Source organism: Mobula birostris, chromosome 12 (genome assembly GCF_030028105.1).
Source record: "Mobula birostris isolate sMobBir1 chromosome 12, sMobBir1.hap1, whole genome shotgun sequence".
In the NCBI taxonomy this organism is placed as follows: Eukaryota; Metazoa; Chordata; class Chondrichthyes; order Myliobatiformes; family Myliobatidae; genus Mobula; species Mobula birostris.
The window spans coordinates 16,041,087-16,329,444 of NC_092381.1; the positions used below are offsets into that span (position 1 = coordinate 16,041,087).

A 288,358-nucleotide genomic window follows, 5' to 3' on the forward strand; every position below is an offset into this window, starting at 1 on the left:
TGTTATCTTTTCTATTCTTTGTCCGTTCAGGAAGTGTCAGGGAAACCAGAGGGCGTGCACACAGGCACTTATTTTACAAATTCATGTGTTTGTTGTGAACTGAAACAATAAAGGTATTTGTCAGTCAACAAAGATTATCTCTGTGTCCAACTGATCTTTATTGTTGAGGGTTAATACCTGTAACATTTTGTAAGAAATACTATGCATAAGTACATGATTCTCCACCTCCTTTCAAGCAGACAGTCGAGTGAGGGTAATCAAGGGGGTTGATCATTTTACTGAAAGGGGCAAAAAAGCATTTAAGATGGACAAAGTGCTAACACCTGGAAGATTTAAAAAGTGCTGGAAGTTTATCTGAAGATACGTGAACTTTATATAATATATCACTGTTGGTCGGGGGTGGGAGGGGAATGACCCATCAGATCATGGAAACAGCAATCAGGCTGATAGCACTGTGGCTGGCTCCGAGCCTTGACAGGGAAGTTCAGGCAGTGTGATAGTTATCAGGGACTCGACAGTAGATGGGACAGAAAGGAGATTCTACCCCCTCAAAAGAAACACCAGGATGGTGCTTTGCCTCCTGGGTGCTCGGGTCCATGATGCATTGAAGAGGCACTGGCAGTGTGCCAAAGGTCATGGAGTGTCAGGGAGCAGGAGAGAGTGCCATTGTTATTACAAAGGGAAAAAGTTCTAGGCAAATTAAAGGGTCTTAAGGTAAGAATGTCTGCCTGACCAGATGGACTACATCCCAAAGTTCTGAGAGAGGTTGCTGAAGAGATAATGAATGAATTGGTAATGATCTTGCAAGAATCATTTTCCTGAAGGACTGGATGATTGCCAATGTTAATCCACTCTTTAAGAAGGGAGGAAGGCAAAAGAAGGGAAATTATAGGCCAGTTAGCCTAAGTTCAGTGGTTGGGAACATGCTGGAGTATATTATTAAGGATGAGGTTTTGAGATACTTGGAAACTAATGATAACGTAAGTCAAAGTCAGCATGGTTTCTGTGAAGGGAAATCTTCCCTGACAGATCTGTTAGAGTTCTTTGAGGAAATAACAAGCAGGGTGGACAAAAGAGAGGCAGTGGATGTCATTTACTTGGATTTTCAGAAGGTGTTAGATAAGGTGCCAAATGTGAGGTTGCTTAACATGGTAAAATCCTATGGCATTATTGAAAAGATACTGACATAGATAGAGGAATGGCTGACTGGCAGAAGGCAGTGAGTGGGAATAAAAGGGGCCTTTTCTGGTTTACTGTCAATGACTAGTGATATTCATCAGTCATCAGTATTGGGACACTACTTTTCACATTGTTTGATAATGATTTGGATAATAGAAACATACAAAATAGGTGCAGGAGTAGGCCATCTGGCCCTTCGAGCCTGCACCGCCATTCAATACGAGCATGGCTGATCATCCAACTCAGCACCCTGTACCTGCCTTCTCTCCATACCCCCTGATCCCTTTAGCCACAAGGGCCATATCTAACTCCCTCTTAAATATAGCCAATGAACTGGCCTCAACTGTTTCCTGTGGCAGAGAATTCCACAGATTCACCACTCTCTGTGTGAAGAAGTTTTTCCTCATCTCTGTCCTAAAAGACTTCCCCTTTATCCTCAAACTGTGACCCCTTGTTCTGGACTTCCCCAACATTGGGAAATATCTTCCTGCATCTAGCCTGTCCAATCCCTTTAGAAATTTATATGTTTCAATCAGATCACCCCTCAATCCTCTAAATTCCAGAGAGTATAATGGAATTGGTGGCTTTGTGGCAAAGTTTGCAGATGATATGTAGGTAAGTGGAGGGGTAGGTCATTCTGAGGAGGCAATGCAATTGTAGCTGGACTTTGACACATTGGAAGAATGGGCAAAAAGGGGCAGATGGAACACAGTGTTAGGAAATGTATGATAATGCATTTTGGTAAAAGGAACAATAGTGTGGACTAATATCTAAATGGTGAGAAGCTTCAATCGTTAGAGATGCAGAGGGACTTAGGAGTTCTCATGCAAGACTCCCAGAAGGTTAATTTACAGGTTAAGTCTATGGTAAAGAAGGCAATTGCAATGTTAGCATTTATCTCAAGGGGAACCAAGTATAAAAACAAAGAGATAATGCTAAGCATTTATAAAACACTTGTCAGGCAGCACTCGGAGTATTGTCAACTGTTTTGAGACCAATATCTCAGAAAGGATGTATTGTCATTGGTGAGAGTCCAGAGGAGATTCACAAGGATGATTCTGGGAAAGAATGGGTTAACGTACGAGGAGTGTTTGTCAGTTTTGGGCCTGTACTCACTGGAATGACACAGGTGCAGAACTAACTTGATGGGTCAAATGGCATAATTCCTCACCTATGTCTAATGTGCTATGGACATAACGCATCATGTTATTACACATTGGGGTTAACATATGTGGAGCATTTGGGAGCTTCGGGCTTGTACTCACTGGAATTTAAAAGAATGCAGGGGGCTATCTCATTGAAACCTACCGAATGTTGAATGGATCAGGTAGGTGGATGTGGGGAGGATGTTCCCGATGGTAGGGGTATCCAGAACTAGAGGGCACAGCATCAAAATTAAGGAGCGACCTTTTAGAACAGAGGTAAGGAGAAATGTCTTTAGCCAGAGAGTGATGAGTGTGTAGAAAGCTCAGCCTCAGACTGCAGTGCAGCCAGGTCTCGGGTATATTTAAGGTGGAAGTTGATCATTTCCTGATTGGTCAAGGCATCATGGGATATGGTGAGAAAGCAGGTGTATGTGGATGAGTGGGAATTGGGAACAGCCATGATGGAATGGCAGAGAAGACTCGATGGGCTGAATGGCCTAATTCTGCTCCTATGTCTTATGATCTGGGATGCTATGCAAATGTACACATCTTAAGTATTTCTTATGGTGAGACATTAGCTAATGGACAACCTCTCTTTTTATTCAAGAAAACATATCTGTAAAAATGTTATTTTAAATTAGACAGAACTCTTGTTATGGGGATAAGGCAGGAACTGGATACTGATAGTGGATGATCAGCCATGATCACAGTGAATGGCGGTTCTGGCTCGAAGGGCCGAATGGCCTACTCCTGCACCTATTGTCTATTGTCTTGGAGTCATGGATTTCACTAAGCATGTATAATCACAATGAATCACATATTACTGAATTTCCTATCTCCGGATGCTGGGGAAACAAATTGTCAGTATTGAACTTCTCTGATAGCTGCAGACCAAGTGGAGGCCAAGTCATTTGGTATAGTTATAGATGCAAACACGAGGAAATCTGCAGATGCTGGAATTTCAAGCAACACACATAAAAGTTGCTGGTGAACGCAGCAGGCCAGGCAGCATATATGGGAAGAGGGACAGTCGACGCTTCGGGCCGAGACCCTTTGACGGGACTAACTGAAAGAGGAGCTAGTAAGAGATTTGAAAGTGGGAGGGGGAGGGAGAGGTCGGAAATGATAGGAGAAGACAGGAGGGGGAGGGATGGAGCCAAGAGCTGGACAGTTGATTGGCAAAAGGGATATGAGAGGATCATGGGACAGGAGGCCTAGCGAGAAAGAAAGGGGGAGGGGGAAGCCCAGAGGATGGGCAAGGAGTATAGTGAGAGGGACAGAGGGAGAAAAAGAATATATATATATATATACAAATAAATAACAGATGGGGTACGAAAGGGAGGTGGGGCATTAACAGAAGTTAGAGAAGTCAATGTTCATGCCATCTGGTTGGAGGCTACCCAGATGGAATATAAGGTGTTGTTCCTCCAATCTGAGTGTGGTTTCATCTTTACAGTAGAGGAGGCCGTGGATAGACATATCAGAATGGGAATGGGACGTGGAATTAAAATGTGTGGCCACTGCGAGATCTTGCTTTCTCTGGCGGACAGAGCGTAGGTGTTCATTGAAAAGGTCTCCCAGTCTGCGTCGGGTCTCGTCAATATATTGAAGGCCACATTGGGAGCACCGGACACAGTATATCACCTCAGCTGACTCACAGGTGAAGTTTTGCCTCACCTGGAAGGACTGTTTGGGGCCCTGAATGGTAGTGAGGGAAGAAGTGTAAGGGCATGTGTAGCACTTATCCTGCTTACAAGGATAAGTGCCGGGAGGGAGATAGGTGGGTAGGGATGGGGGGGACGAATGAACAAGGGAGTCGCATAGGGTGTGATCCCTGTGGAAAGCGAAGAGAGGGGGAGTGGGAAAGATGTGTTTAGTGGTGGGATCCCGTTGGAAGTGGTGGAAGTTAAGGAGAATTATATGTTGGACCTGGAGGCTGGTGGTGTGATAGGTGAGGACAAGGGTGGGGTCCCTAGTGGGGTGGCGGGAGGATGGAGTGAGAGTAGATGTGCTTGAAATGAGAGAGATGCATTTGAAAGCAGAATTAATGGTGGAGGAAGGGAAGCCACTTTCTTTAAAAAAGGACATCTCCTTTGTTCTGGAATGAAAAGCTTCATCCTGAGAGCAGATGCGGCGGAGACGGAGGAATTGCAAGAAGGTGATGGCTTTTTTGCAAGAGACAGGGTGGGAAGAGGAATATTCCAGATAGTTGTGAGAGTCTGTAGGCTTATAGTAGACATAAGTAGATAAGCTGTCTCCAGAGATAGAGACAGAGAGATCTAGAAAGGGGAGGGAGGTGTCAGAAATGGACCAGGTAAACTTGAGGGCAGGGTGAAAGTTGGAGGCAAAGTTAAAGAAGTCAATGAGCTCAGCATGCGTGCAGGAACCAGTGCCAATGCAATCATGATATGCTATATATTTATAGAATAGGTTGATTGGTTCTTGATTAGTAATTGTGTCAAAGCTATAGGGGAAAACAGGAGTATAGGGTTGAAAGGAGTAATCAACCAGCCATTATGGAATGGTGGAGCAGGCTCAGTGGGCTGAAGAGCCTAATTCTGCTCCTGTGCCTTATGGCCTTAAATCATGATTTTGCACCATGCTGATGGCATGCAGATGGAGCAATCAAGAGGTAAGGTTGCTGGAATCAACTTGCCGCTTGCGTCATCTTTGGATTGTAAGGTGAGCAAGGCTGAAGAAACAGTAACAATTCATAGGAAATGTTGACAGCATCATCACACAATCTGTGTTATTTTCAAGGTAAAGAGTAAGTAATAATAAATGTTATGTATTACCTTGCCAGGGGCACACAAGCATTTCCGGAGAGAGTGAGAGGGGGTTTGTATGCATTGTTAATTAACTGTTTGAATCAGATTCATTACCATTGACATAAGTTGTGTCATTTGTTATTTTGTGGCAGTAGTACAGTGTAAGATATAAAATATTAAAACATAGAAAACCTACAGCACAATATAGGCCCTTCAACCCACAAAGTTGTGCCAAACATGCCCTTACCTTAGAAATTATTAGGGTTACCCATAGCCCTCTATTTTTCTAAGCTCCATGTACCTATCCAAAAGTATCTTAGAAGACCCTATCGTATCCGCCTCCACCACCTTTGCTGGCAGCCTATTCCACGCACTCACTTTTCTCTGCGTAAAAAACTTACCCCTGATATCATCTTTGTACCTACTCCCAAGCGCCTTAGACCTGTGCCCTCTTGTGGCAGCCATTTCAGCCCTAGGAAAAAGCCTCTGACTATCCGCACGATCAATGCCTCTCATCATCTTATACACCTCTATCAGGTCACCTCTCATCCTCCGTCGCTCCAAGGAGAAAAGTCCGAGTTCACTCAACCTGTTTTCATAAGGCATGCTCCCCAATCCAGGAAACATCCTTGTAAATCTCCTCTGCACCATTTCTATGTTTTCAACATCCTTCCTGTAGTGAGGCAGCCAGAACTGAGCACAGTACTCTAAGTGGGGTCTGACCAGGGTCCTATATAGCTGCAACATTACCTCTCGGCTCCTAAATTCAATTCCACGATTGATGAAGGCCAATACACCGTATGTCTTCTTAACCACAGAGTCAACCTGCACAGCTGCTTTGAGCATCCTATGGACATGGACCCCAATATCCCTCTGATCCTCCACATTGCCAAGATTCTTATCATTAATACTATATTCTGCCATCATATTTGACCTACCAAAATGAACTACTTCACACTTACCTGGGTTGAGCTCCACCTCCCACTTCTCAGCCCAGTTTTGCATCCTATCAATGTCCCGCTGTAACCTCTGACAGTCTTCCACACTATCCACAACACCCCCAACCTTTGTGTCATCAGCAAACTTACTAACCCATCCCTCCACTTCCTCATCCGGGTCATTTATTTCATTTCATTTTTAAAATGTTTTTATTGATATATAATCTTTTACAGCTTTAAAATGGTACAAGATTTCAGTAAATTGATATATATACATACAGTGAATAACGCTGAAGAAAAATAAACTTATCAAAAAAGAATAAAATATGATATTGTAAAAATATTTTTTATAAAGAAAAGGAAAAAGAGAACTCCAACTACTAAAAGAAAAAGAAACAGTAACTACAAGAGAAAGAAAAAGAAAAAAGAAGAAGAAAAGAGAAAAAAAATCATTAGGAACCAACTCCCAGAGCAATACGTCTTACAATCATCTATATATATATATATAAAGAAGAAAAATCATCAACTGCCAATTCACATTTAAATAAAATAAGATTGGAAGGAAACCATATCAATTAATTCAAATTAAATGATAATATTTGGCAAAAGAGCCCCATCTTCTCTCAAAATCGAATCGAGGATCGAAAGTTCTACTTCTAATTTTTTCCAAGCTAAGACATACCATTACTTGAGAAAACCATTGAATCAATGTAGAGACAGAGCTATCTTTCCATTTCAATAAATTAGCTCTTTTTGCCAACAATGTGACAAATGCAATTACATGTTGGTCTGAAGATGAAATACCCTGAATATGATGCGGAACTATTCCAAATAAAGACAATCAATGCATTAGGTTGTAAATTAATTTTCAGAGCTTTAGAAATTGTAGAAAATAAAGATTTCCAGAAGGATTTTAATGAAGAACATGACCAGAACATATGTGACGAAGTGGCTACTTCAGGTTTACACCTATCACAATAGTTGTCTATGTTAGGAAGTATTTTGTATAGTCTCTCCTTTGTTAAATAATAACAGTGAACAATTTTAAATTGAACTAAACACTGATTGGCACATATCGAAGAAGAATTGATCATTTTCAAAACTCGCAACCAATCTTCATTAACAAAGGTCATATTAAGTTCTCTCTCCCAATCTTGTTTAAATTTTAGTGAGAGATTATCTTTTTGTAGTAAAAATAAATGATAAATTCTACCAATGGAACCTCTCACTAAAGGATTCATATTTAAAATAGTATCCAACAAATCAGATTCTTGCATATACGGAAACTTAGGTAAGTATTTTTGTAAAAAATGTCTAACCTGAAAATATTGTAGGAAATGTGTCTGGGAGAGAATATTTACTAATCAACTCTTCAAAAGTCATCAATCGACCACCACAAAATAAATCTGCAAAAGAACAGATCCTGTTATTTCTCCATTAGAGAAAAATTGGATCGGTTAATGATGGTTTAAATAGAAAATTTCGATATAAAGAGCGAGACAATTTAAATTGTTTAAAATTAAAAGAGTTGCGAAAGTGAAACCAAATCCGTAAGGACTGTTTAATAATAGGGCAGAGATTTAAATCTGGAATTTTAGCAAGTTGTAAAGGTAACGGAGCTCCTAATAATGTTAAATGAAATTGTTTGATAGCTTTTAATTTGAAATCAATCCAAGCTGGTTTTTGGCTCTTATCGAGCCAATATAGCCAAAATGATTATTGTCAAATGTTAACAGCCCAATAATACAATCTTAAATTAGGTAGTGAAAGTCCACCATCTTTTTAAGATTTTTGTAAATGATATTTATTAATTCTTGTGTTTTTATTATTCCAAATAAAGGATGAAATAATAGAATCAATTTGATCAAAAATTTTTAGTTAAAAAGATAGGTATATTTTGAAAAATATATAAAAATCTAGGTAAAATCATCATTTTCACGGCATGAATATGACCTATTAAAGAAAGTGTAAGTGGGTTCCATCTAGAAAATAATTGTTTCATAGAGTCCATTAAAGGAACTACATTAGCTTTATAAAGATCTTTATATTTTTTAATAATGATAATGCCTAAAATTTAAAAGAATTCACAATTCTAAATGGAATATTGTTATATTTAAAAACAGGAGCATTTAATGGAAACAATTCACTTTTATTTAAGTTAAGTTTATATCCTGAAAATTTTCCAAAATCATTTAATATTTCCAAAAGATTAGGAATAGATTCTCCAGGGTTCAAAATATAAACCAAAAGATCATCTGCGTAAAGAAAAATCTTATGTGTGGTCCCATTTATAGAGATACCATGAATATTTTTAGCTTCATGGAGTATTATAGCCAAAGGCTCCAGTACAAGAATTAAATAATAAAGGACTTAATGGACATCCCTGTCTAGTACCTCATGAGAGTGAAAAAAACGAGACCTGAAATTATTAGTAATAACAGTAGCAATAGGATTCTTATAGATCATTTGACTCCACATTAAAATTATTACCAAAGCCAAATTTTTCTAATACATTAAACAGATATGTCCATCCAACTCTATCAAATGCCTTTTCTGCATCAAGAGAAATAACACACTGGGGTATCTTGGATAGTGATGAGTATTTAACGTTCATCAATCTCCGAACATTGGAGAAAGAGTAACGGCCTTTAATAAAGCCTGTTTGATCCGTAGGGATGATTTTAATTAAAATATTTTCCAAACAGTTAGCCATTATCTTAGAAAGAATTTTTGCTTCCACATTTAATAGCGAAATAGGTCTATATGATGAACATTCAGTAGGATCTTTATCTTTCTTAAGGATTAAGGAAACAGAAGCTTCATAAAAAGAAGAGGGTAAGTTACCCTTCTCAAAAGATTCATGAAATATTTCCAAAAGGTATGGAGAAAGTAACTTTTCAATTTTTTTGTAAAATCCTACCGAATAATCTTCGTCCAGGAGCTTTACTTGATTGCATTGACAACACAGTTTTCTGAATTTCATGCTCAGTAATTGGAGCATCAAGGATCTGTTGATCTTCAAAAGTAATTTGAGGAAATTTAATCTTATATAAAAAAAGCCTTCATTTTAGAGGAGTCTGCAGGAAATTTATATTAATAAAGATCAGAATAAAAATCCTGAAAAATATTATTAATGTGTTCATGATTACTTACTATATCTCCATTATCCTTATGAATCTTTAAAATTTGTCTTTTCGCTCTAGCTGCCCTTAATTGGGAAGCTAAGAGCCTGTTATTTTTATCCCCAAAAATATAAAACTGATTTTTCAATTTAAGCAAATATCCTTCAATAGGGTAAGTTAATAATAAATTATATTGTGATTGTAATTCCACTCCTTTTTTAAACAAATCAACATTTGGAGAGATTGCATTGATGTTATCTAAATCTTTAATTTGTTTAGAAATTTTACCTAATTCCATTCTTGTCTGTTTCTTCACCTTAGCTAAATACGAAATAATCTGACCACGTAGATAAGCTTTTAATGTATCCCAAATTGCTATCTTTGAGACATTTCCTGTATTATTAAAGAGAAAAAACTCTTTTATAGGAGTTTCAATAAACTCAACAAATTCTGAGCTTTGTAGCAAATGTTCTGAAAAACGCCAAGATCGTCTTGTAGAAGCAACATCTTTTAAATCAAATATTAAGTTTAAGGGAGCGTGTTCAGAAATAACAATTGCATCATATTCACAGTTCTGAAAATTAGATAGAAGTTGAGGGGCGACTATAAAATAGTCAATTCTTGAATATTTATTATGAACATGTGAGAAAAAGGAATATTTTCTGTCACTCAGATACATATGTCTCCAAATTTCAATTAAATGAAAGTCAATTAAAAAGGAATTAATAAGTGAAACAGAGCAATTGGGAAGTTGATGTTTGGATGATGACTTATCTATTAAAGGATTTAAACAAGTATTAAAATCACTACCCATTAATAACATATATTCATTTAGATCAGGTAATAGAGCAAAAACATTTTTAAAGAATGAGGGACCATCAGCATTTCGTCCATATATATTAACCAAAACCATTTTCCTGTTGTAAATTGTTCCTTTAACAATCAAAAATCTACCATTTATATCAGATATAATATCCTCCTGATTGAAAGGAATATTGGAATCAATAAAAATGGAAACACATCTAATTTTACTTTGAGAATTTGCATGAAACTGAGGATCCTTCCAAAATTAAAAAAAATAAATTTTTATCATATAACCTGATATGCGTCTCTTGTGCAAAAATTATACCAGGTTGGAATTGGTTAATAGTTTTAAATGTTTTCTTACACTTAATAGGATGATTCCAACCACAGACATTCCAAATTAAAACATTTAACTGTTTAAATATCATCATGAGACTTTATATCTAAAGAAAGTAGTTAGACGTATGTCAGGATAAGGTAATCGAGCATGGTGGAGATAAACAACAATAATAATAATTTGCACACGCTCTGGAATTCCATAATGGGGATAGAAAATAAGAAGTGAAAAAAGGAGAAAACCCACCCAACCTACAAAGCTCGGAAATAAGTCAATATCAATTGACACAAGCCCCAAAGAATGCATAAGAAGCAGTTATAAACTCCACCTGCCTGAATAAAAGGTTAAAATTGAAAGAGTAATCTCTGTCTTCCTCTTGCAGATATACAACTCATTACAGTCGATATACAGCTCATTACAATTGCGTTGAAAAGAACAATTATTAGAAACGACCTGCAGTTTTGAAAGTAACCTTCATAATATTAGATAAGGAAAAACAAAATTCAAAAAAAATTCTTGAAATATTTGCTCAGGAGAAAAACAATCACCATCTTTAAATTATTAAATCTATCTTTAAAACATAAAGAAACCCAAATAATTACTTAAAAGTTCTTAGCAAAAGCATACAAAGCGAAAAAGCAATTCGTTCATTTAAATGCTGCAAAAAGAAAAAAATTCTAGATGGCTCAAAGTTACCTGCAGTCTTTCGACAGTTCCCCCGTTATGTCTTCTGAAGTTAAAACCATCTAAACCAGTCTATTTCAGAGATAAAAGTATATTTTAAGGCAAAGACTTTCTATACCCATCAAATCTTCTGATCTCATCACTCCTTACGTCAGGAGAAAATCAAGCAATTGTAAATCATTTAAACTTCAGGCTTCAGACTCTTCAGGGAGAGAATTAGTAAAACGCAATGCATCAGCTGGGTCCTCAAAAATACGAACCCCAGAATTTTTGACGAAAAGCCTTAATTTAGCTGGGTATTGAAGAGACAGATGCAACTGTCTTTGATAAGTCCTACGCATTACGGCAGCGAATCCAAAACATTTCTGAACAATTTCACGTGGAAAATCTTCGAAGAAACGAATCTCAGAGCTTGGAAATTTGAACAACCTTTGTTTTCTTGCAAGCTTAATAATAAGGTCTTTGCCTCTAAAACGAAGAAAACGCACTACGACATGCCTGTTTTTAGTTTGATCCAAGGATTTTAAAGCGCCAACCCCATGAGCCATTTCAATCTCTGGTGGTTGCAGGCAAGCCTTCGGAAATAAAGATTGAAACATCTTAGCAAAATAGTCCAGTGTGTCGCCGGATTCTGATTTCTCTTTTAATCCAACAATTCAAATGTTGTTCCGACGAGGCGAGCCTCCAAATCCATGATCCATTGTTGAACCTTTTCCAGACAAGAAGAAGTATTAGCCACATTTGACTCACCTCTTTAAGGTCAAGGCTCAAAGAGTCAAGTTTTTCCTCCAAAGGGAGAAATCTTTCTTTTAGTTGAGTTAATTCAGCAATGATACAGCTGATTTGAGACTCTAATCTACTTACCCAGGGTGGCTTCTCTGAAGTCTCGACAGCTTTTTTAGGCTTACTGTTGCCTGCTTCAGGATTTCTTTTGGTGCTTCTTGTGTTAGACATAATTATGACTGACGCTCCACAAAATCCAACTGGATGAAGTTAAAATTTCAAAATTTAAGTTGGAAAAGGGAGAGATTAAAGGCGGACAGAAAGAAACTGTGTCTTACATGTCCACAGGCGGAAGGCAGAGTCGTCATGTATAAAAATCACGAAGAGTAAGGGTCCCAGAACAGATCCTTGAGGCACACCACTGGTCACTGACCTCCATGCAGAATATGACCTGTCTACAACGACTCTTTGCCTTCTGTGGGCAACCCGGTTCTGGATCCACAAAGCAATGTCCCCTTGGATCCCATGCCTCCTTACTTTCTCAATAATATACCCAATGATTTCGTCTCCACAGCTGCCTGTGGCAAAAAATTCCACAGATTCACCAGTCTCTGTGCAAAGAAGTTCTTCCTCATCTCTGTTCTAAAAGGATGCCCCTCTACTCTGAGGCTGTGTCCTCTGGTCTTAGAATCTCCTACATTGGTAAATGTCCTCTCCACATCCACTATATCATGGCTTTCCAACATTTGATAGGTTTCAATGAGGTCACCCCTCATTCTGCTGAATTCCAGTGAATATAGGCCCAGAGCCATCAATACTTTCTTAAATAAAGTGCCCCAAACTGTTTACAACACTCCAAGTGAGGCCTCACCAGTGCCTTATACAGCCTCAGCATTATATCCTTGCCTTAATTTTCTTGTCTTCTTGAAACGAATGTTAACTGTGCATTCGTCTTCCTCAATACTGACTCAACCTGCAAATTATTCTTTAGGGAATCCTGCACAAGGACTCCCAAATCCCTTTGCACCTCAAGTGTTTAGAAACGTAAAAACATAGAAAAACTACAGCACAATACAGGCACTTCGGCGCACAATGCTGTGCCGAACATGTACATACTTTAGAAATTACGTAGGATTACCCATAGCCCTCTATTCTTCTAAGGTCCATGTACCTATCCAAGAGGCTCTTAAAAGACCCTATCGTATCCGCCTCCACCACTGTCACTCGCAGCCCATTCCATGCGCTCACCACTCTGTGTAAACAATTTACCCCGACATCTCCTCTGTACCTACTTCCAAGCACGTTACATCTGTGCCCTCTCATGATAGCCATTTCAATCCTGGGAAAAAGCCTCTGAATGTCCACACGATCAATACCTCTCATCATCTTATACACCTTTATCAGGTCACCTCTCAACCCCTGTTGTTCCAAGGAGAAAAAGCCAAGTTCACTCAACCTATCCTCGTAAAGCATGCTCCCCAATCTTTGTAAATTTCCTCTGCACCCTTTCTATAGTTTCTACATCCTTTCTGTCGTGTGGTGACCAGAACTGAGCACAGTACTCCAAGTGGGGTCTGACCAGGGTCCTATACAGCTGTAAGATTGAAACTGATTGAAAATGAAAAAGAACATTTTATGCCCTTGGCAGAATTCCAGATTCTTAGTGTAATTAGGTTAGACAAACTAATCCTTTATTTCTTTAAGGACCCCTGTCAAGGGAAAATCTTGTCTGATAAATCTGTTGAAATATTATCTGGCTGAATTCTCTCCCTGTTTAGAAAATAGTCTGTGCATTTAATCCTTCTACCAACGTAGATGACCATACACTTGCTGACACTGTTTTCCAACTATCACTTCTTTGCCAGTTCTCCTAATCTATCTAAATTGTTCTGCAGCCTCTCTGCTGCCTCAACACTACCTACCCTATACCTATCTTCATATTGTTCACCAAATTGGCCACAAAGCCATCAGCTTCATCATCCGAATTGTTGGCATACAAAATAAAAAGAAACGGCCGGAATGCTGACTCCTGTGGAACACCACATGTCACCAGCGGACAGTTTGAAAAGGATCCCTTACTATTCCCACTCTTTGCCTCCTGCCAATCAGCAAATGCTAGTATGTTTCCCGAAATATCTTCGGCTTATCTTGCTTTAAGCCTTATGTGTGACAACTTGTCAGAGGCCTTCCGATTCTCCTTTACCTATCCTGTTTGTTATTTCTGGAAAGTATTTCAACAGATTTATCAGACAAGATTTTCCCTTGATGAGAGTCCTTAAAGAAATAAAGGATTAGTTTGAGTAACCTAATTACAGTAAGATTCTGGAATTCTCCCAAGGGCATATGATGTTCTTTTCATTTTCAATCAGCTTCAATCTAATTTGAAATGATTCACTTCACCAGATTTTCAAAAGATCAAAGGAATTTTATTATCAAAGTACATATATGTCACCATATACAACCCTGAGATTCATATTCTTGTGGGCATACTCAATAAATCAATAGAATAGTGATGATGTACAAACTAGTGCTTTCAAGCAGAGTGCAGAAGACAACCAACTGTACAAATGCATAAGGAAACAACAATAATTTAAATAAACAAATCTTTGTCACCTCCTCAAAAAACTCAGTCAAATTTATAAGACATATTCTGCTCTGCCCAAAGCCATACTCACTGACCAAATAAATCCACATTTTTCCAAGTAGGAATAAATCCTAAACCTAAGAATCCTCTTCACTAGTTTCTTCAACATCACTATGAGACTCACCTGCCTATAATTTGCCAGATTACCAATTGCTATTCTTAAGCAAAAGAACAATAATGACTACCCTCCAGTTTTCCTGAATGCAAAGATCTCCATCAAGGCCCCAGAAAACTCTGTTCCTGCCTCTGTCAATGATTTGGGATAGATCCTATTCTTGGGGATTTATCCACCTTAATGCTCTTCAAGTGATGTGACACCTCATGCTTCTTGTTATCAACATGCTCTGTAATGTTCTGACAATCTTCCATATCCTCCTCCTAGCAACACACATAAAAATTGCTGGTGAGTGCAGCAGGCCAGGAAGCATCTCTAGGAAGAGGTACAGTTGGCGTTTCAGACCGAGACCCTTCGTCAGGACTAACTGAAGGAAGAGCTAGTAAGAGATTTGAAAGTGGGAGTGGAAGGGGGAGATCCGAAATGATAGAAGAAGACAGGAGGGGGAGGGATGGAGCTAAGAGCTGGAAAGTTGATTGGCAAAGGGGATATGAGAGGATTATGGGATGGGAGGCCTAGAGAGAAAGAAAGGGGGGGGGGAGGGGGGGAAGGAAATAAATAATTTAATTAATTAATAGATAATGGATGTGGTATGATGAGGAGGTGGGGTATTAAAGGAAGTTAGAGAAATCAAAGTTCATGCCATCAGGTTGGAGGCTACCCAGACAGAATATAAGGTGTTGTTCCTCCAACCTGAGGGTGGCTTCATCTTTACAGTAGAGGAGGCCATGGATAGACATGTCAGAATGGGAATGGGATGTGGAATTAAAATGTGTGGCTACTGGGAGATCCTGCTTTCTCTGGTGGACAGAGCGTAGGTGATCAGCGAAATGGTCTCCCAGTCTGCGTCGGATCTCGCCAATATATAGAAGGCCACAACGGGAGCACCGGACGCAGCATCTCACCCCAGCCGACTCACAGGTGAAGTGTCACCTCACCTGGAAGGACTGTCTGGGGCCCTGAATGGTGGTGAGGGAGGAAATGTAAGGGCATGTGTACCACTTGTTCCACTTACAAAGATAAATACCGGGAGGGAGATCGGTGGGAAGGGATGGGGGGGACAAATGGACAAGGGAGTCGCATAGGGAGCGATCCCTGCGGAAAGCGGGGGGGGGGGGGGGAGGGAAAGATGTGCTTAGTGGTGGGATCCCGTTGGAGGTGGCAGAAGTTACAGAGAAAAATATGTAGGACCCGGAGGCTGGTGGGATGGTAGGTGAGGACAAGTGAAACCCTATTCCTAGTGGGGTGCAGGAGGATGGGGTGAGGGCAGATGTGTGTGAAATGGGAGAGATGCGTTTGAGAGCAGAGTTGATGATGGAGGAAGGGAAGCCCCTTTCTTTAAAAAAAAAGAGGACAACTCCTTCGTCCTGGAATGAAAAGCCTCATCCTGAGAGCAGATGTGGTGAAGATGGAGGAATTGCAAGAAGGGGATGGCATTTTTGCAAGAGACAGGGTTAGAAGAGGAATAGTCCAGGTAGCTGTGAGAGTCCATAGGCTTATAGTAGACATCAGTGGATAAGCTTTCTCCAGAGATAGAGACAGAAAGATCAAGAAAGGGGAGGGAGGTGTCGGAAATAGACCAGGTAAATGTGAGGGCAGGGTGAAAGTTGGAGGCACAGTTAATGAAGTCAACGAGCTCAGCATGCGTGCAGGAAGCAGCGCCAATGCAGTCATTGATGAAGCAAAGGAAAAGTGGGGACAGACACCAGTATATGCTTTGAACATGGATTGTTCTACAAAGCCAACAAAAAGGCAGGCATAGCTGGTACCCATCCGGGTGCCCATGGCTACACCTTTCGTTTGGAGGAAGTGGAAGGAGCCAAAGGAGAAATTATTAAGAGTAAGGACTAATTCCGCTAGACGGAGCAGAGTGGTGGTAGAGGGGAACTGGTTATGTCGAAACAGGTGAATTGATCATGGGGAACAAGGACTTAGCAGACCAATTGAATAACTACTTTGGTTCTGTCTTCACTAAGGAGGACATAAATAATCATTTGGAAATAGTAGGGGACCGAGGGTCTAGTGAGATGGAGGAACTGAGGGAAATACATGTTAGTAGGGATGTGGTGTTAGGTAAATTGAAGGGATTAAAGGCAGATAAATCCCCAGGGCCAGGTGGTCTGCATCCCAGAGTGCTTAAGGAAGTAGCCCAAGAAATAGTGGATGCATTAGTGATAATTTTTCAAAACTCTTTAGATTCTGGACTAGTTCCTAAGGATTGGAGGGTGGCTAATGTAACCCCGCTTTTTAAAAAGGAGGGAGAGAGAAACCGGGCAATTATAGACCGGTTAACCTGACATCGGCGGTGGGGAAAATGCTAGAGTCAGTTATCAAAGATGTGATAACAGCATATTTGGAAAGCGGTGAAATCATCAGACAAAGTCAACATGGATTTGTGAAAGGAAGATCATGTCTGACGAATCTCATAGAATTTTTTGAAGATGTAACTAGTAGAGTGGATAGGGGAGAACCAGTGGGTGTTGTATATTTGGATTTTCAAAAGGCTTTTGACAAGGTACCACACAGGAGATTAGTGTGCAAACTTAAAGCACATGGTATTGATGTGGATAGAGAATTGGCTGGCAGACAGGAAGCAAAGAATGGGAATAAACGGGACTTTTTCAGAATGGCAGGCAGTGACTAGTGCGGTACCGCAAGGCTCAGTGCTGGGACCCCAGTTGTTTACAATATATATTAATGACTTAGACGAGGGAATTAAATGCAGCATCTCCAAGTTTGCGGATGACACAAAGCTGGGTGGCAGTGTTAGCTGTGAGGAGGATGCTAAGAGGATGCAGGGTGACTTGGATAGGTTGGGAGAGTGGGCAAATTCATGGCAGATGCAATTTAATGTGGATAAATGTGAAGTTATTCACTCTGGTGACAAGAACAAGAAAACAGATTATTATCTGAATGGTGGCCAATTAGGAAAAGGTGGGGTGCAACGAGACCTGAGTGTCATCATACACCAGTCATTGAAAGTGGGCATGCAGGTACAGCAGGCGGTGAAAAAGGCGAATGGTATGCTGGCATTCATAGCAAGAGGATTCAAGTACAGGAGCAGGGAGGTACTACTGCAGTTGTACAAGGCCTTGGTGAGACCACACCTGGAGTATTGTGTGCAGTTTTGGTCCCCTAATCTGAGGAAAGACATTCTTGCCCTAGAGGTAGTACAAAGAAGGTTCACCAGATTGATTCTATAGGGATTGCACAGGCTAGATGCAGGAAGATTGTTCCTGATGTTGGGGAAGTCCAGAACGAGGGGTCACAGTTTGAGGATAAAGGGGAAGCCTTTTAGGACCGAGATGAGGAAAAACTTCTTCACGCAGAGAGTGGTGAATCTGTGGAATTCTCTGCCACAGGAAACAGTTGAGGCTAGTTCATTGGGTATATTTAAGAGGGAGTTAGATATGGCCCTTGTGGCTAAAGGGATCGGGGGTATGGAGAGAAGGCAGGTACAGGGTTCTGAGTTGGATGATCAGTCATGATCATACTGAATGGCGGTGCAGGCTCGAAGGGCTGAATGGCCTACTCCTGCACCTATTTTCTACGTTTGGAATCCAAAAAGAAGCGGAGAGCTTTGAGACCTTCCTGGTGGGGGATGGAAGTATATAGGGGCTGGACATCCATGGTGAAAATGAAGCGGTGGGGGCCAGGGAACTTAAAATGATCGAAAAAATTCAGAGCGTGAGAAATGTCACGAACATAGGTAGTAAGGGATTGAACAAGGGGGGAATAAAGTAGTGTCGAGGTTTGCAGAAATGAGTTGGGTGGGGCAGGAGCAAGCTGAGACAATGGATCTACCTGAACAGGCAGGTTTGTGGATCTTGGGTAGGAGGTAGAAACGGGAATTGCAGGGTGTGGTTGGTAGCAGTGGATGGAAGATCCCCTGAGCGGATAAAGTTGGTAATGGTGTGGGAAACAATGGCCTTAGAAAGGACTGAGGTTGGAATGGGAACAAAGTGTGGTGAAGTTGAGACCGTTGATGTCCTGTCGGTAGTTAGCAATAAAGAGATCCAGGTCAGACAGAAGACCAGAGCGGGGTGTCCAAGAAGAGGAAGAGGATTGAAAACAGGGCAAGGGGTCATCGGTGGGGGTGAGAGAGTCCTTGCCGAAGAAGTAGGCTCGAAGACGGAGCCGGCGGAAGAGTTCAGAGTCATGGTGAACGCGGAACTCACTGAGGTGTGGGCGAGGGGGTCAATGGTTAGGCCCTTACTGAGGACAGAGTGCTCTGCCTCAGACAGTTGAAGGTCGGAGGGGATGGTAAAGACCCGGCACGGATGAGAAGTGGGATCAGAGGTGGGACGAGGAGGGAAGCTTGTGGTGTCAGTGGAGAGGGGAGGGTTGAGGTGAGAGGAAGAAGCCGCCGCCGAGGGCCCAAGAGTAGGAGTCCTTTTCCTTATTGGATGCCAACACAAAGTACTTATTTACCCCTGCATTTCCTTAGCTCTAGACACAACAATTCTGATCCTATGTCACCTGTTTCTAAGGATTTGATTTCATTGTTTACCAACACAGCCACTCCACCGCCTCTGACTACCTGTCTTTCCTTTTAATACGATGAATATTCTTGAATATTATGTTCTCAAATATGATCTTAATTCAGCCACAGCTCAGTAATACTCACAATGTCATACCTGGTAACCTCTGGCTGTGCTTTAAGTTCATCTGCCTTATTGCAAATAGTGTGTGCATTCAAATAAAACACCTTCAGTCCTGTATTCATCACCCTTTTTGATTTTGTCCGTCAGTTATAGTACAATTCATCACACCGACTGCAATTTTTCCTGAACATCAGCCTTGTAGTTGCTATAAAATACTGCACAAAATTGGACTGTTCAGAAATTGTCGTCAACACTCGTGTTGGTATGAATACAATACTATTGCATAATGAGGCCCTTGAGATTGGGTTACATTCTGGCTACTGGCAGACTCATACATTACAAGGCTTTACATGATCCCAATGGAAATGCATTGATCAACTTTAAAACGCATAGTACCTTGCACATATTTTATTTAAAATGGTAAAGACCATTTTGTTACAGTGAAGGAAAGCCACAACCGAGTTTAAGTCGATGCATTGTCAGAAAAGCCAATCATTTAACTTACAGGAAATCAGCTGAACTATAAAAAGTTTGTCATATTTCACTATTTAACCTTTGAAGGGTAAATGTTAATCCGCTTTGTGTTCCAAATTCTGATCATTACAACTGAATAAAACACTCTTATTGAGACTGATATCTTCAGCACTGAAGTCCATACATCAGGATAAAAAAGTCATTCATCTGAATTCTCCTCCTCTTTCTCCCTCCACTGATGCTGCATGACCTGTTGAGCATTTCCAGTATCTTCTACCACAAAACATCAAATTTCAGGTCAATGATGATAAAACAGACTCAGATTCTGATACCACTAATGCAGGCATTTTAGTGAATTTCACAGACTTTTGATGTTTGGGTAATAAACACTCATTCATTATGGAACAGATTGTTCTATTTTTGTTCTAACTCTGTTTTCTTGTAAAAATGTCTACCATTTTTGTCTAGCTTATGCTAGTCTTGGGAAGTCTGCACATATGACACTCTGTGGCTGTGATGTTGCAACAAGTACATTTTCAAATACATGTACAGAGTACAGAGTTTATATGTTCCTGTCAGAATAAAAGGCAAGGCTAACTGGTATATGAAGAGCAAAGGGCAAAATTATTCCTCTTGAAATTCAGCATAGCCATCTATGTATGGAGCCAAAAGAGATAGGGAACATCTTAAAAGGATTTTTTTTTGCAACAGGTGTTCACTCAGGAGCCAGACACAGGGTCTATAGAACTAAGGCAAAACAGTAATGAGGTCATGGACTGCATATCAATTTCAGAGGAGGAGGTATTTACTGTCTTGAGGTAAGTTAAGGTGAATAACTCCCCAGGGCCTAACAAGATGTTTCCTTGGACCTTGTAGGAGCCAAATGCAGGATTTGCAGGGGTCTTAGCAAAGATATTTATCACATCCCTAGCCACTAGTGTATTGCCAGAGAATTCCTAATGTTATTCAGTTATTTAAGAAAGGCTTTAAGAATAAACTGGGAAATTATAGGGCATTGAACCTGATGTCAGTAGCAGGTATGTTATTGGAAGATATTCCAAAGGACTGGATTATAAGTATTTGGATAGACATGAACTGATTAGGGATAGTCAACATGGCTTTGTGTGTGGTGTTGTTGCATGAATGAAATCACCAGAGAAAGTTACTGGTAGATACAAAGCAGCTTCTTTATTCGACAAAACACGGTACAGCAGGCATCATACAGAGACACTTTTGGTGGAAAGGTCTGCGGGCCCAACGTGGGGCTTGATATTTATTTGCTAAACACAAAGGACAATTCCATATTTACAAAGTATAGACAATGCTTTCTTTTGAAAGAACATACAAACTTCACACGTTCTGATTTGTGTCCATCCCACAGTTGTCAGTAGCGTCTGTGTCATAACAAGGGTGTGGCTGGGAATAGACCCAAGTGCAAGACACAGACACTGAAGTACAGGGGACAGGACTAGGATACAGTGTGAGGGCTAGGACACGGACACAGAAACCGGGAACCTGGAACAAGACAGGACAAGAGCTAGGAGTCAGGGCTTGGACTCCGAGCCAGAGACTGGACAAAGGCCCAGGACCTGGGTCTTGCCTCTGGATCAGACCGCAGAACTAGGCAAGGACGTGAATTGGATGGCAGGCAGGACGAGGCTGGAGTCTTCAGGCTTGGGGTCTTGAGGCAAGGCTCAGCTTGGCTAGAGACTTGAGGTGAGGTGAGGCTAGAGACTTCGGGTCTTAAAGCTCCTCCTGGGCAGGACGCGGGTCACCTGGGCAGGGCGAGAGTCTCCAGCCAATGGAGGCAAGGGACAGGAAGGGACAGAACCTACTGCAGGGTAACGGCAATCTGGCCTGGCTTACCCGACAGAGGCAAGGGACAGGCAGGGAGCTAGGTACAGGGTGGCTCCAAGATAGACTTCAGGTGAGACAAGGCGAGAGTTACTGGAAAGACGAGGCAAGGCTTCAGGTAATGCAAGGCGAGGCAAGAACTTCAAGGTGAGGCGAGAGTTACCAGCAAGACAAGGCAAATGCCACAATGACGGTGCTGGGAACGGATCCAAATGCAAGACACAGACACTGAAGTACAAGGAACAGGACTTGACTAGAGTAGGGACGTGACAGGATTCAGACTAAGAGCAGGGACAAGAATGCAGACTTGGGCTAGGAAAAGTGGGACCAAGACTAGGAACCATGGACAAGGAGACAAGGCTTGGACTCTGAGCCCAAGACTGGACAAGGACCCAGAACCTGGATCTTGCCTTAGGCTCAGACCCCAGAACCAGGCAAGGACATGACATGGCTTCAGGACAGGACATGGCTGGGGTCTTAGGTCTTGAGGCTTGGGCTGCGGGATCCTCGAGGCTTGGGCTGCGGGATCCTCGAGGCTTGGGCTGCGGGATCCTCGAGGCTTGGGCTGCGGGATCCTCGAGGCTTGGGCTGCGGGATCCTCGAGGCTTGGAGCTTGGCTGCGGGATCCTCGAGGCTTGGAGCTTGGCTGCGGGATCCTCGAGGCTTGGAGCTTGGCTGCGGGATCCTCGAGGCTTGGAGCTTGGCTGCGGGATCCTCGAGGCTTGGAGCTTGGCTGCGGGATCCTCGAGGCTTGGAGCTTGGCTGCGGGATCCTCGAGGCTTGGAGCTTGGCTGCGGGATCCTCGAGGCTTGGAGCTTGGCTGCGGGATCCTCGAGGCTTGGAGCTTGGCTGCGGGATCCTCGAGGCTTGGAGCTTGGCTGCGGGATCCTCGAGGCTTGGAGCTTGGCTGCGGGATCCTCGAGGCTTGGAGCTTGGCTGCGGGATCCTCGAGGCTTGGAGCTTGGCTGCGGGATCCTCGAGGCTTGGAGCTTGGCTGCGGGATCCTCGAGGCTTGGAGCTTGGCTGCGGGATCCTCGAGGCTTGGAGCTTGGCTGCGGGATCCTCGAGGCTTGGAGCTTGGCTGCGGGATCCTCGAGGCTTGGAGCTTGGCTGCGGGATCCTCGAGGCTTGGAGCTTGGCTGCGGGATCCTCGAGGCTTGGAGCTTGGCTGCGGGATCCTCGAGGCTTGGAGCTTGGCTGCGGGATCCTCGAGGCTTGGAGCTTGGCTGCGGGATCCTCGAGGCTTGGAGCTTGGCTGCGGGATCTTTGACTTGAAATGCAGAGGCTGATAACTCGGAGGCTGGAGCTGAGAGACCAACTGGGAACTGAACATTAACATAGAGCTGGGACTTGTCCTTCGAAAAGTTGGACTCATCATTAACATGACACCAACATGAGACAGGTCAGTACATTGACATAGAGCCAGGACTTATACTTAGACAAGCCAGGTCTCAACTTCATCTCTACACCAAGGTGGGGCAGGTCACTCCATGAGGTAACAGCAGAACAGCCAGACTTACCCAAAAGAGGCAAGGACAAGACAAGACAGGTTCCCCACAGGGCAACAGCAAAACAGCCTGGCTTACCCCACAGAGGCAAGGAGAAGAAGAGACAAACACCAAAGAACAACAGACAGTTCCATCTCTGCTCTGGGGTAGCTCCAAGTCTCAGTTCAGCCAGCAACCTCCACTGGCTACAGAAACAGCCGGATCCCTACCTAGCTCAGAGTGGCTGGCAGCCACTCAGCTGACCCAGGAAACAGCCAAATCCATACCGAAAAGACTACTCCAACAAATGGCAACAAGGCTTCATGAAGCAGTAGTCCTCCAACCAGGCCTAGAGATCACAAATGGTTTCACTAGCCTTCCATCAGCAGGTTGCTCCAAGGGGGACTGACAAGACAAACCAGCAGCCCACACTGTCTGTCTGTATCTTGTTTTACGGCGGTTGGCATCCAGCTTACTGGTGCATTACCGCCACCCTCTGCTCCAGACTGTGCACTATACATACATTCTAAATCCTTTCACCCAATCTCTCTCTCTCTCACACACACACACACACACACACACACACACACAAACCTACACTTCACCCTCCCATCTTTGACTATCCTAGTATCCTATTCCTGTTTATTCGTCATATTCTATAAAAAAAAACCCCTGTACCCCTTAAAAACACTAAAAATACCCGGACTTATGCTCTCTCACCCATGCCCAGCAACCCTTTTAATGTGAATTCCTGCATCCCCAACTCCCTTAATTTATTTCTCATCATCTCTCTCTGTATCCCATACTTCCTGCAACACAAAACTACATGTTCTACTGACTCCTCTTCCTGACATTCCTCACACAATCTTGTCTGGTGTTTCCCTATCATTTTCAATATTTTGTTTAATGCACAATGCCCCAGCCTTAACCTAGTCCACACAATTTCCTCTCTTCTGTTTCCATTACCTACTCTAGTAACTGCAACACTCTTTTGTATTTGATATAAATGCCTCCCTTTCCCCTCCCTATCCCATCATTCTTGCCACATTCGGTTGACTTTTTCCCAGATTACACACTTAACCTCTGCTTTACTGATACTAACGTGCATTTCCACATTTTCTTTCTTTAACACCCTCTTTGCCAACTCATCCACCCTCTCATTCCCCTTCACCCCTACATGTGCTGGAACCCATAGAAATTTTACCTGACCTCCCTGATTTGCAATTCTTGTAACTAACTGAAGGACTTCATAAAGTACATCTTGCCGACTGTGTGAAAAGACCTTAAACTTGCTAGAACTGAGGATGAATCTGAACATATCAATGCTTTGGTTTGTCTGGCTTTCTGCACCCATTGCAACACAACCAACACTGCCAGCATCTCCACTGTAAACACCCCTAACTTATTAGATGTTCTTCTGCTGATTCCAATTTCTTTTGCTGGTATTACCACCCCAAACCCTGTCACTCCTGTTTCAGGTTCCTTCGCACCATCCCTATAAATGTGAGTATAATCACTATACTTTTCCATCACATGACAGTTAAATGCATTTACCAAATCTGTTTTATATCTTTCTTTCCTTTTTACCTCTAACAAATGCCAGTCTACGTCAGGCCATACAAGCTTCCATGGAGCTACAACCGGATAAACTACTGAAGGACTTATCCTCAGATCAAATACTCCACATTCTTTCACGTTATCATTCCCTACCCGACTAAAGGTATCCCTCTGAAACCTCCCATTTTCCCAGCACTCCTGCAACACTCCTTTAGTAGGGTGAGAATCATTGTGCCCCTGCAAGTTAGCCCAGTAGTTTGCCATCAGTTGCATCCTTCTTAGTTCCAAAGGCATTATTCCCATTTCTACCTGTAGGGCTGACACTGGTGATGTTTTAAAAGCCCCACTGCACACTCTCAAGGCCTGAGCCTGAAACACATCCAGTTTCTTTATAAGAGACCTAGCTGCTGATCCATATACTATATTTCCATAATCCAGTACAGATCTTACTAAAGCCACATACATTCTCTTCAAAGCTGAACAACTTGCTCCCCATTCCCTACCAGTCAAACATCTCATCACATTTATTACTGTTTTACATTTCTCCTCAACTTTCCTGATATGGTCTGCCCATGTTAATCGTGAATCAAATATAACTCCCAGAAATTTAAATGATGCAACCCTTTCTAATTCAACCCCATACATCCTTAACTTCTTCCCTACCTCAACCCTTTTCCTGGTAAAAAAAAAAAATACAGTTTGAGTTTTGTCTACTGAAAATCTACATCCCCAATCATAACCCCACTCCACCACTTCATCAATTGCTTCTTGTAGTTTCCTGATTATATAGTCCATGTTCCTGCCTCTTTTCCACAAGGTCCCATCATCCGCAAACATTGACCTACCTATATCCACTGGTACCTTTGTGAAGACATTATTGATCATAATCATGAAAAGTAATGGGCTAATCACACTACCTTGAGGTGTGCCATTTTCCACTATGTATTGTTCTGATAATTCTGATCCAATTCAAACTTGAATTTTTCTACTAAACAAAAAAATCTTTAATCCAATTAAAAACTCTCCCACCAACCCCCATCTTGTGCAATTTAATTAATAATCCTTCCTTCCACATCATATCATAGGCTTTTTCAATGTCAAAGAACACTGCCACTACTGACTCTCTATTTGCCTGGGCCTTCCTTATTTCAGTCTCTAACATAATCACTGAGTCCATGGAATTCCTTCCCTTTCTAAAACCACTCTGATAACTTGCCAGCATTCCGCTTTTCTCAAGCTCATATGATAACCTTTCTGTTATCATCCTTTCCATTATCTTACATATACTTGATGTTAATGCAATTGGTCTGTAGCTAGTGGGTTTTGACAGATCCTTGCCAGGCTTCCTTATTGGAATTACTACTGCTTCTTTCCATGCACTTGGTAATCTTCCCTCCTCCCACACTCTGTTATAAAAATGCAGCAACTTCAAGAGCGCTCTTTCTCCTAGATTTTTTAGCATCACAGAGCATATCAGATCTTTCCCTGGGGTGGTTGGTCTCGATCTCTTTATTGCTCTCACCATTTCTGCTAATGTAAATGGATCATCAATTATATCATCTGTTCCTTCCCTCCTGCTTAACACACCTGGGTGTTGGCTCATTATTCTTTCCCTTCTTCTTCTCCCTTCTTCAGACAAATTTTCTGAACTGTGTATCAGTACAAATGACTTGGCCATGACCTCAGCCTTATCCCTACTGGAGACTGCAGTTTCCTCCTCAGATATCATTACTGGATATTCCCATTCCCTTCTATCTCCTCCCATCCTCTTAATCATTCCCCATATCTCTCCCACAGGTGTTGTTCTTCCTACCTTGTCGCAAAAACTCCTCCAACTTGCCCTTTTAGCTTGACGTATAGTTCTTCTCACCACTGCCTGCGCTTTCTTATATTGAACCAAATGCTGCATATTATGGGTTCTTTTAACTAGCCTGAATGCTCTATTTCTGTTTTTACAGCCTGACAACATTCCTCTGTCCACCATGGTACCAGTTTTCTATTCATCCTATTTTTACTCCTAGGTATAGATCCTCCTGCTGCCATGATAATTGCTGAAGTCACCTGACTGTTTAATTCATCTACATTTCCAGAAATATCAATCTTTGTCAACCCTTCCTCACTCAACTTCTGGAACTTACCCCAATCAGCTTTTTCAAACACCCACTTTGGGGTTCCGCCACCTGGTCTTACTTCAACTCTTTCACCCACTGGACACAAAACTGGGTAGTGATCACTGCCTACTGTTGAAGCAGTCCAAACTCCCCAGTTACTAATGCCAGCCAAGGTATTAGACACTAACGTAATATCTAACACTGACTCAGTTCCTGTTGTTATATCTATCCTTGTGCCGCTACCATCATTCATACACACCAAATCCCTTTCTTCCATCAAATCTTCAATTACCTTTCCATTTGGATCTGTAATCTGATCCCCCCATATTGTGCTATGAGCATTGAAATCTGCACACCACACTACTTTATGTCTGTTTTGTCCTTGTATCTTTAATAGGCTGTCCAAATCCAACCTTTTACATGGATTGTAGTAGTTAATTATAACCACTCCCTCCCCTCTCTCCCACACTTCCACCACTATGTATTCCTGATCATCTCCTTTTTCCAGTACCCTATATGGTATACCTTGCTTGATTAACATAGCACAACCCCCTCCTCCCCCTAGATTTCTATCTTTCCTTATCATTGTATACCCATATACCACAAAGTCTGAAGTTGGTTTCAACCAAGTTTCCTGAATACACACTACATCCAGTTTTACAACCATTTCTTTAATAAAGTGCTTGAATTCCTGGCTATTGGCCAGTAAGCTCCTTGCATTCCATTGTAAAAGAATCACCATAATTAGTATTAACCAACACATGACACTTCCTGGCTTGACTGATTACTGAGGTTCTCCCTCACTTCCTCCCATGTCAGTCCTACCAACCCTAAATGGTTTACTGTTGCTTTTACCACCAGCTGAATTTTGTCACTTTTTGACTTTACCTCAGCCGTACTATTAATCACTCCTGCAATGAATGTTACTAGAGCCTTTTTGTCTACATAAATCCTGTCATTTGTTCTTTGTTGCATCTCTCGTATCCCTATTGCTCCCTGTTCATTAGGAGCATTATTCTGTTCTCTTGACATTCTTACAGCTTCTGCATAAGTGATCTTTCTTTTCACTCTTATTTCTTGAATTTTATTCTCCCGTCTGACAACCTCACACCCACTATATGCAACATTATGAGCTCCTCCACAATTGCAGCATTTTGGTTGAACTCCCGTTCCACACTTTCCATATTCATGATCACCCCCACATCTACCACATCTCCTCTGCCTTTTACAGTTTTTAGCCACGTATCCAAACCTTTGACAATTATAGCACCTCTATAGCTTTGGCACAATTACCTTACTGGGTAACTCATGAAACCCAGGAACACCTTCCTTGGCACTCTTTCTTCTTCAAATTCAATCAATACTGATTCACTTTCCTTTTCCACTCCCTCCTTTGTTGTTTTCAGTCTTTGAACATTCATTACTTTCCCTCCTTTGATATTCCTCTTTATCTCCTCCATATTTATACTCATTGGTATCCCCGTGATCACTCCTTTACAACCACTGTTTTGTGCTCCCACCCTCCCAGTGTATTCCACCTTGCATTTTCCTATCTCTTTTAGCTTGAGTGCTTTCTCAAGTTGTTCCTCATTCGCACATCTTACCAATAAGTTGCCATCAAGGACTTTTGCAAATACTATTTCCCCTACCTTATTTGTCAGAGTTGTTGTTAGCACAAACGGGTTAATTTTCTTCATATATCCCTGAGCCTTCTCATTAAGCCTAATTATGACAACACCTCCTCTCTGAGCTTGTTCATCTTCCTCACTTTCAGAGCTTTCTCCGCTATCATTTCTCATTCTTTTATTCCCTTTGTCTTGGTTTTTATTCATCCGACCCCTCTACCTCCTCATTCCCTTTATTTCTCCCTTCACAATAATCCACCTCTCCCCAGCTGCCTACCTCTGGTCCCAAGTCCCTATCCCTCTCCTTCCCCACTTTCTTTCCCTCAACCCCACCTCTTATCTTGTCCACCATTACCAGACCCACACAATCCCCTACCAGCAATTTCCATTCCTTCCCCACTCTCTTTCCCTCAATAGGTTCCAAACCACATTCACACATCAAGCAAAACACAGCCAGCTTCCAGTCGAGCCAACTCACTACTCCCCATTCTCCTAATCTGTCTAAATGCTTCTGTAGCCTCACTACTTCCATAAAACTATCATTTCCTCCTCCTATAGCCTGAAAACTTGGCAACAAAGCCATCAATTCTATCATCCAATCATTGACATTGTCAAGACACTGGAGCAGGGATCCAATCACAGAGCCAGTACTGTGCACACAGTGATATTAATTGAGTAACAAATCCTAAGGTGCAAATAGAGTCAACATCAAAGTTCAGGCAGAGATCAAAACATCCAGAGAAATCCAAAAACCAGAATCAGGAAACAGGCAGAATCAATATTCAGATGGACAGAGTATAGATACAAATGCTGGAAAGGCTCAGGAAAATTCACTAACACATGTGAAAACACAGGACTAAAATACACTGAGCAATAAACAGAGGCAGATAATAGGTGAAGCACAATGAGGCACAGGTGGTAGCAATACAGGTAATAATGAGAAACAGATGAGAGACGGAGAACTCAGTAATATAGGGGCCGGAGAACAGCAGAAGCACATGGCAATGCAAAACCACAGACTGACAGCTAGGGGGAAACACACAAAAAGACAGAGTCCAACTGGAGGTACTGACAGACATATTATGTAAAAAGAATCGGTCTCAACACAGACACCTGTAGAACACCACTAGTCACTGACAGCTAGTCAGAAAAGGCTCCCCTTATTCCCACTCCTTGTCTCCTGCCAATCAGCCACTGCTTTATACATTCTAGATTCCTTTCTGTAATACCATGGGCTCATAGATTGTTAAGCAGCCTCATATGTGGCACCTTGTCAAAGGCATTCTGAAAATCCAAGTACACAACATCAACTGATTCTCCTTTGTCTATCCTGCTTGTTACGTCTTCAAAGAATTCCAATGGATTTTCAGGCAATATTTCTTCTTGAGGAAACCATGTTGACGATGGCCTAGATTATCATATGCCTCCAAATACCCTAAGACTTCATCCATTATAATCGACTCCAATATCTTCCCAATCACTGAGGTCTAACTAACTGGCCCATTGGTTCCTTTCTTCTGCCTCTCTCCCTTCTTGAAGAGTGGAATGACATATACTATTTTCCAGTCTTCCAGAACCATTCCAGAATCTAGTGATTCTTGTAAGATTATTACTAATGACTCTATGATCTCTTCAGCCACCTCTTTCAGAACTTGGGGTGTATACCATCTGGTCCAGATGATTTATCTACCTTCAGAATTTTCTGTTTCCCAAGAACCTTCTCTCTAGTTATGGTAACTTCACACTCTTCATGCCCCCCTGACACCTAGAACTTTGACCATATTGCTAGTGTCTTCCTCAATGAAGACTGATGCAAAATACTTACTCAATTCATCTGTTATTTTGTTGTCCCCCATTACTACCTTCCCAGCACTGTTTACTTGCAGTCCAATATCCACTCTCGCCTCTCATTAACACTTCATATATCTGAAGAAACTTTTAGTATTCTCTTTAATATTACTGGCTAGCTTACTTTCATATTCCATCTTTAACTTCTGAATGACTTTTTAGTTGTCTTCTGTTGGTTTTTAAAAGCTTCCCAATCCTCTGACTTCCCAATATCTTTTTTTTCTATTATAATGCCCTCTCTTTGGCTATTGTGTTGGTTTTGACTTCCCTTGTTAGCCATGGTTTAGTCATCTTTCCTTTGGAATAATTCTTTCTCCTTGGAATGTATATATCCAGTGCCTTCTGAAAGGTTTCCAGAAATTCCAGCCATTGCTGCTCTGCCATCATCCCTGCCAGTGTTCTTTGCCAATCAATTCTGGACATCTCCTCTCTGAAACCTCTTTAATTCCATTTACTGCACTGTAATACTGATATATCTGACTTTAGCTTCTTCTCAAATTTCAGGATGAATTCAATCATATTATGATCACTTGCCCCTAATGGTTCTTTTAATTTACGCTCTCTAATCAAATCTGGTCCATTGCACCCAATCCAGAATATCTGATCCTCTAGTGGGCTCAACCAAAAGCTGCTCTAAAAAGCTTTCTCATAGGCACTCTAGATACTTCCCTCATGTAATCCAGCAACAACCTGATTTTCCCAATCTAACTGCATGTTGAATCCCCCCTTGACTATTGTAACTTTGCCCGTTTTGGCATGTATTTTCTCCTGCTGTAATTTTTAGGCCATATACATAGTGCTGTTTTGGAGTCTGTATATACAACTCCCATCATGGTCCTTAAACCCTTGCAGTTCCTTAGCTCTGTCACAAAGGAGGATTTTAAGTATCTCTGCTCAGACTCTAGCAATTTCTGTACTTGTCTCCTGAGGGCTCACCTTGAGTATTGTGAACAGTTTTGGACCCCTCATGTTAGAAAAGATGTGCTGGCATTGGAGAGGGTCCAAAGGAGTTTCACAAGGATGATTCGAGGAATTAAAGGGTTATCATATGAGGAACGTTTGATGGCTTTGGGTCTGTACTCACTGAAATTCAGAAGGATGAGGGGGGATCTCATTGAAACCTTTCGAATGTTGAAAGGCCTAGACAGAGTAGATGTGGAAAGGATATTTCCCATGGTGGGAAAGTCTAGGACAAGAGGGCACAGCCTCAGGATAGAGGGGCACCCTTTCAAAACAGAGATGCAGAGAAATTTCTTTAGCCCAAGGATGGTGAATTTGTGTAATTTGTTGCCAAGTGCAGCTGTGGAGGCCAGGTCGTTGGGTGTATTTAAGACAAAAATTGATAGGTTCTTGATTGGACATGGCATCAAAGGTTACAGGGAGAAGCCTGGGAGCTGGGGTTGGAGAGGAGATAGAAAAAAAGAATCAGCCATGATTGAATGGTGGAGCAGGCTCGATAGGCCAGATTGCCTAATTCTGCTCCTATGTCTTATGGGTTTTATGGTCTTATGGGTCAGAGAGAACAACTTCTCAGGCTCTAGTGACTTATCCACCTCAATTTAACTCAGGGTAACAAACACCTCTGTTTCTGTCATCTGTGCAAGATTCATGAAGTTGATGCCATTTTGTCTCACTTCTACAGACTCTGTTGATTTCCAGAATAAATGTAGATGCAAAGTATTCATTTAAGATCAACACCATCTGTTTTAGCTCTAAACATGCATTACCATTCTGGTCTTCCAAAGGACCAATTTTGTCCATTGTAATCATTCTGCTCTTAGCATGTCTATAGAATTCCTAAGGATTCTCCTCCACCTTGTCTGCTAGAACAACTTCATGCCTTCTTTTAGCCCTCCTGATTTCATTCTTAAGTGTTCCCTTGCATTTCTTCACTTCCATAAGCACATCGTTTGATACTGCTTGCCCATACCTGCTATGCACCTCCTTTTTTTCCCTTAACCAAGTCCTCGATACCTCTTGAAAACAAGGGTTCCCTACAATAACTGTAGGGAACCTTTGTTTTCAAGAGGTATCTTTACCTTTTATTCCGATGGGCACATTGTGCACAGTGTAACTATTACAGGGATTTTCACATTGAAATGTGGAATTGTCTTTCACAGGCAAACATAATTATTGCTGAACCCAATCCTCTGCATGGAGACACCCCATACACCCTGCAGTATGGAGGATGTGGGGAGAAGGGCCATTACATTCACCTTACACCAAACTTCCTACTAAATGACAGTCTGGTTCAAGTTTATGGCAAAAAAGGTAAGTTAACCTCTTTAGAGCATCTATTTTGAAGCTGATGGAATTGTGTCTTGGGTTTCCAGTGACAACCTGGAGAAACAAAGAAGAAATTAGCGGTTTTGTGAAAAATTTATGCCTGTTGGTACGTGAAATGAGCACTTATAAACCACACTTTGTTCGGGTGAGTGACAGGAGAGTAAGGGTGGAGTTGGGGGAGGCTTGACTAGGACATAGAAAAGTGGATCAGGGATGTGGAAATACTAATGGTGGTAATCTGAGAGCCAGCACGTCTCACTGGGCCAAATCTCCTCTTAAGAGAAATGAGACATATCACTGCGGTATTTAAACATTCAGAAATGTGATTTTTTATAGCAGTGAATTAAAGTATTACACTGGAAAAATGCACTTTTTTGGTGGATGTCAGGAGGATTATGCTGGAATTGCTGGGTGTGAATAAAGTACAAGATAGATGAATTGGGAATACGATAAATGTTAGTAATCTAGGTAGGTGATGGGACTTAGATTTAGATTTCTTTATTATTACCCACATGTACATCGAAACATAGAGTGAAATGTGTCATTTGCATTAACAGCCAACACAATCTGAGGATGTGCTGGAATCTGCCCTTAATTTACACATTCCAAGACCAACTTGGCATGACTCCCCACTATGTTCAGCAGTGCAACAGTACAACATGAAGTCAATACTTAACAAGCAATAAAAATGAAACAAACACCTTTGCCAACACCTCTCCCTACTATGTGCATGTGAGTGTGCGCGCGCACACACACACACACACCCCTTCAACCCCAGACAATAAGGTTGGAGTTGATCAGTATGACTGGGGCATGTGAGAAGTGGATTGGGAATGGGGAAATACTGATGGTATTCATCTGAGACCTGGCATAGACACAACGGATAAAATGCCCTTTTCCTATGTTATAGAAATAAGAGATAGGAGAAATATCGTACCAATAGCTAAATGTTCTGAAAAGTGATTGTTAACAACTGCAAGGAGTTAGTACACTCTCCCTGTGACTGTATAGGTTTCCTCCTGCTGCTGTGGCTTCCTCCCACATTCCAAGGGTGTGTGGGTTAGTAGGTTAATTAGTTGCATGGGTTAATTGGACAGTGCAGGCCTAATGGGACAGAAGATTACGCTACTGTGCTGTATCTCAATTTTTTTTTTAATTAATGCATTGTATTGAACAAATACACTTCTTTTCCTATAGAACGAACATTTGTTCATGAATGGGCCCACCAACAGTGGGGCGTATTTAATGAATACGATGATCAGGTGCCCTTTTACAGATCTAGTGATGGAATCGTTGAGGCAACAAGGCGAGGCACTTCAAATTAAGTTTTTGGTGGCCTTGATGAAGATCTTTATATTCCTACTAGCTGTATATGAAGTTCCAGAAAACTGGAGAATAGTCATTATTGTTTCTTTGCTTAAGAATAGCATTTGCTAATCTAGCAAATTATAGGCAGGTGAGCTGCACATCAACCTTGGGGAAGCTATTGGAGAGGAATCTTAGGTATAGGATCTACTCATTTTTGGAAAAGCGTGGATTTATTAAGGTAGTCAGCATGACTTTGGGTAGAGCAGACCAGGTCTTATGAACCTGAATCAGTCTTTAGAGGAGGTGACCAAGGTGACTGATGAAGGTAGGGCAGTGAATGTTGGCCATGTGGATTTTAGTTAATCAGCAACACACTGACAAAGTGCTGATGGTGGTAGAGCAAGTTCCCAGGAAAGAGCAGCATTTTGTGTGTGTTGTTCTGGAGTTTAGCAAATCTTTTGACAAAAGCCCTTCATGGTAGTCTGATCCAGAAGATTAAAACACAATGGGATTCATGGAGATTTATAGTTTGGATTCAGAATTGGCTTGGCAAAATGGTGGCGATGGAGGTTTTTGAGGAGCAGAGAAAGATGATTGATCATGGTAGGGCAATAAATCCTGTCTAAATGGACTAGAAATTTCCCTGTTTAGAAGTCTGTGAGTAGTGCTGTTCTGCAGGGATCAGTGCTGGGACCTCTGTCATTTAAAATCTATATAAATGACTTGGACTGGATCCCTGTTAAGACCTCAGCAATCTCCTTTCTTTCCTCTGTCAATAATCTAGAATAAATACCATCCATGGGGATTTATCCACCTTGATGTTCTTAAAGAGACCTAACACCTCATGCTTCTTGATATCAAAATGCTCTAGAATATTAACATACCCCAGGCTGATCTCACAGTCTTCCATGTCCTTCTTCTTGCTGGATACTGTCCCAAAGAATTCACTTAGTATCTCCCCCACTTCTTTTGGCTCCTGTATGTTTCTACCTTCTACATCTTGGGAAGTCATGTTACAGCTGAATAAAGGCTTGGTTGGGTCAATTTGGGAATATTGTGTGCAGCTCTGGTCACCACACAAAGGAAGGCTTTGGAGAGGGTGTGGAAGACATTAGCCAGGATGTTCCCTGAATCATCTATAAATGTAGATTGGAAAATTCAGATTATTTTATGTGAAGTTGACCAGATAGAAGTATATAAAACTATGAGATTGTCATGGTCCGGTCCGTGAAGTCCGCATTCTGGTACACGGTCCGGTCCGTGGACTCAGGACTCCGAGTCTTCCAGCTGTCCCTTGTTTGAGTTAATCATAGGCACCTGATTCCCATCTTTGGGCTTGCAATATAAGTAGCCTTGGAATTGATTGGGGGGTGCTGGTTTGTCCTCTTTAGAGCAACCTGCTGATGGAAGGCTAGTAGCACAATTTATGATCTCTTGGCTTGGTTGGAGGACCACTGCTTCATGGAGCCTTGTTGCCACTTGCTGGATTCATCTTTGTGGTATGGATTTGGCTGTTTCCTGGGCCAGCTGAGTGGCTGTCAGCCACTCTAAGCTAGGTAGGGATCTGGCTGTTTCTGTAGCCAGCTGAGGTTGCTGGCTGAACTAAGACTTGGAGCTTCCCTGAAGCAGAGATGGAACTGTCTGTTGTTCTTTGGTGTTTGTCCCTTCTTGTCCTTGTCTCTGTGGGGTGAGCTAGACTATTTTGTGATTGCTCTGTGGGGGGATCTATCTTGTCTTGTCCTTGCCTCTGTTGGGTAAGTCTGACTGCTCTGCTGTTACCTGATGGAGGGACCTGTCCCACCTTGGTGTAGAGATGAAGTTGAGTCCTGGCTTATTGAAGGATAAGTCCCAGCTCTATGTTGATGTTTGGTTCCCAGTCTGTGTCTGAGCTCCAAGAACCCGAGCCTCGACGATCCCGCAGCCGAGCTCAAGACCCGAGACCCTGAGCCTCGACGATCCCGCAGCCGAGCTCAAGACCCGAGACCCTGAGCCTCGACGATCCCGCAGCTGAGCTCAAGACCCGAGACCCTGAGCCTCGACGATCCCGCAGCCGAGCTCAAGACCCGAGACCCCGAGCCTCAAGAGCTAAGACCCCAGCCTGTCTCCAAGCTTAGGCCTCGGGACCCCAGCCATGTCCTGTCCTGAAGCCATGTTATGACCTTCCCTGGTTCTGGGGTCTGAGCCCAAGGCAAGACCCAGGTTCTGGGTCCTTGTCCAGTCTTGGGCCTGGAGTCCAACCCTTGTCTCCTAGTCCTGGTCCTGCTTTCCCTAGCCCAAGTCTGTGTTCTTGTCCCTGCTCCTTGCCTGAATTCTGTCATGTCCCTACTCTAGTCAAGTCCTGTTCTTTGTACTTCAGTGTCTGTGTCTTGCATTTGGGTCTGTTCCCAGCACCCCCTGTGACAGATGAACAGACAGGTTACCCAAGAGACCCTGTGGATGGTGAAACCTAGACACACAAAATGCTGGAGGAACTCAGCAGGTCAGGCAGCATCTGTGGTGAAAATGAAACAGTTTATATTTCAGGCCGATGTTGCCACAGATAGCTGTGGAGACCATGTCATTGGATATACTTAAAGTGGATGTTGATAGGTTCTTGATGCAAAACTATGAAATTAGAATTACAAACACAAAAATCTGAAGATGCTGGAGTCCAAAGCTACACAGCAAGCCAGGTAGCATCTATGGAAAAGAGTAAGCAGTTGAAGTTTTGAGACCAAAATTGACAAGTTCCTCCAGCATCTTGTGTATGTTGCCATGAAATTAGAATAGAGATAAATAGGAATCTCTTTAGCCAGAGGGAGGTGTATCTGTTGAATCATTGCCACATGCAGATTCATTAGGTAAAATTAAAGTGGAGATTCATAGGTTCTTGATGAGTAAGAACACCAAAAACTATGAGAAAATGGGGTTGAGAGGGATATTAAAAGAGCCAGGATAGAATACTGGAGCAGACTTAATGGGTCATATAGCTAATTCTGCTTCAGTGTCTTGTGGGACACCTTTATTGGACATGATAGTGTCTTGGCCAAAACCATCCTATGTTTACATCCCTGCATAGATACTGGCTGACCCGTGAGTTCCTGAAGTATTTTGTGTCTGTTGCATAGATAAGGTAGATTGTCAGTCTTTTCCAAGGGTGAACATTTCAATTAATAGAGCACAGATTTGTTTGAGGGAGAATGTTTAAAGGGGATGTGTGAATTAAGATTTTTTTTACACAGAATGGTAGGTGCCTGGAATACTTTGCAGGGAAACTGGTAGAAGCAGATACAATAGTGACCTTGGAGACAGGAGGGCATTGGAGGGGATAGAGATCATGTGCAGACAGATGGGATTTGTTCCTGTGCTGAGCTCTTCTGTGTTCTATGTGTACCTCCCACCTGAGGGAAATTCCAATTTTTGGCCTTTTCTAATAAAGCTGGCACACAATTACTCAATGGTTAATTATAAAACTGTCACTCAGAAACAAATCTGATTTATTTTTTTTGTTAGTCTTTCAGGTGTTCAAAGGAGGTAGAAGGACTGGTTAAAGATTGTAGTGAAGGTGACTGTTTAGACTGTACCATTAATAAAAAAACAGGATTGCCAGATGGATATTGTACATTTTATCCAGAGAAGAACCAGAGTACATCTTCAGTAATGTATAATCAAGGACTGAAAAATATAAGTGGAGTTACCAGACTGCATTCTGAATGTTGATGAATTTCTGTACCAGTGATTGCTCCTCAGCCACAGTTGATCATGGTAGAGCATCGTCAAAGTAATATCCCAGGTCAACTTAACTTCAGCTGCTTCAAAATCAGGTTTATTACTTGAATTTCAAATTTATTGTCATTGAACTGTATACATGTGTACCCTGCCAAGCAAAACCATGTTGCTCCAGACTAAGGTGTACAACACAGTACATGTAACTTACACAGAACACAGTAGTACTACCACAAATAAATTAACAAATAATAAAATGTATTCCAGAAGATTGACACTTAGCATAAGGTGCATTTACAACACACGTCAAAAAGAAAGTTTAACGATACTGATGTTTCATAAGTGATGAGAACATGTTGGTAGTAGTGAGTTCAACCATCTCACAGGGAAAGACTGTTTCCCATCCTAACAGTCCTTGTCTTAATTCTGTAGTGCCTCCTGCCTGATGGTAGGAATCAGAGTTTATGGGACAGGTGGGAGGTACCCTTGACAATGCCAAGCACCTTGTATACTCCTAATAAGTATTCCAGATGACTGGAAGAGACCCTGACCATCATCTTAGCAGTCCTCGTGATCCTTTGTAGGGTCTTGCGGTCAGGTGGCTTGTAATTCTGGTAACAGATAGTGATGCATTTTGTCAGGGCACGCTAATGGTGCTCCAGTAAAAGTTGATTAGCAGTCTGAACAGCAACAGACCAAGCATGCAGCCATAGGGTTTGGGGGGGTGAGGGGTGGTTGGTAGTGCTGGAGCTAGAAGTGTTGCTGCCAACACAGACTATCTGGGGTCTTTGTGTCAAAAAGTCTAAGATCCAGTTACAGAGGTGCTGAAACCCAACAAGGCCAGATTACCCATCAGCTTCCAAGGGATGATCGTATTAAACACCAAGCTGAAGTCAATAACCAGCACCCTGGTGTATGAGGCACCATTTTTCAGGTGGGATAAGGACAGAGGCTATTAGCATTGACATAGGTGGCGAAATTTGTCATTTTGCAGCAGCAGTGCACTTCAATACCTAAAAATTACTATAAAAATAAATCAATATTGAAAGAGGTAAATAGTGAAGTAGTGTTCGTATGTTCATTTCAAAACATGAAGATAGGGTGGAAGAAGCTTGCCCTAAAGTATGGAGTGTGGGTCTTCACACTCCTGAACTTCTACCTGGAGGGTATAATGAGAAGTGGGGCATGTCTTACACAGTGAAAGTTCTTAATGATGAATGCACCTTCTTTAGGCAGCACTTTTTGAAGATATCCTCTATTTGAAGTTCAAAGTAAATTTATTCACCAAATACATACATTCCACCAGATACTACCCTGAGATTCATTTTCTTGTGGGCATTCACAGAAGAATAGTGGTTAGCACAGTGATTTACAGTACAGGTGACCCAGGATCAATTCCCTTAGTTTGTACATTCTCCCCATGAACATGAAGGTTTCCTCCCACAGTTGAAAGATGTATCAGTTGATAGGTTAATTGGCCATTGTAAATTGTCCTTTGATTAGGCTAGGATTAAGTCAGGGATTTGCTGGGCGATGTGACTCAAAGGGTGAGAGGGCCTATTCTGTGCTGTGTCTCAATAAATGAATAAAGAAACACAGTCAATGAAAGACTGTAAATAAAGACAAACAACAAATTATGCAAAATCAAATCAAAGTAATTAATTAATATCAAGAACATGAGCTGCAGAGTTCTTGAAAGTAACTCTGTATTTTGTGGAATCAGTTCAGTGTTGTGAGTGAAGTTATTCACTCTGGTTCAGGAGTCTGATGAGTGATGGGTTATAACTGTTCCTGAACCTGGGGGTGTGGGACCTAAGGCTTCTGTATCTTCTTCCTGATGTCAGCAGTGAGAGGAGAGTATAGCCTGAATGGTGGGGTCCTCGATTATGGATGCTGCTTTCCTGCAACAGTGCTCCTTGTAGATGTGCTCAATGGTGGGGAGGGCTTTACCTCTAATGGATAGGGCTACAAACATAGAAAACCTACAGCACAATACAGGCCCTTTGGCCCACAAAGCTGTGCTGATCATATCCTTGCCTTAGAACTACCTAGACTTAGCCAAAGCTCTCTATTTTTCTAAGCTCCATGTACCTATCCAGGAATCTCTTGAAAGACCTTATCATTTCTGCCTCTACCACTGCCGCCGGGAGCCCGTTCCACGCACTCATCTCTCTCTGCGTTTTATAAGAAAAAAAAAAATTACCCTGACGTCTCCTCTGTACCTGCTTCCAAGCACCTTAAAACTATACCCTCTCATGCTAGCCATTTTAGCCCTGGGAAAAAGCCTCTGACTATCTACATGATCAATGCCTCTCATTATCTCTATTGGGTCACCTTTCATCTTCTGTCACTCCAAGGAGAAAAGGCCAACTTCACTCAACCTATGGCATGCTCCCCAATCCAGGCAACGTCCTTGTAAATCTCCTCTGCATCCTTTCTATGGTTTCCATGTCCTTTCTGTAGTGAACTGGCCAGAACTGAGCACAGTACTCCAAGTGGGGTCTGACCAGGTTCTTATATAGCTGCAACATTACCTCTCGGCTCTTAAACTCAATCCCACGGTTGATGAAGGCCAATGCACCGTATGCCTTCTTAACAACAGAGTCAAACTGCGTAGCAGCTTTAAGTGTCTTATGGACTCGGACCCCAAGATCCCTCTGATCCTCCACACTGCCAAGAGTCTTACCATTAATGCTATATTCTGCCATCATATTTGACCCACCAAAATGAACCACCTCACACTTATCTGGGTTGAACTCCATCTTCCACTTCTCAACCCAATTTTGCATCCTAACAATGTCCCGCTGTAACCTCTGAAAGCCCTCCACACTATCCACAAGACACCTTTGTATCATCAGCAAATTTACTAACCCATCCCTCCACTTCCTCATCCAGGTCATTTATAAAGATCACAAAGAATAGGGGTCCCAGAACATATTCCTGCTGCACACCACTGGTGACTGAGCTCCATGTAGCATATAACCCATCTACAACCACTCTTTGCCTTCTGTGGGCAAGTCAGTTCTGGATCCACAAAGCAATGTCCCCTTGGATCCCATGCCTCCTTACTTTCTCAATAAGCCTTGCATGGGGTACCTTACCAAATGCCTTGCTAAAATCCATATACTCTACATCTATGGCTCTACCTTCATCATTGTGTTCAGTCACATCTTCAAAAAATTCAATCAGGCTCGTAAGGCACGACCTACCTTTGACAAAGCCATGCTGACTATTCCTAATCATACTATGCCTCTTCAAATGTTCGTAAATTCTGCCTCCCAGGATCTTCTCCATCAACTGCAGTAAGACTCAGTGGCCTGTAATTTCCTGGGCTATTTCTACTCCCGTTCTTGAATGAGGGAACAACATCCACAACCTTCCAGTCCTCCGGAACCTCTCCTGTCCTTATTGATAATGTGAAGATCATCGCCAGGGGCTCAGCAATTTCCTCCCTTGCTTCCCACAGTAGTCTGGGGTACGTCCTGTCCTGTCCCGTTGACTTATCCAACTTGATACTTTCCAAAAGGTCCAGCACATCCTCTTCATTTATATCTATATGCTCAAGCTTTTCAGTCCGTTGTAAGTCATCCCTACAAACACCAAGAATCTTTTCCGTAGTGAATACTGAAGCGAAGTATTCATTCAATACCTCTGCTATCTCCTTTGTTTCCATACCCACTTTTTCACTATCACACTTGATTGGTCCTATTCTCTCATGTCTTATCCTCTTGCTCTTCACATACTTTTGTATCCACTACTTTTGTAGGCTTTTCTGTTCAAGGGTATTGGTGTTTCCATACTACACCATAATGCAACCAGTCAATTTGCTCTCAACTGTGCTGACTGTTCACAAACTTCTAAGAAATTAGAGGTGTTGCTGTGCCTTGTTTAAAATATAATGGACCCCGGACAGATCCTCTGAACTGATAGCACCGCGGAATTTAAAGTACTGACACCCTTCACCACTGGTTCCCTAATGATTAGCTTGTGGACCCCTGGATTTCTTCTCTGTAGTCAATAATCAGCTCTTTGGTTTTGCTGACATTGAGTGAGAGGTTGCTGTTGTGGCATCATTCATCCAAAATTTCAATTTCCCTCCTATATTTTGATTCATCACCACCTTTGATTCAGCCAACATCAGTGGAGTCACTATCATCATCATCAGGTGCCGTGCCTAGTTTGAGCTTTGACTGCCATGGCCCACACACTCCTGTTAAGGGGTTAAGTGGAACAATTCATTGGCATTCATTTCCAGTTCTCTGGCTGCTGTCTCCATCATCATTTGTCCTTGCCTTCCTCTAGCTTTCTTCCCTTCAATCTTTCACATAATTACTGTGCATTCTAACTCTTTCCTAATCAGATGTCCAATGAAGTTACGTTGAGTTTGCTCTGTTCATGACATCCTCGTTAGATATTTGTTTCATCCAAGATATTCTTTGCATCCTCCTCAAAAACCACATCTCTGCTGCTTCAATTCATTTCCTCATGTTGCTAGATATTGTCCAACATTCTGAGCCATATAACATAACTGGATAAACGTAACATTTCAGTACTCCGAGGTGGGTTGTCATGCCTAGTTTAGTATTGATCAGTATACTCTTCATTCTCGTGAAGGTGTCTTTCACCATCCCTATTCTTTTGATGTTCATATCACTCCTGCCATCTGATGTCACCCAGCTTCCTAAATAGCAAAAGTTCTGTAATTGTTTTATGTTTTCCCCATTTCATCTCAGCCTGCAGATAGGATTCTCCTTCTTTTTGGATAACACCATACATTCCGTCTTTTTATACTTGACAGATAGACCCATTTTTGCACTTTCTTCAGCAACTATACCAGTTAAGTTTTGTAGTTTTTCCTTCATACTTGCAATTAACACAGTGTCATCAGCATATCTGAAATTATTGATGTTTTCACTGTCAACTTTGGTTCCCAAGATGTCTCTTATTTTTTGTAATATTGTTTCACTGTACACATTAAATAAATCAGGGGAGAAAACACACCCTTGTCTAACGCCTCTCTTGATTTTCGTAAACTGACTCACTTCTCCATCTATTCTTATAGCAGCAGTTTTTTCCCAGTACAGATTTCTGATTAGGTGAAGGATCCAGAGTTTCCTGTAATATTTCAAATAACTTATTGTGCTTCATTTTATCAAATTCTTTTGTGTAGTAGATAAAACAAACAAACACATCTTTTTTCACTTGAATAGCTCATTCTGATAGTATCCTTAACATCAATATTGCATTTCTTGTACCTTTGTCTTTCACAAAACCACATTGTTCTTTACCTATTTCAGCTTGTATCTTACTTTTAGCTCTTGTCATCAAAATTCTTAGAAGTATCTTGATGATATGACTCATTAAACTTATGGTCTGATGTAATTCACATTCTATTGCTCCAGGTTTCTTAGGAAGAGTGATAAATACTGATTTTTTTTTCATCTCTTCTGTTATTATTCTAGTCTCATAAATGTTATTGATTAAGTTTTTCAATTCCATAATCTTCAAGGGCAATAATTTGTTCTATTACTAATTCATCAGGACCTGGACCTTCAATGTTTTCTTAATTTCTGTTTTTTTGCCTCGATTGTCTTCAAACAATTCCTGAATATACTCAGTCCATCTGTTCATAATCTCATCTTTTTCCATGATAATGGTACCATCCTTTGCTTTCAAACATCCACCTGAAGAACAGATGAGCTTTTTACCAGTGATATTCTTGATTTGTTGATGTAACCTTTTTAGATCAGTAATAGGGATTTTTTCTATTTGCTCACATTCCTGGTTTAACCATCTTCTTTGGCTTTTTGACATAAGCTTTTAACTTTCTTATCTAAGGACTTATATTCTATATGATTTGCTTTCTTCCGTCTCCCTTCTTCCATTAGATTTTTGTTTTCATCTGTTATCCATCTGTTATTCCTTGTGCTTTTTTCTTTTTTAGGAATCATTGACTTTGCTGATTCTACCAAGGCATCCTTGAGGGAGTTAAACTTCATTTCTACATGATTGCTATCATCTTCAACAGATTCTATTTCTAGACTTTAAAATCTATTTCTTACTTCAATAGTAAATTTTTGTCTCGGGTTTTCTTCTTTAATTAATTGTGAGTAGTCAAGGGATTGTTTAGGTTTTTGCTTTAGTTTTTTAAGTTTTGCTTTTACATGTCATACTACTGGGTTATGGTCACTATTACAGTCTGCACCTGGATATGTTTTGCATTGAGTCACTGAGTTTCTAAATCTTTGTTTTATAGTAATAAAGTCAATTTGATTTCTGGTGTTATTACCTGGACTCTTCCAGGTCTACAAGCGTCTTGGATGGTTTTTAAAGTAGGCATTCATAATGACCTGATTATTCATCTTGCACTATTCTACCCATTTCTCACCCCTTTCACTTCTTTCCCTTAATCCAAATTTTCCTATGGTATTTCCATCATCACCTTGTCCTACCTTAGCATTTAGACCTCCCAAACAATAACAATATTTTGAGATTTGCGTCCATTCTTTGTTTGTTCAAGCTCTTCATAGAATTTATCTATATCCTCATTTGTTCCACCTGTTGTTGGAGCATATAGCTGTATAATTGCTAAATCAAATGGTTGTCCTCTAAATCTAACAAGGAGCGCACTTTCTGATATTGCCCAATGTCCTAAAACACTTTTTGCCATGTTTTTATCCATAAGAATTCCTACTCCATTAGTATGGGATGTTCCACAAGAATAAATTAGTGTTCTATTTCTATTCTGACATGTTCCAGCAACTATCCAATGGACTTCGCTAATTCCCATGATGTTAATCTTTAGCCTTTCCATTTCATTTATCACATTGTTCAATCTTCCTGCTTGATATAGGGTTCTTACATTCTGAGTGGCAATAATTTTCTTTTGTGTTACTTGAATTTTGTGAGCAGTAGCTTGATGACGGTCGGGGATCCCCTGCTGGCCAGAATCAACCCTACTGAGCGGAACATCTTCAGAGTTATCTTGAAGATCCTCTTAACGCTGTTGTTGTGTGTTACATTTTGAGAGTTTGACCATGGTTTTCTTAGCAAATAGATCCTAGGAAACCTAGTATCTAGCAGCAGTGGTTTGCTATTGCCTTCCATTGGGCGAACTAAAGAAATAGCCATTTCTCTTCCCAAATGTTCATCCGCCTGTACTATAGCCATTGATATTTGAGGTTCTAGCTCATCCGCCTTCTCCATCATAACTTCAATTACTGAACCTGCCGGATCTGCCGTTGGCCTTTGCTCGTATCCTGAGCAGGAACCCTTGCAGGTGCTACTGTTCCGAGTCGGAACGGCCCTGGGAGCAATTAATGACTAAGGGGTAACTCTACATTCCCCAAAGCTCTGAAAGTCCCCAATCAGAGTCTCATCACCGGTTGCAGTTTAGAGTCATACCCAGGACTAGTGGTGTCATCAACAAACTTAATTATGGCATTGGTGCTGTACTTAGCCTCACAGTCATAAGTATAAAGTGAGTAGAGCTGTGGGTGAAGCACACAACCTTGTGGTACAGCTGTGCTGATGGTGATCCTAGAGGAGGTGTTGTTATTAATCTGAATGGACCAGGGACTGCAAATGAGGAAATCGAGGATCCGATTGCACAAGGACATACTGAGACCAAGGTCTCAGAGCTTATTGATTACTTTTGAAGGGAAAATAGTTTTAACTGTGGTCAGTGAAGATCATGCTTATGTATGCATCTTCATTGTCCAAATGTCCAAAGGTTAAGTGAAGAGTTGATGAAATGGCATCTGCTGTTGATCTGCTGAGACAGTAGGCAAATTGGATTGGATACAAGTCACTTCTCAGGCAGGAGCTGATAAGTTTCATCATCAACCTCTCACAGTAGATGTAAGTGCTATTGGACAATAGCATTTGAGGCAGGTTACCATGTTCTTCTTAGAAAGCAATATAACTGAACACTGCTTGAAACAGCTTGGTAGCACAGACTGCTGAATTTAGTGGTCAATGATATCAGTAAACACTCCAGCCAGTTGATTAACACAAGACTTCAAGTACACTGAATGGGCCAGATACTCTTTGTGGGTTCACTTTCCTTAAGGATGCTCCCATGTTGGCCTCAAAGACTCACAGGGTCAGTGGGGACTGTGGGAGTTTGTGAAGGTGCCTCCATGTTCTGTCGGTCATAGCAAACATAAAACATATTGAGCTCATTTCAGAGTGAAACCTTTTTGTCACATTTGTCAATTGTTTTACTTTGTAGAAGGTGATGGCATTCAGCCCTTTCTCATCTATTGAGTACCCTCTTGTGATTTACGTTTGCTCTGGAATTGCCACATCACATGTGAAATGGCTTTCTGGAGATCATACTTGGACTTCTCGTACTGGCGAGGAGGACGGTGCACATGAAGTTGGCTGAATGTACAATCCTCTGCAGCTTTCTCCATTCCTGTGGAATGGCACCTCCATACCAGACAATGATGCAATCAGTGATAAATTTGCCAGAGTCTTTGGTTGTGTACCAAATCTACTCAAACTTCATTAGTGACCCGAACCTCACTGTATTATAGCTGCTGCTTGTACATTTTCCAATGTGACTTCATCAGTGACCTTAACCTCACAGTATTACAGCTACTGCTTGTACATTCTCCAATGTGACTTTACTTCTCAGTCATTAAAGCACTCCTGAATGACACACAGATATTTACTGATGGTTGATACTTCAAACAGAACAGGGTATGTCAGGATCCCTAACAACTGTGTCCATCCCTTCTTGCCAAATGATGGTATTTATTCATGCATGGGATGTGATCATAGCTAGTAATACCTCTGATAAATGCCCCTGATATGGAGAACTGCAGCCTCATGACTCCAGTGATCTGAGTTCAGACCTGACCTCAGTCTCAGAATGTGTGGAGTTCACATGTTCTCCTCCAGTTTCCTCCCATGTCCTAATATAGTTGGTTGATTAAAGAGCGATTCTAAATTATTCCTGTTGTGTAAGTGAGCAGGTGAATCTGTTGATGGGAATGTTGGGGGAATAAAATGGGATTGGTGTTGGGTTAATTCTCTCCTAAGAGTCTTGGAATGAAGCCACATCTATCTCACACAATATTACGACACCAGACTTACTTCATTGAAGGATTTCAGTGAACGAGAGAAGTGATTTTAAAAAAATCAGGAACTTCATGGTTCTGGTATTGGAACCAGTTCTGATTTCACATTTTTATTTAATTTCTTAAACTTATATTTTCCATCTTCCATGGTGGGATCAGAACTCAATCTTCCTGATCAATTGTCCAGAGGTCATGCTGAATCATTATATCTTAGGACATCAAACTGACAGACAAAGTACTTCTAACACACACCTACAGCAGGTAGTCTTGCTGCATCTCAGCTCCATGGATCTGTATTTGATCCTGACCCTTGGGATGGAAAATAAGTAGGGGGATGGGATGTATGATATTGCTCTGGAAGCCAGCAGCAACTCATAGAAGATAGAACAACACAACACGGGAATAGACGCTTCAGTCCATGACGTCCACGCCAACCGTGATGCCAATCTAAACCAATCCCAGTTGCCTACACGTGGTCCATATCCTTCCATCTCCGGTCAGTTTACAAGCCTATATAAATACCTCTTAAACAATGCTATTGCATTTTCTTCTACTACTCCAAGTTTTTCTGTCCTATGTTTAAAAACTTATTTGTTTATATTTGGATATTTCAAGATACGGCACAGCAGCAGGCCCTTCTGGTCCAAAGAGCTTCGCCACATGACTAATTAACCTACTTATCCATGCATCTTCAGAAAGTGGGAAAAAACCCGAGCATGTGAATAAAACCCATGTGATCACAGGGAGAACATACAACTTCCTTAAAGAAAGCAGTGGCAATTGAACCTGGGTCAGTGGCACTGTAATGGTGTTACACTATCTTTCACATAACTGTGTCACCCTATTTTTTAGCAAGTATAGTGCAATCCAGGCACCATCTTTATTCACTACACAGTATCTCTTGTTTTGTTAAAGAGGATATTCCTTAACTCATAATCCTGAATATTTTTGGAAATCTGATTGCACCATAAGGCATTGGAGCAGAATTAGGTCATTTGACTTTGCTCTGCCATTTAATCATGGCTGATTGATTTTTTCAACCTGATTATCCTACCTTCTCCCTATAATTTTTAATGCCCTTACTAATTAAATACCGATCAATCACCACTTTAAATACACCTAATGTTAGACACATAAAAAAGATTTAAATAGAATAGAATAGATCATGTGGGTTTCTAGGACAAGAGGGCACAACTTCAAGATTGAAGGACGTCCATTTAGAACAGAGGTGCGGAGAAATTACTTTAGTCAGAGGGTGGTAAATCTGTGGAATTTGATGCCACAAGCGGCTGTAGAGGCCAAGTCATTGGGTGTATTTAAAGCAGAAATAGATAGCTTCTTGATTAGCCAAGGCATCGAAGGGTATGGGGAGAAGGCAGAGAAGTGGGGATGACTGGAAGAATTGGATCAGCTCATGATTGAATGGCAGAGTAGACTCGATGGGCTGAATAGCCTACTTCTGCTCCTATATCTTATGGTCTTATAGAATATGGTTCAGATGGGGGCAAATGGGATTAGTGTAAAAGGGGAAGAAACTACATGGATATGGTAGGTCAAAAGGCACATTTCTGTCTTTGATCAGGTAATCTGTTGTTTATGATGTTGATTGAAGTGTAACTATCAGGTATAAAATAGGATTAATCCCCATCCTATTTGAAATAGGTCTCAGTGATCAGTTGTAATCTTTAGGGAAGGACCTGCTTTTAGCTACTCATCTGTTTAACACATTATATATTTTCTAGGTGGTTGAATTCTGCGCTGACAAGACTCACAATACCGAAGCACCCAACATGCAGAACAGAATGTGTAATTACAGGAGCACTTGGGATGTGATCAGCCACCCAGAAGATTTCAGAGGCATTTCTTTACCCTACCCTGGCTCAACCATCCCAACATTCATACTTTTGCAGGCCAAGGATCGTGTACTTTGTTTAGTCCTTGACGTTTCAAGAAGCATGGATGGGGTAAGGTCTTTTATGATCAGGCTATTCAATGAATTGTGTAGATGAATTGTGATGAATTGTGAGTGACATTGCAAATGCATGCTGATATTTATTTTCGCAAACACAAGGAGTTCTGCAGATGCTGGAAATTCAAGCAACACACATCAAAGTTGCTGGTGAACGCAGCAGGCCAGGCAGCATCTCTAGGAAGAGGTACAGTTGACGTTTCAGGCTGAGACCCTTCGTCAGGACTAACTGAAGGAAGAGTGAGTAAGGGATTTGAAAGTGGGAGGGGGAGGGGGAGATCCAAAATGATAGGAGAAGACAGGAGGGGGAGGGATGGAGCCAAGAGCTGGACAGTTGATTGGTAAAAGGGGATATGAGAGGATCATAGGACAGGAGGCCCAGGGAGAAGGAAAAGGGGGGGGGGAAGCACAGAGGATGGGCAAGGGGTATAGTCAGAGGGACACAGGGAGAAGAAGGAGAGTGAGAAAGAATGTGTGTATATAAATAATGGATGGGGTATGAGGGGGAGTTGGGGCATAAGCAGAAGTTAGAGAAGTCAATGTTCATGCCATCAGGTTAGAGGCTACCCATGTGGAATATAAGGTGTTGTTCCTCCAACCTGAGTGTGGCTTCATCTTTACAGTAGAGGAGGCCGTGGATAGACATATCAGAATGGGAATGGGATGTGGAATTAAAATGTGTGGCCACTGGGAGATCCTGCTTTCTCTGGCGGACAGAGCGTATTTATTTACTTATTTATGGATATTTTATTCCATCTCATCCTTTAACCTCTAACTTCATCAGTTTTTAAAATTTATATACGGTATAATTCAATATTTTTATACAATTCTTTATTCTTTATAATTGTTGAATGTTATTTTTTGTTGCATTTTGTGCCCTGACCAACACACCAGAGCAAATTCTCAGATATGTAAATGAATATGGCAAATAAAGTGGAACCTTGATTCTTGATCCTTGATCCTTGATCCTTGAAAGAGGCTTCAGTGTGGAAGCTCTACAGCAGCAGTCCCCAGTCACCGGGCCGTAAAGCATGTGCTACCGGGCTGCGAAAAACAATATGATTTGGCGATATGAGTCAGCTACACCTTTCCTCATTCCCTGTCATGCACTGTTGAACTTGAGCACACGCGTCATCCGTGTCAGCGCGGGAAGAAGATCAAGTCCTCGAGTTTGCAAATGACGGTGGGCTGAAAAGTATGTTTGACATAACACCTCTGCCGGCATTCTGGATCAAAGTCAAGGCTAAATATCATGAGATAACCACGAAAGCACTGAAAACGTTGCTTCCATTTCCAACATATCTGCGAAGCAGGCTTTTCTGCAATGAATGCAACGAAAACTAAATTGCAGAATAGACTGGACATAAGGAACTCCCTTCCAGTATCGCTGTCTCCTATCACCCCTTGATAGGACCGTCTTGTTGCAAGAAAACAAGCCCAGGGCTCGCACTGATTCAGCGATATTGGTGTGTTGCAGTGATTGTATATGTTCATACGAGGAAAGTATGTGCTGTGTGTTTAATATCCAAACGTTACCTAAAATGTTATGATGCTATTGACTTATAAGTGACTTATAATTGACTTATCACTATATTCATGCGCTGTGTTACATAAAACCTAGCATAACACTAACATATAGTAAAAGCAGGAATGACATGATAAATACACAGCCAACATAAAGTAGAAATAATGTATGTACAGTGTAGGTTCACTGAACAGAATCGCCAAAAACGATTTGTAGAAAAAAATCGGCATGTACACGCATGCGCACAAAGGTGCCCGCGCAAGGCTTCATGGTGGTGGTAGTCTTTCTTGGGGTAAACACAATGTATTTGACTGCTACTCTTCTCCATTGGCAACCCTCCCCTCCCTCCCCTCTCTCTCCCCCGCCACCCCTCCCCCCGGGTCGGCCGGTTCGCAAGAATATTGTCAATATTAAACTGGTGCGCAGTGCAAAAAAGGTTGGGGACCCCTGCTCTACAGTTTCTTGTCTATAACATTTTACTTCCATTTGCTCTGTGTGTAGAAACAAACATAAGGTCACCATTCGGTTCAAATTTATGCAAAACTTTGAAGTGGGTTTACCATTCCTGTTGGATTAAGAGTCAACATTCACTTAGTGATGGGGTGGGTTTTTGGCTGATGTGTGTAAAGTGAACAGTTAGGCAGCTTTACCATCTTATTCTCAGACATAGCAAAGCATCAGAACCAATGGTGTGAACCCTAAGGTCCTCAAGGAGTGTGCTGAGCAGCTGTGTGGAATTCTCCAGTGTATTTTCAATCTTAGTCTCAGCCTGGAAAGGGTCCTGACAGATTGGAAAACAACATCTGTGATCCCAGAACCCAAGAAGGGCCAAATGAAAGTCTTAAATGACTACCATCCGGTGCCCCTAACCTCACATATCATGAAGACTCTAGAGAGGCTGGTCCTGGCTCATATCTGACACATGGTCAGACCAGCCCTTTATCCCCTGCATTCTGCAGTTTGCACACTGGAGTCATCGATGCTGTCATCTACCCACTGAATAGAGCCTACTCCCATTTAGATAAACAGGGCAGCACTGTCAGTATTGTGTTTTTTGATTTCTCAAGAGTCTTCAATACCATACAGCCCTCATTGCTGGCGGGAAAGCTCCATTCAATCCAAGTTGGCACTTCCATTGTATCCTGGATAATGGACTATCTGAACAGCAGAGTATTTGTGTAGCTTCTGAGCTCTGTGTCAAACATGGCTATAAGCAGCACTCGGGCCCCACAGGGCACTGTATTAGCTCCCTTCCTCTTTACCCTTATAGCTCAGACTGTAGATTCAACACTGAGTCATGTTATCTGCATAAACTCTCTGATGACTCAGCAATAGTTGGATTTATAAAGGGAGGTCAGGAGGATGAATTCAGGGCCCTGGTGTCAAACCTTGTCAAATGGTGCAAGCTAAATCATCTGTAGTTCTAACTCAGTAAGACAAAGGAGATGAAGGGCTTTAGGAAGACTAAGCCTGCACTGCTCCCTGTTACTATCGACGACGTGGATATTGTGAAGACCTATAAGTACCTGGGGGTGCACCTGGATGACAGATTTGAATGGAGCACCAACACAGAGGTTGTGTACAAGAGGGGCAAGAGTTGCCTCTGCTTCCTGAGGAGAGTGAGGTCCTTTGGAGTACGCAGGTCTCTCCTTCAAATGTTCTACCAATCTGCTTTGGTCTTTAAGCAAGACATATTTCACATTAAGCAGTGGTCTGGCTGATGTCTTGGTTCATTCTTGGCCAGTGCATCACCTCAAAAACTTGATGTTTACAGTTTTCCTCTCCAAGGTGCCCTTCATGTATCTTCTAGAGCATTTCCTTGTGCAGCATCAGTGGAATCACTTCGAAGACCATATCTCTCAACACTGACAGTTCAGCTCTGCATGTGCAATAACCCTGAATATTCATTGGACAGTCATTCTTAGCAGCTGGCCATCTTTTCGGTATTGTATCTTAGAGTTCTTTCATTGTTTCATCTGTCCCTGCTGCCTTCCTTATCTTCTTTGTTCTATCAGCTGACACTGGAATGGACATGACAATCATGTCAACATAGGCCTGTTTTTCTACATCAACCTTTTGGTCATTCTTTGGTTTCTTGTTAACTGCTCAAGACAGCGCATCATCAGCAAGTTTATATTTTCCCAGTGTGTAGACCATCTTCACATTATATTTCTGCAGTCTTATCAACATGCACTGTATCCTCATGGAACAGTCACTCAGTAGATCTTTGCACATAATTGAGAGCGGTGGTTTATGGTCTGTGCAATTCAAAAGCTTGTTCATAGATGTTAACGTTCTGCATGCATGTGTGCTGGTATGAAGCTTTTTCTCCATCTGTGCATAGTTGGCTTCCACGCTTTTGGCCAAGGCCACAGTTTGCCATGTTTTATCATGCTGCTGCAGCTGTACTGCTCCAAGGCCATGCCGGGATGAATCAGCTGAGATCCGAGTACACCTTTCCGGGTCATAAAACTTAAGCATTAGCTCTTCAGTTATAATTTTTTGCAGCATGTGGAAACACTTTTCTTACTCGTGAAACTAAATTCAATCATTTTGCTGCTCAAAGAGTGACCTAAGTGGTGCTGACACATTTGATATTCCAGAGGTGAATTTAACCAGGTAGGTCGCCAACCCCAAGGTACGTCTCACCCACTCTTTGTATTTGGGTCTCTCCATGTTTTCAATGGCTGATATCTTTTTTGGGTCAGGCTTCACTCCTTCAGATATGACATCTCTTATGAAGATCAGCATCTTAACACCAAACTTACATTTCACTTTATTTAATCTCAAATTGATATTTCGTGCCATGTCAAGCACTTGTCTCAGTCACATATTATGTTAATCCTTGCTGGACCCCAGACTATGATGTCATCCTTCACAGTCTCGACAGTAGGTATTGTGACAGAGTCCTGAATTACCCCTATAAACTGTGCTCAATTACCCCTATGAACTGTGCTTTTGAAAAGAGAGAGAGAGAGAGAGATATTTAACATCGACATCTTGTATTGAAAAGAGAGAGAGAGATGAAGACTAACTTTTGGACTGTCACTTTAAGGCACGAGGAACTTTTGGATTTCTGCTGAGTTGGGAGAGAGAGAGCACCGAGCAGCTCATAAGTCGCTATGGTGACTGAGGGCGGTGTTTTTTCATGGATAATCGAGGTTATGGTTTCTCTGGAGCTTGTTTATACTTTCTCCAAGGACATTTGCCTGCTAGTGCGTTCTTACGCAGACAAAGAAAGGAGGAGTTATTTGAGAGACAGTTGGTACTCAGTACGGTGAGATAAATAGGTCAGATGATAGACCTAAGGCAAATGTTTTTGGACACTGAATGAGCTTTGTTGTGCCCGCTGAAAAGTGGGTTTTTTGGAGGATCGATCTGGCGGATCGATCAGTGGCTCTTGCAGTGTGAAAAGGGAGTGACCGGTGGGGAGTTGTCCATGTGTCCAACCTTGCCTTGGTTGATGATTCCACCACAGAAAAATGTTCCCCTTTGTTGTGGTCACAGTCGGTGACTTCTAAAGGATTTCGGAGGACAACGGGAAGATCGATGGCATCAGCTCACCCGAAGACTCAAATCTCTCCCTCTCTCTCCCTCCATCACTACTCAACTCAAAACCAGTAACTGAACTGAACTTTACTTATCATCATAAGACTATCTATTTACCCAAGACTTGAAGCTTGGCTTTTCATATATATTTCCACACTTACTGATATACGTACTTATATATCATCACTGCTAACCTGTTTGATTTATCTGCATTTATATTACTGTATTGCATAGTTACTAATAAATAATAGTTAATAGCAATACTGGACTCCCAAGTGTTTTCCATCTCTGCTGGTTCTTTAACCCATCACAGGGTACGTGACAGTATGCCCTCAAAGATGATATGGATGGTTTTATGGTAGAGTCCTGGTGTGGATAAAAAAGTGATATCTTTCCTGTGGCCTGTTAAAAGTTCAGAGTCTCGGACTTGTTTCATCCAACTTCATCTGTCAAAACCTAGTTGATGCGTAAAATTTGCTAAACCACCTGGTACCTGCAAACCAGCACATGATCTCCTCCCGTACTGGCAATTTAAAATGCTCTTTTGCTTTGCTGTTTCTTTGGGAAATACCTTGTTCACTGCTCCTCTGTTTTCACAGCATGCTCTGTTGTGTTTGCCTTGTGCAGCTCCTTAGCTTGTGTTCGTGTGGTCTCTTCTGCCCTGCACATATTCACAGCCTTTTGCAGCATCAATTCTTTTTCACACAGCAGTCTTTCTTTGAGTCCATTATCTGGAATTTCGCGAACTATTCTGTCTCTAATTGGTGAGTTTCTCAAATCTCCAAATTCACAGGACTTACTCAATTTGTGAAGCTCAGCTAAGTATTAGAACATAGAATAGTACAGCACAGTACAGGTTCTTCGACCACATTGTTGTGCCGACCCTCAAACCCTGCCTCCCATATAACCCCCCCACCTTAAATTCCTCCATATACCTGTCTAGTAGTCTCTTAAACTTCACTAGTGACTCAGGCAGTGCATTCCACGCACCAACCACTCTCTGAGTAAAAAATCTTCCTCTAATATCCCCCTCGAACTTCCCACCCCTTACCTTAAAGACATGTCCCCTTGTGTTGAGCAGTGGTGCCCTGGGGAAGAGGTGCTGGCTATCCACATATCTATTCCTCTTAATATCATGTATACTTCTATCATGTCCCCTCTCATCCTCCTCCTCTCCAAAGAGTAAAGCCCTAGCTTCCTTAATCTCTGATCATAATGCATACTCTCTAAACCAGGCAGCATCCTGGTAAATCTCCTCCGTACCCTTTCCAATGCTTCCACATACTTCCTATAGTGAGGTGAACAGAACTGGACACAATACTCCAAGTGTGGCCTAACCAGAGTTTTATAGAGCTGCATCATTACCTCTGGACACTTAAACTCTATCCCTCAACTTATGAAAACTAACACCCCATAAGCTTTCTTAACTACCCTATCTACCTGTGAGGCAAATTTCAGGGATCTGTGGACATGTACCCCCAGATCCCTCTGCTCCTCCACACTGCCAAGTATCCTGCCATTTACTTTGTACTCTGCCTTGGAGTTTGTCCTTCCAAAGTGCACCACCTCACACTTCTCCGGGTTGAACTCCATCTGCCACTTCTCAGCCCACTTTTTCATCCTATTCATGTCTCTCTGCAACCCTCGACAATCCTCTACACTATCTACGATACCACCAACCTTTGTGTCGTCTACAAACTTGCCAGCCCACCCTTCTACCCCAACATCCAGGTCATTAATAAAAATCACGAGAAGTAGAGGTCCCAGAACAGATCCTTGTGGGAAACCACTAGTCACAATCCTCCAATCCGAATGTACTCCCTCCACCACGACCCACTGCCTTCTGCAGGCAAGCCAATTCTGAATCCACCTGGCCAAACTTCCCTGCATCCCATGCCTTCTGACTTTCTGAATAAGCCTACCATGTGGAACCTTGTCAAATGCCTTAATAAATCCATATAGATCACATCCACTGCACTATCCTCATCTATATGCCTGGTCACCTCCTCAAAGAACTCTATCAGGCTTGTCAGACACGATCTGTCCTTCACAAAACCATGCTGACTGTCCCTGATCAGACCATGATTTTCTGAATACCCATAGATCCTATCTCTAAGAATCTTTTCCAACAGCTTTCCCACCACAGACGTAAGGCTCACTGGTCTATAATTACCCGGACTATCCCTACTATCTTTTTTGAACAAGGGGACAATTTTTGGCTCCCTCCAATCCTCCGGTACCATTCCTGTAGACAATGAGGACATAAAGATCCCAGCCAGGGTCTCAGCAATCCCTTCCCTCGCCTCGTGGAGCAGCCCGGGGAATATTCCGTCAGGCCCTGGGGAATTATCCATTCCAATGTATTTTAATAACTCTAACACCTCCTCTGCCTTAATACCAACATGCTCCAGAACATCAACCTCACTCATATTGTCCTCACTGTCATCAAGTTCCCTCTCATTGGTGAATACCGAAGAGAAGTATTCATTGAGGACCTCACTCACTTCCACAGCCTCCAGGCACATCTTCCCACCTTTATATTTAATCGATCCTACCTTTACTCCTGTCATCCTTTTTTTCTTCACATAATTGAAGAATGCCTTGGGGTTTTCCTTTACCCTACTCTCCAAGGCCTTCTCATGCCCCCTTCTTGCTCTTCTCAGCCCCTTCTTAATCTCCTTTCTTGATATTGGTCGAGGCTAACACCTTGTTTTGGTTACGGGGGTGGGGGTGCTTATACCTCTCAAATGTGATGTCTGTATTGAGAAAAAAATACTCCTCAAATTTTGTCATCGGTGTGTCTAATATAAAAGCTGTCTCATGATTTTGAAAGCTGTTGTAGTTGTCCAAAACATCTTTACCAATTATATGCAAAACAAAAGAAATGTTTTCAAATTTTCATCAGTTCCTCACACTCTGCTAAGTTTTTGAAGTATTTCCAGTTATCAGTTAGATTGTCAGTAAACTGCATAGGTGCAGGAGGACCTAGCTTATCTGTGACAGGAAGTCTAGCCATCTTACCTAAATCTTTCTTGGTGAAGCCAGTGACTGCTCAACTTTGGGAATAACATGAGCTCTCACATCGCTGGCCAGCTTCTTGCCGTCACTTGCTGCTAGCACATTTTGTACTCACACAGTCTCTTTCTCAGTTGTGCATAGTATTCATTTACTCTCTGTGTTTAGAACTCACTCTGACTTCTGACGCTACTTCATATTTGTTTTAATAAAGACAAACTTGATGTGTCTTTATGTTAAAACATTTCATTATCGAACTGCTTAACGCTGTGCAAGCAATCCCCATCGTCTCCAGTTCCGGGCGAACCTCTGGGAACTGAAGTTCTTTATTATGCACACATAATATCTCTATATGTTCCTTCTCTGTGATGAGGGAGATCAGAGAACAGTCAGGTGACACTGAGGACAATTTCTGCAGCAAGTGTTGACCAGCTGTAGCTCCTCTCTGACTGTATGGATGGTTGAGCAGCAGTTGGATCAGTGAGCAGAGTACAAGAGGCAGAGACTGCTATAGTTAGCATTTCAGGGAGGTGCTCAGAGCAGAGGTTCTGCCAGGGTTTATGCTGGATATTCATTTGCAGGGACCAAGGGGCTTAATGCTAACATCAGCTTACCAGCACAGCAGCATAACCCTTCCAAGTGTTAGACTTGTTTTTGACAAAGTTAAAATTCTAATCAATATTCTTAGTTCACGCTCACATCATAAACAACAGAACAACAAGATTCTCATTGGACCATGGTTTAATTAAAAGAAACAATGTGATACACCAAGGTTCATTTAATGTACATACAGTCTATGTATATAGGCTAATCGTATGTATACGTATGTCCTGTTCAAATATGGCAGGTTGCACATAAACCCTAGAGGAACCAATATTCTCGCAGGCAGGTTTGTTAGAGTTGTGCTCAGGGTCGCTCGGCTCGCTGTTGTCTAGGGAAACAGCCTCTGCCCCGGCAAACTGGGTAATTCGTTTGTGTGGATGCTGTGTGAGGTACCCCACCCCGCCCAAATAACAGACAATACACCAGATGCAATTAAATGATATACAGTTTATAGATATTACTGGAACTATATAATTAAAAGAGAATAAAATATAAAAGGAAAATAAAAGGCGCCACACTTATCAAAGTTCAATCTCTTCGCGCACAAAACCGTTGGAGCTCAAGGACCTTCTTCTTCACCCTGCGACCCCCTTGGACCACCTCGACCGGCCACCTGGGACCAACAATGGTGGTCAACCAGACGCTCCACACGAGTCCGTCTCCGTCTCCTTGTTGAACGTCCCGCTCGGGGTCCGACCCCGTTAGCGGACTCACAGCACCTCGTCCGTCCTCTGTCTCACTCTCCCGCCTTCTGCCCCAAAACCCCGCGCATACAGTATCTTCAAATACACCAAAACCATAACAACTATCCCAATTGGTTAATAGCACTCTCTTATCACACTCTAAAGCAAAAATAAGCTGCTAGCGCAAACTTTCTCAGCGTTTAACACAACAAAGCCGCATTCCCCAGATTAACATAACAAAGACGCCATTTTAATTAGCCTCCGCAGTAACATAAAAGTCGAAACCCCCTTACAGTTGTTAGGGAGGTTTTAAACTAATTTGGCTGGGATGTGGGAACCGGAGTGAAGGGACTCAGGATAGTACAGATGGTACAAAAGCAAAAATGGTGTGCAGCCAGACTGTCAGGAACGGCAGACAGATAATAAGACATAATTGCAGCCAGCAGGGTGAGTATCATAGAAACATAGAAACACAGAAAACCTACAGCACAGTACAGGCCCTTCGGCCCAAAAAATTATGCCGAACATGTCCCTACCGTAGAAATTACTAAGGTTACCCGTAGCCCTCTACTTTTCTAACCTCCATGTATCTATCCAAAAGTCTCTTAAAAGACCCTATCGTATCCGCCTCCACCACCATTGCCGGCTGCCCATTCCACGCACTCACCACTCTCTGTGTGAAAAAACTTACCCCTGACATCTCCTCTGTACCTGCTCCCCAGCACCTTAAACCTGTGTCCTCGTGTGGCAACCATTTCAGCCCTGGGAAAAAACCTCTGACTATCCACACGATCAATGCCTCTCATCATCTTATACACCTCTATCAGGTCACCTCTCATCCTGTGTATCAGTGCATTAGGGATGCAGAATCAAAAAGGGTAGCAAATACAGTACTCATAGTGTTATATCTCAATGCATGGAGTATAAGAAATAAGGCAGATGATCCTGTTGCACTATTACATATTGTCAGGTATGATGTTGTGACCATCACTGAACCGTGGCTGAAGAATGGTTGTAGTTGGGAGCTGAATGTCCAAGGTTACACATTGTATCAGAAAGATAGGAAGGTAGGCAGAGGGGCTAGTATGGCTCTACTGTTAAAGAATGTCATCAAATCAGTAGAAAAATGTGACATAGGATTGGAAGATGTTGAATCCTTGTAGGTTGAGTTAAGAAACTGCAGGAGTAAAAGGTCGCTGATAGCCTCCAAACATTAAATGGGATGTGGACCACAGATTACAACAGGAAATGTCAAAAGGGCAATGTTATGTTAGTCATGGGAGAATTCAACATAGAGTTTGATCAGAAAATCAAATTGGATTTGGATCTCAAGAGAGTGAGTTTGTTGAATGCCAACGAGATGGGTTTTTAGAGCAGTTTGTCATTGAGCCTACTGGATCAGCTATACTGGATTGGGTGTTATGTAATGAACCGAAGGTGATTAGGGTGCTTAAGGTAAAAGAACCCTTCGTAGTGCTGACAATATATGATTGAATACAACTTGAAATTTGATAGGCAGAAAACAAAGTCTGACATGGCAATATTTCAGTGGAGTAAAGGAAATAACAGTGGTATGAGAAAGGAGTTGGCCAAAGTAAATTGGAAGAAGATCTGACAGGGATGACAGCAGAGCAACAATGGTGTGAGCTTCTGGGAAAAATGAGGAAGGTGCAGGATAGGTGTATTCAAAAGTGAAGAAATACTTAAATAGCAAAATCGTACAACCGTGACTGACAAAGGAAGCCAAAGCTAAATCTAAAGCAAAAGAGAGCGCATACAACAATGCAAAAATTATTGGGAAGACAGAGGTCTGGGAAGCTTTTAAAACCCTACTGAGAGCAACTAAAAGATTCATTAGGAGGGTGAAGATAAAATACAAAAGCAAGCTAGCAAACAATATCAAAGTAAAAGCTATAGGACCACAAGAAAATGAGGCTGGAGAAATAGTAACAGGGGCCAAACAGATGTCAGATGATCTAAAGGAGCATTTTTCTTCAGTCTTCACTGTGGAAGATATTAGCAGTGATCATATCTTGAAGGGTTTGAGGGAAGAGAAGTGAGTGTAGTTACTATTACAAGGGAAAAGGTGCTCAAAAAGCTGAATGAGCTATAGGATACATAAATCACCCAGACCAAATGAACTACACCCTAGGGTTCTGAAAGAGGTAGTAGTAGACATTGTGAAGGCATTAGTAATGATCTGTCAAAAATCATTGGACTCTGGCATGTTGCCAGAGGACTAGAACATTACTAATGTCACTCTACTCTATCAGAAAGGAAATTATAGGCCAGTTTGCTTGACATCAGTGTTTGGGAAGATGTAGGAGTCAAATGTTAAGGATGAGGTTATGGAGTACTTGGTAACATAGGACAAAGTCAGCATGGTTTCCTTAAGAGAAAATCTTGCCTGATGAACCTGTTGGAATCCTTTGAGGAAATTAAGGGGATGCAGTGGATGTTGTATATTTGGACTTTCAGAAGGCCTTTGACAAGGTGCCACACATGAGGCTGCTTAACACGGTAAGAGCCCATGGTATTACAGGAAAATTACAGGCATATTTAGAGCGTTGGCTGATTGGTGAAAGACAGTGAGTGGGAATAAAAGGATCCCTTTCCGGTCGGCTAATGACTAGTGATGTCCTGCAGGGGTCAGTATAGTGACCGCATCTTTTTATGTTGTATATCAATGACGTAAATGATGGAATAGATGGACTTGTTGCCAAGTCTGCAAATGGTATGAAGGTAGATGGAGGGGCAGCTGATGTTAAGGAATCAGGTAGGCTGCAGAAGGACTTAGACTGATTAAGAGAATGGCAAGAGAGCAGAAAATCAAATAAAATGTTGGGAAATGCATGGTCATACACTTTGGTAGTAGAAATAAATGTGCAGACTATATTCTCTTTTCAATATTTTTATTAATTTCTACATAGAAGAATACAGAGTACAAGAATGTACATATAAAAGATCCAAAACGATAAGAAAAAAACCCTACCAATTACATTGAATCTATTTATAATAACAATCTCATTACCTCGTATTCATGTAGGTTAGTCAATAGTTATATTGAAATACACTAATTTATTACAAAAAAAAAGAGTCTAATCCCTACCAAGACGGAAGCTGTTTATTAAGGAGAAAAAAAGGCAAAATACCTCCTTGTATAATAAAAATTAATAATAGCCAACATCTAAAATTAAACAACAAATTGAGGGTTTTGAAAGTTTTGAAAATAATTGAAAAAGGGTCCCCACAATGTTTGAAAGTCTTGACGAGATTCAGAAATTGAACAACAAATCTTCTCTAAATCTAAGCATGACATAATGTCACATAACTATTGAGCATGAGTAGGAAGAAAAACATCTTTCCAATTAAACAAAAGCGCCCTCCTAGCTATAAGAGAGCTAAAGGCCAAAATATGTAAATCGGATGTCTTCAGCTTGATATTTTGTCTTGCAACAATACCAAATAGGGCCATCAGAGGATTAGGCTTAAAATTGACTTTGAAAAGTAAAGAAGTAGTTTGAAAAACTTCTTTCCAATATTTTTCAAGACATGGACAAGTCCAAAACATATGAATTAATGAAGCTCCATTATTACATCTGTCACAGTAGGGAGATATAGTCGAATAAAAATGAGATAGCTTATCTTTAGTCATATAAGCTGTATGTACCACCTTAAATTGTATGAGGGAATAGCGAGCACATAACGATGACGTATTAACCAGTTTAAAAATTTCATTCCAAGTTTCTTGAGATATTGATGTCTGTAAATCTTGTTCCCAGAGATTCTTAATTTTGTCTAAAGGAGCATTCCTCGTCTCCAGTAACATACCATAAATATTAGGTATTGAACCTTTATGAAAAGGTGTCAAATTAAAATTTATGTCTAGGAAGTTCTTATCTGAGCTTATAGGAAATGTGCATAATTGAGATTTTAGAAAGTCTCTGATTTGTAGATATCTAAAAAAGTGAGTTTTGGGTATGCTATATTTAGCTGTTAATTGCTCAAATGAAAAAAGGTTCCTCCAACAAACAGATCCCAAAAACATTTAATGCCCAACCTGTCCCATTCTTTAAAAACTAAATCAGTCATAGAAGGTTTAAAAAATTAGAATAAATGGGGCTAGAAAGGGAAAATCTCAATAAACCAAAATGTTTTCTAAATTGTATCCAGATCCTCAAAGTATCAGTTAGTTTACTTACAAATTACAGAAGTGAGGATCCAAGAATAGAAATAATAGAAAATTTATTAACAGAATTAGCTTCTAAAGAAACCCATACCGGGCAGTCTACACGATTAATATAATAGAGCCAAAACGTAAGATATTGTGGCGACCCACTTTCTGGCACCCACGAACCGGCTCACAACAGCGCGCGCAGGCAGAGGGCCGGCCCCAAAAAGGGCGCCAGGCCATCTTCACCAGCAGGGGGAAAATCCCACACGCAGAAAGGGTCTGGGAATATGCATTCACTACAGCAGTCCCGCCCCAGGGAGGGCGGGAACGGGAAGGCTTTAAAGCAGGCCGCGAAGTTTGAATAAAGCTCTTTTCATCGCAACTCTAACTCACCGACTCCGTGTGGTTATTCTAGCGCTGTGTGTAGCACACCGCTACAATTGGTGACCCCGACGGCCCAAACGATATTTGGACCAGAGATGACCGACGCTGCATCTGTTCACGCAGTTTCGTTAAAACTGCCAAGCTTCTGGACGCTGTGACCCCAATTATGGTTCGAACAAGCAGAAGCACAATTCCACATTCGGCAGATAACCTCGGAGTCCACTCGCTACTACTACGTGCTGAGCTCACTCCACCAGGAGACAGCTGCATAAGTTGAGGAGTTTATACAGTCTCCCCCGGAGGATGGCAAATACACAGCATTCAAAGCCCTGCTCATAAGGACTTTCGGACTCTCACGGCGCGAACGAGCACGCCGCGTAATGCACCTGGATGGTTTGGGAGACAGGCTGCCGTCGGCATTAATGAACAAAATGCTGGCCCTGGCTGAAGGACACAAACACTGCCTCATGTTTGAGAAGGCGTTCCTAGAGCAACCGCCCGAGGACAAATGCCTGCTGCTGTCCGACGCAGATTTCAGCAACCCCCAGGAGGTGGCGGCCCTGGCAGATGTGCTGTGGAATGCCAAGAAAGAGAGGCATCTGTCGCACAGATCACCAAGCCACGTGCCCAGCGGCAGACCAGACCAGGCCCAGCAGCAGAGCCTACAAAACCCGGCGACGGGAGTGAGGAGCTAACGAACAATGGTGCTTCTACCACCAGCAGTGGGGCACAGAGGCCTGCCGCTGCAGACCACCCTGCAAATTCCCGGGAAACGCCAGGGCCAGCCACTGCTGATGGCTACGGCGGCTGGCCATCAGGACAGCCTCCTGTACATCTGGGACAAGCAGTCGGGATGCCGTTTTTTGGTCGACACCGGCGCGGAGATCAGCGTCTTACCTCTAACAAGTTACGACACCTGCAACAGAGAACCGGGACCCACCCTGAGGGCCGCAAATGGCAGCAGAATACGAACCTACGGCACCCGCACGGTACGGCTACAGTTCAGCTCCAGCCGGTTCACATGGGACTTCACACTGGCCGCCGTGGCCCAACCGCTCCTGGGGGCGGATTTTCTATGAGCCCACAGCCTGCTGGTCGACCTGCAAGGGAAGCGATTAGTCCACGCCAAGACTTTTCAAATGTTCTCCCTGGGTGAAGCACAGTTGCCAGCCCCACACCTGGACTCCATCACGCTGTCCGACGACGAATTCACCAGGGTCCTGGCGGATTTCCCATCAGTACTGACACCGCAGTTCACGGCAGCCATGCCCAGACACGGAGTACAGCACCACATCCCGACCCAGGGACCACCCCTCCACGCCCGTGCTCGAAGGCTTCCCCCGGACAAGCTCCGACTGGCGAAGGAGGAGTTCAAGAAGATGGAGGAATTGGGGATCATACGACAGTCCGACAGCCCATGGGCCTCCCCCCTTCACATGGTGCCCAAGGCAATGGGGGGCTGGAGACCATGCGGTGACTACTGCAGACTGAACGAGGCTACAACGCCAGACCGCTACCCTGTGCCGCACATTCAAGACTTCTCAGCAAACCTACACGGCGCAAGGATCTTTTCCAAGGTAGACCTCGTCCAGGGATACCATCAATCCCTGTACATCCAGACGACATCCCCAAAACATCACTTATCACCCTGTTCAGACTTTTCGAATTCCTCCGAATGCCGTTTGGTCTAAAGAATGCCGCACAGACTTTCCAGCGGCTAATGGACGCGGTGGGATGCGACCTGGACTTTGCATTCATCTATTTGGACGACATCCTCATAGCCAGCAGTAATAGTAGTCAGCAGGAGCATCTGTCCCACCTCCGCCAGCTCTACTCCCGCCTGAGCGAATTCAGCCTTACAATCAACCCAGCCAAATGCCAGTTCGGACTCGACACCATCGACTTCCTGGGCCACAGGATTACTAAAGACGGGGCAACCCCGCTGCCCTCCAAGGTAGACGTGGTCCGCAACTTCCCCCGACCCAACACAATCAAAGGCCTGCAGGAATTCGTGGGTATGGTGAATTTCTACCACCGTTTCCTCCCCTCAGCAGCCCGAACCATGCGCCCCCTGTTCACTCTAATGTCGGGTCAGGGCAAGGACATTACCTGGGACGAAGAGGCCGCTGCCGTTTTCGTTAAAACCAAAGAAGCCTTGGCAAACGCCGCGATGCTAGTGCACCCCAGAACGGACGTTCCTACTGCCCTCACGGCGGACGCATCCAACACAGCGGTCGGTGGAGTGCTGGAACAACTCATCGAGGGTCGCTGGCAACCCCTGGCGTTCTTCAGCAAACACCTACAACCACCTGAACTCAAATACAGTGCTTTCGACCGGGAGCTATTGGCACTATACATGGCAATCCGACATTTCAGATACTTCTTAGAAGGTAGGCCCTTCACCGCGTTCACAGACCACAAAGCGCTTACCTTTGCGTTCATGAAGGTGTCCGACCCCTGGTCGTCCCGCCAGCAGCGACATCTGTCCTACATCTCCGAATACACGACGGACATCCAGCATGTCTCTGGAAAGGACAAAGTTGTGGCAGACGCACTATCCAGACCTACCATACAGGCCCTGTCCCAGGGGGTGGACTATGCAGCGCTGGCAGAGACACAGCAGGCAGACACTGAGATCCCCAGTTACAGAACTGCAGTCTCCAGTTTGCAGCTCCAAGACTTCCCCGTAGGCCCAGGTGAGAGGACCCTACTATGTGGCATAGCTACCGGCCAACCCCGCCCCATCGTCCCAGCAGCCTGGCACCGACGAGTTTTCGAGTCCATTCACAACTTAGTGCACCCCTCCATCGGGACAACCTTCTGGCTGGTCGCCAACAGGTTCGTGTGGCATGGACTGCGTAAACAGGTCAGTGAATGGGCCAAAACGTGCATGCAGTGCCAAATGGCCAAGGTGCAGCGGCACACCAAGGCTCCGCCGCAGCGGTTCGAACCCACCCGCTGGTTCAACCACATCCATGTGGATATCGTGGGGCCCCTGCCAGTGTCACGAGGAGCGCGGTACCTCCTAACTAAGATAGACCGGTTCACCAGATGGCCAGAGGCAGTCCCGCTCACCGACACCACCTCCGAATCCTGTGCCCGAGCACTGATCGCAACCTGGGTAGCCCGCTTCGGGGTACTGGCCCACATTACCTCCGACAGGGGCGCCCAGTTCACCTCCAGCCTGTGGTCGGCTATGGCCAGTCTTTTAGGATCGCAGCTACACCACACAACTGCCTACCACCCACAGTCGAACGGACTAGTGGAGCGTTTCCACCGTCACCTGAAGTCGGCTCTCATGGCCCGCCTGGAGGGGCCTAACTGGGTGGACGAGCTTCCCTGGGTCCTGCTCGGAATCCGCACGGCGCCCAAGGAGGATCTGCACACCTTGTCGGCCGAGTTGGTGTACGGCGCACCCCTGGTAGTCCCAGGAGAGTTCATAGTGGCCCCAAGGGGGCAAGAGGAGGAACCCACAGCAGTCCTGGACAGACTACGGGAGAGGCTCGGTAACCTGGCCCCCATACCCACTTCACAGCACGGACAGAGCCCGACCTGCGTACCCAAAGACCTGCAGAACTGTAAGTTTCTTTTTGTACAACAGGGCGGACACCGGGCACCGCTACAGCGGCCCTATGAGGGGCCGTTTAAGGTGATCAGGAACAACGGGTCCACGTTCGTGCTGGACATTGGGGGGAGAGAGGAGGTTTTCACGGCGGACTGACTCAAACCGGCCCATGTGGACTTGGCGCAGCCGGTCCGGGCTCAGGCACCGTGGCGCAGGGGCAGACCTCCCAAACAGAGGCCGATCCAGACTGTGGACATTGGGGGAGGTATCGCCGGTTCTGGGGGGGGGGGGTTATGTTGCAACCCACTTTCTGGCACACACGAACCGGCTCACAACAGCGCGCGCAGGCAGAGGGCCGGCTCCAAAAAGGGGGCCAGGCCATCTTCACCAGCAGGGGGAAAATCCCGTGCGCAGAAAGGGTCTGGGAATATGCATTCCCCACAGCAATCCCACCCCAGGGAGGGCGGGAACGGGAAGGCTTTAAAGCAGGCTGCGAAGTTTGAATAAATCTCTTTCATCGCAACTCCAACTCACCGACTCCGTGTGGTTATTCTAGCGCTGTGTGTAGCACACCGCTACAATATTGTATATCAACTACCCAGAGCCTAAAATTAGGTAAGGCTAAACCTCCAGATTCTTTAGGTTTTTAAAGATGAACTTTATTTAAACAAGGATGTTTATTTTTCCATATATAGGAGGATAAAATAGATTCAAGAGAATCAAAAAAGGATTTAGGAATAAAAATGGGTAAGGCCTGAAAAAGATATATAAATTTAGGTAGAATATTTATTTTAATAGAATTAATTCGTCCAATCAACGATATTGAAAGAGGTGACCAATTTAATGATATCTTTTTTTACACAGTTCAATAAAGTAAGAAAGTTTTCTTTAAACAGGTATTCGTAATTCTTAGTGACTATTACACACAAATAAGTAAATTGATCCTTTACAATTTTAAAAGGGAGATTAGTATTAATTGATACCAAATAATTTAAAGGAAATAATTTACTCTTATTTAGGTTCAATTTATATCCTGAAAACTGGTTAAAATGGGAGAGTAAAGAAAGTACACAAGGTTACGAGGTCTCAACATTAAAGATAAAAAGCAAAATATCATCAACGTAAAGCGAGATTTTGTGGGTGATACCTCTCCATAAAATACCACAGATATCATTAGATTCTCGAAAAGCAATGGCAAGGGGTTCTAAAGCTAAATCAAAAAGCAAAGGACTCAACGGACAGCCTTGTCTAGTTCAGCGGTGAAGTTTAAATGGTTTGGAATTTTGAAAATTAGTAAGAACCCGAGCAGAAGGAGATAAATAAATAATTTAGTCCATTGAATAAAATCTGTTCCAAAATTAAACTTTTCTAAGGTTTTAAATAAATAATTCCATTCAACCCGATCGAAGGCCTTCTCAGCATCTAAGGATATCACACATTCCGCTGAGAAGGAGAGTAAATAACATTTTATACACGGTGTACATTAACATGTGAAAATCAGTTTTTAATAAATCCAGTCTGATCATCAGAAATAATGGAAGGTAAAATATTTTCAATCCTATGAGCCAGAACTTTAGAAAGAATTTTAGTATCAACACTGAGTAATGAAATTGGCCTATATAAAGAGCATTCAGTTGGTTTCTTGTTCTTTTTTAGGATAAGTGAAATAGAAGCTTCATAAAAAGATTAAGGCAAACTGCCCAATTTGAAAAAACCCAAAAAGACTAAGTGTAACCGTGGTATAATTAATGAAGAAAAAGCCTTATAAAATTCTCCAGAAAATTCATCTGGACCCGAAGTCTTCCCCGAGTGTAATGAACGTATAGCCTCGGTGATTTCCTCATAAGAAATGGGTTGATTCATCTGTTTGCAGTTATCTGCAGAAAGTTCAGGGATATTTAATTGATCTAAAATTATTCATTACAGTATTATCTTTAAGGGAATCAGAACCATAAAGTGTAAAATAGAATTCTCTAAAGGTATTTTTTATTTCAGAGTAACCAATTGTTCTATCACCATTAGTTTTGCAAATTTCTTTTATTTGTCATTTAACTACAGAAGTTTTTAATTGTTTGGCCAATACTTTGCCTGATTTATCTCCGTGAATGTAAAATTGAGTTTTATGTTTAAGAAGTTGAGTTTCAATTGGATATGTTAACAGAAGGTCATATTTAGATTTAACTTCAATATGTCTTTTATGTAAAACAGGATCTGGAGCTATAGCATATTTTTCATTTAATTGTTTCAATTGATTGCCTAATTCAATTCTTTCTTTATTAGCTTTACTCTTTACACTCACAGTATAAGAAATAATTTGTCTTCTAATATAGACCTCGAAAGTATCCCATACAATAAGATTAGAAGTCTCTTCCTTTTTATTTTCTTCAAAAAACAAAATGATATGCTTCTCTAGAAATTTTTAGAATTCCTTATCAGATAACAACGTTGTATTAAAACTTCAAAATCTGTTGGATTGAGGAAGACCAGGGAGTTTTAAAGATAGAAATGTAGGAGCATGATCTGAAACAGCAGGAACAAACTGATAAAATCATTTGACCATTGATAAATAAATAATCAATCCTGGAATATATATGATGAATATGAGAAAAAAATGAATATTCCCTATCTAAGGGATGTAAATAATGCCAAACATCAACTATAGCACACTTCATTAAAAAGGATTGAATAAACAAACTTATTTATTAGGAGATGCTGGTCTAGAAGATGATCAGTCTAAAATTGAGTCAAGCCAACAATTAAAATCTCCTCCCATCACCAAAGAGTAAAGATTCGGATCTGGTAAAAACAGAAAAAAAACACTCAAAGAATCCTGGATCATCTACATTTGGGGCATACACATTGGCAACTAGTAATTTATTATCTAGTTTTCCTGAAACTATAACAAAACATCCATTAGTGTCAGACGCTACTTTATGTTGGACAAAGGAAAGTGTCTTATCTTTTAGAATCGAAACTTCTCTAGATTTGGCCTGAAAAGAAGAGTGAGAACAAAGTTCATTCCAATGGCTAAAAAAATGTAGATTATCACATTTGTGTATGTGTGTTTCTTGTTTTTAAAAAAAAATAATAGAGACCTTAAATTTCTTAATATAAGCAAAAATCTTATTACGTTTAACAGGGTGATTTACTCTTTCACATTGAATCTAAGTAAATTAATTGTTTGGTCCATTTTTAATATTATTTAAAGGAGGGGTTAAAATGTAAGTTAAAAACCAAGCCATAAACCTTGAGAAATGGTAACCAAGCAACAAGTTGGCTAAAAATTTGAAAACAGCTTCTGGGAAAAAAACATACCCCCGCCCACCTCCCAAAGAAGGAAAACCGACCAATAGAAAGTCAGCATCTAAAAACTATGGACAACCCCCAAAAAAACTTGGTGATCGCTCCAATTAGTTTCAAGGTTGTTTATAATCCAACCTAGACTAAACAATATCCAAACAAGAAATTCAAATGTCGTATATCAAAAATACAGTATTAAAAATACGAAAGGAAATTAGTTACAAAGGTTTACCAAAAGTAAAAGACACAATTATTCATACAGAATACATTAAACATTAATATTATATCTTCATGGAAAACAGACTAAGCAGTTAGACTTCAAATTTAAAAAACATTCGTACTTCAATATTCAAGCAAAACCATTCGAAGGATCCATCCTAATGAGATTCTCATTCAAAATGGGTAGCCAAGGGACGGGTTAAAACTCTTATTAAAAAAAAATTCCAACAGAGCTTATTTAAACTTAGCACATTCCTGCATAACCTCAAGTGAATAATATTCAAGAATCTTAATATTCCACCCTATAAACAATCATGCCCCTTCGGTGGGATTTGCAAGTTAGAAGTTTAATCTTGTGTCTTCATGTAAGGAGAAACTAAACAGCTAGCCTTCAGATTTTAAAAACTTTTGAGCTTCAACAGACGAGTGAAACTATTCGAAAGAACCATTTTGAAGTGTGATTCTGAGTTGGGCTGGGTAGCGAAGGGAAGGCTTGAAACCCTTATTAAAAAGCTCAGACATAACTTCTTTGAACTTAACACGTTCCTGCATAACCTCAGGTGAATAATCTTCACCAATTCTAATTTTGCGACCATTATAGTCAATCATGCCTTTTCAACGAGATTTGGAAATTAAGAGTTCCTTTGTTTTAAATTCCTGAAAACAGATTATTACTGATCTTATAAAAGTTTCTGGTGAATGCAGCAGGCCAGGCAGCATCTCTAGGAAGAAGTACAGTCGATGTTTTGGGCCGAGACCCTTCGTCAGGATCTCATCTCCCTAGAGATGCTGCCTGGCCTGCTACGTTCACCAGCAAAGTTTATGTGTGTTACTTGAAATTCCAGCATCTGCAGACTTCGTCGTGTTTGTGTTTCCTCTTGGTCTCTGAATGTTAAGAGGTCTGAGCACAGGAGATCTGTGAACTCGATCAATTATAGGTACAGAGGTCAAAATCTCCAGAAATAATTCTCGTAAAAAGTTTGTAAAAAAACTCCATAGGATGATTACCTTCGATTAATTCTTCGAGACCCAAAACTCGTAGGTTGTTCCTTCTACTTCTATTTTCTAGGTGGATAATCTTCTGTCTTAACTTTTTGTTGAACTTCGATTGTTTTTCACAAAGCTTCTGCTATTCATCCACTTCCGTTTCCAAGACCAACAACATTTTCTAAATGGAGAGAAAATCCAAAAATCTGAGATGCAAAGGGTCTTGGGAGTCCTTATGCAGAACACTCTAAAGGTTCAATTTCAGGTAGAGTCAGTGGTGTAAGGCAAGGTGAGGAAGGCAAATGCACTTATCATTCAATTCAAGATGTCCAGAATACAAGAGCAGGCATGTGATGCTGATGCTTTATAAGGAACTGGCGAGACCTCACCTTGAGTATTGTGAACACTTTGGGCTCCTCATCTTAGAAAAGATATGCTGGCATCGGAGAGTGTCAGAGGAGGTTCTGGGAATGAAAGGGTTATCATACAAGGAATGTTGGATAGCTCTGGGTCTGTACTCGCTGGAACTTAGAATGATGAAGTGGGACCTCATTGAAAACTTTCAATTGTTGAAAGGCCTAGACAGAGAAGATGTGGAAAGGATGATTCACATGGTGGATAGTCTACTCTAGGACAAGAGGGCACAGGTTCGGTATTGAGGGGCATCCATTTAAATCAGGGATGCAGGGAAATTTCATTAGCCAGAGGCTGGTGAATTTGTGGAATGCTTTACCGCAGACAGCTGTGGAGGCCAGGTCACTGGGTGTATTTAAGGCAGAGCTTGATAGGTTGTTGATTGGAGACAGCATCAAAGATTACAGAGAAGGCCAGGGAGTGTGTCTGAGTGGAGGGAAAAGGGTCAACTAAGATTGAGTGGTGGAGCAGACTCTGGCCAAGTGGCCTAATTCAACTCCTTACTCTGGAATAAAGTTTTATGGTTTATATACAGATTTGGGGTGAATGGGGCATCAGGGAGGGGTAGCACCTCTGGTGGGGGAACACGTCGTATCCTTTTCAAGGCAGTTTGTCCACCTCTGGTCCCCACCTGGCACTCAGCTCTCACCTGTGGCTCCCCGTAGCTGTTTGCATGCGACAGTGGCCACACCTTGGGCAACGGCTTCGACAAGCCGGCTAAACCAGGTGAGGGTAGCCGACGGTGAGATAGGGAGTTGTCTATCCCAGCATGTGAAGACAGACTCCAGCTGATTGAGTGGATGAGACCAATGGTAGGTCCAACAGTCAAGAAGGCGGTGTCTGTAAGTGTCGTGGAATGCATAGAGCAGGACAAGACACGGAAGATGTCCTGGTTGTCAACTGCGCCTAGTCCCATCTCCAGCCATCTCAACTCTGCCTTGCCACTGGATCTAGATGGGAATTGGGAAGAGAGAGTGAGGGTGACGCTGTGCAACTCTCCCTCACTTAAATCCAAATCAAGCGCTAGTCTCGACACCATCATACACCGGCTGGTTGCGCAGTGACATCAGCGCCGAACTCCAGAAACGAAGGTTCCCGAGTTCGAAGCGAGTCGAGCCGCTCCCGAGCACGCTTTCCATCCATGCCAGGTTGAGTGTCAAGCTAGTAACTCGACTTTGTACAAAAAAAAGTACTAATTGTGTCGAGGTCTTCATCGATGATGATGGACGAACTTTTAATACAGACATTTTGAGCATTCTGTTTTATAGGATTGCTTTTACATTTATATTGATCATGCTTTTTTAATGCATCAGATCCAGAGAAACAATCACATTTTTATATGACAATCATATTTGTCATTCTTCATGTTTGCTGAAGAATGACAATAAACAACCTTAAATTGAATCGCATTGGACAATTTTTGAAAATTAGAAGAAGCTGTCCCAGTTTTAGTTGTAGACAGCAGTAGGAACATTGAAAACAGCACAAAATTAACATCCCACACTCTGGGGATGTTGAGCCCCACATTACCAAATAAGTAAATGTGCTGGTCACTTGCTCATCCAGTAATGTGGGGCTGAATTGCAACAACAGCCTGATTCCAGCAGAATGGTCACAGCTTCATGGTTTACATCTAAAGGCATTAAGATTCAGTTGTATCCAGCACTGTCTGGCCCATTAAACGGGGCTGAGGTTAATCTTACAGCATACTTTGTGCTTTATGTTGGTGAACAGGGGAATCGTATTGTCAGGCTTCGACAAGCTGTTGAGATATTCTTGCTGCAGGTCATTGAGAAAGGATCACAAGTTGGAATTGTCACTTTTAACTCTGATGCAAGCATTAAAGCACAGTTAAAAAAGATTGTTAATCCTGATGTGAGGAAGTATCTTGTACAGCTGCTACCAACATCAACTGGAGGGGGAACGAGTATCTGTGCAGGGGTTCGATCTGGCTTTCAGGTAGGTCTGGGAAACTTCATTAACACATTCCTTTCAGGGATTACGCTTTACCCAACTTGTTGACAACTCATTGTCTTTCAGGTACTTCGTAGTGATGATGGAGATACAAGTGGTGATGAAATTATTTTGCTTACAGACGGAGAGGACAACAGTATTAGCAGTTGTTTCACAGAGGTGAAACAGAGTAGAACCACGATCCACACAATTGCATTGGGGCCAAGTGCAGACAAGGATCTAGAGAAGCTCTCAGCAAAGACAGGTAACCAGCACCAAATAACTGGACTGTTAGCAACTGGACAACCAGTATGATAGCATACTTGGAGAGGATAAAGAGATTCACCAGGATGTTGCCTGAGCTGGAGATCATCACCTATGAGGAGAGATGACACAATTATTGTAATAAATCTTATTTCTAAACTCTGTCCCTTTTGTAATAAATCATTTTAAAGATCATCTTTATTTGTCACATTTACACCAAAATATCGAAACATGCAGGGAAATGCATTTTTTTTTCAGTCTGAGTGGTGAAAATGTCGGCACATCATTATAGGCCAAAGGGACTGTACTGAGTTGCACTGTTCTGTGTTCTATGTACTCAGGGCCGCTCACAAGAGTCGGCAACATAGCAAACCAACAACTTACTAACCCTAAGCCGTATATCTTTGCAAGATAGGAGGAAACTGGAACACCCGGAGGAAACCCACGTAGTCACGGGGTGAATGTACAAACCCCTTACAGACAGCAGTAGGAATTGAACTCTGATCTTACAGCTGGCACAGTGAAGGATTGCTTTTCTAACTATGTGCTGCACTTGCCTGCTAACTTTACATGATTCCTACAAAAGACCATGGAGATCTCACTGCCCCCTCCTTCAAGTAATGAACCTGGTCAAAATAATTGATGTCCACCAACTGATCCTTGGCACACCATCTAGTTATATCCCTGCAGCTGAAAAGACCGATATATTCTGATTCTTTGTCTTCTACACAATAACCAATCTTCATCCATGGTAACACACTCCCCTAAAAGTCTTGTTATATCCACAGAAGTGTATTGAAGAGTCGGATGGACATTGTCACCACCAGAGCTGAAATAAAACTTAGTAGTATATTACCAACTTTTTAGGCATGAAGATGACCAACATTCTTGTGGGTCGGTGTGCTAGAACTGTTGTGGAGGGTTTAAACTACTTTGACAATGAGATGGGAACCAGAGGGATAGGTCAGAGAGGGAGCAGTTGATGTAAATGTAAATGCAGTGTGAAGAAAAATTGTGAGAAAGGCTAGGCAGTGGATAAAGCACAATGGCTGGCAGTTGGGTGGGTCTATTTTAATGCAAGAAGTATGAGAACAAGGATGATGAATTTAGGGCACGGGTCAGTACATGGAACTATGACATTGTGGCCATTACACAAAACGTGACTATCATAAAGGCTGGAATAGCTAATGGATGTTCTGGAGTTTAAATCTTTCAGACAGGGAGGGAGGAAGGTAAAAGAGGTGGCATTGCTAATCAGTGTTAGTATCACAGTGGCAGAAAGCAATGTCTTGTGGCAGGATAGTCTACTGAGTCAGTGTGGGTGCAAGTGAAAAACAAGAATGGAGCAATCACTCTATTGGGAGTATTCTATAGACCCCCAATAGCAGTAAAAACTGATGAGAAGATTGGGAGGCAGAATTTGGAAAGGTGCAAAAGTAACAAGGTTGATTTCATAAGTGATTTCAATATCCCTAACATTGATTGGATCTCCTAAGCATAAAAAGTTTGGTGTGCAGAATTCGTTTGGTGCATTGAAGACAAATTGCTCACACAATATGTAGATAGGCTGTCTAAAGGAGAGGCAATACTAGATGTTGTACTTGGTCAGGTGACAGATCTCTTGGTGGATGAGTATTTTGGAGATAGTGACCACAACTCCCTGTCCTTACCATAACCTTGTACAGGACAGGATAACCTTGAACAGGATAGGAGCAAACAGAATAGGAATATACTGACTTGAGGTAGGAGAAATTTTGATTCTATTAGGCAGGAACTTGGGAGCATAAAATGGGAATTGATGTACTCAGGGAAATGCACAACAGAAATCTGGAGGCTGCTTATTTATTTATTGGGATACAGTGCAGAAATGTCCCTTTGAGCCATGCCACAAACCAATCCCCTGATTTAATCCTAGCCTAATCACAGGATAATTTACAGTGAATAATTTACTTACGAACTGCTGCATCTTTGGACTGTGGGAGGAAACCTGAGCACTTAGAGGAAACCCACGCTGACACATGGAGGAATGTACGCACTCATGACAGGTAGCAGCAAGAGCACTTGCATGGCGGCATGGATAAGTTTGACCCATTGAGGTAAGGAAAAGGTAGTAAATTGAAGAAACTATAGTTAACAAAAGATGTGGAATATCTAATCAAGAAAGAAGCTTACTTAAGGTTTAGGAGGCAAGGGTCAGGCAGAGTGCTACAGTTACGAGGTAGCTAGGAAAGAGCTTAAGAATGGACCAAGGGGACATGAGAAGGTCTTGCCAAGTAGAAGTAAGGAAAACTGAAAGTGTTCCATAAGTATGAGATGAACATGAGGACAAATAGAGTGAGGGCAAAACCATTTAGGGACAATATCTGAATTATTTATTTTTTTTCCTTTTCCATTAATTAGGAGGTCTACAGTTTGCAGCCACTGACAACGTGGACACAAATAGACTAATTGATGCATTCAGTGGATTAGTATCAGGAGATGGTGATATTAACCAACAGTCAATTGAGGTTCGATTACTTTAGAGAATTAATTTCCAATTATTCTTGTGTTACCAAGTGCTTTGTAATAATATATGTTTATTTCCTCATTTCTAGCTTGAAAGTACAGGAAAGAGTGTTGATGAAAACAGTTGGTTTAATGATTCAATTTTTGTCGATAAAACTGTTGGAAGTGACACACATTTTGTGTTCACTTGGGAAGAGTCCACACCACAATTATTTGTACGTGACCCCAATGGAAAGGTATACAGCAACAATGACTCTGTCATAGAAGAGAACATACACACTGCACGGCTCGAAATTGAAGGCACTGCACAGGTATTCTCCGATGTACTCTCCGCAGATGCTGACGGATCTGTCTGCTTTCCCCTGTGTTTTCTAGTTTTACATTCTGTTAACATTACAGTCAATGTCCATTATTTGAACTTGCTGATTTAGGTTTTATTGATTGAGTCTGTTTACTACCATCCAATTTTACAGATCAAATAGGAATATTGAGTACAGTTATTTTACTACATTACACTCACTTTACTCACTTTACACTTACGAGCTAAGGCTTATTCCAACTCCAATGCCACAATGAAGTTTGCTGATGACACCACTATTGTTCACCCAATCAAAGCATATAGGAAGGAAATTAAAATTTGGCTGAGTGATGTTACTACAACTTCTCACGCAATGTCAGGTAGCAAAGAGCTGATTATTGACTTAAGGAGGAGTAGGCTGGACATCCATGATCCGGTCCTCATCAGGAGATCATAGAGAAACAGCAAGGTTAAATTCCGATGTGTTATTGTTCGGGAAATTAATTTGCTTAGGAATTTCAGTTAAAGTTGGTCACTAATAAATTGGACGTGGACTTCAAAGTGACTAAAGAATATTCATGAATAAAGGAAGAATGACTCGCTAACGGTGTGATTGTCAAGTCTTCTGAAGAACAATAGTCACAGCCTTTTTTTATGCATGCACACAGAAAGTCAATTACATCAGTCAAAGTTAAAAACGTCAATTCTGTGCTTCTTATCAATTCCCACAAAAATGCCAGATCCAGGCTACGTCTACACTACGCCGGATAATTTTGAAAACGCCGGTTTCGAGTAAAAACGACAGTGGTCCACACTAAGCGTTTTTCAAAAGATCTCCGTCCACATTAGGCGGATATTTGGGCGAATCTCCTCCTACTGGGCATGCGCAGGACACACACAGAGACAACAAGCGAAGAGGAAACGATATACTTCGTGCGCGTTTGTCCAGTTACAGAGTAGAGGAACTTTAAAGGAATTGCTCTTGGCTCTCGCACAGGAGGACTTAAAACTTAAAAAAAATACAAATACTGGAGCGTATGGAGGCAACCGACAGGGAGTTCACGGACAGTATGACCCAGCTGACGACGAACATTGAAAAGCTAACTCTGTTACATTAACAAAGCACCTTGTTAAATGTATAAAACGTCTGCATCAGCGTTATCTTGTATTTCCATACAATGTTACATTCAGCTGTTACACATCTATTGTCAGAGAAGTACTTGTATAAATAGGTAAACCATCTTCATACAAGCAAGGACAGAAAACAGGGCGAAGTGAGTATACTTATTTATTCAGTAAGCTATGGGTCTACTGGCTTCAATCTCGTCCGTCTGTTCTGAAATTGTTAGGTGGTGGCGTTCAAGAAAACAACGAACATCTGTTCTGTAGACAAAGGAGATGTAATAGGTGTGGTGTTCTTGGATTTTCAGAAGGCCTTTGACAAGGAGTCGCACATGAGGCTGCTTAGCAAGATAAGAGCTAGGTAATGATGGAAAAGGTTGTTCATATGAGGGAAGCAGGTTCCTGGAATGGGACTGTGATAATTGTACTTGTTGCAACTGCTGGGCAAGTTGTGATGCGGTGGCTGAAGCAAACATTACATTATTATTTCCATATTAGGGTTTTCCAGCAGCCCATCATCTAGGACTTAGGATAGAATCCTGCAGATGGAGAAGGATGGGGGGCGGGGAGGTGGGTCTGCTTCCATTGTTTTTTGTATCTTTCCTCCTCCATCTTAGGTTGAGGTTTAGGTAGCTGGTGCCTTTTGGCCACATCTTCTCATGTATTAAAACATCACATCATGAATTCCAAATCCCAATTCGGGTCCCTGTCCCCTCCTTTGGTCTCGCCTTTCCAGTAACGAATTTTCTTTTAAAACAAAAGAGCCTTCAATGGCCAGTCTCCCTAGCTCCATCTGTGTAAAGCATTAGAAAAGCAACCACATACCAGCCACCTCCAATTTCCAGCCATACCTTGTCTGCTGGGGAGCCCGAAGGCTCTGGGGGTTCACCCAGAAGTTGCTTAGCCCTCTTATAATTTTTATCCTTTTCGCTGTATGTTTATTCATCATAGCCGTTGTCGGCGGATCAGCAGGCCCCGGGGTTGTGCTCCTTCTCTTCTGTACAGCGCAGTGGCTTTGACGCATTTGTTTTCATTCTTACCTGTTAGTTTTAGGTTAACCTGTAATCAAAGTTAGTTAATTTTCATTCACAATACAATTCCCTAAACCCCTTCTGGCCAGAATTCACCTGAGTCTTCGAAGTCCCTGTTTTCCTTTAATTTGCCCATTCAGTGGATTTCCTGTGGGTCTCAGACCCCATCTTCTATCTACCATCTAGCCCCTCTCTGGAGATCCTACTGGCTGTTGATGGAGTAGCAGTGCTTTTATAGGTGCTCCTACTCTTTTTAATTTACTGCTTCCAACTTGTTTTGAAAACTTACTTTTAAACGTAATACTGTTTTATAATGAGTCGTGCTAAAGCTACTGAAAAAGAAGAGGACTCTCCAGTAACTTTGGAATCTATTTTGATGACACTTCGGCAACATGAAAATGAACTTTCGGAGGATTAACAGCAACTCAGTGCTGAATTTAAATGGATGAATGGAAAATTGGATTCTATTCAAAAAACTTTAAGTGAACACAATAAACGGATAAAAGAGAACGAAGATATTTTGATGACGTTTGATGCGAAGATTGATGACCTGGAACAGATCTGTGATAAACAGTTAAAGGTTAATGAAATATTAAGACAGAACATTATTGACTTAGAAAATAAAAAACAAAAGAAATAATCTATGTATTCTGCGTTTTGAAGAGTCATTGGAAGGCAATCAGCCTTTGGAATATTTTGCAAACTTTTTGGCTAATTTATTTCTGAATATTTTAAAGCCTTCACCTGAAATAGACCGAGCTCACAGATCGCCTGTACCAAGACCTCCTCCGGGAGGACGACTCTGCTCAGTGATAACTTGTCTTCACGACTTTCAAACAAAGGAACTTTTAATTCGTGAATCTCGTCGGAAAGGTATGATTGATTATGAAGACCAGAAGTTCAGAATTGTGGAAGATTTTTCACCCAAAGTGTTGAATGAACGCTTGAAGTTTAAAAAAGTCACGTCTGAGCTGTATAACAAAGGTTTTAAACCCTCTGTAAGATACCCTGCTCATCTTAGAATCATTTTGAAAAATGGTTCTCAGAGATGGTTTTGCTCTACCGAAAAGGTGCAGGATTTCTTGAGTGCCAAATCAATCTCAAAAGTTTAACTGTTCAATAACTCTTTACACAAATTTATGTTGCGTCTGTTTGATGGATCCTTTTATAGAATTAGCAGTCTAACTGTTCATTACTTGCTTGTATGAACAATTGTTTTTTTTTACTTTTGGTATGCCTTCCTATCGAATTTTTTTTGTACTTTTATTTACTTCTTTAGAAAATTAAGGATTTAATATTAGTAAGTTTTCTTTGAGTTAATACTTTCTAAGTTAATATGTTTTGAATTTTCATATTTCTTTCTAATATTTTATACTATAATTTTTTAAGACTTTTTTAAATGTGTTTAAGTTTGCTCTGTTTTTTCTGTTGTGTCTTGTTGGAATGCAGTTTTACCTTGAAAAATTTTTTTTGAAGCTCAGCCAGTAGATTGTTTTGGGAGGGATAGTTGACTTAGCTGTTGACTACCCTTTGGTCAATTTTCTCTCTTTGGGCGGGGGATGAGGGGTGGTTTTCTTTTTTTCTGTCAGCTGTTTGGTTCTCTTAGCTTCATTTGTTGCTTGGTTACTTTTTCTTAAAGCTCATTGTTTGGATTTAATATATATTCCAGCAGTTTTTATTCAAACATCTCCTTTAAGCAATATTTAAAATGGACCATATTTTTAATTTACTTAGTCTTAATGTGAAAGGATTAAACCATCCTGTGAAACGTAATAAGATATTTAATTATATTAAGAAAATGAATGTCTCAATTATTTTTTTATGAGAAACACATGTTCATAAGTTTGATAATTTACGTCTTTTTGGCCGTTGGAAGGGTTTGTCTTTCCATTCCTCCTTTCAGGCTAAGGCTAGACGAGTTTCGATTCTTATGCACAATTCAGTTTCTTTTGTTCAACATAATGTGGTATCTGATACCAATGGGCATTTTGTTTTAGTCTCAGGGAAATTAGATAATAAATTAATGGTTTTTGCTAATTTCTATGCCCCAATTATAGATGATCCAGGCTTTTTTGAACTTTTTTTCGCTTTTACCAGATTTAAGTTTATATTCTTTGGTTTTATGAAGAGACTTCAACTGTTTTAGATCGTTCTTCTTCTAAATGATTGACACGTAGTAGATCTGCCTCCTTTATCCAATTTTTTCTAAGGAAATGTGATACTGTTGATGTTTGGCATTTTTTGCATCCAACAGATAGAGAGTACTCATTTTTTTTTCTCATGTTCATCATACGTATTCCAGGATTATTTATTTTTTGTTGAAAGCCAATTGATTCCATTAGTTCGATCCTGTGAATATAAAGAATTTGCTGTTTCAGATCATGCCCCTGGTGTCTGAATCCAACTCTGTTATCTGATAAAGATTTAAAAAAATTTTTTGAGAGACAAATTACTCTTTTTTTTAAATATAGGCTAGGAGAGACTTCTAGTCTTATTTTATGGGATGCTTCTAAGGCTTATATTAGAGGACAAATTATTTCTTTTACCGCAAGTGTTAAGAAAAAAAGCTAATAAGGAAAGGACTGAATTACCCAATCAGTTGAAACAATTAGACCAAATATATGCTTTGGCTCCAGATCCTGCTTTATATAAAAGATGCGTTGAAATTAAAACTAAATACGATCTGCTTTTAACATCCAATTGAAACTCAACTTTTAAAAGATAAAAGTCAGTTTTATGTTTATGGAGATAAAACGCTAAACTATTGGCTAACCAATTAAAGAACTTTATAGCTAAACGCCAAATTAAAGAAAATTGTAAAGCTAATGGTGATAAAACATCTGATCATTTAGAAATAAATGGTATTTTTAGAGCATTCTATTCTAAACTTTATAGTTCAGATCCTCCTAAAGATAATACTGCAATGAATAATTTCTTAGATCGACTAAACAATCCTACACTTTCTGATGATAATCAAAAATTGCTGCATTAACCCATTTCTTATGAGGAAATTGCCGAGGTGTTCACTCTTTGCACTCGGGGAAGACTCCGGGTCCTGATGGATTTCCTGGAGAGTTTTATAAGGCTTTCCCCTCTTTGCTTGTACCTCACTTATACTCAGGCCTGTCAGACTCTTTTACATTAGGTACATTGTCACAATCTTTTTATGAAGCCTCCATTTTGCTTATTCTTAAACAGAATAAGGATCCACCTGAATGTTCTTCTTATAGACCAGTTTCCTTACTTAATGTTGATACTAAAATTTTATCTAAACTTTTGGCTTGTAGGATTGGAAATATTTTGCCATCTTTAACTTCTGATGATCAGACTAGATTTATCAAAAGTCGATACTCCCACTTTAATGTTCATCATTTATTAAATGTTATTTATTCTCCTTCTAAAGAGATATCTGAATGTGTGATATCCTTAGATGCTGAGGAAGCCTTTGGTCAGGTTGAATGGAATTATTTATTTAAAGCTTCAGAAAAATTTAACTTTGGGCCCGATTTTATTCAATGGATTAAATTACTTTATCTGTCTCCCTCCGCGAAGGTTCTTGCAAACTCTCAGAATTCTAAACTATTTAAACTTCAACATGGAATCAGACAAAGTTGTTCTTTCAGTCCTTTGCCTTTTGATTTGGTCTTAGAACCTTTAGCTATTGCTTTCCGGGAATCTAATGATATTACTGGTATTTCAAGGAGGGGTATTACCCACAAAGTGTCGCTTTATGCTGATGACATTTTGCTCTACATTTCTAATGTGGAATTTTCTTTACCTACCGTACTTTCTTTACTTTCCCGCTTTAGCCAGTTTTCAGGATATAAACTTAACTTTCATAAGAGTGAACTTTTTCCTTTGAATAATTTGGTATTAGTTAACATTACCTTCCTTTTAAAATTGTAAGAAATCAATTTACTTATTTGGGCATAACAATTACTAGGAATTATAAATTCCTTTATTAAGAATTTTTTTTAACTCTTCTAAATTATGTTAAGAAGGCAATATCAAATTGGTCACCCCTCTCTTTATCGTTGATTGGCTGAATTATTTCTATAAAAATGAATATTTTGCCTACAGTTTTATATTTATTTCAGGCCGTATCTGTTTTTATTCCTAAATCCTTTTTTGATTCTCTGGATTCTATTATATCTTCATATACATGGAAAAATAAAATTTCTCTATTAACTAAAGTTCACCTTCAAAAAGCTAAAAAGAATGGAGGTTTAGCTTTACCAAATTTTAGGTTTTGTTACTGGGCAGTCAATATATGGAATCTTACGTTTTGGTTATATTATATTAATTGAGCAGACTGTCTGGGCTGGGTTTCTTTAGAAGCTAATTCTGTTAATAAATTTTCTATGATTTCTCTTCTTGGATCCTCAATTCCTTTATCTTTAAGTAATTTAACTGATAATTTTGTAGTTAAATACTCCTTGAGGATTTGGGTACAATTTAGAAAATATGTTGGTTGATTGAGTTTTTCACTTTCAAATCCCATTTTTTCCAACTATTTTTTAAAACATTCTATGACTGATGTAGTTTTTAAAGAGTGGAATAGATTGGGTATTAAATGTTTTCAGGATTTGTTTGTTGGCGAGAGTCTCTCTTCATCTGAACAATTGTCAGCTAAGTATAACCTACCCAAAACCCACTTCTTTCGTTATTTACAAATTAGAGACTTTTTGCATTCTCAAGTACATACATTTCCTAAAAGTCCAGATAAGAATTTATTTGATGCAATTTTTAATTTGAAACCATTCCATAATGGATTTATATCTAATATTTATGGTATGTTGTTGGGAATGAGAAATTTTCCTTTAGACAAAATTAAAAATCTCTGGAAACAAAATTTACAGATTCCATTTTCAGAAGATACTTGGAATAAAATTTTTAAATTGGTTAATACCTCATTGTTATGTGCTCATCATTCCCTTCTACAATTTAAAGTAGTACATGACTAAAGATAAGCTCTCTCGTTTGTATTCAGATATATCTCCCTATTGTGATAGATGTAACAATGGAGAAGTTTCACTAATTCATATGTTTTGGACTTGTCCCTGTCTTGAAAAATATTGGAAGGAAGTGTTCCAAACTTTTTTGGTGCTTTTTAAAGTAAATTTTAAATCTACTCCTTTGACTGCTTCATTTTGTATTGTTGGAGGAAATTATATTATTTTGGAGTCACATGATTTGCATATTTTGGCCTTTATGTCTCTTATAGCCAGGAAGGCATTGTTGCTTAAGTGGAAGGATGCCACTCTGCCTACTCATGCTCAATGGTTACGTGATGTTACGTCATGCTTAAATTCAGAGAAGATTCGTTGCTCAATTTCTGAACCTAGACAAGATTTTGTTTTGACATTCTGGGGACCTTTTTTGAATTATTTTCAAAATCTTTGATTTGCTATTAAGCAAAGATGTTGGCTAACAATGTGTTTTATTATATAATCAGGATTTTTTCTTTTTCTTTAACCAAACAGCTGGGGTTTTTTTGGTAGTGGATTTAGATTTTTTTTGTATAACAAAGTATATCTTTTCAATATTATGTTTAAATTTAATGTATACGGAAATGGGGTTGTGAAACTATACTTGTGATTCCAATATATGGTAATCGAGATATATATATATATATCTTACTGTACTCTGTATTCTTTTATGTAAGAAATCAATAAAAATATTTTAAAAGAAAGCCCCTCTCTGGGAGCTCAGGGTTGGTCACCGGGCGGGCGGGATCCTCGTCTGTACTGGTCTTGTCCTACTGGTCATGACTCCCTTGGAGACTTAGTAGTGGCTCCCGGGCAAATGTTCCTCATGAATGCTTCCCAAGCTTAACTCACATTGTCAGAAAATTTACTATCGCCTATTAGACTTAAACAAATTTTTCGGTTGTGGTGTGCTTGGATCCCGTATCTATAGGGATCTCACCCTCGTCGCCAAATTGTTAGGGAAATTAATTTACCAAGGAATGTCAATTAAAGTTTGTCACTAATGAATTGGACAGGTCTTCGAAATAACTAGAAAATACCTTTATTCATGAATAAGGGAAGGATGACTCACTAAAGGTGTAATCGTCAAGTCTTTCAAAGAACAATAGTCATGACATCCCTAACAATTCATTTCAACAACTTCCCAACCATTGATGTCAGGCTCACAGGTCTATAGTTTCCTTTCTGCTACCTCCCGCCCTTCTTAAATAGTGGTGTAACATTTGCAATTTTCTAATCATCCAATACAATGCCAGATTCTTGAAAGATCATTGTTAATACCTCTGCAATCTCTCCAGCTACTTCCTTTAGAACCCGAGGGTGCATTCCATCAGGTCCAGGAGATTTATCCACCCTCAGACCATTAAACATCCTGAGCACCTTCTCTGCACGTACTTCACTTCCCTGACACTCTTCAATGTCCGGTATACTGCAGATGTCTTCTGTGAAGACTGATGCAAAATCGGAATCAGAATCAGGTTTATTATCAGTGGGACGTGAAATTTGTTGACTTAGCAGCAGCAACAGTTCAATGCAATACATAATCTAGCAGAGAGAGAAAAAAATAAATAAAATAAAACATAATAAATAAACAGGTGAATCAATTACGTATATTGAATAGATTATTTAAAATGTGCAAAAACAGAAATACTATATATTAAAAAGTGAGGTAGTGTCCAAAGCTTCAAAGTCTATTTAGGAAGCGGATGGCAGAGGGGAGGAAGCTGTTCCTGAATTGCTGAGTGTGTGCCTTCAGGCTTCTGTATCTCCTACCTGATGCTAACAGTGAGAAAAGTGCATGCCCTGGGTGCTGGAGGTCCTTAATAATGGACACTATGAGACACCGCTTCCTAAAGATGTCCTGGGTACTTTGTAGGCTAGTGCCCAAGATGGAGCTGACTAGATTTACAACCTACGCATTCAGTTCCTCTGCCATCTCTACATTTCTCATTTCTATATCTCCAGCACCATTTTCTATTGGTCCTATATCTACCTTCAACTCTCTTTTACCCTTTATATACTTAAAAAAAGCTTTTTAGATAATAGTCACCAGCTTCCTTTCATAATTCATCTTTTCCTTCCTAATGACCTTCTTAGTTTCCTTCTGCAAGTTTTTAAAAGCTTCCCAAATCTTTATCTTCCCATGAGCTTTGGCTTCCTTGTATGCCCTCCCTTTTGCTTTCACCTCACGTGTCAGCCACTGTAGTGTCCTTCCTCCATTTGAAAATTTCTTCTTGTTTGTAATATCTGTCTTGCACTTCCTTCATTTTTCACAGAAACTCCAGATATTGCTTCCTGCTAGTGTCCCTTTCCAGTCAACTTTGGCCAGTTCCCCTATCATGCCATTGTAATTTCCTTTATTCCATTGAAATACCAACACATTGGAATTTAGCTCTTTCCCTCTCAAATTTCAATGTGAACTCGTTCATATTGTGATCACTGTTCCCTAGGTGTTCCTTAACTTTAAGCTCCTTTATCACCTCTGGATAATTGCACAACACCCAATCCAGCACAGCTGATCCCCCAGCGGGCTCAACAACAAGCTGTTCTAAAAAGCCATCCCTTAGACATTCGACAAATCCTCTCTCTTGAGGTCCAGTACTGACGTTGTTATCCCAATCCACTTTCATGTTAAAATCCCCAACAATTATCATGACATTGCCCATCTGACACGCCTTTTCTATGTCCTGTTGTAATTTGTAATCCACATCCCGGCTGCTGTTTGGAGGCCTGTATACAACTGCCATTAGGGTCCTTTTACCCTTACCATTTCTAAACTCAACCCCTAGAGACTCTACACCTTCCGATCCTATGTCATCCCTTTCTAATGAATTAATATTATTTCTTATACACAGGGCCACACCACCCCCTCTGCCTACTAACCTATCTTTCTGATGCACTGTATATCCTTGGATGTTCAGAACCCAATGGCAGCCATCCTTTAGCTAAGTTTCAGAGATGGCCACAGCATTATACTTGCCAATCTGTAGCTGAATGTCAAGATCATCCATTTTCTTTCTTATGCTGCATGCATTCAAGTATAACACTTTCAGTCCAGTATTTGTTGCTTTCTGCTTTAACTGCACCACGCCTCTATTGCCCTGTAGCTCATCTCACTGGCTGTGATTATGCCTCATTGGCTACCTGTCCTTTCTATCATCTCTATTGCATGCTATCTTTGATTTATTTTTGTTTCCCCTTCCTCTGCTCTATCACTCCGATTTCCCTGCCAAATTATTTTAAACCCTCCCTAACATCTCTATTAAACCTGCCTGTTAGGATATTGGACCCCTTTGGGTTCAGGTGTAACCCATCATTTTTGTACAGGTTGGCCCCAATGATCCAGCAACCTGAAGCTAACCTGAAGCAATCTCACAGCCACGCATTAATATGTCTGATCATGCTATTCTTGTGCTCGTTAGCACTTGGCATGGGCAGCAATCCCGAGATTACTACCCTGGAGGTCCTGCTTTTCTGCTTCCTACCCATCTCCCTGAATTCTGTCTTCAGAACCTCCTCCCTTTTTCTACCTATGTCATTGGTACCAACGTGTACCAAGACTTCTGCCTGTTCATCCTCTCCCTTCAGAATACTCTGTATCTGATTCGAGATGTCCCATACCCAGGCACCTGGGAGGCAACACACCATGTGGGTATCCCTATCAGGCTGAAAAAAACCTCCTGTTTGTTCCTCTCACTATGGAATCCCCTATGACTACTGCATTCCTCATCTTCTTCTCTCCCTTGTGCACCATGGAACCAGGCTCAGTGCCAGACACCCAATCGCCGTGATCAACCTCTGTCGAGACATACCCCCTCAACAGCATCCAAAGTGAGATAATGATTACTGAGAGGGATGGCCACAGGTGCGTTCTACTATCTGAGCTCGTCCCTTCACTTCCTGATCATCACCCACTTATAAAAACTTCTGTAGCCTTGGAGTGACTAACTCCCTGTTGCTCCTATCGACCTCCTGTTCACTTTCCCTAATAAGCTGTAGGTCAGCAAGCCGCAGCTCAAGATCCCTAACACGTGCTCTCAGGATCTGCATCTCAGTGCAGCTGGCATTGTTCTAGGAGTTCCTGATGACATTGATAAATTTTTGCAGTATTCCATATTTCGTAAGTTTCAACAGGGTGTTTCTGTCTAAGCTATCAAAGGCTTTCTTGTAGTTGATAAAGTTTACGTAGAGAGAAGTATTCCATTCAATAGACTGTACTATGATTATTCTTAAGGTAACTATCTGGTCTGTGCAGGAGTGATCTTTCCTAAAGCCTGCTTGCTGGTCCCTTAATGTTGTGTCAATGCTTGTTGAAGGCGTTAGAGAATACTTCTGTTTAGCTCCTTTCCAATCACAGAGATTAAGGATATACCTCTGTAGATTTACAGTCTCATTACTCACCTTTCTTTGGAAGCTTCATTATGTGACTTTCATTCCACTCTGAAAGCATCCCTTCTTTGTTCCAAATGTTCCAGAACGAAGTGTATAGGATATCTGCTGAAAAATAGGGTCTACCTTCAAAGTCTCGGGTGGTACGCTGCCTGGGCCAGCTGCTTTTCCTGAATTTAGCCTCTTGATTGCCTGTATGATTTCCTTCTCTGATGGCTTGGCACAGTTGACATCCAAGTCTGATGGTGCTTCTGGAACTAAAGAGGGTTCTGGAGGAGGTGGTCTGTTCAGAAGCTTATCGAAGTGCTGTGCCTTACATTGGAGCTGTTTGTCTTCTTTACTTAGGACATTTCCATCTTTATCCTTCACTTGGATGTTGATTTGGTTGAATTTGCCAGCTAGTTTCTCTGTAGTATGCATAGTTCTTCCATATTCCCATCTGCTGAGGGATTTTCTGCTTCGAATGCTAGGGTGTTGATGTACTCCCTCTTGTCTGTTTTGATGTTTCTACTTACTTCCCTGTGCTCTGTGTCATACTTCCTTTGTGTCCCTGCTCTCTCATTCCTACTTCTGCTTCCATTGCATTTTTCTTTTTATGTCCTCCTCTTGTTGATTGTTTCCATTGTTCCTGGTGTAATTGCTCCTTATGCTCAAATGTCCTTTTTCCCAGCACTTCCTTGCAAGTTTCATTTATTGCCTCTTCGACAGCTCTCCATTCATCTTTGATCTCAAGTTCTTTAAGTGCCTGGAACCTGTTGGAAAGTGTGAGGACAAATCTCTAAGCTGTTTCTTTGTCTTTCAAGTAGCTCAGATTGTACTTCAGTCACTGGTTGGGCAGTGCATAGCTTCTGTTTAGCTTCATCTGTACTTTGGTGACCAGAAGATGGTGGTCTGATCCTGCATCTGCACCACGTTTCACTCTTCAAAACTTCTTTGAGATGGTCGATTTGGTTCTCTGTTGCCTTGCGCATTTGTTTGTGTGGGAATAAGCTTCCTCCAGTACCTAGCTTGAAGTTAGCACAAGTTTCAGCAAATCGTTCCCTGGTTTCATTTATATCTCCAAGACTGTGTTTCCCCATCACTTATTTATATCCTGCATTATCCCTACTGATTTTAGCATTAAACTCTCCCATGACAATGGTCAGGTCTTTTTACTTCCCTTTGTTGATGACTCCATTGAGTGTGTTGTAGAACTCGTCTTTGTCTTCTTCATTAGTGTCGCTTGTTGGTGCATAACATTGGATAAATTGAGTTGTTATCCTCTTGTGCTTGATTGTAAAGATAGTAGTGATGATTCTGGAACTGATGGCTTCCCATGTGATCATGTGATCTGCATGCTTCTGGTGTCATCATGAAGGCTACATCCCCTGTATGTGGTGCGCCATTATTCTGATGGCCTGAGAAGAAGATACTTATCTCGTCTGTCAGTCGAGTCACTGCAGATGACATCCATCTTGTCTCACTCAGTCCAAGAATTGACAGTTTGTACCCTTTCATCCCATTTGCTGTGATGGTGGATTTTCCTGCCTAGTACATGGTTCTCACATTACAGGTACGTTGGTGACAGAAGGATTGTCGGCTATGCAGGATCTTGATGACTTTCCCTGCACTGCATCTTGTGCTCACTTGAAGATGAGCCCCTTCTCACTGCCGATGGTATGGCTGGAGTTCACCAATGTTTCTGTAATCCATTGTATCGACTGTACAGCCCTGTTGTACAGCTTTACCCATTTCCACCTCTCATGTTGGGGACGTAAGGTGGACTTTGAGAGGTTGATGGGAATGTAAGGAAGATAAAATAGTGTTTAGGATTCGTGAAAATAGTTAGTTGATGGTTGACATAGATTTAATGGGTCGAAGAGCCTGTTTCTGTACTGTACACATTGTGACCTTTTCATCCTTTTTTGCTCTTCTAGCATGATGTGTTATTTGGATCAATACCAGCCTTTGATTCCGTAGTGTTTAATATCCATGCTCAGACAATACCTAACTGATCCTCAGTCATACTATCCTTTATAGTGACATCCTTAAATCTCACCAACTCCTTGCTTCTTCATCTCAGACCTGAATACCTGTGGTTAATTTTATCTTTATTTACTTAATTTATTTAGAGATACATTGATGCTGCCTTATTTTTCTCAAAATCGAAAAATAAAGTTTAATTCCATGTACTCCATGAAATTATTTAAATGAATAGTTGTTGACTTGGAACATAACCTGTGTTTCTCCCCCCACAGATGCTGCCTGACTGGCTGAGATTTTCAGCATTTTCCCTTTTATACAATGAATTTCCCCCTCTCTCTGGCACCATTCTTCAATAGCAAACTGACGAGTAATTTTCCAGTGGTATGAAATGGGCCTGGATTCAACAGAATGTTGGTTAATATATTTAGGTTACCAAGCTACATTTATTTGCATCAAATTCCTTCAAAACTGTGAAATTAGAACGTCCCTTTAGTACAGAGATGTGTAGGAATTTCATTGCCACAGATGGATGTGAAGGTCCAGTTATTGCGTATATTTAAAACAGACGTTGATAGGTTCTTGATTACCAAAGGCATCAAAAGTTACAGGGAGAGGACAAGAAAAAAGGGTTGGGAGGGATAATAAACCAGTCATGATAGAATAGGGAAACAGACTTGATGGGCCAAATGGCCTAATTCTGCTCCTATGGCTTATGATCCTATAGTATCTTTACAGTGCTGAAGATAATGGCTCAACACAACCTTTTCAATGGTTCCCAACACAGAGATAATCATTATTCTATATGTACAGTATTAATGAATTTAAATATCACTGAGAAGTTATTCCTGCCTTTGATTATCATGGAACTAACCATAATCATCTTCCAGGAAGGAAAATGGACTTACAGTATCAGGAATCCTGGAAATAAGCAACAATTAACAGTTACAGTAACATCCCGAGCAGCGGATGAGAACGTTTCCTCTGTCATAGTCAGCACAAAAATCACCAGAAAGGATCCCTCTGCTCCAGTGGTTATTTATGTGAAAGTCTCCCAAGGACTTTTACCAGTTTTATCTGCGAGAGTGATTATCACTGTTGAAACACCCACGAGTCTTAAAGAAATGGAGCTTTTAGATAATGGTTTAGGTAAGTCATATAAAATTCTCTTTGAGAAATAGAATTGGAGCTTTTGTGAATTGAATAATGATGTAGTGAACATAAGTGAAAGTTTGAGGGAGACCTATTGACATAGACTAAATTGGGTCGGTAAAGGATATTAACCATTGGCTGCTACCAGGAGATCTATTTAACCTACAGGTGCCTTGATCAAATTGTAAACGAGACTTCAATGGGCTGTGTTGTACTGGCTGACTGTTTATTTGACCTCAAGATGTCCCTGTGATCAAATGAGAAGATCTCAGACAGCCTGAAGGTCAGATGGACAATCCATCTCATCGTTTCACATAGTAATGAGCCCTGAGCCAGGCTTTGTGCTGGGACCTCAATGAAGCAATGGCTTACTGCACCAAGCACTCAGTGTCAGCTTCAACAAACTTCCACAAAGGTTGCTGGCCTTTGACTCACAGAGCGCTCTGACCTGAACTCTGACCTGACCTCTACCTCCCCCACATCCCTGTCCCTAAATGTTAATCTGACTTCAAATCCCCAAAATCGTTCCCTCAGACCTCAAAAACAACTAAGTCTGAGACACAATCTCGATGAAGGCCGAAGCTTGGCACCATCTTGACTGGAACTCAACCCAATTCCAGGGAGGACCGGTGTGTGAATGAGAGATTCATCTGTCTGAATGGGGTCCCCAATTCTGTGGAAAAAATGTAAAAGCAGGTAAGGTCCAATCATTTTACTTTATCAGAATATTTTAGTTACATGCCAGTCAAAGGCTATCAGAACATTGTGAGGTAAGGACCTCAGGTACGATCCCTGAAGCCAACCTGTTATACAGAGCTTGCGCTATCTTGTGGGACAGCTAGCGGGGGCAAACAGTCATCGTGTTTGGTCTTCCAAGTACAGATGAAGGAAGTGTGGGAGGGCTGGAAGTCTGAGCAGGCAGCCAAGTCAAGACCAATTCTGCCCAGGTGTGACTTCCAAAAATGTGACAACTAAAACAGGAAAAATATTTAATCAGTTGCATAAGTCTTCAACTGGGCTGCTCATAGAGATTATGGAAGATAGATGTATTATATTTATTTAACACATAAAGTGACTTACCACCCTCAGGGGATTCTTGCTGCAAATTCCAGAAAGAAAAGGAACAGGAGAGAGTAATTCCCAACAGGAAGCAAAATATTGCTTCATATAACTTCAATAAAAAATCAACAAAGTAAATGGGGCTTTATCTGCATCCCCTAGATATGTGTGTGTGTGTGTGTGTGTGTGTGTGTGTGTTACATTACTGTTCAGAATGAACTGAGACAATGTTGAGAAGAATCAATATAGGCTTAACGACCAACTTTATTTGCCATGTACATTTACATGCATTAGGAATTTGCTGTAGTGTGTTGGTCAGGGTGTGATATGCAACAAAACACAACATTCAACAATTATGAAGAATAAAAAAAATAAAAATAAAGAATTATACAGAATATAAATAAAAAAGCAAATAAATTTGGATGTTAAAGGATGGATATATATGGGAAAAGCAGAATAAAGAAGTTACTTGCTGGTTTCAGACATCTATGGATTTGTGATTGACTGGATCAAACTTACCGGCCTACTGCTGTTTGGAAACTTTCTCATCTATCCAGCCAAAGAGATTAAGAAGTGATTCAGATTCAGATTCATTTATCACCTTGTATAATAAATCAGGTATTGAACTTGACCGATGATGAATATTCAGGATAGCCGGGTGTCTTTGTTCTGTATGCCCATAATGTCTGTCTGGGATCATTTTGCAACTCACTCAGATGTCACAGTTTCTGTAGATGTGATGGAACAGAGCAATTTAATGAAAAAGATTTCCATTTTTGTATGTTGCTATTAATCCTGCTCAGTATATCATACATTTGGAAGTCCACACAGCAATAAAAACATACAAAATTTGAACTTTGTTCTTGAGCTGAAGACATCATAATGGACTACCAATGAGATGAGATTAGGAAGCGTCTATAGGCAGTTTTTAACCAAATTGTATTATTAGTGTTGCAGTCTCTCCTGGGCTGAAAATCATTGACCTTTACTTACTTTTAGGTGCTGATGTTGTCAGCAATGATGGGGTTTACTCTAAGTATTTCCTGAACATTAATGAACATGGAAGATACAACGTCAAGGTGCGGGTAGAGGGAAAGGAAGGGTCTACCACGACGGCAAACAGAAGAGATGGGAGTGCCATGTACATACCAGGATACACAGAAAATGGTAATAAAGGACAAGAGGGCACAGCCTCATGATAGAGGGGTGCCCTTTCAAAACAGAGATGCGGAGAAATTTCTTTAGCCAAAGGTTGGCAAATTTGTGGAATTTGCTGCCACATGAAGCTCTGGAGGCCAGGATGTTGGGTGTGTGTAAGGTGGAGATTGATAGGTTCTTGATTGGACATGGCATCAAAGGTTACAGAGAGAAGGCCGGGAACTGGGGTTGAGGAGGAGATAAAAAAAAGGATCAGCCATGATTGAATGGTGGAACAGACTCGACAGGCTAGATCTCCTAAGTCTGCTCCTATGTCTTATGGTCTTATAGTCTTATGTTTACGAACTAGAAGTCCCACACCACTAGGTTCAGAACAGCAACTTTTCTGTAAACATCAGGCACTTGAACATAGTTCAATAACTCTAACCTTTTTTCAGAGTCTTGTATAATTTTTGTGTCCTGTGTCTATAAAAAATGTTCACCTCCCTTGGAAGTTTTCATGTTTCATTGTTTTACAACATTGAATCACAGTGGATTTATTTGGCTTTTTTGATACTGATCAACAGAAAACACTCTTTCATGTCAAAGTTAAAACAAATTTCTACAAATTGGATTGAATTTATTATAGTTATTAAAAACAAAGTAATTGATTGCATAATTACTCACCAACTTCAAGTCAGTATTTAGTAGATGCAACCTTAGCAGCAATTACAGTCTTGAGTCTGTGTGGATAGGTCTCTATCAGCTTTGCACATCTGGACAATGTAATTTTTCCCCATTCTTCATTATAAAACTGCTCAAGCTCTGTCAGATGGCATAGGGATTGTAAGCAAACAGCCCTTTTCAAGTCCAGCCACAATTCTCTATAGGATTGAGGTACAGACTCTGACTTGGCCACTCAGGGACATTGGCTTTGTTATTTTTAAGCCATTCCTGAGTAGCTTTGGCTTTATGCTGGGGTTATTGTCTTGCTGGAAAACAAATCTTAGCCCAAGTCACAGTTCTCTTGCAGACTACATCAGGTTTTCCTGCAGGATTTCCATGTATTTTCCTGCATTCATTTTACCCTCTACGTTCACAAGCAGCATAGCTAGGACTGTCATAAGGTGGTGGCTGGGAATGGACCCAAGTGCAAGACACAGACACTGAAGCACTAGGGACAGGACTAGGATACAGGGTGAGGGCTAGGACATGGACAAGAAAACCGGGAACCCAGAACAGGACTGGACAAGAGAGCTAGGAGCCAGGGCGTGGACTCCGAGCCAGAGACCGGACAAGGACCCAGAATCTGGGTCTTGAGTTTGGCTCGGACCCCAGAACTAGGCAAGGATGTGACTTGGCTGGCAGGCGGGACGAGGCTGAAGTCTTCAGGCTTGAGGCGAGGCTGGAGACCAGAGACTTGAGGCGAGGCTTGAGGCTTGGGGTGAGGCTCGGCTAGAGACTTGGGGCGAGGCTTGGCTAGAGACTTGGGGTCTTGAAGCTCCACCTGGGCAGGGCGCGGATCTCCACCCGACGGAGGCAAGGGATAGGAAGGGACATAACCAACCATAGGGTAACAGCAAGGAAGCCCGGCTTACCCGACGGAGGTAAGGGACAGGAAGGAACAGAACCAACCGCAGGGTAACGGCAAGACGGCCTGACTAATTTTCACTCACCTGAGCATTCAGATGAATGTCTAGCCCAGCTGGTTGTATGGACTGGGATCTTCCATGAGTCTGAAGTCAGCTTGGCCAGCCTTTCCATGACTTCAGTTCTCAGACTTATAACAGTAACAAGTAAGCAGAATACTTAAAATATTACAATAATATTCAACACACAATGAGCTTTTACTGTAATGCATAAGCTGTTTTTCATACCGGGACTCATCCTTGCGAACCTCTCCATTAGGCTCTCTCCAATGACAACACGTCCTTTCTGAGATATGGGTCCCAAAGCTGTTGACAATACTCCAAGTGCAGCCTGACTAGAGTCTTATAAAGCATTATCTCCTTGTTTATATATTCTATTCCCCTTGAAATAAATGCCAACATTCCATTCGCCTTCTTTACCACAGATTCAACCTGTAAATTAACCTTCTGGGAGTCTAGCAGGAGGACTCCTAAGTTCCTCTGCACCTCTGATGTTTTAAAGTTCTTCCCATTTAGATAATAGTCTGCACTACTGTTCCTTTCCTCGAAATGCATTATCGTATTGTCTGCAAGCTGCAATTGCATTGCTTCCTCAGCACTACCTGCCCCACCACCTATCTCCGTATCATCCACAAACTTTGCCACAAAGCCATCAATTCCATTATCCAAAATCACTGACAAACAATGTGAAAAGTAGCGGTCCCAATACTGACCCCTTAGGAACACCATGGGTCACTGGCAGCCAACCAGAAAAGGCCTGTGTTATTCCCACTCACTATCTCCTGGCTGTCAGCCATTCCTCTGTCTATGCCAGTATCTTTCCTGTAATGCTATAGGATTTTATCTTGTTAAGCAGCCTCATCTGTGGCACCTTATCAAAACATTGCATTTGTCTTCCTCACCACAGTCTTTACCTGCAAATTAACCTTTAGGGAATCTTGCACAAGGACTCTCAAGTCCCTTTGCAACTTAGATTTCTGAATTTGCTCTCATTTAGAAAATAGTCTATCTTTTCATTTCTTCTACCAAAGCGCAGGACTATACGCTCCCTGACACTGTATTTCATCTGCCACTTCATTGCCCATTCTCCTAATCTGTCTAAGTCCTTCTGTAGCCTCTCTTCTTCCTCAAAACTCTCTGCTTCTCCATCTTTCTTCATATCATCTGCAAACTTTGCAACAAATCCATCAATTCCATCACCCAAATCATTGACTTATTATGTAAAAAGAAGTGGTCCCAACACCGATCACTGTGGAACGGCACTAGTCATCGGCCACCAGCCAGAAAAGGCTCCTTTTATTCCCACTCCTGTCAATCAGCCACTGGTTATCAATGCTAGCATCTTTCCTGTAATATCATGGGCTTGTGACTTGTTAAGTAGTCTCAAGTGTGGCAGCTTGTTAAAGACCTATCAAAATCCAAGTACTCTACATCATCTGATTCTCCTTTGTCTATCTTGCTTGTTATTTCTTCACAGAATTCCAACAGATTTGTCAGGTATGATTTTCCCTTGTGAAAACCATGCTGACTACAACCTATTTTATTATGTGCTTCCAAGTATCCTGAAACCAAATGCTTAACAATCGAATCCAATATCTTCCCAACCACTAAGGTCAGACTAAGTGGCCTATAATTTCCTTTTTTCTATCTCTCTCCCTTTTTACAGAGTGGAGTGACATTTGAAATTTTCCAGTCTCCTGGAACCATTCCAGAACTCAGTGACTTTTGAAAGATCATTACTAATTCCTCTGCAATCTCTCCAGCCACCTGTTTCAGAACTATGGGGTGTACACCATCTAGTCCAGGTGGCTTATCTACCTTCAGACCTTTTTGTTTTCCAAGAACTTTCTCCTTAGTAATGGCAATTTCACACACTTCTGGCCCTGGACACTCCAGAATTTCCACCACACTGTAAGTGTCTTCCACAGTGAAGACTGATGCAAAAAAGTTCTTTGTCATTTCCTTGTCTCCCAGTACTACCCCTCCAGCAACATTTTCTAATTCTCAGATATCCACTCTCACTTCTCTTTTTACACGTTATGCATCTGAAGAAATTTTTTGTATCTTCTTTAATATTATTGGCTTACTTACTTTTGTATTCCATCTTTTTCTCCTTAGTGACTTTTTATTCAGTTACCTTCTTCTGGTGTTTAAATCTTCCCAATTCTCTAATTATTGCTTTGTGATATGCCTTCTCTTTGGCTTTTAGGTTGGCATTGACTTCTCTTGTTAGCCATGGTTGTATCATCTTGCCTTTAGAATACTTCTTCCTTTTTGGGATGTGTATATCCCATGCTTTCTGAATTGCTTCCAGAAATTTCAGCCATTGCTGATTTTTTGACATCCCTGCCAGTGTTATTTTCCAATATATTTTGGCCAACTCCTCTCTCATGCCCCTGTAATATGTTTTACTCCAATGTAATACTGATACATCTGACTTTAGCTTCTCCTCAGATTTGACAGTGAATTTGATCATATTCTGATCACTCGTCCCAAAGGGTTCTTTTACCTTAAAATCTTTAATCAATTTTGTTCATTGCACAATATCCAATCCAGAATAGCTGGTTCCCAATTGGGCTCAACTACAACCTGTTCTTAAAAGAATTCTCGTAGGGATTCTAGAAATTGCCCCTCTCAGGATTCAGCACCAACATAATTTTCCCAATCTATTATGCATACTGAAATTCCTCATGGCTCTTGTAACATTTCCGTTTTGCATTTTCATTCTCTCAATGTAATTTGTTGACAGCATTTCAACACTGTTCAACCCTACGTTACTTCTTTTTAATGGCGTAATTTCCTTTTTTACTAACGGAGCCATGCCATGTTCTCTGTGTACTTGCCTACCTGTCTGTTCTTTAGGTACAACATGTATCCTTGGACATTAAGATCCCAGCTATAATTTCCTTTCAGTCATGATTCAGTGATGCCTGCAACATCATGTTCCTTTACCTTATTGCTTCCACTATTAATACCTCCAATAATTTATCCATTACAGATATCATGCTCACCGGTCTATAATTTTCCAGATTATTCTTAGAGCCTTTCTTAAACAATGGAACAACATTCAATCCTCCAGCATCATCCCAGTGGCTAAGTATGGTTTAAATAACTCTGCCAGGGCCCCTGTAATTTCTGCACTAGCCTCATACCAGCTCCAATGGGCACTTTATCAGGCTCTGGAAATTTATCCATCCAAATTCACTTTAAGATTGCCAGCACCTCCTCCTCTGTAATGAGGCACAGTTCATGACCTCACTACTCTTTTGCCTCGGTTCTATACTCTGAGTATGTCTCTCAGGGATTGGCTAACAGACAGAAGTTAAACACTAGGAATAAATGGCTCATGCTGGCAGCTCACAAATTGGGCTGAGGACCAGGGGAACCCTATTCCCCTGTGACACTTCAGATGCACCACACAACTCTTGTATCCCCATTCAACTCTTGTAAAAATATGTTAATATAGAACTCGTGCATGAAAAAATCACATCTGAACTCGTGCGTGAAAAAATTGATGCATGGAATGTAAATGTTGGCCACTCCTGATTTAGGGAATCCTGCACAAGGACTCCCAAATCCCTTTGCACCTCAGGCTTTTGTATTTTCTCTGCATTCAGGAAATAGTTAGTCTTTTCATTTCTTCTACCAAAGTGCATGGCCATACATTTCCTGACACTGTATTTCAACTGCCATTCCTTTGCCCATTCTCCTAACCTGTCTAAGTTCTTTTATAGTCTCACTACTTCCTCAAAACTACCTGCCACTCCATCTATCTTCACATCATCAGCAAATTTTGCAACAAAGTCATCAAAGACAGAGGATTGGGAAGTTTTTAAAACCTTACAAAAGGAAACCAAGAAGGTCATTAAGAGGGAAAAGATTAACTATGAAAGGAAACTAGTAAATAATATCAAAGAGGATACTAAAAGCTTTTTCAAGTATATAAAAAGTAAAAGACAGGTGAGAGTAGATATAGGACCGATAGAATATGATGCTGGAGAAATTGTAATGGGAGATAAGGAGATGGCAGAGGAACTGAATGAGTATTTTGCATCAGTCTTCACTGAGGAAGACATCAGCAGTATACCAGACACTCAAGGGTGGCAGGGAAGAGAAGTGTGCGCAGTCACAATTATGACAGAGAAAGTACTCAGGAAGCTTAATAGTCTAAAGGTAGATAAATCTCACAGACCAGATGGAATGCACCCGCGTGTTCTGAAGGAAGTAGCTGTGGAGATTGCGGAGGCATTAACAATGATCTTTCAAAAGTCGATAGACTCTGGCATGGTTCCGGAGGACTGGAAGATTGCAAATGTCACTCCGTTATTTAAGAAAGGGGCAAGGAAGCAAAAAGGAAATTATAGACCTGTTAGCTTGACATCGGTGGTTGGGAAGTTGTTGGAGTCGATTGTCAAGGATGAGGTTATGGAGTACCTGGAGGCATATTACAAGATAGGCAGAACTCTGCATGGATTCCTTAAAGGAAAATCCTGCCTGACAAACCTATTACAATTTTTTGAGGAAATTACCAGTAGGCTAGACAAGGGAGATGCAGTGGATGTTGTATATTTGGATTCTCAGAAGGCCTTTGACAAGGTGCCACACATGAGGTTACTTAACAAGATAAGAGCCCATGGAATTACGGGAAAGTTACATACATGAATAGAGCATTGGTTGATTGGCAGGAAACAGAGAGCGGGAATAAAGGGATCCTATTCTGGTTGGCTGCCGGTTACCAGTGGTGTTCCACAGGGGTCCGTGTTGGGGCTGCTTCTTTTTACATTGTACATCAACGATTTGGATTATGGAATAAACGGCTTTGTGGCTAAATTTGCTGATGATACGAAGATAGGTGGAGGGGCCGGTAGTGCTGAGGAAACGGAGAGTCTGCAGGGAGACTTGGATAGATTGGAAGAATGGGCAGAGAAGTGGCAAATGAAGTACAATGTTGGAAAGTGTATGTTTATGCACTTTGACAGAAATAATAAATGGGCAGACTATTATTTAAATGGGGAAAGAATTCAAAGTTCTGAGATGCAACGGGACTTAGGAGTCCTCGTACAGGATACCCTTAAGGTTAACCTCCAGGTTGAGTCAGTAGTGAAGAAGGCGAATGCAATGTTGTCATTCATTTCTAGAGGAATACAGTATAGGAGCAGGGATGTGATGTTGAGGCTCTATAAGGCGCTGGTGAGACCTCACTTGGAGTACTGTGGGCAGTTTTGGTCTCCTTATTTAAGAAAGGATGTGCTGACGTTGGAGAGGGTACAGAGAAGATTCACTAGAATGATTCCGGGAATGAGAGGGTTAACATATGAGGAATGTTTGTCCGCTCTTGGACTGTATTCCTTGGAGTTTAGAAGAATGAGGGGAGACCTCATAGAAACATTTCGAATGTTGAAAGGCATGGACAGAGTGGATGTGGCAAAGTTGTTTCCCATGATGGGGGAGTCTAGTACGAGAGGGCATGACTTAAGGATTGAAGGGCGCCCACTCAGAACAGAAATGCGAAGAAATTTTTTTAATCAGAGTGTGATAAATCTATGGAATTCGTTGTCACGGGCAGCAGTGGAGGCCAAGTCATTGGGTGTACTTAAGGCAGAGATTGATAGGTATCCGAGTAGCCAGGGCATCAAAGGTTATGGTGAGAAGGCGGGGGAGTGGGACTAAATGGGAGAATGGATCAGCTCATGATAAAATGGTGGAGCAGACTCGATGGGCCGAATGGCCGACTTCTGCTCCTTTGACTTATGGTCTTATTCCATTATTGAAATCAGTGACATATGATGTAAAAAGAATTGATCTTTTTCTTTTTTCAATATTTTTATTAATTTCCTACATAGGAGGATACAGAGTTCAAGAAAAAAAGAAATATATCAGATACATTATACTGAATCGCACATACAAATGCCTTACTCTATATTCATACAAATTGATTAATTCATAATATTGAAATATAGTAAATTTATTATATGGGAAAAAAAATCTAACCCACTGCCAAGACCAAAGCTGATTAGAAAAGGAAGAAAAAAAGAAAAAAAGTTTATTATTAGCCATCATCTGTACTTTAACAGCAAATCAAAGGTTTTGAAAATAGTTCAGAAAAGGTCCCCACAATGTTTGAAAGTCTTGATTAGATTCTGAAATTGAACACAGAATCTTCTCGAAATTTGAACATGATATCATATCACACAGCCATTGAATGTGAGTGGACAGAACCGCATCTTTCCATTTAAGCAAGAGTGCCCTCCTAGCCATAAGAGAAATAAAAGCCAAACTGTGCAAATCAAATTTCTCCAAAATAATATCCTTTCCTCCAACAATACCAAATAGAGTGGTCAAAGCATTAGGCAGAAAATTTACTTTAAAAAGTACCGAGAGGGATTGAATACTTCTTTCCAATTTTTTCAAGACTCGGACATGCCCAAAACATACGAATGAGTGAAGCGTCTCCATAATTACATTTATCACAATAAGAAGAGGTATCCAAGTAAAAATGAGACAACTTATCCTTGGTCATGTGGGCCTATGGACCACTTTAATTTGTAGGAGAGACCAGTGAGCTCATAACAATGAAGTGTTAACTGGTGTCAAAGCAGGTTCAAGTACTTGATGCTTATGGAAAAGCAGCTGTTCTGAACCTAGTGGTGTGGGACTTCAAGTTCATAACATCATAAGTTAGGAAACATTTGAAAATCTTCTTGATGGATATCTGGTAAAAGTACAAAACTCTTGTGGTGTTGCTGAAGTTTCAAGTCAAACTAATTGTCATCAGTCAGAAGTAATATTCATTCCAGCAACCTAGGCTACATTTGAGTTCCTCAGTCAAGGATATTTATCAAACAATGCTGATGTTACAATGAGAACATAAAAGAGGAAAGGTAAAGTTGTAAAGCGCATTAACAACTATTTCTGGATCACTCACATTACTCAGAAAATACAACTCAGTACTCTGTGTTATTAGTCAACCTTACAACCCAACACAAGTTCCATGTCAGATTCTCACAGAATGGAACCTTTGCCCAGGCAATCCTACTTCTGGAGCTTTGTGGGGTAATATTGGCCACAACATCCTGAGGATTCATGTTGCTGAGACAATTTGACTTTAAAATGATAGTGTCAAACTGCGAGATGGGCAAGATAAAAATACAACTTCTTCCCTTTCTCCTCTGTCTCCTTCATCCTTTCTATCACCATTCCCTGTCCTGTGACCACACTCCTTGATACGCTGCTTGTCTATCTGCAATGCTCATCTCTCAAGTCCAAAAGTGCTGCTACTGATCTCCAGCCCTTGCCCAACCTATCCCCCCCACCTGATCTACCTCCTTCTGATATCCACATTCCTGTTTTAATATTCCTTGTTTAGTATCATCTAGTTCTCAATCCGTAGTCAAAGACCCAATTATCTCCAAAAACATGTAAAAACCTATGAAGATGCACTATGCTTCTCCAAGATTGAAATTTGGAAAGTTAAGTCAACAACAAAATAGATATATTAGAAACATAGAACATAGAAATCATATAGCACAATACATGCTCTTTGGCCTACAAAGCTGTGCCGAACATGTCCTATGCTTACCCATAGCCCTCTATTTTTCCAAGTTCCATGTAGCCATCCAGGAGTCACTTAAAAGACCCTATCATTTCCGCCTCCACCACCGCCGCCAGCAGCCCATTCCACACACTCACCACTCTCTGCGTAAAAGAATTACCCCTGATATCTCCTCTGTATTTACTTCCAAGCACCTTAAAACTATGCATTCTCATGCTAACCATTTCAGCCCTGGGTAAAAGCCTCTGACTATCCACAAGATCAGTGCCTCTCATTATCCTGTACACCTTTATCAGGTCACCTGTCATCCTTTGTCGCTCCAAGGGGAAAAAGCTGAGTTCACTCAATCTATTCTCATAAGGCATGCTTCCCAATCCAGGCAATACCCTTGTAAACCTCCTCTGCACCCTTTCTATGGTTTCCACGTCCTTCCTCTAGTGAGGTGACCAGAACTGAGCACAGTACTCCAAGTGGGGTCTGACCGATGTCTTATATAGCTGCAACATTACCTCTTGGCTCTTAAACTCAATCCCACAAATGATGAAGGCCAATGCACCGTATGCCTTCTTAACCACAGAGTCAACCTGTGTAGGAGCTTTGAGTGTCTTATGGACTCAGATCCCAAGATCCCTCTGATCCTTCACACTGCCAAGAGACTTGCCATTAATACTATATTCTGCCATCATATTTGACCTACCAAACTTATCTGGGTTGAACGCCATCTGCCACTTCTCAGCTCAGTTTTGCATCCTATCAATGTCCCACTGTAACCTCTGACAGCCCTCCACACTATCCACTACACCCTCAACCTTTGTGTCATCAGCAAATTTACTAACCCATCCCTCCACTTCCTCATCCAGGTCATTTAAAAATCACAAAGAGTAAAGGTCCCAGAACAGATCCCTGAGGCACACCACTGGTCACCAGTCACCATGCAGAATATGACCTATCTACAATCACTCTTTGCCTTCTGTGGGCAAGCCAGTTCTGGATCCACAAAGCAATGTCCCCTTGGATCCCATGCCTCCTTACTTTCTCAATATGCCTTGCATGGGGTACCTTATCAAATGACCTACTAAAATCCATGTACACTATAATTGCAATTTCTAGATATGTTATTCATTAATGGTTGAAATATTTCTTACAATGTTTTACAGCCTGCATTGCTATAGTGCTTTTAAAAGAAATGAATAACACCTGGACACATTTTGCAGAACTGTATGTCAGAAGAATCCGAGGTTAATCAAAGTGGTTGGATCCAAAATATTCTAACACATAGATAAACAGAAGTGTTTATGAACTATTGAGTTTAAACCTCCTCCATGTGACACCATAGGTTTAAAATGGCTTAAGATAGCAGGCAGAGTAGAATAGCTGAAGACATTTGAGAAAATTACCCCAAATGTATCACTTGACTTTCAATGATATATTGGACAGAATTAAACAGAATAGATTAAAATTTGCCAATTCCATTGAAAGGCAGTTTCTGGATTTCATATAAACGTGAAGAGAGGTAACTCGACTTTTGATGCTGAGGTACATCGTAGGATGCACTGGGACACATCATCAGTGATGTAACCTCTATGCATCTTCATCTTATGCATAAGACTTTCTATCTTATCTATCTTCTGACCCACAAGTTTGCTTAGCACTATGTCTTTAGTGATATCCATTGTATTGAGGTCCTCACCTCCCATTGCATCCATAATATCTCTCTTTGGCATGCTAGATGTGTCCTCCACTGTGAAGACTGGCACAAAATAGACATTAAAAGCCTTGGCTATTTCCTCATTATCCAATACCAATTCCCCTTTCTTGTCCTCCAAGGGACCAACATTCACTTTAGCCACCCTTTTCCACTTACAATTATAAAAAACTTTTACTATCAATTTTTATATTTTATGCTAGTTTATTTTCATATTCCAGCTTCCCTTTCTTTATTGCTCGCTCAGTGGTACATTGTTGCTTTTTAAAGTTTTCCAATCTTCCAGTTTCCCAGTACTCTTGGTGACTTTATATGCTCAAGTTTTTAGTTTGATGCCTTCTTTTATTTCCTTAGTTACCCAAGGATGGCTCTGCCCATTCTTACTGTCCTTGCTTTTAACTGGAATATGCTTTTGTTGAGCACTGTGAAAAATTTCTTTGAAAGTCTTCCACTGTTCCTCAACTGTCCCACCATATAGCCTGTGTTATATATATTAATGATTTAGATTTAGATGAGGGAGTTAAATGCAGCATCTCCAAGTTTGCGGATGACATGAAGCTGGGTGGCAGTGTAAGCTGTGAGGAGGATGCAGGGTGACTTGGATAGGTTAGGTGAGTGGGCAAATTCATGGCAGATGCAATTTAGTGTGGATAAATGTGAGGTTATCCACTTTGGTGGCAAAAACAGGAAAACAGATTATTATCTGAATCGTGGCTGATTAGTAAAAGGGGAGGTGCAACGAGACCTGGGTGTCATTATAGACCAGTCATTGAAAAAGGGCATGCAAGTACAGCAAGCGGTGAAAAAAGCGAATGGTATGTTGGCATTCATAGCAAGAGGATTTGAGTACAGGAGCAGGGAGGTACTACTGCAGTTGTACAAGGCCTTGGTGAGACCACACCTGTAGTATTGTGTGCCGTTTTGGTCCCCTAATCTGAGGAAAGACATTCTTACCATAGAGGGAGTACAAAGAAGGTTCACCAGATTGATTCCTGGGATGGCAGGACTTTCATATGAAGAAAGACTGGATCGACTAGGCTTATACTCGCTGGAATTTAGGTGATTGAGTGGGGATCTTATGGAAACATATAAAATTCTAAAGGGTTTGGACAGATGCAGGAAGGTTGTTCCCGATGTTGGGGAAGTCCAGAACGAGGGGTCACAGTTTAAGGATAAAGGGAAAGCCTTTTAGGACCCAGATGAGGAAAAACTTCTTCACACAGAGAGTGGTGAATCTATGGAATTCTCTGCCACAGGAAACAGTTGAGGCCAGTTCATTAAGAGGGAGTTAGATATGGCCCTTGTGGCTAAAGGGATCGGGGGGGTATGGAGAAAAAGCAGGTACAGAGTTCTGAGTTGGATGATCAGCCATGATCATACTGAATGGCAGTGCAGGCTCGAAGGGCCGAATGGCCTATCCTGCACCTATTTTCTATGTTTCTATGTGTTCCCAGTCCCTCATTCCATTATAGTTTCCGTTGTTTAGGCATAACACACTGGTTTTAGATCAAACTATTGCACCCTCCATTTGTACAAGAAACTCAGGAATACAGTGATCACTCATTCCAAGATGATCCCTAACTACAAGATCACTAATTTTACCTGTCTCATTGCACAGGACCAGGTCTAAGATAGCAGGTTCCCATGTAGGTTCAGTAACGTGCCGTTCACGAAAACCATCATGCACGCATTCTATGAAGTCCTCAAACTCCCTTGACCAACTTAATTCACCCAATCTATGTGCAAGTTAAAGCCTCCACGATAACTATTGTCCCATTCTTACATGCCTCAAGTATTTCTGTTTATTGCCTGTGCCACTGTAAATTTATTACTCAGTGGCCTATAGACAACTCCCACCAGTGATTTCTTTCCCTTTACTACTCACTGACGCTGCGAGAGATCGTTCGATGTGGAGAGCCGATTGCCCAAGCGTGTAACACACAAGGCACATGAAGAAGACTACTCCTAATCTCTAACCAGATGGATTTAACATTCTGCTCCTTAGATTTCATATCGCCTCTCACTAACACCCTGATCTCATCTCCAATTAAAAGCGCTATCCCACCTCCCTTTTAAATAAAGTAGCCTTGCACTCATTGTGCTTTTAATATCTTGTAACCATTTACTCTTTCACAGTTGACTTTTCTTCACTCCACTCTTACTTTACTTTTTTCTCTTTTGCTCTTTCTTTATCTTTATCTACACTTTTCTTTTTTACTTTATCTTTACTTCTCCAATCTGTTGAACCCACCCCCCGACTATTTAGCTTAAAGCCCTATCCACAGCCCTAGTTATGTGATTTGCTGGGTTCCAGGTCCCATCACGGTTCAGCTGGAGCCTGTCCCATTGATACAGCTCCTTCCTTCCCCAATACTGGTGCCAACTTCCCATGAATTCAAACCCACTTCTCCCACACTAATCCTTGAGCCATACATTTAACTCTCTAATCTTCTTGATCCTATTTCAATTTGCAAGTGGCTCAGGTAGTAATCCAGAGATCACTACCTTTATTGGTTCTGCTTTTAAATTTAGTCACGTGCTGCTCAAATTCCCTCAGCAGAACCTCTTTCCTCATTCTACCTATGTCATTGGTACCCATGTGGACTATGACAACTGGATCTTTCCCTCCCACTGCAAATTCCTCTGCAGGTGAGATAAGATGTCCCGAACCCAGGCACCAGGCAGGCAACACAGCCTTCTGGATGCTCTATCCTCGCGATGGAGAACTCTCTCTATTTCACTGGCTATACTATCCCCAACTGCTATTACATCTCTCAACCCTCTTGAAAGTTTCCGTGAACTACAGTGCCACAGTCAGTTTGCTCATCCTTCCTACAGACCCCACTTTCCTCCACACAGGGAGCAGGAATCTCAGACCTGTTGGACAAGCTCAAGGGCTGAGGCTCCTCTAGCACTGTTTCTTAGATCCCACTGCCCGACTCATTCGCGGTCACACCCTCTTGTACCTGACCACAGACCGAATTTGAGGCAGCTAATCTAACGGGTATGACCACCTCCTGAAACAGAGAATCCAGGTAACTTTCCCTCTCCCTGATGTGCTGCATCAGATTTGAAGCTCAGCTTCCAGGTCATCAACTTTGAGCCTGAGTTCCTTGAGCAACCAACACTTGCTGCAGATGTGGTCACCAGGAACCACAATGGGGTTCACCAGCTCCCACATCATGCAGCTACAGCACATCACCTGATCCTGCATCATTCCTACTTTATTTAATTAGCTGTAAATTAGTGACTTTTTATTCAGCTACTATAACACTCTTACCTGCTACCTACCTCTGCCTCCTCACTGAAATCTCTTGAGCCTTTTTTAAACTTCTCTGTCCGACCTGTGTGAAGCTCTTTCTCTCTGTGCAAATTGATTAGTCCGCTGCTAATTCAATCAGTTTCAATGAGATCCTCCCACGTTCTTGTGAAATGCAGTGAGTACAGACCTAAACCTGGCAAATACACCTCCATGATAACCCTTTCATTCCCATAATCATCCTCAAGAACCTCCTCTGGACACATCCTTTCTGAGATATGGGGCCCAAAACTGTTGCCAATACTCTATGGCCTGATTAGCGTCTTATAAAGCCTCTGCATTATCTCCTTGCTGTTATATTCTATTCCTCTTGAAATAAATGCCAGCATTTCATTTGCCTTCTTTACCACAGACTGAACTTGTAAATTAACCTTCTGGGTGCCTTGCACGGAGCCTTCTGAGAGACCCTTTGCATCTCTGATGTTTGAACCTTCTTCCTATTTAGGTAATAGTCTGCACTATTGTTCCTTTCACCAAAATGCTTTATCCTACATTTCCCAACATTGTATTCCATCTGCAGCTTTCTTGTCCATTCTTCCAATTCGTTTAAGCCCTGCTGCAATCGCATTGCTTCCCCAGACTACCTACCCTTCCGCCTATCTTCGCATCATCTGCAAAATTTGCCTCAAAGCCATCAATTCTATTATCTAAATCACTGACAAACAATGTGAAAAGCAGCAGTCCCAATACTGAACACTGAGGAACACCACCAGTCACCGGCAGCCAATTAGAAAGGGCCCCTTTTATTTCCACTCGCTGCCTCCTGACAGCTATGCTTTTCTCTATGCCAGTATCTTTCCTGTAACACCATAGGATTTTATCTTGTTAAACAGCCTCATGTGTGGCACCTTATCAAAAGTTTTCAAAAAAATCCAAGTAAATGACATCCACTGCCTCTCCTTTGTTCACCCTACTTGTTACTTCCTCAAAGAACTCTAACAGATTTGTCAGGCAAGATTTCCCTTTACAAAACCATGCTTACTTTGACTTAATCATTTGTCTCCAAGTACCCCAAAACCTCATCCTTAATAACAGACTCCAACACTATCCCAACCACCAAGGTTAGGCTAACTGACCTCTAATTTTCTTTTTTTGCCTTCGTCCCTTCTGAAAGAGTAGAGTGACATTTGCAATCTTCCAGTTCTCCGGGACCATGCCAAAATCAGGTGATTCTTGAAAGATCATGACCAATGCATCTGTTATCTCTTCAGCAACCTCTCTCAGGACTCAGGCTGTAGTCCATCTGGTCTTTGTCCTCCTTAAGGCCTTTAACTTTGTCTTGCACTTTTTCCTTTCCAATAGCGATGGCACTCACTCCTCCTGCCTGATGCTCACAGACCTCTGGCACACTGCCGGTGTCTTCCACAGTAAAGACAGATGCAAAGTACCCATTAAGTTCATCTACCATTTCTTTGTCCCCCATTACTACCTCACCAGCATCATTTTCCAGTGGTCCAATATCAACTTTAACCTCCCTTTTACTCTTGATATGACTGAAAAAAACTTGTGGCATCCTGCTTTATATTATTAGCTAGTTTGCCCTCAGATTGCATCTTCTCCCTTCTTACAGCTTTTTTAGTTGCATTTAGTTGTATTTTTAAAGCTTCACAATCATCCAATTTCCAACTCACTTTTGCTACCTTATATGCTCTTTCTTTGGCTTTTATACAGTCTTTGACTTCCTTTGTCAGCCACGGTTACCTACCCCTGTCATTTAAGAACTTTTCTTCTGTGGGATATATTTATCTTGCTCCTTGTGAACTATTCACAGAAACTTCAGCCATCTCTGTTCTGCTGTCATCCCCTCCAGTGTCCTCCTCCAATCCACCTGGGCAAGCTCCTCTCTCAAGCCTCTGTAATTCTTTTTTATTCCATTGTGATAATGATACATGTGGCCTATGTTTCTCCTTTTCAAATTAGAGTATGAATTCAATCATATTATGTTCACTGCTTCATTATTAACTGACAAATACTGTTATTGGTTCAGTTAACAACAAGCACATGAAGTTACAAAACTGAGTACCTGTGCACACACTACTGGATTTCCCTGACACTCCCTAAACAGTCAAAGTAGGAAAGATATTACCTGGGACAGGATTCTATGATGGCCAGGTATTCCTCGTGATCCCATTGTAATCTCCATGTTTCTGACATGGGGTTATCCACTTCTGCGATGGGTATTCTCCAGATTTGGCACTGCCTGTATCTCGGCATCCTCCATTCATATCCCTTTCCTTATCAGATCAATCTATAATCTTGCAATTTTGTTCACTGAGGCTCATTGACTTCGCTTTGGATCTGGCCCAAGGCCCCAAAGACAACTTCTTTTGTTCCTTCCCAAATCAGCCTAGTTCAAACCAGTTTAGCCAGGTCAGCCAAACATTGGCTCATGTTACATCAGATCACTGGTGGTTTTTTCTACAAGCCTGCCATTTTTTCATAACTGAACAAATAGCTTCTTGTTAGGAAATAGCCTCTCATTTAAATTATTGTCATTTCTGAAGATTAACCTAATTTTATTCAGTTACACAAACGTGTGGTAATCTCTCAATGAAACAGGATATTCTTACCATTTTAAATAAACAATATGCAAATATGTTCCTTTATTTTCTAATCTCCTCCCTATTTTACTTACTATCTTGTTTTTAGATTATAGTTTCTCTCATTCCCCTTTTATTTAGAAATTTATTGCTGGTTTAGTCTTTCTTTTGCATGTAAAGCTTCTCATTATAGGAAGGGTGTGGAGCTTTTGTGAGGATGCAGGGGAGATTTGCCTGGATGATGCTGGAATGGAGAGCGTGTCTTATGAGGAGAGTTTTAATGAACTAGGGCTTTTCTCTTTAGAGAGAAGGATGAAGAGAGGCGACTTGATAGAAATGCCCAAAATAAGAGGCATAGATCAATTGGACAGCCAGAAACTTTCTTTTCCAAGAATGCAAATGGTTAATACAAGGGGCATGCCTTTAGTGTTGGAAGGAAAACACAGGGGGATATCAGAGGCAGGTTTATTTTTACATTGAGTGGTGGGTGCATAAAACATGCTGCCAGGGATAGTGATAGAGTGATTAGTACCATTTAAGACACTCTTAAAGGGAACATGGATGAAAGTAAAATGAAGGATGAAGCAGGAGGAGAAAGTTAGATTGATGTTGGAGTAAATTAAAGGATCAATACACACCTTGGGCTGAAGGCCTGTATTTTGCAGTCTGTTCTCTGATCCATGCTCTCTGTTCCATGAATTTTTTTTCTGACCAGTCTTGTGGTCACCTGGGCTCGCCATCCTCTGCTAGGCCTCCCTTTCCAACGTTACTGTTCTTCTTCAATGTCATAGATGTATCTTTTTACATTAAATGGCTCCACTTAATTATACATTATTGCTGTTACTGGTGACAAAGATGGAATGTTCAATGTATAAGACAAGTATTTGAAGTTTCTATAGAGACTCAACAGACTCCAAAAAATAACCTTCATTATGAACTCCTAAAAGGTGGTATTAGAAAATGAATAAAGTAATACTACCATTTCAGAAAATATTGTTTTAATTGATACAGAACTACATCAAGATTATTCAATGATACAGATTCTACCCCAGAAGAAAACCACATCCTCCTCCAAAATCAATGTCACCAAACTAAAGCATCTGATTAACGCTGGAGGTTAGGCATATAATTTGGACTGAATATCCAAGGAAGGCCTTCCATTTGTCTGGGAATGATTATAGATATCTCAGAAAATCTTCAATCTAATCTGCAACAATAATACCTCAGGATAAAGTAAACATTCAGCAGCTGTATTGTCTGCATGCTCTACTGCTACTGGCAATCCCTTTTTGTATTTCTTCTGCGCAATATAATAAGTAATCCCAATAATCAAACATACAATTACTGCCACTACTACTGAAATCCACATACTGTGCAGAACCTGTACTTTATTGTCCCCCAGTTCATCAGGCAAAGGCACAAAGAAAGAAGCACTGGCAACATTGGACATCTCGGAAGGCTGATTGTTTTCATCATAAGCACATAGAGCAAAATAAAACGTGGTACTGTTTTTAAGTCCTGTACTTCCAACGGCAATTGTAAATGTTTCTTTGGAGCCAAATGGTTGCGGTTTCAAACTTGTCAAATTAACCTGTTCAGCTCCTGAGAAACTGTCTCGTAGCTGCAGTTTCTCACTCATTCTCACCTCATAGCAGGAGGCTGATAAAGAAAGGAAATACTGTGAGTGATTGCATTAACATATTGAACGGTATCGGATAGATGTGAGAATGTAATGAGTGCTTATGCAGCTGATCGATTGTGTGATAAATTAATTAGGCTTCCTGTGCGCAGAAAGCTCTCTCTTTTTGTGCGGGCTTTCAAGTGCATATGTTTCCATCTTGGCGGGCCAAGTTCTCTGCTCCCACACTGGAAATTGCCCAGTATGTGCAGTGGCTAACATGATTCAGTAAAAACATTTAATCAGTTGTCATTGTTTCTCTGTGCATACGTAAACACTCGTGACTGATTTGCCTACTTCGATATCATTCTGCAAATTTTTAAATTCTTGTTACATTGTCCTGGGAAGCAACTTAGGATATTTTGCATTGAAGTGAATTGTCATTACAAATCAGAACAATGTAATGCATTTTAATTTTGAAACCTTATCTGTTCAATTATTTCTATTCCAGTTCAGTAGATTCAGAGGAAGATGTGAGGGAGATTTGTTCACCAGAAGGAGAAATCGATATTCATGCCATCGGGTTGGAGATTTACCCAGACAGAATAAAAGGTGTTGCTCCTCCACCCTGTTGTGTGGTTTCATCTGGGTCAGGAGGAGGCCATTGATCACCACATCAGGACTTGAATGGGAGTGGGATTTAAAATGTTTGGTCACGGGGAAGTCCTGTTTGTGGTGGATGGTGTGGAGGTGCGCACCAAAGCAGACCCCAATTTACAACGGGTCTTACCAATGTAGAGGAGGCTGCATCGGGAGTATTGGACACAATAGCCGACCTCAGCAGATTCCCCGTTGAAGTGTTGCTTTACCTGGAAGGACTGTTTGGGGCCATGAATGGAGGTGAGGGAAGAGGTGAATAGGAGGTTCAGCACTTAGACTGCTTGCAAGAATAGTGCCTGGAGGGGGATTAGTGGGGAGGGACGAATTGACTAGGGAATTGCAGAGAGCGTGAACCCTGCGGAAGGTGTAGTGATGGGGGAGGGAGAGGGTTAGGGGTAAAGATATGTTTAGTGCTAGCATCCCTTTGGAGATGGCAGGAGTTTCGGAGGATAATATGTTGGATGTGGAGGCTGATGGGGTGGTAATTCAGGGCTATTGTGGCATTGGGAAGATGGGGTGAGTGTGGACGTACGGGAAATGGAGGAGAAGTGGGAGAGGGCAGTATTAATATTAGCAGGAGGGCTACCCCACTTTTTAAAGAAGGAGGACGTCTCTGATGTCCTGGAATAGAAAGTCACGTGCTGGGAAGAGACGTGGCAAAGGCAAAGAAACTGAGAAAAGTAAATAGCATTTTTACAGATGATAGGGTGGGAAGTGTTTCATCGAGATAACCTTGGGAATCAGTAGGTTTATAAAAGATGTCAGTGGACTATACAGCTCCAGAGATGGAAACATACAGATTGAGAAAGGAGAGGGAGGTATTAGAGATGGATTGTGTAAATTTAAGTGCACAGTTGAAGTTAGAGACAAAGTTGATAAAATTAACAAGCTCAGCATGAGTGCATACGCCAATGCAGTCGTCAATACAGCAGAGGAAGGGTGGGGAGTATAATAGGGAAAGGCTTTGGAGTTTGGAGAAAGTGGGAAGACCCACCTTCTGAGTCTTGAAGGGTCCTGGATGAAAAGTCGATTATTTACTCTTTTCCATAGATGCTGCCTAACATGCTAAGTTCCTCCAGCGTTTTGTGTGTGCTGCTTTGGATTTCTAGCACCTGCAGACTGTCTCGTGCTTGATACAGGAACTATTGGTAAAACCTGTCAGGAAGACCACTACAGATATGCAGCTAAAATTGCCACATTGAAGCTGTGTGTATGAACAGCAGGTGTTGGGAATCATTTAGAACCTGTATTTACCCATCTGGAATCTATCTCATTGTGAATATGTAAAATCCTTTAAACTAAAATGTGATCAATGTGTACTTAATTCTAACTACTGAAGTAATGTTTGACCAGAAGGAATATAATTCATATTCATAAGACCATAAGATGTTGGAGCAGAATAGGAGTCATTCAGCCCATTGGGTCTGCTCCACTATTCCATCATGGCTGATCCCGGATCCCACTGAACCCCATATACCCGCCTTCTCGCCATATCCTTTGATGCCCTGACTGATAGGAAACTATCACCTTCCGCCTTACATACATGGATGGACTTGGCCTCCAACGCAGTCTGTGGCAGAGCATTCCACAGATTTACTACTGTCTAGCTGAAAAAAATCCTGTTTACCTCTGTTCTAAAAGGTCATCCCTCAATTTTGAGGCTATGCTGTCTAGTTCTGATACCCCCACCATAGGATTACTGCTGCCATACTCCTCAGTTCCCTACCCTTGTGAGCTAGAGGGTCAAACTCAATGCCAGAGGCACAGCTGCTGTTGTTTCCCTCAGGTAGGCTGTTCCCCATCAACAGAACTCAAAATGGAGCACTTATTGTTGAGGGGGATGGCAAAGGGATGATCTCCGCTATCCGACATTCTACCTTTCCTCTCCTGACAGTCACCCATTTATCCTTCTCCTTTAGATTCGGGGTGACAGGTCCCTGTAGCTCATGTCCAACAGTGTTTCATTTTCCCGAACAAGCCAAAGGTCGTCGAGCTGCAGATCCCGTTCATGATTTGTAACATTAAACATTTTTCTTCAGTTTACACATATTTCATTGAAAGTGTGGAGAGAAAACATGGGGTACTGGATTTTATCTTGTTAAGCAGCCTCATGTGTGGCACCTTATCAATACCTGCTGAAACTCCACGTAAATGACTTTGACTTATGTTATCATCAGTCTCCAAGTACCTCAAAACCTCATCATCATAGACTCCAACACTTTACCAACCACTGATATTAGGCTATCTGGACCATAATTTCCTTTCTTTTGCCTTCTTCCCTTCTTAAAGATGGAGAGAGATTTGCAATTTTCCAGTCCTCTGGGACCATGCCAGAATCAAGTGATTCTTGAAAGATCATAACCAATGCATCCATTATTTCTTCTGCAACATCTCTGGACTCTAGGGTGTACAGTAGTCCATCTGGCCCAGGTGACTTATCCACCTTAAGACTTTTGAGATTGCCTCTCACTTTTTCCTTTGTAATGGCAATGGCACTCATTTCCCCTCCCTGACACTCACGGACCTCTGGCACACTGCTAGTGATTTCCATAGTGAAGACAGATACAAAGTACCCGTTAAGTTCATCTGCAATTTCTTTGTCCCCAATTACTACTTCTCCAGCCCAATTTTCTAGTGGTCCAATATCAACTGTCACTTCTCTTTTACTCTTTATATAACTGAAGACACTTTTGGGCATCTTGCTTTATAGTATTGTTTAGTTTGCCCTCCTATTTAATCTTATCCCTTCCTATTCTTTTTTTGTTGTCTTTTGTTGGAATTTAGAAGCTTCACAATCATCCAGCTTCCCACTCACTCACTCAAGTACAAACCATCCCTTTTGTACAGGGCCCCTCTGCCCCAGAAGAGGTCGAAATTATTCAGAAATCTGAAACCCTGCACCATGCTCCAATTTCTTCAGCCATGCTTTTATCTACCACCTCATTCTATTCCTATCCTCATTGTCATGTGACGCAGGCAGCAATCCTGATATTACTACCCTTGAGATCCTGCTTCTCAGATTCCATACTAATTCCTTGTATTGTTTTCAGGACCTCCTCCGTTTTTCTATTTATGTTTTTGGAACCAATATGCACCACATCCTCTGATTGCTCAGTCTTCCCTTTTTAGGATATTGTGGACACGTTCAGAAACATCGCAGACCCTGGCACCTGGAAGGCAAACTACCATCGAGTCCACAGAATCGCCTATCTGTCCCCCTGACTACAGTCCCCTATTACTGCTGCCATCCTCTTCAGTTCCCTACCCTTCTGAGCCACAGGGCTGGACTCAGTGGCAGAGACAGCTGCTGTTGCTTCCTGCAGGTAGGATCCACGCCACCCCCACAGTACTTACAATGGACTACTTATTGTTGAGAGAGCCCGCCACAGGGATGCTCCCCACGATCTCACATTCTCCCTTCCCTCTCCTGACAGTCACCCATTTATCTGTCTCCTGCAGCCTTGGGGTGACTACCTCCTTGTCGTCCTGGCTATCACTGCTTCACTTTCCCAAACAAGCCGAAGGTCATCAACCTGCAGATCCTGTTCATGATTTGGTAACATTTAAAAAAAAATTCAGTTTACATTTAAATCATTGAAAGTGTGGAGAGAAAATGAAGTGTATTATTATGTCAACTGTTATATGATGATTATTGCAAATCTTTCATTCTCAAATAAAGACATTTGATTGTAGAATAAGGAATTCTGCTACTTTTGGAGGTGGTATGGTAGTATAATGGACATTGTAAAGCTATTGCATCTCCAACGACTGGGTTCAATTCCACTGCTATTTGTGAGGAATTTGTAAGCTCTCCCTGTTTGCTCTGGGTGCTCTGATTTCCTCCCACACTCCAAAGACATATAATGAATTAGCCGCGTGAGTCATTGGGCAGTACGGGTTTGTTGGGACAGAAAGACCTGTGACTGTACTGTATCCTTGCCTGAATAATTTTTTAAAAACGTTACTCACTAAAGTTTCATCCTTTATTTGTTCTTGTTCTTTCATCCTGGGGAATGTGTTTTCATTGTGACAAGCCTCAGCTGGGTAGCAGATTTCTCAGCAATCTGATCACTTCTTTGCTGGGAAGAACAATTCCATGTAGGTTATTAAAATGCAGAAACATTTACCTGTTCCTTGATCCAGGTCTGCTCCTGGTGCTGTCCACTGCAGCTCAATTTTGACTTTATCTATGGTTGCATGAAGGTCTGTGACTTCACACGGTGGAAAGTTGATGGTAGGTGCACCTGGGGGAATTGAAAGAGCTCCTCCTGATTTCACCCTGCTGAAGATTCCTATTTGAGCTGCAGAATCTTCATTACTAACTGGAGGCTTTGAAGGATTTAAGTGAATAACACCTATGTAGAAGGAAAGAAACTGGAATGGAAATTGGTTTATTCTTGTAAACATGTGCCGAGGTACAATGAAAACCTTGTTCGTGCAGATCAATTCATTACCCCGTGTATTAAAATAATATCAATATAGAATAGATTATAACAGTGATAGAGAAAGTGCAGTGCAGGTGGACAATAAGGTGCAAGATGAAGGTAGACTTTGAGGCCAAGAGTCCATTTTATTGTATCAGGTAATCATTTAATATTATTATAACAGCAGGGTTGAAGCCGTCTTGAGCCTGCTGGCATGCGCTTTCAGGGTTTGCATCTTCTGCTCAATGGAAGGGTGGCAAAGAGAAGGGAAATGTGAAAGATATGAAAGGCGGAACTTTTGCTGATCGCTAATCGGATTAAAGAAATAGATAAACTCAATTCAGTAACGCCTAGTGAAGATCTCTTTAAGGAAAGAGTGGAACTCCAAGCACAACATGATTTGCTTTTGACCTTTCCCATTGAACAGCAACTTTTTAAATCCAAAAGCCAATTTTATATACATAGAGACAAATTAGGCAAATTATTAGCTGGTCAGTTAAAAGCAAATATGGCTAGAAGATAGATCCTGAAAATAGGAAGACCTCAGAGCTGCAACAGTAGATCCTTCTGAAATTAATAAGATATTTATGGATTTCTACTCTAATCTTTATGAGTCTGAATTTACAGATATTACCTTTATGAATAGTTTTTTCAAAAATTGATTATACCTAAAATCTCTATTCAAGATATGAATACATTAGATGCACCTATTAAACAAGAGGAAATAACAAGGGTTATATCCTCTCTACAATCAGCTAAGGCTCTGTGACGGGATGGATATACAGTGGAATTTTATAAGACTTTTACTGATATATACTGTGGCGACCCACTTTCTACACATGAACCGGCTCACAAAATAGCCCGCGTGCAGGGAGAGACTTTTGTAATGCACCTCTGACGTCATTTCCGCCTGGAGAGGGCTGGAAGGGAACTGCTTAAAAGCCAGTGCCGCGAAGTTTGAATAAACTTGTCTCGAGTGCGTCTTACAGACTGTGCGTCGTTATTTCTAGCTCTGTGTGTAGAACATAGCTACATCGGTGACCCCGACAGTCCAAATGGGATTTGGACCAAAGTTGATCGACTCTTCATCTGTTCACACAGTTTCGCTAAAACTGCCAACTTTCTGGACGCTGCGACCATGCGTGTGGTTTGACCAAGCAGAAGCCCAGTTCTGGATTCGGCAGATAACTTCGGATTCCACGCATTACTATTACGTGGTGAGCTCCCTTGACCAGGAGACATCCGCACGGGTTGGGGATTTCATACAGTCACCCCCCGAAGGCGGCAAATATGCAGCATTCAAAGCACTGCTCTTAGAGACCTTTGGCCTCTCACGGTGTGAGCGAGCTGCCCACGTTGCACCTGGACGGTTTGGGAGACAGGCTGCCGTCAGCATTAATGAACGAGATGCTGGCCCTGGCTGAAGGACACAAGCCCTGCTTCATGTTTGAGCAGGCGTTCCTAGAACAACTGCCCGAGGACATACATCTGCTGCTGGCCGACACAGATTTCAGTGACCCCCGGAAGGTGGCGGCCCGGTCAGACGTGCTGTGGAAAGCCAAGAGGGAGAGCGGAGCATCTGTCGGACAGATTACCAAGCCACGCGCCCAACAGCAGGCCAGACCAGGCCCGGCAATGGAGCACACACAACCCAGAGGCAGGAGTGAGGAGGCCAATGAACAGTGGTGTTTCTACCACCAGCGGTGGAGCACAGAAGCTCGCCATTGCCGCATGCCCTGCAAGTTCCCAGGAAACACAAGGGCCAGCCGCCGCTAATGGCTACGACGGCTGGCCACCAGGACAGCCTCCTGTACGTCTGGGACAAACAGTCGGGACGCCGCTTCTTGGTTGACACCGGAGCGGAGATCAGCGTTGTACCCCCGACTGGGTATGACACCCGCAACAGGGAGACGGGACCCACCCTGAGGGCCGCAAACGGCAGCATGATTCAGACCTACGGCACCCGCACAGTGCAGCCACAGCTCGGCGCCAGCCTGTTCACGTGGGACTTCACACTGGCTGCCGTGGCCAAATCACTCCTGGGGGTGGACTTCTTGCTAGCCCACAGCCTGCTGGTCGACTTGCAAGGGAAAAGACTGGTCCATGCCAAGTCTTTCCAGACGTTCTCCCTGGGTGAAGCCAAGTTGTTGGCTCCACACCTGGACACCATCATGCTGTCTGACAACAAATTCACCAGAATCCTGGCGGACTTTCCATCAGCTCTGGCACCGCAGTTCATAGCAGCTATGTCCAGACACGGAGTACAGCACCACATCCCGACCCAGGGATCACTCCTCCATGCCCACGCACGAAGGCTCCCCCCGGACAAGCTCCACCTGGTGAAGGAGGAATTCAAGAGGATGGAGTAATTGGGGATCGTACGGTGGTCTGACAGCCCATGGGCCTCCCCCTTGCACATGGTGCCCAAAACAGCCAGGGGCTGGAGACCATGCGGCGACTACCACAGACTGAACGAGGCTACAACTCCAGACCGCTACCCCGTGCCGCACGTACAGGACTTTGCAGCAAACCTGCATGGGGCAAGCATCTTTTCCAAATTAGACCTCGTCCGGGTGTACCATCAAATCCCAGTATACCCTGAAGACATCCCCAAAACAGCACTCATCACCCCGTTCGGCCTGTTGGAATTCCTCCGAATGCCGTTCGGCCTGAAGAATGCCACACAGACGTTCCAGCGACTAATGGATGCGGTGGGACGCGACCTGGACTTTGCGTTCATCTATTTGGACGACATCCTCATAGCCAGCTGTAATCGTCAGGAGCATCTGTCACACCTCCGCCAGCTCTACTCCCGCCTGAGTGATTTCAGCCTCACGATCAACCCGTCCAAATGTCAGTTCGGACTCGACACCATCGATTTCCTTGGCCACAGGATTACCAAAGATGGGGCAACACCTCTGCCCGCCAAGGTAGACACGATCCGCCACTTCGCCCGGCCCAACACAGTCAAAGGCCTGCAGGAGTTCGTTGGTATGGTGAACTTCTACCACCACTTCCTCCCCTCAGCAGACCATATCATGTGCCCTTTGTTCACCCTGATGTCGGGTAAAGGCAAGGACATTACTTGGGACAAAGAGGCCGTGGCCGCTTTCGTTAAAGCCAAGGAAGCCTTGGCAGACGCTGCGATGCTGCTGCACCTCAGAACGGACGTTCCAACCGCCCTCACAGTGGACGCATCCAACACAGCAGTCGGTGGGGTGCTGGAGCAACTCATCGAGGGGTGCTGGCGTTCTTCAGCAGGCACCTACGGCCACCCGAACTCAAGTACAGTGCCTTCGACCGGGAGCTGTTGGCACTATATCTGGCAATCCAGCATTTCAGGTACTTCGTAGAAGGCAGGCCGTTCACCGCATTCACAGACCACAAACCGTTGACCTTCGCATTCACAAAGGTGTCCAATCCCTGGTTGCCCCACCAGCAGCGACATTGGTCCTAAATCTCTGAGTACACGACGGACATCCAGCATGTCTCCGGCAAGGACAACGTCGTGGCGGACGCACTCTCCAGACCAGCTATCCAGGCCCCGTCCCAGGGGGTGGACTATGCAGCACTAGCGGAGGTGCAGCAGGCAGACGGCGAGATGCCCAGCTACAGGACTTCCTCGTAGGCCCAGGTGAAAGGACCCTCCTGTGTGACGTGGCTACCGGCCAACCTCGCCCGATCGTCCCAGCAGCCTGGTGGTGGCGAGTTTTCAACTCTATACACGGCTTGGCACACCCATCTATGAGGACAACCATCCGGATGGTCTCCAGCAAGTTCGTGCAGCACGGACTTCCAAACAGGTCAGTGAATGGGCCAAAACGTGCACGCAATGCCAAACAGCCAAGGTGCAGCGGCACACCAAGGCTCCGCCGCAGCAGTTCGAACCCACCTGCTGGAGGTTCGACCACATTCATGTGGATATCGTGGGGCCCCTGCCAGTGTCACGAGGAGCGCGGTACCTCCTAACTATGGTAGACCGGTTCACCAGATGGCCAGCAGCGGTTCCGCTCAACAACACCACCGCCAATTCCTGCGCCTGAACACTGATCGCAACCTGGGTAGCACACTTCGGGATACGGGCCCACATTACCTCCGACAGAGGCGCCCAGTTCACCTCCAGCCTGTGGTCGGCTGTGGTCAGCCTGTTGGGAACACAATTACACACAGCTACCTACCACCCACAGTCGAACGGACTAGTGGAGCGTTTCCACCGTCGCTTAAAGTCGGCTCTCATGGCCCACCTGAAAGGGCCTAACTGGGTGGACGAGCTTCCCTGGGTCCTGCTTGGATCCAAAGAGGATCTGCACACGTCGTCGGCCGAGCTGGTGTACAGCGCACCCCTGATCATCCCAGGAGAGTTCATACCAGCCTCAAGGGGGCAAGAGGAAGAACCCGCAGCAGTCCTGAACAGACTACGCGAAAGGCTCGGCAACCTGGCCCCCGTACCGACTTCATAGCATGGATAGATCCCGACCCAAAGACCTGCAGAACTGTAAGTTTGTATCCGTACGAAGGGGCGGACACCGGGCACCGCTACAGCGGCCGTACGAGGGGCCGTTCAAGGTGATCAGTAACAACGGGTCCACGTACATTCTGGACATTGGGGGGAAAGAGAAGGTTTTCACGGTGGACCGACTCAAACCGGCTCAGGTGGACTTAGTGCAGCCGGTCAACGTTCAGGCATCGCGGCACAGAGGCAGACCACCCAAACAGAGACTGATCCAGACTGTGGACATTGGGGGTGTATCGCCAGTTCTGGGGGGGTGGGGTTATGTGGCAACCCAGTTTCTACACAAGCGAACCGGCTCACAAAATAGCCCGCACGCGGAGAGAGACTTTTGTAATGCACCTCTGACGTCATTTCTGCCCGGAGAGGGCTGGAAGGGAACTGCTTAAAAGCCAGTGCCGCGAAGTTTGAATAAACGAGTCTCGAGTGCCACTTACAGACTGCGTATCATTATTTCTAGTCTGTGTGTAGCACATCGCTACAATACCTCATTTATGTCAAATTTTCACTGATTCTATGTCTGTCATGGTCTGGTCCGTGGACTCCGCACTCCAGGTCTTCCAGCTGTCCCTTGTTTTGGTTGAGTTAATCATAGGCACCTGATTCCCATCTTGGGGCTTGGAATATAAATGGCCTTGGGGTTGAGTGTGAGCTGCTGGTTTGCCTTGTCAAGATCCCCTGGGAGCAACTGCCAGTGGAAGGCTAGAGCAGCCACTTGCCATCTTTTGGCCGTGTTGGGGAACCATCCCCTCATTGAGCCTTGCTGTCAGTAGTCGGAGCTGTCTTTGCGGTATGGATTCAGCTGCTAGCCACTCCAAGCTAGGTAGGGATCTGACTGTTTCCATAACCAGACTAGGATACAGAGATGGAACTATCTGTCGTTCTTTGGTGTTTGTCTTGTCTTGTCCTTGCCTCTGTGGGGTAAGTCAGGCCATTCTACTGTTGCCCTGTGGAGGCTCCTGTCTTGTCTTTGCCTCTGTGGGGTAAGTCTGGCCGTTCTTCCATTACCCAATGGATGGACCTGTCCCACCCTGGTGTGGAGATAAAGTTGAGTCCCGGCTTGTCTAAGTATAAGTCCTGGCTCTTTGTCTATGTACTGCCCTGTCTCATGTTGATGTCGTGTTAAAGATGAGTCCCAGCTTTTCGAAGGATAAGTCCCGGCTCTATGTTGATATACAGTTCCCAGCCTCAAGCCTCAAGAGTCAAGACACCAGCCACGTCCTGTCCTGTAGCCATGTCATGTCTTTGCCTAGTTCTGGGGTCTGAGCCCAAGGCAAGACCCAGGTCCTGGGTCCTTGTCCAGTCTCTGGCTCGGAGTCCAAGCCCAGGCTCCTAGTTCATAGTTCCTTGTCTGGGTTCCCTGTGTCTAGAGCCTGTCCTAGCCCAAGTCTGCGTTCTTGTCCCTGCTCCTTGTCTGTATCCTGTCACGTCCCTACTCTAGTCAAGTCCTGTTCCTTGTACTTCAGTGTCTGTGTCTTGCATTTAGGTCTGTTCCCAACGCCCCCATTGTGACAATATCCTCTGGGACTCCCCCGAAAACTTTCTATGAAGCTTCAATCTCTTTCATTCCTAAAAAAGATAAAGATTTATCTGAATGCACGTCTTATAGACCAATTTCTCTATTGAATTTGGATCCTAAAATTCTCTCTATGATTTTGGCTAATAGACAAGAATACTTTACCTACTGTTATTTCCAATGACCAAACTGGATTTATTAAAAAGATATTCACATTTTAATATTTGAAGATTATTAAATATTATTCACTCTTCTCAATCTAAAGAATCTGAATGTGTTGTTTCTCTTGATGCAGAGAAAGCTTTTGATAGGGTGGAGTGGTCTTATTTATTTGAGGTTTTGGAAAGATTTAATCTTGGCCTGGGATTTATTTCTTGGATTAAATTGACCTATCAGGCTCCTATGGCTGCTGTTATAACTAATAATCAAAAATCTCCCTATTTTAGATTACATAGGGGTACTCAACAGGGATATCCTCTTAGCCCTTTATTATTTAACTTGGCCTTAGAACCCCTTGCTATTGCTCTTGGAGATTCTAACACTGTTCAGGGTATTAAGAGGGGAGAAAGTACACAAGGTTTCGTTATATGCAGATGACCTGTTAGTTTATATTTCAGATCCTAGGAAATCTATTCCTTCTATGTTATCTATATTTTCTGAATTCAGTAGTTTTTCTGGGTATAAATTAAATTTACATAAAAGTGAATTTTTCTGATTAATAATTACTCGGATCCAAATCATCAAGTAGCTTTTAGTATTGCTAAAAATTACTTTACCTATCTTGGTATTAAAATTACTAAAAATTTTTAAAGATGTATAATTTTAAGGATACATATACTTATTTTCCAGTAATTGCCTACACTAAACAAATACTTTCTAAATGGTCACCCATGACATTATCATTAATAGGTCGAATTAATGCTATTAAAATGATAGCTATACCGAAAGTTTTATAGAAATTCAGGCAGTTACTTCTTTTGTTCCTAAAAAGTTCTTTGACAGAATAGATTCTATAATTTTATTTTATATTTGGAACAATAAAAATCCTAGATTGAGTAAACCCTTATTGCAGAAATTAAAAAAGGATGGTGGTATGGCTTTGCCTAACTTTATAATGCACTATTGGGCAATTAATATTTGATATTACTTTTTGGATTCACTATTCAGATATACATGAATGTCCTTCATGGTTGGATTTGGAGGTAAACTCGTGAAAGGGTTCTCTTTGGCCTCTTTACTAGGAGCTCCTCTTCCCTTTTTGTTTTCTAAGATTAGCAGAGAAGAATTTAATCCCATTGTTAAACATACATTAAGAATTTGAATCCAGTTTTGTAGATTTTTTGAGTTAAATAATTTTATTCTTTCTAGTAATATCCATCTCCATTTTTATAATATTTTTAATATCCATTTTTAAACCATCAATTCTGGATAAGGCCTTTTTAATTTAGAAAACCAAGGGAATAATAACTTCAGATTTGTTTTTAGGGGACTGTTTAATGTCTTTTTCTCAGTTAGTGGATAAATATGATTTATCTTACGTACATTTTTTTTTAGGTATTTACAAAATAGGAATTTTTTATGTGGTTTGCTGCCAAATTACCCTTCTGCTTATCCACCTAATATGACAGACATTCTCTTTCAGTTTAAACCATTTCAAAAAAGGTTGATAGGTATAATTTATAAACGGTTATTGAGATTACGAATGATATCTAATGATAAGATTAAACACGCTTGGGAATCGAGAGTCATTTTCAGATAATCAATGGAGTAAGATTTTTCATTCGGTTAATAATTGTGCCCGTCATTCCTTGATACAGTTCAAGGTAGTGCATCGGTCCCATATGTCACAGGATAAACTAGCGCGTGCGTATCTTCCCCAATATCAATCCTATTTGTGACAGATGTAATGCTGAGCTGGCCACTTTCACTCTTATGTATTGGTCTTGTATGAAGCTAGATAACTTTTGGAGAGATGTTTTTAAAATACTATCAAAAGTTTTGGATCTGGATTTACTAACTAATTTGCTTACAGCAACTTTTGGGATTATCCCATCAGAAGCAGGAAATATTCCTGTTTCCACTCAATGTTTGATAGCTTTTTCGACCTTACTGGCTAGGAGAGCCATTTTATTGAAGTGGAAGGATTCCAATCCACCTACGGTCTTTTATTGGCTCTCCTTCGTCAGGACTAACTGAAGGAAGAGAAGGGTCTCGGCCTGAAACGTCGACTGTACCTCTTCCTAGAGATGCTGCCTGGCCTGCTGCGTTCACCAGCAACTTTGATGTGTGTTGCTTGAATTTCCAGCATCTGCAGAATTCCTGTTGTTTGATATTTAATCTGACATTTTCTCTCTGATATCCTTTGTCAAAAGCAAAGTATGATGGATGTTAGAAATCTGTGTTAGAAGCAGAAAACACAGGAAGCTTCTCAAAGGATCAAGCAATGTATTCTGTTCATCAGCCAGAGGTGTTAGCACTGTATTTCTCTCTACAGATGTTGCTTGAACTGATTAGAGCTTACATCATTCAGTTCTTTTCTCATTCTCTTGAGCTACCTTGCATTTCTTCTACTTTTTTCATTTTATCTCCCTGATTTTTATTTCTTCCCGTTGCTTCATAATTCCATTCTCCATCTCTGCCATCTTATCCTCACTCAACCCATGGCACATTCCTGCCCGAAGGCCATAAATTTCCTTCAGTGACTTGAGCACAAGGATCGAAGTTGACACAGACTGGGGGAACGCTGCTCTGTCAGAGTTACTGCATGCTTGGTGGGATTGTACCATATTATTGATCAGAAGGCATTTTAAAATCCCATTACATAAATTAATACATTTGGAACAAAAGGGGAGTCCCAGTAGTAGTAACAATGAAGTTGTGAGATCATCACAAATCATTTCTTCTTCAGTATTGTCCTTCAGGACAGGGATCCTGCCATCCTTCTGGAACTTCAGGTATTATTCTACAAAAACACCAATGTACTTTAAAATCACTTACAGTTTTACACAGTTCATAGACAGCATTGGAAACAAGGTTCCAGTAATTACTCAAATAAACTGGTTGCTAGATTTAAGGACTGGACAGCTAAAGGAATAACAGCTATTTGCAATATAATGAAAGAAGGAACACTGTTCAGTTTTGAAATGCTCAAAGAGAAACACTTATGAGAAAAACAAGACTTTACCGGTATTTACAGATGCAACAGTATGTTAATAGGACAGTTTAAAATGTAACCAAGGCAAGTACATGTCTGATAAAGCTATTTGGAAAAGTGTATAATTCAGACAATGGTAGTAGAATAATATCAAGCGTGTATAAGGGTTTGTCAAATCTTAAAACACATTCGACTTCATACATTAAAACAAAATGGGAGAAGGAAAGAGGGATAATAATATCTGAGAAAGACTGGACAATAATATGGAGGTATCAATGGAAGTGTACCAGTTCACAGAAATGGAGGGAATTTGGGTGGAAAAACTTGATAAGATATTTTATTACACACTCTCAAAAATCCTATTATGATGGTAACCCTCCCCCACCCCCACCCCCGTTTGCTGGAGAAATTGTGGAAATCAAAATGTAAACCATTATCATGTTTTCTGGGAGTGCCCCATTATCAAAGACTATTGGAGTGGGATGCATAATGCCCTACAAGACATCTTTAAGTGTGAAATACCCTTAGAGAGTAAGGCCATATAGTTTGGGTATATACCTCAAGAATGGTTGAAAAGAGATAAATATTTAATGAATGTACTGCTGGTGGCTGGTAAAAAGACCCTTACCAGGTAATGGTTATCACAGGAGAGCCCAACTTTAAATGTATGGATGGAAATGACAATGGACATTTACAAAATGGAGAAGATAACAGCATCTGTTAATCAGAAGTTGGAACAATTTTATTCACACTGGAAAAAATGGTTTATCTACATAACACCTCATAGGCCTGATTTTATTCTCACAAGTCAATGAATATGTTGTAAAAAAAAAAGATCACTCCCTACTTTGTACATAGTTTTCTTCTTTCAATTGTTCCTTTCTTTCAAATTGTTTCTTTTTTTCCTCTCCTTTCTATAAGTGTATACCTCAGATAAATATTATGTGGAGATGTGACAAATATGATTATATGACATATATGTACAGTATCTGAAATACATCTTATGGAAATGTATGTTTGATGATGAAATTCAATAAAAATAAATTACAAAAAAAAAAGAAATATATACACCACACTCCTTCCTGCTTACCTGTAAACTCCAATTCATTTCAATTAGAACAATAGCATATTTTCAGAGTTTTACTGTAGGAACCAATGTTTTGGAGTGAAGGAGGATGAGGGGGTGACTTGACAGAGGTTTACGTGATAAGAGGCATAGAATGAGTGGATAGCCAGAGACCTTTTCACAAGATGGAAACAGCTAATAGAAAGTGGCATAATTTTTAAGGTAATTGGGCTAAAGTATAGGGGGTTTATCAGAGTTAGGGTCTTTTCACAAAGATTGATGGATGCATGGAGTGCCTTATGGAATGCATGGTGCTGATAGAGGCAGATACATTAGGGACATTTTAAGAAGCTCTTAGAGAGGCACATGGATGACAGAAAAATGGAACAGTATATAGGAAGGAAGGGTTAGATTGACCTCAGAGTAGATTGAAAGGTCAGTACAGTATTGTAGCCCAATGGACCCTTACAATACTGTAGTGTTCTATGTTCGATGTTCTTTCTAAATCTGGATACACCAGACAGTAATCCACAGCAGCACACGCATTGTAGACTGACAGTGACTTACCTGAATACCGTCTCATTAAAGAGTGCAGGTGGAGTTGAGGGATTGCGTTCTTCCTGATGATAAGTGACTGAACAAGCATAGGCAAGATTGCTGGAGGAATGGGCACCAGTTCACAAAGCAAGCATACAATTCAATGGCTCACCCTGTCATTACATCACAAACCAGGAAAGGCTTAGATTGATGTAAACCAATGAAGACAAATGGCACTCGGATAGTCAGCATGGACAAGTTGGGCCAAAGGGCCTGTTTGCATGCTGTACAGCTCAATAATTCTCTGACATTATAATGATAAACAAACCTGTGTTGTCTTATTGTGAAATGCCAAATATTTATTACCATTTTCTGTGTATCCTGGTATGTACATGGCACTCCCATCTCTTCTGTTTGCCGTCGTGGTAGACCCTTCCTTTCCCTCTACCCGCACCTTGAAGTTGTATCTTCCATGTTCATTAATGTTCTGGAAATTCTTAGAGTAAACCCCATCATTGCTGACAATATCAGCACCTAAAAGTAAGTAAAGGTCAATGATTTTCAGCCGAGGGGAGAATGCAACACTAATAATACAATTTGGTTAACAGCTGCCTATAGACGCTTCCTAATCTCATCTCATTGGTAGTCCATTATGATATCCTCAGTGAATGATCAGGTCAAGAACAAACTTCAAATTTTAAATGTTTTCATTGCTGTGTACGCTGACAAATGTGAGATATGTTGAGCAGGAACACTTCTAAGGCAACATTCAAGAATGGCAATTTTTTCCATTAATTGGTCTGTTCCGTCACATCCACTGAAGGTGTGACCTCTGAATGGGTCACAAAAAAATCCCAGACAGACACTGAATGCATACAGCACAAAGCCCTATGGCTCCCTTGAATATTCATCATCGGTCAAGTTCAATGCCAAACTTATTTTACATGGTTATGATGTACATGTGAGAAATTCTATTTCTCAAAGAGAATTTTATATGACTTACCTGATCCATTATCTAAAAGCACTTCTTCTGTATGACCCGTGGCTGCTTCAACAATGATCATCACTCTCGCAGATAAGACTGGTAAAAATCCTTGGGAGACTTTCACACAAATGACCACTGGACTAGTGAGATCCTTTCTGGTGATTTTTGTGTTGACTGTGACAGAGGGAACATTCTCATCCGCTGCTCGGGATGTTACTGTAACTGTTATTTTCTGCTTATTTCCAGTATTCATGATATTGTAAGTCCAAGTTCCATCCTGGAAAATGATTATGGTTAGTTCTATGATAACCAAAGGCAGAAATAACTTCTTAGTGATATTTAAAATCATTAATACTGGACACATGGTATGACTGATTATCTCTGTGATGGGGACCATTGAGAAAGTTGTGCTGAGTCATTATCTTCAGTGCTGTAAAGATACTATAAGATCATAAGACATAGGAGAAGAGTTAGTCCATTTGGCCCATCAAGTCTGTTTCCCTATTCCATTATGGCTGATTTATTATCCCTCTCAACCCTATTTTCTTGCCCTCCCCCACCATAGCTTTTGATGCCTTTGGTAAGCAAGAACCTATCAACCTCTGTTTTAAATATACCCAATAACTTGGCCTTCACATCCATCTGTGATAACAAATTCCACAGATTCACCCCACTCTGACTAAAGAAATTCCTACTCATCGCTGTACCAACGGGACGTTCTAATGTCATGGTTTTGAAGGGAATTAATGCAAATAAATGTAGTTCTGTAACCTAACCTAAATATATTAAGCAGCATTCTGGATTCTGCTGAATCCAGGCCCATTTCCTACCACTGGAAGATTACTCTAGTCAGTTTGCAATTTAAGAGTGGTAATGGCTGGTAATGATGCCAAGAATAACAAGTTGTTTGTGCTGTACAACACTCTCCCTCTCTCTTTTTAAGAGCACAGTTCATAAAGGATAATTCAGGATCCCGTCACACCTCCCTCCTTTTGGGAAAAATTTTGATGAAGCAGCAAAATTTTTAGTTTAACTGCAGATTACAAAATTTGAAACAATACATGTATAATCATCAGATAACAGAGCAAAATATGTACAACTTTTAACTTAACATCTGGATAAACAATCAGTTATAATGTTGCCAGTACCTTTCACAAGTTTTATTTTCAGGTCATATTCTTGCCATATCAGACTCAAGTTTATAACCTTCTAATTCTTATCCTTCATCTCAGTTAGAAACACTAATGGATTATGGTCCGTGTAAACCACAAGTAGTTTCTGGGCAGGACAAACATAGACCTCAAAATGTTGTAAAGCCAGAATAAGTGATAGCAACTCCTTTTCAACAGTAGTGTAATTTTTCTGATGAATATTAAATTTCTTTGAGAAATAAGCTACTGGATGTTCAATTTCATCATCATCCTTTTGTAGCAGTACTGCCCCAGCAGTGTCATCACTAGCGCCTACCGCAATCGAAAATGGTTTATTAAAATCAGGTGCTTTGAGCACAGGATGATAACACAGAATAGTTTTCAGGTGTTTAAATGCCTCCTGGCAAAGGTCACTCCATACAAATCTTTCACTCTTCCTGAGGAGTTTCGTTAGGGAGAGAGCGATATTTGTGAAGTTGTTACAAAACTTATGATAATACTCAACCATTCCTAAAAAACTTCTTAAAGCTTTCTTGCCCATTGGAACAGGAACTTCAGCAATATCTTGTACTTTGGCTTGTACAGGAGTCAGTTGGCCTTGGCCTGCTACGTAGCCAAGATAAGTAACAGTAGCATGCCCAAAATCACTTTGAGCAAGGTTGGCCATGAGATTTGCCTTGGACAGCCTTTCAAATAGCTTTTCTACAGCCGCAGTATGTTCTTCCCACATGTCATTCCATACAACCAGATCATCAATATCAGCCCCTGTATTTTCTAAACCCTGAATTACTGAATTCATCATCCTTTATTATGTCCCTGGAGCATTTTTCACCCCAAAGGGTAAAACATTGTACTCACACAGCCCAGTTGGTGTCACAAATGTTGATATTTCTTTAGCTCTTTCTGTCAAAGGTATCCTTTTAATAAGTCAATCTTTGTGAGGTATTTAGCCTTTCCTACTTTATCAGTACAGTCATCCCTTTCCTTGTTCTCCCTTTCCTTGTCCCCAATTTCTTGTTCAACCATTTTACTTTCCTCTAAATTCATTCTGGAGGGATGCTGTTTGATCAGCTTGGCAGAGCCTACAATGACATCATGCACTGCAGCTGTGCACCATCTTGGAATGTCAGGGAATAAATCTTTATACTTACTAATGAAGCCTTTCAATTGTTTTTGCTGTACAGGCTCCAAATGATGGACCTTGTTATTGATATTTTTCAAAACAATAGAGTTTTCGAACTTTGTGGAGACTACACTGAGTACATTAAAATTATCTGGTTTCTCGGTACCAGGCCCTACAGCTTCATTTGTTTTCACAACAGTACTCACAGGTGATGTCTCCGTGTCATGATAAGGCTTGAGCATGTTTACGCCAATGACTTGAGTAGCCTTCCTATCAAATCAGTGTTCCATTTTAATTTGGGAGTTTTGCAAATTCTGCTTTGCAAGGTCACAAGCCCTGTTAAACCTTTCTCAAAATTTCAAGACATAATCCAGCACACTGACACATACTTCCGGACCAGACCACTGTTCTCTGAGTAGGGTTAAAGGTCCTCTGGGCCTGTGACTGAAAAAAGATAATGGGAATGGAGCGAAGCCAAAAATGACCTCACTCCATGAGCGCTCCCTGCAGAATCTCCGAGTGGAACCGTTCTAAGGCTCCCTCAGTCTCTGGGTGATATGCAGATAACACAATGTGCTTAGCTCCCAGTTCTCCAACTATCCCCTGGAATGTTCTTGAAGTAATCTTGACGTAAAGTTACTACCCTGGTCAGGTTGAATTTCTTTGGGCAGACCTACCAGTGAGAGAAACTTGATGAGTGCTTTTACCACAGTCTTGGCCTGGATGTCTGGGTGGCACTGCTTCAGGGAAACTAGATGCAGCACACATAATTGTTAACAAGTATTGATGACCAGCTGCAGCCTTTGGCAATGGGCCAACACAATCCACTATGACCCTAGAGAAAGGTTCTCCAAAAGCAGGTATTGGTTTAAATGGTGCTGCTTGAATAACCTGATTAGGTTTCCCCACAACCTGGCAGGTATGGCAGGTCCTGCAAAAATTCACAACATCCTTTCTTAAATTAGGCCAGTAGAATTTCTTCATAATCCTGTTCACTGTCTTTCTCACTCCAAAACGTCCACCTAAAGGCATACTATGAGCCATGTTTAAAATCTCAGCCCTGTAAACTTTCGGAACCACTGCCTGGGGCACAATAGCCCAACCCCCACTGGCAGGCACCGTAGTGGGTCTCCACTTCCTCATTAACACCCCATCCTTAAGATAATATCCTACTGACTCTTTCTGAATCTCATCCTCGGAGAGAGCTGTTTCCTTTAAAGCCACAATTTCTGAATCTCAATTCAGTTCCTCTATAAATTTATCCCTGGACAAGGACAAACCTTTCTCATCCTCCTTACTCTGTTGTAGTCCGCTCCGTGAAGTCCATGTTCCAGTTCACGGTCCAGTCCATGGTTCCTTGTCCCGGGGTATCTGGTTTTCCCCAGTTTCTGTTGTGGGCACATGTTTCTCGTTATGGGGCTGAGACATAAATACCTCTGCAAACCAGGGATTCCCTGCTGGACTGTTCTATTCCCCTCGCCTGAGTCCCTGCCTGGATACCTCGCCTGACTCTCTGCCTGAATACCTCACCTGGATACCCCACTTGTACCACTGAAGTGTTACCGCCAGAGCAAGACCGGAGCCTTGTTAGATCAAGATAAGGAACTGTCTTTTGTTGTGTGGAATTGTCTCTCTGTTGTCCACGCCTTCGCTAGGTGGGTCCAGTCATTTGCCGCCACCTAGTGTTGAGATCTGTCTCTGTGTCCACACCTTCGCTAGGTGGTCCAGCCGTTTGCTGCCACCTAGTGTTGGGATCTGTCTGTGTCCACGCATTCACTAGGTGGGTCTGGCCATTTGCCGTCACCTTGTGTTGGGATCTGTCTCTTCACGTTCAGTGTTCAGTGTATGAGTCCCGGCTCTATGTCCTGTTCCCAAGGAGGGGTCCCAGCTCTGTGTTATGTGTGTGAGTCCCGGCCTTACATCCTGTTCCCAAGGAGGGGTTGCAGCTCTATGTTCCGTGCTCCTGTCTCTTCTAGTCCAAGGCTCCGTGCTTCTGAAGGCCCTCGTCCAGCCCATGCCTAGTCCAGTCCTATCCGAGTCCTGTCCATGTGCCTTTACCTGTCCTTGTGTCTCGCCCCACCCAGGAGTTCCTCACCCAAGCCATATCCAGTCCTGTAGCCTCAGCTTGTCCTTGCCTAGTTCTGGAGTCTGAGCCTGAGACTAGTCCCAGGTTCTGGGTCCTTGCCCAGTCTCTGGCTCGGAGTCCATACCCAAGCCTCGAAGATCCCGCAGCCAAGCTCCAAGAACCCAAGCCTCGAGGATCCCAAGCCAAGCTCCAAGAACCCAAGCCTCGAGGATCCCAAGCCAAGCTCCAAGAACCCTAGCCTCGAGGACCCCAGCCTGTCTCCAAGCTCAAGCCTTGAGACCCCAGCCTCTAGTCCTGCAGTCATGTCATGTCCATGGCTGGTTCTGGCGCCCGAGCCGGAGGCAAGACCCAGTTTCTGGGTCCTTGTCCAGTCTCTGGCTCGGGTTCCAAGCCCTAGTCTGCGTTCTTGTCCCTGCTCCTTGTCTGTATCCTCTTATGTCCCTACTCTAGTCAAGTCCTGTTCCTTGTACTTCAGTGTCTGTGTCTTGCATTTGGGTCAGTTCCCAATGCCCCTATTGTGACATACTCTCATCAGCTTTACTACCCTCTAAATCCCGCTGGAATAGGGATGGTAAGAAAGTCTTTGGTAAATCATCATGAGCATCAGCAGACTTTTTAGATATGCTTCTGGTTACTGCGCATGTGGGGTACACATCAGTATCTATGGGCGGGTCTTCAGCAGCAGCAGCAGGCTTACTCGTTAGCTGAACTGCTGAATAAAGATTACCTTGGATAGGTGTCAACCTCTCCCCAATGTTTACTAAACTCAGTACTATCACCAGACTTATGAAAGCCATGTGTATATTGTGAAAAATGCCAAACAATCCATTTATTCCATTCCTACAACCTTTATCTCTATCCGTCTCCATAGTAACCTCTTCAAATGGCTTCTCAAAACCAAGCCAATCCTTCTTCTCCATATCACAATCGTGAAAAGCAACTCCATAACCTTGAAGGCGTTTACATCCAAATGTTAAAACAAAATTCAACAGAGTGGCACATACTTCTTTAACAGGCCCTTATCCTGAAAGCAGGGTCAAAGGTCGCAAAACCAATCCAACCTTCACAAGTACTTTATTCAAAAGTCCAAAAACAACATTTTTCTCAATATCTTCTGTAACACTTACTTCAGCAATTTTCATCTCATCACTAACTTTTAGAACACTGTCTAATACAAGTGACAGAGAATCCTCAATTTCCACTGGTACCAAGGTTAACCCCTTATTCACTGAACCAAAACCATCTGACACAAAAGGACTGCATTCCTTGTCAACCGAGTCAGGCACCTCAGACCTTAACTGAGCTTCAACACAAGGTTCAGTACCCTGTGAATCCACAGGTACTTCAACAACCTGAACACAGGCAATCGGGACAGCTGCCTCTTCTGGGCTTTCATAACTTGTCCCAATTTCAAATTCAAGGTCACCCTGAACCTCCCAGCTGCTCTCTGGGAAACTCTCATCCGGAGTAAACTCAACATCGTAGATTAAAACAACCTCATCTGTTGCATTGTTCCTTTAGATACATAATGCTGTGCTATTAACGACTGCATCTGAGCCCTCTTCATTTTAGTGGTCACCTTAACTTTTAACTTTTGTGTGATTGCAACAGCACATTCCTCGTAGCATCCTCCAACGCTTCAGGGGTTGGTTCCAACAGCAATCTCTCAACACTAACCTTCAATTCTGCTGTTTTTCCACACAAACAAATCAGAAAGGATTTTCCCCAATCAATTCAAACAAGCCCCCCACACAATGTGTTCAAATCCTGGACACAGGCCCCAATTCTGTCACATACCCTGTGACGGGTTAAAGATCCAGCAGAAATGGAAAACACCTTGGAGTATGCTATTGCTGTTAACTAACACTATTTATTAGTAACTACACAATATAGTAATATAAAATCAGATATATCAAACAGGTTAGCACAGATTATACATATATAAGTGTGGAAATATAAAAACCAAGCTTCTTCAAGCCTAGTGGTAAATGGATACAGTCTTATGGTGATGGGTAAAGTTCAGGTCAGTTTGTGGTATTGAGTTGAGTAGTGATGGAGAGAGAGAGGTGTTGTGGTTGTTCAAGTAAGCCGATGCCGTCGATTCTTCCCGTTGTCCTGCAAAATCCTTTAGAAGTCACCGAATGTGACCACAACAAGGGGACCGTTTTCTGTAGTGGAGTTATCAATCCAGGCGAGGGTTGAACACACACTAATAACTTCCCACTGGTCACACCTTTTCCACACTGCGAGAGCCATTGATCAATTCTCCTGATCAAACCTCTAAAAACCCACCTTTCTGTGGGCACAACAAAGCTCATCCAGTGTCCAAAATCATGCATGTCCAACAACCAGCCGACCTTGTATTTATCTCAGCATACTGGACACCAGCTGTCCATCAAGTAGCTCCTCCATTCTCTTTCTGTAGGAACTCAGAAGCTGGCAGTGTCCTTGCAGAAATTCCAAACAAACTGTGAGCAGTCTTCGTGCCTGCCTGTCTCTGTCTCTTGCTCTGTCTCTCTCTCTCTCTCTCTCTCTCTAACAAGTTGTTTGTGCTTTGCAGCTCTCTCTCTCTTTTTAAAAGCATAGTTCATAAGGGATAATTCAGGATCCCGTCACAATGACAAAGCCAGGATCAAAAAGGCCAGAGCAGATTTCAGTATCTTGAAGTGTGGACATCCAGAAAAATATCAAGGAAAATCAAAATCAGAATCTTCAAAACTCAAATGTTAAAACAGTGCATCTATATGGGTCTGAAATCTGCAAAACAACAACGAAGGCACTACAAAAGCTGCAGGCTTCATCAACCAGTGGCTGAGAAGTATCCTAAACATCACATGGACTGACAAAGTAACCAACCAGACACCATGGGAAAACATCAACCAGGAATCCACAGAGGTACAAAAATGCAAACAGAAATGGAGGTGGATTATTCACTGTTTGAGGAAGCCAACAACATCATCATGAGGCAGGCATTAAAATGGAATCCATGAAGGAGAGACACAAAGACCAAAATTCAGCAATGGGGACATTCTTGGTCCACCCACAAAGAACGGAGAACAATGGAGACAGAAGGTCATCAATGGTCTATGCTCCACTGGGAGATAATGACCCAAGAAGTAGAATAAGACATTCCCATTATCTTTGTCCTGATACTCATATTCACCTACATACAGGGGCGATTTACACTGGCCAAATCACTACCATTCTGAGTGTGGGATGTGGGAGAAAAGTGGAGCATCCAGAGGAAACCTACACAGTCACAGGGAATGTTATTGAGCCATAGAGAAGAGGAACACAGGACTGGGTCCTTCGGCACAACTCGTACTGTTTGCCAGCATTAAGACCATATTCCTCTATGTCTTTTCTATCCAGGTACCTGTCCAAATGCCTCTTAAATGCTGTAACTGTATCAGTTTCTTACCATCTCTTCTGACAGATTGTTCCAGACATTTACCACCCCTTGTGTGAAAGCATGCTCCTCAGATCTCCATGAGACTATAAAATGGGCAGAATTAGGCCATTTGGGCCATCGAGTCTGCTCAGTTAATTAATCATGGTTGATTGAATTTTCTGTAAACCTGTCTTCTTCCTATAACCTTTGACACATTTAGTGATGAAAAAATATCAACTTTCACTTTAGGCAAGCGCAATAATTTAGAATCTACAGCTGTCTGTGACAATGTGTTCCACAGATCCACCATCCTCTGTCTAAAGAAGTCCTCCTCATCTCCATTCTAAATGGACAACCTTGTATTTTGAGTGTGCCCTCTGGTCCTCATCTCCCCCACTATTGAAAACATTCTCTCCAAGTCCACTCTAAATAGGCCTTTCAATATTCAGTATGTTTTAGAGAGATCCCTCCTCATTCTTCTGAACTCCAGTGAGTACAGACCCAGAGCCATCAAATGTTCCTCATATAGCCTCAGACTCTCCCACCATTGGAAACATCCTCTCCACATCTATTTGCAAAGCATCAAGTTAGATAAGTCACCAGGACCGGATGAGATGTACCCCAGGTTACTGTGAGAGGTGAGGCTGGAGATTGTTGATCCTCTGGCAATGATCTTTGCATCATCAATGGGGATGGGAGAGGTTCCAGAGGATTGGAGGGTTGCGGATGTTGTTTCGTTATTCAAGAAAGGGAGCAGAGGTAGCCCAGGAAATTATAGACCAGTGGCTGGTAAGTTAATGGAGAAGATCCTGAGAGGTGGAATTTATGAAGATTTGGAGAGGTATAATATGATTAGGAATAGTCAGTATGGGTTTGTGAAAGGCAGGCCATGCCTTATGAGCCTGATCAAATTTTTTGAGGATGTGGCTAAACACATTGATGTAGGTAGAGCAGTAGATATAGTGTATATGGATTTTAGCAAGGCATTTGACAAGGTACCCCATGCAAGGCATATTGAGAAAGTAAGAAGGCATGGGATCGAAAGGGACATTGCTTTGTGGATCCGGAACTGGCTTGCCCACAGAAGGCAAAGAGTGGTTGTAGATAGGTCATATTTTGCATGGAGGTCACCAGTGGTGTGGCTCAGGGATCTGTTCTGGGACCCCTACTCTTCATGATTTTTTATAAATGACTGGATGAGGAAGTGGAGGGATGGGTTAGTAAATTTGCTGATGACTCAAAGGTTGGGGGTATTGTGGATAGTGCGGAGGGCTGTCAGTGGTTACAGCAGGACATTGATAGGATGCAAAATTGGGCTGAGAAGTGGCAGGTGATTGTGTGAAGTGGTTCATTTTGGTAGGTCAAATTTGATGGCAGAATAAAGCACTAATGGTAAAACTCTTGGCAGTGTTAAGGATCAGAGGGATCTTGAGGTCCAAGTCCAGAGGACACTCAACATTGCTGCGCAGGTTGACTGTGGCTAAGAAAGCATATGGTGCATTGGCCTTCATCAATCGTGGGATTGAGTTTAGGAGCCAAAAGGTATTGTTGCAGCTGTATAGGAACTTGGTCAGACCTCACTTGGAGTACTGTGCTCAGTTCTCTAGTCACATCACTACAGGATGGATGTGGAAACCATAGTAAGGGTGCAGAGGAGATTTACAAGGATGTTGCTTGGATTGGGGAGCATGCCTTATGAGAATAGGTTGATTGAGCTCGGCCTTTTTTCCTTGGAGTGACGGAGGATAAGAGGTGACCTGATAGAGGTGTATAAGATGAGAGGCATTGATCTTGTGGATAGTCAAAGGTTTTTTCTCAGGGCTGAATTGGCCAGCATGAGAGGGCACAGTTTTAAGGTGCTTAGAAGTAGTTACAGAGGAGATGTCAGGGGTAAGTTTTTTTTTTTTATTAACGCAGAGAGTGGTGAGTGCGTGGAATGGGCTGCCAGCGACAGCGGTGGAGGTGGATGCGATAGGGTCTTTTAAGAGATTCCTGGACAGGTACATGAAGCTGAGAAAAGTAGATTATGTATAAACCTAGGTAATTTCAGGATATGTTTGGCACAGTTTTGTCGGCCAAAGGGCCTGAATTCTGCTGTAGGTTTTCCATGTTTCTAATTTTCAATGTTCAGAAGAGTACGAACTGTGCAAATACAATAGAGAAAAATAATAAATAAATGAGCGACAAATATCGAGGAGATAGACATGAGATAGAGTCCTTGAAATTGAATCCATAGGTTGTGGCAACAGTTCATTGATGGGGTAAGTGATGTTGAGTGCAGTTATGCATCTGGTTCAAGATCCTGATGGTTGAGGGGTAATAATTGTTTCTGAACCTGGTGCTGTGGGTCCTGAGGATCTTGTATTTTCATCTTGATGGCAGCAGCAAGCAGAAAGCCTGGCATGCGTGGTTGGTGTCCATAATGATGCTGAATTCCTGTGAGAGCGTTCAGAGTAAATTTGCTCAAACTGGGGAGGGCTTTACCTGTGATGGAATGAGCCATATCCACTACTTTTTGTATGAATGCCTGTTCAGGGGTGTTTTGTTTTCATGATACAACCAGTCAATATACTGTCACATAATCTATCAAGATTTCTCCAAGTTTTTGATGTCATGCCAAATCTTTACAAACTTCTAAGGAAGTAGATTTACTGCACTTACCTGCTGGGCCCCGCACAAACCCTCTGAAATGCTAACCAAGGAACTTAACATTGCTGTGCCTCTCCACTATGATTCCCTGATGAGGACTGGCTCATGGACATCCAGTTTCCTCCTCCTGAAGTCAATAATCAACTCTTTGTTACCTGACATTGAGCGAGAGGTTGTTGTGGCACCACTGAGCCAGATTTTAATCTCCTTCCTCTCTGCTGATTCGTCACGACCTCTGATCTGGCCAATAGTGATATCATCAGCAAACATCAGTATGGTACAGGCATTGTACTTAGCTTCACTGTCATAAGTGTAAAGCAAATGAAACAAGTGTAGTGTGATAAACATAACTGTATACAATAGTCCTATTTGATCTGTAGAATAGAAAGTGTATGACAGTTCACAGATAACGCTCAGTCAATAGAAACTAAATGAACATGACCAAATAATGTACGTTGACTGCAATGTTAACAGAAAGTAAAACTAGAAAACTGTGGAAACCGGACAGGTCCATCAGCATCTGTGGAAAGAGAAATGAAGATAATCTTTCAGGTACATAGTATACCTGCGCAGCGCCTTCAATTTCGAGCCGTGCAGGGCGCATGTACTCTTCTATGACAATGTCATTGTTGCTGTATACTTTTCCATTGGGGTCACGTACAAATACTTGTGGTGTGCACATCTCCCAAGTGAACACAAAATGTGTGTTGTTTCCAACAGTTTTATCGATGACAAATGAATCATTAAACCAACTGTTTTCATCAACACTTCTTCCCTTACTTTCAAGGTAGAAATGAGGAAGTAATATACATTATTACAGAGCACTTAATACCAGAAGAATAATTTGAAATTAACTCTCTAAGGTAATCAAACCTGGATTGACTGCTGATTAATGTCACCATCTCCTGATTCTAGTGCACTGAATGTATCAATTAGTCCATTTGTGTCCACGTTATCGGTGACTGTAAACTGTAGACCTCCTATTTAATGGAAAAGGAAAAATAATAAATAATTCAGATGTTATCCATGATTTCCTCTTTTATCAGTCCAACCCTCACTCTAGTTATCCACATACATATGTATCTTTTCATATGTATAGAACACCTTGGGGAATCCTTAATTCTACTAACCAAAGTCTTCTTATGTCCCCTTCTAGCTCTCCTTAGTGCATTTCAAGCTCCTTCCTGGTTACTTTATAAATCTAGAACTCTGTCTAAACCTTGGTTCCAAAACCTTAAGTAAGCTTTTTTCTTCCTCTTGACTCGATGTTCCACATCTTTTGTTTCTTCAACTTACTATCCTTACCCTGCCTCAATGGAACAATCCTATCCAGAACCCCGTGCAAGTGCTCCTGCCATTGCCTGCGAGGACTTTGTACATTTTCCATGTTTCAGAGTGAGTTTCCTCCAGATGCTGCCATTTCCTCCCACAGTCCAAAGACGTATTGGTTGGTAGGTTAATTGGTCATTGTAAATTGTCCCGTGATTAGGCTAGGGTCAAATGGGGAGATTGGGTGGTGGTGTGACTCAAAGGCCAGAAGTGCCAATTCTGCACTGTATCTCAATAAATAAAATACATAAATAAGCAACCTCCAGATTACTGTTGTGCATTTCCCTGAGTACACCTGTTCCCACTTTATGCTCCCAAGTTCCTGCCTAATAGGATCAAAATTTCCCCTCCCCCAAGTCAGTGCTCCTATTCTGTTTGCTCCTAAACTGTCCAAGGTCAGAGAGTTGTCATCGCTCCTTCGAAATTCTCGCCCTCCAAGAGACCTGTCGCCTGATCAGGTTCATTACTAGTACAGGTGTCCCTCGCTTTTCGAACATTCGCTTTACGAAACCTCACTGTTACGAAAGACCTACATTAGTTACCTGTTTTCGCTAACAGAAGGTGTTTTCACTGTTATGAAGAAAGGCAGCGTGCGATAAAAAGCAGTGCACGAAGAAAAAGCACCGCACGCCCCAAGCAGCCACTCTCCCCCGGATTCGGAACGGCATTCTCGCCTGCATTGTTTAAACACGTGCCTGTGAGCAGCCATTAGCAAGATGAGTTCTAAGGTATCGGAAAAGCATAAAAGAGCTCATAAAGGGTGTTACAGTTAGCGTAAAACTAGACATAATTAAGTGTTTTGATCGTGGTGAATGAAGTAAGGACAAAGTGAGTTTGTTTTGTGGAAGTTGACGAAGATGATATTGAAGAGGTTTTGGCATCTTATGGCCAAGAACTGATAGAGGAAGAGCTGATGCAATTGGAAGAGGAAAGTATAACAATCGAAACCGAATGCAGTAGCAAACAGACCGAAAGTGAAGTCGTCCAGGAACTGAATGTGAAGCAACTGCGTGAGATTTTCACTGCAATGATAAAGTACGTGTGATGAAGGCCCGTCACTGACTATGGACAGCACATGGCGCACTCGGTAAAACACTCATCCCCAGCAGTAATAGTGACGGAGTCTGAAACAGAGCTACTGCATGGAGCTGTCTCATAGAGGCAGCAGCAACCTGCACAGGTGTGCTGATGGTGGAGGATACCATCTTTAATTGGATAATTGAGTTAATTAGCTTTTGGTTGGTCTAGGGAGAGGGGCTTAGCAGTTATAAGCCTCAGGTTACCAAGGCTTTCGGGTTAGTTTTCTTTTGTGTTTGGTCTGAGGGTGGCTATATATTTTTACATACATACATATATTAATTTCTTTCCAGTTTTTTTCTTGTTTTGAGGTAAATGAAAGCACCTCAATCTATTTTTGCGACTCAAGCCATCTTGTTATCTTTCTTAAACAATTGACCCACAGTTTTTTGTGACAGTATGACTTTAATTTTGAAAGGGTACGTCGGTTTAGGGCATATTTGCAAGATGGTTTGAGTCCTTGAGGCTCAGCAGTCAAACATACAGTCATTTTTCATGCCTTCCACATCAGCCACAGCAGACGACGAACCTCGACCTTTGACATCGAGGCAGGCAGTCATAGGAGAAGATGAGCTGCCTGCCCTAATGGAAACACGACGATGAGATGACACCCCAGTGTCTCACCACCCCAACCCCCGGGCTGCGGACAGATACCGATTCGTGGAGAATGCAGCGGTAGCCGGGAGGCACACAGCACATCTTTAAGAAAAAAGCTGAAATAAACATGCTAATTAATTAGGTGTTGACCGGCACGTAAATGTTGGCCCAGATCAGAGGTGATTTTGCATCGCCTCTGATCTGGGCCAACAATTACATGCTGGGTGGCACCTAATTAATTAGCTTGCTTACTTTGGCTTTTTTCTTGAAGATGTGCTGGGGGCGTCCCGGCTACCGCTGTAGCCCTGCATGCTTCGCGGATCGGTATCAGGTCGCTGCCCGGAGGGTGGGGGCCACTGCACCACCCCAACCTCCGACAACTCAGCCTAACACACCATCATCAGCGTGCTTGGCCCTGTCTTCCCGATTCCGGTAAGTGATACTACACTGTACATACATTATTTCTACTTTATATCGGCTGTGTAATTTTACATGTTACTTAGTATGATTTGGCAGCTTCACAGCTTAAAGATTACTGGAGAGCGTTTTTGCCAACAGCGCTTGCGCCGTGTTTCTGCCGAGAGCGCTTGTGTGAGTTTTTTGCTACAGAGAACAGTGCAAGCAATGATTGTGGAAAGGTATTTCTACTTTATATAGGCTGTGTATTTATCATCATTCCTGCTTTTACTATATGTTACTGTTATTTTAGGTTTTATGCGTTATTTGGCGTGATTTGGCAGGTTATTTTTGGGTCTGCGAATGCTCACAAATTTTTCCCATATAAATAAATGGTAATTGCTTCTTCACTTTACAACATTCCAGCTTACGAACTGTTTCATAGGAACGTTCTGCCTTCGGATGGCGGGGGAATACCTGTACCAGATCCAGTATGGCCTTTCCTCTAGCCAGCCTGTCTACATATTTTGTCAGGAATCTATCCCAGATTTACTGAACAAATTTTGCCCCATCAAAACTTTTTACACTTAGGAGGTGCCAATCAATAGTAGGGAAGTTGAAGTCACCCATGACAACAGTTTTTTTTTTTTTTTTGCACCTTTCCAAAATCTGCCTGCCAACCTGTTCCTCGGTGTCTGCTGCTTTTGGGGGTCTATAGAATACTCCCAACAGAGTGATTGCTGCATTCTTGTTTCTGATTTGCACCCACACTGACTCAGTACACTATCCTTCCACAACAACATTGTTTTCTGCGACTGTGATACTATCACTGATTAGCAATGCCACCTCTTTCACCTCCCTCCCTGTCCGTCTGAAAGATTTAAACCCCAGAACATCCATTAGCCATTCCAGTCTTTGTGACAGCCAAGTTTCTGTAATGGCCACAATGTTATAGTTCCATATACTGTCCCATGTTCTAAGTTCATCACCCTTTTTCTCATATGTCTTGCATTAAAATAGACACATTTCAACTAATCTAACAAACTGCAATTATGCTCTATATACTGGCTGTTCATCCTCACAGTCTCTCTACACAGTACATTTACCTTTACACCAACTGCTCCATCCTTTGACCTATTATTCTGGCTCCCATCTCATTGTTAGTTATCCCCCTCTGTGTCTTGTGGCTAAACTAGCTGGAACCTTTAGCATTTTGTCTGTTTTTTTTAAAACAAGACTGAGTTGCTTGCTTGATGCTCAACTCAGCAGAGTTGGAAAGTGTGGAAGGAGCTGGATTCTAGCCAGGACCAGTTGTTTCAAAGTCTGATGCTGATGCTACTACACCACTGGCCAGCGAATCTCACTGTCAAAGTAGTTTATACCCTCCATTACAGCTCCAACAAACCTACCCGCAAGAATATTAGTCACCATTGTGTTCAAAACGTTGGAAATAAATACAAAATATGTTGAGGTTTATTTCAACTCTGGTGGTGACAATGTTCATCATTCTCTTCTGTAGACTTGCATGGGAATAGCAAGACTTTTAGTGGGATGTATGCTACCATGATGAAAATTATGTATTGCATAGAAGACAGAGTCAGAATAGATGAGTCTAGTCAGCTGCAGGGATATAACTAGACAGCTAGACAAGAATCACCAAAGTGCAGAAGATATATTAGAAAGGAAACCCTTTACAGTCCCAGCCATAAGATTCGAGTTCGATTCCCGCCGCTGTCTGTAAGGGGTTTGCACATTCTTCCTGTGACTATGTGGGCTTCCTCCAAGTGCTCTGGTTTCCTTTATCTTCCAAAGTAGTATGGTTTGGGTAAATAACCTGTGGTGTTACTACCCTGGTGAATCTTGCAGGCTGCCCCCAGAATGTAGAACACTATAGGACAGTTCAAGCCCTTTGACCCACAATGTTGTGCCAACCATTTTACCACTTAGACTGAGTTCAAAGTTGATGTAAATAGTGCATTTCCCTGCATGTTTTGATGTACATCTGTCAAATAAAGCTAATCTTTATAATAGCTCATTAGTCTTTATTACAAAACGGACAGGGTTTCAAAATAGGATGCGTTACTACAATTGTGTCTTCCCTCCTCATTGGTGAAGATCTCCAAGCCAGGCAATATTCTGGTGAATTTCTGCACCCTCTCCAAAAATGTTCTCACACTGTTCTTCTAGCGCTAGCTATCTGGTACTGATTACCTGTCTTTGCTGAGAGCTTCTCTAGATCCTTGTCTGCACTTGGCCTTAGTGCAATTGTGTGGACCGTGGCTCTACTCTGTTCCACCTCTGTGAAACAACTGCTAATACTGTCGTCCTCTCCATCCATAAGCAAAATAATTTCATCACCACTTGTATCTCCATCATCACCACGAAGTACCTGAAAGACAATGAGTTGTCAACAAATTGGGTAAAATATAATCCCTGAAAGGAATGTGTTCATGAAGTTTTCCAGACCTACCTGAAAGCCAGATCGAACCCCCGCACAGATATTCGTTCCCCCTCCAGCTGACGTTGGTAACAGAAGTACAAGATCCTTCCTCATACTCGGATTATCAATCTTTTTTAACTGTGTATTAATGCTTGCATCAGAGCTAAAAGTGACAATTCCAACTTGTGATCCTTTTTCAATGACCTGCAGCAAGAATATCTCAACAGCTTGTCGAAGCCTGACAATGCGATTCTCCTGTTCACCAACATAAAGCATAAAGTGTGATGTAAGATTAATCTCAGCCCTGTTTAATGGGCCAGACAGTGCTGGGTACAACTGAATCTTAATGCCTTTAGATGTAAACCATGAAGCTGCGACCATTCTGCTGGAATCAGGCTGTTGTTGTAATTCAGCCCCACATTACTGGATGAGCAAATGACCAGCACATTTACCTATTTGGTAATGTGGGGCTTAACATCCCCAGAGAGGTGACGTGATAGAGAAGTATAAGATGATGAGAGGCATTAATCGTATGCATAGCCAGAGGCTTTTTCCCAGGGCTGAAATGGCTAACATGAGGGGGCAGAGTTTTAAGGTGCTTGGAAATAGGTACCAAGGGGATAGCAGGGTAAGTTTTTCACACAGAGAGTGATGGGTGTGTGGAATGCACTGCCAGCGACGGTGGCAGAAGCGGATACAATAGGGTCTTTTAAGAGCCTCTTAGATAGGTACATAGAGCTGAGAAAAATAGAGGGCTATGCGCTAGGGAAATTCTAGGCAGTCTCTAGAGTAGGTTACATGGTCGCCACAACATTGTGGGCCAAAGGGCCTGTAATGTGCTGTAAGTTTCTATGTTCCATGGTCTTGCTCATTCGGTGCTGTTTTCAATGTTCCTACTACTGTCTGTAGCTAAAACGTATTTTCAAAAGTTGTCCAATGCAATTCAATTCAAGGTTGTTTCTTGTCATTCATCAGTAAATGAGTATAAAGCAGAACAAAATGATTGTTTACTCTGGGTCTGAGGCAGCATTAAAAAAAACACTAGAAATATGAATGTAAAACAGAATGTTGAATATGTCTGCATTTACATATGATTAGCTTTTATACACAGACTGTATATCTATTAAATGACGCCAGGTACATCACATTGTATTTTGGATTAAACCATGGTCCAACGAGAACCTTGTTCTCCAGTTTATGATGTGAGAGCGAACAAGGAACATCGGTTAGGAGTTTAACTTAGTTGCCCATTGGAAGGGATATGCTGCTGTCCTAGAAAACAAAGGTTAGCAATAAGTCCCTTGGTCCCTGGAAATGAATATCCAACACAAACCCTGGCTGAACTTTTGGTCTGACCACCTCCTGGAAATGCTAACTATAGTAGTCTCTGCCTCCTGTACTCTCCTCACTGATCCAGCTGCTGCTCCAATCATCCATACAGTCGGAGAGGAGCTACAGCTGGTCAGCACTTGCTGCAGAAATTGTCCTCAGTGTCACCTGACTGTTCTCTGATCTCCCTCACCACACAAGAGGCACACATAGTGTTATTATATGTGCACAATACAGAACTTCACTCTCCAGTGGCCAAAATGAGCGATTCACCCAGAACTGGAGGCCACAATGGTGACTGTGGTTGCATGTGCACAGTAATAAAATGTCCTAATGTAAACACACTCCAAGTTTGTCTCTATTAAGAACAAACATAACATGGTGTCAGAAGTCAACGTACTGATCACAGAGTAAATGAATACTGTGTGCAACTGAGAAAGAGACAGAGTCCAAAGGTGCTAGCAGCAAGTGACAGAGAGAAGCCAGCCAACGAGGCAAGAAAACACATTTTTACCAAGTCACCAGATTCACCAAGAGAGATTCTATTGAGAGGGCTTGAGTTTCCATCATGGATAAGCTAAGTCCTCCCACACCTGTGCAGTTTACTGGCAATCCAACTGATATTTGAAATGCTTCAAACAGTGTTTAAATTTATATTTAGCTGCTAGCAGAGTGGGAGAGGCCGATGAAAATTTGAAAGTGACTATTTTTCTGTATGTAATTGATGAAGGTGCTTTGGACATCTATAACAACTTTCAAATTGATGAGACAACTTTTACGTTGGTCACTCTGATAACAAAATTTGAGGATCATCACATCTGAGAGATACATTTTTTTCCCTGTGACCAGAAACGAAGTGTTAGCTTTGACCAATACCTAGCTGAGCTTCACACACTGAGTAAATCCTGTGAATTTAGTGATTTGAGAAACTCAGTCGTTAGAGAGGGAATATTTTAAGGAGCTGCACAGGGCTGACACAACAGTGGTGTCAAGAAAACAACCTCTTCCTCAATATCGCAAAAACAAAGGAGCTGGTTGTGAACTACAGGAGGAACGGAGGCAGTCTCACCCCTATTGACATCTATGGATCTAGGGTTGAGAGGGTGAACAGCTTTAAGTTCCTCGGTATACACATCACCAAGGACCACATGTAGTCTGTAAATACCCTCGCATTAGGCTGTGTGGTGAAAAAAACACAACAGTGCCTCTTTCACCTTAGATGGTTGAAGAAGTTTGGCATGAGTCCCCAATTCCTTAGAACTTTCTACAGGGACAGAATTAAGAGCATCCTGACTGGCTGCATCACTGCCTGGTATGGGTACAGTACTCCCCTCAATCGCAGGACTCTGCAGAGAGTGGTGCGGACAGCCCAGCGCATCTGTAGATGTGAACTTCCCACTATTCAGGACTTTTACAGAGACAGCTGTGTGGAAAAAGGCCCGAAGGATCATTGGGGACCTGAGGCACCCCAAGCACAAACTGTTCCAGCTGCTACCATCCAGGAGACGGTACCATAGCCTAAAAGCCAGACGCAACAGGCTCCAGGACAGCTCCTTCCACCAGGCCATCAGACTGATTAATGCACGCTGACAATTGTATTTCTATGCTATATTGACTGTTCTGTTGTACATACGATTTATTACAAATTACTATAAATTGCACTTTGCACATTCAGAGGGAGACGTAATGTAAAGATATTTACTCTTCATGTATGTGAAGGATGTAAGAAGTAGTTAATTCAATTCAATTCAGTGCATGGTGTGAAATCAGAGGAGCAGTGCACAAGGCGTTTCCCAAATCAACAGCAAGGCACAGAGGAAGGCGCAGACTGCAAATGCAGCAGATGTGAGGTAGTCACATCCCAAAGATGTAACCTGCCTATGGAAAGTCCGTCAATAATTGTGGGAAGAAGAATCATTTTGCAAAGTGCTGCAAGGCTGAGGCTACCAAGGGAAAAGGGGACACAGGTGAAGGAAATGGAGGAAGTCTTTGTGATTTTTCTACAGCAGGATTTCTCAGCTGGCGTTCCACAAGAGGTCACTAGGGGTTCTGCAAGAGTTAGTGATTTAAAATAATAAAATTGTTTTTGAACTTCGCGCAAAGTGCGATGCTAGCACTTGCAGTGGTGGGCAGTGATCAAAAAGCCTCGTTAGCAATCTCGTTAGGTCTCCAGCCCAGTATGGGAGTGCGCAGTAGGACCATGTTTGAGTCCTCTCCCTTCCGAATTATCTTCCCCAATTTCTCCTTACATGCCACTGACTGACTTATGGGAACAAACAAACTGTACTGATGTAGTGGAAAATTGCAGCAAGATTTTCATTCTAAAGGTGATCCAATGTTGTGATTTGGCTGCAGTTTACAGCTTCTTACCTGCGTGAGCAAGCTTTTTCTTCTTTATCTAGCATCAAGAGCAAGGATAGAAATTGGTTGAAGGTGAAATCTATGTGTGCTTATCTCAAGTTTAACCCAGAATTGAGTACTTGCACAGCAAAAACAAGCACAGGTTTCACATATTCAGCCTATATTTAAACCTAATCATGTCACTTAGTAAAAAATGTTTTTTTGAAGTCTTGTATAAAATTCTGTGTTTTAGACTATATTTTTTTATTCATATGGCTTTGGCTTATGGTTTTTAGTAAGTTTAATATTCAACTTCATCAATAAATTTTCATGTTGTAAATAGCATTGATTAAAATCAATTTACAACCTTTATTTAAATTAAATGTATGGAGCCTACCTACCTTTAGAAAAATCAAATCCTATTTTGGCTTAAGCCAGTTCTTTTACAGAAATTTATTATGTTTGCCTTAAAAGTTTTTAAAATTTATGGAAGGAAAGATGAATTTCAAGAAAGGTAGGTTAAGCTTAACTGCCAGTTTCAACCTCTCACTGCTATGGGTAAAATTTCCCACTTGCTTCAAAAAGGCAACAACTATACTAGTGCCTAAAAAGAATAATAAGTAAAGTAAAGGCATCCGTTAGTCTTGTGAGACCATGGATCTGCATACAGCTTGGCACCAGTGTTGTCGCAGAGCAATGTGTGTGGTTAAGTGCCTTGCTCAAGGACACAACACGTTACCTCGGCTGGAGCTCGAACTCATGACCTTCAGGTCACTAGTCCAATGCCTTAACCACGTGTCCACAAAAAAAAAATATGAGCTGCCTTAATGACTATCTCCCAGTAGTACTCACACCTACAGTGATGAAATTCATGACCCACTATAGTTTGCCTTTCGCCACAATAGAACAATGGCAGATGCAATCTCAATGGCTCTTCACATGGCCTTAGACCACCTGGACAATACAAACACCTATGTCAGGATGATGTTAATCAACAATGATTCAGCATTTAACACCATCATTCCAACAATCCTAATTGATAAGTTACAGAACCTGGGCCTCTGTACCTCCTTCTGCAATTGGATCCTCGACTTCCCAACTGGAAGACCACAATCTGTGTGGATTGGTGATAATATCTCTTCCTCACTGACGATCACCACTGAGCACCACAGGGGTGTGTGCTAAGACTGCTCTACTCTCTCTATACCCATGACTGTGTGGCTAGGCATAGTATCTGTAAATTTGCTGATGATACAACCATTGCTGGTAGAATTTCAGATTGAAACAAGAAGGCATACAGGAGTGAGATATACCCACTAGTAGAGTGGTGTCGCAGCAACAACTTTGCACTCAAGGTCAGAAAGACGAAAGAACTGATTGAGGACTTCAGGAAGGGTAAGATGAAGGAACATACAACAATCCTCATAAGAGGGATCAGGATTGGAGAGTGAGCAATTTTAAGTTTCTGTAACCTTCTCCCAACATATTAATGAAGTTATTAAGGCAGGACAGCTACTATACATCATTAGGAGTTTGAAGAGATTTTGTATGTCAACAGAAACACTCAAAAACTTCTACAGATGTACCGCCAAGAGCATTCTGACAAGCTGCATCACGGCACAGGATCAAAAGACACTGCAGAGGGTCGTAAATTAAGTCGGCCACCAAGGTACCCCAGACCTGTTCAAGGAGTGGTGTCTCAGAAAGTCAGCGTCCAGCACCCAGGGCATGCCCTTTTCTCACTGCTACCATCAGGTAGGAGGTATAGAATCCTGAAGGCACACACAGTGAATCAGGAACAGCTTCTTCCTCTCTGCCATCTGATTTCTAAATGGACATTGAACCCTTGAACACAACCCACTGTTTTAATATATATTATTTCCATTTTTGCATGATTTTTAATCTATTCAATATACGTATACTGTAATTGATTGATTGATTTTTCTTTTCTATTATATATTGCATTGAACTATTATTGCTAAGTTAACAAATTTCACAAAAATAGGCCGGTGATAATAAACTTGATTCTGATTGTTTTTTTTTCAAGAAAGGTTGGCTAAAAATCATTCTCCACTCAAAAGAGCATTGACAGTTATTTTTCGAATCTTATATCTACAACTTAATGATCACGCTAACATACCGTGAGCTATAGATACAATAATTTTTACCCAGGGGTTCCCTGAAACCTGAACATTTTTTCAAGGGTTCCCCGAAGACAACAAAGTTGAGAAAGGCTGCTTTAGAAGATACACGAAGGGCATCTTGGTGTGGAAAAATGTAAACAGAGCTCGTGAAATGATGTACTGGCCAAGAATGAATGAAGATGACAGCCAGACCATTGCTTCATGTGAAATATGTCTTAGCTCCAAACCAAAGCAGCAAGCAGAACCACTTACATCCTGTACTAGACAGGTCATACTTCAAAGTTACAATGGATTTCTTTGATTGTAATGGGAAGCATCATATTGCTATAACAGACCACTTCTCCAATTACCCAGAGGTTGCAATACTGAAAGCAACATCCAGTAAAGCCAACATTGCCTTCCTGAAAAAGTGTTTGCAAGGCATGGAGTTCCATGTGAAGTAGTATCAGACAATGGTTCACAATTTTTCAGTTGTGAATTTGAGTCCTTTGCCAATGTTTGTGGGTCTTGACATACAAACTCAAGCCCACCTTACTCAAAATGCAATGCCCTGGCAAATAGTTCGGTCAAGGTTGTGAAGGTCCTCATGAAGAAAGCACAAAATGGATGAGAGGATTTCTGTAAGACTAATGTTTTACAGAAGTGCACGACTACGGAATGGCCTTTCACCAGTCCAAATGCTAATGGGTCAATGCATATGCACAAATCTTCCAGTCCATAAAAACCTGTTGACACCTAGAGGAGCACACAATGTCAAATTGGCTAAAGTGAAAGAGAAAGAAAAACCGCAGCAGTATCACAACAAGACTGCGAGAAACGTACTAATCCTGAAGCCTGAACATCAAGTGCGAATCCAAGATCACGATTCTGGCACATGGTCCATGCAAGGATATGTGCAAGAAGAAGTAGCTCCACATTCTTACCAGATCCAAATGGAGCAAGGGACACCTCTGAGAAGGAACTACATGGATGTACAAGCTCCAACCCATAGCTGTGACACATTACCTGTCAGTACACCAAAGGGGCCAGCATATCTAGAAAGTGAACATGTTGGTCACAGAAAGACACAAATATTAATAAGCAAATGCAAGCAACATACACATGGAAACAAATAGTAGACCAAAAAGCATAATCAAGTCACCTCAGAGACTGATTGAAAGTTGATGAGTGGGCAAAGGACTGTTGTTGTTCATTACAATGGAAGCTGAAATGGTGAACAGTTGAAAATTCAAAAAAAAAACGATTGGCTATGGAATGTAGATATCTTTGTTGGAAAGGTTTATTGCTCCTTGCAGGTTTAAAAGGACTTAGTATTGTGTTTGTTTTTTTTCCTTTGGGTGGGGGAAGATGTGCTATCATTTGTGCATAATGAAGAATTTCAGTTCCACTTGAGCATGGCGAGCAATTCACCTGGAACCAGAGGTGACGATGGTGATGGGTTTGAGAGTGCACAGTGTTGAGCAGTTCAGCAATAAAATGTTTTAATATCAGCCCACACCAAGTTTGCCTTTACTAAGCACAAACATAACATATACCACTGAGCACTACCACTACCCTTGCAGTGAACTAGTAGAGTTGAGGAAAAAGGTAAAACTTTACCTTGCTTTCCCAATTTCTGCTCCCCCATCTCACTGAATCCTGGTGTTCACCAAAGCCAGTGTTGCAATGAGGGACTGGACACAGGCATGGCGATTGAGTTTGGATGTTTACACCGGCGTAAACACCGAACAGCAAGCAGGAGAGCTCTTGACACGGGGCCCTGATATGGAACCATGACACTGAGCTTTGACTCAGAGACTTGACTCAGAGAAACAAGTCTCATAGGTAAACCTTGAAACTGGAACTAAACTTAGAACAAATGGTTCTAAGCAATCAGGAAATGTAGTTTACTCACAGGGAAAAAGACCAACAAAAGTGATTGTGACGTAAGGGTTCTTATACTGAGTCTTTGATGGAAACCAGGTGTGCCATCATCAAAGAGAATTGGAAACAATCTGGGAAATTAATGATTGGGACCATGGCATAATCAAAGAAAATTAGGAGCAAGATAGGGAATCAACGATCGGGACCATGGCAGCCAGCACTTTAACCTACTGACAGCACTGCACTATTACACACTGAAGGATTGACAAAAACATAGAAAGCTGTCCATTTTATCCAAGAATCTCAGTTTCCAATTGAGGGATCACGTTGGATAAATTAATCTATGTAGCTGTTTGGATTGTCTAAAGATATGTCCTCAGCATAATAAAGATTGTGACACTGTCCAAAATATGTAGTTGCTTTGAGTCTCTGTATTATTCACAGCTGGTTAAACAGAAAAAAAGATATTCATTTCCACAACTCTATTCTACCATTGTATAGCCATTTGAAAATAAAACCTCACTGAATGTTTGGGTCCAAAGGATTGTCCGTGCATTAGGTTTAGTGTTCCGTGGTTTCACTGAGTGGTACCAAGGATATAGATTTGAAGTGTGACGAGAATACACATAAAATTAAGATGTTTGCTGGCCTGGGTTAGCATAAGTGGCATCAGCAGTTGGTCTGCCACCTGTCCTCAGGGGAAAGAGAGATAAGGAACAATGAAGCAGCATCTGGAGATGTGTAATGAAGGGACGGGAGAGAGAGCTGTCTGGAGCGGCTCCCCCTTTGAACCCTGAACTGTTTGAAGTGATAGACAGGCGATACCCCAGCAGGGGGATAAAAAAGGACAGGTTCGCTAAGGCGACACACACGACAACTGAGGTAACGAGACCCTGGAAGCGGTGCGCCTCTCACGAGTCGGTGGGAAGTACCGGACCTTAAACGCACAGGGTGGAAAGGTACAATCAGCGGGAACCCGGTGTGTGTCCATCCTCGCTTGGGTGCCGGGTTCACTGCAGAGGATCGACCGCATCTGGAGGAGGGGCCACAGTCGGTGACCTCAGGTGACATCACCAAGGACCTGCCCAAAAGCTGCTTGTGAGCAATATCGCCGGTCTGTGAGTGGAAGCCATTCTGAATGATCAGTCGTTCCCGTTCTCTCTCTCTCTCCCTCCCCCCACGTTGTCCATCGCCATGGCAACGATTACTGCGAACTGAACTAAATTGAACTGAACTTTTGTGTCACCTTGAAATTTGGTCATTTACCCCTAGACAACAATAGAGCTTGATTGATGCTGTTATCTTAATTCAGTGCACATGTGTGTTTATCATTGCTGAACTGTTGCATTTATTATCCTTTCGATTACTGTGTTGCTTGTTTCTTTAATAAAACTTTCTTAGTTCTAGTAATCCAGACTCCAACTGAGTGATCCATTTCTGCTGGTTTGGCAACCCAGTTACGGGGTACGTAACATAAGTGGAGTTCTCGTCCGCGATTTTGAACGCTAAATTTGGGACGGAGTAAATTGATTGGGTTAAAATTCCCGAAAGAAAGAAAAGACAAACAGCAAAAATGGAGGCTGAGGAATTTATAAAGGTGCCGACCTTGGAGGCATTAGAGGATGCCAGGAAATCGGAATTGGTAGCTGTGGCCAAACGGTTGAATCTTACTAAGGGGAAGTCGACAATGAGGAGAGAGGAGATACACAGAGCCATTGTAAAGCACTATGTATCTAAGGGTGTGTTTCCCCAAGGCGAGCTGGGGGTGGTGTCTATTGAAAAACCTGCTGGAGACGCGGTACAGGTGCAGCTTGAAAAACTGAGACTCGAGCACGAGTTCCGGGTACGACAGTTGGAGAGAGAAGAGAGAGAGAGACAATTGGAGAGAGAAGAAAAAGAGAGAGAGACACAGTTGGAGAGAGAAGAAAAAGAGAGGGACAGACAGTTGGAGAGAGAGGAGAAACAGAGAGAAAGGGAATTCAAATTGGAGAAGTTAAGGTTAAGGGCAGAGCAGGGGCTCGTGCCGAACCAAGGTGGAGGGTTCCGGGTGACCCAGCAGGTTAGACTGGTTCCCCCATTTGACGATACCGACGGTATCGGTACTTCCTCCATTTCGAAAAAGTGACTATAAGTCAGGACTGGCCGAGGGATAAGAGGGTTGTTTTGCTTCAGAGTGTACTGAAAGGGAAAGCCCAAGAAGCTTACTCGGCTTTGTCCGCGGAAGATGCCCAGAGGTATGAGGTGGTGAAAGAGGCCATCCTCAGGATTTATGAGTTGGTCCCGGAGGCATACCGGCAGAGGTTCCGGAATGCGAGGAAGCAGTGGGACCGCACGTATTTAGAGTTTGCCCGTGAGATGCAGACATATTGTGAACGTTGGTGCGCCTCAAAGGGGGTAGAGGGGGATTATGACAGACTGCTACAGCTGATCCTGATTGAGCAGTTTAAAGGTTGTGTCCCTGAAGGTATGAGACTCTACCTAGATGAGAAAGAGGCAGCCACGTTAGCCGCAACTGCTAAGTTAGCGGATGAGTATGCGTTGACGCATAAAATGAAGTTTGCCCCGAGTAAAGGCTACCAGAAGTGTAGTCAGGACGGCGGGGAGAGTCCACCGGAAAAGTCAGAAAGTAAGCCGGGGACTAGTGAGAAGGATAAGGTAGACCGGGAGCAGTCTGGCAGGAAGTCTCCTGGGGTCGTCTGTTATAATTGCGGGAAAGTCGGACACTTTGCGTCCAGGTGCTTTGCCCCAAAGAAGGAGACGGGAAAAGGAAAAACGGTGATTTTGAATGGCTGTATCGAGCTGTTAAGCGAACCGTTAGGGATGGTCAGGTCTGCCAAAGTTCAGGAAGGGCGCGAGAGGTTTATCTCGGCCGGATTGGTGTCAGTGAAGGAGGGGTTAAAACCAGTTCCAGTGCGGATCTGGAGAGACACGGGAGCGTGTCAGTCACTAATACTGAAGAGTGTATTAGAGTTTAGCTCAGAGACCCAGACTGGGGAGGTGGAAGTCAAAGGTGTTGGGGAAGGGACAGAGTCTGTCCCTTTGCACCAGATACACTTACAAAGCAACCTGGTCTCTGGACTAGTCACGATCGGGGTGAGGTCCGAATTACCGATGAAAGGCGTGGAAGTCTTGCTCGGTAATGACATTGCCGGGGGAATCGTGTTCGCAGTCGTGAGATTGACACGTCAGCCTGCCAGCATTGAGGCCCCGCCCATGGACTCACAGGTTCATCACGGGACCGCGGTAGTGAATTTAGCTGAAACGCTTCTGCCAGTCTTGTACGAGACCGGGGTAGAAAATGAAAAGGAGTGTAGTGAGACAAGAGGTAGTGAGGGAGCTGGGACAGACGTAGCAGTAGCCAGGAAAGAATTTGTGCAAACGCAGGAGCGAGACGAGGGGCTAATGGTTTTGGCAGAGACAGCTCTGTCTGACACAGCTTTAACAAGGGAACTAGTAGGCTATTGTGCGGAGGAGGAAGTGCTAAGGAAGAAAGGGAAATCAAGTACAGTACCCGTAGATGAGGAGTGGGGGGTGGTGCAAAAGTGTTATGGGGATGAGGTTTTTAACATGGCCCACGAGGTACCCCCCAGTGGACATTTTGCAGTGCTGGAGGAAACAGTTGGTGGAATCATGAAAGAGGTTTACCGGCTGCCCAGGGGGAAGAATGTTATGGATCATGACCGACACGAACTGAGACGGTCACCGGCTTTTGATATGCTAACAAACCTAGTCGGGGTTAGCGTGGAAATCAATGAAGCTACGGTCCCCCTGATAATTTTGAAAAGATTAGTATGGGATCGATCAGATGGGAGAAGGCTATTGTTTTGGCCAGGTCTACTGATAAGGTCTCTCCCTTAATCCCCGAACAAAGCAAATCTTTAGCAGAAGAAATTAAACGACTCACACCCGTGTGGTTGATTGTCCTGAGGCGATGCAAAGAACTGGGACGTTGGGTGATGTCTGTTACAATAGGCCAGCCTAGTAAACAACATCCATATATAATGAGTAATTCAGTGACTAAAGGGTTAACGAACACAGAGGTGTGTATTGGCAATTTAATACGGCTGTCTGAAGCCAGCTTGATAGTGAACCTTGAAGAAAATGAATTCGGCCGCACGAGGGTCACTTACCTGGGAATTGTGGTGACACAGGGGCAGCTGGCAGTGATGCAAGCTACAGTGCAGGCTATCGCTGACCTCCCAACCCCGACAGACAAGAGGGCCCTCAGAAGGTTCTTGGAGATGGTGGGGTACTGTAGGAAGTTTTGCAATAACTCTGTGGTCACTACCCCTCCCCCTCCTACTAAGCCCTTGCGAGAGAAAACTGAGTCGGAATGGGATGACCCTTGTTATTGTGGTCCGGGACAAAACCAAATGAGAGGTTACATTGATCGTAATTCATCAGTGTTTTTGGCCACTATGAAGTTTGCTGAGTTGGAGCCTGGTCTAAGGGATTATTAATAACACATATAAAAGGGACAGAGAATGTGATGACTGTCTGTCAAGGTGTTGACAACTTCAAATTCTCTGTATTAGCCAAATAGCTGATAACGATGTATACTTGTGTGTATCAAATAATGTATTCATGTTTGTAATTTTTACCTCCCGGTAAAAATCCTTAAAGGGGGGGAAGTGTGATGAGAATACACATAAAATTAAAGATGTTTGCTGGCCTGGGTTAGCATAAGTGGCATCAGCAGTTGGTCTGCCACCTGTCCTCAGGGGAAGGAGAGATAAGGAACAATGAAGCAGCATCTGGAGATGTGTAATGAAGGGACGGGAGAGAGAGCTGTCTGGAGCGGCTCCCCCTTTGAACCCTGAACTGTTTGAAGTGATGGACAGGCGATACCCCAGCAGGGGGATAAAAAGGGACAGGTTCGCTAAGGCGACACACACGACACCCGAGGTAACGAGACCCTGGAAGCGGTGCGCCTCTCACGAGTCGGTGGGAAGTACCGGACCTTAGACGCACAGGGTGGAAAGGTACGATCAGCGGGAACCCGGTGTGTGTCCACCCTCGCTTGGATGCCGGGTTCACTGCAGAGGATCGACCGCATCTGGAGAAGGGGTCACAGTCAGTGACCTCAGGTGACATCACCAAGGACCTGCCCAAAAGCTGCTTGTGAGCAATATCGCCGGTCTGTGAGTGGAAGCCGTTTCTGGAAGATCAGTCGTTCCCGTTCTATCTCTCCTCCCCCCCCCCCCCCCCCGACGTTGTCCATCGCCATGGCAACAATTACTGCGAACTGAACTAAATTGGACTGAACTTTTGTGTCACCTTGAAATTTGGTCATTTACCCCTAGACAACGATAGAGCTTGATTGATGCTGTTATCTTAATTCTGTGCACATGTGTGTTTATCATTGCTGAACTGTTGCATTTATTATCCTTTCGATTACTGTGTTGCTTGTTTATCTAATAAAACTTTCTTAGTTCTAGTAATCCAGACTCCAACTGAGTGATCCATTTCTGCTGGTTTGGCAACCCAGTTACGGGGTACGTAACAGAAGAAATTAAGGGCAGGAAGCTCAGGTGTAAGATGGTAAAGCTGTCTAACTGATCATTTACACACATTAGCCAAAAGCTCACCCCATCACTGAGTGAATGTCGTCTCTTAGTCCAACAGGAATGTTAAACCCACTTCAACGTTTTGCATAAATTTGAAACAAATGGTGACCATATGTTTGTTTCTACTCACATACAGTAAATGAAAATGAAATATTATAGACAAAAAATTGCACAGTTCCCACTCTGAGGCCTCTCTTCAAGCATCAATGTTGAACTTTAATCACCATATACATTTACGTATCTTAGGAGTTTGCTGTGGTGTGTTGCTCAGGGCACAAAATGCACCAAAAAACAACATTCAACAATTATAACAAATAATGAATTATATAAAGTAAAGAATTATATATAACTAAGAATGCTAATGAAGTTAGAGGTTAAAAGATGGGAATAGAATAAAATATGCATAAATAAATGAATATCAGAATGCATTTACAATGTCACTCTCTTGTTACCCTATCTACACAATTCATCGAGTGGCCTGATCATAAATACCTTACCTTATTCATGCTTCCTGAAACACCAAGGGCTAAGCAAAGCACACGGTCCTTGGCCTGTAGAAGTGTGAATGTTGGGATAGTTGAACCACTGTGGGACAAAGAAATGTATCTGAAATCTTCTGGGTGGCTGATCACATCCCAAGTGCTCCTGTAATTACACATTCTGTTCTGCATGTTGGGTGCTTCGGTATTGTGAGTCTTGTCAGTGCAGCATTCAACCACCTAAAAAATGATTAATGTGTAAAACAGATGAGTAGCTAAAAGTAAGTCCTTATCCAGAAGGTTACAATTGATCTCGAAGACTTATTTCAAAAACTAGCCAGGGGATTATCCCGTTTTATACCTGATAGTTAATCTTCCATCAACATCACAAACAACAGGTTAACTGGTCAAAGACAAAAATGTGCCCTGTGGACTACCATGTCAATGCTGAGTTTTTTGCCCTTCTACACTGATCCCATTTGTTCCCATCTGAACCGTACATGTCGAACACTGGGTGTATTTATAGGTATTTGATTGATAGGTATTTAATTAGTAGAGGCATCAAAGGTTATAGGGAGAAGCAGGAGAATGGGGTTGAGAGGGGAAAAAAAATCAGCCATGATTAAATTGCAGAGCAAAGTCAATGGGTCAAATGGCCAAATTCTAATCCTATGTCTTAAGGTCCTATTAGATTTCCCAAAATGTTAAGGATTGTGGGTCATGGAAAATCCTCTTCGACAAAGCAAAAAATACTCTGTAGTGAATAAGGATATTGCCTGGATTGGACTATACTAACCAACATGTAGGGTGGCACTGTTGCGTAGCAGTTAGTGCAATGTTATTACAGTGCCAATGACCCAGGTTCAATTCATGCCGCTCTCTTTAAAGAGTTTGTATGTTCCTGATATAAACCTGATTCTGAAGCAGAATTCAGGCTGGCCTGGGATATTGCCTTGACGATGCTCTGCAGTGATCAACTGTAACTAATACAATGAGCTGTAGGTAGAAAATTTCATCATCAGTTTGGAAAGCAGTCCGGTGTCTCCACTTACATTCTTCAGTCCTTGATTATACATTATTGAAGATGATGCATCCTGGTTCTTCTCTGGATAAAATGCACAATATCCATCTGGCAATCCTGTCTTTTTATTAATGGTGCAGTTGAAACAGTCACCACCACTGCAATCTTTAACCAGTCCTTCTACTTCCTTTGAACACCTGAAAGACCAATGACAAAAATAAATCAGATTTGTTTCAGAGTGACCTTTCTATCATTAACCATTGAGTAAATGTGTGCCAGCTTTATTAGAAAAGGCAGACAATTGGAATTTCCCACAATGAGAGGTATACATAGAAACATAGAAAATAGGTGCAGGAGTAGGCCATTCGGCCCTTCGAGCCTGCACTGCCATTCAGTATGATCATGGCTGATCATCCAACTCAGAACCCTGTACTTGCCTTCCCTCCATACCCCCGAACCCTTTAGCCACAAGGCCCATATCAAACTCCCTCTTAAACATAGCCAATGAACTGGCCTCAACTGTTTCCTGTGGCAGAGAATTCCATAGATTCACCACTCTCTGTGTGAAGAAGTTTTTCCTCATCTCGGTCCTAAAAGGCTTCCCCTTTATCCTCAAACTGTGACCCCTCGTTCTGGACTTCCCCAACATCGGGAACAATCTTCCTGCATCTAGCCTGTCCAATCCCCTTAGAATTTAATATGTTTCAATAAGATCTCCCTCAATCTTCTGAATTCCAGTGAGTATAAGCCTAGTTGATCCAGTCTTTCATCATATGAAAGTCCTGCCGTCCCAGGAATCAATCTGGTGAACCTTCTTTGTACCCCCTCTATGGCAAGAATGTCTTTCCTCAGATTAGGGGACCAAAACCGCACACAATACTCCAGGTGTGGTCTCACCAAGGCCTTGTACAACTGCAGTAGTACCTCCCTGCTCCTGTACTCGAATCCTCCTGCTATGAATGCCAGCATACCATTCGCCTTTTTCACCGCCTGCTGTACCTGTATGCTAACTTTCAGTGACTAAGTGTACAATGACACCCAGGTCGTGTTGCACCTCCCCTTTTCCTAATCGGCCACCATTCAGATAATAATCTGTTTTCCTGTTCTTGCCACCAAAGTGGATAACCTCACATTTATCCACATTAAATTGCATCTGCCACGAATTTGCCCACTCACCTAACCTATCCAAATCACCCTGCATCCTCTTAGCATCCTCCTCACAGCTAACACTGCCGCCCAACTTCGTGTCATCTGCAAACTTGGAGATGCTGCATTTAATTCCCTCGTCTAAGTCATTAATATATATTGTAAACAACTGGGGTCCCAGCGCTGAGCCTTGCGGTACCCCACTAGTCACTGCCTGCCATTCTGAAAAGGTCCTGTTTATTCCCACTCTTTGCTTCCTATCTGCCAACCAATTCTCTATCCACATCAATACCATACCCCCAACACCGTGTGCTTTAAGTTTGCACGCTAATCTCCTGTGTGGGACCTTGTCAAAAGCCTTTTGAAAATCCAATTATACATAGAACACAGAAGCGGAGAATTGGAATTTCCCTCAGGTGGGAGGTATACATAGAACACAGGAGAGCTCAGCACAGGAACAGGCACTTCAGCCCACATTGTCACTGCCAAACATGATGCCAAATTAAACAAATCCCATCTGTCTGCACATGATCTCTACCCCCTCCGATGCCCACCTGTCCAAATGCCTCTCCAAGATCACTATTGTATCTGCTTCTGCCGGTTCCCCATCATTTAACATTCTCTGTGTAAAAAATCTTAACTCGCACATTTCCTTTAAACTTGCTCACTCTAACCTTAAATCTGTACTCCCTAACACCCAGGGAAAAGACTGACAATCTATCTTATCTCTGCAGCACACACACAAAATGTTTCAGGAACTCAGCAGGTCAGGCAGCATCTATAAAGGAATATAAACAGCAGATGTTTTGAGCCAAAATGCTTCAACATGTTCAACAAAGCTATCCCATAAGATGATAGGACCATAAGACATAGGGGCAGAATTTGGCCATGTGGCCCATCAAGCCTGCTCCAGTATTCTATCCTGGCTTACTTATTATCCTTCTCAACCCATTCTCCTGTGTTCTCCCCATAACTTTTGATGTTCTGACTAATTGAGAACTTACCAACCTCCATCTCAAATCTACCCAATGACTTTACCTTCACAGGTGCCTGTGGCAATGAATTCCACAGATTCACCTCCCTCTGGCTAAAGGGATTCCTATATATCTCTATTCTAAAGGGACATTCTAATCTCATGGAAACACACACAAATGCTGGAGAAACTCAGCAGGCCAGGCAGCATTTATGGAAAAGTGTAAACAGTCAACCTTTTGGTCCCAAAACTTCAACTGTTTACTCTTTTCCATAGGTGCTGCCAGAGTTCCTGAGGTATTTTGTATGTGTTGCTTTGGATTTCCAGCATCTTCAGATTTTCTCGTGTTTGTGATTCTAATTGCCCGATTTTGGATCAAGAACTTATCAACTTCTACTTTAAATACACCCAGTGTTTTGGCCTCCACAGTTGTCTGTGGCAACAAAGGCCTGAAATATAAACTGTTTATTTTTCTCCACAGATGCTGCCTGAACAGCTGAGATCCTCCAGCATTTTGTGTGTGTCCAGATATCAACCATCTGCAGGATCTCTTGTGTAACCTACCTGTGCATCTCATAGTTTTATGTACTTCTATCTGGTCAACTCCAGATAAACTAATCCAAATTTTCCAACGTTCACTTATAGATGATTCAGGTACAACATACTGTTTAACGTCTCCTATACCCTCTCCAAAGCCTCCGCATCCTTTCTTTAATGTGGTGACCAAAACTGCACACAATATTCCCAATTTGACCTCTCCAAGAATACTTTGATGGTATCCAGAAAGGAGAAGGACATGAAAGACAGTGAGATCAGAGCAGGGGATGATTATATTCCAGAGCAGGTTCATATCAAGAAGCACGTGGTGTTAGGTCTCTTAAAGAACATTAATGTGGGTAAATCCCCAGGTATGAGATCTATACTAGATTATTGGCAGAGGAAAGAAAAGCGATTGCTGGAGCCTTAACAGAGATCATTCATTAATGGAGATCCAAGTCATTTATTTAGATCATAAATGACAAAGGATCCAGCACTGAGCCCACAGACTTCCAATGATTGAAATTTCTAGTCCATGTAGATAGAATTTATTGTCCTACCATCATCAATCATCTTTGTCACCTCCTTAAAAAACTCCTACATCACCATCTTTTTGGCCAAACCAATTTTGAATATATGAATCCCATATGTATTAATCTTCTGTATCAGCCTACCATGAAAGACTTTTGTCATAAGCTTTCCTAAACTCCAGAGCAACACACACAAAATGCTGATCTTTCCTGGGAACTAGTCTCCACCACAGTCAGCAAATCCTAAGATATTTCTATAGGGGCACAATTGAGAGCATCCTGACTGGCTGCATCACTGCCTGGTATGGGAACTGTACCTCCCTCGGTCGCAGGCCTCTGCAGAGAGTGGTGCGGACAGCCCAGCGCATCTGTAGATGTGAACTTCCCACTAATCTGGACATTTATAAAGACAGGTGTGTAGAAAAGGCCCATGGATCATTAGGGACCCAAGTCATCCCAACCACAAACTGTTCCAGCTGCTACCATATGGCAAACGGTACCGCAGCATAAAAGCCAGGACCAACAGGCTCCAGGACAGCTTCTTCCATCAGGCCATCAGACTAATTAATTCATGCTGACACCACTGTATGTCTATGTTATATTGTTGTACACACTATTTATTATAAATTACTATAAACTGCACATTGCACATTTAGATGGAGACGTAACCTAAATATCTTTACTCCTCATGTATATGAAGGATGTAAGTAATAAAGTCAATTCAATTTTGTTTGTGTGTTGCAGACAACATTCATTGCCCTCCCCTCATCAATCATCTTTGTCACCTCCTCTAAGGTTCATAAGACCTGACCTGCTCTACCCAAAGCCATGCTGACTACCTCAATAAATCACCAGTTTTCCAAATACAAATAAATCCTACACCTAGGAATCCTCTCCAAAGCTTCCCCGACATTGATGTGTGGCTCACCTGCCTATAATTTGCCAGATTACCAATTGCTATTCTTAAGCAAAGGAACAACAAAGACTATTGTCCAGTTTTTGTAACATCGGGCACTAAGTGTGTTGTAGGAAACTGGTTTGCAATCATTAATAAGAGCCTTACTAAGGTGGGCCTATATACAATCCAATAGAAAGTTCTAGTCATTTTGTACTCTACCGCTAGATACCTCAGCACAGTCATAATTACAGCATAAACACAAGAGATTCTGCTGATGCTGGAAAGCCAAAGTTACACCCACAAAATGCTGGACTGATGAAGGATTTCAGCCAGAATCATCGACTATTTCCTCTGCAAAGGTGTTGTCTGACCTGCTGAGTTCATCCCACATTTTGTCTGGAATAACAGCAATTAATAATCTGGGAATATTAATGGATTGTGAAGAATTTCAACATCTTGGATGGCAGTCACGTCTAGAAATTAAGTGTTTCTTGTCCATAAACCAGAAAAAGCACAGACTAAACTTAGAATAAATAAGCCAGTGCCAGAAATACTCAGAAGGTCTGTCAGCATTGTAGAAAAAGACAGCTGGTTAAGAGTGAGTTTATATCAGCACTGGGAAATGATAACTATAAAACAAGTAGGTAGAACAAAGGGATCTGGGAATATAGGTCCATAATTCACTAAAACTAGCAGCACAGATACTATAGGTAGGGTTGTAAAGAAAGCTCTTAGCACAAAGCTTTCATAAATCTAGAGACAGGATGTTACGTTGACGTTGTATAAGACATTGGTGAGGCTTAATTTGAAGGCCTGAGTTAGAAGGAAAGATTGAATAGCTGCCACTCGACTTGGAGAAGAAGAGGCCGAGAAATGGGCTGGAGAAAGACAAGTCAGCGAATGGCTGGGAAAAGGAGCAGCCGGTGGATGGGCCAGAGAAGGAGAAGCCGGCGAATGGCTGGGAGAAGGAGAAGCCGGCAGCCGGCCGGAAGAAGGAGAAGCCGGCAGCCGGCTGGGAGAAGGAGAAGCCGGCGGCCGGCAGGAAGATGGAGTAGCCGGTGGATGGGCCGGAGAAGGTTCAGAGGAGCTAACCTGGGTGCAGACAGTAATGCTGCTGCTACTCGAAGACATCGGAGTTGGTGCACAAAAGCAGTGTGCAGTGTAACTGTGAGTGACTGTCTCGGACTTTTCCCAAGCAATCGAAAGACCAGTTGGATATTGGTAACATGAGATGCCACAGGCCTGTTTCACTTGTTTTGGTGGTGAGACCGGCAACGAGGCAGCAGTGTGGCCTCGGTTGTAATGAGGACTAGATCCTCAAACAGGCTTGCTTGCTTCTACAGTCCAGGTGCGACAATGCTGGAGGCTGCATAGCCTGTTGTCTGTGCTAGATCATAAAATTTAGAGTCATAGAATCATAGATGGTACAGCACAGAAAAGGGCCATTTGGCCCCTTTAGTCCATGGTGAACCATTGATACTCCTGTCTGTGCTGCCCTCCAGTGTCTGACCAATGGAATGACAGGCTGGATTGTCAGGATCTATACCAACAATTCGCACATGTCGCTAAAGGACTTGGATTATACATGTATTTTTCTTGCATAACGCTGTGTTTGTGTGTGTTTTTGTTTCTCTCTCTCTCTTTCTCCCCCCGCCCTCTCTGTCACTAGTTTGAATGTATATTATGCACCTTGGCCCAGACGAATGCTGTCTCGTTTGACTTTATCCATGTAAGGTTTGAATGACAATAAAACTTGATTTGATTTGATTTATTCCTTGGAACGTAGAATATTGAGAGAGGTTTGATAGAGGTATACAAAATCATGAGATATAGAGACAGGGTAAATACAAGCATGCTTTTTCCACTGAGGTTATGTGGGATTACAATCAGAGATCATGAGTGGAGAGTGAAAGGTCAAAACTGGAGCAGGCTGGTGGGAAATGGCAGTTTCAATGGTTCAGCATGGACTACATGGGCCAAAGGCCCTTTTCTGTGTTGTACTTTTCTATGATTCTATGACTCTAAATTTTATGGTGCAACATTAGCTTGGTTGGGGAAGGATGGACGGAAATTAAATATGGTATGCAAAAAAATAATTTGAAGTGCCTCACCTTGTTGCCTCAATGTTTCCATCGCTAGATCTGTAAAAGGGCATCTTACCATCATATTCATCAAATACACCCCACTGGAGATGGGTCCATTCATGAACAAATGTTCGTTCTGTAGGAAAAGAAGTGTATTTGTTCAATATAATGCATTAATTTTTAAAAATTTCATTTTGAGATACAGCACAATAACGTCATCTTCTGGCCCAACAAATCTGAACTGCCCAATCAAACCCATGTAACCAATTAACCCTCGAATATATACGCCCTTGGAATGTGGGAGGAAACCACAGTGCTTGCAGGAAACCCAATCAGTTATGGGAAAAGTTTGCAAACTCCTTGCAGACAGCAGCAGGAGTTAGTAAGGAGATAATACAGAGGTTTTTAAAACACTAGTCAGGCCATGCTTGGAAAATTGTCAACAGTTTTGGGCCCCCTATCTCAGAAAGGATGTGTTGTCATTGGAGAGAGTTCATAAGGATGATTCCGAGGAATGGAGGGGTTGACATATGAGGAATGTTTGGCAGCCTTGGGGCTGCGCTCGTTGGAATTTAGAAGAATGCAGGGGATCTCATTGAAGCCTACCGACTGTTGAAAGGACTAAATAGGGTGGATGCGGAAAGGATGTTTCCTCTGGTGGGGGTATCCAGAACTAGAGGGCACAGCTTAAAAATTAAGGGGTGACCTAGTATGAAATATTTCAACCAGAGAGTAGTTAATCTGTGGAATGCTCTGCCACAGACTGCGTTAGAGGCCAAGTATGTGGATATATTTAAGGTGGAAGTTTTTATTTTCCTGATTGGTCAGGGCATCAAAGGATATGGTGAGAAGACAGGTGTATGGGGTTTAGTGGGATCCGGGTTCATGATCAGCTATGGTGGAATCGTGGAACAGACTCGAAGAGCTGAATGGCCTAATTCTGCTCCTATGCCTTATGGTCTTATGGTTTAAAAATAGCTTACCCTAGGTTACTCTATCCTAAAGCAAGCTGACACCAGGGTACTAATCTACTGGAAAAGGATCACAAATAGTTGTGTAAAAACTGAAAAACATTTCCCACTCACTATCAGTCTCATCCATTCTCTGACAATAAGGATAAAGATCAGCTTCGTTTATCGCCTGTACTTTGAAACATACAGTGAAAATGTGTCATTTTCAGAAAACCCACCCTGCAAAAACTCATTTCAGGGAGGTAGCACCACCATTTCAGGGAGGTAGCACCCCCGCCTTCTGCAACCCCATATCCCACGATTGACCTCCAAGGGTGTATGTAATACTTTGTTTAGTGATTTTGTCTAATCTGTAAACCGAGCTGGGTATATGCAGAAAATGTGACGTTAAAATATGTACTTGTATTATATTATATCATCATGCTTATTCTATTACAACTTTAAACAAGTCTACAGGGACTTTGGCCTCAACATATAGGACATCAATAGGGTAGCTTCTTAGCAGCTAGCCAGCTAGTTTAAATAACGTTAGCTATGCTAATGAATGAATGACACCTGTTAAACTCACCTCAACATGTCTTTTACATTTTAACCCACCATAGGCAATAGAAAAGTCACTGTTGCAAACAGTGCAGCGAGCAACACTGTCATTATTTTTGAGGTCGACTATAAAGCCCGCCTACAGAGAAAACCGATATGTCTACTTAGCAGGGGTCCCCAACCTTTTTTGCATCACGGACCGGTTTAATATTGACAATATTCTTGTGGACCGGCCGACCCGGGGGCGGGGGGTGGGGGGAGTGGTGGTTGTTAATTATGATCGGAATACAGGTGCTAAGTCAACTATAAGTCAATAGCATCATAACATTTTAAGAAACGTTTAGATATTAAACACAGCACATATTTTCCTCGTTTGAACACATAAAATCATTGCGACACACCAATATCGCTGAATCAGTGGGAGCCCTGGGCTTGTTTTCCTGCAACAAGACAGTCCTATCGAGGGGTGATGGGAGACAGCGATACTCGAAGGGAGTTCCTTATGTCCAGTCTATTCCGCAAGTTAGTTTTCGTTGCATTCATTGCAGAAAACTCCGCTTCGCAGCGATATGATGTTGGAAATGGAAGCAACGTTTTCAGTGCTTTCATGGTTATCTCAGGATATTCAGCCTTGACTTTGATCCAGAATGCCAGCAGAGATGTTACATAAAGCATACTTTTCAGTCCACCGTCATTTGCAAGCTCGAGGAGTTGATCTTCCCGCGCTGACATGGATGACATGTGCGTAATGACCTCGCGTGCGTTCAAGTTCAACAGTGCATGACAGGGAATGAGGAAAGGTGTAACTGACTCATATCGTTTCATATCGCCAAATCATATCATTTCCTTGCGGCCCGGTGTCTGGGGACCACTCTTAGCACGAAGAGAGATTCCCGCTCTCCCTCTCAAAAGGATCGATTTCCGGGATATTGTATATAATTTCCGGGCGTCAGGGAATGACTATCAATATGCGGGAGACTCCTGGAACTTCCAGGAGAGGTGGGATGTCTGCATTTTGCTTCATCTGAAGATGTGCTGAGGCAGCTCACATGTCTCACCATGCTTCCAGCACCAATATAGCATGGCTACAACTCACTAACCCCGACTGTACTTCTTTGGAATGTGGAAGGAAATTGGAGAAGCAGAGGAAACCCATGTAGTCTTGGGGAGAATGTACAAACTCCCCACAGACAGCAGAAAAATTGAACCCGGTTCACTGGCATTACAATAGTGTGACATGCAGATTGTTAACAACACTTCTCACAATGTTTAGCTATTGGTATGATATTTCTCATATCTCTTATTTCTATAACATAGAAAAAGGACATTTTACCCTTTGTGTCTATGCCAGGTCTCAGATGAATACCATCAGTATTTCCCCATTCCCAACCCACTTCTCACATGCCCCAGTCATACCGATCAACTCCAACCTTATTCTCTGCAGTTGGAGGTGTGTGTGTGTGTTTGTGTTTGTGTGTGTGTGTGTGTGTGTATGTGTGTATGTGTGTGCGCACGTGTTTGTGTGCGTGCGTGGGTGTGCGTGTGTGTGCGTGTGCGTGTGTGTGTAGTGAGGGGGGTGGGAAAGGAGTTTGTTTCATTGTTGATGCCTGGTGTATGTTGTCTCCATGTTGTACTGCTGAACATAGTGGGTGAGCTTGCTATGTTGGCTTCAGAATGTGTGATGACTCTTACGGGCTGCTTCATGTACATCCTCAGATTGTGTTATTTGTTAATGCTAAAGACACATTTCACTCTATGTTTCAATGTACATGTGGTTAATAATAAAGAAATCTAAATCTAAGTCCCATCACCTACCTAACATTGGTCCCATTGCCCATTCATCTATCTTGTACTTTATTCACACCCAGCAACTCCAGCATAATCCTCCTGACACCCACCAAAAAAGTGCATTTTTCCAGTGTAATACTTTAATTCACTGCTATTAAAAATCACATTTCTGTATGTTTAAATACTGCAGTGATATGTCTCATTTCTCTTAAGAGGAGATTTGGCCCAGTGAGGTGTGCCAGCTCTCAGATTACTACCATTAGTATTTCCACATCCCTGATCAACTTTTCCATGTCCTAGTAAAGCCCCCCTCAACTCCATCCTTATTCTCCTGTCACCCACTTCAATAAAGGGTGGTTTATATGTAGTCACTTAACGTACCAACCAGCACAAGCTTTTCACCCTGACCGCTAAATTCCTATATTGTTTCCCCAGGGTGTTGTCACTGGAAACCACAAGACACAGTTTCATCAGATTCAAAGCAGATGCTGTAAAGATGTTAACTTACTTTTCTTGCCATAAACTTGAACCAGACTGCCGCTCAGTAGGAAGTTCGGCGTAAGGTGAATGTGGAGGCCCTTCTCCCCACATCCTCCATTCTGCAGGGTGTATGGGGTGTCTCCATGCAGAGGATTGGGTTCAGCAATGATCACATTTGCCTGTGAAATATAATTGCCCATTTCCATGTGAAAATCATTGTAATAATTACGCTGTGCACAATGTGCCTGTCAGAATAAAAGGTAAACATAACAAGTGTTGGGCACTTTAGTTTTCAGCAGGTATTGAGGCCCTGGTGAAGACAAAGGGAGGTTTAGGCAGGCAGGAACAAATGAGACGCTTATAGAATATAAGAAATAGTGGTGAACACTTAAGAAAGACAGACATCCCACCTCTCCCGGAAGATCCGGGATTCTCCCGCATATCGATAGTGGCTCCCTGACGCCCGGAAATTATATACAATATCCCGGAAATCAATTCTTTTCAGAGGGAGAGCGAGAGCAAGAATCTCTCTTCATGCTAAGAGTGGTTCCCAACCACTGCGCCGTGAGGAAACAGTATGATTTGGCGGTATGAGACAATATGAGTCAGCTGCACCTTTCCTCATTCCCTGTCACGCCCTGTTGAATTTTAACGCATACAAGGTCATCAGTGACCCAAGACGTGCAAAGGAATGGGTCCGTGACCCATTTGTGAATGTCCCCGGTAATCATCCATGTCAGTGCGGGAAAAAGATCAACTCCTCGAGCTTGCAAATGACAGCGGGCTGAAAAGTACGTTTGACATAACATCTCTGCCAGCATTCTGGATCAAAGTTAAGGCTGAATATCCTGAGATAGCTACGAAAGCACTGAAAACGTTGCTTCCATTTCCAACATATTTCTGCGAAGCGGAGTTTTCTGCAATGAATGCAACGAAAACTAAATCGCGGAATAGACTGGACATAAGGAACCCCCTTCGAGTATCGCTGTCTCCCATCACCCCTTGATGGGACTGTGTTGTTGCAGGAAAACAAGCCCAGGGCTTCCACTGATTCAGCGATATTGGTGTGTTGCAATGATTTTATAGGTTCATACGAGGAAAATATGTGCTATGTGTTTAATATCCAAACGTTACTTAAAATGTTATGATGCTATTGACTTATAATTTAGTAGTACCCAGCCTCAGAGGCGATTGTCGATGCCGTCGTCTCTGATCTGGGCCGACATTTACGTGCCGGGCAGCACCTAATCAATTAGCTTGTTTATTTCGGCTTTTTTCTTAAAGATGTGCTGGGTGTGTTCCGGCCACCGCTGTACCCTTGCATTCTTCGTGGCCCGGAGGTTTGGGACCACTGTTATAATTGACTTAGCACTGCATTCATGTGAGGAAAATATGCACTGGGTGTTTAATATTAAATTTGTTAGATAAACCCCTTTAGAAACAAAATCCAGTGTATTAGCCACTTACAAGTGACTTATAGCGGACTTATCACCTATATTCCGGTCGCGTTTAACACCCAACACAACCCCCCCCCCCCCCCCCCCACTCCCCGGCCAGCCAGTCTGCAAGAACATTTTCAATATTAAACAGGTCTGCGGTGCAAAACAGTTTGGGGACCCCCAATTTAAACTAGCTGGCTAACTGCCAAGGAGCTACGCTATTGATGCCCTACGTGATGAGGCCAAACTCCCTGTAGGCTTGTTTAAAGTTGTAATAGAATAAACATGATAATATAATATAAGTACATACTTTAATGTCACATTTGCTGTATATACTCAACTTGGTTTACAGATTAGACAAAATCACTAAACAAAGTATTATATACACCCTTGGAGGTCAACGGGGGGGGAATTATGGGATTGCGGGGGCGGGGGTGCTACCTCCTTGAAATGAGTTTTTGCAGGGTGGGGTGACTGGAAAGAAATCAAGGCTGAAAGGAGGCATGCATTTGCTCGAACAGACAAGGTGAAGGAGAATCCTCAGGGGTTCTCCAGATTTGTTAAGAACAAAAGGATTGCAAGGGACAAAACTGGTTCTCTGGAAGACCGGAATGGTTATCCATGCCTGGAGCTACAACACATGAGGGTGATCTTAAGTGAATTCTTTGTGTCTGTATTTACTCAGGAGATGGACACAGAGTCTACAGAAATGAGGCAAAGTGACATCAACTTCATGGACCTTGCACAGATTACAGATGCAGAGCTGTTTGCAAATCAGACCCTATGGGAGAAGAGGGTTGCCTTTCTGACTGGAGGACTGTGTATAGTGATGTGCCGCAGGAATCGGTGCTGGGTCCTTTGTTGCTGTTATCGATATCAATGATCTGGATGATAATGTGGTTAACTGGATCAGCAAATTTGCGGATGACACCAAGACTGAGGGTGTGGTGAACAGTGAAGAGGGTTATCATGGCTTGAGGGGGATCTGCATCAGCTGGAAAAATGGGCTGAAAAATGGCAGATGGAATTTAATGCAGACAAGTGCGAGGTTTTGCACTTCGATAGGACCAACCAGGGTAGGTCTAACATGGTGTACGGTAGGGCACTGTGGAGTGCGGTAGAACAAAGTAATGTGGGAATACAGGTCCATAATTCATTTAAAGTGGTGTCAGAGGTAGATAGGGTTGTAAAGAAAGCTATTAGCCTTCATAAATCAATGTATTGGGTGCAGGACATGGGATATTATGACGAATTGTGTAAGATGTTGGTGACGCCTAATTTGGAGTAGTATGTGCAGTTTTGGTCACCTGCCTGTAGGAAAGACGTAAACAAGATTGAAAGAGAACAAAGAACATTTACAAGGATGTTGCCTGGTCTGGAGCACCTGAGTTGTAAGGAATGATTGAGTAGGTTAGAACTTTATTCTTTAGAATATAGAAGATTGAGAGGAGATTTGATAGAGCTGTATAAGATTATGAGGGGTGTAGACAGAGTAAATGCAAACAGATTTTTTCCACTGAGGTTGAGTGGGACTACAACCAGATATCATGGGTTAAGGGTGAAAGCTGAGCAGTTTAGGGAGAACTTGAGGGGAAACTTCTTCACTCAGAGGGTTGTGAGAGTGTGGAATGAGCTGCCAGCACACATGGTATATGCTAGCTCGATTTCAATGTTTATGAGAAGTTCAGATAGGTACCTGGATAGGAGGGCTATGTTCTGCTGCAGGTTAATGGGACCAGGAAATTTAAATAGTTTTGGCACGAACTAGATGAGCCGGATGACTTGCTTCTGTGCTATATTTTCCTATGACTTGATGAATCATTTAGCTATTCCTTCCCACATAGCCCTCCATTTTTTATTATCCATGTGTCTATCTGAGAATCTCTTAAATGTCACCACTGTATCAACCTCTACCAACACCGCTGTCAATGTGTTCCACACATCTATAACGCTCTGTGTAAAAACTTACCTCTTCCCACTACACACTCCTCCAATCAACTTATAATTCTATTGCCTCATATTAACCATTATTGCCCTTGGAAAAAGTTGCTGTCTGTCCACTCTGTCTATGCCTCTCATAATTCTATGCACCAGGATCAAATCACCTCTCACTATCTTTTGCTTCAAAGAGAAAAGCCCTAGCTCGCTCAACCTATCATCATAAGACAGGCTTTCTGATCCAGACAGCACCTGGATAAATCTCCTCTGCACCATCACTAAAGTTTCCACATCCTTCCTCTAATGAGGGGACCAGAAATGAATGCAATACTCCAAGGGTGGTCGAACCAGACTTTTATGGAGCTGCAACATTACTTCACAGCTCTTAAACTCAGTTCCCTGACCGAGGTGGCACAGTAGCATAGTAGTTAGCACAACACTTTATAGTACCAGTGACTTGGGTCCTAATCCCACTGCTGCTTATAAGGAGTTTATATATTCTCCCTGTGAGAAGGGCAGAGCTTAGTAATGATGGTGCTAAACGGTGACTCCTTTGCTTGTGTCTTTGGAAAAAGCTCTATTTCTATCTTTGATATCTCTTTTTTTTCCTTTCAACGTTCTTTTGAAGACCCTGACCTGGAGTTACATGCTGACTTTGGTTCTTTGCGGGAATGGGATCCGCTCTCAGGGGCTCATGACTGGCCGATTTTCAGTATGCCAAGGACATGGCTGGGAAAATAGAATGCCTTTGGGGTGCCGGATTTTCATGGCTCTGGAGATGGGCTGATTCAAGGCTGGTTCCGCTGACAACTGATGCATCATGGGAGAACACAGAAGATTGGAAGGAGCGGTCTTGCTGCTGGCTATGTACCCAGAGACCTGTGTTGGGCACAGGGCTCAGAAAAAGCAACATAATAGACTTTTAGCACCATAAATCAGCGAGTTGCTTGTTATATAGGAGGAGGAGAAGATGGCGGCGCGACAGCAGCACACGTGGCCTCTCCGGTGATGAATATCTGTTATCTGTCAAGTAGGGGACCGTGCACAATTCTGATTTGATGGAGACAGACGTGAGAGTATGGAGGAACATCTGGAAAATTTCTGAAATGCCCGTTTCGCTGCCGCTGCTACTGTGTGGTAACCGGAATCTCCGGAACAGAAGGCCCCGAAATCCTCGGCTTTGTGTGTTTCAGTGGCCGGGGCGAGGTCGAAGGCACTCAGCAGAGGATGGCGCTCGGGAGGCTGTATCAGAGCGGCTGGTCGGAGGCTCGAAGTTTTTGGACGGACGGACTCAGTGTCGGCTGTGGTTGGCTGCTTCCAAGGCATCGGCAAGTTGACGGTGCCTGGAGGTTTATGGCAGGGAGTTTCTCCCTTTTGCCGCCTGCTATTGGGGACTCGGGGTTGATCGACTTGGGACTTTGAGACTATTTTTACCATGCCCATGGTTTGTTCTTCATCAAATTATGATATTGTTTTGCACTGCTGCAACTATATGTTATAATTATGTGGTTCTGTCAGTGTTAGTCTTTGGTTTGTCCTGTTTTCTGTGATATCACTCCAGTGTATGTATGCATTTCTAAATGACAATAAAAGAGGACTGAGTGTTCTGATAATCTAATATCACCCCTCTCACTGTGAAATGGGGACATCTCTTTTTCCCTTATTAAGGAGAGAGAGAGAGAGAGAGAGAGAGAGAGAGAGAGAGAGAGACGAGAGAGAGAGAGAGAGAGAGAGAGAGAGAGAGAGAGAGAGAGAGAGCCTGTGGTGTTTCAAATACCGAGTGAATGAGTAGTCTTTGGGGTACTGCAAGCCTGTAGCTTTATTGATGCTTTGCAAGCTTGAGTGCTCAGTGGACAGCGCCGATGCTTTCTTGCCAGTGGGGGAGGAGGGCATCGTAGCTTTGCTGCTGCTGCTGCTGCTGTGTGGGAGGGGGTCTGGTGGGAGGGCTTTGGGGTTCTAGCTGTCATTCATTCTTTTGGGCAGTCCTCTGTTTTCATGGATGTTTGAGAAGAAAAATAATTTTAGGATGTACATTGTATACATTTCTCTGACATTAAATATACCTGTTGAAAGCTATTGACTGTGTGTCCTTCCTCCCTCAGTCCAAAGATGTACTGGTTGGTAAGTTAATTGGTGATTGTAAATTGTCCCATCATTAGGCTGGGGTTAAATCAGGGGTTGTTGGGCAGCATGGCTTGAAGGGCCTATTCCGTACTGTATCTCAACAAACAAACAAACAAACATAATGAAGGCCAACACATCAGATACCGTCTTAACCATTCTCTCAACTTGCGCAGGAATGTTGAGAGATTTATGGACGTGGATCCTAAGGTCATTCTGTCCCTCCCCACTGCTCATAATCCTGCTATTAGCTGTAATCCTGTATTACACTTTCAGGTTTGACCTTCCAAAATGCATCACTTAACATTTTTCTGAATTGAACTCCATCTGCCACTTCTCACTCAAGCTTTGATTGCTATCAATATCCTGTTGTAAGCTACAACAACCCTCTACACCATCCACACCACCACCAACCTTTGTTGGATGGTCAAAGATTCAAAGGATCTTGGTCAGCAGGGATGAGTTGGGTGACAAGCCTACTTCTGTGCTGCGTAAGTCTATGGCTTTAAGCTGTCTTCTCATTTATATTTGGCCTCTCTGTAGTAATGGAGGAGGCTGATGACAGACAGATCAGTGTTAGAGTGGAAAGGAAAGATAAAGTGACATGCAACTGGAAACTTGTGGTAGCCACTGCGGACAGAGTACAGGTGTTCTGCAAAATGGTCACCTGGTCTCTGCAGACAGGCTGATGAACACCTCCACCTATTAATGCACCCCAGCACCAAAACATCCACAAAATGCTGAAGGAACTCAGTAGGTCAGACAACGTCTGTGGAAATGAATGTTTCAGGCCAAAACCTTTCTTCAGGACTGGAAAGGAAAGGGTAAGATCATCATCATCATCATCAGGTGCCGTGCCCAGTTTGAGCTTTGACTGCCATGGCCCACACACTCCTGTTTCCTGTCAAGTAGATCAATTCACTGGTATTCATTTCCAGTTCTCTGGCTGCTGTCTCCATCGTCATTCGTCTTTTTCTTCCTCTTGCTTTCTTCCCTTCAATCTTTCCCATAATTACCGTGCATTCTAATTCCTCTTTGCTAATCACATGTCCAATGAAGTTACGTTGCCCTTTCATGATCTTATACGTTATTTCTTTTTGTGTTTGCTCTGTTCATGACATCCTCGTTAGATAGTCGTTTTGTCCATGATATTCTTTGCATTCTCCTCAAAAACCACATCTCTGCTGCTACAATTCATTTCCTCATATTATTAGATATTGTCCAACATTCTGAGCCAGAATAAAAAGGCAGGGATAGAGGAAGGCGGATAGCTAGAAGCCAGGGGGGTTGGAAAGGTAAAGGGCTGGAGAGAAAGGAATCTGATAGGAAACGAGAGAGGAACACAGTAAAAAGAGAAGGAGGAGGGGACCCAGGAGAAACGATAGACAGGTGAGAAGAGGTAAGAAGCTAGAGTGGGGCATAGAAGGAGGGGGAGGGAAATTTTCTACCGGAATGAGAAATTGATGTTCGTGCCATCAGGTTGGAGGCTAACCAGACGGAATATAAGGTGTTGCCTCTCGATCCTGAGGATGGCCTCATCGTGGCACAAGAGGAGGCCATGGAACAACAATTTGGAACAGGTATAGGAATTGGAGTTAAAATGTTTAGCTGCTGGGAAATTCTGCTTCTGGTGTTTGACGAAGGGTTTTTTTTTTGCTCCATAAAAGTCTGGTTTAACCGTCCTTGGAGTATTGCATTCATTTCTGGTCCCCTCATTATAGGAAGGATGTGGAAACTTTAGTGATGGTGCAGAGGAGATTTACCCAGGTGTGTCTGGATCAGAGAGCATGTCTTATGAGGATAGGTTGAGCGAGCTAGGGCTTTTCTCTTTGAAGCAAAAGGTAATGAGAGCTGATTTGATACTGGTGCATAGGATTATGAGAGGCACAGACAGAGTGGACAGACAGCAACGTCAAGAGGTGAATCGTCAGCTGTAGCACTTTGGCAGGTTACAGGGATAAGCGCCTCTGCCGCCTACCCCACCTTTTCATTCTGGCACCTTCCCCCATCCTTCTCAGTCCTGAAGAAGGGTCTCAAAATGTCCATTGTTTACTCTTTTCCAGATGCTGCCTGGCCAGCTGAATTCCTCTAGCATTTTGTGTGTGTCAAAACTTGAATCTTATCTTCACCGGTGTAAGAGGCCACGTCACAAGCAGTGAATGACCAGGTTGGAAGAGGGATAGGTGTGGATTACAGGGAGGTGTAGGTAATATTTTAAATATATCTGATGAACATTTGGATTGCCACGGACCTAGTGTCAGTAAATGGGATTGCTATAAATAGGTAGTTGATGGGGAGCCTGGACAAGATTGAGGGCCCATTTCTGTGTGTATAACTCTATGATTCATTGTCAATGAATTTTTACATGCCACACTCTGTAACTGTGAACAGGAACAAACTGAATGGACAATTAAATCACCAAATTACTACCAGCCTTGTTTCTGGAGTACAATGCAAAGACTAAAACAATGTGTTACGAAACAAAACTTCTCATTTTGATATCATTGACTCTGGCAGCATAATTATTCACCACAGAGTATCTTTTGTCAAAAAGGGTACTCCATGATTTGTAACCCTAAACATTCAAAGAAATTTGATATAAAATCAGTTACTTCCCCCAAACTGTCAGGCTGATCAACACATCCACTGATTAATTAACCCACTCTACCACCCTCAACCATCACTACACACACAGCGGTCACTTCTTTCCACAGCCCCTCAACATGCTTCAAACCACTCCCCATGACAATTACTTTTACTTTGTGTTTTACAGGATTGCTTTTACAATTATATTTATTCTATTTTATGCATATTGTGTTTTTATATGCTTCATCAGATCTGAAATAACAATCATTTTGTTCTCCTTTACACTCATGTACTGAAGAATTACAATAACCGATATTGAATCTTGAAGAGCAAAATTTGGCCATTTAGCCCATTGAGTCTACTCTGCCATTCAAGGGTTGGTGAGTCAGAGATCCTGGACTGCGAGAACCTTCATTCACTTGTGTGGGTACTGAAAATTAGAAATTGAGAGAGGAAGTTGAAAATTGATACTGGAAATTGAAAATTGATACTGGAAATTGAAGCCTAAAGGTCAATCTGAAAACCAGAAGTCGAAGCCCAATGGCCAAAACCTAAAGAGTAGAGACAGGAGACCCAGTGATGTGAGGCCTGGGCTTGGGGTCCATCACTAGCTTGGGTGGGGATCAATACCAAAAACTGAGGCCTGAATGTGGATCAGGAAACCAGAAATCAAAGACTGGTGGCTGAAGTTTGAAGTTTGGAGTCTGGAGGACTGTCCATGTATGTGGATGGAAGGGAGAGAAGAAGGGGGCTTGTTGTGGTGTTGTCTTGTTGCCTGTGGTGGTCCAGGGTGTTTTGTCAAGCATTGTGGACAAGCTACATTGGTGCCAGAGTACGGGACGACACTTGAGGGCTGTCCCCAGCATACCCTTGGATTGTGTTCATTGTTAATACATTACACTGTCTGTTTCAATGTACAATAATAAATAAATTAATCTAATTCTGAATCTGAATCTGGAGCAGGGACCAGGCCACAATTAGTGTAAAAGGACCACAGGAAAAGGGAACTCTGTGAACTTAACAGGAGAGTGGGAAATGAGGTGCTATTGAGTTTAACGAGATCACATCAGAGTCCCGGTGAGTTGAGGAGGAGGGCAGAAACCAGGACTGGGTAAGTTGAAAGGGAAAGAGCAGAAACTGGGTTTCAGTACAGTGAAAGGGGGCTTTGGAAATGGGGCACCAGGGAGGATAAAGAGAGCACAGGAGAAAGGATTTTAGTATATCCAAAGGTGTGCAGGAACTGGTGTTTGGTTGAATTGAAGGGATAACAGAAATGGGGCACTGGTGAGTTTCAGAGGGGGGTTGTGAAACTTCAGCAGTTAGCAGATGCTAAACAATCAGGATTTCTGAAGGACTGAATGGCAAATTATTGGTGTGATATTGTATATACTTCAGTCTTTCACTTCACCTGTAACTTGCTGCCTATTCAGCAGCTCCATCTACATCAGCGTACATTATCACCCTCTCACACTTTGCCACTCCTTCATCCATAAATTTATAAATGTTATCCAACACATCAATTTCAGTATTGAACCCTGGGCAACTAGATACGAGCTCTCTACCATTATTCAATCTGATATACAACCATTTACTATCACTCCAATTTCTTTTTTCTTACCTTCTCATACGATTGAGTAGTTCGTCTTTGAAGCAAGCTGGAGTTAACTGGCCAGGTTTTAGGCAAAAGAATTTTAATATCTGAAAAATAGAGCTTCTGTTTGGTAGCTCGATGCAGGAAAGAAGAGGCTTCAATCATCATTGCCTAAAGGAAACACAAGTTTAAGATCAATGTCTCATTGTATTTTAATTATACCAATTATAGACATATATTCTTTAACTCTTCCTCCTGTCATCAAATCCTAATTTCAAGGTAATGCAACACATCATCGTCATAAAGCAACAGATATGAATTCATTTTAAATCTTACCTGGATTTCTTTAGGAAGCTTCTCATTATATGGGATACTTGGTTTAATTGCAATCACAATGTCTTTATATCCATTGTCCACCACATGTATTCCACAGCTCCACTCAACATAAATACTTAGGAGATAGCTGAACACCATGGCAAAGTTTTTTCGCAGAACAATCATTGTACTGAAGTTTTGCTCCACTCCACTTGCTTACTGTGCTTAACAAGACACCTTTGCCAGCGATTCAGAAAAAAATGAATGAAATATTATACCCTCATCACAAAAATTGTATGATCCTGGTTCAGCATTTCTAATTCGTGTTTGTCTTTCAACATCAACAAATCTTAACATAACAAGCAATTGTATCAGACACAGAGCTACAAGAATAGGTCATCATGGAATTAACTTAAGCAACACTTCTGTGAGTAACAAATTCAACTTGCTTTGTGATTTATCTACGCTCTGTCCGCCAGAGAAAGCAGGATCTCCCAGTGGCCACACATTTTAATTCCACATCCCATTCCCATTCTGACATGTCTGTCCACGGCCTCCTCTACTGTAAAGATGAAGCCACACTCAGGTTGGAGGAACAACACCTTATATTCCGTCTGGGTAGCCTCCAACCTGATGGCATGAACATCGACTTCTCTAACTTCTGCTAATGCCCCACCTCCCCCACGTACCCCATCTGTTACTTATTTTTATACACACATTCTTTCTCTCACTCTCCTTTTTCTCCCTCTGTCCCTCTGAATCTACCTCTTGCCCATCCTCTGGGTCCCCCCCCCTTGTCTTTCTTCCCGGACCTCCTGTCCCATGATCCTCTCGTATCCCCTTTTGCCAATCACCTGTCCAGCTCTTGGCTCTATCCCTCCCCCTCCTGTCTTCTCCTATCATTTTGGATCTCCCCCTCCAACTTTCAAATCCCTTACTCACTCTTCCTCCAGTTAGTTCTGACGAAGGGTCTCGGCCTGAAACGTCGACTGTACCTCTTCCTAGAGATGCTGCTTGGCCTGCTGCATTCACCAGCAACTTTGATGTGTGGTGCTTGAATTTCCAGCATCTGCAGAATTCCTGTTGTTTGCTTTGTGATTTTTCTCAGGTTTAAACGTGAGAACCTAAGGAACATTATGTACTGTAGATGGAATAGATAAGGTAGGTCTTTCTTGCAATGGATAAGCTGTGAGGAGAGATTGTGGAGGGATTTAGCCCTGAAGGAAACAAAAACAGATGAAAAGATTTTGAGTCATAAAGTCATCGAAAAGTTTAACAGAGCCCTTCAGCTTACCTGGTCTGTGCTGATCTATTAACCTGCCTACTCCCATCGAACTGCACTCTGAACATACCCCTCCCATCCATGTACTTACCCAAATTTCTCTTAAGAAACATAGAAACATAGAAAATAGGTGCAGGAGTAGGCCATTCGGCCCTTCGAGCCTGCACCGCCATTTATTATGATCATGGCTGATCATCCAACTCAGAACCCTGCACCAGCCTTCCCTCCATATCCCCTGATCCCCGTAGCCACAAGGGCCATACCTAACTCCCTCTTAAAAGCCAATGAACTGGCCTCAACTGTTTCCTGTGGCAGAGAATTCCACAGATTCACCACTCTCTGTGTGAAGTTTTTCCTAATCTCAGTCCTAAAAGGCTTCCCCTTTATCCTCAAACTGTGGCCCCTCGTTCTGGACTTCCCTAACATCGGGAACAATCTTCCTGCATCTAGCCTGTCCAATCCCTTTAGGATTTTATACGTTTCAATCAGATCCCCCCTCAATCTTCTAAATTCCAATGAGTACAAGCCTAGTTCATCCAGTCTTTCTTCATATGAAAGTCCTGCCATCCTAGGAATCAATCTGGTGAACCTTCTTTGTACTCCCTCTATGGCAAGGATGTCTTTCCTCAGATTAGGGGACCAAAACTGCATACAATACTCCAGGTGTGGTCTCACCAAGGCCTTGTACAACTGCAGTAGTACCTCCCTGCTCCTGTACTCGAATCCTCTCGTTATTAACGCCAGCATACCATTCGCCTTTTTCACCACCTGCCGTATCTGCATGCCCACTTTCAATGACTGGTGTATAATGACACCCAGGTCTCGTTGCACCTCCCCTTTTCCTAATCGGCCACCATTCAGATAATAATCTGTTTTCCTATTTTTGCCACCAAAGTGGATAACTTCACATTTATCCACATTAAATTGCATCTGCCATGAATTTGCCCACTCATCCAACCTATCCAAGTCACCCTGCATCCTCTTAGCATCCTCCTCACAGCTAACACTGCTACCCAGCTTCGTGTCATCCGCAAACTTGGAGATGCTGCATTTAATTCCCTCATCCAAGTCATTAATATATATTGTAAACAACTGGGGTCCCAGCACTGAGCCTTGCGGTACCCCGCTAGTCACTGCCTGCCATTCTGAAAAGGTCCCATTTATTCCCACTCTTTGCTTCCTGTCTAACCAATTCTCTATCCACATCAATTCCTTACCCCCAATACCGTGTGCTTTAAGTTTGCACACTAATCTCCTGTGTGGGACCTTGTTAAAAGCCTTTTGAAAATCCAAATATACCACATCCACTGGTTCTCCCCTATCCACTCTACTAGTTACATCCTCAAAAAATTCTATGAGATTCGTCAGACATGATTTTCCTTTCACAAATCCATGTTGACTTTGTCCGATGATTTCATCGCTTTCCAAATGTGCTGTTATCACATCTTTGCTAACTGACTCCAGCAGTTTCCCCACCACCAACATTAGGCTAACCGGTCTATAATTCCCCAGTTTCTCTCTCCCTCCTTTTTTAAAAAGTGGGGTTACATTAGCCACCCTCCAATCCTCAGGAAGTAGTCCAGAATCTAACGAGTTTTGAAAAATTATCACTAATGCATCCACTATTTCTTGGGCTACTTCCTTAAGCACTCTGGGGTGCAGACCATCTGGCCCTGGGGATTTATCCGCCTTTAATCCCTTCAATTTACCTAACACCACTTCCCTACTAACATGTATTTCGCTCAGTTCCTCCATCTCACTGGACCCTCTGTCCCCTACTATTTCTGGAAGATTATTTATGTCCTCCTTAGTGAAGACAGAACCAAAGTAATTACTCAATTGATCTGCCATGTCCTTGCTCCCCATAATTAAAATTTGAAATTCAATCACATCTACCACTTGCACTGGGAGCTCATTCCACACTCTCACGATTCTCTGTGAAGAAGTTTCTCCTCATATTCCCCTTCAGTATTTTTCCTTTCACCCTTAACCCATGACCTGTAGTTGTAGTCTCATTCAGTCGAAGTGGAAAAGGCCTGCTTGAATTTACCCTATCTCTACCCCTCATCATTTTGTATACCTCTATCAAATCTCCTTTGATTGTTCTATGTTTCAGGGAATAAAGTCCTAACATGTTCAACCGTTCCCTATAGCTCAGGACCTCAAGTCCCGGCAAAATTATTGTCCACAAGGCCAATATCTAATCCAATTTACTAGCAAGCAGCTGAATGCCAAGCAGCTGAAACTTCCTGCATAACCTCTCATGTAGGACCTTGTCAAAGATCTTGCTAAAATCCATGTAGACAACATCTACTGCCTTGTCTTCATTAATATTCATGGAACTCCCTCAAAAAACTCTGTGAGATGTTTTAGACATGATTGATCATACTTAAAGCCATGTTGACTATCCCTAATCAGTGCCCACCCATTCAAATACTTATATATCTGATCCCTTAGAATGCCTTCCAAAAATTTTCCCACTACAGCCGATAATTTTCTGACTTATTTTTAGAGCTTTTCTTAAAGAACAACGTATTAGTTATCCTCCAACCCTCCAGTACTTCACTTGTTGCTAGGGTCCCTAAAATTCCAGCCATGTACAGTGACAGAATTTTATTTGACCAAAGAATCAAAAGTGATGAGGGAATTATTTTTCCACATAGTGGAATGAACTGCCAAGTGATAGAATCAGACTGGAATATTAGCTTTATTTTTCATATGTAGATCATAACATACAGTGAAATGAATTGTCATTTAAAAGCAATAAGGAGAGAAAAGATGAACTATGAAGGTAAGCTAGCCAATAATATAAAAGTGGATAGATACAAAAATAATTTTTTCGGATATATAAAGAGTAAAAGAGAGATGAGAGTGAATATCGGACCATTGGAAAATGACTGGAGAGGTAGTCATGTGAGAAAAAGAAATCGTGGATGAAATGAATAAGAATTTTGCCTCAGTCCTTTTTGTGGAAGAAAGATCAGAAACGCGGGAGTGTCAGGGGGCAGAAGTGAGTATTGTTGCTATTACTAAGGAGAAAGTGCTGAAAAGTCTGAAGGTAGATAAATCACCTGGACCAAATGGACTACACTGAAGGTTCTGAAAAGGGTACCTGAAGAGATTGTTGAGGCATTAATAATGATCTCTCAAGAATCTACAGGTTCTGGAATGGTTCCAGAGGCCTGGAATTTTGCAATGTCATTCCACTCTAGGTAGAGAGGCAGAAGAAAGCATATTATAGGACAGCTAACCTGACTTTGGTCGTGAAAAGATGTTGGAGTCTATTATTAAGAATGAGGTTTTGGCGTACTTGGAAGCACATGATATAATAGGCCAAAGTCAGCATAGTTCTCCAAAGGGGAAATCATGCCTGATGAATCTGTTGGAATTCTTTGAGGAATTAACAGGCAGGATAGACAAAGGAGTCAGTTGATGTTGTTTGTTTGGATTTTCAGAAGACCTTTGACAAGATGCCACACATGAGGCTGCATAACGAGATAAGACCCCATGGTATTTCATGAAAAGTACTAGTTTGGATAGAAGATTGGCTGACTGGCAGAAGGCCCAGAGTAGAAATAATAGCTTTGTGGCCAAGTTTGTAGCTGGTGCGAAGATAGGTGAAGGGAAAGGTAGTGGTGAGGAAGCAGGATGTCTGCAGCAGAACTTAGACAGATTCTGGGAATCGGCAACAAAGTGGTAGATGGAACAAGGAACCCTGAGCATTTTTATTTCTGTGAATGCTCATGGTTGCAGAAGGCAAGCTGCATGTGGCATGATTCAAATGCCTTCCTCTGGCAACATGGTCCGATGGTCCAATTTCAATGCTTTATTGGGATGGAGAATGACATAGAATCATAGAATAATCTAGCACAGAATCAGACCCTTCAGCCCAACATTTCCATGCTATCCAAAGTGCCCACCAAAGCATTTGGCCACATTTGACCCATATCCCTTGCAACTCTTCCTATCCATTAACCTTTTAAATGTTCTTATTGTACCTACCTCAATTAATATCTCTGGTGTATATGCACCACCCTTCGAAGTTGGCTCTTAGACACTTAAAAGTCTTTCTTCTCTGACCTTAAAGCTTTGCTCTCAAACATTTTATTTCCTTTCCCGGGGGAAAAGAAGACTCTGTGCCTTCATCCTGTCCTTGTCCCTCGAGATTTTATACACTGTCAGAACCTCCTTACTCCCCAATGCCCCAGTGAATAAAGACTTAGCCTTCCCAATCCCAGCAACATCCTTGTTAATCCCCATTGCACTCTTTCAAACTTAACACCACCTTTCCCATAACAGGCAAACAAAACTACACACAATTTCCGAAGTGTGGCCACTCCAGCATCTTGTACAACTACAAAATAACATCCCAGCTCCTATACTCTGTGCCATGACTGATGAAAGCTAACATGCCAAATGCCTTCTTCACCATTCTATTTACTTGTGACACCAATTTCAACAAATTATGTACTTAATCTCCGAGGTCATGGATAGCTACATGGATGAAATAAAAATGGAAGGCTATGTGTGAGGGAAGGGTTAGATTGATCTCAGAATAGGTTAAAAAGCACAACATTGTGGGCTGAATGAACTGTACTGTGCTGCTCTAAGCCACTCAATACTCCCTGTCTATTTATTGTACAAGTCCTATCCTGATTTGATCTGCCAAAATGCAATACCTCATATTTATCTGGATTTAAATCCATTGGCCATTCTTTGGTCTGCTTACCAAGATGATCAAGATCCCATGTGATTTTTGATCACCATCTTCACTGTCTGCAACACCATCTATGTCATCTGCATACTTATCAAACAATGATTGTGATTCAATTCCTACTGCTGTCTGTAAGGAGTTTGTAAGGTTTTCCTTGCGATTGCATATTCCAAAAACATAGTTAAGGTCAGTGATTGGTGGGCATGCTATGTTGGCATCGGAAGTGTGGCGATACTTGTGGGCTGCCCCCAGCACAATCTGGCTGATTTGATTTGATACAAACAATGTGTTTCACTGTAGTTTTTTCAATGTTTCGATGTACATGTGACAAATAAGTCAAAGTAAATTTTTATATCATAGAACAGTTCTATGTCCGATGTGCTAACTTTGAGATCCAGATTGTAATTTTAGAAATTCTGTTGTGCAGTGTATATAAACATTAAACCATGTGATAGAGAGCATCTCCTGCATGGTCCAGAGTCCCTGATGATGGATGCAGCTTCACAGCTACAGGAAACGTGAGGTTAATGTTCTGGAGCATGTTGATATTAAGGGAGAGGAGGTGTTGTAGTTGTTAAAATACATTAGGATGAGTAAGTCCCTGAGGCCTGACCAAATATTCCCCAGGCTGCTCCACGAGGCAAGGGAAGGGATTGTTGAGCCTCTGGTTAGGATCTTTAAGTCCTTGTTGTCCATGGGAATGGTAGCGGAGGATTAGAGGGAGGCGAATGTTGTCCCCTTGTTCAAAAAAGGTAGTAGGGATAGTCCAGGTAATTATAGACCAGTAAGCCTTACATCTGTGGTGGGAAAGCCATTGGAAAAGACTCTTAAAAGTAGGATCTATAGGCATTTAGAGAAACATGGTCTGATCAGGGACAGTCAGCATGGCTTTGTGAAGAGCAGATCGTGTCTAACAAGCCTGATAGAGTTCTTTGAGGAGATGACCAGGCATGAAGATGAGGGTAGTGCAGTAAATGTGAACTATATGGATTTATTAAGGCAATTGACAAGGTTCTACACGGTAGGCTTATTCAGAAAGTCAGAAGGCATGGGATCCAGAGAATTTTGGCCAGGTGGATTCACAATTGGCTTGCCTGCAGAAGGCAGAGGATCGTGATGGAGGGAGTACATTCGGATTGGAGGATTGTGACTAGTGGTGTCCCACAAGGATCTGTTCTGGGAGCTCTACTTTTCGTGATTTTTATTAACGACCTGGATGTTGGGGTAGAAGGGTGGGTTGGCAAGTTTCCAGACAACACAAAGGTTGGTGTGTTGTGAATAGTGTAGAGGATTGCCGAAGGTTGCAGAGAGACATTGATAGGATGCAGAAATGGGCTGAGAAGCGGCAGATGGAGTTCAACCCGGACAAGTGTGAGGTGGTACACTTTGGAAGGACAAACTCCAAGGCAGAGTACAAAGTAAATGGCAGGATACTTGGTAGGGTGGAGGAGCACAGGGATCTGGGGGTACATGTCCACATATCCCTGAAAGTTGTCTCACAGGTAACTTGGGTAGTTAAGAAAGTTTATGGGGTGTTAGGAATAGGGATAGAGTTTAAGAGTTGCGAGGAAATGATGCAGCTCTATAAAACTCTGGTTAGGCCACACTTGGAGTACTGTGTCCAGTTCTGGTCGCCTCACGAGAGGAAGAATGTGGAAGCATTTGGAAAGGATACAGAGGAGATTTACCAGGATGCTGCCTGGTTTAGAGAGTATGCATTATAATCAGAGATTAAGGGAGCTAGGGCTTTACTCTTTGGAGAAGAGGATGAGAGGAGACATGATAGAGGTATACAAGATATTAAGAGGAATAGATAGAGTGGACAGCCAGCATCTCTTCCCCAGGGCGCCACTGCTCAATACAAGAGGACATGGCTTTAAGGTAAGTGGTGGGAAGTTCAAGGGGGATATTAGAGGAAGGTTTTTTTTTTTTTTTTATATACTCAAGAGTGGTTGGTGCGTGGAATGCACTGCCTGAGTCAATGGTGGAGCCAGATACACTAGTGAAATTTAAGAGACTACTAGACAGGTATATGGAGGATTTTAAGTTGGGGGGGGGGGGTTATATGGGAGGCAGGGTTTAAGGGTCAGCACAACATTGTGGGCCGAAGGGCTTGTACTGTGCTGTACTATTCTATGTTCTATGAAACATTCTTACAGAAAAGCAGCATCCATTATCAGAGACCTCTAGCACCCAAGACATGTTCTCATCTCACTGCTGCCATCAGGAGGAAGGTACAGAAGCCTCAGGACTCACACATCCATCAGGATAATGAACAAAAGTGATGACTTGACTCAACTTTACTTGCTATTTCATTGAACTATTCCCACAACCAATGAATTCATTATGAAAGGACTCTTCATCTGATGGTCACAATGTTTATTGTTTATTTATTTATATTGTTGCCTTCTCTTTGCATTTGCACCCATTGTTGTTTTCTGGGTGAAAGCATTAGTCTGGCAGTCATTCATTGATTCTGTTATTGTTACTATTCTATAGACTTGTTGCTTATTCCCACAACAAAATGAATATCGGGTTTGTCAATTACAGTACATGGAACTACAATTTTGTGGTCATTGCTGAAACTTGGTTAAAAAGGGCAGGAATGAGTGATTAATATTTCAGGTTTTTGAAGTTTTAGAAAAGACAGAAGAGAAGGTAAAAGGAGGGTGGAGAAGTAGTTGGACTACTAATCAGGGACAATATCACAACTGTGCTCATGGGAGACATAATGGAGGGATCAGAAACTGAATCCATTTGGGTGGAACTGAGGAATAAGCAGGGTGCGATCACACTGACGGGATTGTACCTCATACTCCCTAATAGCCACCAGGACATTGAGGTAAGCAGATATTAGATTATGAGGACACGCAGTCCTCCTTTATTGTCATTTAGTAATGCATGCATTAAGAAATGATAATGTTTTTCCAGAATGATATCACAGAATCACATGACAAACCGACTGGAAAAACTGACAAAAAACACAATTATAACATATAGTTACAACAGTGCAAAGCAATACCGGAATTTGATAACAGACCACGGGCATGGTAAAAAATCTCAGTCTCTCGAAAGTCCCATCATCTCACGCAGACGGTGAACCTCCAGCGCCGCAAACTTGCCAATGCAGCATCCTGGAAGCACCCGACCACAGTCCGACTCCGAGTCCGTCCGAATACTCCTAGCCCGTCCGAATACCCCTAGCCTCTGACTAGCTCTCCAACACACAGCACCATCTCTGCCGAGTGCTTCGACCCTGGCCCTGGCAACAGGCAAAGCCAAGGATTTGGGGCCTTCCCTTCTGGAGATTCTTGATCGCACAGTAGCAGTGGCAGCGAAGCGGGCACTTCAGAAGTGCCTCCAGGTGTTCCTCTGTGCTTCACACAGCTGTCTCCATCAAATCAGGATTGTGCACGGCCCCCTAGTTAACACATACGCTATCATTCGGAACAGCCGCGCCGCCATCTTCGCCTCCCGCATTATGATATGTAAGCAGATTAAGGAAATGTGTAAAAGTAATAGGATTGTTTTCATGAGGGATTTCAGATTCCCTAATATAAACTGGGACCTTCTTGGTGCAAGGGTTCAGATGGGGCAGAATTTGTTAAGTGCTTCCAGCTAGGTACCTTAACTCAATATTTGGACTGTTCAATGAGAGGAAAGGCTGTACTGGACCTGGTGTTGGGTAATGAGCCTGGCCAGGTGACTGACCTTACAGTGGGTGAACAGTTAGGAAACAGTGACCAAAATTCACCAACTTTCTGGATAGCTATAGACAAGAATAGGTATGGTTCTTGTGGGAGAATGTCAAATTGGAGTAGAAAAAATTCTAAGGGCATTAGGCAGGAACTGAGAAGTGTTAATTGGGAACACCTTTTTCTCTGGTAAGTCCATGTTAGACATGTGGAGCATGTTTAAAGATCAATTGCACAGAGTAGAGGAAAAGTATGTGAGGCGGGGGGGGGGTGTGTGAGAGGTGTAAGATTACTACTCAGTGATGGACATCTAGATGCACTGCCTAGCATGGTGGCTGAGGCAAATACATTGGAGACTTTCAAGAGACGTTTGGATAGGCACATGGATATAAGGAAGTTGGAAGGTTTTGGACATGGTGGGGGTAAGAGGATTAGTGTTTGGTGTTTTTGATTTTTTTTTTTTTAAAGCTGGTTTGGCACAACTTTGCAGGCTGAAAGGTCTGTTTGTGCGGTAATGTTCTGTCTTCTATGGTGAAAGCCACGATTCCAAGAGTTCCATCTATTTTAAAAGAACATTTTTACAAATGTCTTTTTCATGAATAAAATGAGAGGTTGTCCATTAACTAAGGTAGCTCACCACAAGAAATACTTAAAATGTGTGCAATTGCATAGATCTGATTGCTTTGCTGAATCATCTGAATGTCCCTTCATCTTTTTGGGTTAATAACAAGTTAGAGTCATAGAACTCTACAGCACAGAAACAGGAGTGTCAACCCATCTCTTCTGTGCCAAGCTGTTCATCTGTCTCGTCCCATTGACCTGCACCCACCCCATAGACCTCCATACTCCTCCCTCCAAGTACCTTTCTAAATTGTTCTTAAAAGTTCAAATCAATCCTGTATCCATTACTTCCATTGGGAGTTCTTTCCACACTCTCACCACCCACTGAGTCAAGAAGTTCCCCCTCAGGTTACCCTGAAATATTTCACCTTTCAACCTTTACCTGTAACCTTTAGTTCAGGTCTCAACTAACCCAAGTGGAAAAAATCTCCTTGCATTTACACTGACTATATATTTCTTAATTTTGTATGCCTCAATCATATCTCCCCTTGTTCACTTATGCTCCAGGAATAAAGTCCTAACTTATTCAATCTTTCCCTATAATTAGGTTCTCAGGTCTTGGCAACATTTTCTTGGTGCTTTTTTCAACCTTATTATCTTTCCTGTTGGTAGGTTACCAGAACTAGACTCAGTACTTTAAATTAGATCTCAATGTAACATCCCAACTCCTGTACACAATACTTTGTGTAACCCTCTCACTGTGAGCTCATAATAATTTAATTATTACTGTGAATGAAAACAAAGAGCAACATTATTCTACAATGCATGGGAATAATGATGAAAAGGGCATTTCCAATAAATAAACAAATCTAGTGTAAATATGATTCAGGTAAACAAATGTCTGAATATTTCTTTAACCATATAACAATTACAGCAGGGAAACAGGCCATCTCGGCCCTTCTAGTACATGCCGAACTCTTACTCTCACCCAGTCCCACCGACCTGCACTCAGCCTATAAACCCTCCATTCCTTTCCTGTCCATATAGCTATCCAATTTAACTTTAAATGACATCAAACCTGCCTCAACCACTTCTACTGGAAGCTCATTCCACACGGCTACCACTCTAAGTAGTTCCCCATCATGATACCCCTAAACTTTTGCCCTTTAACTCTCAACTCATGTCCTCTTGTTTGAATCTCCCCCATTCTCAATGGAAAAAGCCTGTCCACATCAACTCTATCTATCCCCCTCAATTTTAAATACCACTATCAAATCCTCCCTCAGCCTTCTATGCTCCAAAGAATAAAGACCTAACTTGTTCAACCTTTCTCTGCAACTTAGCAGATGAAACCCAGGCAACATTTTAGTAAACCTCCTCTGTACTCTCTCAATTTTATTGACATCTATCCTATAATTCGGTGGCCAGAACTGTACACAATACTCCAAATCTGGCCTCACCAATGCCTTATACAATTTCAACATTACATCCCAACTCCTATACTCAATGTTCTGATTTATAAAGGCCAGCATACCAAAAGCTTTCTTCACCACCCTATCCACATGAGATTCCGCCTTCAGGGAACTATGCACCATTATTCCTAGATCCCTCTGTTCTACTGCATTCTTCAATGCCCTTCCATTTACCATGTATGGCCTATTTTGATTAGTCCTACCAAAATGTAATGCCTCACATTTATCAGCATTAAACTACATCTGCCATCTTTCAGCCCACTCTTTTAACTAGCCTAAATCTCTCTGCAAGCTTTGAAAACCTACTTCTGTCACAATAGGGTGCTGGGAAAGGACCCAAATGCAAGTCACAGACACTGAAGTACAAAGAACAGGACGTGACTAAAGTAGGGACATGACAGGATTCAGATCAGGAGCAGGGGCAAAAATAGAACTTGAGCTAGGGAAAGCAAGACCAGCACTAGAAACCATGGACTAGGAGCCAAGGCTTCGACTCCGAGCCAGAGACTGGACAAGGACCCAGAACCTGGATCTTGCCACGGGCTCGTACCCCAGATCCAGGCAAGGACATGACATGGCTACCGGACAGGATGTGGTTGAGGTGTGGGTCTTGAGGTTTGCAGACAGGCTTGGGGTCTTGAGCCTTGAGGGTGGAGACTGGGAGCTGGGGTCTTGTAACGCAGAGGCTGATAACTCAGGGGCTGGAGCTCAGAGACATACTAGGAACTGTACATCAACATAGAGCCATGACTTATCCTTAGACAGGCCAGGACTCAACTTCATCTCCACAGCAAGGTGGGACAGGTCCCTCCATCAGGTAACAGCAGAATGGCCAGACTTACCCGACAGAGGCAAAGACAAGACACCCCACAGGGCAACAGCAGAACAGTCTGACTTACCCCACAGAGGCAAGAACAAGCCAAGCCAAGACAAACACCAAAGAACAACAGACAGTTCCATCTCTGCATCAGGGTGGCTCCAAGTCTCAGTTCAGCCAGCGACCTCACCTGGCTACAGAAACGGCCAGATCCCTACCTAGCTCAGAGCAGCTGGCAGCCGCTCAGCTGGCCCAGGAAACAGCCAAATCCATACAACAACAACAGCTCCAACTATCCACAGCAAGGGTCCATGAAGCAATGGTACTCCAACACAGCCCAAAGATAACAAGTGGCCACACTAGCCTTCCACCAGCAGGTTGCTCCCAGAGGATCTTAACAGGACAAACCAGCAGCTCACACTCAACCCCAAGGCTACTTATATTCAAAACCCCAAGATGGGAATCAGGTGCTTATGCTTAACTCAATCAAACAAGGGACAGCTGGAACCGGAATGCGGACTTCACGGACCGGACCATGATAACTTCATTATCCACAACTCCACCTTTCTTAGTATCATTTGAATACTTACTAATCCAATTTACAACCCCATCATCCAGATCATTAATATATATGACAAACAACATTGGACCCAATACAGATCCCTGAGGCACACCACTAGACACCAGCCTCCAATCTGACAAACAGTTATCCACCACTACTCTCTGGCATCTCCCATCCAGCCACTGCTGAATCCATTTTACTACTTTGATATTAATGCCTAATGATTGAACCTTCCTAACTAACCTTCTGTGTGGAAACTTGTCAAAGACCTTACTGAAGTCCATATAGACAACATCCACTACTTTACCCTCATCAACTTTCCTAGTAACCTCTTCAAAAAATTCAATAAGGACATTCGTCAAACATGACCTTCCATGCACAAATCCATGTTGACTGTTCCTAATCAGACCCAGTCTATCCAGATAATTATATATACCATCTCTAAGAATACTTTACATCAATTTACCCACCACTGACATCAAACTCACAGGCAGATAATTGCTAGGTTTACTCTTAGAACCCTTTTTAAACAATGGAACAACATGAGCAATACGCCAATCCTCCGGCACCATCCTCCTTTCTAATGACATTTGAAATATTTCTGTCAGAGCCCCTGCTATTTCCACACAAACTTCCCTCAAGGTCCTAGGGAATATCTGGTCCAGACCCAAAGACTTATCCACTTTTATATTCCTTAAAAGTGCCAGTACTTCCCCTTCTTTAATCATCATACTTTCCATAACTACCCTTCTCGTTTCCTTTACCTTATACAATTCAATATCCTTCTCCTTCGTGAATGCCAAAGAAAAAAAGTTGTTCAAAATCTCCCCCATCTCTTTTGGCTCTGCACACAGCTGCCCACTCTGATTCTCTAAGTGACCAATTTTATCCCTCACTATCGCTTTGCTATTAATATAACTGTAGAAACCCTTTGGATTTATTTTCACCTTACTTGCCAAAGCAGCCTCATATCTTCTTTTAGCTTTTCTAATTTCTTTCTTAAGATTCTTTTTACATTTTTTATATTCCTTGAGCACCTCATTTACTCCAAGCTGCCTATATTTATTGTAGATCCTTCTCTTTTTCCGAACCAAGTTTCCAATATCCCTTGAAAACCATGGCTCTCTCAAACTCTTAACCTTTCCTTTCAGCCTAACAGGAACATAAAGATCCTGTTCCTTCAAAATTTTACCTTTAAATGACCTCCATTTCTCTATTACATCCTTCCCATAAATCAAATTGTCCCAATCCACTCCTTCTAAATCCTTTCGCATCTCCTCAAAGTTAGCCTTTCTCCAATCAAAAATCTCAACCCTGGGTCCAGTCCTATCCTTCTCCACAATTATATTGAAACTAATGGTGTTGTGGTCACTGGACCCAAAGTGCTCCCCAACACATACCTCTGTCACCTGCCTTATCTCATTCCCTAACAGGAGATCCAACACTGCCCCTTCTCTAGTTGGTATCTCTATGTATTGCTGCAAAAAACTATCTTGCACACATTTTACAATATCCAAACCATCCAGCCCCTTTACAGAATGGGGTTCCCAGTCTATATGTGGAAAATTAAAATCTCCCACAATTACAAACTTGTGCTTACTACAAATATCTGCTATCTCCTTACAAATTTGCTCCTCCAAGTCTCGCTCCCCATTAGGTGGTCTATAATACACCCCTATAGACGTCATTACACCTTTCCCATTCCTCAATTCCACCCAAATAGCCTCCCTAGACGAGTCTACTAATCTATCCTGCCAGAGCACCGCTGTTATATTTTCTCTGATAAGCAATGTAACACCTCCCCCTCTTGCCCCTCTGATTCTATCACACCTGAAGCAATGAAATCCAGGAATATTTAGTTGCCAATCACACCCCTCCTGCAACCATGTTTCACTAATAGCTACAACATCTTATTTCCAGGTATCAATCCATGCTCTAAGCTCATCCACCTTTCTTACAATGCTTCTAGCATTAAAATAGATGCATTTAAGAAACTCTCCACCTCTTACTCTCTGTTTATCCTGAATGGAGCAAACAACTTTGCTATCTTTTTCTTCCTTCTCCCCTACATCTTCGGTCTGAGTGCTCCTGATCTCTGACCCCTGCCTTTCCTCCCTCACAAACTGTCTACTAGCTTTCTCTATTTGTGAACAAACTTCCTCTCTCCTAGTCTCTTCAATTTGATGCCCACCCCCCAACCATTCTAGTTTAAAGTCTCCTCAGTAGCCTTTGCAAATCTCCCTGCCAGGATATTGGTCCCCCTAGGATTCAAGTACAACCTGTCCTTTTTGTACAGGTCGCACCTGCACCAAAAGAGGTCCCAATTATCCAAAACCTTGAATCCCTGCCCCCTGCTCCAATCCCTCAGCCACACATTTATCCTCCACCTCATTGCATTCCTACTCTCACTGTCGCGTGGCACACACAGTTAACCGGAGATTACTACCTTTGCAGTCCTTCTTCTCAACTTCCTTCCTAACTCCCTATATTCTCCTTTCAGGATCTCTTCCCTTTTCCTACCTATGCCATTGGTCCCTATATGTACCACGAGTTCCGGTTCCTCTCCCTCCCATCTCAGGATATCTTGGATGCGATCATTAACATCCCGGACCCTGGCACCAGGGAGGCAAACTACCATCCGGGTCTCCTGACTGTGTCCACAGAATCGCCTATCTGTCCCCCTAGCTATCCAGTCCTCTATTACTACTGCCCTCCTCTTCCTTTCCCTACCCTTCTGAGTTACAGGGTCGGACTCTGTGCCAGAGGCACGGCCACTGTTGCTTCCCCCAGGTAAGCTGTCTCCCCCAACAGTACTCAAACAGGAGTACTTATTTTCAAGGGGCACAGCCACTGGGGTACCCTCTAGTACCTGAAACTTCCCATTCCCCCTCCTAACCGTAACCCACTTGTCTGCCGCCCGTGGCCCTAGTGTGACCACCTGACTGTAACACCTCTCTATCAACTCCTCACTCTCCCTGACCAGACAAGCTGCAGCTCCAGTTCCCTAACACAGTCCCTTCGGAGCTGCATCACGACGCACCTGGCGCAGATGTGGACGTCCGGGAGGCTAGGAGACTCCAGGACGTCCCACATCCCACACCGAGAACAACAAGCTGCCCTCACACTCATACTTCCCCCCTTTCTTCAAATAACAGGAAAAAATGAAAACCGAACCCTCTTCGCCTTGCCCATTTCTGTCTAAGCCCTTAAGCCATCACTCTGCTCCCGGCTCACTCCGCAGCCCGCAAACTACGCTGCCCGCTGTATAAGGCTGTGTTCCTTTTAAATCTTCCGCGCTTCACTGCCCGACGTCACACTCTTGTGCAGCCCCGCCTCTCTGAACACCAATGGAAAAAAAAGAAAAATTCAAAATGGCTTCCGCCGCACTTCCGCTCAGAAAATCAGGCTTCTTTCTCCGAAGGGGAAGTATGACTACTGACACCACACCCGTGCATATTTACTTTTCTCCAGAATTAATTTAAATTAAAGTTGACGAAGAATTTTAAAGTACAAAAAAAAGGGCCCATCATATGCATCTATTAGTCTATAACTTATACGTAATCATTGGAGCTCATGGTTGCATAATCAATCTAGACTGCTTTACTTTGTTTACTGATAGTTTCAAAATGGTTCTGCCCTGATAAACCAGTCCAAGTGAAGCATAAATAAAAGTCCATGAAACGTCCAAGGAAAAAGTCTTTGAACTTCCTCCAGTGTTGTGTGCTAGCTAATTAACTGAACGTTACCTGCTTGTTCTCTGTGAATCCTCTACATGAGGATTTTCTGACATCCATATCTGTCCTTCCATATGGGTCCTGTGAGTATTTCACTCTTCTTCTGCTATCTTTGTTGTCTTGCCATTTTCCTTCTTTCTTCTTCTCCCAAGCTCTCTCACTAGAAAATCTCAGTAAAGTGATTGTCACAACCAAGGATTCAGCAGCGCAGCAGATATGGCAATTGTGCTTGTGAATATGGACGTGTCAGCTAATTATTACTTAGTTGTGATGATTTTTGAACTCCATTCTTTACATTGTAGCACTTGTCGAGACTTGAGCAAAGCACAGCAACGTTTCGCTGCCTGCTTGCATTCAGCCTTGCCTGGGAAAATAGGGCTGTCGAGTCAACTGACTCTGAAGACTAGCGGTATTCATTTTATATTTAGTCATTCCTTTCAGCCGCAGTGTTGGCTTCATTTTCCATTTGACAGCCCTGTTTGGCCTAGCGTTTATTGTTTTATTTTCACTCTAATTCTGTTTGCATTAAATTCTGTGAACTATTGACCCGCCTCAGTTTCTCTCGCTCCACACTTGGCCCATATTTGAACACAGTGACAGTGTTTTGCCCAGTTGCAATGATCAGAATTTGGAAAACAAAACAGATTAACGTTTACCCTTAGAAGGTTAGATAGTGAAACATAAAGGTCTTTTCACAGTTTTACAGAATTCCTGTAAGTTAAACGATTGGCTTTTCTGACAATGAATCTACTTAAACTCAGTTCTGGCTATCTCTCACTGTACCAAAACATGTTCAGATTGGTTCTGCATCAAATTCAGACTGAAGCATGGTTGCCATAGTGTCAAAACAACTTCTTGTGCCCATAGCTCAGGTCATACAGCATGTGTTTTACCAGGATCTGACAGGGTCAGCCTTGGACAGTGAGCTGTTAACTAACCAGGACCTGGCATCTGATGCCTTCTCACTTGGTTTGAAAATAAGACCATAAGACCATAAGACCATAAGACAAAGGAACAGAAGTCAGCCATTCAGCCCATCGAGTCTGCTCAGCCATTTTATCATGAGCTGATCCATTCTCCCATTTAGTCCCACTCCCCCGCCTTCTCACCATAAAATAAACAGAGAAACAAAACCCATCTGAATGAAGATTAGCAACTTGAAACAACTACTAGTAAGAACTACTAGTACTACATTAATCTACCATATCTGCAATCTCAGTACTTGGTGCAGCAAGGCTGGAATGAAAAGAGGAATCACAAATGGGCAAGCATGCAGAGAGTGTACAGCACTTCAGTAATAGTGGTAACAGATTTCCATCCGACAACATTTACATCCTCCCTGTGCTACCACTGGTTCAGGGACACTGTGAGTTACAGTGTGTCTGTGCTGGGAGTGGGACATGTTCCACCATTACTGTCTCTGATGGATCTTCATGTTCATTTCAGTCAAATTCTGCCTGACATCACTGGACAGCATTCCCAATGATGACTGGAATTGACATATTAGGTATCTCAATCAATGTCAAGGATATTTCCGCCTTTCTTGTTCCCTCTAGTTTAAGCTCCAAGATTTCCTAGTCAAAGACTTTTGTTCTGGCCAGAACTTTGCAGAGGAAGAACTTGCCTTACCTTTGGGTTATGTCAGTACTTTTGACCTCCCTTTTCAATTCTTCTTATTCTTTAACAGTATCAGTGGGATATGGGACACAACAATGCAGAGAAATGGAAAAGACTAGAGAAAGTGGCGGGTACAGACCGGTCAAAATTCAAAGAAATGTTATTGTCAGAGTACATATATATCACCACGTACAACATCAAGATTCACTTTCCTGTGGGCATACTCAGCAAATCTATAGAATAATAACAGGATCAATGAAAGATCAAATAGAGTATAGAAGACAACAAAATGTGCAAATGCAAATATAAAACAAACAACAAGAGCATGAAGTAAAATAATAAAATATCCTTAAAATGAGATAATTGGTGGTGGGAACATCTCAATAGATGAGTGTAGTTACCCCATTCTGTTGAGATGTTCCCACAACCAATAATCTCACTTTAAGGATTCCTTAAAGAGTTCAAGCTCCAAGATTTTCTGGTGAAATACATTTGTTCTGGCCAGGACTTTGCAGAAGAAGAACTGAAAGAGGTGGATACAGGCCAGTCCATCACAGGCAAAGCCCTCTTCATCATTGAGCATATTTACAAACAGCACTGTCACAAGAAAAAAAAGCATCCATCATCGAGGACCCCACCTTACAGGCATTGCGTGCTTCTTGCTACTATGATAGGGCAGGAGATACAGAGCCTTATGTCCCACACCACCAGGTTCAGGAACAGTTGTTACCCTACAACCATCAGGCTCCTGGATCGCCATGGATAGCTTCACTCAGGACACTATGAACTGATACCACAGCCTACAGACTCACTTTCAAGGTCTTTACACATTAGGTTATCAGTATGATTTATTTTTAATTTGACAATATCTCTTCTTTTGTCGATTGATTGTTTGTCAGTCTTTGTGTATAGATTTTCATAAATCCTGCTGTATTTCTTTATTTTCCTCTAAATGCCTGCAAGAAAATGATCTCAAGATAGTACATTGTGATACACGCATACTTTGACATTAAATTAACTTTGATTTTGACTTTGCATTTGCACAAGAGGGCCATCTGTTGGTAGCAGATTTATTGTGTGCCTGGATTTCTCTTCGTAATTCTCTCTCACCAGTGACTGTTGCCAACATTTTATACAGTGGGAACACAAAAGACTGGTGATGCTTAAATCTCCAGCAAGAGTTGGATGGGGAAAGCCAGCTGTACCTGCAGGGGGAAAGGCGTTGTCCACCTTTCAAGGTGAAACCCTACATCAGGACTGGTAAACACAGCTCAGCACATCAAGCAAACCAGCCTCCCCTCTATGAACTCTGTCTATATTTCTCACTGCCTCAGTAAAGCAGCCAGCATAAGCAGAGACCCCACCCACCCGATACTATCTCTCTTCTTCCCTCTCCCAATGACAGGAGATATGAAAGCCTGAATCCATTTACTAACAAGCTCAAGAACAATTGCTAAATCACTGTTAACAGGGTCATGAACATACCTCCTGTATGATAACGTGAACTTTTGATTTCACACTCTTACTTGTTATGATCTGGTGCCTTATTGTTTATCTGCTCTGTACTTTCCCTATTGCTATTACACTGCATCCTCCCATTGTTTTTCTTTGTTCTACCTCAATTCACTGTGCAATGATCAATATGAACAGTATCAAGACAAATTTTCACTGTACCTCAGTACACGTGACAATAAGAATCTAATACCAATACCAATTGCTTGAAAAATTCAATGCACTTCTAAAATTGCTGGGTACAGAGTTCTAGAGTTTTGCTGTTAAGGAAGCAGTAATACATTTTCCGGCCAGGATAGAATGTGATGAGAAGAGGAACCTGTAGTTTCAAGATGCAGGGTGTCAACATCTCAGAAGATGTATCATGGGCCCACCATATTGATGCAATTATGAAAAAGGCACATTAGTGGCTATGTTTAATTAAAATTTTGTATGTTACCAAAGTCTCTAACAATTTTTTACAATGTACCTTGGAAATCATTCGAACTGGTTGCATCACCATCTGGTGTAGAGAGGCCATGCACAGGATCAGAAAAAGCTGCAATGGAATGTGAACTCAGCCATCTCCATCATGGACACTAGCCTCCTCTGCATTAAGGACACCACCCAAAGGCAATACTTCAAAAAATGCGGCATCTATCGTTTAGCACATCCATCACCCAGGACGTGCTCTCTTCTTATTTGTATAATCAGAGAGGAGGTACTAGAGCCTAAAGACATACAATCAGTTTTTTGGGAATAGCTTTTCCTCTCCACCATCAGATCTCTGAATGGACAATGTACCAACTCATAAAAACTATCTCACTGCCTTTGCTCTCTTTTTGCAGTACTTATTTAATTTTTAATATATTTCACATTGTAATGTATAGTTATTTTACGTATTGCGCTGCAAAACAATAAATTTCATGACATATGTCTGTGATGTTAAACCTGATTCTGATTCTGTGGTGATTCAAAGTTCAAGGTATGTACAGTGTATGCCATTATATATTATGCTACCTTGAGATTCATTTTCTTGCAGGAAAATCATAAAGCAGGCCCTGACTGGCAGGAGTGAGAATAAAGGAGACCTTTTCTGGTTGGCTGCCGGTGACTAGTGGTGTTCCACAGGGGACCGTGTTGGGACCGCTTCCTTTCATGTTATATGTCAAAGATTTTGATGATTCAGTTGATGGATTTGCGGCCAAATTTGTGGATGATACAAAGAAAGGTGGAGGGTCAGATAGTGTTGCAGAAGCAGGGTGCCTGCAGAAGGCCATGTACACATTACGAGAATGTGCAAAGAAGTTGCAAATGAAATACAGTGTAGGGAAATGCATGGTCACCATGAAGGCGTATCAAAGTAGTAGAGATTGAAGAACTACCCGAGGTTGGACAATTTAAGTGTCAGACAGATTGAACTGGTCAGGGTGTCAGGGTTGGAGTCCATGGAGAGTCCAGTTCGGCTCACTGCTCTACAGGGTTTGCTGCTGTCTCTGCTGGACTGATGCTGTGGCCTGTGGTTATAATAAACTGAGATTTATTGTAAATCTCCACTGTACTAGTTTTGTTTATTAATCAGACCTGAACCATAACCAGAAATGTCTGTGCTGACATAATACTCCATAATACACAGTTCTTTAGCATCCAAATATCTTTTGATCTCTGCTATGAATATACTCTGCAAGGGTGCTTCCAGAGACCTCTTTGATAAAATATTGACAAGCCACAAGATAAAAAATATTTCTTCCAATCACTGTCCTGAATGCCTAACCACTCACGTTAAGAATGACCTTAGTTTCTAAATAGTTAGATATGACAAATGTCATCGCTACAAAAGAGCTTGGCATGCTTGAGTAATCACCTCCAAATTATTCTAAATTCTACACAATATATTCCCATATCAGTTACACTGTCATTGATAGGATGCAAAACTGGGCTGAGAAGTGGCAGACGGAGTTCCACCCAGATAGGTGTGAAGTGGTTCATTTTCATAGGTCATATATGATGGCAGAATATAGTATTAATGGTAAGACTCTTGGCAGTGTGGAGGATCAGAGGGATCTTGGAGTCCGAGTCCATAGGATGCTCAAAGCAGCTGCGCAGGTTGAATCTGTGGTTAAGAAGGCATACTGTGTATTGGCCTTCATCAATCATGGAATCAAATTTAGGAGCCGAGAGGTAATGTTGCAGCTATGTAGGACCCTGGTCAGACCCCACTTGGAGTACTGTGCTCAGTTCTGGTCGCCTCACTACAAGAAGGATGTGGAAGCCATAGAAAGGGTGCAGGGGAGACTTACAAGGATGTTGCCTGGATTGGGGAGCATGCCTTATGAGAATAGGTTGAACTTGGCCTTTTCTCCTTGGAGCACCGGAGTATAATAGGTGACCTGATAGAGGTGTATAACATGATGAGGGGCATTGATCTGGTGCTGCAACTTCTCTACTTGCATATCTGTTTGCCTTTTAAACTCTTCGAGCTGGTCTAACTCACTGACGTCCACACGCTTGCGCAGTCATAGTCATACTATATTAATCCCGGGGGAAATTAATCATCTCTCAATCCAAGGTGTATAAGATGATGAGAGTCATTGATCGTGTGGGTAGTCAGAGGCTTTTTCCCAGGGCTGAAATGGCTGCCACAAGAGGACACAGGTTTAAGGTGCTGTGGAGTAGGTACAAGGGAGATGACAGGGATAAGTTTTTTTACTCAGAGAGTGGTGAGTGCATGGACTGGGCCGCTGGTGACGATGGTGGAGGCGGATATGATAGGGACTTTTAAGAGACTTTTGGATAGGTACATGGAGCTTCGAAAAATAGAGGGCTATAGGTAAGACTAGTAATTTCTAAGGTTGGGACATATTCGGCACAAGTTTGCGGGCCGAAGGGCCTGTATTGTGCCGTAGGTTTTCTATATTTCTATGTTAGTCTCATCTTTGGTTTACTACCCATTCCAGGAATTATTCTTGTGATCCATCATTCGATGCCTTTTACCTCATTTATCCTTCTTTATGTCGTGAGACCTGACCTGCACATCTAGCCTGACTGACACCCTAGTCAGGATGACATGCAAAGACTTTCATTGTATCTCAGTACCTTTCGCTGTATAATCAGTATCTCATATAAACCAATTATCCTACATAATTGTAATAAAGAACTGAAATCTTGTTGCAATGAAGCCAAAATATCGTGTGCTTTCTGAACAGCTTCTTTATTTGCATATTATCTTTTGTGATTACTTATAAGAACCCAGGTCTCTCTGAGTACCAACATATCTCTCTCTCTCACCATTTAAAGATGCTCCTTCTCCCTGTTCCCGGCAACCAAAATAGATGATGTCATATTTTTCCAGCCTATTTTTCATCTATTTTTCCTCACCCATGCAACTAATCTATCTACATTTCACTGAAGCCTCTTGCATTTCTCCACAAACCACATGCTTAGTCATCTTGCAACACACATCAAAGTTGCTGGTGAACGCAGCAGGCCAGGCAGCATCTCTAGGAAGAGGTACAGTCGACGTTTCAGGCCGAGACCCTTTGTCAGGACTAACTGAAGGAAGAGTTAGTAAGAGATTTGAAAGCTGGAGGGGGACGGGGAGATCCAAAATGATAGAAGACAGGAGGGGGAGGGATGGAGCCAAGAGCTGGACAGGTGATTGGCAAAGAGGATATGAGAGGATCATGGGACAGGAGGCCCGGGGAAAAAGACAAGTGGGGGGGGGGAACCCAGAGGATGGGCAAGGGGTATAGTCAGAGGGACAGAGGGAGAAAAAGGAGAGAGAGAGAAAGAATGTGTGTATAAAAATAAATAATGGATGGGGTACGAGGGGGAGGTGGGGCATTAGCGGGAGTTAGAGAAGTCAATGTTCATGCCATCAGGTTGGAGGCTACCCAGATGGAATATAAGGTGTTGTTCCTCCAACCTGAGTGTGGCTTCATCTTTACAGTAGAGGAGGCCATGGATAGACATTTCAGAATGGGAATGGGATGTGGAATTAAAATGTGTGGCCACTGGGAGATCCTGCTTTCTCTGGCGGACAGAGCATAGGTGTTCAGCAAAGCGGTCTCCCAGTCTGCGTCGGGTCTCGCCAATACATAGAAGGCCACCTCGGGAGCACCGGACGCAGTATATCACCCCAGCCGACTCACAGGTGAAGTGTCGCCTCACCTGGAAGGACTGTCTAGAGCCCTAAATGGTGGTAAGGGAGGAAGTGTAAGGGCATGTGTAGCACTTGTTCTGCTTACAAGGGTAAGTGCCAGGAGGGAGATTAGTGGGGAGGGATGGGGGGGACGAATGGACAAGGGAGTTGCGTAGGGAGTGATCCCTGTGGAAAGCGGGGGGCGGGGGAGGGAAAGATGTGCTTAGTGGTTGGATCCCATTGGAGGTGGCGGAAGTTTCGGAGAATAATATGTTGGACCCGGAGGCTGGTGGGGTGGTAGGTGAGGACCAGGGGAACCCTATTCCTAATTCCTAATGGGGTGGCGGGAGGATGGAGTGAGAGCAGATGTGCGTGAAACGGGGAGATGCGTTTGAGAACAGAGTTGATGGTGGAGGAAGGGAAGCCCCTTTCTTTAAAAAAGGAGGACAGCTCCCTCGTCCTGGAATGAAAAGCCTCATCCTGAGAGCAGATGCGGCGCAGACGGAGGAATTGCGAGAAGGGGATGGCACTTTTGCAAGAGATAGGGTGAGAAGAGGAATAGCCCAGATAGCTGTGAGAGTCAGTAGGCTTATAGTAGACATCAGTGGATAAGCTGTCTCCAGAGATAGAGACAGAAAGATCTAGAAAGTGGAGGGAGGTGTCAGAAATGGACCAGGTAAACTTGAGGGCAGGGTGAAAGTTGGAGGCAAAGTTAATAAAGTCAATGAGCTCAGCATGCGTGCAGGAAGCAGCGCCAATGCAGTCGACGATGTAGCGAAGGAAAAGTGGGGGACAGATACCAGAATAGGTACGGAACATAGATTGTTCCACAAAGCCAACAAAAAGGCAGGCATAGCTAAGACCCACACCGGTGCCCATAGCTACACCTGTAGTTTGGAGGAAGTGGGAGGAGCCAAAGGAGAAATTATTAAGAGTAAGGACTAATTCCGCTAGACGGAGCAGAGTGGTGGTAGGGGGGAACTGATTAGGTCTGGAATCCAAAAAGAAGCGGACAGCTTTGAGATCTGATGGCGGATGGAAGTATATAGGGACTGAACATCCATGGTGAAAATAAAGCGGTGGGGGCCAGGGAACTGAAAATCATCGAGAAGTTTAAGAGCCTGAGAAGTGTCACGAACATAGGTAGGAAGGGATTGAACAAGGGGGGGATAAAACCGTGTCGAGGTATGCAGAAACGAGTTCGGTGGGGCAGGTGCAAGTCAGACAATAGGTCTACCAGGACAGGCAGGTTTGTGGATCTTGGGTAGGAGGTAGAAACGCGAAGTGCGAGGTGTGGGAACTATAAGGTTGGTAGCAGTGGATGGGAGATCCCCTGAGCGGATAAGGTCGATGATGGTGTGGGAGACAATGGCCTGGTGCTCCTTAGTGGGGTCACGATCCAGGAGTAAATAAGAGGAGGTATCCGCGAGTTGTCGCTGTGCCTCGGCAAGGTAGAGGTCAGTACGCCAGACTACAACAGCACCCCTCTTATCGGCGGGTTTAATAGTAAGGTTAGGATTAGTGCGGAGGGAGTGGAGAGCAGAGCGTTCGGAAGGAGTGAGGTTGGAATGGGAACAAGGTGCGGTGAAGTCGAGACGGCTGATGTCCCGTCGGCAGTTAGCAATAAAGAGATCCAGAGCAGGCAGAAGACCAGAGCGGGGTGTCCATGAAGAAGAGGAGGGTTGAAGACGGGAGAAGGGGTCATCGGTGGCGGTGGAAGAGTCCTTGCCAAAGAAGTAGGCTCGGAGACGGAGACGGCGGAAGAAGAGTTCCGCATCATGGCGAACACGGAACTCGCTGAGGCGTGGGCGAAGGGGGACAAAGGTGAGGCCCTTACTGAGAACAGAGCGTTCTGCCTCCGACAGTTGAAGGTCGGAGGGGATGGTAAAGACCTGGCACAGATGAAAGCTAGGATCAGAGGGGGGGAGGGGGGAGGCTGGGGGTGTCAATGGAGAGGGGAGGGTTGGGGTGAGAGGAAGATGGAGCCTCTGAGTACCCAGGAGCTGACGATGGGATCTGAGGGAGACGGGGTTGCAGAGTATTGGTGGGGGAGTCACAACAGCAGCACATAAAGACCCGGCCTGAAGTTCAAGGCTGGAGTCGCAGTTGGTGGTTGCGCAATCGCTTTGAAGGTGTCCATGGTCGTTGCTGGAGTCCGGGTTTTGAATATGCCCTGAGGTGTTGCAGCTGGCGAGATCAATGGCAGAGGCAATCTGAAGTTCATGCCTGCTAGTTTCAGGGCCAGCAGGCACTGGAGTCCGCAGATGTAGGATCTTGCGATCTTTGCCTAACATGTCAAAGTCAAAAAAACGGCGATTGCAAGCATGGATCCGACGGAGGGTGAAATAACGGGTAGGACCATTACAGACGGCGAAGAAAGTGTCCCGAAGGTGTGGAAGGGTCTGGAATAGGGACACCAAATACCTCCTCATGGCGGAGAGGGTCGCCTTCAGAGCTTGACGGGAGAAGCGACGAGAGGCAGAGTCAATAAAATGTGAGTACCTGGGATCCTCAGAAGGTCCAAATTGAGAGGCTCAGAAACGAATCCTAAAGCCAACTGGAGTAAGTTGGCGACGGAGGCACGTTCCAAGAAAGGATATATGGCTGTGATAGCGAGTCTGAGTCAAAATGTGGTTGAACTCCCATCGAAGAGAGGATCTAAACTTCTTCGGCGTAGGCATCACCGGAAGAGGCTTCGCAGTAGTGAATTTTAAAACGCAAACAACAGGAATTCTGCAGATGCTGGAAATTCAAGCAACACACATCAAAGTTGCTGGTGAACGCAGCAGGCCAGGCAGCATCTCTAGGAAGAGGTACAGTCGACGTTTCAGGCCGAGACCCTTCGTCAGGACTAACTGAAGGAAGAGTGAGTAAGGGATTTGAAAGTGGGAGGGGGAGATCCAAAATGATAGGAGAAGACAGGAGGGGGAGGGATGGAGCCAAGAGCTGGACAGGTGATAGGCAAAAGGGATATGAGAGGATCATGGGACAGGAGGCCCGGGGAGAAAGTCAAGGTGGGGGTGAACCCAAAGGATGGGCAAGGGGTATAGTCAGAGAGACAGAGGGAGAAAAAGGAGAGTGAGAGAAAGAATGTGTGTATAAAAATAAATAACGGATGGGGTACGAGGGGGAGGTGGGGCATTAGCGGAAGTTAGAGAAGTCAATGTTCATGCCATCAGGTTGGAGGCTACCCAGACGGAATATAAGGTGTTGTTCCTCCAACCCGAGTGTGGCTTCACCTTTACAGTAGAGGAGGCCGTGGATAGACATGTTAGAATGGGAATGGGATGTGGAATTAAAATGTGTGGCCACTGGGAGATCCTGCTTTCTCTGGTGGACAGAGCGTACGTGCTTAATCATCTTTTCATCATTCACAGACTTGGATATGTTACATTTTATATGCCAATTAGATGTTCCAAATTAGTGATGTATATGCAGCCCTCGCACTGATTGATATAATACCATAGCAGTGGACCAGTCACAACCTTCATTTATGCCCATTCTTCATTTTCAGTCTGCTAACTGATCCCCAATCCTTACTAGCATCTTACATGCACTCTAACTTATCCTTCATGGTGACTATTTAGAGTTTCAGAATGTATTGATATCTTTTGTGTCACCATATCCATTGACAGGTTCCCCTTAATCCAATTAAACCTCAAAAAACAGATTAATTAAACATTGGTTCCTTTTCAGAAACCCTTGTTGACTCTGCTTAATTCTATCGCTTTTTTCTACGTGCTTTTGCAACCACATCCGGGTTTCTGCTCGCTGCTGATGTAAGGCTGACCAGTTTATAGTTCCTTGTTTTCTCCCGAACTTCTTTTGTAAACAATAGCAAAACATTTGCTGCCTCTGTTCTGTGGGGACCACTTAGTTTTGGAAAATAACAAACAGGGCATTTATTCTTTCCATAGCTGCCTCTTTTTAACATTGGGATACAGGTCATCTGTCCTGTGATATTTCTCTATTTTTTTTAGTCAGTGCCATTTCCTTTCAATTTCCTCTTCAATCCCAACTTTGTTCTTAATTATTTCTGGAAGTTTTCTTTGTCCTCTTCCATGAGGGCACGCACAATATATCAGTTTAATTTCTCTGCCATTTCCTTATTTTGCAATATATCACTTATCAAAATCTACAAAGTAGTTACTTTCTCTTTTGTGTTTGTATCCCTGCATGAGCACTTAAAATCTGTTTTCATATATCTCCCCAAATTACTCTTATAATCTACTTTTCCATTCCTACCATTTCTTGGCTGTCTGCTGAAATGAAAAATCCGGATAGAATCAGAATTAGGTTCAATTGTCACTGACATATGTTGTGAAGATTGTGTAATGTTATTTTCTGTACACAAGTGTAAAGGAGAACAAAATAATTTATTCTGGAACTGATGTAGCACATGTGATGGGATCCTGAATTACCCCTATGAACTGTTGTTTTGAAAAGAGAGAGAGAGACAAAGACTAATGGGGGACTGTCACTTTAAGGAACGAGAAAGAACTGGTTAACTGTTGGATTTCTGCTGAAGTGGGGATTGCACCGAGCAGCTCGTAAGTTGCTATGGTGACCGAGGGCATTATTAAATGAACAATTGATGTCATGATTTTCGGCAGGTTGTTGACAATTTCTTCAAGGATTTTTGCCTGCTTGCATTTCTTTCACAGAGAGAGGAAGGAGGGATTATTTGAATGACAGTCGATGCTCAGTACAGAAAGATAAAATAGGAGGTCAGATGATAGACCTCAGACACATGTTCTGGACACTGAATAAGCATTGTTGTGCCCGCAGAAAAAGTGGATTTTGGAGGATCGATCAGGCAGATCGATCCATCGCTCTGGCAGTGAAAAGAGGAAAAGGGTTGACTGGTGGGGAGTTGTCCATGTGTCCACCCTTGCCTGGCGGATAGCTCCACCACAGAAAACCGGTCCCCTTTGTTAAAGTCACAGTCAGTGACTTTTAAAGGATTTCGAAGGACAACGAGAAGATCGACGGCGTCAGCTCACCTGAAGACCCAAATCTCTCCCTCTCTCTCTCTCCATCACTACTCAACTCAACACCACGAACTGAACTGAACTTTACTCATCATCATAAGACTGTATCTTTTTACCCCGAGACTTAAAGAAGCTTGGTTTTTCATACATATATATTCCACACTTACTTTTATGTAATCATTGCTAACCTGATTGATTTATCTACATATATATTACTGTATTGCGTAGTTACCAATAAATATTATTTGTTTATAGCAATACTGGACTCCAAAGTGTTTTCCATCTCTGCTGGTATTTTATTCCCGTCACGGGGTACGTGACTTACAAAAAAGACATGAAAGATAAAGAACACAATAATAATAAAAAATAATAAATACAAATACATAAGATAGCTTATATACATACAAGATTGATTGTATGGCACTAGGTTGTACATAAGGTGACTGACAGGAAATAATAAAGTAGTGGTGGAGTTTGTGAGTGGAGGTGTTGATCAGCCTTACTGTTTGAGGAGAAATAATTGTTTTTGAGTCTGGTAGTCCTGGTGTGAATGTTACATAGCCTCCTTCCTGATGGAAGTGAGAAAAACAGTCCAAGAATAGGATGGGTATGATCCTTCATGATGTCACTAGCCCTTTTCAGGAACCTGTCTGTATACGTGTCCTTGATGGTGGGTAGGCTGACGCCGGTGATGTATTCAAGTTTGGACAATCTATGTTCATCTTGACCTTTAGACTGGAAAAGGTCAGTTTATATCCCAATTCCTAAGAAGGGAAATGCAAAGGAATGTTCAAATTACTGAACAATTTCACTAATTTCACATGCTAGCAAGGTAATGCTAAAGATCATGCAAGCAAGGCTCCAGCAATATATGGAACGAGAACTGCCAGACGTACAAGTTGGTTTTAGAAGAGGCAGAGTCACCGGAGATCAAATTGCTAACCTACGCTGGATAACGGAGAAATCGAGGGAATTCCAGGAAAGTATTTATCTGTGTTTTATTGACTGCTCTAAAGCCTACGACAGTGTGGATCATAATAAACTATGGCAAATCCTTAAAGAAATGGGGATGCATGGACATCTGATCTGCCTTATGAGAAACTTGTACGTAGATCAAGAAGCAACAGTTAGAACTGAACACGAAACAACAAATTGGTTCAAGATTGGGAAAGGAGTACAACAAGGCTGCATACTTTCATCTTATTTAATCTATATGCTGAACACATCATGAGGAACGCTGGTCTAGAGGACTCAAATGTTGGAATCAAAATTGCAGGATGAAACATTAACAACCTTAGATATGCAGATGATACTATTCTAATGGCTGAAAGTGAGGAAGATCTGAGGAATCTTCTAATCAAAGTGGAAGAAGAAAGTGCAAAAAGCTGGCTTGTTGCTCAATATTAAGACAACTAAGATTATGTTGACCAGCCCTATTAACTCCAGTGGGGAGTTATGGGCGTACTCCACCCAAGTGAGATGGGTGCTCCAGGATGGCGGGTTGTTGGTGGTTATGCAATGCAGTGCTGCTTCCAAATCCTGGTTTGCTCATTCCGTTTGACTATTAGTCTGCAGATGGAAACCGGAAGACAGAGTTACTGAGGCTCCAATGGCTTGACAAAAGGATCTCCAGACTTGAGGGATGAATTGGGGGCCCCGGTCAGAAATGATGTCAGAAGGAAATCCATGAAGGCGGAAGACATGATAGACAAGAGGTCAGCTGTTTCACGGGCTGTAGGGAGTTTGGGATGGGCTATGAAGTGCATGGCTTTGGAGAAATGGTCTACCATGTTGAATACAGCAGTGTTCCCATGTGAAGGGGTAGTCCAGTAATGAAATCCAGAGCAATGTGAGACCAAAGGCGACTAGGAACAGGTAGGGGATGAAGCAACCCAGCAGGTGGTCGATGGGAGGCCTTTCTGCAAGCACACACAGAACAGGCAGAGACAAAAGAGCGAGTGTCAGCATCCATGGTGGGCCACTAGAAACTTTGCTTCAGAAGGGACAGATTTCAATCGATTCCGGGATGGCAGGTGAAACGAGAAGTATGCCCTCACTGGAGAACCTGAGACCGAATAGAGCCAGGCACGAAGAGGTGATTGGGGGTCCATTGCCTGGGTTAGATTGAGTCTGCTGGGCCTCTTTGACTATGGATTCGATCTCCCAGGTGAGGGCAGCCACCACACAGGGTGGTGGAAGGATGGTATCGGGATTGGGAAGGCCCTCCTCGGAGACATATTGTTGGGAGAGAGTATCAGGCTTCCCGTTCTTGGAACCAGGACGACAGGTGAATGTGAATCTGAAACCGCCAAAAAATAACGCCCAAAAGGCTTGACGGGAATTCAGGCGTTTGGTGGTTTGGATGTATGCCAGGTTCTTATGATCCATCCAGACGATGAATGGATGTTCAGCTCCCTCCAGCCAGTGCCTCCACACCTCCAAAGCGAGTTTGAGGACCAGTAACTCCTGGTTCCCAACATCGTAGTTCCGTTCGGCGGGGAATAGACGGCAAAAGAAGAAGGTGCAGGGATGGAGCTTTTGGTCTATGACGGGGCATTGGGAGAGGACCGCTCCCACCCCAGAGTCGGAGGCGTCGTGTTCCACAATGAATTGACGAGAGGGGCCAGGTTGGACCAGGATGGGAACGGAGGTGAAACGTCTCTTCAGCTCCGAGAAGGCTGAGTCCGCTTCGGGGTCCCAGTGAAAAGGGGTCGTAGGCGAGGTGAGTGGAGTAAGGGGCGCTGCCATCCAGCTGTAATCCCTGATGAAGCGACGGTAGAAGTTTGTGAACCCCAGAAATCGCCGGAGTTGTTTGAGCGTCGTGGGTTTTGGCCACTCCACCACCGCCCGGATCTTTTCGGAATCCACCATCACTCGCCCGCTCTCAATGATGTACCGTAAAAAACTGACAGAACGGACATGAAACTCGCACTTCTCTGACTTAATGAATAGATTGTTCTCCAAAAGCCTCTGAAGAACCTAATGGACATGGTGTGTGTGTTCCTGAAGACTGCGGAGGAAGATTAAGATGTCGTCCAAATAAACGAAAACAAAATGGTTAATAAAGTCCCTGAGGACAATGTTTACCCGGGCTTGGAATACAGTGGGAGCATTGGTGAGATTGAATGGCATTACCAGGTATTCGAAATGACCGAGGGGGGTGTTAAAAGCTGTTTTCCATTCACCTCCCTTCCTTATCCTGACCAGATGATAGGCATTCCGTAGATCCAACTTAGAGAAAATTGTGGCTCTGTGAAGGGGCTCGAAAGCAGAGTTGATAAGGGGCAGGGGATACTTATTCTTTATGGTGATGTTGTTCAGGCCCCGGTAGTCAATGCAGGGGTGCAGTGAGCCATCTTTCTTCCCCACAAAGAAGAAACCTGCGCCTACAGGGGCAGATGAGGGTCAGATAATGCCAGCTGCGAGGGAGTCATTTACGTAAGTCTCCATAGCGTCCCTTTCTGGTTGGGACAGGTTGTATAGCTGAGTGGTGGGTAGTGAGGCTCCAGGGAGAAGGTCAATTGCGCAATGGTAAGGGCGATGCGGAGGCAGGGATAGAGCCTATTTCTCGCTAAACACACCTCTCAGATCATGACACTGTACTGGAACCCTGGCTAAGTCAGGGGGTTCAGAGGCAGACGAGGTCGTGGTGACCTCCACTGGGGAAAGGGCTGATTGTAGACGTGGAATGGTGAACTCTAGCTAACTATCTTCCCTGTGGACCAGTCAATGAAGGGGTTATGACGGCTTAACCAGAGGTAACCAAGAACTATAGCAGCTTGAAGAGAGGAAATTAAATTGAATCGTACCTGTTCCCGATGGTTTCCAGACAGAAGGAGAGACAGGGGTGGTTTGCAGTGTGTGCCTCGGGCCAGTAGTCCACCATCCAGTGCCCAGACTTCCGGGGGGTACTCAACGGCTCACGAGGAATTCTGGCCTGGAAAGCTAAGTTTTCATCCAAACCGTTTCCCTCAGCACCGGATTAAACTAGGCAGTAGTTGTAACGCAAAGTGGCTTGAAGCTGCATCCGGGATCGGGGGACGGAAGGGAATGTTGTCTGGCTCACCAGGGTCCCTCTTTCTACTGGTGCCTTCCCTTTTTGCCGAAGGGAACAGGTGGCAAGGAAGTGGCCGGACTGGCCACAATACAGCCACTCACCCGCTCTCAGTCTCCAGAGTTGTTCCTTGGGAGAAAGGCGGTTCCATCCCAGCTGCATGAGTTCCTCTCCTGGGGCGGTGGAAAGGACAAGGCCAGGAGCTACTCTAGGAGCAGGAGGAGGAGAGAGGTTTGTTCTGGCGGGAGGTGGTAATGAGTGCCGAGGAGTGGCCAATGGTGGTGGACGCCCAGTTCTTTCTCTATGGCGTTCTCGGAGACGATTGTCCAACCTGGTGCCTAAGGAGATCAAGGAATCCAGGCTGCCGATGTTGTCTCTTGCCACCAACTCTTCTTTCATCATGTTGCTGAGACCATTCCAAAAGACCCCTTGGAGAGTCTCAACGTTCCACCCCGAGATGGCTGCTAATGTCCAGAACCCCACAGAATATTCGTCAACACTGCGTGAGCCCTGGCAAAGAGTGAGTAGACACTTGGCGGCGTCTTTACCGTGAACGGGGTGATCAAAGATCTTTCTTATTTCCACGATAAAGTTGGCGAAAGAAGAGCTGATACCTGGTTGGCTATCCCAAACAGCTGTGGCCCACGCTAATGCACTTCCCCACAACATCCCCATGATATAAGCAATCTTTGACTTATCCGTGGACTACATGGACAACTGCTGTTCAAACACCAAGGAGCACTGAAGAAGGAAGGCCGGCACTTCCCAAAATCTCTAGCGTAGTGCTCTGGTTCAGGTACGTGCGGCTCTCTTGGTGGGAGTGTTGCTGACACGTAGGGGGTTGCCGCTACAGGCTGTCAGGGCTGGTTAGACAGAGTTCCAGGAGTGGGTTGAGTAAAATGAGTGGATACACAATCAACCTGGTCACCGATCTGCGTGACGTGAGCAGACAGGGAATGAAGGTTCTCCATGACCCCCTGGAGGAGTTAGTCGTGCTGTAGGGAACTCTGGCTGGTGAGGGCTTGTTGAAGGGTACTCGTGTCCGCTGGGTCCATGATGACCAGATCGTTCTGTTGCGACGAACGAGGCAAACCCAAGCGCAGGACACAGGCACAGAAATTGAGTTAGGATGCAGACGCGGGCACGAGGGTTGAACGGCAAACAGGAGAGAGTGCAGGAAGGCAGGAGACAGGCAGAACTGATCTTGACATGGAGCAACTGAGTTTCACAGGCAAACCTCGGAACTGGAGTAGAACTTAGAAAACTTATCTTGACATTAAGGAACTGAGTTTCACAGGTAATTCTCGGTACTGAAGCAAAACTTAGAACACACAGTCCTAACTGGCTGGGAAACGTTAATTACCACACAGGCAAAACCAATGATCTGGCAACTAGTGGGTGCAAAGCCGGGGTTCTTATGCTGCAGGTCTTGATGAAAACCAGGTGTGCCACCATCAAAGGAAATTAGGAGAAAATGGGGAATTAACGGTCGAGACTGTAACAAAGAACCATTCCCAAGGGTGTTACAACAGTGAGATAGAAGCTGCCCTTGAGCCTGTGGTATGTGCTTTCAGCCTGCTGAATCTTCTACCCAGAGGGAGAGGGAAGAAGAGAGAATGTCCAGGATGGTGGAATTTTTCATTAAGGTTTGCTATTTTTCTTGGCATTTATTGACATACAGCATTGAATAGGCCCTTCTGGCCCTACGAGCCATGTTGCCCCCAACACCTAACCACGCCCCCTCCGATTTTAATCCTACCCTAATTATGGGACAATTTAAAATGACCAATTAACTTACCAAACTTACCAACAGGTACATCTTTAGACTGTGGGAAATAACCAGAGCACCTGGAGGAAACCCACATGGTCATTGGGAGAATGAACAAACTCCCTCTAGGCAGTAGAGGGAAGAAGTGTGGAGAGATTTTGTGGAGATGAAGCAGGCTTCCGTCATGTGCTGAGGAATATCCACAACTCTCTGCAGAGCAGTAACAGTGCAGTCTCCTCCTCATTTCCTCATGGTTGATTCCATTTTCCTCTCAGCACCAGTCTCCTGCCTTCTCTCCGCATCCCTTCATGCTCTGCTTTCTATAAAGATGAGGAAATCTGCAGACGTTGAAAATCCAAACAACACACACAAAATGCTGGAGGAGCTCAGCAAGTCAGGCAGCATCTATGGAGAAGAGTAACGGTCGATATTTCGGGCCGAGACCTTTCATCGGGACTAGGAAAAAAAGATGAGAAGTTAAAGCAAGAATGTGGGAGAGAGGAGGAAGAAGTACAAGGTGGTAGGTGATAGATGAAACCAGGAGAGGGGGAGAGGTCAAGTAAAGTACTGGGAAATTGATTGGTGAAAAGATAAAAGGCTGGAAAAGGAGAATCTGAAAGGAGACAGTAGAAGTCTATGGATAAAAGGGAAGGTGGAGGAGCACTACAGAGAGAGATGATGGGCAGGTAGGGCGATAAGGTGAGAGGAAAATGGAAATGGGAATGCGAAGGGGGCAGTTCAAGAAATCGATATTCATCCCATCAGGTTGGAGGATACCCAAATGGAATATAAGGTGTTGCCTCTCCAACCTTAGAGTGGCCTAACTGCAGCAATAGAGGAGGCCATGGACTGACATGTCAGAAGGGCAAGTACAATTGAAATGGGTGGCCACCGGGAGATCGCGCTTTTTCTGGCAGACAGAGCGTAAGTGCTCAGGAAAGTGGTCTCCCAATCTACTTTGGGTCTCACCAACATACAGGAGGCCACACCAGGAGCACTGGATACAGTAGGTGACACCAACAAACTCACAGATAAAGTATCGCCTCACCTGGAAAGACTGTTTGGGACCCTGGATGGCAGTGAGGGAGGAGGTGTAGGGGCATATATGGCACTTGTTCCCCTTGCAAGGATGAGTATCAGAAGGGAGATCAGTGAGGAGGAACGAATGGACAAGGGAGTTGCATAGGGAGATATCCCTGGATGAAGTAGACATTTGGGGAAGGAAAAGATGTGCTTGGTGGTGGGATCCCACTGAAGATGGTGGAAGTTATGGATAATTATGTGGTGGATGCAAAGGCTACTGGGATGGTAGGTGACCACCCTCTCTCCTGGTTTCACCTATAACCTACCACCTTGTACATCTTGCCTTCCTCTAACCTTCCTCGAACATTCTTCCTCTAACCTCACATCCTCTTTTCCAGATCTGATGAAGGTCCTTGACCCAAAACATCAGCTGTTTACTCTTGTTATTTGCAGTTTCTTTCTCTTGCAGTTGTGATTACAAGGAAGAAGAAGCTCAAAAGGCCAAAAGACATAAAGATACATAAGTCACCAGCACCAGATGAACTGTATCCTAGCGTTCTGAGAGACAAAGTGGTAGAGATTGTGGAGGCATTAGAAATTATCTTTCAAGAATCTGTTGGACTCTGGCATGGTTCCAGAGAACTGGAAAATGTAAATATCACTCCACTGTTTCAGAAAGGAGTGAGGCAGCAGAAAGGAAATTATAGACCAGTTAGCCTGAGCTTGGTGGTTGGAAAGATGGTGGAGACAATTGTTAAGGATGAGGTTATGGAGCACTTGGTGACACAGGACATGGTAAGACAAAATCTTGCCTGATGAACCTGTTGGAATTATTTGATGATTACAGGTAGGATAGATAAAGGGGATGCAGTGGATATTGTATATTTAGATTTTGAGAAGGACGTTGACAAGGTGCCACACATGAGGCTGCTTACCAAGTAAAAAGCCCATGATATTACAGGAAAGTTTCTATCATGATTAGAGCATTAGCTGATTGGTAGGAGACATCTTATATAGTTGGCTGCCAGTGACTAGTGGCGTTACACAGGTCGGAGTAGGAACGGCTTCTTTTTATGCTGTATATCAATAATTTAGATGATGGAATAGATGCTTTGATACAAAGTTTGCAAATGATACGAACATTGGTGGAGGGGGAGATAGTGCTGGGGAAACAGAAAGGCAGCAGAAGGACGTGGACAGATTAGGAAATGGGCAAGAGAATGGCAAATGAAATACAATGTTGGAAAATGCATGGCCATGCATTTTGGTAGTAGAAATAAATGTTCGGACTATTTTCTAAACGGGGAGAAAATCCAAAATTCTGAGATGCAAAAGGACTTGGGAGTCCTTGTGCAGAACACTCTAAGGGTTAATTTTCAGGTTGAGTTGATGGTGAGAAAAGCAAATGCAATGTAAGCATTCATTTAAAATGGTCTAAAATACAAGAGCAGGGATGTGATGCTGAGGTTTATAAGGCACTGGTGAGGCCTCTCCTTGAGTATTGTGAACAGTTTTGGGCTCCAAATCTAAGAAGAGATCTGCTGACATTGGAGAGGGTTCTAAAGAAGTTCACAAGTATGATTTTGGGAATGAAAGGGTTATCATATGAGGAACGTTTAATGGCTCTTGGCCTGTAATCACTGGAATTTAGAAGAATTAAGATAGGATCTCATTGAAACCTTTTGAATGTTGAAAGTCCTAGATAGCAGATGTGGAAAGGGTATTTCCCATGGCTGGGGAGTCTAGGACAAGAGGGCACAGCCTCAGGATAGAGAGGCATCCATTTAAAACACAGCTGCAGAGAAATTTCTTTAGCTGGAGGGTGGGGAATTCTTGGAATTTGTTACCACGTGCAGCTGTGAAGGACAGATCCTTGGGTGTATTTGAGACAGAGATTGATAGATTGGCCACAGCATCAAAGGTTACAGGGTGAAGGCCAGGGAGTGGGGCTGAGAAGGGGGAGAAAAAAGGGATCAGCCATATTTGAATGGTGGAGCAGACTTGATGGGCCAAATGGCCTAATTCTGATCCCATGTCTTATGGTTTTATTATCTTATACCATTTGTGGCCACTTTATTAGGTACAGGAGGTATTTTATTAGATTGTTCAAAAGTTATTTGCCTTTCTTTAATCCATGTTAATTCCCTTTAATCTCATCACTATTTTCTAATAGTTTGATACCATAACCTGAAATTATTAATTTCAGCATTTAACACACCATTGGGTCCCTGCTTTCTCTCTCTCTCTCTCTCTCTTTCTTAACTACACAGTCACATTTTCTACTTTCTTATCAGGAAAAATGATTGCAAAATCAGTAGAATCGAGGAAGATGATAACCATAGCACCACTGCCCTTCTCTGAGATGCCGATCAAAGATTCAAAGTACATTGATTATCAAAGTACATATGCAGTATATAACCCTGAGATTCATCTTCCCTACAGATAACCATGAAGCATAAAAAGCATGAAAGTGAAAAGCATCAACACCCCCACCTCCTCCATATACAAAAAAAACAAATCATGCAAACAACAAGCAAAAATGTCATAAGGGGGGCATTGGTGGCGAGCCCAAATGCAAGACACAGACACTGAAGTACTAGGAACAGGACTAGGTGTGTCAAGCAAGCAAGGGAAGAGGGGAAGAAACAACACTGGACAAAATACAGGCCCTGGACAAGGCTAGGATACAGGGCGTGGGCTAGGACTAGACTAGGAAAGTGGAACCTGAACAAGGAACTAGGAACTTGGAACCTGGACAAGGACTCTAAGCCAGAGACTGGACAGGGACCCAGAACCTGGGTCTTGACTCGGGCTCCGACCCTGGATCTAGGCGAGGACATTATGTGGCAAGGCAACAGGACTGGATGTGGTGGCAGGACGCGGGTCCAGAACTGGATGAGGACATGAAGCTAAGACTTGGTCCTGGGAGACAGGAACACAGAGCCTTGGTAATCATGGGAGACAGGAATGCAGAACACAGAGCCTTGGTCTTGAGAGGCAGGAACAAGGAACACAGAGCCAGGACCCCTCCTTGGGAACAGGATGTAGGGCTGGGATTAATACACAGAGTGCTGAACATGACGAGACAGTTCCCAACACAAGGTAGTGGTAAACAGCCAGAACTACCTAGTGAAGACGTGGACACACGGAGATGGTTCCCAACACAAGGTAGCAGCAAACAACCAGAATTACCTAGCGAAGGCATGGAATACATAGACAGTTCCTTATCTAGACACAGTAAGGCTCTGTTCTTGCTCTGGCAGTAGAACTTGATGGCGATAATAGGCGAGGACACAGGCGAGGCTTCAGGTGAAAGGTAGCAGGCGAGGCTTTAGGCAAGGGCTACAGAAGGAAGGGAACAGTCCAGCAACTGAAGCTGAATCCAGGAGCTATTTATGTAGCCAGCCCAAAATGAGAATCATGTTTTTCAATTTAGGCACCCAACAGAACAAGGGAAATCCGGAAAACCAGGAATAAGGATTGATGGACCAGTCAGTGAACTAGAATGCGGACATCACTGACTGGACCATGACAAAAAAACACAAAATATAAAACACAAAACTGAAAGAGTCTAAGTATATTCAGTTCTATTCAGTTCGTTATCTGTGGGCCGCCATGACCAAAATTGCCCGAAATAGCAACAGAAAAAGGAGTGACCAGAAACCAGAAACACATCATAATGTGAAGTACAGAGTTCCATCTACAATCCATGTTGATTAAGTATTGCCTGAGATCCAGAAATCCGACACCATCATCCAGAAACCTCGAGGGAAAGAAACCATTCAAACGCAGGGACCTTCCTTCAGAAGCAGCAAGTGAGAGGAAGAAAGCAAGAGACCATCACATATAGACACCTACCTCCAGCAGCAACCAGCAAGATGCTGATAGACAGCATTGAACACCACTTGCCTTCAGCACTCACCTCGATGATTTCAATCTTCCTCAGTACTTTATTCAGTGAGATTGCTGAGAAGTGGAGTTGATCCAGACTTCTTGGCCTCAAAGCCACACATTTTGCTCAAAGCCTCATGGAACCTTTCAGAGACAACAAAGCACCAGAACCTTGTTGGAATGAAAATGAGAGATGTAAAAGAAGTGAAAGAAATAGTTTTGTGAACCGTCTGAAAGCTGTTGCCTTTGGTCGCATTGTTCGCTGGTTTTATCTTCTTCCAGACATCAGGATTTTGAAGCTTATCAGATTGTTTGATTTGTATTATTTTTGTTGGTATTTATTTAACTCATTTCCTCATTTCCAATGAACTGTTTCCCAGAATTTCTAAAAGGTTTGATATGTCTCCCAGAATTTCCCAGAGGTTTGATATGTCGTCTATGAAAACTGGAATATAAATATAAAAGCAGGCAAGTAGGTGCCATTTGGCATTTCCTTATAAAATCCAAAAGGATCTGATTTATTTTATGAGCCTTTTTCATTTTAAATACTGAATGAACTCACATCTGTCAGTTTCTATGCTACTCTGATATACTATTTGAGATTATGATGTATCCACCATCATACACCATTATCTGCCAGCATCCGCCAACATCAAAGACTCCTACCTTCCAGACCATTTTCATTTTTTAAATCTTTTTATTGATACATAATCTTCTACAGCTACAAAATTATATGACTTCAACAAATTGATATACAGTTAATAAAGCCGAAGAAAAAAAGCTTATCAAAAATGAATAATATATGATAATGAAAAATATTATTTTTATAAAGAAAAGAAAGAGAAAAGAGAAACCCAACTAACTAAAAAAATCCACTAACTACAAGAGAAAGAAAAGAATCAAAAGGAAAAGAGAGGGAGAAAAAACATAGGGAACCAACTCCCGGAACATTATGTCTTTGATTTATTTCTCCCTTCATACTTCTCCTGAGGGACTGCCCAAGAAAAGAGTGCATTAACACCCAAATTAATACTGCAGTTGATATACACTATCGCTATTGGATACACACTATTAATGTTATATGAAAACCAATTCAGCACTTCATATCATCTAAGTTGCAGAGATATGGAGTTGAAATTTTGGTTGTTCTTTCTTCCATGGTTATCTGGTTATTTCAGTTCTCTTTCCAGGGCAACATATTATTGTCTTATAACTTGCAACTATGAGCATTTGAAAATGTTAGAACTACTGTCCAAATTGTATAATTTTTCCAGATTGCCAGATCCACCTCCTCCTCTAATCCATTTCAAGTCACCTTGAGAAGTGGGTGTTACCTGTAGATCTATTACTTGCATTGCAGGAAGTTGGTTGAGCAGTCCTTAGTGAAAGAATGACTCTCAGCCAGGGATCGCTATTCTACTGTCTCTTGAGTGTTTGCGTTATCAAATGTTCCAAGGTTACATTGGTCAATAATGGATATAGAAACATTGTTTTTGCTATAAATCCTAGTATCGAATATAATCCCAAACTGATTGAAAGCATTCAGGTGAGGTGATTAATTTTGTTACACTGTTTTGTTCATTGTATGCTATTTGTATCAAGTTTCTCTTCTTGGAGCTTACAATTTGGTGACAGTTAAATATATATTTATGTTTCTTTTTCCCCTCCCTGGGTGATTAAAATGCATTTACTTTCAATCGTGAATTTATTCTGCAGGAAATGGTGACTGAAGCCTCGTCCTACCTCTACAAAGCTACAAAACATCAACTTTACTTCTCAGATGTAAAAATTCTGCTGCCGGCTGTCTGGCCATTGAATTCAAGTCTGCTTCAGAGACCAACTACTCAGTCATATGAGAAGGTAAGAACAGAGTGATGAGAGACTAAAACTGTTCTGAGTGATTTTCCAACACTGGAACTTCTTATAAAAATTTCTGTTCAAACTTGTGAGTTTCAGTGGTGGAGCAAGAGACATTCCATGGAAAAACCTTGCAAAACAATTTCCGAAATTGTTCTGACAAATATAATCTCTGCCCCAGTTAATAGTCTGTTATAGAGTCACAGAAATGCCCCAGTGACATAAAAAAACACTGAAAATGATTGCTTGATGTTCAGTGCAGACTCAGTGAGCTAAAAGAACTATTTCTATGTTGTATGACTTAATGAGTCACATTTAGGTAACTGCTGTGAGGAGTAAATTGAATTCAAAAATTTTTGCTGTTGCATTGGAGACAGAATTTTTTTCCCTTGAAATATTCTCCCAATTGTTATACATTCCTTTATTTGCATATTTGATGATTCTCTCTTATCTATCTGGAATCTTACAAACATAAAAGTATTGATACCCGAGTGAAAGGATTCTGGAACTGTAATTGGGTTCTTGATCCTTGATGACATGAGGCTATTTTGGAATCTGGCAGGAATGTTGTGGTATGCCCGTTGTTGGTTAAAATTAAGAGATGGAATTGTGACTCACTGATGACTTTTTGTGGAGTGTGCAGAGAGCTCCACAAAAGTGGGAGTCTGCAAATGAGGGTGGGCAAGTTGCAAATGACAGAGGTACTATCAATGAGTATTACCAGGCGAGATCTGGGAGCTGATCAGTTTCGACAACTGTGCCCATGCAGGATTCAAAAATTCGTACATTTTATGGTAAGAGAGGTACTTAACATATAGATATTACTAGAGAAGCAGCCTCAATTCCAATAATGTTGTTGACATATCGTGTCAGAGAGCTTTTTGAATTGTGAAGTATTAGATACTTGAAAGGAAGATCTTAGTCATTGTCAGAAAACACAAAAACAAACCATTTCAGCTTACCATGTCCATGCTGAGAACAATGCCTATCTATGCTAATCTGAGCTGCAATATCATTTTATGTGTTTCCTTTCCAAGCACGTGTCCAAACACCTTTTAAGCATAGAATTGTAATTGCCTCTACTACCTCTTCTTGCAGCCAGTTCAAAATATTCACCACACATCTTTAAAAATTTCCCCTCTCACTTTGAATCTGTGCCTTCTAGTTCTAGACTCCTCCGGGAAAAAAAATTGTATCTTTCCTATGTATGGCACTTGTAATTTTATAAACGCGTATAAGGTCACACTCAGCCTTCTGTTCAACTGAAAATAAACTCAGACTACCCAATCTATCCTTATAGCCACAGACTTCCATTCCAGGTAATATGATGAGAGGCATTGATCACGTGGATAGTCAGAGGCTTTTGCCAGGGCTGAAGTGGCTAACATGAGAGGGCATAGTTTTAAGGTGCTTGGAAGTAGGTACAGAGGAGATGTCAAGGGTAAGTTTTTAATGCAGAGAGTGGTGAGTGTGTGGAATGGGCTGCCGGTGACCGTGGTAGAGGCAGATATGATAAGGTCTTTTAAGAGACTCCTGGATCGGTACATGGAGCTTAGAAAAATAGAGGACTATCAGTGACCTAGGTACTTTCTAAAATTAGTACATGTTCAGCACAGCATTGTGGGCCAAAGGGCCTGTAGGATTTCTATGTTCCTATGTTTCTAATATCTTGGTGAATCTCTTCGGTGCTCTCTTTATAGCTACCACGTTCTGCCTGTAGTGTGACACTAGAACTGTACAGAATACAAGTTGGTTCAAGTCTCAAATCTTATGCTCAAATCCTCAGCCTGCAAAGGCAAGAATGCCAAGAATAGCAGGATCACTGCCTTACATACAAACGTTATCACTTTCAGAAAATTATGCACTTGCATGCCAGAGTTTCTCTGTACATCAACACTCCTAAGATCCTGCCAGTTATTTTGCATGTCCAACTAGGTTTTGACCTCATATCTGGCTAATACCTCTCAACTTACTTTTAAACTGAATTATATCCCACACTATACTAAAACAAGTTTCCTCACCATAAACGACTCCACCAATTTTTATAAGAGCACAAAACATAGCAGCGGGATTAGGCCATTCAGCCGATTGAGTCTGCTCTGCCATTCCATCAGGGCTGATCCCGGATCCCACTCAACCCCGTACACCTGCCTTCTTGCCATATCCTTTGATGCTCCAACTGATCAGGAAACGATCAACTTCCACCTTAAATATACACACGGACTTGGCCTTCACCGCAGTCTGTGGCAGAGCATTTCACAGATTTATTTTTCTCTGGCTAAAGAAATTCCTCCTTACCTCTGCTCTAAAGGGTCACCCCTCAGTTTCAAGGCTGTTCCCCCTCATTCTGGAACCCGCTCCCCCCCCCCCATCATAGGAAATGTCCTCTCCACATCCACCCTATCTAGTCCTTTCAACTTTTGGTAGGTTTCACTGAGGTCCCCCGCATTCTTCTAAATTCCAGTGAGTACGGGCCCAAGGCTGCCAGATGTTCCTCATATGTTAACCCAAATGTCTAATAACACATAACGTGTTATGTCCATAACACATTAGACATAGGAGAGGAATTAAGCCATTTGACCCATTGGATCAGCTCTGCGCCTGTGTCATTTGCAAACTTACTGATCGCACCTTCTATAGTCTCATTAAGTTATTTTTATCTATTACAAATAACTAAAGCCCCAGCACAGATCTCTGTGGTACGCCACTTATAACAAATTTCCAGTCAGAAAAAGTATGAGTTTATTGCAACTCTCACACAGCTAACTTTGGATCCAATTTATCAACACACCTCAGATTAAGTTGCCTTAACCCCCTGGACCAGCCTAATATGCAGAACCTTGTAAAATAAAACAAGTAAACTAATGACCACATAATCAAGGTCTGTTCTTTGAACTCATCAATTTTCCAAATTACCTCCTTAAAAATTCAATCAGTTTTGTGAGACCTGATCTCCCTTGCACAAAGTCATGCTGACTTTGCCTAATCAGTCCTTGTCTTTCCAAATGAACACAAGTCCACTTCCTCAGTCTTCTTTAACAACTCACAAGTCTGAAGTTTCCAAGTCTATACCTACTGCCCTCTTTGAACACAAAGACTGCATTTGCTATCCTCCAGTCTTCTGACACCTCAGTCTTGGCTAACGAAAGCACAAATTCTCTGTCGGAGGCTCAGCACTTCCTTCTCTTGTTCCCACGGAGATCCTGGGATAGAATCACTTAAGCCCTGGGGGATTTCCACCACCTATTTTGCTGCAATATGTCTAGCACTTCCTTCTTCCTGATACAAACATGCTTCAGAATATCAGAGTAACCGTTAACTCTCCATCTTCCACATCCTTCTCCTTGGTGAATACCGATGAGAAATTTTCACTTAGAATCTCTCTTATGTCATCTGGCTCTCAATAGATGACACCCAATCTCCATTCCCACATCACAAACAGCAGACTGGACGGGCTGTCTGCAGCAAGGCCAGTCAGCATGTATGCAGCAGGAGGCTGGTTCTGTTTGCCTTCCACTGGCTCACGCATGTTAAGATACTTATAAAACATGGCATGAAGGCTGCAGTTACTGCAGTGGTGTCATCTGCCTAAAACTGCTAAACTGCAGAGAGGCAAGAATGCATGAAGTCTGCCACTGGATCACTATCTACCACTAGGGTTCCACTAAAGTCCTGAAGCTTATCTTATTTGAAAAGAAAGTTCAACTCACTTTCCCTGATAGTTTTGTAGCATTTCTAAGTGATAAGCAGCTGGAGAAAAAATTGTCACTGCTAAATCTGACATATTTTTCCTGTTACATATATTTGAAAAACTGAAATTATTAAAGCAGCTACAAGGAATCTCAATCATCCAAAGAGGCTATTACTGCTTCCTTGGATAATTCAAACTTTTCAGCAGCAATATTGGAAGTCGCCAGTTTATGCAACTTCCTTCACTGGCCATTCTTAAAATAGAATTGCAAGATGACGATCTGATTATATATCTCGATCGTTTGGAACAACTGGACATTGATATGGAAATTCAGTTCAGAGACCTGCTGGAGATGCATATTCCAGATTGGGTGGTGGATCCATTTGGGGTGAATGTGAATGACGTTGACATCACATTACAAGAATGTCTTATTGAGCTGCAGAGTGATATAACAGCTCAAGCAAAATTCAAGCGCAAAATTTCTGGATAACTTGTGATATTCAAAATAAGTTTCCACAGCTCAGGGAGAAAGCAAAGTTGTTTTTAATTGGATTTAGTTAAACACTTCTACTAAAATCAAACCTTGTAACAGTCTCGATGTTGTGAAAAGAGGTGATCTTCGATTATCTTTAACCTAGTTGCAGCCAGTTATTCAAACGTTCACTAGCTTGCATCAGTCACAAGGATCTCACTATATAAGCAGAGTAACAATATTAATCGCTTCTTCGTCACAAGTTGGAAGCATATTATCTACATTAAAAGTATCCTATTCAGAGTTTTGAAAGAATTGTTTTATTTGTCATATATACCTGTTACATTACCTATAACCTCTCAAATACCTATAACCTCTTAAAACATAAATATTGTCTGTACATTACAATAATTATTACAGTGGACCAAAAGAAACTTTAACAACTAACTGAGACTATGGAGGATAGGGGCCACAAATGTAAATGAAAGTCACAAGTAGGCCACAAGCAGAAGAAGGTTGAGACCACGGTTTTCAAGCACTAACATGAGAACCTACATTATCTTTGACTTCCTGAAAGCTTACTATGATCACTGCCCAGAATTGCTGCTGATATATCAATCATTTATCCATTCTCATTCCCTAAAATAAGATCAAGTACTGACACATTTTGCTTCAGAAAATCTTCTTGAATTTTATGAATTTCTCCTCATGTAACCCCCTTGTACCGAGACAATCAGAACCAATATTAATAAAATTAAAATCTATTATTACAGCAACCCTATTCCCTTTCCACCCCCTGCGACCTGCCTGCATACCTGTTCTTCTAATTCCCACTGACAAGCAGGAGGCTTCTTGTTTCTCATTTACCACGGTCAGAGTGAGTGCTCCTTTCTTATTCCTAATTTCTACCCATACAGCATCATTCACCTATCCCTGCCTGCAGAATTTTCTGCCTGGGAAATGCCATTATGCTCACTAAAAGCAGCAGCGAACAGCCACTCCTCTTTTGCAACTTCTGTAATGCTTCAAATATCTATACCCAGGAGCGTTGAGCTTTCAGTCCTGCCTATCACTAAACCACATTTCTGTGATTACAATATCATCATAATCTCATGTCCCATTCAAAATCTTGGAATGTTAAGTAAGAGTTAGTCCTTTAATAGAACACTGCAAAAGGATCAGGAGCATTTTGGTATCTGGCAACTAGGAGAAAGACTCTGAAACATTCAAAATTGATTCAGTAACATACCCAGAATGCTGGAGGAACTCAGCAGGGCAGGCAGCATCTATAAAAAGAGTAAACAGTGAATGTTTCGGGCCAAGTAACGGTATATCCATTACACAAGTGTTAAAATTCATTTCAAGAGGTCTAGAATACAAGACCAGGAATGTAATGCTGAGGCTTTATAAGACACTGGTGAGGCCTCACCTTGAGTATTGTGAACAGTTTTAGGGCTCCTCATCTCAGAAAAGGTGTGCTGGCGTTAGAGTGGGTCCAGAGGAGGTTCACAAGGATGATTCCAGGAATGAAAGGGTTATCATACAAGGAATGTTTGATGGCTTTGGGTCTGTACTCACTGGAATTTAGAAGGATGAGGAGGGGGGGAAACTCAGTGAAACCTTTTGAATGTTGAAAGGGCTAGACAGAGTAGATGTGGAAATGATGTTTCTGATGGCTGGGGAGTCTAGGACAAGAGAGCGCAGCCTCAGGATAGAGAGGCGTCCATTCAAAACAGAGATGCAGAGAAATTTCTTTAGCCAGAGGGTAGTGAATTTGAGGAATCTGTTGCCACGTGCCGCTGTGGAAGTCAGATCATTGGGTGTACTTAAGGCAGAGATTGATAGGTTCTTGGTTGGGCATGGCATCAAAGGTTATGGGAGAATGCTGGGAAATATGGTTGAAGAGGAGAAGAATAAAGGATCAACCATGATTGAGTGGCAGAGCAGACTCGATGGGCCAAATACCCTAATTCTGCTCCTATGTCTTATGGCCTTATGGTCTAAATGAGAATGAAATATTTGTAACATCAGATCAGAAGCAGAGCAAGAAACACAATAAGATAAAGAATATAATAAATATAAATATATAATAAGACATCTTACACACATAGATTGAATGTATGTACATGAAATGATGCTAGGCACAGGACCACCTAGCATGGGAAAGCATGGGTAAATAAGCTGTAGGCCCTCAAGTGCAGTGAAGGAGAAGAAATGTGTCTATCACTATATTGGAACCTGTTAAGGATCCAGAAATATTAAGAGGTGGAGGTGGATGAGGGTGGTAAAGAAGAGCAAATCAGAGATGAAGGGAAAGAGAAGAATATAAGCTATTCTGAAACTGTAGGCACTCTGGTACTAAGGCCTTGGACTTAGCATATGTACAGTTTTGATGTTGCCATTCATTTCTTTTCATGTGCAGGGATTATTATATGGAAACATGCAATTTCTTTTTCATAGGCGAATGTGATCATTGCTGAGCCATACCTTAAATATGGAGATGCCCCGTACACCCTGCAGTATGGTGGATGTGGTGAGAAGGGGCGGTACATTCACTTCACCCCGAACTTCATGCTAAATGATGAAATGACCTCAGTTTATGGTTCAAAAGGTAAAATAATTTAAATAAGCCTGCATTAATTAGCATGTATTTTGAAAACTGAATTACCCAAGGACATAAGAACAGGTGCCTGAGGTATCTTCCATCAATTAATGATATGATTGCTGAAGCCCATTGACAATCCCAACTGAAAGTCAGGCTTGATTGTCACACCAAGCTCTACGAGGCCTAGAAATTAACAGTATATTTCTGAATAAGAAAGATATTCAGCACAGCACATGATTATTTAAAGTTTTTATCGAATCATATAGCACAACAACAGGTCCTTTGGCCCAATGTGACAATTAGTCTAAGCACTTAGCCTATATCCTTCTTAATTTCTCCAATCCATGAACCGGTTCAAATGTCTTTTAAACTGTGTAATTTTACTTGCCTCCACAACCTCCTCTGGCTGCTTGTTCCATACACCCACCAGACCTTGAGGACCTGCCCTTCATGTCCTCAATAAATCAAACTTATGCCCTCAAGTTTTAGACTTCTCTACACGTGGAAAGAGACTTTGATTATGTATTCAATCCATGGTTTGAAGTCTCTAACGTCAGCCCTTCACCTCCTTCGCTGATCTCTGCCAGTGCCTCAGTAATTTTTATCTTGCTTCCCACAATGAAACAGTACACACCTGGTCAGGCACGAGGGATTTTCCACCTGTAGAGACTTGCCAATATCTCTTTCACTATGACAATATGATTGAGTTCTGAAGAAAGGTCTCGGTCTGAAACATCAACTGTTTATTCATTTCCATAGATACTACCTGGCCTGTTGAGTTCCTCCAGCATTTTGTGTGCGTTACTCCGTATTTCCAGCATCTGCAGAATCTCTTGTGTTTAAGCTTTTAGTAAAATGTCGTAGGAGTAATTATGGGCCATGAGCCAATGAGTAATATATGAATATTTTCATTTATTAACTTTAATTACTTTAAATCCTTCACACTTGCAACCTGCTATTGGCAGCAACACACACAAGATCTTGGAGGGGTTCAGCAGGCCAGGCAGCATCAATGGAAAGAGTAAGCAGCTGGCGTTTTGAGCCGAGGCCCTTCATCAGGACTGGAAAGGGAGAGGAGAAGTCAGAGTTAGAAGGTGGGAGGAGGGGAGGAAGAAGTACAAGGTGGTAGGTGATAGGTGAAACCAGGAGTGGTGGAGGGGGCAAAGTAAAAAGCTGGGAGGTTGATTGGTGAAAGAGATAAAAGGCTGGAGAAGTGAGAATCTGATAGGACAAATTCCCAGTGAGGATATGTGGCTGCGTTAGCAGGTCTGGGTGAGCACAAGGTCAGAGTCAGAGGCAGATTAAACTTCTTTGGGGTAGGCTTCGCAGTAGTGGTAGTATTATTACAAACATGAGAAAATCTGCAGATGCAGGATATCCAAGCAACACACATGAAATGCTGGAGGAACTCAGCAGGCCAGGGAGCATCCGTGGAAAAAAGTAAACAATTGATGTTTTGGGCTGAGATCCTTCTTCAGGACTGGAGAAAAAAGATGAGAATTCAAAATAAGAAGGTGGGGGTAGAGGAGGAATATATAGCTTTTGATTTCCCTTCAGTCAAGTTTATTGTATCTGTATTAGTATAGTAACAGGTACAATGAAAAATCTGCTTACAGCAGCATGACAGGATGTGGGTACTGACAACCTGGTGTGGATGCTTGCTGGCTAAATGAATAACCAAAGTTGTTGCTGTCATTAGCTGTGGCGAGTTCTCAATTAAAACCACATTTCACTGCAGAATTACATGGGAATGAGAGGATTTCCAATTGATTTAAACATCCATTTGAAAATGTCACCAGCACGGGATTCCGAGTGCTTGAGGGAAATTTGCCAGCAAGAATGGTGAAAGTGCCCATCAAAAGATATTTCAAATTTAGATTATCGAACAATCCGAGCTTGAAATATCCATACTTTGATGGGCAAATTGTGGATGCTTGATCAGTTCCCGCTGAAGCTCTCTTATCTTATGAATACAGCTCACATTTGATGATTCAACCTTTGGGCAAAATAACTGCCTATTTATTTTTATGATGGCAGAAAAATAACTTTTTATTCTATCAAAAGCATCTTGCCTTTACAAGTAAGTTATGGCAAAATTGAAACTGGCAGAATATTACTGTTTCTAACACACAGAATGTCAAAGCACTGACTAAATTATTTTTAAAAATTGTGTTTTTATAGGGAGAGTATTTGTTCATGAATGGGCCCGTTTCCGCTGGGGTGTGTTTAATGAACACAATGACTTGATTCCATTTTACAACTCCAACAATGGAACCTCTGAAGCAACAAGGTACGACAAATCTAACTTGTATTTGGTCATGGGGATATCTCTTCTCAAGTTATGGTACATGAAAAGGAAAAAAACTTGCAAATCCATAGCAGCTTTCTGTAGAAATGCAAGTTTTTTAAGGACAGACATGCAAGCAAAGAAGCATGGGATACAGGGAAACTTGGCTGCATGGAATCAGAATTGGCTAGCCCACAGAAGGCAGGGGATGGTAGGTGATGGAACGCATTTTGCCTGGAGGTTGGTGACCACTGATGTTCTGCAATGATCTGTTCTGGAATCCCCGCTCTTTGGGATTTTCATAAATGGCTTGGACGAGGAAGTGGAAAGGTGGGTCAGTGAGTTTGCAGATGACATGAAGGTTGGTGATGTTGTGGATAATGCCAAAGTGTGTTGTAGATCACAAAAGAATGTTGACGGGTTAGAGAGATGGGCTGAGAAGTACCAGATAGAGTTCTATACCAAAAAGTACAGTGATGGGCTTTTGAAAGTCGAACTTGTTGGCACAGTACAAAGTAGGAGGATTTTTAGCAGTGCGGAATAACAGAGGGATCTTCAGGTCCAAATCCATAGATCCCTCAAAGTTGGTGCTCAAATTGATAGGTGGTTAAGAAGGTGTATAGTATGTTGACCTTTGTTAGTTGGGGGCCTGAGTTCAAGAACTATGAGGTAATATTGCAGCTCTATTAAGCTTCAGTTAGACCACACTTGGAGCATTGTGTTCAGTTTTGATCACGTCATTAGAGGAAGAATGTGGAAGCTTTAGAGAGGATGAAATGGAGATTTACTAGGATACTGCCTGGATTAGAGAACATGTCTTATGAGGAAAGGAGAATGGGAGGTGACTTGATAGAGGTGTATAAGAAAATAAGGGGCATTGATAGAGTGGACAGCCAGAGCTTTTTTTTCAGTGTGAAATTGACTATTATAAGTGGGCATAATTTTACCGTGATTGGAGGAAAGTATAGGGGATATGTCAGAGGTAGGTTTTTTACACAGAGCTGTCAGTGCATGGTACACGCTGCCACGGGTGGTGGAAGCAGATACATTTAAGAGACTCCTGGATAGGTACATGGAGCTTAGAAAAATAGAGGGCTATGGGTAACCCTGAGTAATTTCTAAGGTAAAGACATGTTCGGCACAGCATTGTGGGCTGAAGGGCCTGTATAGCACTGTAGGTTTTCTATGTTTCTATTCAAGAGTCTCTTAGATAGGCACATAGATGAAAGGAAAATGGAAGGCTAAGTAGGAGAGAAGGATTAGATTGATCTTAGAGAAGGTGAAAAGGTTGGTATAACATTGTGGCCCAACGGGCCTGGATTACTATTCCAAGCTTTAACTTTCCCAATCTTAGAATGTCCCAAACTGCTTTACAACCCATAGTATACATTTTTGCGTACACTGTTGTAATGTAAGGAATATAGCAGCCAATGTTGCACAAATCTTCTCTCACAAACAGCAATTTGATAATGATGTTTTCATCTGTTTTAAGTTATGTTGTATAAAGCACACAAGGTCATCAGGTCATAAAAGAGAATGCTCCTGCTTTTCTTCTCAGCCATGCCATGGGTTCTCTTATCCAGGTAAACAGACTGAAAAGACAGTCATGTCCTCGGTTTAGTGTATGCGCAGCCTGCTAATGTAGATTTGTTGAAAAGATGAAGACATTAAATTGAATGGCTTGATTGTAGTTTTCAGAAATCATGGACAGGAATGATTAGTAGCAACAACTGCAAACAATGGAGCGAATTTCATCCCAGCTAATAAAAAAGGTGTCAAATGTTTGGAGGGTTTCAGCGTGGGCTGGGAGTTCCAATGGAAGAAAAGGTTGGAAATGAGGAGACCTATAAACTGGCTATCTCTTATATTTTCCAAAAAAATTGTCAAATCTACAGAAATATGTAAACCCATGCACTTGTATGCTTAGTATTATTATGACTTTCAGATGTTCACTCAGCATAAAAGGAACAATTGCTGAGTGCAAAGGCAGTTCCTGTTCAACATGTACCATTGATCAAAGTACAGGATTACCAAATAAGGAATGTAGATTTTTCCCAGAGAAAAATCAACCATCATCATCTTCAATAATGTACCTACAGGGATTACCAAATGTAAGTAGAGCGACCAGCAGCTGTTTTCTCAACTAATTGGCCAGGTTGTTTATTCTCATTTATCATGACTGAAGAAATTGGTGGCCCTTGTAAACATACCTTATGTCTGGGGATTTACTGCTGAATTCAAAAAGCCAAATCTGTCAATATTCCCTTCACTCTGTATACCGTATGGAGTCCAGCGTTGGGGTTCTGTCTTGGTGGGATCTCACAACATTACGCTGAGGTACTGTCTCTCAGTTTTCACCAGGTATGGCCAGGAGTATGATCTGAAATCCCATGGATTAGGGTGGGGATTCTTGAGAGAAATCAGTGGCATTAGCTACCAAAGTCTGTCAGATGTGTTCAGGAAAGCTTCCTTAACCAGTACACAGAAGTCCCAACTAGAGAAAGTGCGATACTAGATGTTCTGTTAAGGAATGAGACAGGGCAATGTGACAGAACTTTGTGTCTGGGAGCACTTAGCATTTAGTGATCATAATGCTATTAGATTCAAGGTAATTATGGAAATGGATAGCTCTGGTCCTTGGGATGAGATTCTAAATTGGAGAAAGGTCAATTTTGATGGTATCAGAAAGGATCTGGCAAGAGAGGATTGGGTACAGCTTGTTTTCTGGCAAAACTGTACTTGGTAAGTAGGAGGCCTTCAAAAATGAAATTTTGAGAGTACAGAGTTTGTATGATCATTTCAGAATGAAAGGCAAAGATAACATGTTTTGGGAACCTTGGTTTCTGAGAGATATTGAGGCTCTGGAAAAGAAAAAGAAGGAGCTGCATAGCAGGTTAAATGCAAGCAGAAACAAATGAGAGACTTGAGTACTATAAGAAATGTAAGAGAACACTTAAGAAGGAAATCAGGAAGGCTAAAAGAAGACATGAGGTTGCTCTAGCAGATAAGGTGAAGGAGAATCCTAAGGTCTTTTAAAGATACAGTTATAAGAAAAGGATAGCAAGGGACAAATCTGGTCCTCTGGAAGATCAGAGTGATAACCTACACATGGAGCTGAAAGAGATGAGGGAGACCTGAAATAGAATTTTCCCATCTGCATTTACTAGGGTGATGGATACGGAGTCTACAGAAATAAGGCAAAGCAGCTATGAGCTCATAGACCCGTGAAGATTTCAGAGAAGGCAGTGTTGGCTGTCTTGAGGAAAATTAGGGTGGATAAATCCCCAAGGCCTGACAAAGTGTTCCCTTAGACCCTGTGGGGGACTAGTGTAGAAATTGCTGGGGCCCTAGCAGAGATACTTAAATTATCGTAGCAAGTATTTGGTCCATAATGACAGGCAAGGAAGCTCATTAAACTCAACAACTGTTTTATTGTGATAAACACCAAAACAGACTGGGCGTCATAACTCGGAAAGAGAACAACTCAGTTTCATACAGACAAGGAGGTGACCATCACACACCCTGTTTACAGTTAGGGTGACCCACAAATACACAAGTCAATCACTGTATAACCCAAGCTAAAATGTAACAATAAATGAACTTGAACTTCTCACCATAATCCCATGAAAGCATTTTAACACAAGAGCAATAAATATCGCTGGTCATTAGAAATGCGGGGGTGGAGGCTGCCGAATTTACTCTCGGCTGAACCGGCAGTTTATAGTCTCCGGCATTCTGCCGTTCGGCACGAGAGCGTTTGCAAAGTCACCAAGGGTACTGCGAGCCAATGTCACCTGGCTGGAGCAAGTGCCAGTCAGTCGCCTTTCCTCACCAGAGCAACCCTGTCAAGTTACCTCGCCAAAGCGAGCCTGCAAAGTTTCCTCGCCGAGGCGAGTCCGTCAGTTAACCCGCCGGAGGGAATCAAGACCCGCTGTCTACCGTTCCCGGGCCGAGTCTAGAGCTTGCCGGCTCCGGAAGCATCCAAGTACCAAGTCCTGGTCCTGGTGGCATCCAAGTACCAAGTCCTGGTCCTGGCGGTCGGTGATTCCAAGTCCTAGCCCAGACCCTTAGTCCTAGCCTAGTCCAAGGCTGAGTCCTTGTCCAGTACGCTATTGCTGCTTCTGCTTTGCTCTCCTTGTATTGAGCAATAAACTCACTTACGTTAACCTCACAAGATGCGTCTTGCATTTGGGTCCACCCTTGCTCCCAGCACTCCCCCATTGTGACAGGTGGATGGTGACAAAGACCTCTTCCAGGATCCACAAGGCATCATTGAAAACAGCGGTGTACACAAGGAAGCTGTCCAAATAGATGATACAGCGACTCTGTGGAGTGGTGAAGGCAGTCTTGGGCAGGGCCTCTGGGGTCAGTTCGGCCTGCCAGTAGCCACAGTGCAAATTGAGAGAGCTGAACCAGGTCGAACCCATGAAGTAGTCCGGGGCATCATCAGTTCAGGGCAGTGGTTCGGAGTCCTTCTGGGCCACAGAACCGCCATGATCCGTCTTTCTTCCTGACCAACACCGCTGGAGCTGCCCATAGGCTATTGGAGGGCTCGATGATGCCAGTTGCTGCCATCTCTTCAGAGCGCTGCCTGGCGTTGAGTGAAGGTCAGGTGATGGGGCTGCAGGCGGATGGACTGGGCGTCCCTGGTGTTCATGTGGTGTTGGAGCAGCTCCATGCGCCTGCAGTCTTCATCCCTGGCAGTGAAGATGTCATGGAGCTGGTCCAGGAGGTCCTTCAGCCGCCGCTGGTCCTGATCCAAGCCATCGCTGCTCCGCTTCCACAGCTCTCGTACTGCCTGGACGGTCTCACTGGAGGACAGTTTAGATGTTACATTACGTCGATGTGGTTGCTGATGACAGGCGGACAGTGGGCTGCGCCGGGGTGACCAGTGGTGGTTGTCGCAAAGCCCACCTGGTTCCGCTTCCTGGAGCTGCCCTACTGGACAGCCACGGCTTCAGCACTGAGGTAGAGAATTGCCCCCGGCACATCCACACAGGCTCCCATTGGGACAGCGGGTCCATCCCAGTGATGCAGGACTCCCGGATGTCGGCTAGCTACACCACGTGCTCCCCACTGCGATGCACAGCCACCTCTTCCCTCTCATCGCTGCACAGTCGCCGGTGACCATAGCCAGCTGGACTGCCATGGTTGTCCTCCCAGGCGGAAATGGCTGGTCTGTGTTGGGTGGATGCCCGGATGGATCATGGTGATGGTTGATCCCATGTCCACCAACGGACGGTACCTAATGCCCTCCACCACGCAGTCCACGTATAATCTCTTCATCCAAACAGCCCCCCGAATGGAGGAGACAACAGAGGGATTGTGCTGGAGGTCTCGGGTGATGCTGGAACACCTTGGGAGGGCGAAAGTTGCTTCTACCCTCTCCACCCTGGCCAGTGCCCCATCCAGCAATGATGGTGTTTCCAGGCGACCGTGCTGTCGATGGCACTCCGGCATCACCACCTTTATAAAGGTGTGGAGGGCAAGTTCTTCCTGGGCCACAGGAGAGATCTCGGGAAACTGTGCCAAGCACAGTGGTGGATATGTTGCAAACGTCGTCAGGCTGCACAGTTCTTCTTTCATTGCTTCTTCCAACGGCCTCTGCTTGAAGTTGCCACTACAAAGGCTCTGTAGTCACGTTGCTCAGCCAGTGTTAGGTCGAGGAAGGCCCATAGGGCATCCCCCTCCAGTGCCCGGGTAAGGTGCAACACTGTCTCAGTGGGGCTCCACCCGTTGTGCTATGCCAGGTTTGACTTACGCCAGGTAAGGCTCCACACTGGTACTGTTGTGTCTGGGGAGCCTCAGGGAGGACCTTGTGGCACTAATTGTTGAGGCCCATTGGTCTTCCTGGTGGTCTAGCGGTGCCTGACACCCTCCCACGGCTGCATCGTCTTGGGTTCCCCAGTGCGGGTGATGTACTGCGCCGTGTCCCCCCAGTTCAGGAAGGCTGGGTACACTTGCTCTCAGGGCTCACTCGGAAGACATGATGCTTCGTTCCCAGGTTCTCATTGCGGGTCCTGCCTTCATGAGCCCAGTGTGGGGCAAGCATACTGCTCGATCCCTTGGCTTATTTCCTGGGTTTTAAGGTACTCCATCCGACGTCGTTGCTGTTCAATCTTGTTAGGCTCCCCAGGGCTGTGTGCTCAGTTCACTGCTGTTCACTCTGCTGACCCACGACTGTGCTGCAACACACAGCTCGAACCACATCATCAAGTTCACCGATGACACGACCGTGGTGGGTCTCATCAGCAAGAACGATGAGTCAGCATACAGAGAGGAGGTGCAGCGGCTAACGGACTGGTGCAGAGCCAACAAAAGAGATGGCTGTTGACTTCAGTAGGACACTGAACGATCACTCTCCACTGAATATCAACGACTCCTCCGTAGAGATCGTTAAGAGCACCAAATTTCTTGGTGTTCACCTGGTGGAGAATGTTACCTGGTCCCTCAACACAAGTTCCATAGCAAAGAAGGCCCAGCAGCGTCTCTACTTTCTGCGAAGGCTGACAAAAGTCCATCTCCCACCCCCCATCCTCACCACATTCTACAGAGGTTGTATTGAGAGCATCCTGAGCAGCTGCATCACTGCCTGGATCGGAAATTGCATCATCTCGGATGGTAAGACCTTGCAGCGGATAGTGAGGTCAGCTGAGAAGATCATCAGGGTCTCTCTTCCCGCCATTACAGACATTTACACCACACGCTGCATCTGTAAAGCAAACAGCATGATGAAGGACCCCACGCACCCCTCATACGAACTTTTCTCCTTCCTGCCATCTGGCAAAAGGCACAGAAGTATTTGGGTTCTCACGACCAGACTATGTAACAGTTTCTTCCCCCAAGCCATCAGACTCCTCAATGCCCAGAGCCTGGACTGACACCAACCTACTGCCCTCTACTGTGCATATTATCTTGTTTATTATTTATTGTAATGCCTGCTCTGTTTTGTGCACTTTATGCAATCCTGGGTAGATCTGTAGTCTCGTGTAGTTTTGTGTTGTTTTTTATGTAGTTCAGTGTAGTTTTTGTATTGTTCCTGTAGCACCATGGCCCTGAAATCGTTTCATTTTTACTGTGTACTGTACCTGCAGTTATGGTCGAAATGACAATAAAAAGTGACTTGACTTGATATCCCACTCCTGACATCATTGTGGCGAGCATTTGGTTGATAATCACAGATGAGGAAGCCTGTTAAACTCAACAACCATTTTATTCTGATATACACAAAAACAGATTAGGTACCATGAACACCTCAGTCTAATCCAGGCAGGAAGGTGACTATCACACACCCTGGTTACAGTCATGGTGACCCACAATTACACAAGTGAATAACTGTATAACCCAAGTTAAAATGTACCATAATCCCATGAAAGTATTTTAACACGAGAACAAGAAAAATGATGGTCGTTAGAGATGCAGGGGTGGTCTATCAACCATGGGCCCCCCTCCCAGAGTGTCACAATATTCTTAACCACGGGTGAGGTGCTGAAGGATTTGAGCATGGCTAAGGTTGAAATATTGTTTAAGAAAGAATCTAAGAAGAAGCCATGAAATTATAGGCTAGTGGGCCTGACATTATTAATAGAAAAGTTATTGGAAGGTATTCGAAGGGACCAGAGATATAAGTATTTGAATAGAAAAGGACTGATTAATGATAGTCATCATGGCTTTGGGCATGGTAGTTCATGTCTAACTAATCTTATAGAGTTTTTCTTATAGACTTGAGGACCTGAATTATAGGGAAAGTTTGAATAAGTTTAGATGTAGAAGATTGAGGGGAGATTTGATAGAGGTACACAAAGTTAGGAGGTGTGTAGTTCAGGTAAATGCAATAGGCTTTTTCCATGGAGGTTACATTAGACTCTACAACTAGAGATCATAAGTAAAGGGTGAAATGTGAAATGTTTAAGGGGAACATGAGAGGGAACTTCTTGACTCAGAGGATGGTGAAGATGTGGAGTGAGCTGCCAGTGCAAGTGGATGCACAGTCAATTCCAACATTTAAGAGACATTTGGATAGTTACATGGATGGGAGGGGTGTGGAGGGTATGGTCCACATACAGATTGATGGGCTAGGCAGATTAACGGTTCAGCACAGACTCGATACACCGGAAGGCCTGTTTCTGTCTGTAACGTTCTATGACTCTAAGAAGGCCTGATTAGAGGGAGAGATTGGTCATGCTAGATGCCTATTTCTTGAGGATAACCTGATAGACATGTTTATATTTGTGAGGGGCATAGATAAGGTGGATGGTAGCAGGCTTTTCCCCAGACCTTGAGGATATAGTTTTAGGGTGGGAGACATATTTAAAAGGGATATGAGGGACAACTTTTTCATGCAGAGGACATTGAGTACATGGAACAAGCTACCAGAGGAAGTGGTAGAGGTAGGTGCAATAGTATCATTTAAGAAACACTTGGACAGGTATTGGGCAGGCAGGGCTGACAGGGATATGAGCCAGATGCAGACAATTGTCAATAGGTCGGTGGGCGCTATGGTCACCATGGTCACCATGGACTCATTGGGCAGAAGGAGCTGCACCTGTGCTCTATTGCTCTATTTCTCTATGACTCTGTGACTTTTCTGTGCTCAACTTTCCGACTCATCTTTACCCTGCTCTGTCCTTTGAGAAACTTCCTCATTGTCCACAATTCCACCAATTTTTATGTCATCTGCAAATTTGCTAATCAGCTCATCTATGGTATATCTTCAACTAGAACATATCACAAATAACGCAGATCCCAGCACTGATTCATGTAGAACACCACTATTTACTGACCTCTAGTCAGCGAAACATTAGAAATATTAAGGACATTGCTCACTTCTTCTGTTTCCATGCATAGAATCCTTCTATTGTAATTGAATTATTCCACCTTTTCCTGGTTACCCTCTTGCTCCTAAAATACATGAGTTAGTCTGACTTGTTTGAGATATTTCATGATCACTTTCAGCTTTCCAAATTCCCCGTGTTAGTTCTTTACTGTTTCCACAGCCAGCACAAACTGACCAAGTAAACACAATTTTTTTTTCTCAGTTCTGAGAATGGCTGAACACCATAGTTTCATATACTAATCCAGGTTCTAAATTCATCTAACCTACTTGTTATTCTCCTTGCATTAAAATAAATATCCTTAGACTGTAATTGCCATTAATCCCACTTCAATTAATCTCGACCTTCATCTCATTTATTCCAGCTGCCAATTTACTGCTCTGGTTCCCATGTTCCTTTCACTCTAGTTTAAACCCTTCTTAGTAGTATTATCAAATCCCTCACCCCCCGCAAGAATTTTGAGGTCCCTCAGGTTTGTCTACACAATACTCTCCATCTGCCTGGAAGGTCTTACATTATATTCTCCAAGATTTTACTATATTGTAGTTTTTCAATTAGCCTGATCTTGGTATTTTTAAGCAGAAATGTCTCTTTCAAAAATTTTTACCTCTTTAACTCTGTAGTTATAAATTTCCAGGTAGATAAATTCTGTGATGCTGAGACGCACAATGCCGAAGCACCCAACATGCAGAACGAAATGTGTAATTACGAGAGCATTTGGGACGTGATCAACAAGTCAGAAGACTTCAGAAACATTTCATCACCCCACACTGGTTCAGTCAAACCAAATTTCACACTTCTACAGGCCAAGTACCGCGTTGTTTGCTTAGTCCTTGATGTCTCAGGAAGCATGGGATCGGTAAGGTCGTTTATAATAGTCATTTACTATTTTGGACTGAATTCCCTACTCTTGTGTGAATTTCAACAACAGCATGTCAAAGGCTGGGTATTCTAATGAGAGTGTCTCACCTCCTGACTCATCAAAATCCTCTCCTCCACCTACAAGCTATGGATGTGGAGTGAGGTGATTGTTTTTCAGCTTGCACAAGAATCTGTGGATTGAGCAACAATGAAGGCGGGATTAGACCCCATCGAGCAATGTAGATGGCTTGACAAAACCTAAATGTGCATTATTTTATAAATTCTTTAAAATATGAGTTTAAGATGATCATATAAACAGGCTTTGCTGGACATTGAATTTTCTTCTTCTGATGTACAGGAGAATCGCATTGTCAGGCTCCGACAAGCAGCTGAGATATTCCTACTGCAGATTGCTGAAGCAGGATCACAAGTTGGAATTGTCACTTTTAACTCTGATGCAAGCATTAAAACACAGTTAAAAAGGATTGATAATGATGCCGTAAGGGAGGATCTTGTACAGCTGTTACCAACATCAGCTGGTGGGGGAACGAGCATCTGTACTGGGGTTAGGGCTGGATTTCAGGTAAGCCTGGAATGTTTGGCCAGTTCTATTAATTTCAAGTGTTGCATTTTTTCCATGTTGACATCCGATTGTTGCAGGTACTTCGAGGTGATGACAATGCTACAAAGGGTGATGAAATTATTTTACTGACAGATGGAATAGATTATCAAATAAGTAGCTGTTTCCCAGAAGCAGAAGGAAGTGGAGCTGTAATCCACACCATTGCACTAGGACCATCCACAGCTGAAGAATTAGAGCAGCTTTCAACCATGACAGGTAACTAGTGCTGAAAAATCTGCAATTATGTACCTGGAAACCAGGAATGCAAACATTTCATGTGCTTATTTTAAGGGATTCTCCTTAATTTTTGATTTGACACTATAGAACATAGAGTAGTACAGCACAGTACAGGCCCTTCGGCCCACAATGTTGTGCCGACTCTCAAACCCTGCCTCTCATATAAGGCCCCACCTTAAATTCCTCCATATACCTGTCTAGTAGTCTCTTAAACTTCACTAGTGTATCTGCCTCCACCACTGACTCAGGCAGTGCATTCCACGCACCAACCACTCTCTGAGTAAAAAATCTTCCTCTAATATCCCCCTTGAACTTCCCACCCCTTACCTTTACCTTAAAGCCATGTCCTCTTGTATTGAGCACTGGTGCCCTGGGGAAGAGGCGCTGGCTATCCACTCTATCTATTCCTCTTATTATCTTGTACACCTCTATCATGTCTCCTCTCATCCTCCGTCTCTCCAAAGAGTAAAGCCCTAGCTCTCTTAATCTCTGATCACAATGCATACTCTCTAAACCAGGCAGCATCCTGGTAAATCTCCTCTGTACCCTTTCCAATGCTTCAACATCCTTCCTATAGTGAGGCGACCAGAACTGGACACAGTACTCCAAGTGTGGCCTAACCAGAGTTTTATAGAGCTGCATCATTACATCGCGACTCTTAAACTCTATCCCTCGGTTTATGAAAGCTAACACCCTATAAGCTTTCTTAACTACCCTATCCACCTGTGAGGCACCTTTCAGGGATCTGTGGACATGTACCCCCAAATCCTTCTGCTCCTCTACACTACCAAGTATCCTGCCATTTATTTTGTACTGTGCCTTGGAGTATGTCCTTCCAAAGTGTACCACCTCACACTTCTCTGGGTTGAACTCCATCTGCCACTTCTCAGCCCACTTCTGCATCCTATCAATGTCTCTCTGCAGTCTTTGAGAATCCTCTAAACTATCCACAACACCACCAACCTTTGTGTCGTCTGAAAACTTGCCAACCCACCCTTCTACCCCCACATCCAGGTCGTCAATAAAAATCACGAAAAGTAGAGGTCCCAGAACAGATCCTTGTGGGACACCACTAGTCACAATCCTCCAATCTGAATATACTCCCTCCACCACGACCCTCTGCCTTCTGCAGGCAAGCCAATTCTGAATCCACCTGGCCAAACTTCCCTGGATCCCATGCCTTCTGACTTTCTGAATAAGCCTATAAAAGGTTTATGTTAAATTAGCCAGCATAAAGTAAACAATGAACAAAGGAACTTCAAACGAAAACATTAAAGTTGCAGTTCATACAAAGTGTGAAACTGGTGGGATTTTCTCTTTCTTGGTTTCCTTCCTGATTCTAACGCATTTCAGCAATGGTAAGAAGGAAGTTGGCATCCGTCTATGGTTCATTTGTGCATAGGTCAAATCACACAGACTTTTGTATAGTACAATGAAAGGATTACTCAGCTCACACAAATTAGTGGAATTATATAACAAACCACATAAAGCACGGAAATGAATATTTTAATTCACAAGTTAACGTAGCCATATATTTGTCCCAGCTGCTTAACTGACCACCTTTACGAGTAACTCAAGTCCTTCTGATTGTTGTCCCGAATCTCAGCATGCGATGCTTTTCATGAGGCGACTGTTGATAGTGAAACCACATTAACTGTGCACCCATAAATGCTCTCAACTGAATAGCTTGATTGCACTTCCAGTTCAGACTCTATAATTTCATATGTCTCCATGCAACAAAGCAGGAGGCCATTTTGGCCCATCAAATCAATGTTGGTTCATAGAGCAATCCCATGCATGCACTAGTTTCCCTGTAAATACAGGAGTTCCCAACCTGGGTCTCATGGACCCCTCAGTTGGTGGTAAGGCTCTATGGCATAAAAAATGTTGTGACGTCTGCTATAAATGATTCTCCCCACATTGTATTCAATTCTTCCCCGAATCAGCCATTCACCTACATACAAAGAGGAATTCATAATGTCCAATTAATCTACTGATCTGCGTGATCAGGAGGAAACCACAGTATGTAGAAGAACTCATGTAGTCACAGGAGAACATGCAAGCTCCACACAGAGAGTACCATAGGACAGGAATAAACTGAGGTAATTCAAAATATTGAGTAGAGAGGAAATTAAGAACCTGGTGGTATGGTGCGAGGACAATAACCTATCCCTCAACGTCAGCAAGACGAAGGAATTGCTTGTTGACTTCAGAAGGAGTAGCGGACCGCACGACCCCATTTACATCGGTGGTGCCCAAGTTGAACAGGTCAAAATCTTTAAGTTCCTCGGGGTCAATATCACAAATGACCTGACTTGGTCCAACCAAGCAGAGTCCACTGCCAATAAGGCCCACCAGTGCCTTTATTCCTGAGAAAACTAAAGAAATTTGGCCTGTCCCCTAAAACCCTCACTAATTTTTATAGATGCACGGTAGAAAGCATTCTTCTAGGATGCATCACCACCTGGTATGGAAGTTGTCCTGTCCAAGACCAGAAGAAGATGCAGAAGATCGTGAACACAGCCCAGCACATCACACAAACCAATCTTCTGTCCTTGGACTCACTTTACACCGCACGCTGTCGGAGCAGTGCTGCCAGGATAATCAAGGACACGACCCACCTAGCCAACACATTTTTCGTCCCTCTGCCCTCCGGGAGAAGGCTCAGGAGCTTGAAGACTCGTATGGCCAGATTTGGGAACAGCTTCTTTCCAACTGTGATAAGACTGCTGAACGGATCCTCACCCGGATCTGAGCCGTCCCCTCCAAATATCCGGACCTGCCTTTCGGTTTTTCTTTGCACTACCTTACTTTCCCTTTTCTATTTTCTATTTATGATTTATAATTTAAATTTTTAATATTTACTATCGATTTGTACTCCAGGGAGTGTGAAACGCAGAATCAAATATCCCTGTGATGATTGTATGCTCTAGTATCAACTGTTTGGCAATGATAAAGTAAAGTAATATTGTGCTATAATATATATTGTCTCATATTCCACCAGACGGTGCTTCTGTCTTAAGGGGCTGGCTCAGGTAATCATTTGTCATTTAGCATGCCTTATGAGAATAGGTTGAGTGAACTTGGCCTTTTCTCCTTGGAGCGACTGAGGATGAGAGGTGACCTGATAGAGGTGTACAAGATGCTGAGAGGCATTGATTGTGTGGATGGTCAGACGCTGAAATGGCTAGCATGAGAGGGCACAGTTTTAAGGTTCTTGGAAGTAAGTACAGAGGAGATGTCAGGGTAACTTTTTTATGCAGAGAGTGGTGAGTGCATAGAATGGGCTGCTGGCGACGGTGGTGGAGGTGGATATAATAGGGTCTTTTAAGAGACTCCTGTATAGGTACATGGAGCTTAGTAAAATAGAGGGCTCTGGGTAACTCTTGGTAATTTCTAAGGTAAGGACATGTTCGGCACAGCTTTGTGGGCAAAAGGGTCTGTATTGTGCTGTAAGTTTTCTATGTTTCTATTTTTGACCCAATGTTTCTTACTACTTCATATTTTATTTGTACTAAAATTTCTGAAGGCCAGGACTGTTAAACAGTTTTAGTCCTAATTTGACAGACCTGGTCACAATTCATGGTGCTTATTTGTTTATTTCTTAATTAGCATAGATCATTGTTATTACACAAATTAATCATAATATTTATCATTTTAATGTTGCAGGGGGCTTACAGTTTGCAGCGACTGATAACCTGGATACAAGTGGATTAATTGATTCTTTCACAGGATTAACATCAGGAAATGGTGACAGCAGCCAACGGGCCATCCAGGTTGAATTATCTTTCAGTAAAGTCCTAGTTAAATTCCAATATTGTAGAAATAAATGCAACAGCCCAAATTGCCTAACCACTCCTGTTTCCAGGCCCTCATGTTTTAGACTCGGTCACTTCTGGAGTCACTGACCTCCATCTCAGCTGCTCCTGGAGTCCTCGGCCTACCCCTTAACTGCCCATGTTGCTTGTCATCTTCACCTCCAATCCCACACCCAGACTCGTGTCCTGCAGCAAAACTCATCAACCCAAGCCGATCATATGTCTGAATCGGACCAAAGATCTGTGTTACCTCTGGGGCTGTGTCTTCAGGTTAAATTATTTAATGTATTCATAGTGTGATTTCAAGGCTTAAAATAATACTGTCACTTATGAAGATCGAGATGCTGCAGATGTTGAAAATCTGAGCTACGGACAGAAAATACTCTAAACACTAGCAGGACCCGAAACTTCAACTTGATTTCTTTCTCCACAAATGCTGGCTGACCTATTAACTGTTTCCTATTTTATTATTAGATGTGTTTTTTCTGCTATTTTATCTATCCTTTCTGCGATTCAATCACAGTTTTTGAAGTTCATCACATAATTTTGATGGGAACATTTCAGAAAATTACAATGCAATTATTCTCTTCCATTAACAATTGCTTTTTGGTAAAATATGATTTTGTTTGCTTCCAGCTTGAAAATATAGGAAGAAACATCGTCAATGACACTTGGTTAAATGGCACCGTTGTTATCGATGAGACTATTGGCAATGACACATCTTTTGTAGTTACCTGGGAGACACAGACTCCTTACATTCTTCTGCATGACCCCAGTGGGAAGAGTTACAATAACAGTGACTTTAAGATAGATGAGATTGTGCACACAGCTCGACTTAAGATTTATGGCACAGCACAGGTATGTCCTAAAATACTTGTTATAGTTAAGCAGAAATGTTAACACTATTTTACTTTTTTCTCGAGGCTGAATAACTTGCTGGGTATTTCTAGCATTTTCTTCAGTCGTGTGCTTTCCGTTGTATTGTCTAAAAGCCAAACTCTTTTTCTTCTGGCTATATTATCTATGTACAGCTTCCCTCTTGAAGTTCATTCCCCATATAGTTGTGTCACTATTCTATACAACAGTGTTTATCTTAATGAATAGTGAGAACGCGGTATACCTCCCAACTTCCAAAAACCTTTCCATGACCTGCAAGGAATGCCACTCTAACTCCCACGTAACTTGACGTCAAGCAAGACAAAATAGCCTTCTAAACTGATTTCCTTAAAACTTTTTAGGCAGTCTTTCACAATCTCGAGTTCTAATATGACTGAGGAATCCTGTGCAGAATACATGGGTGATGCTTCAATGGACAGCAGAGAGATTCCTTCTTCTCCAGCCCTTTACCTTTCGAACCCACTTGGCTTCACCTATCACCTTCCAGCTAGTCCTTCTTCCCCTCCCCCATCGTTTTATTCTGACGTCTTCCCCTTCCTCTCCAGTCCTGAAGAAGGGCCTCGCCCAAAGTGCCAACTGTTTATTCATTTCCATAGCCTGACCTGCTGGGTTCCTTCAGCATTTTGTGTGCGTGTGTGTGTGTGTGTTGCTTTGGATTTCCAGGATCTACAGAACCTTTTGTCTTTAGTGCAACATACTCAAGATACTGGAAGAACTTAGCAGGCCAAGCAGCATCTATGGAAAAAAGTATAGTTGGCACTTAGAGCTGAAGTACTTCCGCAGGATGCTACCTGGCCTGCAGAGTTCCTCAAGCATTTTGGGTGTGTTGCTCAGATTTCCAGAGTCTGCAGATTTTCTCTTGTTTGTGATTTGATTACTACTCTGTGAAATTTCTTCCAGGGATGCCTATCCTGAAGAAGTTTAAATCTTCCCTTTGATGGGATTTCAGTGGAACTCTCTCTCACTTCTCCCCTGCTGTGATCTCTGCTGCTCTCCAGATACTGCCAGGCCTGCTGAGTTCCTCCAGCATTTTGTGTGTGTTCCACAGATTTCCAGCGTCTGCAGATTTTCTCCTGTGTTTAGTATAAGTCTGATTATCATATGCTTCAGTGAATGGAGCTTAAGCTCTATAACGCGCTCATACACAAGCACCATCTATATACTGTTATTGGTGATTAATATTGAAGTGAGTTTGGCTCTGGAGTAAAGGACAAACACTCTGATTTGTCTTGTAGATTAACCCCATTCAAAGGAGAAACTTGTTAGAGATGATATGCAGCATTGTATTGAGGAAGATCAAAGAGCGGTTTGGAACCAGAATCAGGTTTAATATCGCTGCCATATGTAATGAAATTTGTGGTTTTGCAACAACAGTACATTGCAACACATAAAAATAAAAACTATAAATTACAATAAGAAGTATACATAAAAAAGAAAATTAAATTAAATAAGAGGTGCAAAAGAGAGGGAAAAATACTGAGGTAATGTTCATGGGTTCATTGTCCATTCAGAAATCTGACGGCAGAAGGGAAGAAGCTGTTCCTGAAACATTGAGTGTGTGTTTTTGAGCCCCTGTACCTCCTTCTTGATGGTAACAATGAGATGAGGGCATGTCCCGGGTGATAAGGGTCCTTAATGATGGATGCCATCTTTTTGAGACATCCCCTTTTGAAGGTGTTCTGGATGCTGGGGAGGCAAATACCTCTGATGAAGCTGGCTGCGTTTACAACTTTTTGCAGCTTTCTCTGATCCTGTGCAGTGGCCCATCCATAGCAGACGGTGAAGCAACCAGTTTGAATGCTCTCCATAGTACATCTGTAGGAATTTGCGAGTGTCTTTGGTGACATACCACTTCTCAAACTCCTAATGAAAAGTTTAGTTGATGTCATAGCTTCTTTGTAATTTCTTTGTAATTGCATTAGTTGGGCACAGACGTTGACATCACCGTCTGCTATGGATGGGCCACTGCACAGGATCAGACGTTGACAACAAAGAACTTGAAACTGCTCACCATTTCCACTCCGATCTCTTGATGAGGACTGGTGTGTGTTCCCTCAACTTCCCCTTCCGGAAGGCACAATTAATTTTTGGTCCTGCTGACGTTGAGTGCAAAGTTGTTGCTGTGACGCCTTCAATCAGTTGATCTGTCTCGCTCCTGGACACCACCTCATCACCATCTGAAATCCTGCCAACAGTAGTTGCGTTGTTGGCAAATTTATAGATGGCATCAGCTATATTTCATTTATAGATGATATTTGAATTGTGCCTAGCCACATAATTGAGCATGTAGAGATAGTAGAGCAGTGGGTTAAGCATGCATCCTTGAGGAGCACCAGTGTTGATTGTCTGTGAGGAGGAGAGGTTATTTCTGATCAAAATAGACTGCGGTCTCCTGATGAGGAAGTCAAGGATCCATTTGCAGAAGGAGGTACAAAGGCCCAGGTTTTGGAGCTTGTTGATTAGAACTGAGGGTATGATTGTGTTGAACGCTGAGCTGTAGTCAATAAACAGCAGCCTAATGTAGGTAGTACTACTGTCCAGGCTGAGTAGAGAGCCAATAAGATTGCATCTGTGTAGACTTATTGTGGTGATAGGTAAGTTGCATTGCGGCCAAGTGCTTGCTTAGGCAGGAGTTGAATCTAGGCACGACCAACCTCTCAAAGCTCTTCAGCATAGTAGGTGTGAGTGCCACTGAGCAAAAGTCTTTGAGGTAGCTTACCCTGCTCATCTTGGGTTCTGGTATGATTGTTGCCCTTTTGAAGCAGGTGGAACCCAGTCTGCACTGATTATGAGTCTGTGCTGGACTCCGTGATTAAGATAATGGCTTGTATTTCATTGTGGGACTATTGTAGTATACCAATGAAGGCATCCAATGTTGACAATATTCCTCATTTGAAGAGTTTTTAAAGACTGAAATAGCTATTTACAGTACATTGGTTACCGTTCCTTCAAATTTCTTGGATTTCATTGTGACCCTTGAGGGGCAAAATCCTCATGGCAGCTCTAATACTTTGTCCACATGAAGGAGGAAGATGAGGACAATTCTTGAGAAGCCTTTCTCAGAGCGGACAACAAGGAGATTCCTCTGGGACCAATCTCCTTTCTAGGAGATGGTCACAATGATGCTACTATCATATCCCGGATTCCCAGAGCAGTGGGATGAGCTCATGAATTCATACTGGAACTACTCCATCTTGTTCAGTATTTCAGCAGGGATTTTATTTGGCCTGCAGACTTTGATGTTTATCAGCTGTAGAGTGGCATTTTTAACCTTTGATGCTGCAGTTATATGGGATTCTGTGCTGTGGGACTGAATCAAGGATCAATCTCAAATACAATCTCAGCTGAGGAGATCTTGAAAGTGCTTCTTCTAGTGGGCAATGACTGCCACTCATGACTCTCAGTAGTTGTTCCTGTGGGCGTGTTGGCTATTGACAGCCCTAAAGAATCTCTGCATTTCAAGACTATTAGCCACTTGCAGGTTTTTATTTCTACACATAATTGGTGCTGTAGGTCACAGGTCCCGAGCTCCATCCTTGATCCTTTGGTTGTTCTCATTAAACTATGCTAATGCATGTTGCACAGAAAGACAAGTGTCTCTTGACGATGGCACATTGTTTGACCAGTGGCCAATCCGGACATCGGAAGTTATGAGAGGAGCGGATTTTTTAAATCAGGTCTACTGCCTGGGAACAAAAGTCAACAGTCAGTTGCAACAATGATTGACCAGTGGCCTATCAGTGTTTGGGATGATTGAACAAGAGCAAATTAAAGGAAGATAGGGGCAGGAGCAGCGACCATCACACCTGCGGCCGTCGTCTAGATAGAATCAGAGTAGTGATCTTGAGGTTTCAGCAAAAAGCGGAAGCCAGTGAAGTCAGAGAAAATAAATGAAAAGAAAAACTGCTTTTTTGTCTTCCCTTCTTTATATCTGCTCATCTAGGACAGTAGAGATGCCAGGCAGGATACTAGAATGCTCCTCTTGTGGGATGTGGGAAGGCAGGGAGGCCTCCAGTGTCCCTGGCAACTACAAATCCATGAAGCGCATCCAGCTGCAGCTTCTAACAATCTGAGTTAAGGAGGTGGAGCCGGAACTGGATGAACTCTGGACCATTTGGGAGGCTGAGGGGATGATAGATAGGACATATAGAGACGTAGTTACACCCAAGGTAGGGCACAGGACACTGAGTGAAAGACAGGAAGCAGAAAGAAGAAAGGGGTTAAGGGCCAAGGCAGAGTACCCCAGTGGACAACCCGCTCAACAACAGAAATATCATTTCGTATGCTGTCGGTGGGAATGACCTAACAGAGGAAAGCCACAGTGGTCAGGTCTCTGGTATTGAGTCTACCTCTGTGACAAAAGAGAAATGGGGAGAAGAAGCATGCTGTGGTGATAAGCAATTCATTAGGGGAATGGACTGGAGGTTCTGTGGGCAAGAATGAGATTCTTGGATGGTATGTTGCCTCCCGGATGCCAGGGTCTGGGATATCATCGAACAAGTCCTCAACATTCTTAAGTAGAGGATGAACAACTGGAGGTCATGGTCTATGTAGGTACCAATGACATGGGTAGGACAAATGATGAGGTCCTGCATAGGGATTTCAGGGAGTTAGGTGCTAAGTTAACGGGTAGAACCTCCAGGGTTGTGATCTCAGGACTGCTAGTGAGGCCAGAACTAGGAAGATTATATATGTGGCTAAGGAGCTGATGTAAGAGGGATGGCATAAGATTTTAGGATCATTGGGCGCTCTTCCTGAGAAGGTGGGATCTACACAGAAGAGACAGGTTGTACCTGAGCTGGAGGGGGTCTAATATGCTGTTGAAAGGTTTGTTAATGCTACATAGTGGGGTTTAAACTAGAGTTGCAGAGGGAAGCAGAGAGCCAGAACAGTTAGTGGAGAGGTTGTGGAAGCAGATGTTAGTAAAACCTCAAAGTTGAGCATGGTGCGACTAATGTCCTGAGCTGCATATATTTCAATGCAAGAAGTATCTTAGGAAAGATGAATAATAGTCCTCAAGATGAGGTAGCTGGTTTACAAACAGCAGCACTATGCAGAGAGGAGAGACTAGTGATAGGGCAAAATTGCAGTCAACAGGATGAGTTGCAATGTAAAATGTGGACAAAATCAAAAAGCATGATTACAATACTGAAGTTGTAATATTTGAATGCGCACAGAATACAGAATAAGATAGATGAATTTGCAGCACAGTTGCATATCAGCACATATAAAGTTTTAGGCATCACTGAATCATGGCTGATAGAAGATTATAGCTGGGAGCTTAATGTCCAAGGATACATATTGTATCGAAAGGACTGGCAGGAAAGAAGATGGGGCAGCATTTCTCAGTTGGTAAAAAAATGAAATCAAACCATTATAATGAAGTGACATAGGGGTGGAAGGTGTTGAATCATGGTGGACAGAGCTAAGCAACTACAAGGGTAAAAAGACCTTGATGGGAGTTGTACTGTATACAGACTCCTTGCAATGGGAGGCAGACAATGCATGCCAAAATGGCAATGTTACAATAGTCATGGGAGACTTCAATATGCATTTAGATTGTGAATATCAAGTTGATGCTGGATTCCAATAAGGGAAATTTCTAGAGTGCCTACAAGATTGGCTTTTTAGAGCAGCTAGTGGTTGAGCCAACTAGAGGATCATCTATTCTGGATTAGATGTTGTGCAATGAACCAAAATTAATTAGCGAGCTTAAGATAAAAGAACCCTTTGGGATAAGTGATCATAATTCGATTGAAATCACCCTGAAGTTTGAGAAGGAGATGTATCATTATTACCGTGGAGTAAAGGGAATTACAGAGACATGAGAAAGGAGTTGGCCCAAATTGATTGGAAAAGAACACAGGCAAGGATGATGACAGAGCAGTAAAGGATGAAATTTATGGAGGCAATTTGGAAGGCATGGGATATATACATCCCAAAGAGGAAGAAGTGTTCCAAAGAAAAGATGACATAACCATGGCTAACAAGGGAAGTGAAAGCCAACATAAAAGCCAAAGGTAGGGCAATAGAGCAAAACTTATGGAAAATTAGAGGATTGGGGAACTTTTAAAAACCAACAGAAGACAACTAAAAAAGTCATTAAGAAGGTAAAGATGGAATACAGAAGTAAGCTACCTAATAATATTAAAGAGGATACAAAAGGTTACTTCTGATGCAATAAAGTGTAAAAGAGAAGCGAGAGTGGTTATTAGACAACTGGAAAACAATGGTGGTGAGGTAGTAATAGGGAAACAATGACATTGTTAAAATCAATAAGTAATTTGTATCAGTGTTCACTGTAGAAGACACTAGCAGTATAATAGAATTTCCAGGTGTCAGAGGTCATGATGAGAAGGTGGGGGAGTGGGACTAAATGGGAGAATGGATCAGCTCATGATAAAATGGCGGAGCAGACTCGATGGGCCGAATGGCTGACTTCTGCTCCTTATGGTCTTATGGTCTTATGGTAATGAAGTGTGTGAAGTTACCATCCCTGTAGGTTCTTGGAAAACATAAAGGTCTGAAGGTACGTAAGTCACCTGGACCAGAAGGTGTACATCCTAAGATTTTGAAAGAGATGGCTGAAGAGATTGTGAAGGCATTAGTAATAATCTTTCAAGAATCACTTGATTCTGGAATGGTTCCGGAAGACTGGAAAATTGCAAATGTCATTCCATTCTTTAGGAAGGGAGAGAGGCAGAAGAAAGGAATCTATAGGCCAGTTAGTCTGACCTCAGTGGAGTCAATTATTAAGGATGAGGTCTCAGAGTACTTGGAGGCACATGATAAAATAGGCCATAGTCAACATAGTTTCCTCAAAGTGTATGGTAATGCACTTTGGTATAAGATATGCCAAAGACGCGGCCTGGAAGACTAGCACACCTTCAGGGTGCTGGATTTTCGTTGCTCTGGAGACGGATTAATTCGAGGCCGGTGCTGCCACCTGATGTGTCCTGGGAGTACACGGAGGATCAAAAGCCGTGTGCTGGCTGCTGGCTGTGTGCCCAGGGACTTGAATTCTTTGAGTACAGAGCTCAGAAAAAGCGATGCAACAGACCTTTAACACCATAAATCAGCGAATTGTTTTGTTATGTCTCCACTCTCGCTGTGAAACGGAGACACCTTTTTTTCTCTGATTAGGGATAAAGAGAACCTGTGGTATGTCAAATACCAGGTGAACGAGTAGCCTTTTGTGTACTGTGTCTGTGTCTTTATTGATACTTAGTGCGTGCTTCAGTGACGAGTGGGGGATGCCGATGTTTTTTTGCTGGTGGGGGAGGGGGTTTGTTGCTCTGCTGCTGCTTATGCGTGGGGGGGGAGTTGTGGGGGGCTTTGGGGCTCTATCATTTGATTGTCATTCATTCTTTGGGGCACTTCTCAGTTTTCATGGACGTTTGCAAAGAAAAAGAATTTCAGGATGTATATTGTATACATTTCTCTGACATTAAATGTACCTATTGAAACCTATTGAACTGAATAGGTTGATTATTTTCTAAATGGAGAGAAAATACAAAAAACTGAGGCACAAAGGGACTTGGGAGTCCTTACACAGGATCCCCAAAAGCAGCCTTTCTCAACCTTTTGCCCTGGAGGAAGTGAATAATTTTCTGTTCTCGGGGAACCTCTGCATAAAATTATTATACCTACAGCTCATGGTACATTAGCATGATCAGTAGGTAATAATCCAACAATAAACAAGAAAAAGCTTGCTCACACATATGAGAAGTTGAAAACTGCAGCAAAATTTTCATTGCTTTCCTGTGAATGGCAGAATACTATTCTTTCACAGAAATGCAGAACTTGCCCAGGGGCACATCAGTAAATCATATCTTGAGAGCATGATCAAATGGCAGCTCACAATGTTCTTCTTCTCTCAAAGTCAAGTTCTCAGACTGAGCAGAAGACTCGGAAAACAACTCCCCTTCCAGTTACACACTTGTGTTGAAAGAGAGGAAAAGTACTGCTGAATTTTGTTCAGCAGTTCTTCCAGGTGGTTTTCAGTAATACTTAAGGGTTTCTGATATCCTTCTTCTCTCTCAAGCCCAAGCAGCAGTAGAAACATTTCAAGTCTTCCTTCTGCAACATGATTTTCCAAAGATTGTTTCCTTTTAAAGCCAAGAAAATTTGAAGTCAAAACATTTTCTCCAGGGCCTTGCAGAAGCTTGTTCGTCTAGTTCATATGATGAAAAATGTCTGCTAAGTAGCCTAGCTTCTACGGACATTTTTCATTTCCAAAGCACTCAGCAAAACCTGGCCTATTACTTTCTTGAAAGTACTACTGCAAATTACCTTTCAGCTCAAACACCCTGCTGGGAACTCTTCCTCTGATAAGTAGCTTTCATTGCAAAGACACAATTTTTGTGTGTCCGTTGTTGGACTAGTGCAGTGACATTACTCAGAATATTGTAATTCTTCATCATTAACCTTATCAGAATTGCCTTTAAGCCTAGGCCTAGAATCCTCCTCTTCCACCTCACACCTCCTCTTCAAAAATCCGCACACTGGCCCATCAGACATGACTGTAAATCACAGATGTTAATAAAACACAACCCACATTGGGCAAGTCCATTCATTGCTCGAAAAGCACACCATGCTCCTCATCAGCCTACCATAATTGGCTCTGGACTCAGCCAAATAACATGGTCCTGCTGCGCACTGACATACAGGGCAGAGAGACCGCCAATGAGATTGCTAACAGGGCTGCTTGGTCACTGCAAGCGCTAGAATTACACATTGCACCAAATTCAAGATACAATGTTTGTTTCTGTTAATCATAATCTCTCGCAGAACCCCTAATGACCTCTTGTGGAACCACAGGGTTCCGTGGAACACTAGTTGAGAAACCCTGCCCTAAAGGTTAATTTGCAGGTTGAGTCTGTGGTGAGGAAGGCAAGTGCAATGTTAGCATTAATTTCAAGAGGATGTGAATACAAAAGCAACAATGTAATATTGAGACCTTATAAAGTGAGGCCTGACTTGGAGTATTGTGAGCAGTTTTGGTCCCCTCACCTGGAAAGGATGTGCTGAAAGTGGAGATGGTTAAATGGATTCCAGAATGAGTCCCAGGATTGAATGGCTTGACATATGAAGAACGTTTGATGGCTCTGGGTCTGTATTTACTAGAATTCAGAAGAATGAGGAGTGACCTCATTGAAATCTATTGAATGCTGAAAGGCCTTGATAGAGCGGATATGAAGAGGATGTTTCCTTTGGTGTGAGAGTATGACGCAGCCTCAGAATAGAGGGGCATGTTTTTAGAACAGAGATGAGGAGGAATTTCTTTAGGCAGAGAGTGGTGAATCTGTGGAATTTTTTGTCATAGGCAGCTGTGGAGGCCAAGGCTTTTATGTATAATTAAGGCAGAGGTTGATAGATTCTTGATTGGTCAGACCATGAAGGGATATGGGGAGAAGGCAGTTAGATTGGGGCTGAATCATCCGTAAGGAAATAGCAGAGTAGACTCTATGTGCCAAATAGTCTAATTCTGCTCCTATATCTTACAGTATTATTATGGAGGCCACCAGGCCATATCAGACGCTAAGGACATTAGTAAATGAAAATAATTAAGAAATTGAGGGTGTTAAAAATCTGAAATAAAATCAGAAAAAAAAATAGAAATACTCAATAGATGAAGTATAGTTAATGGAGAGACAGTCGGCATTTTGGTCTAAAGCCCTTTCTTGTTAACTGTCTTCCTTCCACAGATACCATCTAACCTTTGAGTTTTTCTAGAGTTTTCTATTTTTATTGCAGAAACTATGGACACCCTGCAACATTGAGTCCATAAAATGGTGGATCTTTGAGTCCCTCACTGCTGTTTCTTTATATCTGTTACTGCATCACCGACTCCCTCCCAGACTGATGCACTAAAGAGAAACTATGTAACCATCTACATGATATACTGAAGATACTTGCCATACAATATGGGCAAGACTCAATCTCTATCACCAAAAAGGACAAGCATTGTAGGCTAGCGGAAACTTGGCAGTTTCCTCTCGGTTGCACATAGAATACCCTTCCAAGTAAATGACAGTCATGGGACTTCAGCCATGAAGGTATTTGGAGTTCACGAGAAATTTTTCCAGTAAGATTGGTTAGTTTTACTGGAAATGGTTAGTTTTCTAACCATTCCTTCTAACACAGAAAAAATGACTAAGTTTACTTACAGCACGGAAGAGATGCTTTCAGCCCTTCGAGCCACATTGCCCAGAAAACCCAGGTTTGACCCTGGCTTAAGCACGGGACAATTTACAATGACCAATTAGCTACCAACCGGTATGGTATGGTCTTTGGATATTTGGAGGGGACCAGAGCAGCTGGAGGTAACCCACTTGGTCACGGGGAGAACAAACAAACCCCTTACAGACAGCCCCAGGAATTGAAACTGGTTCACTGGTACTGTAAAGCGTTGTGTTAACCACTACGTTACCATGCTGCCCATTTAGCGTCTAAGATAGAAACAAAGAAACATAGAAAACTTACAGCATAATACAGGCCCTTCGTCCAAAAAGTTGTGCCAAACTTGTCCTTACATTAGAAACTACCTGGGGTTACACATCGCCCTCTATTTTTCTAAGCTCCTTGTACCTATCCAGCAGTCTCTTAGAGACCCTATCGTTTCTGCCTCCTCCGCTGCTACAAGCAGACCACTCTATGCACTCACCACTCCCTGCATAAAAAAAACTTACCCCTGACATCTCCTCTGTAGCTACTTCCAAGCACCCTAAAACTGTGCCCTCTCGTTCTGGCCCTTTCAGCCCTGGGAAAAAGCCTCTGACTATCCACACGATCAATGCCTCTAATCGTCTTGTACACCTCTATCAGGTCACCTCTCATCCTCCGTTGCTCCAAGGAGAAAAGGCCAAGTTCAATCAACCTATTTTCATAAGGCATGCTCCCTAATTCAGGCAACATCCTTGTAAATCTCCTCGGCACCCTTTCTATGATTTCCACATCCTTCCAGTAGTGAGGCGACCAGAACTAAGCACAGTACTCCCAGTGGGGTCTGACCAGGGTCCTATACAGCCGCAACATTACCTTTCGGCTCCTAAACTCAACCCCATGAATGATGGAGGCCAATGCACCATATGCCTTCTTAACCATAGAGTCAACCTGCGTAGCAGCTTTGAGTGTCCTATGGACTCAGACCCCAAGATCCCTCTGATCCTCCACACTGTCAAGAGTCTTACCATTAATGCTATATTCTGCCATCATATTTGACCTACCAAAATGAACCACTTCACACTTATCTGGGTTGAGTCCATCTACCACTGCTCAACCCAGTTTTGCTTCCTATCAATGTCCCACTGTAACCTCTGACAGCCCTCCACGCTATTCACAATGCCCCCAACCTTTCTGTCATCAGCAAATTTACTAACCCATCACTCTACTTCCTCATCCAGGTCATTGATAAAAATCACAAAGAGTAGGGGTCCCAGAATAGATCCCTGAGGCACACCACTGGTCACTGGCCTCCATGCAGAATATGACCCCTCCATGACTTCCTCCTTTTCTGCAGCCATGACACCATCTCTTCTGCCCCCCTCCCTGTCCTTTCTGAAACATCTAAAGCCTGGCACTCTAAGTAACCATTCCTACCCCTGAACCGTCCAAGTCTCTCTAATGGCCACAACATCATAGCTCCAAGTGCTGATCCACGCGCTAAGCTCATCCACTTTATTCATAATACTCCTCGCATTAAAATAGACACATCTCAAACCATCGGTCTGAGCGCGTCCCGTCTCTATTTCCTGCCTATCTTCCCTTTCGAACTGTCTCCAAGCTCCCTCTATTTGTGAGCCAACCGCCCCTACCTCTGTCACTTAAGTTCAGTTCTCACCCCCCAGCAATTCTGGTTTAAACTCTCCCCAATAGCCTTTGCAAACGTCCCCTCCAGGCTATTGGTCCCCTTGGGATTCAAGTGCAACCCATCCTTTTATACAGGTCCCACCTGCCCCACAAGAAGTCCCAATGATCCAGATGTTAGGGATAAATTTGTCCTGGTGAGGAAGATAAAGAATGGTAGGGTGAAGGAACCATGGGTGACAAGTGAGGTGGAAAATCTAGTCAGGTGGAAGAAGGCAGCATTCATGAGGTTTAGGAAGCAAGGATCAGATGGGTGTATTGAGGAATATAGGGAAGCAAGAAAGGAGCTTAAGAAGGGGCTGAGAAGAGCAAGAAGGGGGCATGAGAAGGCCTTGGCGAGTAGGGTAAAGGAAAACCCCAAGGCATTCTTCAATTATGTGAAGAAAAAAAGGATGACAGGAGTGAAGGTAGGACCGATTAGAGATAAAGGTGGGAAGATGTGCCTGGAGGCTGTGGAAGTGAGCAAGGTCCTCAATGAATACTTCTCTTCGGTATTCACCAATGAGAGGGAACTTGATGATGGTGAGGACAATATGAGTGAGGTTGATGTTCTGGAGCATGTTGATATTAAGGGAGAGGAGGTGTTGGAGTTGTTAAAATACATTAAGACAGATAAGTGCCCAGGGCCTGACGGAATATACCCCAGGCTGCTCCACGAGGTGAGAGAAGAGATTGCTGAGCCTCTGGCTAGGATCTTTATGTCCTCGTTGTCCACGGGAATGGTACCGGAGGACTGGAGGGAGGCGAATATTGTCCCCTTGTTCAAAATGATAGTAGGGATAGTCTGGGTAATTATAGACCAGTGAGCCTTACGTCTGTGGTGGGAAAGTTGTTGGAAAAGATTCTTAGAGATAGAATCTATAGGCATTTAGAGAATCATGGTCTGAATCAGGGACAGTCAGCATGGCTTTGTGAAGGGCAGATCATGTCTAACAAGCCTGATAGAGTTCTTTGAGTAGGTGACCAGGCATATAGATGAGGGTAATGCAGTGGATATGATCTATATGGATTTTAGTAAGGCATTTGACAAGGTTCCACACGGTAGGCTTATTTAGAAAGTTGGAAGGCATGGGACCCAGGGAAGTTTGGCCAGGTGGATTCAGAATTAGCTTGCCTGCAGAAGGCAGAGGGTGGTGGTGGAGGGAGTACATTCAGATTGGAGGATTGTGACTAGTGGTGTCCCACAAGGATCTGTTCTGGGATCTCTACTTTTCATGATTTTTATTAACAACCTGGATGTGGGGGTAGAAGGGTGGGTTGGCAAGTTTGCAGATGACACAAAGGTTGGTGGTGTTGTAGATAGTGTAGAGGATTGTCAAAGATTGCAGAGAGACATTGATAGGATGCAAGAGTGGGCTGAGAAGTGGTAGATGGAGTTCAAACCAGAGAAGTGTGAGGTGGTACACTTTGGAAGGACAAACTTCAAGGCAGAGTACAAAGTAAATGGCAGGATACTTGGTAGTGTGGAGGAGCAGAGGGATCTGGGGGTACATGTCCACAGATCCCTGAAAGTTGCCTCACAGGTAGATAGGGTAGTTAAGAAAGCTTATGGAGTGTTAGCTTTCATAAGTCGAGGGATAGAGTTTAAGAGTCGCAATTTAATGATGCAGCTCTATAAAACTCTGGTTAGGCCACACTTGGAGTACTGTACCCAGTTCTGGTCACCTCACTATAGGAAGGATGTGGAAGCATTGGAAAGGGTACAGAGGAGATTTACCAGGATGCTGCCTGGTTTAGAAAGTATGCATTATGATCAGAGATTAAGGGAGCTAGGGCTTTACTCTTTGGAGAGAAGGAGGATGAGAGGAGACATGATAGAGGTGTACAAGATAATAAGAGGAATAGATAGAGTGGATAGCCAGCGCCTCTTCCCCAGGGCACCACTGCTCAATACAAGAGGAAATGGCTTTAATGTAAGGGGTGGGAATTTCAAGGGGGATATTAGAGGAAGGTTTTTTACTCAGAGAGTGGTTGGTGTATGGAATGCACTGCCTGAGTTAGTGGTGGAGGCAGATACACTAGTGAAGTTTAAGAGACTACTAGACAGGTATATAGAGGAATTTAAGGTGGGGGCTTATATGGGAGGCAGGGTTTGAGGGTCGGCACAACATTGTGGGCCGAAGGTCCTGTACTGTGCTGTACTATTCTATATTCTATGTTCTATTAAATATGAATCCCTGCCCCCTGCTCCAATCTCTCAGCCACGCATTTATCCTGCACCTCATTTTATTCCTTTTCTCACTGTCACGTGGCACAGGCAGTAATCTCGAGATTACTACCTCTGAGGTCCTGCTTCTTAACTTCCTTTCTAACTCTCTGTGGTGTGTTTTCAGGACCTTCTCCCTTTTTCCTACCTATGTCATTGGTACCAATATGTACCACAACCTCTAGCTGTTCTCCTTCCCACTCAGGATATCGTGGATGCGATCAGAAACATCTCGGACCCTGGCACCTGGGTTCCCTATCATTGCTGCCATCCTCTTCCTTTCTCTACCCTTCTGAGCCACAGGGCCAGACTCTGTGCCAGAGGCGGGGCCACTGTTGCTTCCCCCAGGTAGGCCATCTCCCCCAACGGTACTCAAACAGGAGTACTTTTTGTTAAGGGGGACAGCCACTGGGGTACTCTAGCATCTGCCTCTTGCCCTTCCCTCTCCTGACTGTTACCCACTTCTCTGTCTCCCGAGGCCCCGGTGTGACTACCTGCCTATAGCTGCTCTCTTTCACCTCCTCACTCTCCCCGACCAGACAAAGGTAATCGAGCTGCATTTCCAGTTCCCTAACGCTGTCCCTAAGGAGCTGCAGCTCAATACACCTGACGCAGGTGTGGCTGTCCAGGAGGCTGGGAGTCTCCAAGACCTCCCACATCTGACACTGAGCTCGGAAAACTGGCCTCTCACACATACTTTCTGTCTGTATTCTGCACAGATAACCTTGCCTTGACCTGTTAATGTCTAAGCCCTGTTGAGCCAAAGCCTTCCTTCTCTGTCTCCCTCTACTCCGTCACCCGCTCCTCTGATGCCCACTCTGTAAAACTATCTCCTTTTTAAACCCTTCTCACCGTTCTCACTGGCTGACCTCCACACACTTGCGCAGTCATGCCCCGATCAAACTGGCGAAGAAATACCGATGAGATCAGTTCAGTTGCAATAGACAAGAAATTGAAAGGAGTTTATACATTCCCACCATGACAGTGTGGGTTTCATCCAGGTGCTCTGGTTTCCTCCCACATTTCACAGACGTAATTGGTGGTGCAGGGTCACGGGCCAGATGGGCATGTTACTATGCTGTACCTCTAAATAAGTAAAACATTAAATACATTTTAACAGAAGGTAGAGTAGATCAAGTTTATGGAGGAAGCCCTTATGTGTAAGTATAACTTTGACCTTTTCTTTGCAGATTGGAACATGGATCTACAGCATCCTGAATCCTGGAGGCAAACAGGTTATAACAATCACAGTAACATCCCGAGCAGCAGATTCAGCAGTTCCACCAATCATAGTTAAGGGGTACATCAACAGAAAGGATTCCACCAGTCCAATAATTATTAATGTGGAAGTCAGTCATGGATTTCTACCAATCCTATATGCAAACGTGACAGCTATTATTGAACGTCCCAGCGGGCCTCCGATCGAACATGTGCTTTCTGATGATGGCTTAGGTAGGATACATTTATTCTCCCTGTAAATAGGAAAGTGCGGTTCAATTGGACATAAAAAAACAGATAGATCAAAATGTAGATTCCTTTCCAAAGTATATGAAAGATCGTAATGCAGGCACTTATGACATGAGTTGGGTTTAATGATCTTAACATGTTGATTGCCAAATCAGTAAATTCGTCTCCTGAGGCCAGAACTTGCCCATGGGCCTGCCAAACAATCAAGTTAAGGCTAGACTGATGTCCTCACATGCTTTGGAAGTTTTCAGCTTTGTCAAGAAATGGTGTAATTTCAGTGAAAGGGTTTCCGCTCAGGTGAAGCTCATCATTTGCACTGAGGTAAGTATTGTGTCAGATCTAAACAGAATAAGAAAAAAAAAATTGCTGCAAGATTTCTGTCCCAGGTCAATGAGACTAATTTCTATTCCTTGTTTTGGGGATGTCATGATATGGGGAAGAGGGGTGGTGTACTCAGCATTGCACATTTACCTTATAACCTCCATAGAGCCCCCACATTTTTGTTAATGATGTGATAGAGTCATAATTATAGAGCATGGAAATAAGCCCTTCAGCTCAATTCATCCATACCAAACAAGTAGACTACTTGAGCAAGTCCTATTTCCCCACATTAGGCCTATACCCCTCTAAATCTTTTCTGTGTCAATGGCTTTTGAGACCACCTGGGCCTTGACCAATATGCTCAAGTCTTCTCTAGTCACAGGCAAGGTCGCAGAGGACTAGCGAGTAGCTAACGTTGTACCATTATTCAAGAAGGAATCTAGGGATAATCCTGGAAACTACAGCCCAATAAGTCTCACATCTGTGGTAGGGATTTACTAGAGAGAATTATTAGGGATAGGATTTATGAGCATTTAGGGAATGGTGGCCTAGGGACAGTAAGCATGGCTTTGGACACGGCAATTTGTGTCATACTAACCTGATTGAGTTTTTGATGAGGTGATAAAGGTGATTGATGAAAGTAGGGCTGTGGATGTTGTTTACATGGATTTTAGTAATTTGCTTGTCAAGATCCCTATGGGATGCTCATCCAGAAAATTAAGATGCACAGGATCCATGGTAAATTGGCCATTTGGATTTGTAACTGACTTGCCTGTAAAAGACAGAGAGTAGTAGTCGAAGGAACATATTCTAGCTGGAGGCCTGTGATAAGTGGCGTTCTGCAGGGATCTGCACTGTTTGAGATGTGTATAAATGAACTGAATGAAAATGTAGATGGGTGGGTTAGTAAGTTTGATATAAAGATGGGTGGTGCTGTGAAAAGCGTAGAAGACTAGCAAAGAAAACAGTGTGATCTAGATCAGTTGCAGATATAGGGAGGATGTCAAGGCTACAGAGGGTGTGCAGATGTATTATACCAGGATGCTGCCTGGATTAGAGGGCATATGCTATAACGACAGGTTGGAGAAACTCGGATTGGTTTCCCTGCAGCCGCAGAGGCTGAGTGGAGATCTGATAGAGATTAGTAAAACCATGAGAGGAGTAGATAGACAGTATCTTTTTCCCAGAGTTGAAATATACAATACCAGAGGGCATGGATTTAAGGTGCAAGAGGGTATAATGTTGAATCAGGTTTGTTGGTCTGGCAAGTGAGACAGGAAATGCATTGACTTCGAATAGGTATGTTAATCATTTATTTACAAACAGTAAAAATTTGACCGAACATTCTTGTTCCTCAAGTTACAGACACAACCAAGCAGAATACTTAACAAACATACAGTTAAAAGTGCATGCAGAGAACACTTTCAGAGTGGTCTTGCCCTAAACAAAGGAAGAAGATAGCAAGTCCCTTCAATGTGCTATTTTATATACCCAGGATATTTGAAACTGGACACTGGGCAGCTATCAAATGGGAGAAGCAGCAGCAGTTTCTGAACTAACCAATCACAATGGAAATGATTTTCAACAACCAGAATAAGACACGCCTCCACAGGACAAGGGATAATTTCAAAGGAGATATGACGGGCCTGAGATGCACTGCCTAAAGTGGTGGTAAAGGTAGATGCATTTGGGACTTTTAAGAGATGTTTACATTGGTACATAAATGTGAGGAAAGTGGAAGGATATGGCCATTGTGTAGGCAAAGGGGATAAGTTAGGTTGCCTATTTCATTATTAATTTAATTGGATCGACACAACGCTGTGGGCCAAAGGGCCTGTTTTGTGCTGTATGGTTCTTTGTTCTATAAAATTAATCTCAAGATAGTTTTTGGTGACATATACATACATTGATAATAAATTTATTTGACATTTTCCATGCAGTTTCACCACTGTCATGTACGGCTACAACATACCGTTCCAACTCATATTCAGTGCCATGATCAATGAAGGCAAGCATGTAAAATTCTTTCTTTGCCACTCTGTCTTCCTGCTTCCCCGCTTACAAAGCACTTGGTACCTGTATCCTTAGGTCCCTCTGTTATACAGCACTTTTCAGGGCTTTGCCATTGATTGTGTAAGTTTTCCCCTGATTTTACTTACCAAAATGCAGTTCCTTATACTTGTCCATCTTAAATTACATTTGCCATTCTCTGGCAAGTTTCCCAAGTTGTTCTGGATCCACTTTTAAAATTGTATAATCGTCTTCACTGTCCACTGAATCACCAACTTTTGTGTCACCTGCATGTTAACAACACTACCATTTAAGTTATTAATAAAGATGATAAACAACTGTGGCCCAGTACCAGTCCCTGCGGAACAGCACTGGTCACAGACCTCTAATCGGATTAACAACCCTCCATTAACCCAATCTGTCTCCTTTCACCGAGCCAATTTCAGAATCAGAATCAGGTTTATTATCACCGGCAAGTGTGATTTGCATCCACTTGACTGGTTCACATTGGATTCGAGATGATCTGACCTTCCACACCAACCTACCATACAGGAGCTTGTCAAAAGTCTTGTTAAAGTCCATGTACACCACATCTACAACCTTGTCCTCAGCAATTCCCTCCATCTTACAAATATCAATGGAGAACAATAAACAACAAAGGTTATTGTGCATTCGAGCAGAAGCTGACATTCAGAAATTTCTGTTCATTATTTTACTGAGAATAAGTCACCTCCTCAATGGTAAACTGGATTAGCAAACTTACAGATGACACCAAGATTGGGGATGTAGTGGAAAGTGAGCAAGGTTATCAAAATTTGCAGCAGGAAGTGGACCAGCTGGAAAAATTGACTGAAAATTGGCAGATGGACTTTAATGCTGACAAGTATAAGGTGTTGCACTTTGAGCAGACATACCTGGGTACACAGAATACAGATCTATAATTGTTTGAAAGTGGTAACACAAGTGGATAGGATTGGGCACATTGATCTTCATAAATCAAAGTATTGAGGCAGGAGTTAGAATGTAATGTTGGAGTTGTACAAGACATTGGTGAGGCCTAATTTGGAGTATTGTGTGTATTTCTGGTCACCTGTCTACAGGGAATATATCAATAATATTGAGAGAGTACTGGAAAAATTTACAAGGATTTTGCCAGGACTTGACAACCTGAGTTACAGGCAAAGGTTGATTAGAATAGGCTAAAGCCAGAATGGTTTCTTGAAAGGAAAATCCTGCTTGACAAACCTACTGCAATTCTTTGAGGAAATTACAAGCAGCGTAGACAGGTGGTGTACTTGGAATTTCAGAAGGCCTTTGACAAGGTGCTGCACATGAGGCTGTTTAGCAAGAAAAGAGCCCATGGAATTGCAGGGAATTTACTAGTGTGGGTGGTGCATTGGCTGGTTGGCAGAAAACAGAGTGGGAATAAAGGGATTCTATTCTGGCTGGCTGCCAGTTACCAGTGGAGTTCCACTGGGGTTGGTGTTGGGACCACTGCTTTTTACGATGTATGTCAATGATTTGGACGATGGTATTAATGGATTTGTGGCTAAATTTGCCGATGATCTAAAGATAGGTGGAGGAGTGAGCAGAGTTGAGGAAACAAAAACCCTTAAGTAGTTTAGGGGAATTGGCAAAGAAGTGGCAAATGAAATGCAATGTTGGAAAGTGCGTGGTCATGCACTTTGGTGAAAGAAATAAATGTGCAGACTATTATTTAGATGGGGAGAGAATTCAAAATGCAGAGATGCAAAGGGATTTGGGAGTCCTGGTGCAAGATATATATATATATAGGCATCAATTATTCTCGTGAGCTAGGGCTTTGGGCTAGGTTGTATGGAAGACCCGGCAGTTGCCCATGGTGCAAGTCTCCCCTCTCCACTTGTCCAAAGGAAGAGCACTAGGGCTGATACAGCTTGGCACCGGTGTCATTGCAGTGCCTTGCTCAAGGACACAATATGCTGCCTCAGCTGAGGCACGAACTAGTGACCTTCAGATCACTAGACCGATGCCTTAACCACTTGGCCACGCACCAACACGTGCAAGATACCCTAAAGGTTAACCTCCAGGTTGAGTCGTTTGTGAAGAAGGCGAATGCAATGTTGGCATTCATTTCTAGAGGTATAGAATATAAGAGCAGGGGTGTGATGTTGAGGCTCTATAAGGCACTCGTGAGACCACACTTGGAGTATTGTGTGCAGTTTTGAGCTCCGTATTTTAGAAAGGATATACTGACATTGGAGTGGGTTCAGAGAAGATTCACAAGAATGATCCAGGAATAAAAGGGTTACCGTATGAGTAAAGTCTGACAGTTCTTGGGCTGTATTCCCTGGAGTTCAGGAGAATGAGGGGGGATCTCATAGAAACATTCTGAATGTTAAAAGGCCTAAACAGATTAGATATGGCAAAGTTATTTCCCATGATAGGGGATTCTAGGACAAGAAGGCATGGCTTCAGGATTGAAGGACGACCTTTTAGAACTGAGATGCGGAGAAATTACTTTAGTCATAGGTGGTAAATTTGTGTAATTTGTTGCCACAAGTGGCTATGGAAGCCAAGTCATTGGGTATAATTAAGGCAGAGATAGATAGGTTCTTGATTAGCCAGAGAATCAAAGGGTATGGGGTGAAAGCAGGGGAGTGGGGATGACCGAAAGAATTGGATCAGCCCATGATTAAATGTCGGGCAGACTTGATGGACCGAATGGCCTACTTCTGCTCCTGTACCTTATGGCCTTATGGACATTATTTCCTAGAGCAAAGGAGAATGAGGGGAGAGGTATACAAAAATTATGAGGTGCATAGATGGTGTAAATACAAGCAGGCTTTTTCCACTGAACACAGCAGGCCAGGCAGATCTGTGGGAAAAAGTACAGTTGAAACCCTTCAGCAGGACTGGAGAAAAAAAGCTGAGGAATAGATTTGAAAGATGGGGGGGAGGGGAGAAAGAAACACCAGGTGATAGGTGAAACTTGGAGGGGGAGGCAAAGAGTTAGGAAGTTGATGGGTGAAAGAGACAGAAGGCCATGGAAGATGGAAGAAGCGGGTGGGAGGAGCACCAGAGGGAGGCGATGGGTGAGCATGCAGATAAAATGAGAGAGGGACAAGGGGATGGGAAATGGTGAAGGATGAGGGGGTGGAGGCATTACCGTAAGTTTGAGAAATCAATGTTCATGCCATCAGTTGAAGGCTTGGAAAGCGGTGAAATCATCGGACAAAGTCAACATGGATTTGTGAAAGGAAAATCATGTCTGACAAATCTCATAGAATTTTTTGAGGATGTAACTAGTAGAGTGGATAGGGGAGAACCAGTGGATGTGGTATATTTGAATTTTCAAAAGGCTTTTGACAAGGTCCCACACAGGAGATTAGTGTGCAAACTTAAAGCACATGGTATTGGGGGCGAGGTATTGATGTGGATAGAGAATTGGTTAGCAGATAGGAAGCAAAAAGTGGGAATAAACGGAACCTTTTCAGAATGGCAGGCAGTGACTAGTGGGGTACCGCAAGGCTCAGTCCTGGGACTCCAGTTGTTTACAATATATATTCATGACTTGGATGAGGGAATTAAATGCAGCATCTTCAAGTTTGCGGATGACACGAAGCTGGGCGGCAGTGTTAGCTGTGAGGAGGATGCTAAGAGGATGCAGGGTGACTTGGATAGGTTAAGTGAGTGGGCAAATTCATGGCAAATGCAATTTAATGTGGATAAATGTGAAGTTATCCACTTTGGTAGCAAAAACAGGAAAACAGGTTATTATCTGAATAGTGGCCGATTAGGAAAAGGGGAGGTGCAACGAGACCTGGGTGTCATTATACACCAGTCATTGAAAGTGGGCATGCAGGTACAGCAGGCGGTGAAAAAGGCGAATGGTATGCTAGCATTTATAGCAAGAGGATTCGAGTACAGGAGCAGGGAGGTACTACTGCAGTTGTACAAGGCCTTAATGAGACCACACCTGGAGTATTGTGTGCAGTTTTGGTCCCCTAATCTGAGGAAAGACATCCTTGCCATAGAGGGAGTACAAAGAAGGTTCACCAGATTGATTCCTGGGATGGCAGGACTTTCATATGATGAAAGATTGGATGAACTAGGCTTATACTCGTTGGAGTTTAGAAGATTGAGGGGGGATCTGATTGAAATGTATAAAATCCTAAAGGGATTGGACAGGCTAGATGCAGGAAGATTGTTCCCAATGTTAGGGAAGTCCAGAACGAGGGGTCACAGTTTGAGGATAAAGGGGAAGCCTTTTAGGACCGAGATGAGGAAAAACTTCTTCACACAGAGAGTAGTGAATCTGTGGAATTCTCTGCCACAGGAAGCAGTTGAGGCCAGTCCATTGGCTATATTTAAGAGCAAGTTAGATATGGCCCTTGTGGCTAAAGGGATCAGAGGGTATGGAGGGAAGGCTGGTACAGGGTTCTGAGTTGGATGATCAGCCATGATCATACTGAATGGCGGTGCAGGCTCGAAGAGCCGAATGGCCTACTCCTGCACCTATTTTCTATGTTTCTATGTTTTCTATAAGGTGTTGTTCCTCCAACCTAACTGTGGCCTTGTCGCGAGTGGAGGAGGCCATGGCTGGACGTATCAGAATGGGAATAGGAAGTGGAATTAAAATGGGTGGCCACTGGGAGATCCCGCTTGTTCTAGCGGATGGAGCGTAGAAGTTCGGTGAAGCAGTCTCCCAATCTGCATCAGGACTTACTGTTATACAAGAGACCACACCTGGAGCACCGAACACAGAATATGACCCAAACATACTCACAGGTGAAGGGTTGCCTCACCTGGAAGGACTGTTTGGAGCCCTGAATGGTAGTGAGGGAGGAGGTGCAGGGGCAGGTGAAGCACTTCTTCCACTTGCAAGGAAAAGTGCCAGGAGGGAGATCAGTGGGGAGGGACGAATGGACAAGGGAGTCGCATAGGGAGCGATCCCTGCGGAAGGCAGAAAGTGGTGGGGAGGGAAAGATGTGATTGCTGGTGGAAACCGGTTCGAGGTGGCGGAAGTTTCAGAGAATTATGTTCCAGATGCGGAGGCTGGTGGGGTGGTAGGTGAGGACGAGAGGAGCCCTATCCCTGGTAGCGTGGCAGGAGGATGGAGTAAGGGCAGTTGTGTGTGAAGTGGAAGAGATGCGGTTGAGGGCAGTGTTGATGGTGGAGGAAGGGAAGCCCCTTTCTTTGAGAAAGGAGGACATCTCCTTCATTCTAGAATGAAAAACCTCACCCTGAGCAGATGCGGCTGAGATGGAAGATTTGGGAGAAGGGAATGGTGTATTTACAGGTAGCAGGGTGGGACAAGGTATAGTCCAGGTAGCTGCGAGAGTCCGTTGCTTTATAATAGACATCAGTGGATAAGCTGTCTCCACAGACAGTGAGATCAAGAAAGAGAAGGGAAGTGTCAGAAATGGACCAGGTGAATTTGAGGGCCGGGTGGAAGTTGGAGGCAAAGTAAATGAAATCAATGAGTTCAGCACGGGTGCGGGAAGCAGCACCAATGCAGTCATAGATATAGGATAGGAAAAGTGCAGGACGGTCACCAGTGTAGGCTTGGAACATAGACTGTTCCACGTGGCTGACAGGCAGGAAGGCATAGCTGGGACCCATGTGAGTGCCCATGGCTACCCCTTTTGTTTGAAGGAAGTCGGAAGACCCAAAGAAGAAATTATTTAGAGTGAGGACAATTTCCGCTAGACGGAGGAGAGTGGTGGTGGAGGGGAACTGGTTGGGTCTGCTGGTGTCCAGAAAGAAACAGAGAATTTTGAGGCCATCCTGGTGGGGGATGAAGCTGCATAAGGGGTGGATGTCCAGAATGAAAATAAGATAATGGGGGCCAGGGAACCTGAAATCCTTGAAAAGATCAAGAGTGTGTGAGGTGTCACAGTTATAGGTAGGAAGGGACTGACCCAGAGGGGATAAAACAGAGGTGAGGTATGAAGATATGTGTTCAGTGGGGTAGAAACAAGCTGAAACAATGGGTCTAGCTGGAGAAGCAGGTTTGTGGATTTTGGGTAGGAGGTAGAAAAAGGAGGTGCAGGGTGCAGGAACTAGAGGTTGGTGGCAGTGGATGGGAGATCCCCAGAGTCAATAAAGTTGGTGATGGTGCGGGAGGCAATGGCCTGGTCTTCCTTAGTGGGGTCCTGTTTGAGGTATAAGTAAGAGGAGGTGTCTGAGAGTTGCCGCTGGGCCTCAGCAATGTAGAGGTCAATCTGCCAGACTACTACAGCACCCTCTTTATATGCCGGTTTGATGGTGACGTTAGGATTATTATGGAGAGCAAAGTGTTCGGAGGGAGTGAGGTTGGAGTAGGACAGAAGAGTGTTAAAGTCTAGACAATTAATGTCCTGTCAGCAGTTGGCAATGAAAAGATCCAGAGCAGGCAGAAGACCAGGGTGGGCTGTCCAGGAAGAGGAGGGAGGTTGGAGATGGGAGAAGGGGACATTAGTGCGAGGCGGGGAATCTTTGCCAAAGAAATAGGCTGGGAAACAGAGGTGGTGAAGAAGAGCTCAGCGTCCTGGCAGGCACGGAGCTCACTGAGGTGTGGGCGCAGGGGGACAAAAGTGAGGCCCTTACTGAGGACAAAACGTTTTGTCTCAGAGAGGGGAAGGTCGGAGGGGACGGTGAAAACCCGGCATGGATGAGGGCTGGGACCGGAGGTGAAGGTGGTTGAGGAGAAGGTGTCTGAGGAGAAGGGAGGTTTAGAATGTTCAGGGATGGTGGGGTGAAAGGAAGATGGAGTCTCCGAGGACCCAGGAGATGACAGTGGGACCTGAGAGAGACAGGATTGAGGAGTGGTGGTGAGGGAATGGGAAACAGGGACTCTAGCAGCAGCACGTGAAGACCTGGCCTAGAAGGAATTGAACCCGGTTCACAAGTACTGTAAAGCATTGTGCTAACCATGATGCTACTGTGCCTTGCTGAGTTTTGCCACATTCCTCCTGCGCATTAACTATATGTGCAAATGTACCAAAGTTTTAAAATTTTACAAACCAAGTTTTGGTAGATGTGACTCATTTATCTTGAAATCACTATCGACATGCATCTATGTCCTGCGATATTCTCCAATACATGAAGTGCCTAGATGACAGAGGAAATGCAAATGATTTAGTCACAGCAAAGTCACAACCTTGACTATCACCATACTCTGGTCTTTTCAACATTTGATGAAATGTAACTATAAGAAAAAGGACCAAGAGTAATTCATGTGACCCCTTGAATCTGCTCCCCAAATCAACCAAAATTATTTTGTTTAATAACATCAAGCATCATGAAGCTGCTGTTGAACTCCCTGGGTTCCTCCAGCAGTCTTTTTAGCAGTTATCTGTGAACATACTCTAAATGTAAGGAGTTGGATTTGCTCTTGTGTTAAGCTTCTGTTTTTATGCATCAGTAGAAGGCAGAATGAATGGGGTACCTTTTACGTGGGCTGCCAAGTCTTTTCTTAAGGGATGTTGGCATCAAAGGCTGAGCCAGCATTTAAAGGCCCATTCCTAATTGGTCTTGAGAAGGTGGTGTTGAGTTGCCTTTTTGAATCACCACAGTTCTGGAAATGAGTGTACACCCGCAATACTGTGAATTGAATTTAGTGAGGGTATCGAAATAGGTTACACTTATCGAAATAGCCCCAATGTTAGTCCAATATTGCAATTCTTTACTCTTCTCAACCAGAAACCATGTACTTTTCCTTGCCTTCAGGTGCCGATATTGTCAGGAACGATGGGATTTATTCTAAGTATTTCTTTAGCTTTAATGGAACTGGAAGATACAGTGTTAAAGTGCGTGTACAAGGAACTGCAGGTACTACAAGGATAACAATAAAAAAGGAGGGACTGCTCATGCCAATACCAGGATATACAGAAAATGGTAATAAATATTTGGCAACGACAAGTCAAAATTGCTAATTTCACAGTGAAACTTTGAGTAGTACATTAGCTATATTAATTCAATCCTTACAATGTATATAAATTTCTAGGAAAATAATAGTATTTGCATGTGTGTAGGGGTTAGGGACCCAGGGCTAGGATTGTCCTGATGCACATACTGATATAAATATGAAGCTGTTCTGTGTCTGTAATGACAATTGTTTCATTTAATATATTGTCTAAACTGAACTGAGTGGAAATTTCTTCTCATAGAAGGAATAATAAAACAGAAGGAGTAGAAATTTATATTTCGTTACTAGGGCTAATCAGAGTTTGGGTATCAATAGACAATGTATTCTTCTCTCAATATTTGATCCCATTGATATTGATATTCCAAAACTTGTTTGTTGCTGCAACGACTGACAAATATCTTCCCTGGTTTTTTTATGGTGTATAAGTCTACGACTCTCCCAAGGAGGGCATAAACTTATAATTTGGACTGTGCATACTAGGATGATAAAACTTACTTCACTTAGTTCCTAAAGGGACTCAAGTTGTTTTCTTAAGGTTTCATTAAATAGAAAAGATACAGAAGGAAAAGACTGGTAAAGACAAATGTAGGTCCCCTGCAGACAGAAACAGGTGAATTGATTATGGGGAGCAAGGACATGGCAGACCAATTGAATAATTACTTTGGTTCTGTCTTCACTAAGGAGGACATAAATAATCTTCCAGAAATAGTAGGGGACAGAGGGTCCAGTGAGATGGAGGAACTGAGCAAAATACATGTTAGTAGGGAAGTGGTGTTAGGTAAATTGAAGGGATTGAAGGCAGATAAATCCCCAGGGCCAGATGGTCTGCATCCCAGGGTGCTTAAGGAAGTAGCCCAAGAAATAGTGGATGCATTAGTGATAATTTTTCAAAACTCGTTAGATTCTGGACTAGTTCCTGAGGATTGGAGGGTGGCTAATGTAACTCCACTTTTTAAAAAAGGAGGGAGAGAGAAACCGGGGAATTATAGACCGGTTAGCCTTACGTTGGTGGTGGGGAAACTGCTGGAGTCAGTTATCAAGGATGTGATAACAGCACATTTAGAAAGCGGTGAAATGATCGGACAAAGTCAGCATGGATTTGTGAAAGGAAAATCATGTCTGACGAATCTCATAGAATTTTTTGAGGATGTAACTAGTAGAGTGGATAGGGGAGAACCAGTGGATGTGGTATATTTGGATTTTCAGAAGGCTTTTGACAAGGTCCCACAAAGGAGATTAGTGTGCAAACTTAAAGCACATGGTATTGGGGGTAAGGTATTGGTGTGGGTGGAGAGTTGGTTAGCAGACAGGAAGCAAAGAGTGGGAATAAACGGGACCTTTTCAGAATGGCAGGCGGTGACTAGTGGGGTACCACAAGGCTCAGTGCTGGGACCTCAGTTGTTTACAATATATATTAATGACTTGGATGAGGGAATTAAATGCAGCATCTCCAAGTTTGCGGATGACACGAAGCTGGGTGGCAGTGTTAGCTGTGAGGAGGATGCTAAGAGGATGCAGGGTGACTTGAATAGGTTGAGTGAGTGGGCAAATTCATGGCAGATGCAATTTAATGTGGATAAATGTGAAGTTATCCACTTTGGTGGCAAAAATAGGAAAACAGATTATTATCTGAATGGTGGCCGATTAGGAAAAGGGGAGGTGCAACGAGACCTGGGTGTCATTATACACCAGTCATTGAAAGTGGGCATGCAGGTACAGCAGGTGGTGAAAAAGGCGAATGGTATGCTGGCATTTATAGCGAGAGGATTCGAGTACAGAAGCAGGGAGGTACTACTGCAGTTGTACAAGGCCTTGGTGAGACCACACCTGGAGTATTGTGTGCAGTTTTGGTCCCCTAATCTGAGGAAAGACATCCTTGCCATAGAGGGAGTACAAAGAAGGTTCACCAGATTGATTCCTGGGATGGCAGGACTTTCATATGAAGAAAGACTGGATGAACTGTGCTTGTACTCGTTGGAATTTAGAAGATTGAGGGGGGATCTGATTGAAACATATAATAAAGGGATTGGACAGGCTAGATGCAGGAAGATTGTTCCCGATGTTGGGGAAGTCCAGAACGAGGGGCCAGAGTTTGAGGATAAAGGGGAAGCCTTTTAGGACCGAGATTAGGAAAAACTTCTTCACACAGAGAGTGGTGAATCTGTGGAATTCTTTGCCACAGGAAACAGTTGAGGCCAGTTCATTGGCTATATTTAAGAGGGAGTTAGAAATGGCCCTTGTGGCTACGGGGGTCAGGGGGTATGGAGGGAAGGCTGGGGCGGGGTTCTGAGTTGGATGATCAGCCATGATCATAATGAGTGGCGGTGCAGGCTCGAAGGGCCGAATGGCCTACTCCTGCACCTATTTTCTATGTTTCTATGTTTCTATGTTTCTATGAATATAATCAGATTCTGTGAGTATGGGATTACTAAATCTGCCATCTCCTTTACTCTAATGCAAAATGCTTTTAACCCTTCTATTCTTAGACTACCATGTGGACTCCTTTTGCAGAATAGTCATAGTCATAGTCATACTTTATTGATCCCGGCAGAAATTGGAAGAAGACATCTTTTCTGACTTCTCATCAATCTGTCTATCCAGATTTGTTATTATACAATATGAGAAAGTGCCAGCCAGCTTAAGATTCATAATACATGTACAACTATTCATAGGGAGACTTTTTAAAAAAGATATATAAACTACCAGCTATTTGGAAGCATCATTTCTCCATCATACGGCAATGATGGAGAAATCAGTAAAATTGCAAATACATACAATAGCATGGTCACCAGATTTGATTAAGTGGCAATTGCTCAATCAGCTGCAGTTTGGGCAGGAATTGCCTTGTCATTTTTAATGAAGAGGAGGTCGTTAAGCATGCACTGTTAGGATTGAAGTGGTATGTTTTCTTTTCTTTCCATTTAGGAAATATTGAGGCAATTCCACAACAGCCTCAGGCTAATGAAACACATGTTAATACCACATCAGGAGACTTCAACAGGGTTCAAGCAGGAGGAACAACTTCACTTCCCTCAGATCCCCCTCCTGTTGATTTTCCACCATGTAAAATCACAGACCTTCGAGCAACAATAGTTAAAGATGAAATTAAGCTGGAATGGACAGCACCAGGAGGTGACTATGATCAAGGTTCAGGTAATTGTTGCTTGGCTTAAGATACTTTAAAGGAAAGTATCTGTTGTGAAGTAAATTAAAGAAGCTATAGTCATACAATGAAGAAATAAGCTTTTTGACCCACAATGTTTACACTGACCTTCAAGCACTAGTTTACACTAATCCTATTTTACTCTTACCACATTCCCATCAACTCCCCCACCCGAGCACACCACTCCCCAGATTTTGCCAGTCATCTACAAACTAGGAGCATTTTATGGTACTAAATAATCATCCCCAACTTGCAGATCTTTGGAATTTGGAAGAAAATGAGCACCAAGAGGAAATGTTGCAGAGACAACGTGCAAACTCCTCAGAGAGCACTGCTGCTCATAATTGAACCTGAATGGCTGTAGCAGATCTTTTAGCTGTGTCACAGTGTTGATCTTCAGTCAATGTTTTGCTAGTTTTGAAGCTGGAACCTTTAATTGTCTCTAACCTACTAGGAAATCAATGCTCTATCCTTTATACCACAGTTAATAAATTCTGATGGCAAATAGCACCAAGCCTCTTACACAGTCACAAACACCTCCTGCCATACTTAAAACACATTTGTCAGATACTCACACGCATCCTACAGACCATCTAATTCAACCACACATATTAGAATAATCCTATAAATTTGAAGTGAAAATCCAATTTTGAGTGTTGTTCATGTAAACAATAAGAGAGTATTTATTCACCTTTAAAAAACTGGTCCTGATTTATTGTTCTCTATTTATTGTTGTCTCATGTCGCAAGATACAGTGAAAAGTTTGTCCTACGTGCTACTCACACAGATTAAAGTCATTACACAGTGCTTTGAGGTAGAACAAGATAAAACCATGATCTTTTGCATGATGGGTGAGTGAGATGAGCGAATATCAAGGGTGGGTGCGGTCTTTGTTTATGCTGGCTGCTTTACTGAGGCAGAGAGTGTCATGGTCCGGTCTGTGAAGTCCACATTCCAGTTCACAGTCCGGTCCGTCGATTCCTTATTCCAGGTTTTCCTGTTTTCCTTTGTTCCACTGGGTGCCTTAATTGAGGCACCTGATTCTCGTTTCGGGCTGGCACATAAATACCTCTCAAACCAAGGATTCCCTGCTGGACTGTTCCCTTCCCTTTCCTTCTGAAGCCTTGCCTGCATCCCCGTTAAGTTCAACTGCCAGAGTGAGACTGGAGCCTTGCCACACCAAGATAAGGAACTATCTATCGTTGAGTTTGGAACTGTCTCTTTGTGTCCCCGTGTTTAGTGTCCGTATCAAAGAAGAGTCCCGGCCCTAGGTCCTGTTCCCAAGGAGGGGTCCCGGCTCTGTGTTCTGTGTTCCAAGTATCAGCCGCTGTGTTCCTGTCCAGGAGCCCCTCATCCAGTCCAAGTATCCTCGGCAGTTTACCTCGGCAAGTGTCCTCAGCAGTCATCCATGCCCTGCGTCCTAGAAAGGGTCCTGGCCCCGTACCCAAGAGCCGAGCCAAACCTAGTCCAAGAGCTACGTCCTGCCCTGGAGTACCTCGTCCAGTCCACGTCCAAGGCTCTAAGTGTCCAGTTCAAGTTCAAGGCTCTGCATTCCTGTGTTCCAAGACCGTCCAGGCACCGTGTTCCAGCCCGGTCCAAATCTGAGCTTCGTGTCCTCATCTAGTTTCAGTGCCTTGCCCAGCCCAGGAGTTCCTCGCCCAGCCCGGTGCTGGGGTACCTTGACCTGTCCTGTAGCCATGTCCTCTCCTTGCCAAGATCCTAGTCTTGAGTCCTAGCCTAGACCCGGGTTCCATTTCTGAGTCAAAACCCAGGTTCTGAGTCCCAAACAAGACCCAGGTTCCGGGTCCTTGTCCAGGCTCTGGTTCCGGAGTTCCATGTTCCTTGTCCAGGCTTCTTGTTCCTAGTTCCCGTGTTTCTAGTCCAAGCCCTAGCCCAGGCCCTGAATCCTAGTCTCGTCCAGGGCCTATGTCAATGTCCAGTGTCATTTCTTCCTTACTCACCTTGGTATCTCGATAAACCTAGTTCTGTTCCTTGTACGTCAGTGTCTGTGTCTTGCATTTGGGTCCGCACCCAATGCACACCTTATGACAGAGAGAAGTATAGACAGAGTCCATGGAGGGGAGATTGGTTTCCATGATGTGCTGAGTTGTGTCTTCTACAAGTTTCTGAAGTTTCTTGCAGTCATGTGCAAAGCGATTACCATACCAAAGTAACACACAGAAAAAATGCTGAAGAACTCAACAGGTCAGGCAGCATCTATGGAATATCAATGTTTCAGGCCAAGATGCTTCATCTCACAGACACCCAGGAATAATATCAAGCCTTTATTCTTCAAGGTGGAATTATTTCTATGGTGCATTGATTAAAAATTAGTAAGGGTCATAAGGATATGCCAAATTTCTTCTTTACCCTTGTGGCTTTGGCTGTTTTTCATAATACTAAGGAAATTGTACGCCTTTTCCAATTGTACACAAAGACAAACATTTACATCCAGTTTTTTGATTTCCTTTTTTAGCATCTCGCTACGAGCTGAGAATGAGTGATAATCTGCTACAGCTAAGGGACGATTTCCCCAAAGCTCCATTAATTAATTTGACCGACATGCATCCACAACCATACGGCTCCAAGGAAACAGTATTTTTTCCTGAGAAACCAAGTTTGCAAAATGGTGCAACTGTTTATTTTGCTGTGCGTGCATATGACAAAAGCAATCATGCGTCAGAACTGTCAAACATTGCCAGGGTAACTTTCTTTGTGCTTTTGGTCGAGCCCTTGGTTGACCTGAATGATAATTATGTATCACCAAAAGCCTGGATTGCTGCAGTTGTCATAGGTATTGTGGGTTTGGTTGCAGGGATAACTATTTTTATTATGTATGCAAAAAGAACAAAGAAAATTTCTGCAGCTGCATAGTGCTTTCAAAGCCACATTAAACAGACAGCTTGCTACTAAAGAGACTGATGATCAAAACCCTTTATTTGGTTGTAGATTAAATCATAGAGAATGGGTTGGATTTGAGGAAAATAAACACTTTTGATATTTTTCCAGCATTTGCTCATCCCTCATCCCAAAGTTACAACAATTGGAAGAATTCCTGTGTAAATTTACCCACTGTTTATTTTTTATAGTCCTGGCTATAAACTGACAGTTGGTTATACACCAGGATGTGTGAGCACAGCTATTTCACCAAAACAGCACAAGAAATTCTGCCAATTCATGTAAATTTAGAATGGGGATGAGAAAGTTATCAAAGTATTGAAGAATTCTCTTTGTCTTATTTTCTTCATTTCCAAAACCCATTGTCATTTTTGAGTAAATTCGTGTGGTTTTTAAAGGTGTGGAATCAGTAACAACAGCTAATGTTTAGGCTGCTTAATTTGCTGTATACAGATAATGTATTGTCCACAATAAAAGCATTGTTTCTTTTCTATGATGTAAGTCACTACTCAAGAAAAACCTGAAAGTACTGGAAATACTCTGCAAGACATACAGCATCTAAAAAGAGGGAAATAAAGTTGCTGTTTCAAGTTGAGAATCTTTCAGCAGTTGTCATAATTATTGTGTGTCTGATCGCTGGGGTCACTATTTATACTAAATACACAAAGATAGCAAAAGAAAGCTTAAGGATATTGCCTTCACAATAGGAATAGTAGAACATAAAACATAATGTTGACCAGTAGAGCAGTGTTGGGCACTTCAGCCCATGATGTCGTGCTGACCTTTTAACTGACTCAACAATCGATCTAACCTTCCCTCCTGCATAGACCATAGCCCTCTATTTTCACTTTCATCCATACGCCTATCTAAGAGTCTTTTAAATGCCCCCAGTGAATCAGCCTCTGCCGCCACACCCAGCAGTGCATTCCTGGCACTTACCACTCCCTGTGTAAAAACACCTACCTCTGATATATACCCCCTAAATTTTCCTCCACTTACCTTAAAAGGAGGTCCTCTGGTATTAGCCATTGCCACCCTGGGGAAAAGGCACTGACTGTCCTCATTACTTGTGCTTCTTACTATCTTATACACCTCTCATCCTCCTTGGAAATAGAATGCAATGAAGTTGGACCTCACCTAAACGCTAAAAAGACAGAGTACATGGCCTTTAACTGCGACGAAGGTACTCTAAAGACCATAGAGAATGATACCATTAAGAAAGCCTTTAACTACAAGTACCTCGGGTCAAGAATGATAAGTTCGGAGAAGGACATAAAGATACGGAAGGTGCTGGCGTGGAGGGCTATGAACAACATGAAGGAAATCTGGAAGTCAAATCTGACCAGAGGGCTTAAAAAGAGGATCTTCATAGCAGTTACAGAGTCCATTCTCACGTACGGATGCGAGACGTGGACACTCACCAAGACTATGCAAAAGTCTCTAGATGGTTGCTATACACAAATGCTCCGGATGGCTCTTGACGTGAGTTGGCAACAGCACATGATGAACGTCGAGCTCTATAACAACCTACCGATGCTCACCACTAAAATTGAGGCAAGAAGACTGCAGCTAGCGGGGCACTGTCTACACCACCACGAGCTACCTGCCAGCCTAGTCATCATATGGGAGCCCAAGCACGGGAGGATGAACCCTGGGTGCCCTCCCAAGACTATGGTCAACACGCTCCTAGAAGACAGCGGCGCGGCTAATGTAGATGAACTGAACACGCTGATGAGGGAGAGGGAGAAGTGGAGAGTCCATCATCATGCCGACGCTGGCCCCCTAGGCCTGAGTCGACGTAGTAGTAGTAGTATCCTCCTTTGCTCCAAAGAGAAAAGCCATAGCTTGCACAACCTTTCCTTATTAAATATGCTCTCTAATCTAGGCATCATCTTGTTAACACTCCTCTGCACCCTTTCTAATGCTTCCACAACCTTCATATAAAGTGACCAGAACTAAACTCAAAACTCCAAGCATGGTCTGACCAGAGTTTTATAGACCTGCAATATTACTTTGTGGTTCTTGAACTCAAGTTCCCAACTGATAAAGGCCAACTCACCATATGCCTTCTCAACCACCCTATCAACTTGTGCAGCAGCTCTGAGGGACCTATGGACTTAGGCCCCAGGATCCCCTTGTTCCTCCTCACAGCCTGTCATAAACCTTGTAATCTGCCATCAAGTTCAGCCTTCCAAAGTGTATCACTTCACACTTTTATGAATTGAATTCCATTTGTCATTTCTCAACCCAGCTCTGCATACTATCAATGTTCCGTCCTAACCCATGACAACCTTCTACACTATCCATAATGCCATTAATATTCATATCATCTGCAAACTTACTAACCCACTCTTCCACTTCCTCATCTAAATCATTTATAAAAATCACAATGAGCAGAACAGATTCCTGTGGAATACCACTAGTCATTGACCTCTACGCAGAATATGCCCTAACTACTACCATCCTTTGAACTTCTGTGGCAAGCTAATTCCAAATTCACACTGCCAAATTTCCATGGATTCCACTCTCTGGATGAGCCTTCCATGGGAACTTTGACAAACACCTTCATATACACCATTCCCACTGCTCTACCTTCAGCAAATTGCTTTGTCCCTGTCTTGAATAAGTCAATCAGGCTCCTGAGGCATAATATGCACCTCACAATGTCATGGTCCGGTCTGTGAAGTCTGCATTCCGGTTCACGGTCATGAGCAATACCTCATACAACAAGAATATTGATTTCTCTGATTTTTGGTAATTTATCACCCCTACCCTTTTCTCTCTTTTTCTATCCCCCATTCTGTGTCCCCTCTTTACCCCTTCCCTTCTCCTCTCTAGCCTTTCACCTCCCTTGAGTGCCCCACCTCCTTCCCTTTCTCCCATGGTTCTTTCTCCTCTCCTATCAGATTCCTTGTTCTTCAGCACTTCACCTTTTCCACCTATCACCTCCCAGTTTCTCACTTCATCCTTCCTCATCCAGCCACCTACCTACCCCCTCACGTGGCTTCACATATCACCTTCTAGCTTATACTCTTTCTCCTTCTCCCAACTTCTTTTCTGGTTTCTTCCCCCTTCTTTGACTGTCCTGATGGAGAGTCCCAACCTGAAACATTGCCTGTTTATTCCTCTCTATAGTTACTGATTGACTTCCTCAGTTCCACCAGCATATTATGTTTCTACAGCATATTATGTGTGTAGCTCTGGATTTCCAGCATCTTCAGAATCTCTTGCGTTTATGATTTACTCTGGGTGGGAGCCTTTCAATTCCATCAACAGTAGTGGGTTGTAACATCACCTCTGACTGAGCTATTTGAATCTCTAAGGACATACCTGCTAAAATGACTGAGCAGTAGGTAATGAATAAAGGATAAATTTAATTGTTCTTGTCTTCACATCTACCAGAGTCAAATCTAAACTATGCGTGATGGGATCAATAAGAATGGATGGCACACTGTCCTTATCGATATATAGTCCTGGCCGCATACCAAAGTTCTTCATCTTGTTGTTTACTTGTAAAATGTGTGACCTGAACAAGATAGAACAGCTTAGTAGCTCAAAACTGTGCATACATGAGGTGTGTACCCCGGTTGTACCCTATCAGGCATGTTCCCTCTTCTCCATTGGATCTTAGTAGGGTATCAATGATTCTGCAGATGCTGGAGTCTGGAAACAAGAATTAAATTGCTGGAAGATCTAAGTGGGTTTTTCAGCATCAATAGAAGCAAAAAGAGCCAGTAGACATCATGAGTCAATTTCCTGCATAAGTATTGAAATTCTTTGCACTTTAACAATTTTTTTTTAAATCTCCTTTCAAATTCTGACGAAGGATCTTCAATCTTCCACTGGAAGGCTGCCTAACCACCTGAATTTTTGTGGGTAGAGTGAAGAAACTACAAGGATAAAAAAGCATTATGGAAATGTTCTGGTTAACAATGGATGGTGCAATCCTGGTCATATTACAATCGGGGAACATGTTTGTAGACCGGATATTGAACTTTTTGCTGTTGGACTCCGGCCATAATCCACTGAGATACAACACTGGGCGTCACGGGAGGTTGTTCCTGCCTGTGGCCATCGAACTTTGCAGCTCCTCCCATGGAGGGTCAGACACCCTGAGCCAATAGGCTGGTCCTGGACTTATTTCCATCTGGCATAGTTTGCATTTTGTTGTTTGATTGTTTGTGGTTTTTGTATTGCTATATTTATGCTCGATTCTTGGTTGGTGCAGCTGTAACGAAACCCAATTTCCCTCGGGATCAATAAAGTATATCTATCTATCTAAATCATGTATAAAAATCAAATTGTAGCCATGATGTGTGGTTGAGATTGCAAAGGGAGCTGGAAAAGGCATGTAATAAGAGTAATGACATAATTATAATGGGGGACTTCAATATGCAAGAATAATGGGAAAATCAGGTTGGTGTCAGATCGAAAGAGAGGGAATTTGTTGAATGCTTACGAGATGGCTTTTTGGAACAGCTTGTGTTTGAGCCTACTTGGGGAAAGGTTATCTAAGATTAGGTGTTGTGTAATAATCTAGATCTTGTCAGAGAGCTTAATGTAAAGGAGCCTTAGGAGACAAATTTGCTGACGATACAACCATTGTTGGTAGAATCTCAGGTGGTGACGAGAGGGCGTACAGGAGTGAGATATGCCAACTAGTGGAGTGGTGCCGCAGCAACAACCTGGCACTCAACGTCAGTAAGACGAAAGAGCTGATTGTGGACTTCAGGAAGGGTAAGATGAAGGAACACATACCGATCCTCATAGAGGGATCGGAAGTGGAGAGAGTGAGAAGCTTCAAGTTCCTGGGTGTCAGGATCTCTGAGGATCTAACCTGGACCCAACATAATGATGTAGTCATAAAGAAGGCAAGACAGCAGCTATATATTATTAGGAGTTTGAAGAGATTTGGCATGTCAACAAATACACTCAAAAACTTCTATAATTTTACCGTGGAGAGCATTCTGACAGGCTGCATCACTGTCTGGTATGGAGGGGCTACTGCACAGGACCAAAAGAAGCTGTAGAAGGTTGTAAATCTAGTCGGCTCCATCTTGGGCACCAGCCTACAAAGTACCTAGGACATCTTCAGGGAGCAGTGTCTCAGAAAAGCAGCGTCCATTATTAAGGACCTCCAGCACCCAGGGCATGCCCTTTTCTCACTGTTACCATCAGGTAGGAGATACGGAAGCCTGAAAGCACACACTCAACGATTCAGAAACAGCTTCTTCCCCTCTGCCATCCGATTCCTAAATGGACATTGCTTTGAACACTACCTCACTTTTTTAATATACAATATTTCTGTTTTTGCACATTTTTCAAAATATATTCAATATATGTATTTGATTTTTTGTTTATTTATTATTATGTTTTTTAGTTATTATTATTTTTTTCTCTCTTCTCTCTACTAGATTGTGTATTGCATTGAACTGCTGCTAAGTTAACAAATTTCGCGTCGCATGCCGTTGATAATAAACCTGATTCTGATTCTGATATGATTGAATTCATGCTGCAATTTGAGAGGGAGAAGCATAAGTCACATGTATCAGTATCGCAATGGAATAAAGGGAATTACAGAGGCATGAGAGAGGACCTTGCCCAGGTGGGTAGGAGGCGATACTGCAGGGATGATGGCAGAGCAGAGCTGGCTAAGGTTTCTGGGGATAGTTCATTAGGCCCAGAATTGACATGTCCCACAGAAGAAGCTCCCAAATGGCATGGGGTAGGCAACCGTGGCTGACCAGGGTCTACATAAAAAACATAGCAACTAAAAAAGCTATCAGGGTAAAGATGAAATTTGAGGGCAAATTAGCCAATAATATAAAGCAGGATACCAAACATTTTTTTCAGTGTAATCCTCATCGTGGCTATCCCTCGAGGTCGAGGATGATGGTCTTCGTTTCGTACAGAGTGAAGATGCCTGTGCGTGTATTTGTTTAACATGTACTTGATGTTGCACTCCAAGAAGCACACGATACTTCACAAATCAACCAACTGATTCCAATGGCATGGAAACCACGGTGATTGGAGCCGATGAATTTGTTGCAGCCTTCATCCACCTTCACAGCTGTTGAGTTCAAAGTAACTTCATCCGCCTGTTCCACCGTTGAGGTCTTGGTTGGATTGTTCTTCGTCAGGGACCTCACCCTCGACCTTACCGCCATAGGTGACCCTACCAGGAGCATAGCTCCAGACGGCATTGCTCTCGGGATCACAGGACCACACAAGCTTCTCCACCACGACAAGGTGACAATCTACGGAGAAGTTCAGTGATGTAAAGAATAAATGGGAGGTAACAGTTAGCATTGGGCCATTGGAAAATGATGCTGGTGAGGTAGTAATGGGGAACAAAGAAATGGCAGATGAACTTAATGGGTACCTTGGATTTGTCTTCACTGTGGAAGAGACTAGCAGTGTGCTGTAAGTGTCAGGAAGCAGGAGTGAGTGCCATTGCTATTGCAAAGGAAAAAGTGTTAGGCGAACTGAAAGGTCTTAAGGGGGATAACTCACTTGGACCAGATGGACTACATCTTGGGTTCATCCTCCTGAAGGATATTCTCACATCAGCCTTAGAGACAGAAATCATAAGGTCATCGGAAGTTCATGAAGATGCCGCCATGTTTTGATTGTCAAAGTGAGCATAAAAGGCATTGAGCTCATCTGGGCGTGAAGCCTTGTATTGCTTAGTTGCACTTTGTAGGGTGGTGATAGCACTCAAACTCTGCCACAGTTGTCAAGCATCTTTCAGTGATTCAGGTTTGGCCCGTGATTTCAACTTTACACACAAGACGGATTTCTGGAGATCGTTCGGGATCTCTTAAATTTAACTTGGTCATCAGACCCGAATGTGACTGATTGGACCCTTCAGATAAATGGATTTTGTGTGGCATGGTAGTGTAGCAGTTAGCATAATGCTTTACAACACCAATGATCAGGGTTTAGTTCCTGCCACTGTCTGTAAGGAGTTTGTACTTTCTCCCTGTGACCACGTGGGTTTCCTTCAATTGCCCTGGTTTCCTCCCTCTCACCATACTCCTTGCCCATCCTCTGGGTTCCCCCCTCCCCCTTTCTTTCTCCCTAGGCCTCCCGTCCCATGATCCTCTCATATCCCTTTTGCCAATCACCTGTCCAGCTCTTGGCTCCATCCCTCCCCCTCCTGTCTTCTCCTATCATTTTGGATCTCCCCCTCCCCCTCCCACTTTCAAATCTCTTACTAGCTTTTTTTTCAGTTAGTCCTGACAAAGGGTCTTGGCCCAAAACGTCGACTGTACCTCTTCCTATAGATGCTGCCTGGTCTGCTGCGTTCACCAGCATTTTTTGTGTGTGTTACCGGTTAGGTTTGTAGGTTTTTGGTGCCAGAAGCATGGTCACACTTCAAGGTTCAAGGTTCAAAGTACATTTATTATCAAAGTATGCATGGAGTATACAACTCTGAGGTTCATCTTCTCTAGACAGACACAAAACAAAGAAAACCATGGAAGCCATTCAAAGAAAAATACATGCAAGAAAAAAACAAGTCACACAGGTGGCAACAACAACATGAAACCACGTTTCACGTGCAAGAAAACAAATCTGCAAACAGTAACAAGAACATCTCAGTCTGCCCAGCACATCCCTGGACCGTGTTGGTTATTGACACAAACAACATACTTTGCTGTATGTTTCAATGTTTTGATGCACATGACAAATAAAACTAATCTTAATCTTACCACACAATAGTATTGGCATCCAAATTCCATGCATTCTAAAGTCTGCAGCATGGCTGTGGAAGGCCATCAATAGCCTTCAAGGATGAGCAACTTTATCAGTCGGCATATAATTTAATATAATTTGTGGTACATCTCTAAGTTGACATGCAGCAGTCATAGCCCAACCTTAGAACATAAGGTTGTCCATTCGTCCCCCCCATCCCTCCCCACTGATCTCCCTCCTGGCACTTATCCTTGTAAACGGAACAAGTGCTACACATGCCCTTACACTTCCTCCCTTACCACCATTCAGGGCCCCAGACAGTCCTTCCAGGTGAGGCAACACTTCACCTGTGAGTCGGCTGGGGTGATATACTGCGTCCGGTGCTCCCGATGTGGCCTTTTATATATTGGCGAGACCCGACGCAGACTGGGAGATCGTTTTGCTGAACATCTACGCACTGTCCGCCAGAGAAAGCAGGATCTCCCAGTGGCCACACATTTTAATTCCACATCTCATTCCCATTCTGATATGTCTATCCACGGCCTCCTCTACTGTAAAGATGAAGCCACACTCAGGTTGGAGGAACAACACCTTATATTCTGTCTGGGTAGCCTCCAACCTGATGGCATGAACATTGACTTCTCTAACTTCCTCTGATGCCCCACCTCCCCCTCGTACCCCATCCATTATTTATTTATATACACACATTCTTTCTCTCTCTCCCCTTTTTCTCCCTCTGTCCCTCTGACTATACCCCTTGCCCATCCTCTGGGTTTTTCCCCCCTCCCCCTTTTCCTTCTGCCTGGGCCTCCTGTCCCATGATCCTCTCATATCCCTTTTGCCAATCACCTGTCCAGCTCTTGGCTCTATCCCTCCCCCTCCTGTCTTCTCCTATCATTTTGGATATCCCCCTCACCCTCCCACTTTCAAATCTCTTACTATCTCTTCCTTCAGTTAGTCCTGATGAAGGGTCTCAGCCCAAAATGTCGACTCTACCTCTTCCTAGAAATGCTGCCTGGCCTGCTGCGTCCACCAGCAACTTTGATGTGTGTGGTTAGAACCTAAGCTGTCTGCTTATCCCTGCAAAAGCGATTCAGATATTGGCACCTTTCCTTGACCAACAAGTTTCAGCACTCTGCTTTGCCTAAAGGCAAATTGTGATAACTCAGCAGCATTCTACTTCTAGCCTGGAATGTGATTTATAGATAAATGTTTCATGGCCATAGTCATCTTAATGATGTGTCCTTCACCCTCCCCTCCACTCCCCTGAGCTTCCAGCTGTGGTGGCTGGAAGTGGCAGATGGCAATGAACACAAATGAACCATTCATTTTTTTTGCGTCTGAGGTTCACGCAGAATTTTCTGCTGAACTCGTAGAACAGATATGTCTTCCTCACTTTTTCTCCCCATCTTTGGGCTCATCCTCATCTGTATAGCTTCTGCTTGTCTCCCATTTCTCAGGAGAAAGACCTTCTAGAGCAAGTTTTCCCAACCACAGGTTGTGAAGCCCTGTTCTAGAGCAACTAGCTTGTGTGGCAGTTCAGATAAAATACTTTGTTTGACACATAATACTATAGCAGTTTTAAAGAATGCTAAGATCTAATAAATCATTTTAGAGTTGTAGCGGCAGTCAGAAGAAATCAAGCAGCAGCAGACCTGTAAGTAACCTTTAGTAACATTGGCAGGGTTTCTTTCCTGCTCTGACTGAATAAAGCCAAGTGAGATTAGTCATAGTCATAGTCATAGTCATAGTCATAGTCATACTTTATTGATCCCGGGGGAAATTGGTTTTCGTTACAGTTGCACCATAAATAATAAATAGTAATAAAACCATAAATAGTTAAATAGTAAAATGTAAATTATGCTAGTAAATTATGAAATAAGTCCAGGACCAGCCTATTGGCTCAGGGCGTCTGACCCTCCAAGGGAGGAGTTGTAAAGTTTGATGGCCACAGGCAGGAATGACTTCCTATGACGCTCTGTGTTGCATCTCGGTGGAATGAGTCTCTAGCTGAATGTACTCCTGTGCCCAACCAGTACATTATGTAGTGGATGGGAGACTTTGTCCAAGATGGTATGCAACTTAGACAGCATCCTCTTTTCAGACACCACCGTGAGAGAGTCCAGTTCCATCCCCATTACATTAGAAGAGGGCATTAGCTGGTGGGACATCAAGAGAGCATTTTTTGCCTGGCTTGCACTAATACTCTTAACAATTTGGTGTTGGGTACGACCCTATCATATGCCACTTTGTAACCAACTCAGAATTCATAGCAGCAAAGGTCTGCGTTTTAGAGACCAGTCTTGAAGCCAAGATCTCCTTGGCGGCTAGTATGACTAATCTGACAGTTTAATAGCTACCAAAAATATTCTGGATATTTCACCAAAAGACCATGAAGCATAAAACATAGAAGCAGGATTAGGCCATTGGGCCAACTGAGTTTCCATCATGGCTGGTTTCTATCCCTCTCAATTCCATTCTCCTAGCTTCCTGCCTCCCCCCCACTGTAATCTTTGACACCCTTAATAACAAAGAAGCTATCAAACTCCACTTTAAATGTATCCAAAGACGGCCTCCACAGCCACCTGTGGTGAAGGATTTCACAGATTCACCTCCCTCTGGTTCTCGCAATGAAGACTCAAGCTGCATTCAGTGACATTGTGCATGAACTATGCTGAATGACCTGTTCCTGTGCTGTATATGAAATGGAATGATTTGTTGTCTCCGTTCTGATTCAATTATTTCTTTCCACTGTAAATCCTAAAGCATTCTTAAAGATGCTGTGTGAATTCTTATAATCGTTGCCTCCACCTTCCTCAACTTTTCTGCCCATCGTCTATGTTGCAAGACAAGTTTACAGTAGCTTTACTGTCATGACAAACAATCTGTGGAGAAACTTAGCAGGTCAAGCAATATCTTTTGGGGGGGGAGGAAATTGTAGACACTTAGGATCTAAACCTTGTATCAATCTTGCAATAACTGAACTGTATGATGTCTGAAACATCATATCTGCAAATAGCGACAATTCCTTTCTCCACATTGCCACTGCTCAGTCCACTGAGTTCCTCCAACAGATTGTTTTGTTGCTCCACATTCTACAAAATGTCTCCTGTCTTATACTCACACTGATTTTCACTGTAATCTATTCTTACCTTATTCCCATCAACTTCCCCTAGATTCTGCAATACAGTGCCATTTTCCTCTTTTAACAACCATGCATTCTGTGTCCCTTCAAATTCCTTTACACCCTTCACATGTCTTTTTCTGAAACTCTTTCAACCTCTTCCTTCTTTCTATTTGTTTCTCTTCAGTTCCTTTTACGGGATCCCCAGTAAGTGCAAGGGTATCTGGACAGCTATCCAGACAAGTCTTTAAAATAAGAAAGTACATCTATAAATATAACTCATGAATGTGTAGCAAGATTCTGCTCTAACTTTATGTGCAAGTTTGTTAGCGGTACCACCATAGTGGGCTATATCTCAGATACCAATGAGTTGGAAGGCAGAAAGGAGATAAAGAACTTGGTAACATGGTATTATGACAGCAACTGTTTCCTCAGCGTCACCAAAACAAATTATTTTGAAGGGATGTGGTGCAAATGCTCCTGTCAATGGTTTTGAGGTTAAAAATTTTAGGTACCATGCAGTAAACATCACCAATAGGTTGCGTTGGTTCAATCACAAGACGCTACAGCTAAGAAAGTTCATTAATGCCTTGACTTCCTCAAGAGGCTAAAGAAATTTGGTAAAAACAGAGTAAAGACTTCTACAGACATAAAACATTGTGCAAGGTCAGGTTTGAGCAGATTAGGCATTATCACATTAATCATTTTTGGAATTAACAGTAAAATATATATATAGGAAAGAGCTGGAGGGGAAACTTTTAGCTGATATCCATGTTTTTGCAAGTTGTGAAAGCAATAAATTGCCGTATTTTGGAATTCTGTATTTTTAGGAACAATTGTAACTGATGCTCCAGAGCCAAGTGGCTGTGGTTTCAAGCTGGCCAAATTAACCAGAGTACCACTGAAAAAATATCTC

General features: G+C 42.7%; 3 protein-coding genes across 3 annotated transcripts; 2 read left to right on the top strand and 1 right to left on the bottom strand.

Moving 5' to 3' along the window:
- The first annotated feature begins 18,383 nt into the window (after nucleotides 1-18,383).
- LOC140206438 (calcium-activated chloride channel regulator 3A-1-like) lies at nucleotides 18,384-92,713 on the top strand. Its single transcript, XM_072274807.1, has 11 exons — nucleotides 18,384-18,479; nucleotides 32,140-32,290; nucleotides 33,503-33,611; nucleotides 37,114-37,285; nucleotides 48,147-48,368; nucleotides 72,526-72,750; nucleotides 72,832-73,009; nucleotides 75,409-75,515; nucleotides 75,603-75,824; nucleotides 90,194-90,452; nucleotides 92,514-92,713. Exons 1-11 carry the CDS (start codon nucleotides 18,384-18,386, stop codon nucleotides 92,711-92,713), a joined length of 1,941 nt encoding a protein of 646 aa, XP_072130908.1.
- Nucleotides 92,714-110,602: 17,889 nt separating this feature from the next.
- On the bottom strand, nucleotides 110,603-197,368 carry LOC140206439 (calcium-activated chloride channel regulator 1-like). The gene is made up of 15 exons (XM_072274808.1): nucleotides 197,272-197,368; nucleotides 178,827-179,042; nucleotides 178,518-178,661; nucleotides 168,844-168,994; nucleotides 165,064-165,172; nucleotides 158,900-159,065; nucleotides 157,866-158,087; nucleotides 144,156-144,380; nucleotides 143,897-144,074; nucleotides 139,160-139,266; nucleotides 138,852-139,073; nucleotides 127,905-128,163; nucleotides 127,268-127,435; nucleotides 115,822-116,049; nucleotides 110,603-111,075 (listed from the first exon to the last, which is right to left on the bottom strand). Exons 2-15 carry the CDS (start codon nucleotides 178,989-178,991, stop codon nucleotides 110,603-110,605), a joined length of 2,817 nt encoding a protein of 938 aa, XP_072130909.1. The 5' UTR covers nucleotides 178,992-179,042; nucleotides 197,272-197,368.
- Nucleotides 197,369-220,008: 22,640 nt separating this feature from the next.
- LOC140206260 (calcium-activated chloride channel regulator 1-like) lies at nucleotides 220,009-276,664 on the top strand. Its single transcript, XM_072274587.1, has 14 exons — nucleotides 220,009-220,164; nucleotides 220,335-220,478; nucleotides 227,099-227,249; nucleotides 229,425-229,533; nucleotides 231,476-231,641; nucleotides 239,002-239,223; nucleotides 239,584-239,808; nucleotides 239,886-240,063; nucleotides 243,754-243,860; nucleotides 244,539-244,760; nucleotides 260,064-260,325; nucleotides 270,364-270,531; nucleotides 273,488-273,715; nucleotides 276,202-276,664. Exons 1-14 carry the CDS (start codon nucleotides 220,009-220,011, stop codon nucleotides 276,597-276,599), a joined length of 2,736 nt encoding a protein of 911 aa, XP_072130688.1. The 3' UTR covers nucleotides 276,600-276,664.
- The last annotated feature ends 11,694 nt before the right edge of the window (nucleotides 276,665-288,358 follow it).

Bases quoted from the DNA above. Each gene is read 5' to 3' on its own strand.
- LOC140206438 (XM_072274807.1), top strand. From the start codon at position 18,384: ATGGCCTTAGAAAGGACTGAGGTTGGAATGGGAACAAAGTGTGGTGAA. The intron at 48,369-72,525 runs GTAAGGTCTTTT...GTTGGTGAACAG, and splicing joins TTTCAAGAAGCATGGATGGG to GGGAATCGTATTGTCAGGCT. The intron at 75,516-75,602 runs GTTCGATTACTT...CCTCATTTCTAG, and splicing joins TTAACCAACAGTCAATTGAG to CTTGAAAGTACAGGAAAGAG.
- LOC140206439 (XM_072274808.1), bottom strand. From the start codon at position 178,991: ATGATTGTTCTGCGAAAAAACTTTGCCATGGTGTTCAGCTATCTCCTA. The intron at 158,088-158,899 runs GTAAGTGGAGAC...ATCATTTTTTAG, and splicing joins ATAATCAAGGACTGAAGAAT to GTGGTTGAATGCTGCACTGA. The intron at 116,050-127,267 runs GTAATAAATATT...CCTTCTACATAG, and splicing joins ACCAGGATACACAGAAAATG to GTGTTATTCACTTAAATCCT.
- LOC140206260 (XM_072274587.1), top strand. From the start codon at position 220,009: ATGACTCTCAGCCAGGGATCGCTATTCTACTGTCTCTTGAGTGTTTGC. The intron at 229,534-231,475 runs GTACGACAAATC...TATGACTTTCAG, and splicing joins GGAACCTCTGAAGCAACAAG to ATGTTCACTCAGCATAAAAG. The intron at 270,532-273,487 runs GTAATAAATATT...CTTTCCATTTAG, and splicing joins ACCAGGATATACAGAAAATG to GAAATATTGAGGCAATTCCA.